Source organism: Phocoena sinus, chromosome 13 (genome assembly GCF_008692025.1).
Source record: "Phocoena sinus isolate mPhoSin1 chromosome 13, mPhoSin1.pri, whole genome shotgun sequence".
Classification (NCBI taxonomy): domain Eukaryota; kingdom Metazoa; phylum Chordata; class Mammalia; order Artiodactyla; family Phocoenidae; genus Phocoena; species Phocoena sinus.
In genome coordinates, this window is record NC_045775.1 from 71,395,691 (window position 1) to 71,684,048 (window position 288,358).

Sequence of the window (288,358 nt, forward strand, 5' to 3'; positions counted from 1 at the left end):
GGTGAATGAGAATATTATGGAAGACCTAAACTGAATTTATTGTCTTTATTGTCTAAATTGAATTACATTCAGAGCCGGGGTAAAGATCAGGCAGGAGCAAGAATGCACACACAAAATATTTTACCAAATCAAGCCTAAATCAAAATTTTCAACAAGGTATCCAGTTAATTATTTGAAGATCTGGAGATGATCTGACTTCTAAACAGAATGAGGTTGAGAAGTATAATTGCACTGAGCATTTGTAGCATGAAATAACAGACTGAAAGTTCTGGATCAGAGACTGTCTTAGTTTGGAGTACCCTGAAAACAGAAATTTATTTGGGTGTTAATCCCAAGAATTAGTATTGAGGAAGCAGAAATACTATAATAGGATCAGAGAAGGAGAAAAATCCAACATAAAGTGCTTTCTCATTGTCACTCATGTGGGTAGAGGGGCTCAGTTCTGCTGTTACGTTCTGCACAGCATTCTTACTTGAACCTATTGATCTTCCATGGGTCAAGGGAAAGCTGTGTGTGCTTGAAGCAGGGCTCTATCAGCATAAAGGGACTATGAACTCATAAAGAGCTCCAGAGTTGTGGAAAAACCAGAATTGCCCAGAAGATGTGAATATGAGCACTAGAGATTTTACCACAGTCCAAATCTTGTACTGCTTAAAGTTATGATTCTTAAGTAGCTCCCAACACCAACTCTTTGTGATGATAGCCAAAATATCTGTGAAAGATTTAACATAACCATGAGCTACAGTCTCAGTCCCCACAACTTTCTCAAGTTTATAATTGACATTCACCATCTCTTCCACTTCCAGTGTATGGCACAGATCTTCAAACCTGAAGGGGCTGGACCCTGACAGCCTTTATAAGTCATGGTTGCTGCAATTGCCCATTCATGTCATCTCCAGGCATGGATGAACCAACAGATACCAAAACAAATTTCTTGTTTTTTCTTTTTCTTTTTTTTACATCTTTATTGGAGTATAATTGCTTTACAATTGTGTGTTAGTTTCTGCTTTATAACAAAGTGAATCAGCTAAACCTACACATATACCCCCATATCTCCTCCCTCTTACATCTCCCTCCCATCCTCCCTATCCCACCCCTCTATGTGGTCACAAAGCACCGAATTGACCTCCCTGTGCTATGTGGCTTCTTCCCACTAGCTATTTATTTTATGTTTGGTAGTGTATATATGTCCATGCCACTCTCTCACTTTGTCACAGCTCACCCTTCCCCCTCCCCATATCCTCAAGTCCATTCTCTAGTAGGTCTGTGCCTTCATTCCTGTCTTACCCCTAGGTTCTTCATGACATTTTTTTTTCTTAGATTCCATATATATGTGTTAGCATATGGTATTTGCTTTTCTCTTTCTGACTTACTTCACTCTGTATGACAGACTCTATGTCAATCCACCTCACTACAAATAACTCAATTTCATTTCCTTTTATGGCTGAGTAGTATTCCATTGTATATATGTGCCACATCTTCTTTATCCATTCATCCAATGATGGACACTTAGGTTGTTTCCATCTCCTGGCTATTGTAAATAGAGCTGCAATGAACATTTTGGTACATGACTCTTTCTGAATTATGGTTTTCTCAGGGTATATGCCCCGTAGTGGGATTGCTGGGTCATATGGTAGTTCTATTTGTAGTTTTTTAAGGAACCTCCATACTGTTCTCCATAGTGGCTGTACCAATTCACATTCCCACCAGCAGTGCAAGAGTGTTCCCTCTTTTCGAATTTCTTGAGTTTATGCATATGTCTCCATATTCCCAGTATGTAGCAGGAATCCTAGCTCCTAATGATAATCAGGTTAGTTGAGAACCTCTTTCTTTGCCCTCTGTTCAACCAGCATAAAGATCCCAAAGTGATTACGTGGGAGTTGTAGCTACTGGCTCAGTGGAAACATTCCTGTGCCACTGGTAAAAACTTGCTCTCATGGGAACTAGAACTTTGAATCCAGCAGAGCCTAAGATCAGGGGGATGAGAAATACAGATTCAAAACTGGGCTGTACTATGGCCTCAATAATTTTTTGCTCACACCAAGGTATCAAACAGATCAATTTGTAAACCAGGTACAAATGTATTACCTCCTCCATGGTGAATTTCTCCATGGGACCAATGGTATGAGTTGAGGAAGAGGTGAGGTGTGGCGGAGGTAAGTGCTTTGGGCATGGTGTCTTGCTTGTATTCTCTAGTTCTACCATTCCTAAGCCCACTTGAATCATTTTCATTGTACACTGGATTGCTGCTGCATCCTGCTGATGCTAAGATTTAGTGCACAAGACATACCCAGTTTGTGATTAGCAGTTCTGGTAAATCCTTCGGTACCTACTGGTGCCCAGTAACTTACCAGGAACAACTTTTGAAATGGAAAGTTGTTTTTTGATACAGAAGGCATGATGTTGCTCTAGAACATTAGGGGTCTCTCCTGAAACTCTCCAATTTGGACTTGCCAATGACTCCACCAATCATCCATATCTGCTATAGATTCTCTATTACTATGACACTTGATAATGGCAGAGAAATTTTTACCACAGCCTTGACCGGTTGTGGAGCCTTCTCTTGGATCCTGCTTGAAACTGGGAGTCTCCTGAGGCACCAGTCAAATAGGTCTGCACATTATTCCTAAATGGAGTACATGCTGCCTTCGAAATTTCAAAATGCTTACTGAGCACTACATCTTTCTTAGTGTCAAGGGATACCCTAAGAGGGGATGTTCTGGCATGCTCAGGCCACTGAACTTCTAAACCCTTCACCAATAAGGCTCTCTTATGAATATTTGTAGGGTTTAATCTCACAATTTCTGACACTCAAGTTTTATTAGGGCATCATAAGTAGCTGTCATTTTGTATTTACCAGGTCATGGTATGATTAAGGATTATGTTCTGTAGATGTCAAATAATTAATGTCACTCTAGGCTATATTTTCTCAGAGGTTAAGACATTAATTATAATCTTAATATGAGTAAATATATACTGCCATTATCCAAACATAAATGCAACTTGCCCTTTATTCTCTTTATTAATTGAGTTTGAAAATAATTTTATGTTCAGATCATGTGTCAGAGATTCTGGTAATCTTATTCAATAAAGCTGGAACATCCAACTTGGGCTTTTTCAGGGAACATAATAATTAACAGAGTAGAGATAGGATATCTCCATTCAATGACTTCCTCTATATCTTTTAAGTCTTGGAGGGTTAATCTAAGTATAAGAATTCCACTTGGGTTGTGATATTGCTTCTGACTTACTATCATGGATTGAGGAGCAGTTTCAGGGATTTCACTTGGTCATTTCTACCTTACTGACCTCTACCCCACAGGTTAGAGAACCAATGTGATCATGGCTTCTACCAGCTACTAAAAGTATGCATCCCGATTGTGCACTAAAGGACCAGGGAAACAACTATGGTGTTCTATATGCCCACTGGATATACTGTAAAACTTGAGCTAGAACTCCTTGTCTTCTCCTGCCTTCATAAGTCTCCACCATAGCCAGGATGGGAATGGGGATGGGAGCATGATGGGATATGAGTCCCTGGGTATCAGTTTCAGTTCAATAGCTCATATATTTCTGCTTGCTAGTGTATACCTCCATTAGGGTTTCTCCTTAAGTGGATCCTGTTCCTGGGACTAAAAACTGACTCCATTTATAAAATGTATGAAGGCTTATGTTTTTCCATTAATCTCCGGTTCACCTATTCTTAATATTGTTGAGTATGTAAGTCAAATGATATCTTTGTTTCCTACTCATCTATCTTGTCTCTAGTAACACATTATTTGTTAAGCATTGCCTCAGATCCCTGTAGTTGAGGCTTCCTATTTACCATCTTAGTTGCTCATTACCGTAACTGTAATCTTATCTCTGGTGGTTACGTGCTCCCACCTGGCTTGTGCCATTCTGGAAAGCTATCATCCTCACTGATACATAGAAGCATTTCCTACTATCAAAGCTGGCCTACAGAGTATAATTATCACTGAGATAATCAAAGATGTTGGTATTCCCCACTCCATCACCTCCTTTTATTTTTTTAGGTAATATAATGTCAACAGTGTTCAACTCCATTATGAGAGAAAAAAAAACCCCTCAGTATCCTTCTTAGAATTGTGCACCAGAAGGACAGCAGGCTGGAACAATATCCAGGTACAATAACTGTCCCACACTTCTGGGCTGAGCTTTTATGTTAATCTAGAAGGGTTTCAGAAGAATTGGGGAAGATCTTAGAGAGAAAGAAGATAAGTGCATGGCACACACTCAAGATGGGCTTTGTCAGCAGTAAGTTAGTCTGAGCAGCCATGGATTAAATCAGACAAAAAGGTTGAAGGCATATGCTTGGGGTCCAAAGGTGTCTGCTCTGGAGGCTCTGTCATAGGAGTGGGCATGGTGGTATTTCAGAAGGAATGTCATACACAGGGATCTGAATACTCATGAGGAAAGAAAAAACCTGCAAAGATATAGAATCACAGATAGGTAAAAACTTGTCATCGGAGAAATGTAGTCAGAGAAATATGTTTGATTTATCTTCATGTTTTTTTTTTCCAAATAACTAAAATTTATAAGTCCATGAATGGATAAAATCCTGGAAGCTGAGCATCTGGCCAAGAACATGGATGAAGTGGCAGAATCAACTATGGATCTTGTTTAATGACCTAATTTGAGACTTCAAGTGTAAGAAAGAATAAGGATCACGTGATACAGTTCAGAGATGGAGGCCCTTCCTGCCCACATTCACATCTTTGTCTGCCATAGAGAGTGGGGTAAAAGGCAATCCATAGTTTGAGATTTGGTGGTCCAGGAATGGTAACTTTGTCTAAATTCCAATGTACCTGATTAAAACTTTATCACATGTTGCTTAGTGTTAATTAGAATTATTTGGAGGAGGCGGTTAAATGATTGTCAATTACACAAACCATGTATAAATTCTTCCTTTAATAACATATTCAGGGGCTTCCCTGGTGGCACAGTTGTTGACAGTCCGCCTGCCGATGCAGGGGACATGGGTTCGTGCCCCGGTCCGGGAAGATCCCACATGCCGCAGAGTGGCTGGGCCCGTGAGACATGGCCGCTGAGCCTGCGCGTCCAGAGCCTGTGCTCCGCAACGGGAGAGGCCACAACAGTGAGAGGCCCGTGTACCGCAAAACACATACAAAAGAAAACATATTCAGATCTTTACAGTTAAAGCTCAAGCTGTCATCCCTTTTATTTCTGACCCGGTCCATGTCTGTGCCTTTCCTCCACAGAGGTACCTGCTAGTGTGAGGTAATGAGTAATGCATCTTTCTTTACATTTATGCACATTAATGAGCTCATAGGAAATATATGATATCGTTTACATTTTAATAAGCTTGTTTTCCAAGTGCCTAAGCAAGAGTCTTATCAAAAATGTGCGGCAGACCATGCTTCTTCTTTCTTTTTTTATTATTTTTTATCGGAGTATCATTGCTTTACAATGTTTTGTTAGCTTCCATTGCACAACAAAATGAATCAGCCATACACGTACAGATATCCCCTCCCTTTTGGGCTTCCTTCCCATTTGGGTCACCACAGTGCATTAGGTAGAGTTCCCTGTGCTGTACAGTATGTTCCCATAAGTTGTCTATTTTATACAAAGTATCAATAATGTATATGTGTCAATTCCAGTCTCCCAATTCCTCCTACCCCACCCCTTTCCCCCTTGGTATCCATACATTTGTTCTCTACCTCTGTGTCTCTATCTCTGTTTTGCAAATAAGATCATCTATATCATTTTTCTAGATTCCATATATATGTGTTATTATACGATGTTTGCTTTTCTCTTTCTGACTTACTTCATTCTGTATGACACTCTCTAGGTCCATCCATGTCTCTACAAATGACCCAATATCATTCCTTTTTATGGCTAATATTCCATTGTACATATGTACCACATCTTCTTTATCCATTCCTCTGTTGATGGACATTTAGGTTGCTTCCATGTCCTAGCTATTGTAAATAATGCTGCTATGAACATTAGGGTACATGTGTCTTTTTTGAATTATGGTTTCTCTGGGTATATGCCCAGTAGTGGGATTGTTGGGTCATATGGTAGTTTTATTTTTAGTTTTTTAAGGAACCTCCATACTGTTTTCCATAGTGGCTGTATCAATTTACATTCTTACCAACAGTGCAGGAGGGTTCCCTTTTCTCCACACCCTCTCCAGCATTTATTGTTTGTAGAGTTTTTGATGATGGCCATTCTGGCCAATGTGAGGTGATACCTCATTTTAGTTTAAATTTTCATTTCTCTAATAATTAATGATGTTGAGCATCTTTTCATGTGTTTGTTGGCCATCTGTATGTCTTCTTTGGAGAAATGTCTATTTAGGTCTTCTGCCCATTTTTTAATTGGGATGCCTCCTCTTTTGAGTAGCAATCATCCTGGGAATGCCAGGAGATGGGATTGCATTGGAAAAGACAAGAATCCTGGAAAACTAATTATCTAGAGTACTTGTAAAAAGGAACACTAAAATGTATGTTTATGTAATAGATTTTGGGAAAATGTGTGGACCTGGAAAACATGAGGCTAAGTGAAATAAACCAGACACAGAAAGTCAAATACTGTATGATCTTGCTTATATGTAGAATCTAAAATAGTCAACTTCATAGAAGCAGAGAGTAGAATGGTGATTGCCAGAGGTTAGGGGAAGGTGGAAATTGGAAGGAGATGGTTAAACGGTAAAAGTTTCAGTTAAGTAAGATCAGTAAGTTCTGAAGACCTAGTATACAGCATAGTGCCTATAGCTATCAATACTGCATTATATTCATAAAATTTGCTAAGATGGTAGTGCTTATGTTGTGTCCCTACCACACAAAATAATTATAATAAAGGGGATGAGGGGAAACTTTGAAAGATGATAGATATGTTTATGGCCTTGATGGTAGTAATGGTTTCACAGGTATATACTTATTCCCTAAACTCAAGTTTTATACATTAAATATGTACAGCATTTTATATGTCAATTTTACCTTAATAAAGATGTTTAAAAATATCTGGGCTTCCCAGGTGGTGCAGTGGTTGAGAGCCCGCCTGCCGATGCAGGGGACGCGGGTTCATGCCCCGGTCCGGGAGGATCCCACATGCCGTGGAGCGGCTGGGCCTGTGAGCCATGGCCGCTGGGCCTGTGCGTCCGGAGCCTGTTCTCCACGATGGGAGAGGCCACAGCAGTGAGAGGCCCGTGTACCGCAAAAAAAATATATATATATATATATTTGAGAGCACCTGGGTCATAAATCAATTCAATATTGATGATGTATTGAGAAGATGCAAAGGAGGGTCAGCTTTATTCCACAAATGAACATAAAGGAGGAAAACAGCTACTGAAAATAAAATGCATCTGAATCTAGTTGTGCCTTCATGTTTTTGTGTTGAGTGGAGGGACAGAAAGTGACTGGGCTGGTACTTGCCATGTTGTGCGAGGCCAAGAAGGAATTATGTGTATGTGGGAAAAAGAGGCAAATTCCCCAACATGAATGTACATAAGAGTGGGTGGGAAAGATTATCTATCACCATATTAACATTTATTCTCAAGACATGAAAATAAGATTTAACAGAATGTTATTAGCCTTTTAGCCTGAATCCACCATTCATATCAGACCAGAATACATTTTCTCTCAATTTATTAATAGTACCTAGAAACTTTTGTTCTTCCTGAAATATTTATTTAGAATCTCATGTGTTCCAGCAATAATTTTCAGAATAAGCTTCTGCAAAAAATTATATTCTATAATTACCTCAAAGAGCAATGTAAGGATTTTAATACCTCATATGAGGCAAAAATATGTGAACGCAGTTTATATGATTTAAAGTAGGAATTGGCAAACTTTTTCTGTAACAGCCAGGTAGTAAATATTTTCAGCTTTGTTGGCCATATGAACTCTGTTACTATTCAACCCTGTTGTTGTGGTGTAAAAGCAGCCCTAGACAATACATAAACAAATAAGCACAACTGTGTTCCAATAAAACTTTGTCTGGCACCCTCTGTCTGACAATTAAGCTGGGAGCCAGAATCTTTGCCAGTATGGGATTCTATTATTCCCAATGAAATCAGGAAGCCTATTTCAATATTACCATCCCCAACCATCATCCCATCATATGGAGGAAAGCCAATACTAACCTTCACAAGGATGCTGGTATAGTTCGCTCATTAATGCATTTTTGGCTGACTTAGTGAAATGAATATCCTTTTGACCTATCGGGAGACATACTAGAGAATGAGGGGAGACAGGGTGGAGGTTGCTCCATGAAAGATCAACTCCAATATTTCTGTCTCCTAACATTTGGGGATTCCTTCCTTCTATCAGGGAAGTTCAAGCATCTAAATTTCATAGACAGCAAATCACCATTGACTTTAGGCTTTTTCAACCAATCAAGCAAACTGTTAGAACTATTTCCAGTTCTTCAGTATAATATATTGAACCCACAAACTCCAGTAAGTATATGTATCCCTGTCAACATCATAGCTCAAATCTAACATTATTTCTTTCCTTTTCTTAGAATTAATTTCCACACATATACCACACATTTTTCTTCATACAACTTAGTAAAACCCTGTAATTCTTTAAGTATAAACCATCTTCTCCTGGTCAGATTTCCCCTTTTCCCCTTGAAGCACAATGGGCTCTGACTCTAGCATTCAGTTTAAGTACTATAAAGAGTAGTTGTGAAAAGATTCAGTATCCCTTTCAGAGACTATTGTCTCAAGTGAGGTGATTACATGTCTTTAAAGAGGGAAGACTAGTTTCATCAGAAAGAAGAGGAGAGATGAATTCCTCTGGAAAGAGAGGCTCAAGGGAATTCAGGGTTTCAAGGTTGTCAAGTTTATCTAGGTACAACTAAACGTCTCTACACCAAGTGTCGGGTCTCATTTCTGGTCATCCAATACACTGCACTAAACATGAGAAGCTTGGTAAAGATGTCAATTCAACTTAGATTGAATTTTTATTCTTATTTGCAACTATATCAATCCCATCTATAAAAAAATATATTGCTTTGGGAACACCATAGAATATATCTAGTTCTGTGTCTTGAGTTCAGAATTTAGGACTCTAAGCTTGTCATTTCTTTCTGTAATCTCTATAATGTGGTAAGAAATAACATAAGTAAGTCACATGGTCTTTATTGTAATCATTACTACCATAATGGTCAAGTGCATTAACACTTATTCTCCCAAAGCCTTACTTTTCTTTTATTTGTTTTTTTAATTAAAATTTTCTAGCTTTATTGAGATATAATTAATAAATGAAGTAAATATACTTAAGGTACACAATGTGATGGTTTGATATACATGTACATTGTGAAATGATTACCACAATCAAGTTAATTCACATATTCATCACCTTATATAATTACCATTTTTTTTCTTTTTGGTGTGGTGGGAGCACTTAAGATCTACTCTCTTACCTTTAAAATATGCTCTATTCCAAGTCACCACTGATAATAACTTAAGTATTTAGAAAACCACTACTTTCCTTGAATTATAAAAAAACTATTTACCATTGTCAGTGAAGTCACCTCTACTTATAAATCCAATGAGATGAGATAACTAATCCCATTTTCCAGTATTTGAGAGTCAGTTATCTGGGCCCATTCCTGCTTCAGTATGGATCTAATCAGGAAAATATATTCATATTAGGTAGTATAAAGAGATGATCCTTTATATCAACCCTTGCTTGCAAATATGTTGGAAGGTACAAAATGAGGAGGAGAGAAGAGGAGAAAAATAATTTCTCTGTGTGGCACTCCTAGATCAAGTGATACAGTCACTGGGCTGTTGCCTACAAGTTTACATTTTTTGAGGTGCAAGAATTACTGAAATGGAGCTTCCCTGGTGGCGCAGTGGTTGAGAGTCCGCCTGCCAGTGCAGGGGACACGAGTCCGTGCCCTGGTCCAGGAAGATCCCACATGCCGCGGAGTGGCTGGGCCCGTGAGCCATGGCCGCTAAGCCTGCGTGTCCGGAGCCTGTGCTCCACAACGGGAGAGGCCACAACAGTGAAAGGCCCGCGTACCACAAAAATAAATAAATAAATAAGAATAACTGAAATGTTGCTGACAAGCTCAGTGTCACCTTGCCCTTCCTGCTGTACTAGGGTAAGACTGTTTAGGAGACAGGAGCAGAAGCCTTTCCCTTCCTCTTGCCTTCTAATCTCCTACCAATGCTTTGCATTGGCAGAATTTAATAAGAAATGAGGGGTTAAAAGAGTCTGGGAAGTGAGCTTTTCAAACCACAGTCTCAGCAGTTCAGATCAGAGTATAGAAAGGTAGGTATGGGACTGAGAAACAATCATTGAATAATTGACAAATTTAAACCTTAAATATGTGATTTAACATAATAGTGTTTATTAAAGATTTGTATTGTAATGTCAAGTCTATGGATGTGTTTTATATTGGATATACTGATTAAGAATATTAGCTCCCAGACTGATGGTTTAAAATTCTGATTACCTTATATGTCTATATTTTCTTTGAGGAGATTTGTTTTTCTATTTGTAAAATGGAGGGTGTTAACTTGATTAAGTTGTTATAGTGTAAAATGTGTCAACAGCTATGGTACATAATAGTCCCCTGTTACTAATGATGCTCATAGTAGTCATGATGATGCTACCACCACCAGTGAAGACGGCATAACTGGTGGTGGTCATGATGTTGAATTGATGACTTTTTTTTCTAGTGAGAGAATTCATGGTTTTGCTCATATTTTCAAAGTGACCAGACTCCCCAAATGTTAATAATCACGTCTAGGGTTAATGTGAGAATATTGAGAATTTTGAGAAGGTAAGTGACATATAGCCAAACCTGTTCCAGGATTATTAATCTGATCTTGGCATTTTGGAAGGATGATGGGCATGGGGAAAAGAGAATAGTACAGGGGAGTTAGCACTCATAAACTGACACTAGGTTTAGAACAAGTTATACAGTTTAGTTAAGAAAGTTTCCATACAAGATATTCTTTCCTCTGAAGAAGCTTACTGCCTAATTAGGGTGTAATTAAAATTATTCATATCATGCTAATATCATTTGAAGTATAAGCAGCAGCACTTGGCTCCTGGTGTGGAGAATGAGGGAGAGTGGATATCAAGGAAGTCCTTTCACAGAAAATAGAAGGTCAGGAGGGAAGAGCCAGTTGGAAGATGGATTTAAGTGTTAGTTTTCCTTTCCCATTCTCCCTCTCCCCCCTTACCTTCTTTACAAAGGAAGATATTTTTGGATTATTTACACTATTAGGAAATTTATTTTTGCATCTTTTTTCTAAACTGAGAAACACAAAAATACCACCTACTTATTCAAAGTTTATAAAGTAAGCATTAATGCCCATTCTCCTCCTCTACAGGTTTTTAATCTTTCCAGATAGTCTATCTGCTAATAAAATTTGGCCTGATGCAGGCAGAATGCCTCCAACATAAAATCATTGTTACAGTTGTCACAATCAAGGATGATATTGCTGCCTGACAGCCACACCAAAGATGGCAATTACCAAATCTTTGTCAGTGTAAGGAGCATCACTTCCTTTCTTTGAAGAAAGAGTGCAAACCATAAAAATGGTGCATTCAAATGTGAACTTTCCCAAGAACTGTAAAGATTCTACCTTTAAAACCCCAAAGTGTCAGAAACAGAAGTAATGCCCTTGGCAGAGAATATGATGGGTTCATTTTGATTCAGACACTGCTACTCTGGTATCCTTCACTGGATTTTTATTTAATTTAGCCCTTAAAGCATCCTTTGAAGTCATGTTTGTTCAGCTTGTGGCAATTCCTGATCATTAGTGGCCTTTTTATTGTAGCCTCACAACAATGTGAGTATCTGAACTTGTCTGTTTCTATTCGTAAGTCAATTTCTGCCTCCGTATCAGCCAACAGGTAATTTCTTCTTTTTCTTACATAGACCTATGGGGAAAAAAGGAAGCTGCAACATTGCCAGCACTTAAAATAGAGTAGTCAGGCAGAAAAAATAGAATACTATTTCACTTACTCTCTTTCACCATGATCAAAAACATGTGGGAAATTCAGCTCTGATTGAAATCATTTAGGTAAAAAACACAATAACAGAAACAAAACTGTATATTCTACACATGCACACACATAATCACACAAAAACATAACAGATATATAGACACACTTAATCTCCAATTATCTTGCCAGTGGAAGAAATCTATGTGGCTACATCAAGCATGAATGCCATATAACACTCTACCTTAAAAATGTGTGTGTGTGCATGTGTGTATGTGTGTGAGTGTGTAAAATGCTGTATTTATGACTTTCCTATGTGGAACTCACCTGTCCTCTTTTAAACAAACATACAAAAAAGTGTTTATCATACACTTGATAGCTTCCAAATCATTGGAAAGAAGGATTCTTAAGTCAATACATCAGTTGCATAAATTAGAGTTTAAAACTTTGTTTGTATTACAGTAGACTTGAATCTTGGAGCATAAAGTTCCATAATTCTTCCAATTCCCCCCTCTGAATAATTGTCAAGCCACGATGGTATCCCATGGTTTTACTGTTGAAGAAAGAAGTGGAGCCTTGGAAAAGTCTGACTCTTCTGGGAGGAAAGTATTACAGGAAAATAAAATAAAATAAAAAGGAAGTATACGCTTACCAAGATGTTCTTCTAGATGGTTAGATGGGACATTAGAATATGTTTGGAAACATACATTGTGAATGGTGATCTGCTGTTTAATTCTTGTAAGATGAACCTACATACCGAACATCATTGAATCTGGCTTTGGGAATAGCAATGGCTTGTATTGAAGGGGCAAAGAACCCATGGTTTCTGCTGTTCAATGAAAGGAAGTGTAGCTTGGAAGTGGTATGCTAATAAATGCTTAGCAACTAACTGTCTGGAAAAACAACATGGTTTACAGTGTTTGCTCTTTTGCTTGGCACAAATACTCCCATCATGGATGATTTCAAGCTACTACATAACATTACTCAATGCAGCACCAAGAAGATAAAACGCACAGTTGGCTCTTGCCATTCGTATTGACATAAGAGTCAATATGACTCACTAGAGTTAGTGCTGGCACACCATTGAAGCTTGGACAGGAAGGGGCTGAACTAAGTTGAAAGACAAGAAAATCCTTTGATGTTATTCCTGCCCCAACTCTCCTACAGAGTTAAAGCCAACTTTCTGTCTGAGCATAGTCACTTTTCTTTGTTCTGATTGACTGGTGCTATAGAACTCAAGGCTTGTGCTGCCCCAAAATTCATATGTTAAATCCCAACACCGAATGTGATGGTATGGGAGGCATGGCCCTTGGGAAGTGATTAGATCATGAGGTTAATCATGATCTAATCACTAGTGATTAGTCCTCATGGATGGAATTAAGGCCCTCTTGAAAGAGACCCAGATAATTTCCTTGTTATTCCTTCCACCATATGAAGATATAGCAAAAAGATAGCCATCTGTGAAGCAGGAAGTGCACTCACTAGACATGAAATCTGCTGGCACCTTGTTCTTGGATGTCCCAGCCTCCAGAACAATGAGGAATATACGTCAGTTGCCTGGAAGCCACCCAGTTTACAATATTTTGTTGTAGCAGCCCAAACACATTAAAACAACTGGATTTCATTCATTTAGTGCTTATCCAGGAATCAGTCTGATGTGTAAAATATAGAACAGTTCAATAATAAGCGATGTCTACAGGTCATAAAAATTCAAATTCAAAATAAACACGAGGAATTTTCTAACCCACCTCTTTAGGCATAATATTTTTGAGATATAGGACTTTGTCTCAATACAACTGGGGGGAGGGAGGAAATTGAAAGGCAACTGGGCAAAACCTTGGTCATAAAATCTTTATGAAAAGTTCTTTCTCTGAATAGAATTTGGTCAGAACATCACCTGCCTGCCATGGTGCTGCTGACTAGGTAATATGAGAACAATAATCTCCCAAAAGTTTTGAAGACGTGAGAATGCAGATGGATAAGTGTAGTCCATCCTCAGTGCTGGTGATTAAGTGCATTGCCAACATATATCAGGGATATGGGTTAATTCAATATACATGACAGTCTCTTGCCTTTAGGATGCATAATTGAATATACACATGGTCATAATTTTGTAATGTGTATATACAGAGAAAAAAGACTGGAAGGAACTATATCAAAATTCTAACAGTATTTATCTCAAGGTAGTAGAAATTTAGGTACTTAATTTTTTTCTTCTTAAAAATATTTTCTAAATTTTATACAAACAGGTTGTATGTTAAAATTTTTTAAAAGTGAGAAATAAAATAGAAATCCTCTGTGAGTTTCTTTAAAGGTACAATCCATGGTTAGTTACTTGTGGTTTAAGTTGCCTTCTACTCCTACCTAGCTATTTTTTTATTATTACAATTAAATATTCATAAGTATTTGTTTAGTATCTATTTTGCCATAGATAGATGCCATTGCCATAGAAGCAGGAAATATCTCCAACATGGTGTCTGGAAAGAGATTTTATGAGCTCAATTTCTTGTATCTTCTCGTATCCAGAAAAGCACTAAAACCATTAATGGAGACACTGCTCCTCATGACTAGCAGCAACCTTCTGCCAGAATGTGTGCTTGATTGCATGTATCCCCCCTTTCACTAAAATCACATATATTCTGACCTCCCCCACCTCTTTGGGGCAGGTCTTCAGAGTTATCTGAGATGCTGTCTCCTGGGCTATAGTCCTTATTTGGCCCCAAATAAAACTTAACTCTTAACTCTCACATTGTGCATTTTTTTCAGTCAACAGTTGATTTTCTTATTCTTGAACTTCATAAAAAAGGCACCATGCTCTATGTAGTTCCCAGAACCTACTTTTCTCACATAGTATCATGTAACTAGAGATTATCCATGTGGTTGCATGTAGATGCAATTTATTCATTTTCACTGGAGTGTATTTCATGAATCTTAATCAGTATCTTCAAAATTAAATAAATTCTAATGAAGATGTCCTTGGCAAAGTGACTGTTTCCCTTTTCCAACAAGTGTGTTCAGAAGGATTTGATCCACCAGCTATGAAAATTTGTAGCTTTTAATAAACACATTTTTCTAACATGAAACATAAGGGGAAATAAGTTATTTTTAAAATTGGATGATCGTGTGTTTGTAATGCCTGAAGTAACCCTAAATATTAGATTACCAAAATAATGAACTAATTTAGAAGAAAGTTATCTGATTTTAATGATATTCAGTATCATATATTGGGCAGTTCTTAAGGGAGAGGGAAATTCTCCCATAGTCAAGGCTAAACTCTGGGAAACTTCAAGTAATTTCTTCTTCAAATAACTTGATGTGTAGAAATTTTAAACTTGTTCTTCTGAGTCCCAAATATATCTCTCAGTTTCTGTTTCATTTAAATTTAGTTAAAGTATTTTTTCATTATAATTTCTGGATATATTTGAAATCCCCACAGGAACCTATAAAAAGGAACTCAGATGTTATTAACAAATATGAAAATAACAGGTATGAAATAATACTTATGACCAGAATCAGTGAACCATATACTAACACACAATTGTGACAGGAACTTTTTGTCTACAATAAAATTTCAATTCCTGGAAATCATAATAGAGAAAGCTTCACTCTCCATTTCTCCAGCTACCTTACTTATGAAGAAAGAAGAAACAAAAGATGCCCAAAGAAGCTGAGATCATAGATTTTTGACCAAAAAATAAGTTCACTGATGTGTCTCCTGCTTAGTCCACATTAATCCTGTCTCCTGGAAGGCATGATACAGATGTCTCTGTGTTTCAATTTTCTTCTCTAGATTATGTTTGACTCCCTTCTAGCCATTCATATATAGTGATTTTATGTACTCCTTCCATTAATCAGTCATGGGGAATGAGAAGGAAGACTCAAAAAGATGAGCACTAACCCTGTGGAGCTTCAGGCCTCAAAGAGCTCCAGACTCTCCCTAGAGTGCCGTAAAACTCAGGGAGGAAATCTTTTCATAACCATTTTAACAAAATGCCTATTTTTGTTGTTGGTCTCTCTCTCTAGATTTCTCAATGGACTTAATCAGTAATTGTGAAAGTAAATCCTCAGTGTCAGAAATTCAGGTAGGGTGGAGCAGGGAAATAATTGTTAATCTGGAAGGCAGTGACTGATGGCCTGCATTGAACTGTTGTTTCTGCCATAAATGAGCATTTTGATCTAGGACAAGGTTTACATTTCATGCCTTTTCTCATGCCTTTTCTCATGCCTTTTCTCATTAAAAAAAAACTAATAATAATGAGAACAGGACCTTCAAGATGGCAGAGGAATAACATGTGGAGATCACCTTCCTCCCAAAAAATACAGCAAAAATACATCTACATGTGGAACAACACCTACAGAACACCTACTGAATGCTGGCAGAAGACCTCAGACTTCCCAAAAGGTAAGAAAATCCCTACATATCTGGGTAGGGCAAAAGAAAACACAGACAGGAAAACAAAGAACAAGGACAGGACTGGCACTTCTGGGATGGAGCTATGAAGGAGGAAAACTTTCCACACACTAGGAAGCCCTGGCGGAGATGGGGATGGGCAGGTGGGGGAGCTTCAAAGCCACAGAGGAGAGTGCAGCAACAGGGGTGCAGAGGGCAAAGCAGAGAGATTCCCACACAGAGGATCAGTGCTGACTAGCACTCACCAGCCTGAGAGGCTTGTGTGCTCATCCTCCTGGGTGGAGGCTGGGAGCTGAGGCTTGGGCTTCAGAGGTCAGATTCCAGGGACAGGACTGGGGTTGGCTGCGAGAACACAGCCTGAAGGGGGCTACTGGACCACAGCTACCTGGGAGGGAGTCTTGGAAAAACTCTGGACCTGTCTAAGAGGCAAGGTACCATTGTTTTGAGGTGCTCAAGGAGAGGAGATTCAGAACACTGCCTAAACAAGCTTCAGAGACGGATGTGAGCAGCGACTATCAACTCAGACACCAGAGATGGGCATGAAATGCTAATGCTGCTGCTGAAGCCACCAAGAATCCTGTGTGCAAGCAGAGGTCACAATCCACACCTCCCCTCTCAGGAGGCTATGCAGCCTGCCACTGCCAGGGTCCCATGATCCAGGGACAACTGCCCCAGGAGAACATACGGTGGTGTGCCCCAGGCTGTTGCAACGTCACGGCGGCCTCTACCACCACAGGCTCACCCCACATTCTGTACCTGTCCCTTCCCACGGCCTGAGTGAGCAAGAGCCCCCTAATCAGCTGCTCCTTTAACTTCTTCTTGTCTGGGTGAAGAACAGACGCCAGAGGGCAACCTACATGCAGAGGCGGGGCTAAAAGCAAAGTTGAACACCACAAGCTGTGCAAACAAAGAAGAGAAAGGAAAATTTCTCAGTACAGCCTCAGGAGAAGTGGATTAAATGTCGACAATCAACTTGATGTATCCTGCATCTGTGGAAAACTGGAATAGACAACAAATAAACCCAAAATTGAGGTGGTGGACTTTGGGAGAAACTAGAGACTTGGGGTTTGCTGTATACAACTGAGTAATTTCTGATTTTTATGTTTACCTTAGTTTAGATTTTAGTGCTTGTTATCATTGGTGGATTTGTTTATTGGTTTGGTTGCTCTCTTCTCTTTTCTTTTAAATGTTTTTATTTTAATAATATTTTAAAGAATCTTTTATTTTATTTATTTTATTTTTCACACACACACACACACACACACACACTGTATTTTATTTTTACAAGAGATAAATAAACTGACACCAAGCATTGTAAATGGATGACCACAACAAAAGCAACAATGATTGCAATTACCAAACATGAAACACATTCATACTATGTCATAATATTAACATTCAGTCCAGTAATCCTCCACTGTAACAGCTCCTTTACTTTGCAGTGAAAATTGATTTGTATATTTTTTGCCTCTGAGTCCTTGTGGGATTTTTTTTTTTATTCAAACAGAAAGTCACAAAAATTATAATCATCCTCATCAGTTCACTCAGTCCCATGTAATTAAGTTTTTTTTTTTTCCATCTTGATCTTTTGTTAGCACTTTTGTGAATTCATCAGTTTTCTATTAGAGTTCGAAAATGCTTATTCATTCAGTTCAGCAGTATAGTCAATTACCAGAAACCTGTACTGTCAGAGTCTTTTCCATGAGTTCTGTGAAGATGAAACCCTTTTATAGGAACATTTTTGCAAAAGCGTCAGAGTACACCCAGAACTGTCTGTAAGTGACAAAAGACTTAAAAATGACCATGGTTAAAGATTTGATGAAAGTTCATAATAATGCAATTGACAAGAACATTTAGTTATTTCTGAGATATACATTTTAAAGTAATAACTAGAATTATGACTTATAACATTATACCAGAACATATAAAATTTTTAGAAATTTCATGTAATGTCTGAAACATTTATATTAACATATTTCCATACAAATAACCAAAAGAAAGTTTAGTATTAGTTGGGTATTTTTTGTTTGTTTGTTTGTTTATACTGCGGTTTCTTATTAGTCATCAATTTCATACACAGCAGTGTATACATGTCATTCCCAATCGCCCAATTCAGCATACCACCATCCCCACCCTACCGCAGTATTCCCCCCTTGGTGTCCATACGCTTTTTCTCTACATCTGTGTCTCAACTTCTGCCCTGCAAACTAGTTCATCTATACCATTTTTCTAAGTTCCACATACATGCGTTAATATACGATATTTGTTTTTCTCTTTCTGACTTACTTCACTCTGTATGACAGTCTTTAGATACATCCACATCTCAACAAATGACTCAGATTCCTTCCTTTTTATGGCTGAGTAATATTCTGTTGTATATATGTGCCACAACTTCTTTATCCATTCCTCTGTTGATGGACATTTATGTTGCTTCCATGTCCTAGCTATTGTAAATAATGCTGCTATGAACATTGGGGTGCATGAGTCTTTTTTGAATTATGGTTTCTCTGGGTATATGCCCAGTAGTGGGATTGTTGGGTCATATGGTAGTTTTATTTTTAGTTTTTTAAGGAACCTCCATACTGTTTTCTATAGTGGCTGTATCAATTTACATTCTTACCAACAGTGCAGGAGGGTTCCCTTTTCTCCACACCCTCTCCAGCATTTATTGTTTGTAGAGTTTTTGATGATGGCCATTCTGACCAGTGTGAGGTGATACCTCAATTTAGTTTAAATTTTCATTTCTCTAATAATTAGTGATGTTGAGCATCTTTTCATGTGCTTCTTGGCCATCTGTATGTCTTCTTTGGAGAAATGTCTATTTAGGTCTTCTACCCAATTTTGGATTGGTTCGTTTGTTTCTTTAATATTGAGCTGCATGAGCTGTTTATATATTTTAGACATTAATCCTTTGTCAGTTGATTCATTTGCAAATATTTTCTTCCATTCTGAGCGTTGTCTTATTTTTATTTATTTATTTATTTTTTGCGATATGCGGGCCTCTCACTGTTATGGCCTCCCCTGTTGCAGAGCACAGGCTCCGGATGCGCAGGCTCAGCGGCCATGGCTCACAGGCCTAGCCGCTCCACGGCATGTGGGGTCTTCCCGGACCGGAGCATGAACCCCTGTCTCCTGCATCGGCAGGTGGACTCTCAACCACTGCGCCACCAGGGAAGCCCTGAGGGTTGTCTTTTCATCTTGTTTATGGTTTCCTTTGCTGTGCAAAAGCTTTGAAGTTTCATTAGGTCCATTTGTTTATTTTTATTTCCATTACTGTAGGAGGCGTAACAAAAATGATCTTGCTGTGATTTATGTCAAAGAGTGTTCTTCCTATGTTTTCCTCTAAGAGTTTTATAGTGTCTGGTATTACATTTAGGTCTCAAATCCATTTTGAGTTTATTTGTATGTATGGTGTTAGGGAGTGTTCTAATTTCATTCTTTTATATGTAGCTGTCCAGTTTTCCCAGCATCACTTATTGAAGAGACTGTCTTTTCTCCATTGTACATCTTTGCCTCCTTTGTCATAGATTAGTTGACCATAGGTGCATGGGATTATCTCTGGGTTTTCTATCTTGTTCTATTGATCTATGTTTCTGTTTTAGTGCCAGTACCATATTGTCTTGATTACTGTAGCTTTGTAGTATAGTCTGAAGTCAGGGAGCCTGATTCCTCCAGCTCCTTTTTTTCCTTCAAGACTGCTTTGGCTATTCGGGGTCTTTTTTGTCTCCATACAAATTTTAAGATGATTTGTTCTAGTTCCGTAAAAAAATGTCATTGGTAATTTGATAGGGATTACATTGAATCTGTAGATTGCTTTGGGTAGTAGAGTCATTTTCACAATATTGATTTTTCAAATCCAAGAACATGGTATATCTCTCCATCTGTTGGTATCATCTCTAATTTCTTTCATCACTGTCATAGTTTTCTGCATACAGGTCTTTTATCTCCCTAGGTAGGTTTATTCCTAGGTATTTTATTCTTTTTGTTGCAATGGTAAATGGGAGTGTTTCCATAATTTCTCTTTCAGATTTTTCATCATTGGTGTATAGGAATGCAAGAGATTTCTCTGCATTAATTTTGTATCCTGCAAATTTACCAAATTCATTGGTTAGCTCTAATAGTTTCCTGGTAGCATCTTTAGGATTCCCTATGTATAGTATCATTTCATCTGCTAACAGCGACAGTTTTACTTCTTCTTTTCCAATTTGTATTCCTTTTATTTCTTTTTCTTCTCTGATTGCCGTGGCTAGGACTGCCAAAACTGTGTTGAATAATAGTGGTGACAGTGGACATCCTTGTCTTGTTCCTGATCTTAGAGGAAATGCTTTCAGTTTTTCACCATTGAGAATAATGTTTGCTGTGGTTTTGTCATATATGGCCTTTATTTTGTTGCGGTAGGTTCCCTCTATGCCCACTTTCTGGAGAATTTTTATCATAAATCGGTGTTGAATTTTGTCAAAAGCTTTTTTTGCATCTATTGAGATAACCATATGGTTTTTATTCTTCAATTTGTTAATATCGTGTATCACATTGATTGATTTGCATATATTGAAGAATCCTTGCAATCCTTGCAGTATATCAAGTGGCATAAATCCCACTTGATCATGTTATATGATCCTTTTAATGTGTTGTTGGATTCTGTTTTCTAGTATTTTATTGAGAATTTTACATCTGTATTCATCAGTGATATTTGTCTTTAATTTTCTTTTTTTGTAGTATCTATGTCTCATTTTGGTATTAAAGTGATTGTGACCTCATAGAATGAGCTTACGAGTGTTCCTTCCTCTGCAATTTTATGGAAGAGTTTGAGAAGGATGGGTGTTAGCTCTTCTCTAAATGTTTGATAGAATTCACCTGTGAAGCCATCTGGTCCTGGACTTTTGTTTGTTGGAAGATTTTTTTTGTTTTTGTTTTATTTGCAGTACGCGGGCCTCTCACTGTTGTGGCCTCTCCCGTTGCAGAGCACAGGCTCCGGACGCACAGACTCAACGGCCATGGCTCATGGGCCCAGTGGCTCCACGGTATGTGGGATCTTCCCAGACCGGGGCATAAACCTGCGTCCCGTGCATCGGTAGGCGGACTCTCAACCACTGTGCCACCAGGGAAGACCTGTTGGAAGATTTTTAATCACAGTTTCAATTTCATTACTTGTGATTGGTCTGTTCATATTTTCTATTTCTCCCTGGCTCAGTCTTGGAAGGTTATACCTTTCTAAGAATTTGTCCATTTCTTCCAGGTCGTCCGTTTTATTGGCATAGAGTTGCTTGTAGTAGTCTCTTAGGATGCTTTGTATTTCTGCAGTGTCTGTTGTCACTTTTCCTTTTTCATTTCTAATTTTGTTGATTTGAGTCCTCTCCCTGTTTTTCTTGATAAGTCTGGCTAATGGTTTATCAATTTTGTTTATCTTCTCAAAGAACCAACTTTTAGTTTTATTGATCTTTACTATTGTTTTCTTTGTTTCTATTTCATTTATTTCTGCTCTGATCTTTATGATTTCTTTCCTTCTGTTTTTTTTTTTTTTTTTTTTTTTTTTTTTTTAAACATCTTTATTGGAGTATAATTGCTTTACAATGGTGTGTTAGTTTCTGATTTACAACAAAGTGAATCAGCTATACATATACATATGTTCCCATATGTCTTCCCTCTTGCGTCTCCCTCCCTCCCACTCTCCCCATCCCACCCTTCCAGGCTGTCACAAAGCACCGAGCTAATATCCCTGTGCCTTGCGGCTGCTTCCCCCCAGCTATCTACCTTACTACGTTTGTTAGTGTGTATATGTCCATGACTCTCTCTCGCCCTGTCAAAACTCACCCTTCCCCCTCCCCATATCCTTAAGTCCGTTCTCCAGTAGGTCTGCGTCTTTATTCCTATCTTACTCCTTCTGTTAATTTTGGGTTTTGTTTTTTCTTCTTTCTCTAGTTCATTTAGGTGTAAGGTTAGATTGTTTACTGGATTTTTTTCTTGTTTCTTGAGGTAGGCTTGTATAGCTATAAAATTCCCTCTTAGAACTGTTTTGGCTGATCCCATAGGTTTAGGATTGTTGTGTTTTCATTGTCATTTGTCTCTAGGTATTTTTTGATTTCCTCTTTGATTTCTTCAGTGATCTCTTGGTTATTTAGTAACGTATTTTTAGCTTCCATGTGTTTGTGTTTTTTTACATTTTTCCCCTGTAATTCATTTGTAATCTCATAGCATCATGTTCAGAAAAGATGCTTGATATGATTTCAATTTTCTTAAATTTATGAGACTTGATTTGTGATCCAAGATGTGATCTATCCTGGAGAATGCTCTGCGTGCACTTGAGAAGAAAGTATAATCTGCTGTTTTTGGATGGAACACCCTATAAATATCAATTAAGTCAATCTGGTCTATTGTGCCATTTAAAGTTTCTGTTTCCTTATTTGTTTTTATTTTGGAATGTCTGTCCATTGGTTTCTGTGAGGTGTTAAAATCCCCCAATATTATTGTCTTACTGTCGATTTCCTCTTTTATAGCTGTTAGCACTTGCCTCATGTATTGATGTGCTCCTATGTTGGGTGCATATATATTCATAATTGTTATATCTTCTTCCTGGATTGATCCCTTGATCATTATGTAGTGTCCTTCCTTGTGTCTTGTAACATTCTTTACTTTAAACTCTATTTTATCTCATATGAGTATAGCTACTTCAGCTTTCTTTTGATTTCCATTTGCATGGAATATCTTTTTCCATCCCCTCATTTTCAGTCTGTATGTGTCCCTAGGTCTGAAGTGGGTCTCTTGTAGACGGCATATATATGAGTGTTGTTTTGATATCCATTCAGCAAGACTGTGTCTTTTGGTTGGAGCATTTAATCCATTCACCTTTAAGGTAATTATCGACACGTATGTTCCTGTGACCATTTTTTTAATTGTTTTGGGTTTGTTTTTGTAGGTCCTTTTCTTCTTTTGTGTTTCCCACTTAGATAAGTTCCTTTAACATTTGTTGTAGAGCTGGTTTGGTGGTGCTGAATTCTCTTAGCTTTTGTTTGTGTGTAAAGCTTTTGATTTCTCCATCGAATCAGAATGAGATCCTTGCCAGGTAGAGTAATCTTGGTTGTAGGTTCTTCCCTTTCATCAGTTGAAGTATATCATGCCACTCCCTTCTGGCTTGTAGAATTTCTGCTGAGAAATCAGCTGTTAACCTCATGGGAGTTCCTTTTTATATTATTTTTTGTTTTTCCCTTGCTGCTTTTAATAATTTTTCTTTGTCTTTAATTTTTGCCAATTTGATTACTATGTGTCTCGGCCTGTTTCTCCTTGGGTTTATCCTGTATGAGACTTGCTGCACTTCCTAAATTTGGGTGGCTATTTCCTTTCCTATGTTAGGGAAGTTTTCATCTATAATCTCTTCAAATATTTCCTCAGGTCCTTTCTCTCTCTCTTCTCCTTCTCAGACCCCTATAATATGAATGTTGTTGTGTTTAATGTTGTCCCAGAGGTCTCTTAGGCTGTCTTCATTTCTTTTCATTCTTTTTTCTTTATTCTGTTTCACAGCAGGGAATTCCACCATTCTGTCTTCCAGGTCACTTATCCGTTCTTCTGCCTCATTTATTTTGCTATTGATCCTTCTAGTGTAGCTTTCATTTCAGTTATTGTACTGTTCATCTCTGTTTGTTTGTTCCTTAATTCTTCTAGGTCTTTGTTAAACATTTCTTGCATCTTCTTGATCTTTGCCTCCATTGTTTTTCTGAGGTCCTGGATCATTTTCACTATCATTATTCTGAATTCTTTTTCTGGAAGGTTGCCTATCTCCACTTCATTTAGTTGTTTTTCTGGGGTTTTATATTGTTCCTTCATCTTGTACATAGCCCTCTGCATTTTCATCTTGTCTATCTTTCTGTGAATGTGGTTTTTGTTCCACAGCCTGCAGGATTGTAGTTCTTCTTGCTTCTACTATCTACCCTCTTGTGGATTAGTCTATCTAAGGGGCTTGATGGGAGGGACTGGTGGTGGGTAGAGCTGACTGTTGCTCTCATGGGCAGAGCACAGTAAAACTTTAGTCCATTTGGGTGTTGATGGGTGGGGCTGGGTTCCCTCCCTGTTTGTTGTTTGGCCTGAGGCAACCCAACAGTGGAGCCTACCTGAGCTCTTTGGTGGGGCTAATGAGAGACTCTGGGAGGGCTCATGCCAAGGGGTACTTCCAAGAACTTCTGCTGCCAGTCTCCTTGTCCTCATGGCGAGCCACAGCACACCCCTCCCTCCACCGCCTCTGTAGGACACCCTCCAACACTAGCAGATAGGTCTTATTCAGTCTCCCCTGGTGTCACTGCTCCATCCCCTGGGTCCCTATGTGCACATTACTTTGTGCATTCCCTCCAAGAGTGGAGTCTCTGTTTCCCCCAGTCCTGTCAAAGTCCTGCAATCAGTTCCCACTAGGCTTCAAAGTCTGATTCTCTACGAATTCCTCCTCCAGTTACCGGACCCCCAGGTTGGGAAGCCTGATGTGGGGCTCAGAACCTTCACTACAGTGGGGAGACTTCTGTGGTATAATTGTTCTCCAGTCTGTGAGTCATCTACGCACCAGTTATGGGATTTGATTCTACTGTGATTGCACCCCTCCTACCTTATAATTTTGTCTTCTCCTTTGTCTTTGGATGTGGGGTATTGTTTTTGGTGAGCTCTAGTGTCTTCCTGTCAATTATTGTCCAGCAGCTAGTTGTGATTCTGGTGTTCTCACAAGAGGGAGTGAGAGCACATCCTTCTACTCCACCATCTTGGTTCCTCTACCATAGCCTTCAAAAAATCTTTTATTTGAATACCTTTATTTTCTTTCTTTCTTTCTTTCTTTCTTTCTTTCTTTCTTTCTTTCTTTCTTTCTTTCTTTCTTACTTACTTTCTTTTTTTTTTTTTTTCCTCCCTTTTCTTCTGAGCTGTGTGGCTGACAGGGTCTTGGTGCTCTGGCCGGGTGTCAGGCCTAAGCCTCTGAGGTGAGAGAGCTGAGTTCAGGACATTGGACCACCAGAGGCCTCCTGACCCCACATAATATCAATCAGGAAGTGTTCTCCCACAGATCTCCATCTCAATGCTAAGACCTAGCTCCACTCCAGGGACAGCAAGCTCCAGTGCTGGACACCGCATGCTAAACAACTAGCAAGACAGGAATATAACCCCACCTATTAGCAGAGAGGCTGCCTAAAATTATAATAAGTTCACAGACACCCCAAAACACACTATCAGATGTGGTCCTGCCCACTAGAAATACGAGATCCATCCTCATCCACCATAACAAAGGCACCAGTCTCCTCCACCAGGAAACCCACACAACTCACTGAATCAACATTACCCACTGGGGGCAGAAACCAAAACCAACGGGAACTATGTAACTGCAGCCTGTGAAAAGGAGACTGCAGACACAGTAAGTTAAGCAAAATGAGAAGATAGAGAAATACACAGCAGATGAAGGAGCAAGATAAAAACCCTCCAGACCAAACAAATGAAGAGTAAATAGGCAGTCTACCTGAAATAGAATTCAGAGTAATGATAGTAAAGATGATCCTAAATCTTGGAAATAGAATGGAGAAAATACAAGAAACACTTAACAAGCACCTAGAAGAACTAAAGAGCAAACAAACAATGATGAACAACAAAATAGATGAAATTAAAAATTCTCTGGAAGGAATCAATAGCAGAATAATGAGGCAGAAGAACATATATGTCACCTTGAAGATAAAAGAGTGGAAATAACTACCACAGAGCAGAATAAAAGAAAGAGAATGAAAAGAATTGAGGACAGTCTCTGAGACCTCTGGGACAGCATTAAATGCAACAACATACGAATTATATGGGTCCCAGAAGAAAAAGAGAGAGAGAGAGAGAAAAAAAAAAGAGAGAGACTGAGAAAATATTTGAAGAGCTTATAGTTGACAATTTCCCTAATATAGGAAGGGAAATAGTCAATCAAGTCCAGGAAGCACAGAGAGCCCCATACAAGATAAATCCAAGGAGAAGCACACCAAGACAGTTATTAATCAAACTATGAAAAATTAAATAAAAAGATTAAACACAACAAGGGAAAAGCAACAAATAACATACAAGGGAATCCCCATAAGGTTAACAGCTGATTTTCAGCAGAAACTCTGCAAGCCAGAACGGAGTGGCGGGACATCTTTAAAGTGATGAAAGGGAAAAACCTACAACAAAGATTACTCTACCCAGCAATGATTTCATTCAGATTCAACAGAGAAAGTAAATCCTTTACAGACCAGCAAAGGTTAAGAGAACACAGCACCACAAAACCAGGTGTACAGCAAATGCTAAAGGAACGTCTCTAGGCAGGAAACACAAGAGAAGGAAAAGTCCTACAAAAACAAGCCCAAAACAATTAGGAAAATGATAATAGAAACATACCTATCAATAACTACCTTAAATGAAAATGGATTAAATGCTCCAAGCAAAAACATAAATTGGTGGAATGGATTTAAATACAAGACCCCTATATATGCTGTCTACAAGAAACCCACCTCAGACCTAGGGACACATACAGACTGAAAGTGAGGGGATGGAAAAAGATATTCCACGCAAATGGAAATCAAAAGAAAGCTGGAGTAGCTATACTCATATAAGATAAAATAGACTTTAAAATAAAGACTGTTACAAGAGACAAGAAAGGACACTACATAATGATCAAGACATCAATCCAAGAAGAAGATATAACAATTATAAACATATATGCATACAACATAGGAGCACCTTAATACATAAGGCAAATACTAACAGCCGTAAAAAGGGAAATCGACAGTAACAAAATAAAAGTATGAAAATTTAACACCTCACTTTCACAAATGGACATATCAACCAAAATTAAAATAAATAAGGAAACATAAGCCTTAACTGACACATTAAACAAGATAGACTTAATTGATATTTATAGGCCATTCCATCCAAAAACAACAGAATATACATTCTCAAGTGGTCATGGAATATTCTCCAGGGTAGATTATATCTTGGTTCACAAATCAAACCTTTGTAAATTTAAGAAAATTGAAATCATATCAAGTATCTTTTCTGACCCCCACGCTATGAGACTAGATATCAATTACAGGGAAAAAAAAACTGTACAAAATACAAACACATGGAGATCAAACAATATGCTCCTAAATAACCAAGAGATCACTGCAGAAATCAAAGAGGAAAACCAAAAATACCTAGAAACAAATGACAATGAAATCATGACAACCTAAAACCTATGGGATGCAGCAAAAGCAGTTCTAAGAAGGAAGTTTATAGCAATGTAATACTACCTCCAGAAAGAAGAAAAATCTCAAATAAACAACCTAAACTTGCACCTAAAGCAATTATAGAGAGAAGAACAAAAATACACCAAAGTCAGTAGAAGGAAAGAAATAATAAGGATCAGATGAGAAATAAATGAAAATGAAATGAAGGAAATGACAGCAAAGATTAATAAAACTAAAAGCTGGTTATTTAAGAAGATAAACAAAATTGATAATTAGTCAGACTCATCAAGAAAAAATGGAAGAAGACTCAGATCAACAGAATTAGAAATGAAAAATGAAAAATGTCATGAAGAACCTAGGGATAAGACAGGAATAGAGGCGCAGACCTACTGGAGAATGGACTTGAGGATATGGGGAGGGGGAAGGGTGAGTTTTGACAGGGCGAGAGAGAGTCATGGACATATACACACTAACAAACGTAGTAAGGTAGATAGCTAGGGGGAAGCAGCCGCAAGGCACAGGGATATAAGCTCGGGGCTTTGGGACAGCCTGGAGGGGTGGGAGGGGGAGAGTGGGAGGGAGGGAGACGCAAGAGGGAAGACACATGGGAGCACATGTATATGTATAGCTGATTCACTTTGTTATAAATCAGAAACTAACACACCATTGTAAAGCAATTATACCCCAATAAAGATGTTAAAAAAAAAAAAAAAAGAAAAAAAAAATAAGTAACAACTGACACTGCAGAAATACAAAGTATCATGAGAGATTACTACAAGCAACTATATGTCAATAAAATGCACAACCTGGAAGAAATGGACAAATTCTTAGAAAAGCACAACCTCCTGAGACTGAACCAGGAAGAAATAGAAAATATGAATAGACCAATCACAAGCACTGAAATTGAAACTGTGATTACAAATCTTCCAAGAAACAAAAGCCCAGACCAGATGGCTCCACAGGTGAATTCTAACAAACATTTAGAGAAGAGTTAATACCTATTCTTCTCAAACTCTTCTAAAATATAACAGAGGGAGTAACCTCCCAAACTCATTTTAAGAGACCACCATCATTCTGATAGCAAAACCAGGCAAAGATGTCTCAAAATAAGAAAATTACAGGTCAATATCTCTGACGAAAATAGATGCAAAAATCCTCAACAAAACACTAGCAAACAGAATCCAGCAGCACATTAAAAGGATCATACACCATGATCAAGTGGGTTTTATCCCAGGAATGCAAGGATTCTTCAATATATGGAAATCAATCAGTATAAGATTCCATACTAACACACTGAAGGATAAAAACCATACGATCATCTCAATAGATGCAGAAAAAGCTTTCAACAAAATTCAACACCCATTTATGATAAAAACTCTCCATAATGTAGGCACAGAGGTTACTTACCTCAATATAATGAAGGCCATATATGATAAACCCACAGCCAACATCATTCTCAAAGGTGAAAAACTGAAACCTCTTCCAGTAAGATCAGAAACAAGACACGGTTGCCCACTCTATGTTGAGTAAACTATTACTCAACATAGTTTTGGAAGTTTTAGCCACAGAAATCAGAGAAGATAAAGAAATAAAAGGACTCCAAATTGGAAAAGAATTAAAACAGTCACTGTGTGCAGATGACATGATACTATACACAGAGAATCCTAAAGACGCTACTAGAAAACTACTAGAACTTATCAATGAATTTGGTAAAGTAGCAGGATACAAAATTAATGCACAGAAATCACTTGCATTCCTATACATGAATGATGACAAATCTGAAAGAGAAATTAAGGAAACACTCCCATTTACCATTGCAACAAAAATAATAAAATACCTAGGAATAAACTTACCTAAGGAGACAAAAGACCTGTATGCAGAAAACTATAAGGTACTGATGCAAGAAATTAAAGATCATACAAACAGATGTAGAGATATACCATGATCTTGGATTGGAAGTATCAACATTGTAAAAATGACTATACTACCCAAATAATCTACAAATTCAATGCAATCTCTATGAAACTACCAATGACATTTTTCACAGAACTAGAACAAAAAGTTTCACAATTTGTATGGAAACACAAAAGACCCCAAACAGCCAAAGCAATCTTGAGAAAGAAAAATGAGGCTGGAGGAATAAGGCTCAGTGACTTTAGGCTATACTACAAAGCTACAGTAATCAAGACAGTATGGTACTGGCACAAAAACAGAAATATAGATCAATGGAACAGGATAGATAGCCTAGAGATAAACCAATGCACATATGGTCACCTTATCTTAGATAAAGTAGGCAAGAGTATACAATGCTGAAAAGATAGCCTCCTCAACAAGTGATGCTGGGAAAATTAGATAGCTACATGTAAAAAAAATGATATTAGAACACTCTATAACGCCATACACAAAAATAAACTCAAAATGGATTAAAGACCTAAATGTAAGGCCAGAAACTCTAAAACTCTTAGAGGAAAACATAGGCAGAACACTCCATGGCAAAAATCACAGCAAAATCGTTTTTGTTCCACCTCCTAGATAAATGGAAATAAAAGTAAAAATAAACAAATGGGAACTATTGAAACTTAAAAGGTTTTGCACAGCAAAGGAAACCATAAACAAGAGAAAAAGACAACCCTCAGAATGGGAGAAAATATTTGCAAATGAAGCAACAGACAAAGGATTAATCTCCAAAACATACAAGCAGCTCATGCAGCTCAGTATCAAAAAAACAAACAACCAAATCCATAAATGGGCAGAAGACCTAAACAAATATTTCTCCAAAGAAGATATACAGAATGCTAAGAAACACATGAACGGATGTTCAACATAACTAATCATTAGAGAGATGCAAATCAAAACTACAATGAGGTATCACCTTACACCAGTCAGGATGGCCATTCTCAAAAAAATCTAGAAACAATAAATGCTGGAGAGGGTGTGGAGAAAAGGGAACCCTCTTGCACTGTTGGTGGGAATGTAAATTGATACAGCCACTATGGAGAACAGTATCGTGGTTCCTTAAAAAAACAAAAATAGAACTACCATATGACCCAACAATACCACTACTGGGCATATACCCTGAGAAAACCTTAATACAAAAAGAGTCATGTACCACAGTATTCATTGCCAAACTATTTACAATAACCAGGACATGGAAGCAACCTAAGTGTCCATTGGCTGATGAATTTATAATGAAGATGTGGTACATATATACAATGGAATAATAGCCATAAAAAGAAATGGAATTGAGGTATTTGTAGTGTGGTGGATGGACCTAGAGTCTGTCATACAGAGTGAAGTAAGTTAGAAAGATAAAAACAAATACTGTATTCTAATATATATATATATATATATATATATATATATATGGAATCTGAAAAAAAAAAAAAAAAGAAGGTTCTCAAGAACCTAAGGGCAGTACAGGAATAAAATTGTTGACCTAGAGAATGGACTTGAGGACACAGGGAGAGGGAAGGGTAAGCTGGGATAAAGTGAGAGAGTGGCATTGACATATATACACTACCAAACGTAAAGTAGATAGCTAGTGGGAAGCAGGTGCATAGCAGCTCAGTGTTTTGTGACCATCTATAGGAGTGGAATAGGGAGGATAGGAGGCAGATGCAAGAGGGAGGGGATATGGGGATATATGTATACGTATAACTGATTCAGTTTGTTATACAGTAGAAACTAACACAACAATGTAAATCAATTGTACTCCATTAAAGATGTTAGGAAACAAAATGAGAATTATAATGGTACCTCAGAGTATTGTTATAAATATTTAACTGCATAATGCTTGTGAGAAATCCTAGCTTAGTAGGCACTCAATAATGATCTCTGGATTGTGAGGTGGGTTGTTGGGGAAGAGGTGTGGAGAGATTTTAGGTGTAAGCTTCTGAGAACAGCAAAGAGCTACCTCTGATCTCACAGGCAATGCTGACTTAATTCCTGTGAAGATGTCAGTCTTGCCTTCCTGTCTCTGTCGGTTTAAAGAGATAGGAAGAGAGGGACACCCAGACACAGAAATCCTGGTCCTTGGGGAAACATCTAGACAAGGATTTATGGGTTTTCCACCAGCTCCACATCGCTAATTAAAAATAGTTAAATGAAAGATAGCTAAACAGTTTGCTGAAGGAAACACTTGCATTAGTGAACATTTTATGAATTGCTTTAAACATGGGGAATTGTGAATATTTAAATAAAATTATTTGTGAAATTCACTAACAAATGAACCATAGAATAAAGACTGCTGGGCTTTGTAAAGGATTATTTTGCTACGAGGATGAGAGAGTGTAGTTCATTTCACCCTCTTCTGCCAGGTTCCTCTTGTGATTTGATTAAAATTTAAAGGGTAGATTTTAAGTTTGAACATCTAGGGCCAGAAGTTTGCCTCAATCTCTACTGAAGGTTAAGGGTCTGTCAGTGAGTTATGGGAGGAATTCTCAGGTCCTCCAAGTGATCCAGTTTTATTCTCTCATTCCCACTGTACACAATCCTCAAGCTAAATGGTAGTCTGAGAAAGCTCCCACCTTGATATAGCCATTCAATCCATGCTCCCTCCATGTGGTGTTTGGTGATCTGGCTTGTGTTTGAAGCTTCGGAAAAGGAGTCCACTCCAAAACCCTTACCACATATTTCATTGCCAACTTTTTATGGTTACCTGCAATATAGTCTCAATTTTTTTTTTCCTTCCCATTTGTTTAGTTAGAGGTGTCATGTCAGAGTACAGGGAATCTCATCTCTGCCCCGGATCAGTATTGACGTGTGCCATTTTTTGTTGTTTTCAAAATATGTATACTTCCCTACTTCCTCTTTCCTCACCCCAAGATATGTTGGTCAAAGGGCTTATATATGTATATTTTTAAAATATTTCTAAGTTGTTGTATATATACTCAAAGTTTGAGAACCACTGCCAGTCATAAAATGGCCCATAGGGAAAATATACCTAGATGATACATACACACACACACACACACACACACACACACACATACACACATTAAACATTGAGAATCACTGTCAATCTTATGCAAAAAATCATTAAAAAATTCTTGTGTCTCAGTTTTTTCATGTTTTTACGTGATTTTAAAAAATTCCCCCAACTTATTGAGATATAATTGACATGTAACATTGTGTAAGTTTAAGCTGTACATGTGATGATTTGATAAACATATATATTGCAAGATGATTTCCACAATAGATTATGTACCTTATTCTTTATTTGTATAATACAGTTAATGAAGGTATATTGTGAGGATTAGAATATGAAAAGGACTCCAGCACAAAGCAGTTGTCCACTTCATGATGCTAACTCCTATTTTGGACAATATAAGAAATGCTGATTATACAGGTTAAGCAAAGGTAGCATTATTCCAGATATATAAAGGACAAGGGGAATGTAGATTTATACACAAATTCAAGCAAGTTCCTCTGAGCACACCGTCTGTCTAAGGCTCAGCTTATTTCTAGACTGAGTCATTTATAGAAGGACAAACTATCTTAATTACAGAGGAATATGGAACTCATTTGATCTAGCTTCCTTTCCCATTCAGGAATCACCCTTTAAGCTATGGTTCCTTGGACTCTGGGCCAGTAGCCCTCTCCCAGAGATAACCTGGAGAGATCTTGCTCATCCTTTATTTATTAGTTCAGTAAAACATGGCTTGATATGTTTCAACAGGGTATGCCCCAAATGCTATAGGGATGTGAAGAAATGAATGCTTCTTAGCCTTACAATAGTCCACAATCATATTTAACATTAGGATTTGATCCTGGTAACATTATCAGGGAAACAAATTGAACTCCTAGGTGATACCCTGTATCAATGGTCCCTTCGCCATCCATAAAGCCATAGGCTATGGGTTTTTAAGGCCCCTATTCTTCCCATAATTAAGCATGGCATCTGGATAGAATCTGGTTTGTTATTTACTCAGAGGTTCATATGTCTAGTGGAAGCTCAGTGCAGGTCCTTTCAAAGCTAACTGTAAGTAATTCCCTATTTGATTGAAAATATGTAATAAAAATAAGATTTTCTTATGCTAAACACCTATGTAGTCAGCTCTTTTTGTTCCCACTCAAGGGAAAGAACAAGTATGTTTTTAATTTTTGCTTTGATTCAATCCTGGTTCCACCATTTAGCAACTGTAAGACAAGCAGCAAATTGTTAAACCACTGTAAGACTCAGTTTCCTCATCTGTAAAACAAGGATAATAAGAGTAGCTTTCTCACAGTGATATAGAATTAAATGGGATAATATATGTAATTAGTATCTGGTCCAAAATACTGGATAAACTTTGCTATTAGAAAAGATTCACTAGATAAATGAGGAGTTTCATTTTTTTAATTACAGTCATCCCTCTGTATCCACGGGTTCCACATCCTCACACAGGGAGAGCCAACTGTACAACACCATTTTATATAAGGGACTTGAGCATCTGAGGATTCTGGTATCTGCAGCGGGCCAAGAACCAATTCCCCACAAATACTGAGGGATGACTGTATTGTATGCATTTATTCTACCCTCTCTTCAGGCTATCTATTGGTCATATATTCTGTGGGGACATAGAGGACCGTAATCTCCCAGCCATGCTCTAGAAGCCCAAATACCACAAGCCTAGCGAGACTGTAAGGAGAAGCAAGACATAAATTCAAGAGATTTAAAGAGGATCTCACTGAACTGAGCTTGGAATTACATGAAAAGAAACTTTTAAGAGTTATTTCCTATTCAAAAAGGACTTGCTGCATTATTAAATTCCACCATACTGGGAGCTTTGCTCCTTCACATTTGTGCTTTCAAATCTTACTTATTACAGTTCCAGCCTAGATGGGGTGAAGGAAGCTGAGAAGGGAACTGCTGGGCAATAGATCAGAAAGGAGATATTTGTAGAGATGAGAATAGTTCCAGCTTTCTACCTACATTTGTGTGTTGCTTTTAACTTTTGAAAACACTTTCATTTCCACCTCCTATTGGGGTTGGTAGCAAGGAGCTTGGCAGACAGTGAACCTGTAGATACAAGTCTCCTAGGTAATAAAACATCTATGCTCCTGTCTACTCATCTCACCCCTTAAAAACCTTCAGAATAATATGAACACTGTGAGTGTTTTATAACAGCATATTCATTTATTATGTATCCACCATGTGCATAATATATGCTGAATATCCTACATTCATTATGTAAGTAGTTTTTAAATCAACACTTTGCAGTAACTGGTTTTGTTTGTTTCATATCAGTGACTTGCTCAAGGTTCTGTAGGTAGTAAATAGCAGAACTTGGATTTGAATGCAGAAATTTAACACGAAAACGTGTGCTTTAGCTAATCTCCTAAAATGCAGAAGACTTGGTCCTATGCTTGGAAATAAAGATACAGAAACTGGTGCAAATTTCTATCCTGAGCTAAATTAAGAGAGCAGACCCTTTGAAGGAGAATGACATTTTACCTTTCGTGTATATTTAAATGATTAAAGTCAGTTCCAAGAGACAAAGAGGGCAGAGAAGGTGGGGAAAGGGTGATTTTTAAGAACCTAGAGGGGAGGAAGAAAATACAACTGAGCACATGGAGGACACAGAGACTGTTTTATCAGCTAGAGTGCTGGCCAGCTGTGTGGTCAGGGAGGGTTGCATAGAAAGAAGGAATCTCAGTAGATTTTAATCCATGATATGTTTCTGTAACCCCATATCTTGCTGAGTTAAATAAATCTCAGTCTCTGCCAGCTGGCACTCATTTGGAAAAAGATATAAACAAAGATGTAACCTTTAATGAGTCAGTTCTAAATGTGTAGAGTCCTTCAGCATGAAGAGATTTCAGAGTAGCATAAGGAAAAAATGGAGAAATGAGGCATGGTCAATCAGAAATGTTAGTTGACTTGCCCAAGATTAAAATTTCTTTTGGGACTAGCTCAGATTACCTGGTACATTGCTTTTTGTCCTAACTGTCCTAGAATTAACCAAAGGTAACATATGTTCTCTAAATTAAAATTTTCTCATTTATGTATAATCATTTAACTCATTGGGCCAGAGCAATGGGAATTCTTCATGAAAAGAGGGCATGGCATAGGAAGTGGTGGCCTCCCCAGACCTGTGTTACCAGGCATCACCTATAACCCTTCCTCAGCTGTTTTCTGATTTTTCTGTGCTGAAGGGAGACATTTTGTTATTGTCTGCCTTCTTCTCATCTCGGTTTTTTGTTTCTTCTCTTTTGTGCCTCTTCCTAAATGGTAACTGTCTCTTAAGGTTGTGCTCCAATCCCATCTATTCTGTGCTCCCTTAGCTAACCTCAGCAAGCCTTCTCTACATGTGATTCAGCCTGTTCATCAGAGGTGACCTGCTCTTCATCATAGTGTTGAAGAAAGCCTCATCTCCCCAAGACCATGACCTCCCTGGAGGGTAGTAACCAAGTCTTGTGCTTCTCCTTCATGCCACCCATAGCATATCAAGGATGTGCTCAATAAACCTTTGCTGAGTGACTACAGCATTAGCATTACCTCAGTGACAAATTATCAAAAATTTTTATTTTATTTTTTATTGAATTATGGTTGATTTACAATCATGTTTGCTTCAGGTATAGGACATAGTGATTCAATATCTTTATAGATTATACTCCATTTACAGTTATAAATATTGGCTATAGTCCATGTGCTGTACAATATAGTCTTGTAGCTTATTTTATACATAGTATTGATAGTTTTTGTCTTAATCCCATAACCCTATTTGTCCCTCCCACTTTGCTCTCCCCACTGATAACCACTACTTTGTTCTCTATATCTGTGAGTCTGTTTTGTTATAGTCATTCATTTATTTTTTTAGATTCCACATGTAAGTGATAATGTGCAGTATTTGTCTTTCTCTGCCTCACTTATTTCACTAAGCATAAAACCCTCTAGGTCCATCCATGTTGTTGGAAATGGCAAGTGTAAAAATTTCATTCTTATTTATGGCTGAGTAATATTACACACACACACACACACACACACACACACACACACACACAGGCATACCTCGGAGATATTGGGGGTTTTTGATTCCAGACTACCACAATAAAGCAAATATCACAACAGAGTGATTCACAAAAATTTGTTGGCTTTTTCACTGCATATAAAATTTATGTTTATGCTATATTGTAGTCTATTAAGTATATAATAGCATTATGTCTAAAAAAATGTACATACATTAATTAAAAATACTTTCTTGCTAAAAAAATGCTAACCATCATCTAAGCCTTCAGTGAATCACAGTAGTTTACATCAAAGATCACCATAACAAATATAATAATAATGAGAAAGTTTGAAATATTGTGAGAATTTCCAAAATGTGACCCTGAGACACAAAGTGAGCAAATGTGGTTGGAAAAATGGAGTCAATAGACTTGTTTGGTGCAGAGTTGCCACAAACCTTCAATTTGTAAAAAATGCAATATCTACAAAGCACGATAAAGTGAAGCACAATAAAATGAGGTATGCTTTTATAACTATAAAAATATAAATCTATAACTATATCCATATCTATATTCATATCTATATCTATATCATCTATATCTCCTATTGGTTCTGTTTCTCTATCATGACTAATACAGTAGGGAGTTGCAGTGTAAGAAGAGATGAGTAGCTTGGGATGATTTTACTTTTGCCCAAAGAGGATATGGTAGCTGCCATGGTGCACTAAGATCTCCCTTCAGAAATGAAGACATTAGCACCCTAGCATTCCACTAAAGACAACTCTCAGGTGTTAGCCTCCTCAAGAATTATCTCAGCTGAGGAGACCCATGTCACCTTTTCCTGGGATGGCCCACGTCCAGTGACTGATTAACATGGGGGTATAAAGTACAGCTCTCTCACTCCAAATTGTGACAACTGTAAAGGATCATCTCAGCTCCATAACAGCCTAAGGGTTAGTGGAGGCTCTTTGTAGCTCAATTTCTCCATCTGTCCAGTCCTGCTTCTTCCACTACAATTCCTCAGGCATTAATTCCAAGAACACTCCATAATAAAATTCCTGCATATTAACCTTCATCTCAGAGTTGGCTTTCAAGGGAACCTGGCCTGCAGCAGAATCCAGTTTATGTCCTGCATCTCCTGAGACATCTCACTTGACTATTCCCAGTTCACATTTTACCTTTTGTGATACCAGCGGTCCTTATCATATCATTTAACATACATTTCAGTGGTTGCATACCATGGCCTGCTAGGTTCATCTGGTCCTCAAATTTGTTTTGATTGGCTTGAACTTTATTTTATGACATTTTAGAGTTAAATGACTTGGGTGTGGTATGTCAGGTCCAGTTCATGATGAATCCCACTGCTTCATATTGTCTTATATTCACCAGCTTCACTAGTTTTTTATTACTTGCAATACTCTGAAGACATTCAGTCTGTAACCACCTTACTTACTTCTGTATCTTCTTTAATTTGTATGGTTTTATCTGGGGTGACTACATGTATAGTGTAAGTCCCTAGAACTCATGTGACTGTCCAGTATCTTGTGATGAAATATGTGGTTTCTCTTCTAGCATGCACTGGACCCTTTTTTTTCAATGCATAGGAGAGTGTGGTTTGTGTGAGATCTGCTGCATGTATGGCATCCCGTTTCTGTTGTACATGATTAGATACCTAGCTGGTCCTCAAAAAAGATGTATTGGCAAATCAATAATTCAATTCACACATCAAATGAATCAATCATAGTTCCATGTCATTACATTTGGGGAAATTATCTGAAAAAAATTTGCGAAGATACTTGGATCCAGAAAGTATATTTATTCAGCTGTTATAGCATTTACTAAGTAGCCTACACCCCTCAATACAAACAGTATCCATTAATAGTTCCAAATTGTAGCTTTTTTTTTTTTTTTTTTTTTTTGCGGTACGCGGGCCTCTCACTGTTGTGGCCTCTCCCGTTGCGGAACACAGGCTCCGGACGCGCAGGCTCAGCGGCCATGGCTCACGGGCCCAGCCGCTCCGCGGCATGTGGGATCTTCCCGGACCGGGGCACGAACCTGCGTCCCCTGCATCGGCAGGCGGACTCTCAACCACTGCGCCACCAGGGAAGCCCCAAATTGTAGCTTTTAAGACAATAGTTTGGTTAGTAATGACCCAGAAATAGGAGGCAAGAGGGTCCAATATGTTGTATAAGGGTGGGGTAGAATCACCTTCTCTTCTAATTTGTTGATGTAACTTTTGTGTATTAAATGACCATTGTTGGGCTTCCCTCGTGGCACAGTGGTTAAGAATCTGCCTGCCAATGCAGGGGACACAGGTTCAAGCCCTGGTCTGGGAAGATCGCACATGCTGCGGAGCAACTAAGCCCATGTGCCACAACTATTGAGCCTGTACTCTAGAACCCGTGAGCCCCAACTACTGAAGCCCGTAGGCCTAGAGCCTGTGCTATGCAACAAGAGAAGCCACTGCAATGAGAAGCCTGCACACCACAACAAAGAGTAACCCCCACTCTCAGCAGTTAGAGAAAACCCACGTGCTAGCAAAGACATAATGCAGCCAAAAATAAATAAATAAAATGAATAAATAAATAAATTTATTAAAAAAACATTCTTTATTTCCATTTTTCTCACTTTTAAATGTGGTTAGTTATACCAGATAACAGCAGTTAACATCGTTGGACTTCAGTTACCAAACAGGAGTTGATAGTAACTAATGCAAATTCTAGCTTTAGGAAATCTCGCTGATAAAGGTCTTTGTGTAATATGTATGTTTGTGCTTAACCAAGCTCTTGTGTTCATGTAATGTTATACAAAACAAGATAATGGCTGAATGTAGAAATGTTTAGGAAAAGTTAACAACGCACAAAATGTTCATTTTTGTCTGTTATGTACAGTAGGGAAAAACAAACTTCAAGCAAAATTCCCAAACTAGGGAAAGATAAATTATGGTATATCAACTTTAGGGAACTTTATGCAGCTATTAAAATATTCATGAAACACATGTGGAGCAATGCAAAAATATGCTTAGTATGTAGCATTAAGAACAAACAGTAAGCAAAATTGTGTTCTAGAATTACAACTATAAAAAACAGGTATACATTTGGACAAAGTATGCATGAGAATACGTGAAATCAAAATAGCTGTTTCAGAGTGATAGAATTATGGATAATTCTTGCTTCAAAATGTTCTTTAATGTTATATTGTTTTTGTAATACAGATACTGTGCATGTGAAAAGAATTATAATGAATAAAGCAATCAGAGATTGTCTTAAAGAAAAGCAGTAACATGAAATCAAGACAACCTCGATGAGAGATGTATTACATTTGTTTGAATCACTTCAAGGATAGGCATTTCCCCGAAGCCTAAGATGGCAACTTAACCAAAGAATGTTGACAACAAGATATTGGAGACAGAGATTGGAAAGGGGGTATAAGGGTTGCAGGCTTACCACAAACTCTTTTAAAGACCTTTTCTCTCTCCTTTCTTCTGACTTCAGTATTGGCTCATGTAGCTTTACACATTGTTAACACATTTTTCCAGCTCTCTGCTTCCACCATCCTCTCTGTTCCACAGAGCAAATTAATATGTAGCTTCCCCAAACCACCTAAGAATGATTTGTTATACTGGGAAGAAAGGCCAGGAAGAAGGCTCCTGTCCAGCTTTTTAGAGCAGCTTTGTATTGTGATTTATCAGAATGTCCAGAGAGCCATCAGCAGGAGAATAAAGTAATAAGGGAGAGAATCTTTGAGGTTGGCTCTACAACTACAGAAATTTGTCAGGCTAAGTTTCAGGATAGCTGCATTCTATTTCGTATTGTTATAAATATTCTTCCTTTAAAATTGTGTTTGACTTTCTACTGGAAGGGGCAAATCTTGAATCACTTTAAGTTATAAAACATTTAAAAACGTGGGCATTTGTCCTATAGTATGGTACTACAGTGACTTAAATTATACTTCCATGTATATATTTAATGAATATGATTTAAAATAGACTCTTGGGCATGAATTGAAGTATATTGTCACACTGACCTATCAGTTTAAAATCGAATCTAGTTTTTTCACACTGATACCAACTTACACAGTTAACTACCAGTTAGTATTTCACCGTAGAATTTTCATAGGTTATCTTTTCCAGGCCCTGTAAGATAACCTATTACCTTTTCTTCACCCCTGATACCAGGAGCAATGCCTTCCCTATGCCAGCGATCTTAATTTTCAAGGCAGGGTCATTAACCATTATTTTAATATCTCTTGTATATTTCCTAGAACAGCTATTTGAATTTCACAAGACTGCTATTTGTTGCCCTGTGTATGCAAAAAAATATTCACATACCATATATATTAGATAGAACCTGTGTTTAAATCTGCATACTGATGAAGGAAGGGCCAAATATTTGGTGCCTGGGAGGATAGACTATGAGAACCATCAATACTCTTCACAAAACATTTGTGTTTTTTTTACTTTATAGTCACATGCAAAAATTATACATCTGTATTCTTTTTTTTTTTTTTTTAAACATCTTTATTGGAGTATAATTGCTTTACAATGGTGTGTTAGTTTCTGCTTTATAACAAAGTGAATCAGCTATACATATACATATGTTCCCATATGTCTTCCCTCTTGCGTCTCCCTCCCTCCCACTCTCCCCATCCCACCCCTCCAGGTTGTCACAAAGCACCGGGCTAATATCCCTGTGCCTTGCGGCTGCTTCCCCCCAGCTATCTACCTTACTACGTTTGTTAGTGTGTATATGTCCATGACTCTCTCTTGCCCTGTCAAAACTCACCCTTCCCCCTCCCCATATCCTCAAGTCCGTTCTCCAGTAGGTCTGCGTCTTTATTCCTGTCTTACCCCTAGGTTCTTCATGAGATTTTTTTCCCTTAAATTCCATATATAAGTGTTAGCATACGGTATTTGTCTTTTTCTTTCTGACTTACTTCACTCTGTATGACAGACTCTAGGTCTATCCATCTCATTACAAATAGCTCAATTTCATTTCTTTTTAAGGCTGAGTAATATTCCATTGTGTATATGTGCCACATCTTCTTTATCCAGTCATCCGATGATGGGCGCTTAGGTTGTTTCCATCTCCGGGCTATTGTAAATAGAGCTGCAATGAACACTTTGGTACATGACTCTTTTTGAATTATGGTTTTCTCAGGGTATATGCCCAGTAGTGGGATTGCTGGGTCATATGGTAATTCTATTTGTAGTTTTTTAAGGAACCTCCATACTGTTCTCCATAGTGGCTGAACCAATTCCATTCCCACCAGCAGTGCAAGAGTGTCCCCTTTTCTCCACACCCTCTCCAGCATTTATTGTTTCTAGATTTTTTGATGATGGCCATTCTGACTGGTGTGAGATGATATCTCATTGTAGTTTTGATTTGCATTTCTCTAATGATTAATGATGTTGAGCATTCTTTCACGTGTTTGTTGGCATTCTGTATATCTTCTTTGGAGAAATGTCTATTTAGGTCTTCTGCCCATTTTTGGATGGGGTTGTTTGTTTTTTAGTTATTGAGCTGCATGAGCTGCTTGTAAATTTTGGAGATTAATCCTTTGTCAGTTGTTTCATTTGCAAATGTTTTCTCCCATTCTGAGGGTTGTCTTTTGGTCTTGGTTATGGTTTCCTTTGCTGTGCAAAAGCTTTGAAGTTTCACTAGGTCCCATTTGTTTATTTTTGTTTTTATTTCCATTACTCTAGGAGGTGGGTCAGAAAGGATCTTGCTGGGATTTATGTCATAGAGTGTTCTTCCTATATTTTCTTCTAAGAGTTTGATAGTTTCTGGCCTTACATTTAGGTCTTTAATCCATTTTGAGCTTATTTTTGTGTATGGTGTTAGGGAGTGATCTAATCTCATACTTTTACATGTACCTGTCCAGTTTTCCCAGCACCATTTATTGAAGAGGCTGTCCTTTCTCCACTGTACATTCCTGCCTCCTTTATCAAAGATAAGGTGACCATATGTGCGTGGGTTTATCTCTGGGCTTTCTATCCTGTTCCACTGATCTATCTTTCTGTTTTTGTGCCAGTACCATACTGTCTTGATTACTGTTGCTTTGTAATATAGTCTGAAGTCAGGGAGCCTGATTCCTCCAGCTCCTTTTTTCGTTCTCAAGATTGCTTTGGCTATTCGGGGTCTTTTGTGTTTCCATACAAATTGCGAAATTTTTTGTTCTAGTTCTGTGAAAAATGCCAGTGGTAGTTTGATAGGGATTGCATTGAATCTGTAGATTGCTTTGGGTAGTAGAGTCATTTTCACAATGTTGATTCTTCCCATCCAAGAACATGGTATATCTCTCCATCTATTTGTATCATCTTTAATTTCTTTCATCAGTGTCTTATAATTTTCTGCATACAGGTCTTTCGTATCCTTAGGTAGGTTTATTCCTAGATATTTTATTCTTTTTGTTGCAATGGTAAATGGGAGTGTTTTCTTGATTTCACTTTCAGATTTTTCATCATTAGTATATAGGAATGCCAGAGATTTCTGTGCATTAATTTTGTATCCTGCTACTTTACCAAATTCATTGATTAGCTCTAGTAGTTTTCTGGTAGCATCTTTAGGATTCTCTATGTATAGTATCATGTCATCTGCAAACAGTGACAGCTTTACTTCTTCTTTTCCGTTTTGGATTCCTTTTATTTCCTTTTCTTCTCTGATTGCTGTGGCTAAAACTTCCAAAACTATGTTGAATAAGAGTGGTGAGAGTGGGCAACCTTGTCTTGTTCCTGATCTTAGTGGAAATGCTTTCAGTTTTTCACCGTTGAGGATGATGTTTGCTGTGGGCTTGTCATATATGGCCTTTATTATGTTGAGGAAAGTTCCCTCTATGCCTACACTCTGCAGGGTTTTTATCATAAATGGGTGTTGAATTTTGTCGAAAGCTTTCTCTGCATCTATTGAGATGATCATATGGTTTTTCTCCTTCAATTTGTTAATATGGTTTATCACATTGATAGATTTGCGTATATTGAAGAATCCTTGCATTCCTGGAATAAACCCCACTTGATCATGGTGTATGATCCTTTTAATGTGCTGTTGGATTCTGTTTGCTAGTATTTTGTTGAGGATTTTTGCATCTATGTTCATCAGTGATATTGGCCTGTAGTTTTCTTTCTTTGTGACATCCTTGTCTGGTTTTGGTATCAAGGTGATGGTGGCCTCGTAGAAGGAATTTGGGAGTGTTCCTCCCTCTGCTATATTTTGGAAGAGTTCGAGAAGGATAGGTGTTAGCTCTTCTCTAAACGTTTGATAGAATTCACCTGTGAAGCCATCGGTCCTGGGCTTTTGTTTGTTGGAAGGTTTTTAATCACAGTTTCAATTTCAGTGCTTGTGATTGGTCTGTTCATATTTTCTATTTCTTCCTGATTCAGTCTTGGCAGGTTGTGCATTTCTAAGAATTTGTCCATTTCTTCCAGATTGTCCATTTTATTGGCATAGAGTTGCTTGTAGTAATCTCTCATGATTTTTTTTATTTCTGCAGTGTCAGTTGTTACTTCTCCTTTTTCATTTCTAATTCTATTGATTTGAGTCTTCTCCCTTTTTTTCTTGATGAGTCTGGCTAGCGGTTTATCTATTTTGTTTATCTTCTCAAAGAACCAGCTTTTAGTTTTATTGATCTTTGCTATCGTCTCCTTCATTTCTTTTTCATTTATTTCTGATCTGATTTTTATGATTTCTTTCCTTCTGCTAGCTTTGGGGTATTTTTGTTCTTCTTTCTCTAATTGCTTGAGGTGCAAGGTTAGGTTGTTTATTCGAGATGTTTCCTGCTTCTTAAGGTGGGCTTGTATTGCTATAAACTTCCCCCTTAGAACTGCTTTTGCTGCATCCCATAGGTTTTGGGTCGTTGTGTCTCCATTGTCATTTGTTTCTAGGTATTTATTTATTTCCTCTTTGATTTCTTCAGTGATCACTTCATTATTAAGTAGTGTATTGTTTAGCCTCCATGTGTTTGTATTTTTTACAGATCTTTTCCTGTAATTGATATCTAGTCTCATGGCGTTGTGGTCAGAAAAGATACTTGATACAATTTCAGTTTTCTTAAATTTACCAAGGCTTGATTTGTGACCCAAGATATGATCTATCCTGGAGAATGTTCCATGAGCACTTGAGAAAAATGTGTATTCTGTTGTTTTTGGATGGAGTGTCCTATAAATATCAATTAAGTCCATCTTGTTTAATGTATCATTTAAAGCTTGTGTTTCCTTATTTATTTTCATTTTGGATGATCTGTCCATGGGTGAAAGTGGGGTGTTAAAGTCCCCTACTCTGAATGTGTTACTGTTGATCTCCCCTTTTATGGCTGTTAGTATTTGCCTTATGTATTGAAGTGCTCCTATGTTGGGTGCATAAATATTTACAATTGTTATATCTTCTTCTTGGATCGATCCCTTGATCATTATGTAGTGTCCTTCTTTGTCCCCTTTAATAGTCCTTATTTTAAAGTCTATTTTGTCTGATATGAGAATTGCTACTCCAGCTTTCTTTTGGTTTCCATTTGCATGGAATATCTTTTTCCATCCCCTTACTTTCAGTCTGTATGTGTCTCTAGGTCTGAAGTGGGTCTCCTGTAGACAGCATATATAAGGGTCTTGTTTTTGTATCCATTCAGCCAATCTGTGTCTTTTGGTGGGAGCATTTAGTCCATTTACATTTAAGGTAATTATCGATATGTATGTTCCTATTCCCATTTTCTATATTGTTTTGGGTTCGCTACTATAGGTCGTTTCCTTCTCTTGTGTTTCTTGTCTAGAGAAGTTCCTTTAGCATTTGTTGTAAAGCTGGTTTGGTGGTGCTGAACTCTCTCAGCTTTTGCTTGTCTGTAAAGGTTTTAATTTCTCCATCAAATGTGAATGAGATCCTTGCTGGGTAGAGTAGTCTTGGTTGCAGGCTTTTCTCCTTCATCACTTTCAGTATGTCCTGCCACTCCCTTCTGGCTTGTAGGGTTTCTGCTGAGAGATCAGCTGTTAACCTTATGGGGATTCCCCTGTGTGTTATTTGTTGTTTTTCCCTTGCTGCTTTTAATATGCTTTCTTTGTATTTAATTTTTGACAGTTTGATTAATATATGTCTTAGCGTGTTTCTCCTTGTATTTATCCTGTATGGGACTCTCTGTGCTTCCTGGACTTGATTAACCATTTCCTTTCCCATATTAGGGAAGTTTTCAACTATAATCTCTTCAAATATTTTCTCAGTCCCTTTCTTCTTCTTCTGGAACCCCTATAATTCGAATGTTGGTGCGTTTCATGTTGTCCCAGAGGTCTCTGAGACTGTCCTCAGTTCTTTTCATTCTTTTTTCTTTATTCTGCTCTGCAGTAGTTATTTCCACTACTTTATCTTCCAGGTCACTTATCCGTTCTTCTGCCTCAGTTATTCTGCTATTGATCCTATCTAGAGTGCTTTTAATTTCATTTATTGCGTTGTTCATCATTGCCTGTTTCATCTTTAGTTCTTGTAGGTCCTTGTTAACTGTTTCTTGCATTTTGTCCATTCTACTTCCAAGATTTCGGATCATCCTTACTATCATTATTCTGAATTCTTTTTCAGGTAGATTGCCTATTTCCTCTTCATTTGTTAGGTCTGGTGGGTTTTTACCTTGCTCCTTCATCTGCTGTGTGTTTTTCTGTCTTCTCATTTTGCTTATCTTACTGTGTTTGGGGTCTCCTTTTTGCAGGCTGCACGTTCGTAGTTCCCGTTGTTTTTGATGTCTGTCTCCAGTGGCTAAGGTTGTTTCAGTGGGTTGTGTACGCTTCCTGGTGGAGGGGACTAGTGCCTGTGTTGTGCTGGATGAGGCTGGATCTTGTCTCTCTAGTGGGCAGGTTCACATCTGGTGGTGTGTTTTGGGGTGTCTGTGGCCTTATTATGATTTTAGGCAGCCTCTCTGCTAATGGGTGGGGTTGTGTTCCTGTTTTGTTAGTTGTTTGGCATAGGTTGTCCAGCACTGTGGCTTGCTGGTCGTTGAGTGAAGCTGGGTGCTGGTGTTAAGATGGAGGTCTCTGGGAGATTTCCACCATTTAATATTATGTGGAGCTGGGAGGTCTGTTGTGGACCAGTGTCCTGAAGTTGGCTCTCCTACCTCAGAGGCAGAGCCCTGACTCCTGGGCTGGAGCACCAAGAGCCTTTCATCCACACGGCTCAGAATAAAAGGGAGAAAAAGTAGAGAGAATTAGTAGAAATATGAGGAGAGAAAGAGGGAAAGGAGGAAAGGAAGGAAGGAAGAAATAAGCAAAGAAGGAAAGAAAGGAGGGAGGGAAGGAGGGAGGAAGGAAGGAAGGAAGGAGGGAAAGAAGGAAAAAAGACAGAAAGAAAGAGGATACAGTAAAAATAAAATAAAGTATAATATAGTTATTGAATTAAAAAATATTAAAAAAAAAAAAAAAGGGACGGATAGAACCTTAGGACAAATGTTGGAAGCAAAGCTATACAGAGAAAATCTTACACAGAAGCATACACATACACCTTCACAAAAAGAGGTAAAGGAGGAAAAATCATAAATCTTGCTCTCAGAGACCACCTCCTCAATTTGGGGTGATTCGTTGTCTAAAGGAGGGAAGGAAGGAAGGAAAGAAAAAACGAAGGTAAAGTATAATAAAGTTATTACAATTAAACTTAATTATTAAGAAAAAGAATTTCTAAAAAAAATCATGGACGGATAGAGCCCTAGGACAAATGGTGGAAGCAAGTGTATACAGACAAGATCTCACACAGAAGCATACACGTACACATTCACAAAAAGAGGAAAAGAGAAAAAAGATCATAGATCTCGCTCCTAAATTCCACCTCTTCAATTTGGGATCATTCCTTGTCTATTCAGGTATTCCACAGATGCAGGGTATATCAAGTTGATTGTGGAGCTTTAATCCGCTGCTTCTGTGGCTGCTGGGAGAGATTTCCCTTTCTCTTCTTTGTTCTCACAGTTCACAGGAGCTCAGCTTTGGATTTGGCCCTGCCTCTGCGTGTAGGTCGCTGGAGGGCATCTGTTTTTTCGCTCAGACAGGACGGGGTTAAAGGAGCCGCTGATTCGGGGGCCCCGGCTCACTCAGGCCGGGGGTTGGGGGATGGGGGAAGGAGGGGCACTGCGTGCGGGGCGGGCCTAAGGCGGCAGAGGCGGCGTGACGTTGCATCAGCCTGAGGCCCACCGTGCGTTGTCCCGGGGAAGTTGTCCCTGGATCCCGGGAACCTGGCAGTGGCGGGCTGCACAGGCTCCGCGGAAGAGGGGTGTGGAGAGTGACCTGTGCTCGCACACAGGCTCCTTGGTGGCGGCAGCAGCAGCCTTAGCGTCTCCCGCCCGTCTCTGGGGTCCGCGGTTTTAGCCGCGGCTCGCGCCCGTCTCTGCGGTTCACACTTTTAGCCGCGGCTCGCGCCCGTCTCTGGGGTTCGCGCTTTTAACCCGGCTCACGCCCGTCTCTGGAGATCCTTTAAGCAGCGCTCTTAAACCCCTCTCCTCGCGCACCAGGAAACAAAGAGGAAAGAAAAAGTCTCTTGCCTCTTCGGCAGGTGCAGGCTTTTCCCCGAACTCCCTCCCGGATAGTCGTGGTGCACTAACCCCTTCAGGCTATGTTCAAGCCGCCAACCCCAGTCCTCTCCCTGAGCTCCGTCCAAAACCAAAACCCGAGCCTCAGCTCGCAGCCCCGCCCGCCCCGGCGGGTGAGCAGACAAGCCTCTCGGGTTGGTGAGTGCTGGTCGGCACCGATCGTCTGTGCAGGAATCTCCCCGCTTTGCCCTCCGCACCCGTCGCTGTGCACTACTCCGCGGTCCCGAAACTCCCCCCTCCGCCTCCCGCAGTCTCCGCCCGTGGAGGGGCTTATTAGTGTGTGGAAACTTTTCCTCCTTCACAGCTCCCTCCCACTGGTGCAGGTGCCGTCCTTATTCTTTTGTCTCTGTTTTTTCTTTTTTTCTTTTGCCCTACCCAGGTACGTGGGGAGTTTCTTGCCTTTTGGGAGGTCTGAGGTCTTCTGCCAGCCTTCAGTAGGAGTTCTGTAGGAGTTGTTCCACGTGTGGATGTATTTCTGGTGTATCCGTGGGGAGGAAGGCGATCTCCGCGTCTTACTCTTCCGCCATCTTCAAGGTCCCCCCACACAGTTGTAGAGGCCTTGTAAGTCCGAGATCTGCAGGGTAGGCAGCAAGATGGAGACGCAGGGAAGCGTTGCAGTTGGAGTCCAAAGGCAGTCTGCTTCATCTGTATTCTTTTTTAATATGGACATGGCCATGTGATTTATTTTGGCCAATAAGATATGTGCAGAAGTGACATGTATCCTTTCTGGGAGTGAACACTAAAAGCAAGTGCCCAATTTGCCTCTCTTCCCTTTTGCACTGCTTCAGTGAATCAAAATCACTTGGCAAAATGAAGCCTTGGTCAGTTTGGGGGTGTGAGGAATTACAAAAGCAGAGCTGCCCACTGATCTATGTTGAAAATGTAGTATGAATAAGAAATAAACATCTGCTTTGTTAAGCCACTGAGATTTTTGCAGTTGCTCATTACCACAGCATAATAAAGTTATCCTAACTGAATTACAATGAGTAAAGATCTGAGAAGTTTTTCAAGTTTTATTAGTAGTTTTTGGAAAAAATGTATTCTTTAGCATTTGACACAAAAGAAGTATGTATGAATTGTGCATGTAAGTCACTAAGCATAAAAATGAAGTAAACACCCATGAACTTAACACCCAACTTAAGGACTAGAATATTTCTCTATTGTTGGAGACTTTCTTTAGATTCCTCCTCTATCTCAACATCTAGCCTCCTCTTTGGATATAAGCGCTGTTCTGCATTATTTTTTGTTTACCGTTGCCTTTATTCTTGAGATATTTATATATCCATACGTGTATATGTATGAATGTATGTATGTAGATATCTATCTATCTACTCGTAAAATCAAAACAGGATGCAGGAAAGTATGTAGGTGATATCATTTTTGTAAAGTGTTCACTGTCTTTTTAATCACATCCTTGGTATAGAGGAATAGTTATTACTACTATACTACTAATAGTTGACTTACTGAGCACTTACTATTTACCTAATATTGTTTTGATAGCTTTATATATGTTAATTTCTTTCTTTGAGGTAGGAACTATACATACTCCCATTTTAAAAATGAAGCAGCTAAGGCACAGAAATTAAATTCCTTGTTCAAGGCTAGGTATATTATAAATGGCAGAGATAGAATATAGAGTGAGCATTTGGCTCCCGTATTAGATTCCTATAGTAGCTATAACAAATTACCACAAATTTAGTGTCTTAAAGAAATTTATTATCTTACACTTCTGTAGGTCATAAATCCAAAATAGATCTTCCTGGGCTAAAATCAAAATGTGGGCAGGGCTGAATTCTTTTTAGATGTTTTCAAGGAAAGTTCACTTTCTTGCCATTTCCAGCTTTTAGAGGTCATTTACATTCCTTAGCTTGTGGTTCCTTCTTCTATCTTCAAAACCAGCAGCACTGCATTTTAAAATCTCTCTCTAATTCTGACTCTTCTTCGTCACTCTTTTACTTATAAGGACCCTATTGGTTACACTGGGCACACTGAATAATCCAGAATAATCTCCCCATCTCAAGATCCTTAGTTTAAGTATATCAACAAAGCTCCTTTTGCTTTCTGTAAAGTAACATATTCACATGTTCCACACATTAGAATGTGGACATCTTTCCAGTGGCCACAGCCCCAAGACCCCTAGGATTAGTCACTATTCTAAACTGTGTTTCAGGATAATGGTAACCTTGGAAAAACCCTACTGTAGTATGTAGTGCTTAAAATCAACATCAATAGCTATAATAAAAAGTATATTCTAAAATAATGTGTCTACAAAATTAGCCTTATAGAGAAAACTCGTCACCTCCAGCTTTGGATCCAATCTGTCAATTCTTCAAGATATTTTATGATAGAGTTTTAGACTTAGGCAGGGGTAGAGTCCCATTCTTGTCACTTTCTGGTTGTTATTATCAATATTTTACAGATGAAGAACTTGACACTTGGGAAGATTGAGTAAACTTGCCTAATTTATGAAAATTAATAAATGAATGGTGGTTTATTTCCTCTATGGCATGTTATGTCTGAGCACATATAGGTTTGACTAAACAAGTAGAATAAGAATTAAGTGTGAGTTCAAGGAGGGGTAAATCAGGGGGTTTGAGTATTTGAGGAAGTCATTATTCAATTGTGGGGACTGAATTGTGTCTGGAAGAATATTAGGATATATAGTTGTAGAGTTTATGTAAATCCAAATATTAACTTTACTAATGTTCACTTATGCTTTACTCTGGGCTGAATGATATTTTCACATACTTATTAAAACAAAAAACTTGGATGGGACTACTAAAAACCCCAGGCATTATTTACAAAACATGTTTGAGCAAAGAAGACAAGCTTTGGACCTCAGGACACAGAGAACAACACGGTGTTGAGTTCCTGGGGTTTTTTTAAATCCCAAAATGGAGCTGAAGAAGCTGGAAACCCAGAGATTCCAGTGGGCATAGACAAACAAACAGCCCAGATAAAAGCTTGCTCCAAGAAAATGGCAGTCTAGCAAGTATGAAACTTTTACACAAAAATCACTCTACTCCATGAAGAACCTAGGGGCAAGACGGGAATAAAGATGCAGACCTACTAGAGAATGGACTTGAGGATATGGAGAGGGGAAGGGTAAGCTGGGACAAAGTGAGAGAGTGGCATGGACATATATACACTACCAAATGTAAAATAGATAGCTAGTGGGAAGCAGCCACATAGCACAGGGAAATTAGCTCCCTGCTTTGTGACCACCTAGAGGGGTGGGATAGGGAGGGTGGGAGGGAGGGAGATGCAAGAGGGAGGAGATATGGGGATATATGTATATGTATAGCTGATTCACTTTGTTATAAAGCAGAAACTAACACACCACTGTAAAGCAATTATACTCCAATAAAGATGTTAAAAAAAAGAAAAATCTCTCTACTCCAACCAAACAGATAAGACTGTAGGCCCACTCACACCCATACCAGACAAACCAAAGTAGGAAGCTTAGCCTTCCATCTTTGTGAGTCTAATAAGGTGCCTCGATACCCCACTAAGGAGCTGGCAGAGAATTTTGAAAAGGGACTCAGCATCTTCATCCCCACTGGGTAGGAACAAGGCACTCCTGGCAGTGTCATTGGAGCCCACATAGTGAATCTGGATTTCCACCTGCAAATGTCAGTAGTAAGGCAACCACTTCTACACCTCTGGGCTCATGTTAGAGGATCACAGTCACCTAATGGAGAGTCAGGACTTTTCATCACTTCCAGTGGTATGCAGGAATACACCTCTCCCCTTCTACCATGGTCAATGGAGGCCATGAAGGGAGCAGTCAAGAGACATTCCAGCATTTTCAACCGAGAAGATATGAGTGGAGGTCTAGTGAGGAGTCAGAATTCCCACTCCAACTGAGCAGTATTGAGGAGTTCCTCCTCTGGGTGTCACTGTATGTCACAGGTTACATACTGTATGATGCCATTTATATAACATTCTAGAAATGTCAAAATTATAGAAATGAAGAGCTAATTAGTAGTTACCATGGGTTAAGCAGACAATGAGGATGAAAGAGAAATATGTAAGGCTATAAAAGAGCAACAAAAGGGATTCTTGTGGTAATGTGAGTATTCTGTATCTTGATCATATCAATGTCAGCATCCCATTTGATATTATAGGTTTTGAAAATGTTTTCATTGGGGAAACTGTTTAAAGAGTATGCCAGATTCCTCTGCATTATTTCTTCCCACTGCATGTGAATCCATAATTATCTAAAAATAAGGTTTTTTAAATTAATTAATCTATTTATTTATTTATTTTTGGCTGTGTTGGGTCTTTCTGGCTGTGCACAGGCTTTCTCTAGTTGCAGTGAGCAGGGGCTACTCTTCGTTGTGGTCTGTGGGCTTCTCATTGCTGTGGCTTCTCTTGTTGCAGAGCACAGGCTCTGGGAGTGCAGGCTTCAGTAGTTGTGGCATGTGGGCTCAGTAGTTGTGGCTTGTGGGCTCTAGAGCTCAGGCTCAGTAGTTGTGACGCACGGGCTTAGTTGCTCTGCGCCATGTGAAATCTTTTTGGGCCAGGGCTCAAACCCGTGTCCCCTGCATTGGCAGGTGGATTGTGAACCACTGCACCATCAGGGAAGCCTTAAAATTAAAATTTTCATCCAAAAATTTTTGTTGTGGTATATCTTTTATACTTTGACAGCGATGATACTGAGGTGAAATGCAGTATTTTGGTTAGGAGACCATGATATGGGTTTGGTCCTGAATGGAGTAGACTCAGATGCTCCAAATTTTAAGAACATATGCAAGTGTTTATTGCTCTATGGTCTGTCTCATGTCAACCAAAGTTGAAAAGTCTAAAGAATTAGTTTGAAATCCAAACCACAAGTTTAGTTTATGAAATACAATTGCCAAAAAGCTTAGAATATTCAAGATCACTCAAAAACCTACACGAAAAGCAAAATTATAATACAAACTTTGTGTAGTAAATATATAGTTAGGGCATGATTGGATGCTTGTTACATGACCTTGGCTACAATAGCCTGAGGCTCATCAGGCATTGGGGATGTCTTCTTCAGGGCTGTCACAAAAACCTTTTACCACTTTTTCCTCGCTTGTCTTTTCACTTTCAAATACCACATTCTATTGACATATCAATACCAATGTACTGTTGATGTCTTAATGCTATCATGGTTTCCTAAGACTACTGCACAGGAAGGGGAAAGGATGTAACTAAGCTTTGTTGAGCATCTAAAATTCTTGGTCTAGAGAGCCAAGCTTTATGAGGAATCGTCATTTAACACACAAAAAAATCATCCAGTGGTATATTGCCATTTTTACATAGGAGTCTTAGACCTATATGTAAAATTTTATCAATTAGTTACAATCTATCAATTAATTATCATTTAGGTCTGGCTTTTGCTACTTCCTTATTAGATTCTCAGAGAGTTAACTCATCCCCAAGCTCTGAGAAGTACCTTGCTGTTACCTATCAGGGATTGGCCACATTTTTAGCATCACACAATACAATCTAAGAAACTGAAGTTCAAATAGGTTACATTTAATTGTTCAGACTTAAATTCTAATAAGTGATAAAACTAGATTTTGATTTTCTCTGTTTATCACTCTCCTCTGAATCTTTGTGAAATTTGAGTAAGTGGACATAATACAACAGTAAGACATTTCTCCTTTTATTTCCAGCATTTTTGAAATATAGTTAGAAACAAAATGGGCTAACCTTCTGACACATTAATGTTGATCACTCTCTTGAGTTCCTCTGCAGATATTCTAATTTTTTGCTGTGTCCAGTGTGCTCTAGAAAAGATGAGGTTATGGCAGCTAATTACTATTTTTGGGGGGGGAGGGGAAGAGAAATGAGGCATTATTTGGATGATGTGCTTTTTGTCTTGGCCTAAAACAAATGAGTCATTCTGCAATCCTGTCAAGAAATTTCTCTTTAGTAGCTTGTTTATTTTCTGAAATATATCCAGCCCCAGAGATCCTGGCATTCTATACCAGGCCTATAAAAATACAAAGAATTAGGACAATCATTCTGTTCAATTGAGACCTTCACTGCTATGTTCATGGGGACTTCTTAATTGATACATGTTCAAATTACTTTGGAATTGAGGAAGAGAAAACACCAGCTATTTTGAAAGAATGAGAAACTTTCCCAGATTTTATACACTAACCAGATCTGTGCCATTGCCTTAAGAATTGTAATTCCCTCACGAACATAACTGGCCCAAATAATTATCAAATGCTTAGAGCAACATAAATATGATTTTTAGGACTTCTAACTTTTCAGCAAATGGAAGATGTGGGGAGAAGGCAGGGATAGGAAGAGGAAAACACACTTAACAGTTGTCAACTACAAAAAAAAAATTATGTTCAACTTCATCCTTTAGTGAAACAGTGAAGTTGTTCAAGTTTCCGAGACACTTTAACCCAACTTAACAACACTCCTGCCTACATCTAAATGCCAGGTAGATGCCTTTTCTTATCTCATTTTTAAAATAGATTTTACATTCAGAGGATTGTGAACTAAAATATTAACTATCTTTTAAGGTATGACACAATGAAGGTAAAACCCATTTGAGAAGTATTTGCATATAAACTGGGGCTCTTGGAAGCTTTAAAGAATTAAATAAGATTCAATATGTAATGGTACATATTGAGTTTTATTTGGATGGAAACTAGGTTTTGCTTAGAGAGGGCTGAGCTTGTCTGTACAGGAAGGTGCTCAGTGACAGAAGATCAGAAGGGGTCTCTGTATTTATGAATGACCTTAGGTAAAGCTGTCATGATGGGATATGAACTTTCAACCTGGTTTAATACAGAAACACAATTTGTTTTACTTCCTTTTATTTGTTGCTTTAAGGGGAAAAAAACAAGTATTTATTCTCACTCAATATGCTTTGAAAATAAGTCATCTACATACAATGTGGAAAAAAAAGGGAATCTGTGTTCCACTTGCTGATTATTTTGGTGCTGTGTTTAATAAGCTTCCAAAGTAAGTTGTGAAAGAAAGAAAGGAGAATTTTATTTGAAAGTTGGAGAAGAGAGGGAATGGAAGGAGAAAAAAGGGCAGGGACTGAGGACGGTAGAGGATTAATTCAGTAGGCTAACCAGATGGGGATGAGAAAACAAGCTGCTGGTGTGAGTCCAGTAGAGAGGAGTCCAATCCTATGTAAGAGAGGTGAGAAGATCTGTTGAAGGGGCATGAGAAGGATGGTTCGATTGTGCAAGAGCCTGTGAGAGAAGTTTCTGCCAGTTGATTGACCAGCTTTTACACAAAAGAGAACTTTGCATGTTCAGTACATATGTTGACACCAGTAGGTACTCTTCTCAATGCAGGTGACAACTCTGTCCATCTGAATCAGCACTGTATCTCTCATCTACTCCACGGAAATGATGCCTGTCTGGGTCACATAACTCTCCCAGGACTCTGATGAAGTTCATACTATGTAAGACCTCTCCCAGGACTCTGATGAAGTTCATACTATGTAAGACCACACCTATTGATCCACAGGAGAAAAGCTCTTCAGGCACCAGGTACAGGGTGGTATATCAGACCAGTGATCTCTCATTCATTTACCAAGTATTTTGGGAGACTTCCCATTTGCCACACCCTCTGATAAATTTTGGTGATACAAAGATAAGTGAAGCAGTGTTCTCACCTGAGGCACTGTTTAATAGGGATAAATGATTATAGCCTACCTGTTCAGTGCCAAAGTAGAAATTAGGGCAAAATTCTCCTGGAGAAATTTGGAATTATGGAGGTTCCCCTGGAACACAGCAGAAGGAGGGATCAATTGTTCCCTGGAAGAAGCAAAGAGAAACTAAGAGTTCACAGCACATTTGGGCTGGATCTGGAAGGACAAAACAATGCATTATGCAGAAAGGGGGCAAAAGTGATTGGACAGAATGTGCAGTAGTTTCAAATCTTAATGGCATGAACATGCTTAGAGAATTTGAAATAGTATGGCTGACCATAAGGTTTGTGGGAGGAGAGCAGAAGTTGAAGGTGGAAAACTCAACAGGGGGTAGACTAAGAAAGGTCTTTGTTTGAAGTTTACCCTGTGGGCAAAAAGGAGCTCTCAAATCATTTTGGGGGGGAAATGTCACAACAAGGGCTGTTTCTTAACAGGATGAGCCTGGTAGTCATGTTGTTGGAAGACTTGGTGGACAAATTATATTCAAGAGGCATGTCATGGGAGTGGAGAGGAAGAGCTAAAGGGCATGTGGAACATAGATGGGGGTGCCAGGAAAAGGACCTGTAGGTTTGTGGATGGAAAATTAAAAACAGGATAAGGTTTAGAGAAAGATCAAGACTGAGCTGTTTTGGGGGGCAGAGTCAAGATGGCATACTCGGAGGATGCAGAATTCTCATCTCCCCACAACTAGAGCACCTACGAGGCACCAGTGGAGGACCATGGACACCTAAGGGGATGGGAGGAACCCCCAGGGACCGGGTAGGACGTGGGGCATGGGGAGAGTAAAGGCAGAGGAGAAGTGGAGGTGAGACAGGACTGGCGTCCCTGAGGGGTGGATGGGGGAGGGGAGGGCATCCTGTGCCTGAAGGGGGAAATTGGGGAAATATTGGGAGGGCAGAGGATCAAAAGGGAGTGTGGCCAGGTTTCCCCTGCTCACTTGGGCCCCCAGGAACCTGCTGAGATCCCAGGCCTGATCCTCTGTCCACCTAGGTCCCCTCCAGCCACGTAGGTCCTGAGCGAGTGGGAGGGAGGGAAGGGGGAGCAAAAGTAAAGGCTGGACCTCTGAGACCAGCACCCCTGAGGAGTAGGTGGGTGAGGGTTAGGGGTGCAGCAGCGACAGGGGAGACCCTGGGGGAGATAGTGGTGGTGGGGCGAAGGAATGGAAGGGAACTCGGCTAGTGCTTTCCCTGTCCACTTAGGCACCAGGAAGCCTGTTGGGCTCCCAAGCCTAATCCTCTGCTCTTGAAGCCTCCCTTCTGCCGTGCAGAGCCCAAGCCCCGCCCCTAAAACCCCACCCAGGGCCCTACATCTACACTGGGAGACACTCTCCAACAAGCTGGGCCTAAACTCCATCCACACACCCTTACTCAGGCTCCTACCTCCAAACTCTGGAACTCCACACTCCAGAGGCCCTCCTTTCCACATGCTGCCTCTCCCCTTCTGCACAGGTCCTAAGCAGAGGCCCTGCCCCATGCTTGAACGTCGCCCGCCTAGGCCCCACCCCCAGGGCCTTTTCCAGCTACGTGGGTCTTGAGCCTAGGCCCTGCTCCAGATTCAAATGTCATCACACCACCCACCTAGGTACTGCCCTACCCTAAACCTCACCTCTGCCGAAGTACCACTCCTGCCTAAACTCCGCCCACATAGCCAAAGCTTTGTATTTTTTTTCTTTTTTCCTCTTTTAGACTGGGGTTCTGTTTTACCTTGTTGATTCATTGTTGTTGATACTTTTATATTTTTATTTTTCCTAATAAATCTTTTAATTTTCTAATTTTATTATATTCTATATACTTTGTTATTGTTCTCTACTTTTGGCTTGTTCCCCCCCACTTTTTTTTTTTTTCTGTTGTGGTTTTATTTTACCTTGTTGCAGTTGTTTCAATTATAGTTTTATTTTTCCTAATATATTTTTATCTATCTAATTTTGTTTTTTATTCTTTGATATTGTACTGCTCTTTTTTTTTTTTTTTTTTTACCATGTCATGAAGCTTGTGGGATCTTGGTTCCCAGGCTGGAGGTTGGGCCCAAGTTCCTGTGGTGGAAGCTCCCAGTCCAAACCACTGGAATAACACAGAGCCTCAGATCCCAGGGAATATTAATCAGCATGAGGCTTTCCAGAGGTCCTCATCTCAGCACAAAGACCCAACTCTATCCAACTGCCTGCAAACTCCAGTGCTGGAAGTCTCAGGCCAAACAACCAGTAAGACAGGAATAGAGCACCACCCATCAAAAATAAATAAATAAATAAATGATAAAAAAATATGTTACAGATGAAGGAGCAAGGTAAAAACCTACAAGATCAAATGAAGATGAAATAGGCAACTGACCTGAAAAAGAATTCAGAGTAATGATAGGAAAGATGATCCAAAATCTCAGAAACAGAATGGAGAAAATACAAGAAACATTTAACAAGAACCTAGATGAACTAAAGAGCAAACAAACAGTGATGAACAACACAATAAATGAAATTAAAAGTACTCTAGGAGGAATCAATAGCAGAATAATGGAGGCAGAAGAACGGTTATGTGACCTGGAAGATAAAATGATAGAAATAACTGTCAGGGAGCAGAATAAAGAAAAAATAATGAAAAGAATTGAGGACAGTCTCAGAGACCTCTGGGACAACATTAAACACACCAACATTCAAATAATAGCAGTCCCAGAAGAAGAAGAGAAAAAGAAAGTGTCTGAGAAAATATTTGAAGAGATTATAATCAAAAACTTCCCTAACATGGGAAAGAAAAGAGTCGATCAAGTCCAGGAAGTGCAGAGTACCATACAGGATAAACCCAAAGAGAAACACGCCAAGACACATATTAATCAAACTATGAAAAATTAAATACAAAGGAAAAATATTAAAAGCAGCATGGAAAAAGCAACAAATAACATACAAGGGAATCTCCATAAGGTTAACAGCTGATCTTACAGCAGAAACTCTGCAAGCCAGAACGGAGTGGCAGGATATATTGAAAGTGATGAAAGGGAAAAACCTACAACCAAAATTACTCTACCCAACAAGTATCTCATTCAAATTTGACAGAGAAATTAAAACCTTTACAGGCAAGCTAAAGTTAAGAGAATTCAGCACCACCAAACCAGCTTTACAACAAGCATTAAAGGAACTTCTCTAGGAAGGAAACACAAGGGATGGAAAAGACCTACAAAAACAAACCCAAAACAATTAAGAAAATGATAATAGGAACATACATATCAATAACTACCTTAAATGTAAATGGATTAAATGCTCCAACCAAAAGACATAGACTGAGTGAATGGGTCCAAAAACAAGACCCCTATATATGCCGTCTACAAGAGACCCATTTCAGACCTAGGGAAACATACAGACGGAAAGTGAGGGGATGGAAAAAGGTAGTCCATGAAAATGGAAATCAAAAGAAAGCTGGAGTAGCAATTCTCATATCAGACAAAATACACTTTAAAATAAAGACTATTACAAGAGACAAAGAAAGACACTACATAATGATCAAGGGATCAATCCAAGAAGAAGATAAAACAATTGTAAATATTTATGCACCCAACATAGGAGCACCTCAATACATAAGGCAAATGTTAACAGCCATAAAAGGGGAAATCGACAGTAACACAATCATAGGGGGACTTTAAGACCCCACTTTCACCAATGGACAGATCATCCAAAATGAAAATAAATAACGAGCACAAGCTTTAAATGATACATTAAACAAGATGTTCTTAATTGATATTTATAGGATATTCCTTCCAAAAACAACAGAATACACTTTCTTCTCAAGTGCTCATGGAACATTTTCCAGGATAGATCATACCTTGGGTCACAAATCAAGCCTTGGTAAAATTAAGAAAATTGAAATCATATCAAGTATCTTTTCCAACCACAACACTATAAGACTATATATGAATTACAGGAAAAAATCTAAAAATACAAACACATAGAGACTAAATAATACACTACTAAATAACCAAGAGATCACTGAAGAAATGAAAGAGGAAATCAAAAAACACCTAGGAACAAATGACAGTGAAAATACGATGACCCAAAAAGTTATGAGATGCAGCAAAAGCAGTTCTAAGAGGGACGTTTACAGCAATACAATCCTACCTCAAGAAACATCTGAAATAAGCAATCTAACCTTACACCTAAAGCAATTAGAGAAAGAAGAACAAAAAATGCCAAAAATTAGCAGAAGGAAAGAAGTTATAAAATCAGATCAGAAATAAATGAAAAATAAATAAAGGAAACAGTAGCAAAGATCAATAAAACTAAAAGCTGGTTCTTTGAGAAGATAAACAAAATTGATAAAACATTTGCCAGACTCATCAAGAAAGAAAGGGAGAAGACTCAAATCAATAGAATTAGAAATGAAAAAGAAGTAACAACTGACACTGCAGAAATACAAAGGATCATGAGAAATTACTACAAGCAACTATATGCCAATAAAATGGACAACCAGGAAGTAATGGACAAATTCTTAGAAAAGTACAACCTTCCAAAACTGAACAAGGAAGAAATAGAAAATATAAACAGACTAATCACAAGCACTGAAATTGAGACTGTGATTAAAAATCCTCCAACAAAAAAAAAGCCCAGGACCAGATGGCTTTACAGGCAAATTCTATCAAACATTTTGAGAAGAGCTAACACCTGTCCTTTTCAAACTCTTCCAAAATATAGCAGAGGGAGGAACACTCCCAAACTCTTTCTACGAGGCCACCATCACCCTGATAGCAAAACAGACAAATATGTCACAAAATAGAAAACTACAGGCCAATATCTCTGATGAACATAGATGCAAAAATCCTCAATAGAATACTAGCAAAAAGAATCCAACAGCACATTAAAAGGATCATACACCATGATCAAGTGGGATTTATCCCAGGAATGCAATGATTCTTCAGTATACGCAAATCATTCAACGTGATACACCATATTAACAAATTGAAGGATAAAAACCATATGATCATCTCAATAGATGCAGAAAAGGTTTTTCACAAAATTCAACACCCATTTATGAGAAAAAAAAAAACCCTCTAGAAAGTAGGCATAGAGAGAATCTACCTCAACATAATAAAGGCCATATATGACAAACTCACAGTCAGCATCATTCCAAATGGTGAAAAACTGAAACCATTTCCACTAAGATCAGAAACAAGACAAGATTGCCCACTCTCACCACTATTAGTCAACATAATTTTGGAAGTTTTAGCCACAGCAATCTGAGAAGAAAAAGAAATAAAAGGAATCCAAATAAGAAACAAAGAAGTAAAACTGTCATTGTTTGCAGATGACATGATACTCTACGTAGGGAATCCTAAAGATGCTGCTAGAAAACTACTAGAGCTAATCAATGAATTTGGTAAAGTAGCAGGATACAAAATTAATGCATAAAAATCTCTTGCAATCCTATACACTGATGATGAAAAATCTAGAAGAGAAATTAAGGAAACATTTCCATTTACCGTCACAACAAAAAGAATAAAATACCTAGTAATAAACCTACCTAATGAGACAAAAGACCCGTATGCAGAAAATGATAAGACACTGATGAAAGAAATTAAAGATGATACAAACAGATGTCACAAACATGTTTTGAATTCAGAGGCCAGAGAATGATTCTAGCAGGATCAGCCCTAATTGCTCTAATAATAGTATTAAGAGTATCTAGTTGATAAAATCACCATACAGCCTTGGTTTAGAATCAGTATGAAACCATGAAATAGCAGTGAAGAAAACTGCCATGTAATAAACCCAAGAAGAAACAGGGGTAGAGTTCTTCCTAGCCAGAAGATGAGTCACACAAGAGAGAAGAACAAGAAAAAAGGAATTGATGGACACGGTAGTTGACAATAATTACATCTCTAGTTTGACTACTACAGAATTTTCACACTGCTTTTTTATATCCCCATTGTGGTGGACTATTGCAGTGGACAGTATATTATATTTTGTTTTCCCCAAATTTGGTTTTCTGATTCAGGTACTGGCCTTCCTAAAATAATTTATTATATTAGGAGATAAGCAATCAAGGTTTTATAACACAGTGTCTCAAGGCACTTAGAATGTTTTTCACCTAATGAACAGTGCAAGTAATAAGCTCTGTGAGTTCAAGCAGTGGGAGAGAGATCACTGAATAGATGGATATTTACAAATGACTTATCTATATAGGCAAATCCACAGGACAATCCATTGAGTCTGAGAAGGAGGCAATATCCTAATTTTGTATATAAAATTCATTAAGGTTTTATGATCTCGGTTGGTTTCTTTAACAGCTTACTAAAGGACTCTGAAAACTGCCAATAGCCTTTTTTGTTAAATCACCCCAACCCCATCAGTTACACAAAAGTGCTAGATGTTGAGCACAACATGAGGTGAAATAGTCAGCCTTTAAAGTCCATTTTTTTATTTTGTTGATATTTCTAAAATATTTCAAATAACTAATACACAAAGAAATAACCATAGGTTTGAGCTAGGAAGATGTTAACAGTTGCAAAATAAATGGCTTTTCCCAATATAAGTGAATTTATTCCTATTTCCCCCCTCCCAAAGGAAAAAGCAGAAAAATTTTCAGAATATTGTAAAATTATAGCATATTTATTAGCATTACCCTTCAATATTTGATGACACGTCTGAAGCGCAGTTATTTATTGGCAATAAGACAGAAATTGTGGAAGAGAAAGAGAGGCAGACTAAGTGTAAATGAATAGTATGAATTGCTCCACAGGCTTGAGGGTATCAGCCCACTCACATTTCTAATTTTTTCAAATAAATTTTGCAGTCTCCCACTTGTTTAATATCAGGAATTTCAGTATCTCCTTCCTTTTCTATTTAATTATCAGATAATTCCAGGAAATTTTTCAGTCTAAAGGAGATTTAGCATGATTGAGTCCAGTTGCTGGTTTCTCGCTGTTATAGTATGTAACAGTTGATGACTGTTGCTTTAGTCTGATGGATGATGCCAGCCCTCTGCTCTGATGGTGTTTCTACTCCTTCAGATTTCTGTGGCAGAAAGGCAGTTTTTATTTTTTTAATTTTTATTTATTTATTTTATAAATTTATTTATTTATATATTTATATTTTTGGCTGTGTTGGGTCTTCCCTGCTGCACGTGGGCTTTATTTAGTTGCAACGAGCGGGGGCTACTCTTCATTGCAGTGCACGGGCTTCTCATTGTGGTGGCTTATTTTGTTGCAGAGCACGGGCTCTAGGCACTCAGACTTCAGTAGTTGTGACCCACGGGCTGTAGAGTGCAGACTCAGTAGTCGTGGCACGTGCTTAGTTGCTCCGCGGCATGTGGGATCTTCCTGGACCAGGGCTCAAATCTGTGTCCCCTGCATTGGCAGGTGGATTCTTTACAACTGCACCACCAGGGAAGTCCCAGAAAGGCAGTTTTTAAATGAGAAGGACCCTCTAGTGTAAAGATCATCTTTCCTTGGGTTCCCAGGATGACAGCTCTTGATAATCAGCTATTTAAGTTTATATATCAGTCTCAGCCTCAAAGTAGTGGATCAGAACTCATGTTTGTGTCTACTTTCACACCTGGAAAACTATCTTCTGCTTTTCCATCTGATGACTATCTCTCCCAGAAGGATGGTACATTTTCTTTAAAACTTCACAAATCAAAGGGTATGTACAGTCCTCTCCATGAACAATTGGACAGTTTAGAGTTTACTCAAACAAAACCTACCAGTTAAGGGTGGCACCTCTCAATAGTTCCAAGTAATATTATATCTTAGGTTATGATTGGAAAAATATGGCATTTCTCTAGCATAGGAGGAGGTAAAAGAATGCAAAAAACAAACAATTTTTTTCTCTATCGGCCCATTCTCTGGCCTGCTAATACAATATTTTATAATTCTTATGACTATACTAATTGCTTTAAAAATATTGTCTTATTGAAAATTTGCCATTTTGTAAGGGAACACTATCTAAAATCAGAGAAGTGAGTACTTACTCAAGATGACACATTTACTAACATAAATGAGTCAGGATTTCAACTTAGATGTCTGCAGTCATAGCTATGCTCCTCCTAGCACGTTACTGAATGTGCCCAGGATACAGGCGTGGAGCATAAAAGAAGTCCATCACACAGTCTTTAAATAGTTTGCATTAATTTGAAGGGGTCAAGGAAAATGCCAGACTTACACATATAGAAGTGTTGGAAAATAATAAAAGATAGCACATAGAAGAGTGATAAATTAAATTTAACCACATATGGTATTGGGAGGACTTCTCAAAGGAGTTTAATTCATTTCAATAATGTTTACTAATGTTAATACAGTGTGACTGACTGACAGATTTCTGCTTGCAAATCACTTTACCTAGATTGTGCCTATTGGCTTAATGTCAACTCTAAATCTCCTTTAGTGTATCTTACCTTGTAGAGGTTAGAAAGCTAAAAATTTTCAGCATGGATTTTGTGTGTGGCCTAAATTCCACTAAGAAAATGCACTATATAAGACTTGGAAAGGGGAAGTCAGCAATATGAAGGGGCAGCCACAAGCATGGAGACTGACTCTTTGGAGGCAATTAGGTGGCATGGGTGTCATCATAGAACAAAAGTGACTATGGGTTTTTGTTGAGTCCTGTTTTGCTAAAAGCCTTTTTTTTCCTGTCCCTATCATCTAACATCTGGACTACTAGGAAATCTGTAAGATAATTGTAATAAACCCCTTTCTGCTTAATAGAGCTTCAGGAGATTATGGCATTTGCTGCTAAGAACCTTGAAAGTTACAATAACCAATAGCAGAATGGCTTCAGATAAGGCAGTGGGAGTTGCGATTGTTTATCTCACCTGGTTGGGTTGAAGGTAGGGGTGGTCTATTTGGCAGTAGAGATTGGAACGCTGGTAGTCTGTAACACTTAACGGCAAAAGAGTTATTAAATTATTGCCTTTTGTTCCTGGAAAAGATATAACATATCTATAGAAGGCAGAGGATATGATTTTAGATGGAATTGTTGAAGGGTGTGAAGAGTTAATGACAGTGGGATGGGCCATTGCTTCCAACTGAAATGGAAAGCATAAGGCAAGACAATGATAGAGGCAAGTTATCAAATCCTGGTCAAAGAACCAAGAAGTTTCTACAACTACCCTCAAAAATATCTTATATTTCTTTTAGGTATTGGGTATATACAATTAAGAGTCAAATCCAGAGACTGGTGGTGAAGCTGACGAAAAAGCACAGGCAGAATTCAGATCTTTGCCAGGTTTTGAGTAAAAATATAGGTATTGACAGGAAAAAAAGTTAAACCTAAAAAATTCTAATGTGGGAATTTGAGATGACTTAGTTGACTTTTCTGAACCCCCAAATTTTACAGAATGTTACCAGAGAGCACTAGCAGCCATGTTTTCCCCCTGGGCTGATGAGGCTCTTCCCACTTCATTTGAAAACCGTGTAATCAGCTATTTTGCAAGGGAATAGCAATTTTGCTCTGTGTTCCATCCTGCCATCTATATAACTACAGATATACCTCAGTATGACCCAAAGGAAACAGATAGTCAAGCCCAAAAGAATAAAAGTTTTCTCATTTAGACTGACAAATGCTTGGAATTTGTTTATTAAAATCTAGACGTAAGAGTGGTTTATGTTAAATGAAGTTGAAATGGCCCAAATTCCTTAGTTTTATAGAAGGAAAAAATATAAAAGCTAATAGAGGTTTAAAAGATGGAATGAGTTTATCATGTACTCAGTTATGTTTAAATATATCCATAAAGACAGTAATAAAAACATCCATTTATTATGACTTTAAGAAATGTCATGTTACGAATGCATCAGTGTGTTTGTAAAGCTCTGTAGCAAAGAGACTCCACAATAAGGCAAGAGAATAGGTGGAAGGTGTTGCTGTTGAACTCGGCTCTCTGATGGCAATGGGACTGATTGTGTACTGGAATGAAAGCAGCCAGGAAACAAGTTAGGAGTAGTTAATTACTCCATAAGCAGTGAGGCTGGAGTGATCATCAGAATGGTTTGGCAAACAAGTAGCTTTGGCAGTGGCTACTGATCACGATGTCCCTAGGACTGAATCAGTTGGACAATACATTAAAGTTATACTTGAACATTATCATGATGAAAAATCTGCTTCTCAGAAATGGTAGACAGACTTCAGTCACCACAACTGCAATGCAATTGGCTCTTGGGTATTCAGAAGCCCTAGAAAGAAGGGCAGCCTGGATATCTGAAAAATATGAGACTGCAAATAATATCATATATATTTTATATTAATCTCTTCCTAGCCATTCACAAAGCAGACAGTGGATTTCCAGCCTTGTGGTTTTCCTTTTGTGTAGACAGTCCATACCATATGTAAGGCAATTCCTTGTAACAGATTTCTCACTCTTTATATACGTCAGTGTGTTTGTGTGTGTGTATGTGTATCTCTCCCTTTATATACACAAATGTAATATAATATAAAAACAATAAATACAAATATATAATCCAGTCTCTATTCTCTGCTACTCTCTCTATATATGCATGTACATATGTACACATGTATGTGTGTATATGTATGTATATATATATATATACACATACGTATGCATGCATGGATATACATATATCTCTTACTTGTTCTCTCTTGTTGAACTCCAGCTGATACAGTGGGTCAAGTCACCATATAGGCTACCTGAGTTGCTATCATGAACATGTAGGCCACAAAATTTGAATGTGCTTAGGAGGACATCACTATCAATAGGAAATGAAATATACAGGATTGGGTCCTAGTGTGTCTAAAGGCTGAAAAAAGTTGCTTTATCAGATGACTAACACTCCCAACATGTCCACTTCTGTGACTGTACTGTCACTTCTAGCCAAACTATGATGCAAAAAGAGTTCTCATATTATCAATTAACTGAGGAAAAACATTAAGCTTTATTTACAGTAGATTCAATCTGATGTGTTGGCATCAGCCAAACATGGATTGTTTCACTCTTGTAGTCTCATTCAGGGATACCCCTGTACAAAAGTAGAGATGGTAATCCTCCTATTGGGACTAACATAAGTGCTAAATATGATAACCACCTTTATTTAAAGAAAAGGTCATTGTGATATGGATACATATCACTTCCATGGGTAGTAGGGGTAGATAATGTTTTGCAAAGATGGTCAGAGACTTGAAATTAAAGAAAATGTTGGAATATCATTGACAAGGGAGTTTTGGTAAGAGATTCATGGATACATTGCTTAAAATTGTCCAGAATGTAATGATATTTGTGCCTTAAGGGGATGCTTCCCATGATTATCACGGCTTTCAGTAATCATGTGAACAAGATAATTGTCTCTGTTGGTATTATTCAGCCACTATTCTCTGCACTCCACATTTGCTCAATGGATTCATGAATAAAAATGGCTCTGTTAGGGCTTCCCTGGTGGCGCAGTGGTGGAGAGTCCTCCTGCCGATGCAGGGGACGTGGGTTCGTGCCCCGGTCCAGGAAGATCCCACATGCCACGGAGCGGCTGGGCCCGCGAGCCATGGCCACTGAGCCTGCACGTCCGGAGCCTGTGCTCCACTTCAAAACATGAGTTTCTCACTAGGCTAATCAGGTAAGTGCCACTGCTGACTACTTCATCTGCCAGCAGCAAAAATTAATGTTACATCACAATAAAGTCTCATGTCTCAAGGCACTTAATGGGCAACTTGTGGCAGGTCAATGAAACCTCTTTTTTCATGGAAGAGAAAGTATTTTCACTAGAATAAATAGTAAACTTTGCACTATGCAAGAATATGGATTTATCTTCCCTGTATGCTTTATGTAATGACTCTCCATGTAGATGTACTAGGTTCCTTGTTCGCTGTCATGGAATTCCCCACAACATTGTTTCTAACCAGCAAACCATTTTACAAATTACCAGGGATATTTGCTTCTGCTCTTACTAGGATCCAGAGAAGACAGAGCTGGAAATATATGAGTTCAAGAAGAGTTGCAAGAGATCATGTGGTGTTGTGAAGAGAACTTGACTCTCTGAGCCCAAGAATGTGAGTCTGTGTCTGATTTTTACAACTTTCTTAGTCTTTGACCCCTGGCAAATTACATAACCTCTATGGGTTTGAGTTTATCTCTGTATAAGATATGTAAATAATGAGTAATTCATAGGATTGTTGTGAGAGTTAAACAAAATACAAGTGTTAATAGGTTTAGTACATGGAGATAATTTTTAATAATTTAAAACAGGACAAGTTGTAAGTTTCAAACTCAACATTCTAGAAACAGCAGAGATGAATTTTTCTATATGGGTCTCATTATTACTTTTATTATTGGCATATATTAATCAATATGTTCAAGGCATTGTGATTTTATTCAGAAACAGAAAAACAAACACTCTTTGCAAATTTGGTCTAGTATATATATTTCTTTTATTTATTTCCCATCTTTTCTTCTACATAATGTGTATTTGTATATCTTAAATATTTCACCATGTTATGAATATGAATGAAATTACATCAGTAGTAGTTATTTAAATTTCATTGTCTTTTTGCCCCAACCCCATAATGCAAGGACTCAGTGCCCCTTTAGGTGTTAAACTCTTCAAATACAAAAGATATGGACACTTCTATATTTAGGGTTTTTTTGAGAAATCTACCATGTGACCCAGCAATTCCACTCCTGGGCATATATCCAAAGAAAACAAAAACACTAACTTGAAAAGATACATGAACCCCAATGTTCATAGCAGCATTACAATAGCCAAGGCATGGAAGCAACCTAAAGTCCAACAACAGATGAATGGATAAAAAAGATATGGTATATATATGCAATGGAATACTACTCAGCCATAAAAAAATGAAATTTTGCCACTTGCAGCAACATGAATAGACTTGGAGGGCATTATGCTAAGTGAAATAAGTCAGGCAGAGAAAGACCAGTAATGTATGATATCACTTATACATGGAATCTAAAAAATACAGCAAACTAGTGAATAAAACAAAAAAGAATGAGACAGATATAGAGAACAAACTAATGGTTACCAGTGGAGAGAGGGAAGGGAGGAGGGGCAATATAGGGATACAGGAGTTATAAAAAGGTTATTATGGGATTATATGAAATCATGTGTGTGAAACTTTTAAAAATTGTAAAGCAACAGAGAATTTAAAGACTCCTTCATTCAATTAAAATAAAACTTAAAAAAGTATGGACACTTCAAATACTTTTTTTGTGAGTTCAAATATATGTTTGAAATTTTGAGAGTGAGAAATTAATGTATTTTATTCTCTTGCTTTGTTCTGTGTTCTTTCTTAGTGGAGATATTTAGTTGGAAAACTGGCAAAATAAATAGGGAAAGGTGGAGGAGTAAGAAAAAATGGGGAGAAAATGCAAAAATACATACACTCACATGATCTCTATTATGCCTACTGTATGTAGATAGAGAGATGTCAAGACATGGATACATAAATAGAAAAATATATTTTCATATACAGCAAGTATTTGTAGTGAGGTATTTAGAAATAGACTTTTCTTTTTTTTTTTTTTTTTTTTTTTGCGGTATGCGGGCCTCTCACTGTTGTGGCCTCTCTCGTTGCAGAGCAGAGGCTCCGGATGCACAGGCTCAGCGGCCATGGCTATGGCTCACGGGCCTAGCCGCTCCTCGGCACGCGGGATCCTCCCGGACCGGGGCGCGAACCCGTGCCTGAACCCGTGCCTCCTGCATCAGTAGGCGAACTCTCAACCACTGCGCCACCAGGGAAGCCCAGAAATAGACTTTTCAAAAGGACTAAATTTAAATGTTTCTAGTAGTTTCTATGGATAAAGAAAGCAAATTACTTTGAAATATGTCATTTTGTTTTGAAATAGCCACCAGAATAACTGTCTAGTCATTCAGTATAGAAGAAATATTTTAGTCATTGTTCAGAGTGAAGACTCTACATAGTGGATTGATGCCAAGTATGAAGTTTTCAACTGGAATGTTAACTATTATTTTTTAAAGGACTTCTCAGTGGTGAAAGTTGAACCTCTATGTATGGAGGTTTTTGATGTTCTTTGTTGGTGTTGGAGAGCAGGGCTTTTATCTCTCCTGTGGAGGCTAATTGACAGCAAAGCAGAAGCATCAAATATGAAGTATAGGGCTTTTGTACTCTGTTACTAACAGTGGAGAAACCTTGCATTTAACCCAGGTAGAGAGAGAACACTGTCATGAGAAGTTGAACAACATGCAGAAGACTCAGAGAAAAGATCAGTTTAGGACAGAGTCAACTGATGAAGGTGAGGAGAAGCTGGTTGAACACAGGGAGCATGCAAACATCCTTTTTTTTTTTTTTTTTTTTTTTTTTTTTTTTTGCTGTACGCGGGCCTCTCACTGTTGTGGCCTCTCCCGTTGTGGAGCACAGGCTCTGGATGTGCAGGCCTAGCGGCCATGGCTCACAGGCCCAGCCGCTCCGCGGCATGTGGGATCTTCCCAGACCAGGGCACGAACCCGTGTCCCCTGCATCGGCAGGTGGACTCTCAACCACTGCGCCACCAGGGAAGCCCGCAAACATCCTTTTGATGAGCTTCATAAACAACAGGGAAACATTCTGATAGAAAGGCTCAGGTCCACCAGTCTCATCAGTTTGCCCAAGACTTTCTCGATTTTAGCACTGAAAATTCTGAGTCCCAGAAAAACCCTCAGTCTTTGAAAGAGAGGGATGGTTGGTCTCCCTATCTTCTGTAGATATTCTGATATACTTGCTCTAGGCTGGGGACCCTGGATGACTCTTATGTGCAGCCACAGCTGAGGGTCACTTATTTACTGATGGACAGAGCTAGATGAGTGGTCTCGGGGCTGGATTGTGGAGGCCCTTGAATATTAGGCAAAGGAGTATGTATGTTGTTCTGTGAGCACTCAGTGCTATTTTAGAACATTATATTATTATGTGTTCAACACCGATGTGATGGATTGGAGGGAAGTTGGAAGAAAAGGTGGCTACCAAACAGGCAGATAAGTGGGCCTAGATTTGGGTGGTGGTGGGAATATGAACATCTTTGGAAGGGAAGAGTTAGATTAAAGAACTTACACAAAGAGGAGGAAACATAACATAGATTATTTTTCCCCTTTTTATTCCCCCCCCCAAAAAAAAAAAAAAAACAGGAGACCCGGGGCAGGTAAGCATCATCATATGTCCTCTAACTTCAGGTTATGTGATAGCAGTCCAGTTTAGAGACATAGTGTAAGGCATCAATGATCCTTCATGGCATGACCTTATATTGTGATGCCAGAAAAGTGTACAAGCCAGCACTATCCTCCCATGACCTTCCTTTGCCAACAGTCCCTTAGAAAGCAAAGATTTTCTTTGCATGTGTTCATTGTGGTGGTGGGTAGCTGAGAATATTTGACAAAACATCACCTGGCAATGTAGAGTATAAGGGAGCAACAGCACATTTGGGATGTATTTCTGCACCAGAAAATATACTCAAATATTCAGAAACACACAGCACACATAGTATTCTCCACTCACACACAATTACACACACACACATGCACACACATACACATGCACACGCTCTTACATATCATACACACACACATGTAAAATCTCAGGCACATGCCTCCATGTCGTTTTAAAAACCAAGCTAGCTGTGAACAAGAAGATTTGAAAGGAAAATAGAAAGATGAAAGAAAAAGTCACCTTTGCTTTGCTGAATGTATAAGAAACCCTTTGAAAAGGGTATTGATTTATCATCAGGTAAATAATTTCATCTCCTGTGAAATCCTGTAGACCCTACAGCAATTACTGGGGAAACTTTTATCTAATGGCCCCTTGGAGGTAGCAGGTAGCAAGATATCAACTCCTGTGATGAAAAGGGGACACCTAACCCTTTAATAGCTGATTACATTGTGCGGCAACTGACTCTCCAGTTTCCTTGGCTAAAGAGAAAATTATCTGTTTAAGCCTTGGGCAGAGACTGTCCTGCCTTTAAAGAATGGAAAAAAGGTTGGGAACAGGGAAGAGAAAAAATATTTAGTTAAACGGACCCTGCAAGTAAATCAATGATTCTGGTTTGAGTGAGAAGATAGGAATAGAAAGAATTTATAAATAGATATAAATATGAATGTAGCTATATATATATATATATATATATATGTTTATGTATATATGTATATAAAGACATATGGTTATATCCTTATATATGAATATGGCTATAAATAGAGAAATAAATTTATCTAGAAAACAGTAGAGAAAGAAAACCTCAGGTGGAGGGCTGGGGAGGTTTATCTGTATTCTGAGTATAGGGCATGCATTTTATTTGGGGACTTTTAAGAGTAAATAATCTTAGGTGAATTTTAAAACAATGAAACTGAAAGCGTCTTTAGATATGTTTATAAATTTAATTTTTATTTTATATTGAAGTATAGTTGATTTAAAATGTTGTGTTAGTTTCAGGTGTACAGAAGTGATTCAGTTATATATATATATATATATATATATATATATATATATATATATATATCCATTCTTTCTCAGATTCTTTTCCCATATAGGTTATTAAAGAGTATTGAGTAGAGTTTCCTGTGCTATAAGGTAGTTCCTTGTTAATTATCAATTTTATATACTGTAGTTTGTATATGTTAATCCTAAACTCCTAATGTATCCCTCCCCCACCACGTTTCCCGTTTGGTAACCATAAGTTTGTTTTTGAAGTCTGTGGGTATTTTTCTGTTTTGTAAATAAGTTCATTTGTATCCTTTTTTTTTTTTTAGATTCCACATGTCAGTGATATCATATGATATTTCTCTTTGTCTGATTTCCTTCATTTAGTACGTTAATCTCTAGAGTATAAAGCCACTCAAAAAGCCATCCTTAGAGAAAGTTCAAAGACTTAAGGACATACTTTTGGTCCATGAGGGTCCCCCACTTCTTATCATCTGTCATTCCTTCCATGGGTTTCCCTGGCAGAGTGGAGTGAGTGACATGAGGTGGGAGCATTTCTAGAATGTCTGGGATGTCTTCCTTCCTTACTGCTGCTATTGGTGTTAATTGCTATTTGAATTCTTCTGATCAGAGAGAGCTGTGGGTGGACACCTGGTGTGAATTTCCAAGACTTTCCTGTTCCTGGAATTTGCCTTGGGGCCTGCAGCTTGAAGGCAGGTATATAAATATGGTACAGTTGTTAAGGAGCTACTTCTGTTAAGCATCTGATAACTATTCCTACAGGATGGATTCTTACCAAAAAATTTAGACCTATACCTGGCCAAGAATCTACATCTACTTGCTTTTGTTTTTACAGAGCTCCTGTGTATCAGTCAGCAAGCTGGTTCCAGGTGTTGTATATGATGTTGTAGGTTCTGTGTGTGTGGTTTCTTCTATGACTCATTTCCTACCTCTTCGTTGAATGCCTTCCTCAGGATTATTTATGTCCTCTCCCTTATTTTTCTGCTTCTACTTATTTACAACTATTGCAATAAAATTCTATTATTTTAGTGAATACATCTACAGTTTTAACATGTATATGTCATTTTAAGAATACTAAATTTAGTCAATATCACTTCTTCATCCTGAACTCAGAAATTTGGATTTTATTTTAATCATCTCCATCCTGTCTTACATGTTATTGTCTAGTCAAAAGTGTTTTGGATTTACCCATACATTTTATAATTTTGTTGCTTACCTTTGCTTCTAGTCTTTTAGTTCCTCCTTCAGTGTTTCATTTCCTTCTCAATATACATTTTTATGAGTTACTTTAGTGAGGATGATTAGGTGAAAACTTAGTTTTCCCCCGGTAAATTTATATTGAGTTATTTTCTCTCAATATTTTGAAATAGAATTTTACTGTCTTATGGCTTCTGTGGTTACTGTTGAACTACCATTAGTATACTTGTAACTCCATTCCAGAAAAATTCTCCAAGATTCCCACCCCTGATGTACACACATTGTATAATCCCCTCCTCTTGGGTTTTATAGGTTCTGTGACTAAGATGGGGTAACACTCTGAAGATTAGATTACATTACATGACAAAGTTGAAGGGGTTTTGCAAACATGATTAAGGTGACAAGTGTGTTGATTTTAAGGTAAATAAAAGTGAAATTAATCCTGTGTGAGACTGATTTAATGAGGTGAAAGCCCACAAAAGATACACTGGGACCTTCCTGAAGAGAGAGATGCTCTTCCATTGGCCTTAAAGAAGCAAAAAATTCATTTGTGAGCTGTAAATGGTGAGGGCAGTCCTATTGGAGCTGAGGGCCTCAGTGTTACAACCGTGTAGAACTGAATTTTACACACAATATGAATGAGCGTGAAAGAGAACCCCAAGATACAGGTGAGAAAACTGCCTAGCTGACAACTTAATTGCATCCTTCTGAGACCTAACCAAAGGATATAGTTAGGCTTTGCCCAGACCCCCTAACCATAGAAACCTTGAGACAATGTGTGTTGTATTAAGCCACTACGTTTGTGGTTATGTTACATGTCAATTTGAAAACATGAATACATCACGTTTTCTTTCTTTCACCTTTGAAAAATCTTCTTTTTTTAAATAATGTTCTGCAGTTTCATTACAACACGCCTAAATGTGGATCTAGTTGTATTTTATTTGAGCATTTTGTGCTTCTTGAACTTGAGTATTTTTATTTTCCATAAATTTGGAAAAAGGCTCAGCCTTTTTCAAATATAATATTTCTATATTTTCCTTATTCTTATTCTTTTTTCTCAACGTTATATATTTTAAACCTTCTTATGTTCTCTGTACTTCTTAATATAATTTTTATTTTCCTTGTTTTATCTTTCTGTGGCTTATTCTGGGTACATTCTTTAAATTTAATATCCAGTTTACTAAATCTATCTTCAGCTGTGCTAATGCAATATTTAAAGAATTCATTAATGTTTTAAAATGTCAAAGACCTTAGTTTTATTTCTAGAAGTTCTAATAGGTGCTTTTTCAAGTATGCCTATGTATTTAACTGTGGATTTTCCCCTCATATTTTACTTCCTTATTTTAGTTATTAAATCATTGTAAACATAATTATTTTATATTTTGTATCTAATTATCAGTGATTTTTTTTCTCAAATTTAATTTTACTCAGTATGGTCTTTGCCTAACCATTTATGGTGATTTGTTTATGGGTTTTTAATTTTGTAATTTGAACTCATTTTGGATGGTACTTACCTTGGAGAATCTTAAATGTTCTAGATCAAATGTGACCTGATGGATTTGTCTTTGTTTCTGCCTAGCTTGCTTAGGTCTCCTTTTATGTGACAACTCAGTGGGGTAGGTCCTGTATCATGCACTTGCCTGAGTGATGTCAGGCCTGGGTTTATAACTTCTCTGGAGAGAAAGTCTTTATTTTGTCTTTCCATATTAGAGTCTCAGTTAAGATCTTCAATCTTCCTTTTCCTCTCTCTTATGTGGAGAATTTATTTCTCATTCAATCCATCAAGGATTCTGACTTATAAGACCCTATTTCTGTCTCCTCATTTCACACAAGCCTAATATTTATCTCCTGTCATTTTGAGGCCATATAAACTAAACCTCATGGTTAGTGAGATGGGCATATGTTCTTAGGGTAGCCAAAGCTTTAGCCTAACGACTCTGGTTTCCATTCTCCTTTGAGTGCTGGTCCTTGGATATTTCCCTAGTTGTCCTATTTCCTTAGATCTACATTTTAAAGTATATTAGTTATATTTCTTCAGCATTTCACAGTTATTTCTAGAGAAAAATTTTTTCTAGTGATCTATTTTGTTGGAAACATATTTTTAGAAATATCTTAAAAGGTCATCTAGACTAATGTATTATCCAGTGTTTGAATTCTCCTACTTCTAGTAATACCACCATTTATTGAAATTTGATCTGTGTGACAGGCAGTTTACTAAATGCTTTCATGTATTATTTAACTTATCCTTACAAAAACTCACTGATCTTAAAGAAATTATTTACAATTTATAGAGAAGAAAAATGAGGCTCTGAGATGTAAAATGACTTCCATATGTTCACATGCCAATGAAGTAGTTGCAAAATCAGAATGCAAATCAAGGCTTTCTTTTTTAAACTTTATAGCCTATTTGTTCCTACTGCATAGTATTTCCTCTCAATAGCTTTGGTACCAAATGATTATTCAGCCTAATCTTAATTGCTAACTAAAATTCCAGGCTTCCTCTTTTTCCATATAAGTCACTCCATATGGATGATAATGAATATTTAACTACTATTGGTAATCTTTCTGTCCTCAACTATTGGGAAGCCAAAATGCATTTACAGATTTTTGTTTTAGTTTGAATCTCTGAGTCCATGCCATGTCAACACTTTAATATTCTAGACCCATTGAATCTTTTTTATTTTTTCTTTTATTCCTCATATAAAAATTTTATGATTTCCTTCTCCTCCTTTCTGGTCATTCTCTTCTAAATACCCAGTTATTCTGGTATCACTCAAAAAACTGTGTCATCAAGAACTGAATATGATTCGCTAGGTATGAGCTGAAGTGTGATGTGTGGATTGGACTGACATTTCTTGAATGTAAGTTCATTTAGTCACCATGCAGAAAGACTCTTTTAGAAAATTACATTTACCACTCTGTTTTTTCTCTACATTTAGTCTATATCTCTATGTTTTTTTTCCCCCCCATTGGAGCCAGCTCATATTTCAAAGTTCACCAATGAATTACATGTCTTATAGCTAGAGACTATCCGTGCCTTATTGAGACATTTTAACATTTTGGTAGATAAATGGCAAGCAAGCTTTGAATGAATGTCATGCTAAAATTATGATTTGTTCTATGAAGCAAAGCTGTGGCTTAATCTTTCACTAGTTTATGTTAGGGTAGATTAAGACCAGCTTTGAGTCAAAACTTGGCTCTGAGTATTGGCAAAGAAGAAGTCAAAGAGGATTTCTAAGGTTTCTAGCTAATTCAGTGGGTGTGTGGCAGTGATGGCTGGATTCAGTGTGACTGTATTTGTGGGATGTTTGGGTTGAGATAATCAGCAAGTAGTTTTATATTAAATTCTGAAGTTCAGGAGAGAGATGTGAACTAGACTCAAAGACTTGAAAGTTCTTAGTATATGGGAACTATATTTGTTTCCAATTGCTGCTGTGACAAATCACCACAGACTTAGTGTTTTAAAACCACATGAATTTATTGTCTTACTGTTCTGGAGGTCAGAAGTTCACAGTCAGTTTTACTGAGCTAAAATCAAGGTGTTGCCAGGCCTGCATTCCTTCTGGAGGCTCTAAAGGAGGATCCATTTCTTTCCCTTTTCCAGCTTCTAGAGAGGCTGCCTACATTCCTTAGCTTGTGGCCCCTTTTATCATCTTCAAAGCCAGCAGCATAGCATTTATTCTTCTTTCTTATCTATGATTCTGTCCTTACATCTTCTTTCTCTCTGACCCTCTTGTCTCCCATGGGTCCCTTGTGATTACATTTGGCCACTCAGATTATCCAGGATGAGCTCCCTATTTCAAGATCTTTAACTAACTCATATCAGAAAAGTCCTTTTTACTATGTAAGGTAACATATTAACAGGTTCGGATATTAAGCCATTGTTCAGGCTACGACAGGGGAGAATTGAAACTGTGAGACTATAATATTATACAAGGAGTGTGTGTAGACCAATAAGAGAAGAGTGAGAAGATAATGATTTGAGGAACATTGTCCTTTCATGAGCAATAGAAGAGGCCTTAGTAGAGGATCATAAGAAAGAACAATAAGGAAGATTGGAGGGAGATATTGTTTGATATATTTGTCCACTAAAAGGTTCCTGAGAATTCATGAAGAAAAGGATTGTTATGTTCAAAACTCTACTATAGAAGGCAAAGTAAAAGATAGCACATTTTCAAAGAATTTCCTTGAAAAAATTAAAACTTTAGAAAGTTTTGATATTTGTAGACTTATAACTTAACAACCTGAAACATCAAAACTATTCAGCATCACTTATTTCTGCAAACATCATGTGTAATGGGAAGACTTCTATCAATATATCAGAGGCTCTCTTGTTCAGATTGTAGCTCCGTCACAAAATAGTTGTGTGTCCTGAGCAACATGCTTAAACTTTCTAAACATTTACTTCATTTTCTCCCCTGAAAATTGGGATAATAATTTTAATTTGCAGAGTAATTGTTAGCATTCAAATGAGAGCAATATAAAGTACCTGGCCCACAATGACTCTTCAATAAATGATACCTCTCTCTTTCTCTCTCTCTATATACATATATACACACACATTGTCTCTCTCTCTCTCTAGAGAGAGAGGGCACCACAAATAATAACTATTATAATTTAAGTTGTTCTCGATTTCAAATCAGAAGTAGGGCCAGCAAAATATGTACATTCCCTAAATAGACTTTAATTCTGGCCAATATTTTGTCTCCCAGTTAATACACTCTCCCTTAGGGAATAGAATATCAAGTGAAATGATATTTTTGTTTTCTCTCATCACCAGTGATATCAGCCATTATGAGGATTCTTGGAGATAAAGTTTCAGAGTTGCTTTGCCTCATGTTTAAGTCCCTAATCTGCAAATGTCCACCATCCACTGAAACAGATCACTCTGGAATCCATCTTTGCAGCTTCATTCCTCACTACTTCCCTCAGTGAGGGATATTCTGGCTGCAGAGGGGGAACCCCTGCATGTGGCAGGTTTTTTCATGCTTCTGGACTTTTCTTTCCCCAATCAGGAACACTTGTCCCATCTGCCTACCTTTAAGATTCCATACGGCCTTCATAAACCAGCTCAAATGCTCCTTGTCTCTAAAGGTTTTTCATAGCCCCTGTACAGAACTGATTATTCCTTTCTAAGTACTTACCACAGCACTCTGCTGCACCTCTGTTTAACACCAACTTCTTTTGGTCTTGGATTTAAGCTGGTAGTTTCTATGTATTATTATGTCTCCATGATATGTTTAATTTCTGTCCAGTTAGAAAGCAGCATTTTTAGCAGAGCATCTTTCCCTAATCCTGACAGAGTGAGAGCTGTATGGTAGAAACTCAGTCCTGGTCCATTTCCTGATATGTGTTGTTCAACAAATACTTGTTAAAATAGTAACTTTTCCTATTAATGAAAAGAGTTACTATGAGGGCAACAAGAGCCAAGAACCGCTCTTGTTTAGCTTTAGGACAAGGCAGCTTAGTAACCCAGAGGGTTAATTCATCAGAAGGATAATCAGAATTGTCTGTATACACAGATGCATTTTGCAAAAGGCAGAACTAGATCGGTTGTTTGCTCTGTTTTCTCCAAGACTCTGGTGGCACTGAAGTAAGCAGTTGAAACTAATTTAATGTTCTATTTAAATCTTTCAGGCATTTTTATTTGCCTAAAGCAAAATATCTCATTCAATAAAGGCATGTCAGGTCCTCAAATGGATGATAGCCAGGTGAAAAATTTGCCTGAATAGATAATGAGGCTTCAAATCTTGAGTTTGCTGGAAATTAGTACTAGATTCAAAGGACTGGGAGGGAGAGTGGACTAAGTTTGGAATCAGTAATAACATTCAGTTCTCCCCTTGCTCTGACACCTCTGGATCACAAAGCTCCTTGCAAATGAGTTTTCTCATTACAGACTTTTTGTTTGCATCTGAATGAGATGAAACTAAGGTCTGGGCAAATTCAGAGTCTCACAGAATCTGACTCCACCATATGCATTACACAGATTTTTGAGTAGAGACCTGATAGATTTGCAGGTAAAATGTTCTTTGGCCTTACTCAAGAAGTGATTTTCAAGAGGTACTGTGCTTACATATGTGGGAAACAGAACATTTTTAGTTCAGCCAAGCACTTTGTTTTGTCTGATTCACATGACATCAAAATGTATTTGCTCCCAGGGAATTAGAAAATTAGAAAAAGCATAGGTGATTATTTAGTTCTCATGTATACTGAGGTCAACAAAGGGTGGTCTAATGTCCTAATAAAAGCATGCACTTGAGCACGTCCAGCCCAAGTCCAATGCTTGCACTGCATTTCTGATACAAGGTCAAAGACAGGAAACGAGACAAGAGATCAGGAGTTGAAAGGTAAGTATGGTACAATGCAGAATAATTCTAAATTACATGGGGCATAATTAAAGAACAGAACTAAGGGGCTACAGGTTCATTCTTATTAAGTGCTGCCACCATATATTCAAATAGTTTGGTAGATTTAAAAGCAGAAATACAAGGTTAGAAAGTAGGAAAGAAAGGGGAAAGGAGAGGTTCTTTCTATCAGTTTCTTGCAGTAGCAAGTCCAAAATCTTTGGAATGGTATCATAATCTCACTCCAACTTCCTGGTAAATTTATCTCCAACTTCTTGCCTTCATGCCTTTTATTCTTCAGTCAAAATAGGAGTCATCTCCATGCCTTTCACATATGCTCACCTCTCCTTGGGCCTTCAGTACTGCCCTTGTAGAATCACTAAAATTTCTGAGTCGGTTTTAAATCTCTCTTTCAGTTGGCCACCCTGGTGGTAGTGGGCAAGAAACATTTAAAACTATGGAAGTGAAGCTACATAAGAAGGTTTGACAAAAGATGTAGATTATTTTGTCATCAATATAAGAATCAGAGTAGAAGCAATGCATGGATGAATTAAATCAAGAAAATAATACAATAGAAGGAAAATCCATCAAGACTACCTGTATATTTTTCTGTGGAAAGGGAGAGAGCAGTCAGAGAACAAGCAAGCACAGGGAGGAAGTGACCTTTAGTCTTAATTGCAATAGAAAAATCAAGGAAGATTGAGACTAAGGAAAGTCCTGCCAGAATGGAATAATCGGAAATTAAATTTCTATATCAGATGTTTTTTGCTGTGATGCGGATAAGAGCAGATCAGCACAAAGTAAAGAGGAAAGGAGGAGGAGGCAGTGGAGGTAGTCTAGTAGAGAGAACTTTTAAGAATTTTATAATTTGGAGAAAGGAAACAGATGAGACAGTATCTTGAGGATTGAGCTGAGATTCAAAACACACTTTGGTAAAATTTCTCAATATCACATTCATCATAAGAGGTTTTCCTTTCAAAGCACTCTTAAAGGTGATGTCTACCTTATACGTGGTTGAGTCCTAGAGAAAGACCTGAATTCTGGGCAAGTAACTAAATCTCATGGCTCCATATTTGTCATCTGAAAATAGGGATATCAATTATTGCTTTTTAAAAGTATGTTACAAAATTCCAGGAAATATAAAATCATATTTTAAACTGCAAAACCTACATAAAATATGGTATTACTATCATTATGACCAACTACATAAATTTTAAAAAAGTCTAGGGCTTCCCTATTGGCGCAGTAGTTGAGAGTCCACCTGCCGATGCAGGGGACATGGGTTCATGCCCCCGTCCAGGAAGATCCCACGTGCCACGGAGCGGCTGGGCCCGTGAGCCATGGCCGCTGGGCCTGCGCGTCTGGAGCCTGTGCTCTGCAATGGGAGAGGCCACCACAGTGAGAGGCCCGCGTACCGTCAAAAAAAAAAAAAAAAAAATTCTAACACAAAAGGTTTCAAAATATTCAAATTTCAAAATATGTTAGTAGCAAGTAATTTTATAAGTAATAATTTGAAATTAAATTAAGGAAATGGCCATTTATAAAATACTCACACTACATATGCCAGACATAGATATTTAAATGAGTTCTCTTTCTTAACTTTCTTTAAGGCACAATGAGATAAGTACAGTTTTGTTTATTTTATAAAGGGAGAAAGTCTTTGAGATATTAACTAGTACTCTTAAATTCACTTAACCAATTAGTGAGAAGGCAGGATTTAGAATTCAAACCTATGGTATAAAGTAAAAATCTATGTTCCTTAATCAAATCTAAGCACTTGGTTGTTTTCCAAGATTTTCTTATATATAAAAACAAAACACTTAGTAAAAATAGCTGTTTGATTTGACTGGACATGTTAAAGTAACTACTTGTATAGTTATGATATGAATTCAGAGTTGAGGAAGACATCTTCAACAAATGAAAATATTCCCAGGGGTTTTCTGGGTCTGATTCTGTTTAGATTTCCTGTGTGTTGTTTGAAGAAACGAGCATCAGAAGTCCTAAATGAAATGTATTAATACCAATCTTCCTATAAACTTATTTCACTACCTAAATCCTAACAATTTCTCATTGATATATTCCATTCTTCCTCCTTTGTTCTCTAAGGTGGGTGTGTTGAAAGTTGGCATACATTAATCAGCTAATTGGGTCCTATTCCCCAGTCAACTACTCCCAGTTATGTAGAGACATATAATTAGTAAACATGTATTCATGTATTTCAAAGTACCATGTAAAGACAATTTATCACTATTCTCACCATTATACAATAATTAAAATTCTACTTTTACTTGAAGACAGAGAAGCTAGGAGGCAAGGATAGAAAGAGGATGAGGATGAATGGAAAGGAAAATAATTTATTCCAATGTAAAACCTATTATTTCCTTTAGGTAGGAGAGATGGCACAACATAGTGGTTCAGACCTAGGTTTGAATGTAAACTCTGTCACTTACCAGCAAAGTGATTTTGACTTCACTATTCTGTGCTTTGGTTTCCTCATCCATAAAGTAGGATTTTTATAATTATTAAACATAAAAGAGTTATAATAATTCCTAGCACATAGAAAGCACTATATGTATTAGTTATTACTACTATTATTATTAATGTTTTACTTTCAGAGTTATTCTGAAGGTCTCTCTTGATTTTCTTTCTTTCTTTCTTTTTTTTACAAATAGCCAAAGAATATACTGTCATTCAGAAAAATTAAATTTTCAACTCTATTTAATACATAAATAAGGTTTCTTTGAGACATATATAAATTCCAAAAAAGAATATTAGACCTTCTTCTAAGTAGAAGAGTTCTTTTGTTGCAAGCCACTGACTCATTTATTCACATTTATTCAACATTTATTGAGTGTCTATTACATGCCTGTTGCCCTGTGTATATGAGATGACAGCCATCAATTCCTTCTTTCTTATATGTGCATGTCACTCCTCACATTAAAGCTGGAGTCTGTTTCACCTCCCCTTGAATCTGACTTACTTTCACAAATAACATGTAGCAGAAGGGATGTTGTGCCAGTTTCTCCTAGCTTTTAAAATAACTGCCAACTTCTGCTTCCTCTCCTTTGGAAACTGGCTTCCACATAAGATGTTCAGCTAAGCTGAGACTCAACCTACTCTGAGAAAGTGCAAGTCAGACATGTAGAGAGACTACATGAAGAAGAGAGAGATGCTGATCTGGTCCCTCCTGGTTCTAACCATCCTAGACACGTGAATGAAGACACAAACCTACACTGCCAACCCTATCAGGTACCACTTGGAGTAGAACTGCCCAGCAGCGTCCAGCCCAGACTGCAGATTTCTGAGAAGTAATAAATTGTTGTTCTAAGCTACTGAAGTTTAGGATGGTTTGTTAAACAGCGTTGAGTAACCAAAACAGTGCTATTAACTCAGCAGCAGTAGCACAAGAGTAGTATCCCTAGCTCTGAATAAATCAATGGAAATCAGTTGGGTAGTGTATTACTTTTCATGTCTGGTTCTCATGAAGGCAGATCCAGACACTCATATTCAATAATATATCCAGAGATTAATAGTTTGTATAAATCAGAATGCCAATTTACTAATATATTATGTGACGTGAACTGGAATATTCTAGTCAGCAAATTTTACCCTCTATTCTGCAAGCTAAACAAATGGGCCAATTTATCATCAAAACATTGCATGATGGCCATGAAACCCAATGTGAGGAGTTATCCCTATGCTCTTAATTGTAGAAATTACAGAACTAGGATAATCAGAGCCATCTAAGTGGGATAAACCTGATAAGTAGGAGAGACTACACATATCAGCTCCTCTGAAAAGCTTCTCTGTCCAGGACATTTATATGCATTGACAAATTCAAGCCATCTGATCTTGAGACATAAATGGACTTAATTAAAGTTTAAATAAAGCCATCTGATCTCTTTTTTAAAAGCTTCATGCTGCCTACTACATGTTTTCTTCCTGACAGAGTGTACATGATTGGGTTAGTTTTTCCCATTTGCTATGAGTGGTTTAGAATGATTGACCCAAATTTGTTCTCTTGAAACAAAACCAGTAACACTTAGCTGGCTCTGGATGCTCCTAAAATTCTTAAGCCTCTGACTTCTGGTTAATCCTTAGGGTGACATTTCTACCTTTTTATTAATTTTACTGTCATTTACTATGCTATCTTGGCTGCATGTTTTACAATGGAAGCATTTATGCATATTCCCAGGCTTCTTTACTGCTATTTGTGATAAGATTGCCTGAAATGTGTTCTTCCTCCCTGGACATGAAACTATCCTGGAGATCCACATTATTTCTTGGGCTCTTTCACTATCTGTTTACAAAGATGACTTCACTTTTTCTCAAACATATTCATGACCCAAGGTTCTATTGTAAGAACTCATCACTTCTCTTTCTATACATGCATCTCTGGATATTGGGTCCGTTACAATAATATCTGTGTAAACAACTTCTATGTAGAAGACTTTCAGGTCTGTCTGTTCATCCCTTATCTCTCTTCCAATTCCAGTCCTACCAGATAAATTCAGTGGAGATTCTACCTGCACTTTAAAACCAACATGCAAATTGTGGAATTCTCCATAGTTCCCTAAACATCTCCACAAAGCTTTCATAAACATTTAATCTCATTACTCTCATATGTATAGCCCATACACTGAGAAACTTGGAATCTGGTGGTGTTTACTAAATATATCACATTTTTTTTCAGCTACTTTCTACTTACAAAGCTCCCTGCCTCATATTCCTACCTAAAAATGAAATAGTATCTGCCTTTGAGGCACACTGCAAATACAGGCTCTTCCATATTTTTTTCATAATTCTTCCTACTCTTTCCTTCTTGAATATTTGCAGCAATTTTTCTATATCTCGTATAACATTACTTATAACTTCAGTCATTTAATGCACCAGATTTATCCAATCTTTTCCACCAGGCTCTAGGATCCTTGAAGAAAGTAGCTGTGTCTTATTCAGTTTTATAGTCTTAATGAATTGCACAGTGCCTGGCACATTGTAAAAGCTTCATAATATTTTTAAACTTGGAATAGATCAGAGTTAAGTGGCCCACATGGGGATCAGGTCCATGACCTTAGTCTCATTATCACTGAAGCCTGGCCACAAGAAAAATATGAAAAGTGGCAAACATTCTTGTTATATTTAAGCTTTAATTAGAGTCCATTTAATTCTCAAGACACGTTCCAGTTTAGTGACCCTGAAGAAGAATAGAGAACGTCCTCTATTAAATATTCAAATGTCCTCTAGTCAATATTTTCCCAAACTAAGAACAAAGATAAGTGCCTAGAGATAAAGATATGGGTAGTCATTAGGTTTTTTGAAGTTAAGTGCATTTGGTTAGCCAGAAATGTTGTTACTTCCTACATTAGACCTACTTTAAGTACTGGAAAGGAATAAAAAAATAATAAAACATAAGATCACTATTCTCAAAGAGCAGATGTTCATTTCATATATATGAATTTATATTTGAATATACTTTTATATATACATGTATACATAATATACATATATATGCATATAATATATAAATGAAATAACTAAAGGGAAACACAACTATATAGATATACATATGCATACATGTATATATACACACATGTATATATATATATATTTGTGTACTTTTTTCTGTTTACTTACTATAAAGATAGACTGCATGCTCAAATTTCCCTCTCTGCCATAAAGCTTCTATTATTTTATACCTGGATTATTCTTCAATTCCATCTATGACAGCCGTCCCCAACCTTTTTGGTACCAGGTACCAGTTTCGTGGAAGACAATTTTTCCATGGACGAAGTGGGGGGTTGTGTGGGGGGTTGGTTCAGGCAGTAATTTGAGCAATGTGGAGTGATGGGGAGCAATGGGGAACAGCAGATGAAGCTTTGCTCCCTCTCCCACTGCTCACCTCCTGCTGTGCAGCCAGGTTCCTAACATGCCAATGACTGCTACTGGTCAGTGGCCCGGGGTTTAGAGACCCCTGATCTATGACAATCTAGTTCAGGGATTAACAATATTTTTCTCCAAAGGGCTAGATAGTAAATATTTTAGTCCAAGACTAAAAAGTTAATCTAGGAGACCACATCATATGTTCTCTGTCAAAATGATTCACCTCTGTTGTGGTGAGAAAGCCGCCACTGACAATGCCTAAATAGATAGGTGTGGCTGCATCCTTAGTTGTACAAAACACAAAGCAGGCTGGATTTAGTCCATAAGTTTTGCTCATCTTGATTATTTGTGGGCTCCAAAGCTTTCCCCATTCAGGAATTCATCCATGTTTGTCTTTACCTTACTTGAGTTTCTCACTGATTTTTTTACTTCTTTGGCAAAGTTGTAATCTTTGATATAATATTTAAATAGGCAGGGGAGAGAGATTGGAGACTAAAAAAAGCTGAAGAAAATTAGGTGTTTCATACAGGGCATTATGGCCAGAGAATTGGAACACCAAGGAAAGGAATTACCTCTGCCAAATGAAATCTTCCTCTAATTATTTCTTTGGGATCCAGGGAGACTTGGGTCAAACCCAGGTTCTTCCTAAAACAAGGCAACTTTCTTATTCATTATAGATAAAAATAATAATGGACATGAAAAAGAAATAAGCAACAGCGACAGTTTAATATCCCCCAAACCTCCAGTGTTAGGAGAAAAGTAAAACCCTCTGAGCAAGAAGAAAGAAATCAAGATGAGGAAGAAGTCCTGACATGTAACTTCCTTTTCATTTTTGTGAACTTGCTGCTCTTGCTCTCAACCTTCCAGGACACTGATAAGGTAGGAAAAGCAACCCAAGGAGCAGACTGTCTAGACTGCTCTGAACCACAGGAAATCTGAGTGTAAATTTCCTAGGTCAAGTTTTCTGTTATAGGGGATTTCCTTCCCCAGAGCTATCCCAGAGTAGACTCAGGAAAAATAAGGTGGTATGTCATATCATTGAACATTTATCAAGCTCAAAGTGAGTGGTACCAAAAATTGCCTGAAGAATTTGATACTCATTTAACTTTTAGTAACTTTTAAACCTTAAGATTTAATTTTCCTCAACATGACACAATCCTTTTATCAAAAAAATTTTGAAATAAACCCCTCAATTTTTATCTTTCTATCCAGAATTTCTCCCAGGTGAGACTAACTTAGTAATATCAGGCCTTACAACTAGTTAATTTTTACTTGTGTGCATGAATTTATTTTTATTAGAATGTCAATATTATAAGTTAAAGCTTTGAATGAAAACTTAAATTTTATTTGATCAGATTTCTTCTGGAGTTTTGGTTACCTTTACTCTTGCGGTTAAAAGAATGCACACCATTTCAAGTTCTGTGTATTTTTTATCCAATTTTGTTTTTCTTCTGTCTCCACAAGGTCTTTCTTTCTTTTAAGATCCCAACAAACAGCACAATTTTTCCTAAATTTAGTAATTTAAGTACATAATGTTGGCATGACTCTCCCATAACCAAATTCCCCTGGTGATCAGTATTTACCATTTTTGGCAGAAATTAACTGCTTACCACACTTATTTCCCTTTCTTCCTGGGCATAGGGGTTGATTGTATTTCACAGTCATTCTGTTTGGGGTGATCATGTGACAGAGGCTATTGAAATGTGGTGGAAATGATGGGTGTACCTTTCAGACCTGGCCTAAAAGACCTACCACACCATCCTCATTCTTTTCTGCTCACTGGCTAGAAGTAAATGACTCAGATGCTCTAAAAGATGGTGGGACCATGAGATGGAAAGAAATTAGGCCCTTAAATCGCCATGTGGAAAGCTACAGACTGAACATATTCATTGGGTTGTTAGTTGAGCAAGAAACTGTTTTATTATGGTGAACCACTAAGATTTCTGGGAACTTATCTGTTACAGCTGGCCTTACCTTAACTTATCTACCACTTAACACTATTACCATTATTTACATTGATGCTTTCTATGATTTTATTGTTTCTTCCTCTGTAACCACCTTCTCTTCATAGCTGGAAGCATTTGATCGCAAATCAGAGGGATTTCAAAATACAAAGCAGCAATATATTGCAATCAGTTTCATTCCGTGTAATTTTAACAGCACACCTGCAATGCAGTTATTGTTTATCCTTATTCTTCAGATGAAGACAAGTATATCCAAAATATTAAGTGTTTTTTTCAAAATCATACAGCTAATGACTTAAAGACCAGCACTCAAATACAATTTGGTCTGGTGCCAAAGCTCAGGATTCTTACATTATGTCATCTTCTCTATCATGTTACAGAACCTCTAAAGAGCATTTAATGTTATCACAAATCCAACAATCTCTTTCTCAACCTGCAATGAATACAAATCTCCTGGGGAATCATTTATGACCTGCAATGTCATTAAGACATTTAAGGATTAAACAGTAATAAGAGGGCCAAGGAAAACTTTTTCCTAAAGTTTATTAATACTTCCCTTGGACAAAGTCCAAGAGGTTTGGTTATGCTGCTTTCTGCACTTCAGGGATTCTACCATGGCATCCAGGCCAATGAGAACATTGTAAAACCTCTAAACCCAAAATGTGGAATTTAAGACAAAACTCCATTGATTTAAAAGAAGTTGTTAAATATTCCTCTCAAATGTGAGATCATCATAAATCTTGAGTTCCAGGGGGAGAAGTGACACTTGACATGGTGATCCACATATTTTTATATTTATAGGTAGAACAAGAGTAACGTTGTCCATCTAGTTCACTGCTGCATACCAGCATGCTCAAAGAACAGTATTTGGTAAACAGTCATGGATCAGTAAGTATTTAAATAAAAGTCAAAATAATATAAAATAATGTAATCAAATTTATAGCTGACACATAGTAGAAATTCCATATAAATCCCTAAATCCTGGAACTATTCATTTGTCAATTGCCTTTATCATTAGTTTAGCTGATATTCACTGATTTAAATCTCTCTCTCAATCCAAAGAGAATAACAACAGCTTCATTATTGAGCATCACAAGGCAAATGGATGGTGAGAACAATGGTGGGACTCAAGGAGGTGAAGAGAAGGTGTCCAGGGGAGATAAACCAACATGTTGGAAAACATAGAAAGGGAGAGACTTATATGTGGATCATGAGAAGTTAAAACATAAATAAAGTAGCTGGTTTAGAAAAATACATATCAAGATGTGAATGAGATCTATTAAGCTATGGTATTGAAAGCCAGAAGAAAAGTTCATATTTTTAGGATGGTACCTGGAACCCAATGCATTGATGATTGTTCAAAAGTAAAGTATAAAAAAATATCTCTAGAAGGGAGGAACCAAGATGGCAGTAGAGGAAGCTCCTGAACTTCCTGCCTTTCAAAAATGCACCAAATTTGTAGCTATGTGTGTAGCAATTCTCTGTGAAAGAAATCCAGAAATTAGCTGAGTGACTCCTCTACATTGGGTGATTAAGAAAATACCCATTTAAAAATGGGTAGGAAAAGCTGAGACATACTCCCTTTATAAACTCCACCTCTGGTACAGCGCCATACTATCAGGAGGGAATTCCTAACTTTCAGGTTCTCCCTGAGGAATGAAGGATTTGGACCACACATATAGTGTCTCAACTTTTAAGACCCCTATGCAGAAAGCAGGGCCCACAAACACGTAACTCTGAAAGCCAAAATAACTCACATCCATGAGATCCAGAGGACCATAACAAACTTAAAAGACATGCGCATATGAGCGCTCACTGTAACTATCCCTCCAAGGCTTAGCACAGAAGAAGCAGACAAAAATGCTAATCTCCAGGTCTTTCAATGAAAGGGATTTGACTGCATATTTTATTACTTGCTGCCTGAGGGCCAGACTGTTAATTTAACATGTATCTATGGTCTGGCTGCCATCCTCTCCAGAGGCAGAGGGAGTTGATGGACACTTTCTTTGCCTTCTCCCTTCATCTTGCTCCAATGATAAAACCAGGTTGCCAGCATCTCTCTGGAAGGAGCTTATATATACATCTGGCACCACAAATTTTGTGGACTATGGCTTTTGATTCCAAAGGGGTTTGCATTCGCAAGTACCAAAGGACAAACAAAGGACAAAGAAGCAAACAAAGAAGCAGTTTTAAAACAGGCACAAGAGCACCCCCTCCCTAATGGCCTTATGCTCAGGCTCAGCACAGAGGGAGCAAGCAAAAATGCCCTTCTCCCAGTTTCTTCCTGGAACGGGCTTAACCACATATTTTCCCAGCTGCTACTTGAGGGTCTGGCTTCTAATTAGCCTACATCTGGGTGTTGAATGTAATCCTCCACTTTGGACACTGACAGGGATTGGCACACCCTCAAATACTGGGAGCCACTAAGAACAAAGATGGTGGTTTGGACAATTGCAAAGACTTGAAAGGCTACCAGAAGCTCAGGCTGGGCAGATTGCCAAGGTTCACCTACACAAGACCAACCTGTCAAGACTGGGAGAGGTAGCTATTTTATCTAATATGCAGAAATTAACACAAAGAGTGAAAAAAGGAAGAAACAAGGGAATATATTTCAAACAAAGGAACAGATAAACCTCTACAAAATTGATCTCAGTGAAAAAAAGATAAGGGATTTACCAAATAGAGATTTCAAAATGGTCATAAATATGTTCACTGAGTCAGCAGGGCAAAGAAGGAAGAAAGTGAGAATTTTGACAGAGACAGAAAAATACAAATAAAGTATCAAACAGAAATCATGGAGCTGCAGAACACAATAATTGAACTGAAAAAGTTAATAAAGTGGTTCAACAGCAGACTTGATCAAGTGAATGAAAGAATCAGTGACAAGACAATGGGATTTGTTCAATCAGAGGAGGGAAAAAGAAGAATAAAAAGAGTGAAGATAGCTTAAGGGACTTATTGGTCCCATCAAGCAGACCAACATGAATTTTAGGTGGTCAAGAAGGAGAGAGAGAGAGAGGGAGAGAGAGAGAAAGAGAGAAAGAGAGAGGCAGGATGCTTATTCAAAGAAGTAATGGCTAAAAAATTCCTCAACCTGGGAAATGAAACAGACATCCAGAACCAGAAATCTCAGGTAGTTCCAAAGAAGATGAATCCAAAGAGGTAACTAAGGAGACATACTATAATTGCCAAAAGTTAAAGACAAGAATAGAATATTAAAAGCAGCAAGAGAAAAACAACTTGTTATGTACAAGGCCCCTCAGTAAAACTATCAGTGGATTTTTCAGCAAATACTTTGAGGTGAAGGGAGTGGGATGATATATTCAATGTCTTGAAAGAAAAAAAAAATGCCAATCAAGAATACTCCATCTGGCAAAATATCCTTCAGAACTGAAGGAGAGATAATTCTCCAGACAAGCAAAAGCTGAAGGAGTTAATCACCATTAAATTAACCTTACAAGAAATGTTAAAAGAAGTTCTTCAAGCTGAAATAAAAGGATGTTAATTAGTACCAGGAAAATATATGAAAGTAAATAAAACTCACAGGCAAAGGTAAATATATAGTTAAATTCATATACTCTAATATTTTATTGGTGGTGTGTAAATCATTTATGACTTTAGTATAAAGGTTTAAAGCAAAGTATTAAAATATCTATAACTACAATAATTTGTTAATGGATACACTATATAAAAAGACATAAATTGACATCAAAAACATAAAATGTGGAGGGCTTCCCTGGTGGTGCAGTGGTTGAGAGTCTGCCTGTAGATGCAGGGGACACGGGTTCATGCCCTGGTCCAGGAAGATCCCACATGCCACAGAGCGGCTGGGCCTGTGAGCCATGGCCGCTGAGCCTGCACGTCCAGAGCTTGTGCTCAGCAACGGGAGAGGCCACAACAGTGAGAGGCCCGCATACCGCAAAAAAAAAAGCATAAAATGTGGGGAATGTAAAAGTGTAGAGCTTTTGTATGCATTTGAATTCTTATCAGCTTAAAACAAGCTGTTGTAAGATATTTTATGTAAGCCTCATGATAATCACAAACTGAAATCTATAGTTAGATATACAGAAGATGTAAAGGAAGGAATCAAAGTGCACCACTTTAGAAAATCTTAAAATTATAAAGGAAGAGAGCAAGAGAGGAAAAAAGGAACAAACAAGTTACAAAACAGCCAGGAAACAACAAATAGTAAATCCATACCTATCAATGATTACTTTAAATATAAATGGACTAAATTATTCAATCAAAAAATATAGAATGGGGGCTTCCCTCGTGGCACAGTGGTTAAGAGTCCGCCTGCCAATGCAGGGGACACGGCTTCATGCCCTGGTCCAGGAAGATACCACATGCCGTGGAGCAGCTGGACCCATGAGCCATGGTCATTGAGCCTGCATGTCCAGAGCCTGTGCTTTGCAACAGGAGAGGTCACAACAGTGAGAGGCCTGCGTACCGGAAAAAAAAAAAAAAAAAAAAAAAAAAAAAAAAAATATATATATATATATATATATATATATATATATATATATAGAATGCCTGAAAAGATTGAAAAAAACAAGGACCCAGCTATATGCTGTCTACAAGAAATTCACTTCAGTTTTAAGAACACACATAGACTGAAAGTAAGGAATGGAGAAAGATATGCTATAAAAATGGAAATTTACTCAACATCATTAATCATTAGAGAAATGCAAATCAAAACTACAATGAGATATCATCTCACACCAGTCAGAATGGCCATCATCAAAAAATCTAGAAACAATAAATGCTGGAAAGGGTGTGGAGAAAAGGGAACACTCTTGCACTGCTGGTGGGAATGTGAATTGGTTCAGCCACTATGGAGAACAGTATGGAGGTTCCTTAAAAAACTACAAATAGAATTACCATATGACCCAGCAATCCCACTACTGGGCATATACCCTGAGAAAACCAAAATTTAAAAAGAGTCATGTACCAAAATGTTCATTGCAGCTCTATTTACAATAGCCTGGAGATGGAAACAACCTAAGTGTCCATCATCGGATGAATGGATAAAGAAGATGTGGCACATATATACAATGGAATATTACTCAGCCTTAAAAAGAAACGAAATTGAGTTATTTGTAATGAGATGGATAGACCTAGAGTCTGTCATACAGAGTGAAGTAAGTCAGAAAGAAAAAGACAAATACCGTATGCTAACACATATATATGGAATTTAAGAAAAAAAAGGATGTCATGAAGAACCTAGGGGTGGGACGGGAATAGAGACGCAGACCTACTGGAGAACGGACTTGAGGATATGGGGAGGGGGAAGGGTGAGCTTTGACAGGGCGAGAGAGAGTCATGGACATACACACACTAACAAACGTAGTAAGGTAGATAGCTAGTGGGAAGCAGCTGCATGGCACAGGGATATTAGCTCGGTGCTTTGTGACAGCCTGGAGGGGTGGGATAGGGAGAGTGGGAGGGAGAGAGAGGCAAGAGGGAGGACATATGGGAACATATGTATATATATAACTGATTCACTTTGTTATAGAGCAGAAACTAACACACCATTGTAAAGAAATTGTACCCCAATAAAGATGTTAAAAAAAAAAGTGGAAATTTAAAATAAAGCAGAGGTAACTAAACAGGCAAAATAGACATTAAGCCAACACTGTAACAATAGACAAAGAAGGTCATTATATAATAATACAGGGGTCAAGCCAACAAAATAATATAACAATTATAAAATTTAAACATCCAACATTAGAGAACCTAAATATTTTAAGAAAACATTAACAGATCTAAAGAGAGAAATAGGCAAAAATACAATAATAGTATGAGTTCAATATCAGACTTTCAACAATGGATAGATCAACTAGATGGAAAATGAGTAAGGAAAATGTTGGACTTAAAATACACATTAGATAAATGGACTTAACAGACATTTACAGAACATTCTATCCAACAGCAACAGAATACGCATTCTACCGTTTCTTCATTATCCATTTGTGTGTTCACTGACACTTAGGTTGCTTCCATTTCTTGACTATTGTAAATAATGTAGCTGTGAGTATTGGGGTACATGTATCTTTTCTGTATTAGTGTTTTTGTTTTTCTGGTTATATATACCCAAGAGTGGAAATGCTGTATCATATGGTAATTCTATTTTTAGTTTTTGAGGAACTTCCATTCTGTTTTCAATATTGGCTACAACAATTTACATTCCCATCAACAGTAGAGGTGGGTTCCATTTTCTCCACATTCTCTTCAAAATTTATTTGAAGACTTTTTGAGGATATCCATTTTGACAGGTGTGAGGTGATAACTCATTATGGTTTTGATTTACATTTCTCTAATTATCATATATTTTGAGAACCTTTTTATGTGCCTGTTAGCTGTCTCTATGTCTTCTTTGGAAAAATATGTATTCAGGTCCTCTGCCCACTTTGTGATTGAGTTGTTTGTATGTTTGTTTGTTTTGATATTGAGTTGTATGAGTTGTTTATATATTTTGGATATTAACCCCTTTTTGGTCATACCATTTGAAAATATTTTCTCCCATTCCATAAGTAGTCTTTTTGTTTTGTCAATGGTTTCCTTGGCTGTGCAAAACCTTTTAAGTTTAATTATCCCATTTGTTTATTTCTGCTTTTATTTCTTTTGCCTTAGGAGACAGATCTTAAAAAAATATTGCTATGGTTTATGTCAGTGAGTGTTCTGCCTATGTTGTCTTCTAGGATTTTTATGGTTTCTGATCTTACATTTAGGCCCTGAATTCATTTTGAGTTTATTTTTGTATATGGTGTAAGAAAATGTTCTGATCACATTGTTAGGAAGAAAAGTTTGGGCTCTGTTTGTCTTTTTTGCTAATTCCTATAGGTAGTAGGTTGGGTTGTTTATTTGAGATTTTTCTTGTTTCTTGAGGAAGCTCTGTATCAGTATAAAATTCCCTTTTAGAACTGCTTTTGCTGCATCTCACTGATTTTGGAATGTTGTGTTTCATTTTCATTTGTATTGAGGTATTTTCTGATTGCCTCTTTGATTTTATTGGTCCATTGTTATTTTAGTAGCATGTTGATTAGCCTTCATGTGTTTGTTCTTTTCCCATTATTTCTTTCTGTAATTGATTGCCAGTTTGATACTGGTATGGTAAGAAAAAATACTTGATATAATTTCTATCTCCTTAAACTTGTTAAGAATTGTTTTGTGGCCTAGCACAAGTCCTATCCTGGAGAACATTCCAAGCACACTTGAAAAGAATATGTATTCTTCTGTTTTGGGATGGAATATCCTGTAGATATCTATTAAGTTCCAGTGGTCTAACGTGTCAGTTATGACCACTGTTGCTTTATTGATTTTCTGTCTGTATTATCTGTTCATTGAAGTAAGTGGGGTCCTAAATCTCCTACTACTATCATATTATTTTCAATTTCTCCCTTTTTTTTGTTAGTATTTGCTTTATACTTTTAAGTTCTCCTGTATTGGGTGCATGTATGTTAACAAGTGTAATATCCTCTTCTTGCATTAATCCCTTTATCATTATGTAATGCCCTTCTTTGTGTTTTTATAGCCTTTTTTTTAAAAAAAGTCTTGTTTTGATGAGAGAATTGTTACCCACACTTTCTTCTTGTTTTATTTTGTATGAAATATCTTTTTGCATCCCCTCATATTCAGGATGTGTGTGTCCTTAGATCTGAAGTGAGTATCTTGTAGGCAGCATATAGAAAGGTCTTTTTTTTTTTTAATCCAATCAGCCACATTATGTGTTTTGATTGGAGAATTTAGTCCACTGACATTTAAAGTAATTATTGATAGGTATATATTTTTGCCATTTTATTACTTGTTTTTTGGTTGATTTTGTTGTTCTTTGTTCATTTCTTCTTGTTCTTGTTTCTTCCCCTGTGGTTTGATGATTTTCTTTAGTAGTATGCTTGGTCCATTTCTTTTTAAGTTCTGTGTAACTATTGTAGGTTTTTGGTTTGTGGTTACCATGTGGTTCATATATGTTGACCTATAAATGTATATACGTGTTTTAAACTGGTAGTCATTTAAGTTTCAACATATTCTAAAATATCTACATTTATTTTACTCTCCTCCTCATAAATTATATTTTTATGTCATATTTTATATCCTCATGTTTACCCCTTAACTGTTTATTTTGTTATAGTTGCTTTTGCAATTTTTTTGTCTTTCAATTGTTTTACTGGTTTATTTATGTGGTTCATCCTCAGTCCTTACTATATTTGCCTTTCCTAATGGGACTTCCCCTTTCCTATAAATTCTCACTATTTTTCCACTTAGAGAAAGCCCTTTAGCATATGTTTTAGGGTAAGTTTAGTATTGATGAAATCTTAGTTTTTGCTTGTCTAATAAGTTATTTTTCTCTCTCCTTTGATTCTAAATAATAGTCTTGCTGGGTAGAGTATCCTAGGTTGCAGTTTTTTACCTTTTACAACTTTAAATATTGCATGCCACTTCCTTCTGACCTGTAAAATTCCTGCAGAGAAATCAGCTGGTAGCCTTATGGGGATTCTCTTATTGATTAATCTTTTTTCCCTCTTACAGCCTTTATAATTCTCTCTTTAACTTTTTGTTATTTTAATTATGATATATCTTGTATGAGTCTGTTTGGGCTCATCTTGTTTGGAACCCACTGTGCTTTCTGTACCTGGATATCTATTTCCTTCTTCAGTTTTGGGAAGTTTTCAGCCATAATTTCATCAAGTGCATTTTCCATCCCCTTCTCGCTTCTCATTCTGGAAGCTCTATAATGTGAATGTTGTTACACTTAATGTTACCTCAGAGATCTCTTAAACGGTTTCAATTTTTTTTAATCTGCTTTTTTTTTTTTTGCTGTTCTGGTTCTGTGATTTCCATTATTCTATCTTCCAGATCACCTATGTGTTCTTCTTTATCACTTATTCTACTATTTATTCCTTCTAGTGTATTTTTTATCTCAGCTATTGAATACTTTTCTCTTGATTGGGTCTTTTTCTTTATATTTTGTAGATCCTTGCTAAAATTTTCACTGTGTTTATCCATTCTTTTCCATAGCTCAGTTAACATTTTTATTTTCAATGCTTTGAATCCTTTATCTGATAAATTGTTTATTTCTATTTCATTGCATTATTTTTTCAGGGGTTTTCTCTTGTTCTTTCAGTTGCAAGCAGGTTTTCTTCCTTTTCCTTTTGTTTCGCTTTTTCTGACTCTATGAATTTCCATGAAACATTTACCTATTGCGGTCTTAAAGGGGTGTTCTTATGTGGGAACTTCCCTATACAGATTTGGTGTGCTCAGTGCCCTTGTGGGGAGAGCTGGATTTGAGTTGGAGGTAAGCCATGTCATTCCTCAAGGTGTGCTATCACCTTGGCAGGGTGTGGGATTGGAGTTGGAGTGGCTAGAGCTGGAGCTGGATGTGATGCAGGACTTCCCCTATACTCGGTGACTCTCACTGCCCTGGGGTATCTGGGCTGGGGTATTATCCCAAGTTGGATCTTAAATCTTGTTGGTCAGGTCTGAGCTGGCTCTGTTCCCCTTAAGAGTGTTATTTTCCCCTCTCCCTGCACTGGGACCCTTTTGCTGAGGTGGGGAGGAGTGCCAAAGCAAGGGTGTGGCCTGTGTGGGCTCTTGGCTTGTATTGGCCATAGACAGATGTCTGAGCTGTCACCAATGTGCTGCTGTGCAGGCACCCTCAATTCTTTCCCTTACTTTGCTCAGATGCAACCTCAGTTGCAAGTTTCCTTTGTCCCTCACAGCTGATCACTTCCCCCAGCCTCCACCACCCCTACTCTTTTGTGGAGCCCCACCCAGGGCAGGTCAGGCCTGCCTGGACTCTTGGCATAGGTTGGGGCATGAACTTTAATAAATTTTAGATGTTTGAAATCATATCAAGTATCTTTTCCTTCCAGTGCTACAAAACTTTAAAGCAATTACAAGAATTCTGGAAAATTCACAAACATATTGTGACTAACCAACATGCTCTTGAACAACCAATGGATCAAAGGCCAAAAGAAAAAAAAAATCAAAGAATATCTTGAGTCAAATGAAAATGAAAATTTAATACAATTAAGCATCTACATTAAGAAAAAAATCAAATACATACCTCTAAATTTGCACCTCTAAGAACTAGAAAAAGACCAAATGAATCCCAAAGTTAGTAGAAAGAAAGAAATAACAAAGATCAGAGTGGAAATAAATAAAATAGAGACTAAACAGAGAGTAGGTGTTTTTTGTTTGCTTGTTTGTTTTTGGGAAAAAATTGATCAACCTTTAGCTAAACTAAGTAAGAAAAAAAAAGATGACTCTAATAAATAAAATCAGAAATGAAAGGAAACATTACAACTGGTAACACAGTAATATTACAGATAAAAAGAAACTGTATGAATAATTATACACCAATGGATTGGAAAACCTAGAGGTGGATACATTCCTAGAAACATCCAGTTCACCAAGACTGAATAATGAAGAAATAGAAAATTAAAACATACAAATTACTAGTATGGCAATTGAATCAATCAAAAACCTCTCAATACAGAAAATCCCAGGACCATATGATTTTACTGGAGAATTCTACTAAACTTCTAAACAAGAATTAATACCAATCCTTCTAAAGTGTTTCCAAAAAATAGAAGAGGAGGAAACACTTCCAAACTCATTAACATTCCCCTGATACCAAAATCAGACAAGGACACTTATAAGAAAGGAAAATTACAGGCCAAAATTCCTGAGGAACATAAATGCAAAAATTCTCAACATAGTATTAGCAAACCAAGTTTAACAGTACATTGAAAGGATCATACACCATGAGTAAGTGAGATTCATTCCAGATATGCAAGATGGTGCAACATTCGCAGAAACAATCAATGTGATACACCATGTAAAATAATGGTAAAATGAAAGATAGAAAATTATATATGAACATCTCAGTAGATGCAGAAAAAGCAATTGACAAACTTCAACATCTTTTCATTATAAAAACTCTCAAACTGTATGTAGATGGAAAAGACCTCAACATGATAATGGCCATATATAAACCCACAGCTAATATCATACTCAATGATGTTAAAAATAAAAGATAAATGGTTTTCCTCAAAGATCAGGAACAAGGCAAGGATGCTCACTCTTTTCACATTTATTCAAAATAGTACTTAGCCAGAGAAATTTGACTAGAAAAAGAAATAAAAGTAATACAAATTGAAAGTAAAATCATCTCCATTTACAGATGGCATGATCTTATGTACAGAAAACTCTAAAGGCTACTCAAAAAAGTTTTAAAATTAATAAAGTCAAGTAAAATTGCAGAATACAAAAGCAATATGCAAAATCAGTTGTATTTTTATATGCTATCAATAAAGTATTCAAAGGAAAAATTAAGAAATAAATCCCAATTACAAGAGATAAAAAAGAGTAAAACACTTAAGACTATATTTAACCAGAGAGATGAAAGATCTGTACACTGAGAACTATAAAACACTGACTAAATAAACTGAAGAAGATACAAATAAATGTAAAGATATTCCATGTTCATTGATTGGCAACTAATAACGGTAAAATGTCCATATCACCCAAAGTGATCTTCAGATTAAACGTAATCCCCATAAAAATTCCAATGGCATTTTCTACATAAATAGAAGCAGACAATTCTAAAATTCATCTGGAACCACAAAAGACACTGAATTGTCAAAGTAACCTTGAGAAAGGAGAATAAAGTTGGAGACATCACACTTCCTAATTTTAATCTATATCACAGATCTGTAGTAATCAAAGTATTATGGCACTGGCATAAAAAAGGCACATAGACCAATTGAACAGAATGGAGTCAATTAATTTTTTACAAAAGAGCCAAGAACAAATATATCTTTTCAATAAATCTTTTCAATAAATGGTGTTGGGAAAACTGGATATTCACATATAAAAGAATTATACTGGACTTCTACCTTAAAACATTCACAGTAATCAATTCAAAATGGATTAAAGATTTGAATGTAAGTCCTGAACCCATAAAAATAGAACAAGATATCATCACACATCTCTTAAGACGTCTATTATCAAAAAGATAAGAGATGACAAGTGCTGGGGAGGATATGGAGAAAAGGGAATCCTTTTCAACTGTTGGTGGGAATATAAACTGGTACAACCATTATGGAAAACAGTATGGAAGTTCCTCAAAAGTTAAAAATTGAAGCATTATATAACCCAGCAATCCCACTTCTGGGTATACATCCAAAGGAAATGAAATCATAATTTCAAAGAGATATCTGTACTTCCATGTTCATTGCAGCATGATAGCCAAGGTATGCAAACAACCTAAGCGTCCATCAATGGACACATGGATAAAGAAATTTTATATATCTATATATCTATAGATATATATCTCATGTGTATATTCCTGGCTTTCGACAAATGTTAGCAATTATTATCACTAATATTGAGGAAGTTAAGGTCATGTTTTATCATTTTCATTTATGAAGAACCAACAGATCCTAAGGATCTTGGATGTCTGCCTGTTTCAACACAGTGACCATCTCACATTGCCCAGCCCCTTCTGCCTTAGGTTCAGTGCCACCAGACTCTTTTCTAAAAGTGACCTTGGTCCAGCCCTATGCTGCTTCAACTTTAGCCTTGGATTCCTGTATTAATTCTTGGATCTTATCTTGTTCTCATAACCCACATCCTTCTCAGAAAACTGAGCCCTCTAATAGAAGAGAGGAGCACAACCTATTTGAACACTTATAGAACTTGGGCCCTATCTCTAAGTCCCAGCCCTCCTGGTTGAATCTGTGGATTCTAACCATGACACCTGTCTGAAAGCTTCTCCTCATAGCAAAGTAGGAACCCTTGCCTACTTCTCTGTCAATGATCTTGGGCATTGTATGGCTCTCCACTTCCTCATGTCCAGAAAACTCCCCAGCTTTTTATGAAAAAGGCTGAATAAATATTTTAGTCTATGAGAATCATATGGTCTCTGTCACAACTACTCAACTATGCCATTGTGTCACAAATGCAGCTATGGATAATACATAAATTATGGACATGGCTGTGTTTCAATAAAACTTTATTTACAAATCAGGAAGTGTGGAAAATTTGCCTGTGTGCTTAGTTTCATTTCTGGATCCCTGTTCTAGGCCACTGATAGGCTTTTCTTTTAGTTTACTTGATTCTTGAGGAGTAACTAACCCAGGGCCACTAATTGTGTCAAAGGTGTGATGTGTGCCATAATGAAGGAAGAAAAAATTTCATTCCGATCTTTTTTTTTCCCCCATGAATCTCAGAAATGACAGTCTGTCGCTTAACCTTGTTTTTCTTCATTCTCCATTAGTAAGTAGCTCAGGCTCCTGCTTCCAGGATAAAGATACATAAGTAACATAAACACAAGCTGTCACTGGTGGTTAGGGACACACTATCATGCATGTGCTGCACACTTTCAGGCTCATCTCAAATTTGCCCTTCTATCTGGCAGCAGGTGGAATTACAGGTTTCTCATCACCGTAAAAATAATGTAATCCCCATCTCGAATTGAAAAAAGGCTCCTAGGAATAAACCTTGAATATACTGTTGGTGTTTCAGGAAGAGGGAAGCAGGTCTTAGCTGAGAGAATGGAATTACTCACCTCTGGCGCTCTTCTGAAGAGTTAATGACAGAGCCAAGAACTGCCCCTCCTCAAATTTAGGGCCAATCCTTATACCTACGCTTTGCTCCCTTGAAAGCTAGCCTGCTGAGGAACCATGCCTTATTGCTTAATCTTTTCTCTTTCTCTTATATATACAATTACATAGTCTGAACTGAATTGTTATTTTTAAACACACTTAGGTCTCTTCCAAGCAATAGAAAAACCAGAAATAAGCCAACATTCTACTCTTCTTTTTTCCCATATTTTTACTCCCCCATGTCTATACTAGTTATCTCCATTTCATGCTACTTGCCTCTCAGCCCTTCTAATCTGCTTTTGATCCTCATCTTTCCACTAAATCAAGTCTTGTTAGAGTCACCAGTGACATATAGGTTGTTGAATTCAGTAAGCATTTTTCTCTCCTCAGTTCATTTGATTCTGAACAACATTTGATATAGTTGACTTCTCCTTCTTTCTTAAAATACTCTACTTCCTGAGTTTCCATGACAAACCTCTTCCTGAATTTTGTCTTCTCTCTTGCTACTCACAGTGCCCTGTTGCATGCTATATTTTCTCATCTTTACCACCTGAGTGTCATGAGGCTCACATTTCATGCTAACCACTAGGCAAATCTTAGAATATAATCAAGTATAAAAGAAAGTCTGTAACTTTGTTGTGTTAAAGAAGTTGTCTGTAGTAGTCCCTGGCCCCTTATTTCTTCTTGCTTTGCAGTTCTTTGCATCTTGTGCTTAAATTCTGAGTTTTTAGTCTTTTTTCAGTAATAGCAAATGCTGATATCAGTGACGCCCAAAGGGTATTTTATATTCACTTACTCTTTACCTGACTCTTCCCTCCCCTAAAGCTTGAATCTCACTCAGTTCATCTGTTTCTCTGACCCCTGACACATTTGTTGGGACAAGTTCCAGATTATGTAGCTCCCTTCTCCTTATCTTGACCTTATGAAACTTAACTGACAACTGAAGAATAATTTATGTGTGGTGGTATTGGGGCCAAGTAAGTCACAACAACACAAAGAAACCTAGAAACAAGGTATGCAATGATGCTTTAAATAATTGAAGTGGGCTTCCCTGGTGACGCAGTGGTTGAGAGTCTGCCTGCTAGTGCGGGACACACGGGTTCGAGCCCTGGTCTGGGAGGATCCCACATGCCGCAGAGCAACTAGGCCTGTGAGCCACAACTACTGAGCCTGCGCGTCTGGAGCCTGTGCTCTGCAACAAGAGAGGCTGCGATAGTGAGAGGCCCGCGCACCGTGATGAAGAGTGGCCCCCGCTTGCCACAACTAGAGAAAGCCCTCGCACAGAAACAAAGACCCAACACAGCAAAAATAAATTAATAAACTCCTACCCCCAACATCTTCTTAAAAAAACAAAAAAATAAAAAAATAATAATTGAAGTGATTCCCAGAGAAGTAGGTAGATTTAAGCTATCGAATATTTTTACTCTATTATTTTTCCCTAAGACTCTTTTAATTTATTCGATGAGAATCATTAATTCAATCTTAACCCTAGAAATTATTCACAATTTTTCTCTAGGGATACAATTTTGACCTTCATTTGAGAGTAATTTGTTGTCTGATAAATTCATGTCTTTGGGTCTCTGCTATATTGTCTGGAAATCATCCCATGGATCAAGAGTTATGAAATAGAAAAGACAAAAAACTAGACAGCTTCAATGAGACCCATAAAAATGCTCTAACTGGATGGTGGAATTTAAGAGAGATGGCAAATGCCAATTCTGAAGCACTTCTGTAAGAATTTTGTATCTCCCATTAGAGAAATAATGCAGCCACCATCTAATTTGCAAGTTTAAAATTGCAAAATCAACTCTTGGGAGAAAATTGGGTGAATCACAAGTGACTATTGCTTAGGTTTCACATGAGTAAATGTATTGGCTGTATTGGTATTATTCAAGCACAAAATACATTTTTGTATAACTTTATTTGTAAAAGAATGGCACAATTATTTTCAGAATAATTAACTCCTCAGTTTAGTGACAATTATGTTCCATTATAATAATTAAAATCACACACTGCTATTTGGATGAACTCAATAGAATAATGATTTCTTAGGGGAAGATTTAATCAGATCATTATTTTTTCTCCAGCATTAAAAATATCTGTAAATTATTTCAATTAATTGTACCACTGCTTAATTTTGAATTTTTTGCTCCCTTATGGAAAGAGACATCACAAACAAAATGGACATCTCAACCCACCCTTGAACCATCTGTGCATCATAATTGTTGGAGGTATGCCATGGAAAAATGCAGAGCTCATGGATGGGCATAACAGCAGGGCTACAGATGGTGGAAGTACCTGAAATCAGATGGGTGGAAGCAGGTGGTGGGCAGACTAGTGGGGTTTCAGGAGATTGGTCTACTGAAAGGAGAATCTAGCAAGTGAGTGAGAGAAAGTGAAGAAGAGTCAGTAGCCCTCCTGGAGTTGAAGTTAGCAAGAGCTTGGAAGAGTATTAGGGCCACAGGAAAAAGGGCTGAAGTTCAGGAAAGCACTCTTGCTTTTAAGGATGAACTGAAGTATAAAGCAGAAAACCAAGGGAGGATGTGTCAGACCAATAAGGCAGGGACTGGGGAAGAGCTAAGGCTTTTTGGACATTGTGATGTTCTAGTTCACTTTGAAGTGTATTTGATACTGGAATCAAAGCAGTGAGATTATCAACCCTAATTGGACATTTGGTAGTCTATTTTTAGTTACTGCTAATGCTACCTGCTTTTGTGTCAGGTTGGGTTACCTCGTACACTGGATGCAAGGGGTAAGGAATGACCATTTGGGTCAAATGAGTGAGGTGCTGGAGATCTTGACAGGAAAAACCTAAACCTGAGACATCAAGACAAGAGAGTGAGAAGTGATAAAGCCAGAAGTGCTCTCATTCCTTAGATAATGATAGGTTGCTCTGCGGTCCCCTTTGTATGCCCTTGTGAATGTGAATGACTTGAGAATTAGGAGGTAGTTTGTTGCCAGAAGGTCAGAGCCCACTAGACTGAAAGATCTACAGAGGTGGGAATCGAGAACCTAATGTCTGCCATATAGTAGGTACTTAACACATTTTTTGAATGAAAATGAATGAATTAATGAATAAAACAACATCAAGTGAATTCTATCACTTGCAGAGTTCCCAGACTCTGAACATGGGAGCAGGGACAGGGGTCATCCTTCATTGGCTGGTTCTTTATTATTTTCTGATTTTTTTCTTACCACTTTTATTCTGTTATAGTAAGTATATATCTCATGAAACTCAAACTTTCTAGCAGCAACATGAGCAGTGAAACATTACTAATTCTGGAAGAGAATAGCTTCTCCAAAGAAAATGTAAAAAGTCTATGGAGAAGTAGAGTTTACCTGGAAGGTGGGGTAAGACAGGAGCCACTGTTAGAATTCCTAATTACATTTAAAAAGAAAAGAACTTAAAAGGATGGATATGGACATTTCTTGAAGAGATGCAGGTACTTTGGACAAGATTCCTCCACTCTACCCTGTTGGTATAATGAATTCACTGTTAACGAGGGGGCTCAATAGGACCTCATCCTAGGAAAAGGGAAGTTTCTGATACTCTTATTCTGTAGAAGAAGCTATATAACATGCTGGTGGCTTAGTACTGGAATGAGATGACCAAGTGTTTTGTTTGTTTGTTATTTTAACAATGTAAATAGAGGCAAGATCGGCAGTATATAGGGAGATATCTGTATTTTGGGAGAAAACTGCACCCCATTAGAAAAATAGTTCAAACAATAGGGATCAAAATGTTCTATACTCAGGGGGGCCAAGTCTCACTGATGTGGGGTGCAGGTAAGATCCTCTAAGGTCACAATGTCAGCACCTACGTCTTCAGAATTAACACCACCTAAGTCTTGTATTTCAGTTCCCCCATAAAAATCAAGCCATATATGTCAGAAAACTTTTTTCTTTAGTCATCATACCGTATGCTTTTACTTAGAACTCAACTCTTTCAATTCCTCCCACCACACTCGTTCCAGATACTTATTTTTTAACCTGATTACTCTTTCTCTTGGTGGATCTGACTCTTGGCCTACCTCTAACTTTGGGGTCTTTGGCTTTCCATAGTATCACTGATACCTTCTTACCCAATCATCATTTTGATCTTGTGAAACTTATTCTAGAATTATATCTTTTCCATTTCATGGTATCTTTCAGAGTGACATTACACTCAACCATAAGCTTCTTGAAGCCATAAAGCATGATTTTTCATCATTGTATTCTGGTCCCTGACACAATGGTTGGTAGTCAGTACATGCTGGTTGAATGAATGAATGATAAATTCGCATCTTCCTCATACTTTGGGCTCTGGGAGTTTATAAAAGGTTGTCTTTATGAAATAAAAGCTGGAATAGTTTTTAAAAGTTCTACATTCACTTCACATCATTATCCTGGAATTGTGGACATACTTCCTGTTCTTGAAAATCTTCTGGTCTATTGGGAAAACCAGATACATAAATAGTATCTATGAGAGGTTATGATAAATGTGTATATAGAGCTCTGTGGAAAGGTGGAGGAAAAACTCTGCAATCTTTTAGGGACAAGAAAAGGAAATAACACCTAATGTGATCTTTAAATATTGAAGAGTAGGGACTTCCCTGGTGGTGCAGTGGTTAAGAATCTGCCTGACAATGAAGGGGACACGGGTTGAAGCCCTGGTCCAGGAAGATCCCACATGCTGTGGAGCAACAAAGTCTGTACGCCATAACTACTGAGCCTGCGCTCTAGAGCCCGAGAGCCACAACTACAGAGCCCATGTGCCACAACTACTGAAGCCCACACACCTAGAACCCGTGCTCTGCAACAAGAGAAGCCACCGCAATGAGAAACCCATGCACTACAACAAAGAGTAGCCCCATGCTTGCCGCAACTGGAGAAAGCCCACGTGGAGCAACCAAGACCCAATACAGCCAAAAATAAAATAAATAAATAAATTTATAAAAGAAAAATCTTGAAGAGTAAGTAGACAGATGAAGAGGAGTGGGCAATAGTTTCTGTGGGAGAGTTGGGTAGAGACAGATATAGAGCATTGCTAGCAGAGGCTTATTACAACAAAAGACAAGAAATATAATATAGGTTGATTACCTGCAATTTAAATGTTACTGGAGCATAAAGTTCCAGGCAGAGGAAAACCTGAATGGGACTGGGGAGGTAGAAGGGACTAGATCATAAAGGGCTTTATACTTTGACAAGGATTTTAAGTGTTTTTCTGTGAGTTGTGGGGGATGACATAGGTAATTTGCAATTTAGAAAGCTCTGGGAGATGTATAAAAGATTAATTTGAGGTGGGAAAATCTCAAGACAGAGAAACCAGTTACAGAAAAATAGTAGTACCCTATAGGAGAGAAATATGAGAACATGAACAAGGCAAAAATAAACATGAAAATGAAGTGTCTAAACTTTATGTTTGAATGGCAAGGGGTCTGAAAGCTGTACTGGAATCAGGAATAATTCTCAGGTTACTAATTAGGCTGAACAGTTGGATGGTGGTTACACTAACTGAAAAAGAGATTGCAAGAGAGGAAAAGTGAGGAATTCTGCTGCGAGTAAGGTGTCTGTATAACGTCCACATGAGTATGTCTGATATTCCATGGATTGCATGAATTGGAAGTTAGAGGAGAAAGGGCCGACAATGTCAATTTGGAAATCATTAGCATATAAGCAGTTAAAATCATGAGAATGTATGAGTTCACTCAGGGAGAATATCTGGAGAATAATACAGAACCGAGCACTGAATCAGGGTGAATAACTACATTTAAGTAGTGTGAGATAAAGCAAAGCATATAAATTTAACCAATAAATATCAGGCTTTCCTTAGGTGACAACATAATATTTCCCCATTTTCAGTTTCCTCTCACCTTAGTTCTAACCCACTGCAATCTGAATTCTGCCTCCCAATACACTTTTTAAAAAAAATTATACTGTTCATTCAGAGATAATTATAGATTCACATGTAGTTGAATGAAATAATACAAAGATCTCAAGTGCACTTTACAACATTCTCTTCACGGTAAAACCTTGCAAACTATTATCACAACCAGGATATTGGCATTGATACAGTCAAGATGAAGAACATTTCCATTACTACAAGGATTTGTCATGTTGTCCTTTTGTAGCCAAATCCTCTTCTCTTCAGCCCTAAACCCCTCCTTAAATCCCTGACAAGAACCATCGTCTTTTCTATGATTTTGTCATTTCAAGAATGTTTTGTAAATAGAATCATACAATATATAACCTTTGGGGACTAGCTTGTTTCACACAATGTGATATTACAGAGATTCATTCAGGTTATTACGGGTATCTATACTTTCATTTATTTTTATTACAGAATAGTATTCCATGGTAAGGATGTATTACAGTTCATTTACCCATTCACCTTTTGAGGATCTTTTGTTTTTGCTGTTGTTGCTGTTAGGAATAAAGCTCCTATAAACATTGTATACAGCTTTTTGTGTGGACATAGGTTTTCATTTATCTGGAATAAATTACTAGGGGTGTAATTGCTGTGTCCTATGGTAGTTACATATTTAGTTTTTAAGAGACTGCCACAGTGTTTTTGAGAGTGATTGTACAATTTACATTCCACTCAGTAAATTATGTGTGATCTGGTTTCTGTGAATCATTGCTAGCATTTGGTACCATCACTATTTTTTATTTTAGTCATTCTGATAGATGTTTAGTGATACAAATTAAAATCATTGAGATTTTAATTTGTATTTTCCTAGTGGCTAATGATGTTGAACATATTCTCATGTGCTTGGCTGCCATCTGTAAATCCTGTTGGGTAGAATGTATCTTCATATCTTTTGCCCAATTTTCTATCAGACTTTTCCATTTTTTACCATTGAGATATATGTTCTTGATATTTCTACTTTGTTAACTATGTGGTTTGTAAATATTATTTAAATCTGTGATATATTTTTAGTTAAATTTTATGTATTTAGGTCAAATTGTAGGGTTTTAAAAATGCCTATATAGGTACAATTGCTTGAGTACCATTTGTTAAAAATGGTATCTAAAATTATTTTGCACTTCTGTCAAACATCAGTTGGACATATTTATACAGGTCTATTTCTGAGCTCGCTATTCTGTTCTATTGATCCATGTGTCTGTCTCTCTGCCAGTTCCACCTGTTCTTGATTATTATAGCTGTCTCATAAGTCTTGAAATTGAGTATACTGATTCTTCCCTTTATATTATTTTTTAATAATTGTTTTAGCTATATTAGTTTTGTGGCCTTTCCAAATAAATTTTAGGATAATCTACTATATATCAACCAAAGACTGCTTGGATTTTGACAAGAATTGTGTCAAAGAAGTATATCAATTTGGGGAGAATTGACATGTTTACTACGTTAATTTTCCCAATCCATGAACATGGTATGTTTCCTTATTTATTTTCATCCTCTTTGATTTCCTTCATCAGCATTATATAGTTTTCAGCATACGAGTCTTATACAAGCTTTATCTTTGTTTGTTTGTTTTTAGATTTACACTAAAGAATTTCATTTTGGGACCTATTATAAATGGTATTGTATTTTGAATATCATTGTCTATGTGTTTTTTCCTAGTATGTAGAAATACAACTGATGGCTTTGTGTTTAACTTTTATCCTGAAACCTTGCTGAACTCACTTATTAGCTCTAGAAATACTTTTATGGATTGCTTGAGATTTTTTTATTCCAAGAATTATGCATACTATCGGCATATGGGGACAGGTTTATTTCTCTCCTTCTGAACTGGAAATCTTTTATTTCTTGCTTATTCCACTGACTAAAACTCTTAGCACTATGTTGAATAAGACCAGTGAGAGCAGACATCATCATTTTGTTCACAATCCTAGGAGAAATAATTCAGTCTTCCAGAATTAAATATAATGTTACCTCTAGGTTTACTGTAGATGCACTTTATCAAGTTGAATTCCCTTTATTTCTATATTTTCAAGAGTTTTTATTATGTGGAAGTATTGTATTCTGTTAAATGCTTTTTCTGCAACAATTGATATGAACATATGATATTTATTCTTTAGCTTATTAATATAGTGGTTTGTGTAGATTGATTATTTAGGCAGACTTGCACCATGAAACAAATACAACTTGGTCATGGCTTTAAATTATTTTAACATATTACTGAATTTTATTAGCTAACATATTTTAGGAATATTTGCTTCATATTTATAAGTGATATTTTTCTTTAGGTTTTTTTTTTCCTGTCTTTTCTGTTTTGGTATAAAGGATATACTATATTCATAAAATGAATAGGGGAACATTGCTCTGCCCACCGGTGAGCCAGCACTCTCATTAGAACCTCCTGGGCCTCAGCCCTGTGAAACAGTGGTTTGACAGCAGCTAGGCCACAAAACAAATCTCAGTAAATTTAAGAAAACTGAAATCTTATCAAGCATCTTCTCTGACCAAAACATTATGAGACTAGAAATAAAGTACAAGAAAAAAAGAAAAACTGCAAAAACACAAACATATGGAGGATAAATAATATGCTGTTAAACAACCAATGGATCATTGAAGAAATCAAAGAAGAAAAAAAAATCTGGAAACCAATGAAAACACAACAATCCAAAATCTATAGGATACAAAAAAAAGCAGTTTAAGAGGGAAGTTCATACTGATAAAAGTCTACCTCAGGAAACAAGAAAAATCTCAAATAAACAACCTATCCTTACACTTAAAGGAACTATAAAAAGAAGAACAAACAAAACCCAAAGATAGTAGAAGGAAAGAGAGCCTAATGCTCAGAGCAGAAATAAATAAAATAGAGAATAACAAAACAATATAAAAGATCAATGAAATTAAGAGCTAGTTCCTTGGAAAGAGAAACAAATTTGATAAATATTTAGCTAGGCTCATCAAGAAACAGAAGAGAGAGGGTCAAATCAATAAAATCAAAAGTGAAAAAGGATGTTATAATTAACACCACAGAAATACAAAGGATCATGAGAGATTACTATGAACAACTATACACCAATGAAATGGACAACCTAGTAGAAATGAACAAATTCCTATAACAACTATACACCAATGAAATGGACAACCTAATAGAAATGAACAAATTCCTATAATGTCTCCAAGGACTGAACCAGGAAGAAACAGAAAACATGAAGAGACCAGTTACCAGTAATGAAATTGAATTAGTAAAAAAAAAATTCCCGATGAACAAAAGTCCAGGACCACAGGTGAATTATACCAAATATTTAGAGAAGAGTTAACACCTATCCTTCTCAATTTATTCCAAAAAGATTGCAGTGGTTAGAACACTTCTGAACTCATTCTATGAGGCCAGCATCACCCTGATTCCCAAATCAGACAAAGATATCACAGAAAAGAAAATTATAGGCCAATATCACTGACAAACATAGATGCAAAAATCCTTAACAAAACATTAGCATATCAAATTCAACAATACATTAAAAGGGTCATACACCATGATTGAGTGGGATTTATCTCAGGATGCAATGATGGCTCAGTATCTGCACATCAACCAATGTGATATACCACATTAAGAAGTTGAGGAATAAATATATGATCATTTCAATAGATACAGAAAAAGCTATTGGCAAAATTCAATATGCAATATGCATTTATACCCTCCAGAAAGTGGGTATAGAGGTAACATACCTCAACAAATAAAGGTCATATATATTATAAACACACAGCTAACATCATACTGAATGGTGAAAATCTGAAAACATTTTCTCTAAGATCAAGGAAAATACCTGGATGCCCATTCTTGCCACTTTTATTCAACATAGTATTGGAAGCACTAGATACAGTAGTCAGAAAAGAAAGAATGAAATTAGAACATTTCTGCACACCGTATACAAGAATAAACTGAAAAAGGATTGAAGACCCAAAGGTAAGACCAGAAACCATAAAACTCCTAGAAGATAACATAGGTAGAACTCTCATTCCCTTAAATCATAGCAATATTTTTGGGGTCTGACCACTTGATACAGCAATTCCACTGCTGGGTGTATATATATCCAAAGAAAATGAAAACATGAATTTGAAAAGATACATGCACCGTAATATTCATTACAGCATTACTTGCAGTAGCCAAGATATGGAAGCAACCTAAGTGTCCATCAACAAATGCGTGGATAAAGAAGTGGTACATGTACAAACTTGAATACTACTTAACCATACAAAAGAGTAAAATAGTGCCATTTGCAACAACATGGTTGGTACTGGAGGTCATTTCCTGTAGTGTTCCCTTATTATGCATTTGCTGTCTGCAAGATCTAAAGTAATATTCCATTTCTTTGCTGATATTGATAACTTTTATCTTTTCACTTTATTTTGTCAATGTTTCTAGAGGATTTTGCAATTATTGATCTTTTCAAAGAACCAACATTTTGTTTCACTTATTTTCTCTATTTTTTCTTTTCTTTTTTTTTGTAAAGTGTTTATCCATTTAATGTATTCATTCTTCTAAATATTGTCGAGAGGATGGGAATTTTAATGATGGTGGATAGAGCACTTATGCACAAATAGCACATACACTTTGAATCGCATTCCACAATTATATTGTTAAAACACTGTGGCGGAGGGCTAGAAATCACAGCCTTCTGCCATGATGTATAATTTATGGTACAGATTGTGCCAGGAGGATAAACACACATTGTGAACAAGGAGAAGACTTTGTGAGAAGATTACTTCAGGGTGTTCCTTATCAGATGAGCACACCCTCGATCTTGTACTCATTGTCCAACCAAGGTTGATGTGAAATGGTCAGGTGAGGATTTTTCCCTTCCACAACTGTCAGCTGCATCTGAGTTTCCAAATCAAATGCAGATTTGTCCACCTTAAGTATCTGTAAAGCACAGTTTAGGTGCCTCAAAGCTTCACATAGAAGCACTGCCCCATCATGGTCAAGGTAATCTCATCCAGCTTATCTCCTCTGTGATTTGCAAACAGTGAGAGGTGATTCTATTTTTAATTTCATTGATTTCTGCCCCTCTTTATTGTTTATTCTTTCTGCCTACCTTCTTGAGGTCATTTTGCTTTTCTAGGTTTTTGAGGTGGAATCCTAGATTATTCATTTGAGATCTTTTCACTTTTCAAATGTGTGCATTTAATGATGTAAATTTTCTACTCAACACAACTTTCTTTATGGCACACATATTCTGTTTCATTTTTATTTTCATTAATTTAAATTTAATTTTTAAATGTACCTTGAGACTTTCTCTTGATCTATGGATTGCTTAGTAGTGTGTTGTTTAGTTTTGAAGTATTTGGAGATTCTCCTGTTATCTTTTTATTATTTCAAGTTTGCTTCCATTGTGGATGGAAAACCAGACTGCATGATTTCAACTATTCTATATTTACTAAAATTTATTTTATGACTCAGAATATGGTCTACTTTGGTATATGTTCTGGGATCACTTGAAAATAATGTATAATCATCTTTTGTTGTGGGGTGGAGCATTCTATAAATGTCTATCAGATCTTGTTGGTTACTGGTGTTACTGAGTTTTCTATCTTTTCTATCTAGCTGTTCTATCAGTTGTTCTGAGAGGGGTGTTAATATATTAAACCACTACTGTGAATTTTCTATACTCTTTTCAGTTCTATTGGTTTCTGCTCCACATATTAGGCAGCTCTATTATTTGGTGCACACTAATTTAGGTTTGCTTTTCCTTCTTAGGGGATTGACCTTTCATCATTATACAATTTCTTTGCTCTGATGTCTACTTTGTCTGATATTAATGTAGATACACCTCCTTTCCTTTTACTAACATTTGCATGATATATTTTTCATCCTTTAACTTTCAATCTACTTACACATATATATTTTTAACATCTTTATTGGAGTATAATTGCATTACAATGGTGTGTTAGTTTCTGCTTTATAACAAAGTGAATCAGCTATACATATACATATATCCCCATATCTCCTCCCTATTGTGTCTCCCTCCCTCCCTCCATATCCCACCTCTCTATGTGGTCAAAAAGCACTGAGCTGATCTCCCTGTGCTATGCGGCTGCTTCCCATTAGCTATCTATTTTACATCTGGTAGTATATATAAGTCCATGCCACTCTTACTTGGTCCCAGCTTACCCTTCCCCCTCCCCATACCCTCAAATTCACTCTCTATGTCTGCATAATGCTGTCCTGCCCCTAGGTTCTTCAGAACCTTTTTTTTCCTTAAGATTCCATATATGTGTGTTAGCATACGGTATTTGTTTTTCTCTTTCTGACTTATTCACTCTGTATGACAAACTCTAGAATCTATAGATTCAGTCATAGATTGTTTTAGCTTTTTTGATGGTCACAACCACAATGAATCCATATTTAGTTTGCTGTGAAATCTGTTCTTAAACTATTGTTACGTATACATCTGTATCAAGCTTCATTTTCTCCCAACTTTTACTTAGGTTGTTGGTTTTGAAATTCCAGGTTGAGATATTTTAAATAAAAATGTAGCATGCAGACTTGTTCAAAATCATAGGACACAGTTACACTTTTTATACAGGAGTATACAACCTCAGCACACACTGGAGCAACAGCTATAAAATACTTGACACAGTAGATACATATTTTAGTATGCCTACTTTGTTCCAAGTTCTGCATCTGGGGTGGGGTGTCTTTGAATAAATAGATGACACAATGATGTATTGTTTCCTTGACTGTTATACTTTTTTTATGCCCCTTGTGTAAGTACTGGTCAAGCAAATCAATAAGCACAGAATACATTAATTACTGTATAAGGAATATGAATTTTGTAGCTCTGTGTGTAAAATCATTGAAGCTTCTGACCTCACCTACTCTGCTCTTTCTCATGTAATCACTTAACCTCATTATCTAAGACTTTACAGATGCTTCATCTCAGGAATATCCTGGAGTTAAAAAAATCTTCTCACTGAGTTTTCAGAAATACTTATTCACAGTGCTGTTTTTCTACAAATAAAATAAAATAGTTCCCTCACAAATGTAGTTAAATATTAACATAAAAAAAAAAAAAACAAGGAAGGTGATACTTGGAAATAAATTTTGAGAGTCATCTACAGAACTTTCCGTTTCTGGCTATGGTAGAATTACTAGTAGAGAATTTTTTCACCTATTGAAAACAAGTAAAACACTGGACAAATAAATGAAACAAATGAAGCACACATTGGCCAGACAGTCAACTCAGTACCTTGATATCTGAGAGAAGGGGAAAAAAATAAGTGAGCCCTGGATTTCTGCCTAGAGGCTCTTCCTCAATTTTTGTGCAGGGAGAGGTGACCCCATTAGAGCATAGTGATCTTGTTGAACTGAGGAAAAAAAGATCCAAGTTTGGAGGGATTGAAGAAACTAGACTTTATAGGGCAGAGCATTAGAGAAGAGGATGGTACAGAGAAAGAGCTCTGGAAGTATGCAGAGAGTTCATACTGAGTCTTTGGTGAATAATATATTTAAATATATATATATCAGAGAGAATGTGTCACCAGTAATTCTGACTATAAGCATGTTAATTTTTTTTCCACAAAGAAGGAAATATTAGCCAAAGGAATCTCAGATCACCACAAAGGAAGGAAGAACACCAGAACTGGTATAAATGTGAGTAATTATCGACGATTTTTTTTCTATAATTTAGTAAAATAGTAAAATATAACTGACTATGTAAAGCAAAAGTAATAATGTATCAAGGAGTTTATGATATAGAGAAAAGTAACATGTATGACAACAATAGGACTAAATATGTCAAAAATAGAAAGATAATTATTGTGTTTCTTAGACCATGTAGGAAGTGAAATAATATTCAAGATAGATTGTGATAAGTTAGAAGTTTATTTTGTAAATGCAGAGCAACCACTGAAAAATTTTAAAGAGGAGACAAAATGATCATAACAATGTTCAATTAATTAAAAGAAAAATGCAAGAGAGAATATAAAACAAAAATAGATAGTAGGCTTAGACAAAAGCATGTCAATAATTATATTAAATACAGTATACACATTCTAAGTAAATGGTCAAAACAGACCAGAGAAAAAAAACAAGACATAACTAAATCCATTTTGTTTTAAATATAAATTTGCAGGTAGGTGAAAGTAAGAGGAATATATATATTGCTAACCCTAATAAAAAGAAAGCTGAGCAGGCTATATTGATATCAGAAAAAGTAGATTTCAGAATAGAGAATGACACAGGGATAAAATAAAACGTTTAGTAATAACAAAAAAAGATTAATTCAATAAAGAAAGAAATACCAAATGTGTATGCTCTTAATTACAGAACTTCAAAATACATGAAACAAAATACTAATAGAAAAAAAAGAAATTAGAAACCCACAATTATAGTTAGATCATTCAATATTTCTTTTAATAATTATAGAAAAAAAGATGGAAAATCAATAAAGATATAGAGTACCTATATTCTCTATATCTTGACATAATTGACATTTATAGAACATCCCACCAAACAGCTGCAACACTCTTATTCTTTTCAAGTGAACATGGAATATTCACCATATTAAACCACATTCTGGGTTATAACAAGAGTCCATAAAGTTAAAAGAGTCATATAAAATATGTTTTCTTATCGCAGGCAAATTAAGCTAAAAATGAATAACAGGTATCTGGAAAAGAAAGCTTAAAGAATTTAAATAAATTTTCATGTTAAAAAGATAGGAAAATATAAGAATATTAAATTTAAAGTAAACAATAGAAAAGGAACATAAGATCAGAAGTCAATGAAATAAAACACATATACACAAAAATAAATGAAAAAGAAACTCAAAAGCAACACTTACATATGATCTCACAGTTCTGTAGGCCAGAAGTCCAGGTACAGAGTGGCTCCCTGGTTTTCTATACCAGTTTTCATAAGGCTGAAATCAAGTTTTTTGGCAGTGCTGTGTCCTTTTCCTGAGGATCAGAGGACAAATCCTCTTGCAAGTGCATTTAAGTTTCCCGAAGAATTCAATCCCATGCATCTGTATATATATATACATATACATATACATATACACACACAGTAACTATATATATATATATATACACATATACATATATATATACACAGTAAGTATATATATAAATGTATATATATACTTACTATCTATCATCTATCTTTCTATCTATCTATCTATCTATCCATCCATCCTATTGACTCTGTTTTTCTGGGGGACCATTATATTTTATACTTTCAGCACATCTCAGTTCAACTATATCTTCTGTTCCTTAGTTACACCAGATGCATTTTAATGCTCATTAGTCACAGGTGGCTAGTGGCTACCATGATGATCTAGAGCAAGTGTTGGCAACATTTTTTCTTTATAGGGCCAAGATAGTACATATTTTAGGCTTTCTGGTTCATATAATTTCTGTTGTAACTACTCATCTCTACTAGTGTAGCCAATAAGTATCCACAGACAATATGTACAAGTAGGTGTGGCTATGTTCCAATAAAACTTTATTTACCAAATCAGGCAGCAAACCAGATTTGTCCAGCCAGCTCCAGGTGTTATTTGCCAACCCATGTTCTAAGGGAATTGGAGCAATTTTCTGGTTCTACTATACTAGCTTTTGTATTTCATTAAATTTGTCCTAAAAAAGTATTCTTTCATGCTAAAGGAACTTCTCTAGACACGAAACACAAGAGAAGGAAATGACCTATAGTAGCGAACTCAAAACAATATAGAAAATGGGAATAGGAACATACATATCGATAATTACCTTAAATGTAAATGGACTAAATGCTCCCACCAAAAGACACAGATTGGCTGAATGTATACAAAAACAAGACCCTTATATATGCTGTCTACAAGAGACCCACTTCAGAACTAGAGACACATACAGACTGAAAGTAAGGGGATGGAAAAAGATATTCCATGCAAATGGAAACCAAAAGAAAGCTGGAGTAGCAATTCTCATATCAGACAAAATAGACTTTAAAATAAGGACTATTAAAAGGGACAAAGAAGGACACTACATAATGATCAAGGGATCGATCCAAGAAGAAGATATAACAATTGTAAATATTTATGCACCCAACATAGGAGCACCTCAATACATAAGGCAAATACTAACAACCATAAAAGGGGAGATCAACAGTGACACATTCATAGTAGGGGACTTTAACACCCCATGGACAGATCATCCAAAATGAAAATAAATAAGGAAACACAAGCTTTAAGTGATACATTAAATAAGATGGACTTAATTGATATTTATAGGACACTCCATCCAAAAACAACAGAATACACATTTTTCTCAAGTGCTCATGGAACATTCTCCAGGATAGATCATATCTTGGGTCACAAATCAAGCCTTGGTAAATTTAAGAAAACTGAAATTGTATCAAGTATCTTTTCTGACCACAACACCATGAGACTAGATATCAATTACAGGAAAAGATCTGTAAAAAATACAAACACATGGAGGCTAAACAATACACTACTTAATAATGAAGTGATCACTGAAGAAATCAAAGAGGAAATTAAAAAATACCTAGAAACAAATGACAATAGAGACACAACGACCCAAAACCTATGGGATGCAGCAAAAGCAGTTCTAAGGGGGAAGTTTATAGCAATACAAGCCCACCTTAAGAAGCAGGAAACATCTCGAATAAACAACCTAACCTTGCACCTCAAGCAATTAGAGAAAGAAGAACAAAAATACCCCAAAGCTAGCAGAAGGAAAGAAATCATAAAAATCAGATCAGAAATAAATGAAAAAGAAATGAAGGAGACGATAGCAAAGATCAATAAAACTAAAAGCTGGTTCTTTGAGAAGATAAACAAAATAGATAAACCGCTAGCCAGACTCATCAAGAAAAAAAGGGAGAAGACTCAAATCAATAGAATTAGAAATGAAAAAGGAGAAGTAACAACTGACACTGCAGAAATAAAAAAAATCATGAGAGATTACTACAAGCAACTCTATGTCAATAAAATGGACAATCTGGAAGAAATGGACAAATTCTTAGAAATGCACAACCTGCCAAGACTGAATCAGGAAGAAATAGAAAATATGAACAGACCAATCACAAGCACTCAAATTGAAACTGTGATTAAAAACCTTCCAACAAACAAAAGCCCAGGACAGATGGCTTCACAGGTGAATTCTATCAAACGTTTAGAGAAGAGCTAACACCTATCCTTCTCACACTCTTCCAAAATATAGCAGAGGGAGGAACACTCCCAAATTCCTTCTATGAGGCCACCATCACCTTGATACCAAAACCAGACAAGGATGTCACAAAGAAAGAAAACTACAGGCCAATATCACTGATGAACATAGATGCAAAAATCCTCAACAAAATACTAGCAAACAGAATCCAACAGCACATTAAAAGGATCATACACCATGATCAAGTGGGGTTTATTCCAGGAATGCAAGGATTCTTCAATATACGCAAATCTATCAATGTGATAAACCATATTAACAAATTGAAGGAGAAAAACCATATGATCATCTCAATAGATGCAGAGAAAGCTTTCGACAAAATTCAACACCCATTTATGATAAAAACCCTCCAGAAAGTAGGCATAGAGGGAACTTTCCTCAACATAATAAAGGCCATATATGACAAGCCCACAGCAAACATCATCCTCAACGGTGAAAAACTGAAAGCATTTCCACTAAGATCAGGAACAAGACAAGGTTGCCCACTCTCACCACTCTTATTCAACATAGTTTTGGAAGTTTTAGCCACAGCAATCAGAGAAGAAAAGGAAATAAAAGGAATCCAAAATGGAAAAGAAGAAGTAAAGCTGTCACTGTTTGCAGATGACATGATACTATACATAGAGAATCCTAAAGATGCTACCAGAAAACTACTAGAGCTAATCAATGAATTTGGTAAAGTAGCAGGATACAAAATTAATGCACAGAAATCTCTGGCATTCCTATATACTAATGATGAAAAATCTGAAAGTGAAATCAAGAAAACACTCCCATTTACCATTGCAACAAAAAGAATAACATATCTAGGAATAAACCTACCTAAGGAGACGAAAGATCTGTATGCAGAAAATTATAGGACACTGATGAAAGAAATTAAAGATGATACAAATAGATGGAGAGATATACCATGTTCTTGGATGGGAAGAATCAACATTGTAAAAATAACTCTACTACCCAAAGCAATCTACAGATTCAATGCAATCCCTATCAAACTACCACTGGCATTTTTCACAGAACTAGAACAAAAAATTTCGCAATTTGTATGGAAACACAAAAGACCCCGAATAGCCAAAGCAATCTTGAGAACGAAAAAAGGAGCTGGAGGAATCAGGCTCCCTGACTTCAGACTATATTACAAAGCAACAGTAATCAAGACAGTATGGTACTGGCACAAAAACAGAAAGATAGATCAGTGGAACAGGATAGAAAGCCCAGAGATAAACCCACGCACCTATGGACACCTTATCTTTGATAAAGGAGGCAAGAATGTACAGTGGAGAAAGGACAGCCTCTTCAATAAATGGTGCTGGGAAAACTGGACAGGTACATGTAAAAGTATGAGATTAGATCACTCCCTAACACCATACACAAAAATAAGCTCAAAATGGATTAAAGACCTAAATGTAAGGCCAGAAACTATCAAACTCTTAGAAGAAAACATAGGAAGAACACTCTATGACATAAATCACAGCAAGATCCTTTCTGACCCACCTCCTAGAGTAATGGAAATAAAAACAAAAATAAACAAATGGGACCTAATGAAACTTCAAAGCTTTTGCACAGCAAAGGAAACCATAACCAAGACCAAAAGACAACCCTCAGAATGGGAGAAAACATTTGCAAATGAAGCAACTGACAAAGGATTAATCTCCAAAATTTACAAGCAGCTCATGCAGCTCAATAACAAAAAAACAAACAACCCCATCCAAAAATGGGCAGAAGACCTAAATAGACATTTCTCCAAAGAAGATATACAGAATGCCAACAAACACATGGAAGAATGCTCAACATCATTAATCATTAGAGAAATGCAAATCAAAACTACAATGAGATATCATCTCACACCAGTCAGAATGGCCATCATCAAAAAATCTAGAAACAATAAATGCTGGAGAGGGTGTGGAGAAAAGGGGACACTCTTGCACTGCTGGTGGGAATGTGAAATGGTTCAGCCACTATGGAGAACAGTATGGAGGTTCCTTAAAAAACTACAAATAGAATTACCATATGACCCAGCAATCCCACTACTGGGCATATACCCTGAGAAAACCAAAATTCAAAAAGAGTCATGTACCAAAATGTTCATTGCAGCTCTATTTACAATAGCCCGGAGATGGAAACAACCTAAGCGCCCATCATCGGATGAATGGATAAAGAAGATGTGGCACATATACACAATGGAATATTACTCAGCCTTAAAAAGAAATGAAATTGAGCTATTTGTAATGAGATGGATAGACCTAGAGTCTGTCATACAGAGTGAAGTAAGTCAGAAAGAAAAAGACAAATACCGTATGCTAACACATATATATGGAATTTAAGGGAAAAAAATGTCATGAAGAACCTGGGGGTAAGACAGGAATAAAGACGCAGACCTACTGGAGAACGGACTTGAGGATATGGGGAGGGGGAAGGGTGAGTTTTGACAGGGCGAGAGAGAGTCATGGACATATACACACTAACAAACGTAGTAAGGTAGATAGCTGGGGGGAAGCAGCCGCAAGGCACAGGGATATTAGCTCGGTGCTTTGTGACAGCCTGGAAGGGTGGGATGGGGAGAGTGGGAGGGAGGGAGACACAAGAGGGAAGACATATGGGAACATATGTATATGTATAGCTGATTCACTTTGTTATAAAGCAGAAACTAACACACCATTGTAAAGCAATTATACCCCAATAAAGATGTTTAAAAAAAAAAAAAAAAGTATTCTTTCAAATACCAAGGCAGTTTTACCAACTTTACCTTTTTGATGAATATCAAATAGATCATAAGTTTACAAAGACTAAAGAAGTTCACTTATACATTGATAATCTGGAGTACTTAAAATATTAATATGGTAATGATATTAAGAAAAAATTAAAATATTTTAGTATATTTTACTTCCTTTTAGGAGAGTTTCCTATAAAGAATATTTACACAGTAGCATATCCACTTTCTTATTACTTTAGTCAAAGCATGTAACAAATGCAGGGCTTTATAGATTTATAAGTGGTTCTAAATGGAAGGGTAGAAGAAGAGCAGACATAAGTTCCAGTGGACTTTGAAATTTTCATATAATCTGTAAGCATGTACTTCTTCACATTCTGGCTTGAAGACAAATTTTGACATTTTTGTCATGCCCCCAGTGAAGGTGTGGGTGGGACTATGGAGGTATTGAGGTTGGTTCCAACTGCACCAGCTCCTGTATCAGAAAATTAGTAATTGGAATATTCTGTCCTAATGTTTTAAATTCAACCTAACTTTGGAAGCTTTGGGCAGGAATTGAGCCCAGTGTCAGTTGAGAAAGAATGTGCCAACCAAGAAAAGTTCCAAATGATTCTTTTATCCTCAGGGCCACTGTGAACTCTGCAGCGTGAACTGGGAATTTGCTTTGGGATGACTTCTAGACATTGACCTTGGCAAAATCAGGTAGTGTTTAGACAGAACTGTTACCATGATTATTTTGTCTGAATGGATGGTTAGGTCAGGTAATTAACTAATTAATTAGACATTCAATCAATCTTTAAGTCATTTAATTAATTAACTTGATACTTAAAATGTGAGACATAGCTACTCCTAAGGGTAAGACATGGTCATAAAATGTAGTTAATGCCCTCTATGAGCTTTCTCTTATTCTCTGACTCCCTGACTCTCTCTCCCTCAATTTCTTTCTTTCTCTCTCTCTTTCTTTCCCTTCTTTCCTTCCTTTCTCCCTCCTTTCCTTCCTTCCTTCCTAACCTTCTGAACAGTCTGAGGTTCTTTTTTTGTTTGTTTTTGCATCAATACAGGATGTTATTAAGGTTTGTAATTATGCTAAGGATCCCACATTTTGTATGAACTGCTTCAGTTTTGGGCCCTATGATTTACTGAAAGAATTACTGCATTCTTTCCTCTAGATCTGAGGCACTTTTCATATTCTTCCATTTTCATGCCCTTGGTAATATAAATATTTTGATCTTTCTCTCTTCCAATTCCTTCAGAAACTTTTGTGAAACATTTCTAACCATTCTGGCTTTTTTTCCCTTACCTTATTGCTGATGATCTGAAAGATGTCTGTTTAAAGTTTTAACACAACCTGAAATATATACAAGTTTCTTACTGAGTGAAATTATAAATTCTAGTTGATAGTTAGGAACTGCTAAGCCATAATTTTCACTGAGCCTAACAGCTCCATTTTGACAGAGACTTAAACTTTATATTAAAATGTTCTTTATCCTGTCCTTGTTTCCAGTGGGACCCTGAGCAAGCTGAAGTCAGTAGTTCTGAGGTTTCATATCCAAAATATTATTTCTTCATCTCACTATCCATTCCTAACACTTGTGTGAAACTTTCTTTGATTAATTTCTTTGTGAATAACTGTGTTTTCTGTGATATTGCTGCCTCCCATGTTTAAACAAATCATACTTCCTGTAACAAAAGCTGTGGATACCTCATGTCTCCTGACCTCACCCTTGAATTCACCTACAGCTAAGGTGACAGTGTCATGAAAGAAAGCCTCCTCTTCAAGGCATGTGTCTCTTTGAGGGCTTTGCTCTAGAACTGTGAATGAATGATGGTCAACAATAATGGCTGCCCAGAATGATCAGAGATCTAACATCTCCAGGAATGCCTGTCAACTGATGATGGACTGCAGTTGATGGACAAATGCCCCAGCTTCCCATTACTCATATGAAAATATTGAAACATATTCTACAGACTCCTAAGAGGGGCCCAGTTGGAATTAGTCTAAGTTGTCCACAATGGGAGCTTGTTCAATAGCACACCCACTATTGATTTTTTTCCCTTCCTTGGTTCACTTTCCCCACTCCCTTACTTGTGCTTCCTGAAATCACATCCCAGATAAACCACCTAACATTCCAGATAATTTATCAGGTTAATTTTGGGAGGAATCTACCTAAGACCTTTTTTTTGGTTTAATAGCACAGGGAGACTGCATCTGTCCCTGACTCTGTATACTCTCTGATACTACAGGCCTGAATGAGCCTCCCAGGAGAGGACCAGACTATGATTCAGTTGCTGTTTACTTGTCTTCTTATGCTTCTCACTGTACAAAGCATATTGGTACACACAGATGGAGACTTCTCTTCAACTTTCTGAGGCAAGGTTAAAATTAACTACTGGCATGACCATTTACACTGGGCAAAATACATTCATATGCTTATCTCATTGATTCTTCACAACATTTTGAAAGGTCAGCATATTTAACCCCATTTACAGATGGAAATACTGAGAGTTGGATTAAAGTACTGCATAAAAACCCAAGTATGACATGGACTACAAAAGACCACATCAGTAAAAGAGTCCTTTTAACTTCATAGTCAGTGGATGCTTCTAGATACCATTCAAGACATGAAATCATTACTTAGAAACTGAAAATCCTAGGGAACACTTTATTTTCATTAGTATGACCACTTTATATCATCCCATCATAAGGAAAAACAAAACCTAAAAAACTTTTTTTTTTCCCTGAAGTTCAATAAGGTAGTGATCATTCAAGCTCCTTGTCTTCAATCATAAAAACCAAGAGGTTGGGGGAAGGACTTAAATGTAGATCTAAATAGCCATGTTTCAAATACCAGAAGTAAGCTCACTTCCAACTATAAACAATCTTCTCTCATAATATTACCACTGTCTTCAAGACACTTCACCATTTTCTGCTTACTGCATCATATCTTCTTTGCTTTTCCCTGGCCTTTGAAGTTATTCTAAATATATTCCTTCCTGTCAGAACTTGTTGTATTATCATTTGATCTCAACACACATCTCCTTAGAGTCAGACCACTTCTCTCACCATCACTTCTTTCAGCTCAAATAATGCCTGTATCCCTCCATTCAAATTCCACCCATACTTCATGGTCCCACGGGAATTCACATTATTCTGCTCCCAAAGAACCCCAGTGTCCCCATCCTTGTGGGCCATCTTCCTTTCCTAAACTGTTATGTGTATTGGTTTTCAATCCATTTAAGGGAAAGACTAGGTTTACCAAGTCCTTAGCATCTCACTAAATACAATGTAATTACACAAAACACATCTCAGGCAAAGCAATGAGAAGCTCCAAAATGGAGAGACAACCTGTTGTAATTCTGAGACTGTTTCTTTAACCAGGAGATCACTAACTAACTCTGTTTATTGCTCTGGGCCTTAAGTGCAGGAAAGTAACAAAAGAAAATTCCTTTGAGCACCCCAATTTCAAACACATTATGTATTTTCAGTCACAGAAGGATGCATGAGAACTCACCTCCTAAATGTATAATACTCAATTTTCACCTGCAATGTGGAAGAGTCACCCAGATACTTCTGGGATTAGGTTTAAGATTTTCCCTTGAGATGGATTCTATGGAAAACATTTGAGGCTTTATGAAAAATAAATTGAGATTGTCTTGCAAGCATTTTAGGCCAAAGGGAAGAGTAAGCCTTCTGTGTGGTTGGAGTGCAAATAAGGGAAATTTCCCTGGAGCTGTTTAAGAAGTGAGTCTGGTCCAATTTTAAGAGAGCTCCTGCTCTGCTCTGCAACATCTTTAAGGAGCTGATCTAGAGAGTCTTCATGAAATAACTTGGAAGCAGCTCAGAGTCTTGGTCAGCTCTGTAGGGAAGACAAAGAGAATAAGCCATTGAGCTGAACGTATTTTTTTTTTTTTTTTTTTTTTTGCGGTGCGCAGGCCTCTCACTGTTGTGGCCTCTCCCGTTGCAGAGCACAGGCTCCAGACGCGCAGGCTCAGCGGTCATGGCTCACGGGCCCAGCTGCTCCGTGGCACGTGGGATCTTCCCAGACCGGGGCACAAACCGGCGCCCCCTGCATCGGCAGGCAGACTCTCAACCACTGCACCACCAGAGACGCCCTGAATGGATTATTGAATCAGGAATTTGGAAAGGGTTTGGGGGCAAGATAGGAAAAGGGTTGCTTCTTAAAAGAGGGAGCAGAAGTTTTGCAGCAGGGCTGAAGATGATCTTTCTGCCAGGGCTGCTAGATAACTGCCAGCTTCTTTGCTTATGGAAGGATTGTTGTTACTAAGGTCACCTTAGGTATTGCAGATAAAACTATAAACAACTGTGCTCCTCACAATTCAGGAAAGGTTTAGATGAGGGCAAGCTAGATGGATGGCAAGGAAAGTGATTAAACAGATGAAAGCCAAGAACTATTAAATGAGGAAGCAGTCTAAAAATAACAAAACAAAACTTCACTCTGTTAAGGTAAAGGTTACAGGAGAATGGCCAGCCACTCAACAAATTATAATTTGCCACTAATGTGTCTCAGGCAGGGTGTGTCAGATGCTAGGACAAACATGGTAAGTTGGTCAGACCATGAGATCCTGCTCTGCCAGGAATTTGTGTTCAAAGAACGCCTGAGTAGGAAAGGATTAAGAGCTGATTTAGTCTAGAGGCAAAAACTGACCAGAGGTCTGAAGATATGAACTGTTTATTTCTAAAACTTGAATTTGAAAACTAAATGTTTTTAGACTAGGTATGTAAATCCCAGTTGCCTTTGTTCTAAGCCCTTTTTGTTCTTGAGCCATTGAATTTCCTGAAATGTTTTCTTGCCACTGAAAGCCTTTGAATTTGCAACTCCTGCACATCTCCTAGTTTTACAGATGGGGAAACTGAGGATGAGAGAGGGTAAGGGATTTCCCTCTGTTTTCACTGCTGAATAGGAGCAGAGGCAGGACTAGGACCTGGACTTCTTACTCCTTGTCTAGCTCGCTCACATCAGAGCTGTTAACATTTTGTGTAATCGTGGAGAATGAGTCAAGTCCTAAATGTCTCTCTTGGGTTATTCAGAATATAAGTTTCCGAACACTACATGACCATAGTCTATTGCTTTAGCCACTCAGCACCCCTCCTACCCCTTCTGCTGCTTTTTTCCTTTTCCCAGGTGAGTAAGACAATGAAGCAATCTCAGACAGGCTTTAGAATGTTTGGAGCAAACTGAGATGGACTGCTCCAAAATTCAATTACTGTTTCAGGTCCACTGAAGAGAGGCAACATGATAGAGACAGATGTTCAAATCTGTTCCTTCTCCCCCACCCCTGTACCAAATTCCTTATCTTGGCCTCTTCTACTCTGTAGGCTCATGTCCCATCAGCTCTTCAGTCTTCATGTCTGGATAGTCGCCCTGATGTAGACTGGGGATTACAGCCACCCTTCCTCCCAACAGCATTACCCAGAAGCCATCAGCACAAAATGATTTTCAGTTGCAACTGAGCAGGATGAGAGTATCATTTTAATTGTTATTGAATAACTGTAAATTAAGCAGGGAAACAGAAAAGACATGAAGTGATGGGGATGGGAATTGTACTTCTGTTCAGAGCCGTAAATTTTGGACTACTGCAATTGTACTGTGACTCTGAAAACAGAGAATTTATGATTTGTTTTATATATACTGGGAAAACTTCTAGAATCTATTGCATTTTCTTTCTAATAGTAGATTTAGTTTGTTCTCTATAGAAAAATGACAGGGCAATAAAAGAGCTCCTTGCTTTATGGCACCAGAATATTTTAGATAAGACTCAGTCCTGAGACTTAATTGCTTTTATGCTGGTGGAGAGCAACAGCAAAGCAGGGGGAAGACATAGAATGGTGGTGTCACAGCCAATTTAGTCACAGGCTGAGAAACGAAAGAGGGAGGAAACTAGCATTTTATGTATTAGAAAAATGAACAGGCTTTTTGCCCATTCATTGACAGCCATGTGCCCATCCCTGGGCTAGGTTCTTTGGGACATTGAGTAGAATGAGAACAAAACAGAAAAACAAACAAACAATCACACAAACCTGGTGCTGTTTGTATGTAATTTAGTTTGGAAAACAGAAAAGATGTTTAGAATCAAAGACTAGGTTTTGTGGTTCAACTAAATTACATGACTCTGAAGAAGGAAAAGGCAGGTATGAGCTAGAGAAATCTAGGAATGTTTCTTGCACAAGTCAGATATGGAGAGAAGATTTGAACAGATAGAGAGAAGAAGTGAAGGGGTGGGGTCTCAGGAGATGAGTCTGGTGTGATATAGTTGAGGCTGGAACAATGGAAGGGGCAATGAGGGGACTCACTAGTCTGAAGCAGAGGGTCTGTGTGAGAATGTTGCTGAGAGATGGCCATAAATGTCAGTCACTCAAAAACAGAGCTGCTAAAGGCTTTCTGAAGGTCGTCATCCTGACTTATCAACAGGGATAACAGCCCTCTTTCAGCAACACAAAATAAGGCTTGTTACTTGGCTGAAGTAAGGAGCTAGCTAGGTGGAATATTTGGCCCCAAATCTGTCCCCTGATCTGCCTGATGAGCTCTGAGGTCATCTAACCAGGAGCAAAGCCTTTTCGTCTACCATGAGAAATGTGGTTTCAAATGCCAAGGACCTTGACAGAGGAGACATAGAGTTGGACAGTCACTGAATGTGACTGATGGCCAAGGCTTTTCTGAGAAGGCAGTTTGGTGAGTGGAGAAGGAAACAGGGTGTGACTTGACTGCCTGGAGGTGATAGAGGGAGTGGCACATTTTGTTGGTGGGGTGATGAGCAGTAAGAAAGTACACATATACTTCACTCACTATGACAATCTCTAGGTCCATCCATGTTGCTACAAATGACATTATTTTGTTCTTTTTTATGGCTGGGTAATATTCCATTGTATATATATGTAACACATCTTCTTTATCCATTCCTTTGTTGATAGATATTTAGGTTGCTTCCATGTCTTGGCTATTGTAAAAGTGCTGCAATGAACACTGGATTGCATGTATCATTTTGAACCATATTTTTCAGCCAGAGAAAGACAAATATTGTATGATATTGCTTATATGTGGAAGCTAAAAAAAATGGTACAAATGAACTTATTTACCGAACAGAAATAGTCTCAGATGTAGAAAACAAACTTCCTGGGGTGGGGGGAGGGAGGCGGTGGGGGAAGGCAGGGGGAGGGATAAATTAGGAGATTGGGATTGATATATACACACTACTATATATAAAATAGGTAACTAATAAGGACCTACTGTATAGCACAAGGAACTATACTCAATACTCTGTAATGACCTATATGGGAATAGAATCTAAAAAAGAGTGGATATATGTATTTGTATGACTGATTCACTTTGCTGTACACCCCAAACTAACACAACATAGAAAATCAACTATGCTCCAATAAAAATTATTAAAAAAAAAGAAAAGTATATAAAGGGAGACCTCCTGATATGGGAGAAAGAGCAAGGCTCTGAGGTTCAGATAGACCTGAGTTTAAGTCCTGACTGTCAACTTCGGGGGATCAGCAAGTACTCAGGTTTCAAATAAAGATAGCAAAATTTATGTTAGATTAGAGAATTAGAGAGTGTGTAAGTAAAACTTATGGCACAATGCCTGGCTCCAACAGAAACTGGATAAATGGTAGTAATTATTAATTTAAAGAAAAATATGGGAACATCACAAAAGAACTTAACCAGCTTGACAATTTTGACAACTTTAGCACTGATGAAAGAGGAACTGAGGCTCAGTTGCAAAATTATTAAAAGTCTCTTCCTGTTCTTCACCCCATGCTTCCCAACCGGTGTGAAATCATGTCACGACTTCCTTCTCAGGACTATGAGATACATCTGTTGTTTTAAATCTACCTAGAACCTACTATATCTTTGTCTGGTAACCACACCTCAATTTTTCCTAGAGAAATCATCTCTCTACACTTAGTCCACAGAATTGGTGAAGAGTTGAGCCTAACTCCCAGCTGCAGGGCAAACATTTGATTGAGGCATAACAAGTCAGAATTGTCCACCCTCTGTCACCCCCACCCCCAACTACACCCCGTATCCCCAGGAATTTAATTCTAACTCACCAATCAGTCCAATCAGAGCAAGTCAAAGGTCTTGTAACTATTGGGAAAAGAAGCTTTCTACTGGGGGTGTTGTGAGGACAGGAAGAAAGCTGAGAGCTGGCTACCTAATGAGAAGAACCTGCCAGAATGAAGCCACCTAGAGGAAAGCAGAGAGGAGAGATGAGAGAGTCCTGAGTTAGTTGACAGCTAATATGCCAGGCACTGGACGTCAAATTTACTTAAACCTTTCAAAAACTCTACGAGAAAGTTATTAATAATATCTCCATTTTAGAGAAGGGAAACATTTATTCACTGAAAGGCTGAATGAGTAGTTTCGAGTTCCACACCAAATACATAACCGTACTGGGATTTAATCCCAGGCCATCTGGCTTTGGAGTGCTTGCCTTAATCAGTGAGTTGTGCTGTCTTTTCAAACAATGTTTTAGATTCTGGGTTCCCTATACTTTTCAGTTATGTGAACCAACACATTTCTCTTTTGCCTCAAGCCAGTTTGAGCTAGGATTTTGACACTCGCATCCGAAGGAGTCCCAAGTAATTCACTTGAATGCCCAATGTTCTCTCTGCCTTTCTCAGGCCACAGTCTTAGCTCAGACCCTCCTCTTTACCTGCTGAGGTCATAGCCAAAATATATAGACTGTCATTCAGAGTCCTCCACATTCTGGTACAAAACTGTATTTGGAACTTATTTCCATTCCTCCTCTATAAAAATTTCCTCTTTGTTGTTTATTAATGATCTCTCAAACCTACAGCTGAGCTAAATACCTCCTCTAAGTCCATTGAGATCTCTGATCCTGTGCTCACTCATATTACTAGAGAAGAAATCTAAAGTAATATCTTGCAATTTCTGAAAACTCCATCTCTCATTCAATAAATTTAGTCACTCCCCCCTTTTTTTCTCCTTTGCAAATGGAAGTGAGAGGCTGCAGTCTTCTCACCACACACCAATGCTCCTTGTTAGCTTTTGAGGAGTATTGAAATATTTTAAACGAGGTTTCCTTGTAACCATTTCTTCCTCCCTTCTATATTTTCTCCTTGTCAAAGTGCACTCCCAGCTGTGTGGGATTGTTTGGTGTTGTTCTGTAGTGAAAGGATGAGAATAATAGTTGGTTAACATAAAGACGGAAGGAGGGTTTCCCATATGACAAGGAGCTAATATTTGATGCGAGAAAGTTGCTGTTTCTAACTTTGCTAGAAAAGGCAGCATTTTCAGATTGAAATCTCTAGGACTGAGACAGATTTCTTGAGAAGGTTCATGGTTCTCCACTTGACCACATGGATTTGTTTGGGACTTTGCTCTGCCTCAAAGGCATGGAGGAGAGTAATCTGTTAGCAACACACCTGAATTCCCTCCCTACCCTGTGTGCTCTAAAATGATACCCCAATCCTTAAGTAGGCTGAGCTTTTCCCCTAAGGCACTGGTTATACACTGCCAGGTTCTTAAGCTTCATTCTCAACTTCCCCATTTTCTGCTTTCCCCAATACCTGATTTTCCCATCAGATCTGCAAACTCACAAACTTCAACTTTGAACTGCTTGCAGCTCCAAAGAAACAAACAACAGGATGGGGAAGAAACAAACACTCACAGCAACCCAAGAGTTTGTCCTAGGGAAGGTCTGGTTGTCCTCACAACCTATTTTCAGAGAGAAATAGTTGTTGTTTCAGATGATTGAGGAGGAGTACATTGGATTATCACAGTGCTGAAATGGAATTTCTGCATAAGGCTGAATAAAAGTCCATCTTAAACATAGTCTGCCTCCCTGATAATCAATTATGGCAAAGTCCCTACATCATTGCAGTGGTGAGAGTCTCCTTGGGAAATTCAATGCTGTTGAAGAACCCAATGGACACAACTTAGAATATGAATTTTAGCAGTGCCCACTATAAATCCCTGCCCCTTCCCTAAGTAGCAGAAGCTCAGTTCAACAGCAGCTTGAGATGGTGGCCCAAAGGACCAGGGGAAGCTCCTCAGCTCTGGCTCTAGAGCCTATAAAGTGCTTGAAGTTCTTGGGAAAAATGTATAGAGTAATGAATATATTTTATACTTTCCCCTAGCATACCCTGAATACAGATTAACCTAATTTCTCCAGTGGTTTTCCTGTAATAGAGAGTAAATGCACATTTATGAATTGCTTGAACAACACTAATACACTGATGGGACTTTGTCTTTAACTCATATCACAAGATTGGAAAGAGAACTTATGCATCTTGAATGTTTCCATTTTATCCTGAGTCCTGAGTCTTAAAAAGAAGTATATATGTCTTTTTAATTTCAAAGATTTCTGTTGATCTAGCCAATTGCATTCTGTTGACTGTGAACTATTTAATCAAATTTTCTAGTTCACTGGTTCCAGCACCACAAGAAAAGTGATTTGTTTCTTTACAGTTCACTGGGCGAATAAATGTCCAGTCACTTTCTGGGGACATCACCGCTTACTGTCATTTGGGGTTTTTGCTTCTGGGCTCCACTTCAGTTTCCTGTCCAGTTACCTAATCTCATTTCTCAGTGGCTTGGCTATGTGAGGCTTCTAGGACACAATGCCATTTCAAGGCACAGAGTTGCAGGGAAAAAACGATGCACGTGTTTACTGTTTCAGTTCATAATGTAGAAGTCATATACACTGCAGTCATCTTTACTATTACTGAAACAGGAGGGAAGGGGGAAAGGTATAACCTTTGAAAGAATGACATAGCCTGAGGACATGACATAAACGGATTAGAATCAAATGGGTCCAAATGGGTCCAAGATGGTGGACAAGTCGACTTCCACTAAACCTTGAGCCTCAGTATGCGCTCATTGTAACACATCAGCAAGCTAAATGACACACCCACAGGCGCCATGACAGTTCTAAGGCGACCATAAGGATCAAAAACTGGGCAGTGGCCTAATTCCTGGAAATCCCTGCCCCTTCTGGAAATGGCTGGAATATTCCTCCCACTCATTAGCCTATGAAATTACCCACCATTATAAAAATTGACAACCCCATACTCTGGTGCCTTTCTCACCTTCTGAGATGGGCCACACCCTGTCTGTGGCGTGTGTTTCTCTCTAAATAAATCCACTTCTTACCTATCACTTTGTCTCTCACTGAATTCTTTCTGCTATGTGACATCAAGAACCTGAGCTTCATTAAGTCCTGAAACCAGGTGTGTGATCTCAGTTGGAAGACTCTGGGTTTTGGCCAGGTTCAAGTCCCAGCCATGTGGATTCAAGTCCCAATCTGGGTTTTGGCCAGATTCGAGTCCTGGCTGCTTGGGTTCAAATCCTAATCTGGGTTTTGGCTGGGTTTGAGTCCCAGCATGTGAGCTCAAGTCCCAAAGTGAGGTGCATGGTTTCATTACTTCTTTGATCCAAACATCTTATTGGCATCTTTTACTTTTATATTAATTCTTCTTACATCCAAACTGCAGATACTCAATCACAGGTCAGTCTTTTTGTTCTTCAAAGGGAACAGATAATTAATTAGATAATTAGAATTAGATAATTAATTTGATGTTTCTTTCTGAGAACACCTTACAAAAACTCTTGATTTCTCCCTCACTCCTCCCAAATTACAATCTACAATCCAACTCTATGAAATAATTTTAATTGCTTAGAAGGAAATAGTGTAATTCCTGGGCTATTTTAAACAGCAGTTTGCCAGCTTTATGAAAACTATAATAATTTATATTATTTACCTACCCCACCCTTTAGATGATAGAGTGAAGGGAATGGAAAACTTACACAGAAACCTAGATGAGGGTATATGTAATACTGTAGAGTTTATGATTTTCACTGTAGAAAGAAAGTTAATAATTGGTAGTAATTTCTACTGTCTTCTAGTGGGTGTTATAACCAATGTTAGATTTACTTAGGTCAAGAATAACTTTGAAAAAGCAAGGGTGTCCTGCTTATAATCCTCATTTTTGGAATTTAATGAAGAACATTAAAAAAATATGTAAAACATCAATGAGTTAGTATCACTTCTCACCAGTTTCTTCTAGTGTTAAGCAGTAATCGTATGACTTATTTATAAGCAATTTTTCACTCGTGTTGTCTAAACATGTTTATCTTATCTTTTTTATTATAATGGGTGGGTCCAGGCAATTTTCAGTGCTTTGGGAAGGGGGTCCTTTTACAACCAAAAACTACTGCAACTTCAAAGGAAGGAATTATAAGTGAAGGCAGAAACAAATAACAATAGCAAGAACAATAATAACACAACAAGATGCCTTCTGTAAAGTAAATGCTCTCAAGTTCACTGGAAGACTTTTAGCATAACCCATGTTTTAAATCAATATGTTCTAAGGCCAGGGACCTGAGTTTCTCTTCTCAGCAAATCTCCACCTCATAAAACTATATGTCTTTTTTGTTCTCAGTGCTTTAGAGGGATATGTTCAAATGGCTTGTTTTCTGGCCCACGAAGCCTTTCTTTAGCTGTATTCAACCTGTTATCAAGCCTGTCTATTGAGTTCTTAATTTAAACTATTGTGTTTTTCAGTTGCAGAATCAATTTCCATTAAATTCATTTTTATAGATTCTAGTTCTTAGAAGAAAGTCTAAATTTTGGTCATCTATTATTTTGAATATATTAATCAAAATTAATTAAAAGTCTGTGTCTAATAACACTGATGTCTGGGTCAGCTATTGTTCAGTTTTTATATGTGTTTGATTTTTTAATCCTGGTCAATTTTTGATAATTAATTTTAATTGAATGCTGAATTTTATATATATAATTGTAATGTCTTAAGATGATGCTAGATTTTTGCCAGGGGGGTTCATCCTATTCTCTGGCAGGCAGCAGAGGGACAGATCACCTTGATGGACTCAGGGAGTTAAGACTGCTTTGCAATATTTGTGAGACTTGCTATAATACTGGTTCTATGGCATTTCTCAGGGATAGCCCTGCAGAGATACAAACTGAGAGCTTGCATTGTTATCCAGGGTTCTCCCTCTTTGTGGGTCCTGAACTTCATTTTTTTCTCCCGGGGACTAAAAGATGATAAGGATCTCTGCTCAGATATTCAGCCACTTTCCTTTGGTGTCTGCAAAGCTCTACAAGCAAATTTCTTGAGGGGAAATTTGGAACCTGTCCTGTGTCTAGTGTCAGGCTCACTTGTTTGTGTCTCCCTCCTTCTGGGACCTGGATCCTTCAGTCCTTCCTGCCTTTGCAATCTTGAACATCAATCTTCCCTCCTCAGCCCTGTGAGTTTTCCTAAAGCTCTGTTAACTTCTCTGTATCTCAGTAACTACTTTCTGCCTGGCTGGTCAGTCTCTTTCTTCATTCATAAATGAGAGAAGGCTCTGAGGAAAAGAGCAACAACTAGAAAGTTAGGCTCACTTTGATGATATTTCCTTCTCTCCAGGTCCTAGTCCCTCAAGTCCTGGCTGTTTCTGAGGCCTTTGATCAGGTTCCTTTTTAATTTAATCTGACTTATATGATTGGTTTTGATAGGATAACTGCTGTAAGCTTTTCCATTATAGACAGCACAGAAGCTTCTTCATGCAATTTGGAAATATAATTTTCAAAAGGAGTTAAGAAACAAGTGTTCACTTCCCAGGTGTCCAATTATTTTGACCAAAGCTGTGTTTTTCAATTGCAAGCTAAAAAACCCCTGCCTTCTTTAGCATATTCTCACATACTTTTTGCATAATTTTGATACCTTAAAACAGGAGTTTCTCTTATGCCATTTTACCTGTGTAAGGAATGACATTTTCTGTCTCCTTGTGTTTCCCAGTCTCACATCTCTTTCAATGTATGCTAGTGACTTCAAGTAATAAGGTGGAAGAATAGGCATATATCCAAGTGTGTTTTACAGAACTCAAAGATATTAATAATGATTATATGTAAAATGTAGTTAGGATCAGAATAAAGTTTATTACTTGAATTTTCCTACATGTAAACTTCCTTGGCAGAATTTCTCAGAGCTTTTAAAATACTACTTTGAATCATGATAAAGTGTGTATAGTGTACACTGTTTCTCAAACGTATATGACCAAGGAATCCTTTTTCATAAAGTGTCTTGAAGGATAAACATACTAAGGAAACATATTCTTAAGCACAGTCTATACTGTTGGTTTAGGACTAGGTTACCTTGATAAGTATCAAAGGCTGAAATATCCCTTAAATGTGTAAAGTGCCACTTTTAGTTTGCAGAAGTAAGAGTATTTACCATTGAGTGATTTTTTGTAGTCCATTATTATTTTTAAATTGAATTACTTCTGTTAGCATGTATGGACACTCCTTCTCCAATAATAAATATTCAAGAGATGTTAGTTTCTTTTAGTTCATAATTTCCCTTAAACCATACAACAACCCATATGAAATAAATGATATCTGTAATTTAAAAATGAACAGATTCAGGCTACAAAAAGTTAGATAACTTTTCAAGATGTTAGAAATATTAAGTGACAGGGATGGGAATTTGACTTAATATTATCTAATTCTAAACTAAATGCCTGAATAATCAGACTCCCACACTGCCAGGCTGAGAAGTGCTAGAGAAGGACAAGGGGAAAATGGTGAGATGGAAAAGCAGATTTTGAGAACGTCAATATTTTATGTCTTAATATGTTGAGGTGAAATGTGATGGTGATTGGATCTTTCCCCATGAGTATTTTTAGTTACCCATGAGGTAGAAAATTCCAGGAAAGAGGAGCGTATATATCTTGATGGTAAAAATACATGACGATGTATTATAGCTAACACTTCAATGGTACTTATTTTATATACAAGACACTGCTCTAAGTGACTTACAAATACCTATTAACTCAATCTTTAAAATCATTCAGATGATGTTAGTAATAATTGTCATGTACAGAAATTGCTATCAATTATGGGTTATTTATTTTGCAGTAGGCCAGTTTTATATGCAGTGCCTCTTTTAATCCTAACAATGCATCAAGAGATACGAACTATTTTCTCTATGATGATACTGAGGCATAGCAAGTTAAATGAGAGGTCTCAATATCACCTGATTAGTGGTCCCAATCCAGAGTGTATGAAAAAAAAACTAGTATTTTTAATCATCACATTATACTTGAGCTAAACTTTGAGGGCTGTGTTAATGGGGAAAATAATCTGTGAAACACCACTTAAATTCTATGCCTCTTTATGTTTTCTCAGTTAAAGTTCCATAAAAGATTGATGACCAGCACCTAAGCAATTATATTAGTTTGTATGGTTTTTATGGTTAAATAATAAATGTTATGAGATCCAGATAGAATTAATCATAAGAAAATAGTAAAAACATGTCCCAAGAGCAGATTTTGCAGTTTTTACTGCAGCAAAATTACAACTAAATTCCCCGAAGATAATAACTGTAATTAATTTCTAACATTGGTAAGCATAGGATACAATTGAGAAGGGCAACTTTGGGAGTACAAAAATAAGTTTATAGCCATAGAAATGACAGAATAGTGTTCCTTGCATTTAAATTGAACTGTTCCCTCATCAACAAACTCTACCACATCCAGCCAGATTAAGGAAGAGGATAATACTTTTACTAAGAATTTAAGTAATCCCTAAGAAGTGTTCAGGTCAGTGCTTCATCTGGATCTTTGTGTAGCTAAGAGCAGATATTAAGAGATTCAATAAATGCATAAATATAAGACAAGGTTGCTCCTCAAAAACAGTTCTCAGGGCTTCCCTGGTGGCACAGTGGTTGAGAGTTCGCCTGCTGATGCAGGGGACTCGGGTTTGCGCCCCGGTATGGAAGGATCTCACATGTCGCGGAGTGGCTAGGTCCGTGAGCCATGGCCGCTGAGCCTGCGCGTCTGGAGCCTGTGCTCCACAACGGGAGAGGCCACAGCAGTGAGAGGCCCGCATACCGCAAAACAAAAACAAAAACCAGTTCTCAGAAAAGTTTGTGTTAGACTTTTTCTTGATTCTAGTTATATCCTGCCATCTCTGGGATAGGATTATATATCCCCACCAGTTGTTATGTACTTGTAATGCTTTTCTGCAGGATGAATGTATATGTATGTCCCTATTCCAATGATGTGGCAAATGGTGATCTGACTTGCTTTGATCAATGAAATGTGAGTACATTTCATTGGTAGGGCATACTTCTCCTGCCTGAATTTCAGGATAAAAAAGATATTGAAACATGAAATAGAATGGTATGGAGCTGACATATAACGTGAATAATAAATAAAACCTGTTGTTGTAAGCCATTAGGATTATAAGGTTGTTACCTCAGCAAAACACAGCAAAACTTCACTGATCCAAAATTACTATATATAGAAGTCCTTATGACTTTTCCCATTTAGAGTGCTATTTTAATTACTTAATTTGAGAGAATAGTTACTGTTTGGTAAAAACAAAAAATCATACAAGTCTAATTTTGGACCTCTCTTGGGTTAACTTCAGGAAACTGATTAAAAAGGAAGTGTATAAAGTTAACACAAACTTTACAATTATTCCTAGGCATATGAACTCACAATTGCAAATGTTGGATATCCTTGTAAGCTGGTGTTTTGAAAGATTTTAATGACCACTATAAACATTATATTAGTGATGACTTTGAAAAAGCACAAAATTAATGAGATAAATAGCAACAGCTGTATATCATTAAGCAGTTACTTCTTACTTAGAGCAACAATTTTAGTGAAAAAAAAACCCTACAGCTCAGATTATAAAAAATGCTGTATCTCAAACAACTTAGAAAGAAGGGAATATGTTATATTGTGAAGATCTGTGTTAGATGACTCAAAACTAGACTCTATACTTATACTAAAGTTGAAGATGCATATGAAAAATTAGAATAAAAATTTTCATGAAATATGAATAAAAACTTGCTAGATTAATATATCATTGTTTGTAATATGTATTTTAAATATGCATACATAACTATATTAATAAATTAAATATTATAATAGACATTGGCATAGTTTCATCCATGTCTATAAGGTTTTTTTTTTTAACCATTTTGAGTATATAACCTGTAAGAGACATGGATGAAAAAAGTTTACTTAGTTAAATAAAGAAAGTAAGCTAATATCAGGGGCCATATTTTATCTGAAAGAAACTGCATACTGTGAAGGTAAGGGTACAATTCATTCTTAGCAACATGGAATCTCTAATAATGCTAGTCCTATATTTCACCATGTAAAAATTGGCTCTATTAAAGATCTTTTTTAGATGATAAGAAATGAAAGTATCTTATTTTCTATAATACATGTTCCCTGTTTCTTAGACTGGGCCATCCAGATCTTTAATGTTTATTTCCTGGATCTATAATGTCATTCAACTTATCAGCTGTAGGTTTGATTGTACCAATTTGAAAAAATAATGTTTCCCCTTGGGTGGTGGGAGATGCATGTGTTTGTATGTGTCAGTGAGAGAGTGCATGGGGGTGGGTGGGCCTGAATTAAGAGTTTCTTTTGGACTTTTCAGGATGAAATAAAAAAGGAGACATTACAATGGACACCACAGAAATACAAAGGATCATAATAGATTACTACAAGCAACTATATGCCAATAAAATGGACAACCTAGAAGAAATGACAAATTTTTAGAAAGGTACAACTTTCAAGACTAAACCAGGAAGAAATAGAAAATATGAACTGACCAATCACAAGTACTGAGATTAAAACTACAATTAAAAATCTTCCAACACACAAAAGTCCAGGACCAAATGGCTTCACAGGTGAATTCTATCAAACATTTACAGAAGAGTTAATACCTATCCTTCTCAAATTCTTCTAAAAATTGCAGAGGAAGAAACACTCCCAAGCTCATTCTAGGAGGCCATGATCACCCTGATACCAAAAGGAGCCAAAGATATCACAACAAAAGAATATTACAGAACAATATCACTGATGAATATAGAGGCAAAAATCCCCAAGTAAATACTAGAAAAGCTAACACAACAACACATTAAAAGGATCATACACCATGATCAACTGGGATTTATCCCAGGCATGCAAGGATTCTTCAATATACTCAAGTCAATCAATGTGATATACCATATTAACAAATTGAAGAATAAAAACCACATATTCATCTCAATAGATGCAGAAGAAGATTTTGACAAAATTCAACACCCATTTGTGATAAAACCTCTCCCGGAAGTGGGCATAGAGGGAAACTACCTCAACATAATAAAGGTCATATACGACAAACCCACAGCAAACATCATTCTCAGTGGTTAAAAATGGAAAGCTTTTCCTCTAAGATCAGGAAGAAGACAAGGATGTCCACTCTCACCACTATTATTCAACATAGTTTTGGAAGTCCTAGCCAGGGCAATAGAGAAGGAAAAGAAATAAAAGGAATCCAAATTGGAAAAGAAGAAGTAAAACTGTCACTATTTGCAGATGACATGATACTATACATAAAAAATCCTAAAGATGTTACCAAAAAACTACTAGAGCTCATCAATGAATTTGGTAAAGTTGCAGGATACAAAATTATGATACTGTTTAAAGAAATCAAAGATGACACAAACAGATGGAGAGATATACCATATTTTTGGATTGGAAGAATCAATACTGTGAAAATCTACAGATTCAATGTAATCTCCAGATTCAATGCAATACCTATCAAATTACCAATGGCATTTTTCACAGAATTAGAACAAAAAAAATTGCAATTTGTATGGAAATACCAAAGCAGTAGCAAAACCAATCATGAGAAAGAAAAAGGGAGCTGGACGAACCAGGCCCCTGACTTCACACTATACTACAAAGCTATAGTAATCAAAACAGTATTGTACTGGCACACAAACAGAAATATAGATCACTGGAACAGGTAGAAATTCCAGAGATAAACCCACACACCTATGGTCACCTAATCTATGACAAAGGAGGCAAGAATATACAATGGAGCAAAGATGGTTTCTTCAATAAATGGTGCTGGGAAAACTGGAGAGCTACATGTAAAAGAAAAAATTAGAACACTCCTTAACACCATACACAAAACTAAACTCAAAATGGATTAAAGACCTAAATGTAAGGCCAGATATTATAAAACTCTAAGAGGAAAACATAGGCAGAACATTCTTTGACATAAATAGCAAAAAGATCTTCTTTGACCCACCTCCTAGAGTAAAGAAAATAAAACCAAAAATAAACAAATGGGACCTAATTAAACTTAAAAGATTTTGCACAGCAAAAGAAAGCATAAACAAAATGAAAAGACAACCCTCAGAATGGTTGAAAATATTTTCAAACAAAGCAACCAACAAGGTGTTAATCTCTGAAATACACAAATAACTCATGCAGCTCAATATCAAAAACACAAGCAACCCAATCAAAAAATGAGCAGAAGACCTAAATAAACATTTCTCCAAAGAAGACATACAGATGGCTAAAAAACACATGAAAAGATGCGCAAAGTCACTAATTATTAGAGAAATGCAAATCCAAACTACAATGAAGTATCACCTCATATTTGTCAGGATGGCCATCATCAAACAATCTACAAACATTAAATTCTGGAGAGGATGCGAAGAAAAGGGAACCCTCCTACACTGTTGACGAGAGTGTAAATTGATACAGCCACTATGGAGAACAGTATGAAGGTTCCTTAAAAAACTAAAAATAGAGCTACCATATGATCTGGCAATACCAATCCTGGGCATATATCTGGAGAAAACCATAACTCAAGAAGATATATACACCCTAATATTCATTGCAGCACTATTTACAATAGCCAAGACATGGAAGCAACCTAAATGTCCATCAACAGAGGAATGGATAAAGATGTGGTACATATATACAATGGAATATTACTCAGCCATGGAAAACAAAAACAAAAAAAATAATGCCTTTGCAGCAACATGGATAGACCTAGAGACCATCATACTGAGTGAAGTAAGTCAAACAGAGAAAGACAAATATCATTGATATTGCTTATATGTGGCATCTACAAAAATGGTACAAATGAATTTATTTATAAAGCAGAAATAGACTCACACATGTAAAAAACAAACTTATGGTAACCAAGAGGGAAAGGGTGGGAGGGATAAATTGGAAGATTGGGATTGACATATACACACTACTATATATAAAAAAGATAACTATCAGGAACCTACTGTATAGTATTTGGAACACTACTCAATACTCTGTAATGGCCTATATGGGAAAAGAATCCAAAAAAGAGCGGATATATGTATATGTATAACTGATTCACTTTGCTGTACAGCAGAAACTAACACAACACTAAAAATCAACTATACTCTAATAAAAATTAATTTAAAAAATTTCTTTCTTTACAAATCAGTAATTCATGCTGATGAACACACATTTTGAAATGATCCTGTTCTATAGGATTTTGAGTACAATACACACCCTGGATTCTCTTGCTGGAGCCTGAGGATTTATCTTAGAGTGGGTGGCTTGGACTAAAGGAAATGTACTTTTAGGAAAATATGATGGATCATAAGACAAAACCAACACTTTTGGGTGAGGAATGGAATTTTCAGAAGAGTAGTTAAATATTTGCATGTGAAAATTTGCAGACCTAAGGACAGAGTGGAAAATTTAAAAACCAGGTTGAGCTCATTTTGACATACTTTATGAATGTTTTACCTTACTGAGCTCTATGGTAGATTAAATATGGACACAAATTCTTTAATTCTCCTAGTGACATATGGAATGTTCTCTTGAATCTGGTAAGTCCTGTGATTGTTCTGACCTATGGAATATGGCAGACATGGTCCTGTATCAAGTGCTAGATCTAGGACATAAGAGACTGGCAGCTTCCACTTTGTCCCTTGGAATGCTTGAAACGGGAGCAGCCAACTACCTTGTAATAAAAATGAATATTTTGAGACTGTCATGCTGTGAAGAAGCTCGATCTATGCATAAGTAGAAATGCCAGAATAGACTTCAGCTGTTCCAGCCATCCTAGTCCAGATGCCAAACATATGATTGAAGAACATATGTTCATGTGACTCCAGTCTCAGCCACCATCTGACTACAAACATATGAGGGACTCCAAGAAAGAATCCCCCTGCTGAATTCATCAACTCTAGATATTTATGTTATAATAATAATAAAAAAAACTCAATAAAGAACACAAATAATCACCATGTTGCTTAATCCAGAAACTTGGGGATCATGCTTGACTCCTCCCTCATTTGTACTGCCCACAATGTATTCAAATATCAGTGTATTCCTGAACATAATAGGATATATATATTTATATTTATACTTATATGTATTTTATATACATATATACACATATATGCATATATACACATACACATATTTATGTATATATAATGAATAAATGGAACTTTGAAGTATATCTCAAGGAAGCAGATGATATATTTTCACACATTTGGAAATCATTTATGTTGCTTAGATGAAACCAGAATGTAGGATGTATCCTACAAAATGTGTTTTGCATTTAAAGGGTATTCTGAAGCACAGAATTTCATCATTAAAAACAAAAACCATTTTTCTAGAAATACATATGAAACCAGATATATTCAAAGATAATAAGAGGTTTGGTGTAACCTTTTATGCATAGTTAGACAAACTAAACAGGATTTTTTACCTTGGGCTATGGTAGAAGTCATAATTAGCATAGAAAATTAAGTATATTTTCTCTTTTGTTGTCTTCTTCTTTAGTTTTCCCTTAAATTTTTGTAACTACACAAATAAAATTTGGGTGGTAGTGTTGTTAGGAGAAGTGAGGTATGGGCTCTGCCCTTTTGAAGGTAACAAGAACATGCTGAGGAAAATTGTAATCTCTGAACATACATTGTCACCAACCACTAATCAAGGTAGAGATAAAAAGGGGAAGAGAATGCCACCACCCATAGTAGTTGTGGTTAAGCATGTGGCCTAGCAACATACATAAACCAACCTCCCTACTTAGCCATTACTCTTTACAAATATATTAGAAGAATATAATTTAACGGGAAGAAGAATTGACCTAAAAACATTTGTGCAGCCCGATTTCATACCATATAGAAAAGAGTTTACCTATTTCTCCAACAGTAGAGAAGAAATGCATCCAGTTATCTGTACGCTTCTCACTCTTGTTCTGTATACATTCCTCGAAAAGTGGTTTGGACTCAAGGCTACATTCTGTGACTAGAAAGCACAAATTGATCATAGTTCTGGGAAAAAGATGGAAGATGCCCCCAAATTCCCGAAATCTGGTGATGCTGCCATTGTTGATATGGTTCCTGCCCACAGGAAATATCCTGACAGTCCCACCTGTGAATGACTGCAGGGAGGAATAAATTAATACATCCCCTCTGGAGGCTGACCAGAACCAGGAAAAGTTTGACTTTATTCCCTCCACTAACTCGGGCAAGATGGTTCTTGGGGACACAAGTTTACCATCTTCTTGGTCTGCTGGCTTTCTGAATAAGTCACTATTCCTTGAACCCCCCACAAAAAAGTATTACTATTACATTTAAATAATTACTATTACATTTTAAAAAGTATAACTATTATATTTAAATAGTATTACTATTACATTTAAAACATTACATTAAATAAGTATTATTTATTTACATTAAAATAAGTTCTAAAAGTGTAGTTATCCTAGAATATAAGAACATAGTAATGATGGAATTTCAGGCTTCAGCATAGCCCTTAAACACACAACATTTATAGGATATATACCAGTGTGGCTAAATTATGTTCTTTCATCTAAGCAACATGAAAGAACTCTGAGCTTGTGAAACTATATCATCTAGTCTCAAGATACAAATGAAAGTTTCATTTATTTAATATATAAGTATATATGTACACATACAATGTGTTCAGGCACTAAAAGTTGAAGAAATGCATGGTGGGCAGGGAGGATAAAGAAGAGATCAAGTATGATTTCTAAACTCCTGGCTTAAGCAGCTTGAGGATTATTTGTACTATTGATCAAATTATAAAACACCAAGGGATAGTATATTTTGTGAGTGGAGAGATGATAAGTTCAGTTTGGACATACTGAACTTAAGAAGCCCATAGATAAACCCATGCACATAAGGTCACCTTATTTTTGATAAAGAAGGAAAGAATATATGATGAAGAAAAGACAGCCTCTTCAAAAAGTGGTTCTGGGAAAACTAGACAGCTATATGTAAAAGAATGAAAATAGAACAATCCATAACACCATATACAAAAACAAACTCAAAATGGATTAAAGACCTAAATGTAAGGCCAGACACTATAAAATTCTTAGAGGATAACATAGGCAGAACACTCTATGACATAAATCACAGCAAGATCCTTTTTGACCCACCTCTTAGAGAAATGGAAATAAAAAAATAATAATAAACAAATGGGACCAAATGAAACTTAAAAGATTTTGCACAGCAAAAGAAACCATAAACAAGACAAAAAAACAATCCTCAGAATGGGAGAAAAGATTTGCAAATGAAACAACTGACAAAGATTAATCTCCAAAATTTACAAACAATCCATGCAGCTGAATATCAAAAAAAAAACAAACAACTCAATAGAAAAATGGGCAGAAGACCTAAATAGACATTTCTCCAAAGAAGATATACAGATTGCTAAGAAACACGTGAAAGGATGCTCAACATCACTAATCATTAGAGAAATGCAAATCAAAACTACAATGAGGTATCACCTCACACCGGTCAGAATGGCCATCATCAAAATATCTACAGACAATAAATGCTGGAGAGAGTGTTGAGAAAAGAGAACCCTCTTACATTGTTGGTGGGAAAGTAAATTGATACAGCCACTATGGAGAACAGTATGGAGGTTCCTTAAAAAACTACAAATAGAACTACCATATGACCCAGCAATCCCACTACTGGACATATACCGTGAGAAAACCATAATTCAAAAAGAGTCATGTACCACAATGTTCACTGCAGCACTATTTACAATAATCAGGAGATGGAAGCAACTTAAATGTCCATCAACAGATGAATGGATAAAGAAGATGTGGCACATATATACAGTGGAATATTACTCAGCCATAAAAAGAAACAAAATTGAGTTATTTGTAGTGAGGTGGATGGACCTAGAGTCTATCATACCGAGTGAAGTAAGTCAGAAAGAGAAAAAAAAATACCATATGGTAACACACATATATGGAATCTAAAAAAAAAAAAAAAAAGTTCTGAAGAACTTAGGGCAGGACAGGAATAAAGACGCAGACATAAAGAATAGACTTGAGGACATGGTAGGGGGAACGGTAGGCTGGGACCAAGTGAGAGATTGACAGGGATATATATACACTACCAAATGTAAAATATATAGCTAGTGGGAAGAAGCCACATAGCACAGGGAGATCAGCTCGGTGCTTTGTGACCACCTAGAAGGGTGGGATAGGGATGGTGGGAGGGAGATGCAAGTGGGAGGAGATATGGGGATATATGTATATGTATAGCTGATTCACTTTGTTATAAAGCGGAAACTAACACACCATTGGAAAGCAATTATACTCCAATAAAGATGTTTAAAATAATTAATTAATGGGTGCTCAAAACCCAAAGGAAAACTCCATCCTGGAAAAAAAAAAAAAAAGATGTCTGCTATGCACCTAAGATGAGATGTCATGTAGACAGTTGGCATTATATGGATCTAGTAAACAGGTTAGATGTCTGGACTATATAGATTTGGAAGTTTTCAGTCATCAGCAAATAGATGGTAATTGAGGCCATGAGAGAGATGAGATGAGTGGGATAGAATTTGTATAGAATTTCCAAGATAAGGTTTCAGTGGGATTGAGCAGAAGTTGGAAACCAGCCAACCAGTTAAATATGTATGATTACAGAGGTAGGAAGAAAATCAGGAGATCTGGTTGTCATAACTAAAGGGAGAAGAGTTTTTCTAGAATGATGACATGGTTGGTAATGCCAAATGGCTTCTAAGTCAAGCAAATAAATAAATGAAAAGTACTTGTTCGATTTAACTATGTAAACGTCATTAATGATTGCGATGGCAACAGTTTTTGTAGAATAATAGCACAAATCCAGGTAAGAGCTAGTGGAAGAATTTATGGAATATAAAGAATTTAAAGCAGAGACTATAAATAACTCTCTATGGAATGGTAACTATGAGTGGAAATAAAGATATGGGAGGTACCTGGTTGGGTATATTAAGTTAAAAGCCTCTTCTATTATTTTATATTGGTTGTCATGTTAATTATGAACTCTCACTTGGATCTTCAGAATAACTTGTTGACTTTATGTACAAAACACCAGCAGCATATTGTGGACACAAAAGAATAACTAACAATCTTTTAAAAATTGTGTGTTTGTTCCAATGAGAATGAAATATTCTTAAGAATTGGAATTTAAGTTCACCCTTTTGAGTGTTTCCTCCATAGTCACTCACATACTGCTTGTCATACTCTGTCCATTCAACTACCTCCCTGGAATTGCATCCAAACCTAGTTTTGTCCTTCAATCTAAGGTGACCTAATCTTGACAATGGTGATCAGGAAGTTTATCCATATGATATTCTTCCTCATTCTCCTGCCCTGTTTTAAATGGCTTCAGCTCTTCAGTAGTCTAGCAAATAGAAGGAATCTAATACAGATATGTGTGTGTGCACTGTAATTGATATTTTTTACATTGTCAATTTCTCTCTTTAAAATAGTAATTCAGAATTTTGCTGTTAACTAATATCAATTTTATCAATTTATGGTTTTGAGAAACTAAATTTATCCTATCAAAATCAAGATACAAATTTTTCATGTTCAATAGATTTTATTTTACCTTTCTCAATATCTATGATATCTTAGAGATTACCAGTAATGACTTTGGATTTGGAAATTACTTCAGTATTCAAACATAACTTTTCTGGAATTGAAAATGTAAATAAAATGAAAATGAGTGGATGCTTCCTTTGTATCTCATCACCTATTACAGACCATGAGTCTCTCATGACCACCAGTGGCAATGTTTATTTTAAATTTATTCTTTATGATGTATATGTAAACTAAAAGTTGTATAATTTAATTCTTCTTAGTGTTATTAATCTCATAAAAAAGCAGAAAATAACTTAATTTTTAAAAGCTTGTATTTTAATGGCATAGTTACAGAAAATATTCAGCACACTGCTTCCCACTTTAGAGCTTTTATAAAATGGCATTTCACACTCCTACAATAAATTATGTTGATTGTATGTTTCCCTTCTTTTGTAAATCTATTGGTCACAAATTTTATTTCTTGGCTGTAATCATTTGATACAAAGTTATTTTTTAGTGTGTTTATGGCATGCTTATCAAATTAGCATTTAAATATTTATTATAGTTTTATGATGCAAAATTGGACCTATGATGATTTATTATAGTATAATCCTACAAGAAAGTTTCGATCATTTCTGGTTGTGTGATGGATAGTTCCCCAGAATATATGCTGGAAAAATAATAATATTCATCAAACTTGTATAGAGAAAGGAACTTTTAGAAAATCCTCATGAGGGGGAGACTTCAAGATGGCAGAGGAGTAAGACATGGAGATCACCTTCTTCTCCAGAAATACATCAAAAACACATCTCCATGTGGAACAACTCCTACAGAATACCTAATGAATGCTGGTAAAAGACCTCAGACTTCCCAAGAGGCAAGAAAATCCTCACGTACCAGGGTAGGTCAAAAGAAAAAAGTAAAAACAGAGACAAAATAATAGGCACAGAATGCACACCTCTGGGAGGGAGCTGTGAAGGAGGAAAAGTTTCCACCCATTAGGGAAACCCTTCACTGGTGGGGATGTGGGGTGGGTGAGGGGCAGCTTCAGAGCCACAAAGGAGAGCACAGTAACAGGGGTGCAGAGAGCAAAGTGGGGAGATTCCCACACAAAGTATTGGTGCCCACCAGCACTCAACAACCTGAGAAGCTTGTCTGCTCACCTGTTGGGGCAGGTGGGGGCTGTGATTCGAGGCTCAGGCTTCAGAGGTCAGACCCCAGGGAGAGGACTGGGGTTGGCTGCGTGAAGACAGCCTGAAATAGGCTAATGCACCACAGCTAGTGGGGAGGGAGTCCAGGAAAATGTCTGGACCTGCCAAAGAGGCAAGAGACCATTGTTTCAGCATGTGTGAGGAGAAGGCATTCCTTCCTCATGTGCCCACAGAAGGCAGAGCACCGCCTAAGTGAGCTCCAGAGACTGACGCAAGCCATGGCTGTCAGCTTGGACCACAGAGATGGGCATGAACTGCTAACGCTGCTACCACAGCCACCAAGAATCCTGTGTGCAAGGGCAGGTCACTACCTGCACCCCCCGGGAGTCTGTGCTGCATGCCACTGTCAGAGTCCCATGATCCAGGGACAACTTCCTTGGGAGAGCAACAGTATGCTTCAGGCTGTTGCAATGTCATGCTGGCCTCTGCCACCACAGGCTCACCCAGAATTCCAAGTATGACTACCATACCCCTGCCTCTCTCCAGCCTGAGTGAGCAAGAAAGCCCTAAACAGCTGCTGCTTTAACCTCCTCCTGTCTGGAGGGGGAACAGACTCCTGAGGATAGCCTACACACAAAGGCAGGGCCAAAACAAAAGCTGAACCACAAGAGCTGTGCAAACAAAGAAAATAAAGGGAAATTTCTCTGTACAGCTTCAGGAGCTTCAGATTAAATCCCCCAAAACAACTTGATAAACCCTGCATCTGAAGAATATCTAAATAGACAGTGAATGTTCCCAATATTGAGTCAGTGGACTTTGGGAGAAACTGTAGACCTGGGGTTTTCTTTCTGTGTCAAATTTGTTTCTGGTTTTATGTTTATCTTCATTTAGTTCTTAGTTCTTATCATCATTGGTGGATTTGTTTATTGGTTTGTTTATTCTCTCTTTTTTTTTTCCTTTTCCCCTTTTTGTGAGTGTGTATGTGTATATTTCTTTATGTGATTTTACCTGTTCAGTTTTGCTTTTACCATTTGTTCTAGGGTTCTATCTGTGGATTATAGTTTCTTTCTTCCTTTTCTTCTGAGCTGTGTGGCTGGCAGGTCTTGGTGCTCTGGCTGGGTGTTTGGCCTGAGCCTCTGAGACAGGAGGACCGAGTCCAGGACACTGGACTACCAGAAAACTCCCAGGCCCATGTAATATCAATCAGTGAGAGCTCTCCCAGAGATCTTCATCTCAACACTAAGACCCAGCTCCACCCAAAGGCCAGCAAGCTCCAGTGCTGGACACCCCATGCCAAAGAACTAGCAACACAGGAACACAACACCACCCATTAGAAATGAAGCTGCCTAAAGTCATACTAAGTTCACAGACACTCCAAAAAACACCACTGGATGCAGCCCTGCCCACCAAAAAGACAAGACACAGCCCAGCCCACAAGAACAGAGGCACCAGTTCCCTCCACCAGGAAGTCTACACAAGTCACTGAACCAACCTCACCCACTGGGGGCAGACACCAAAATAACAGGAACTACAAACCTGCAGCCTGTGAAAAGGAGACCCCCTAACCCAGCAAATTAAACTAAATTAGAAGACAGATAAATATGCAGCAGATGAAGGAGCAAGGTGAAAACCCAGAAGACCAAAAAAAAAAAAAAGGAATAGGAAATACACAGTCTACATGAAAAAAGAATTCAGAGTAATGATTGTAAAGATATCCAAAATCTCAGAAATAGAATGGAGAAAATACAAGAAAAGTGTAACAAGCACCTGGAGGAACTAAAGAGCAAATAAACAATGATGAACAACATAACACATGAAATTAAAAATACTCTAGAAGGAATCAATAGCAGAATAACTGAGACAGAAGAACAGATAAGTGACCTGGAAGATAAAATGATAGAAATAACAGCCAGGGAGCAGAATAAAGAAAAAAGAAGGAAAAGAATTGAGGACAGTCTCAGAGACTTCTGGGACAACATTAAATGCACCAACATTAGAATTATAGGGTCCAAGAAGAAGAAGAGGAAAAGAGAGGGTCTGAGAAAATATTTCAAGAGATTACAGTTGAAAACTTCACTAACAAAGGAAAGGAAATAGTCAAGTCCATGAAGCACTGAGAGTCCCATACAGGATACATGCAAAGAGAAACACGCCAAGACACATATTAATCAAAATATCAAAAATTAAATTCAAAGAAAAAATATTAAAAACAGCTAGGGAAAATCAATAAATAATGTAAAAGGGAAAATCAATAAGGTTAACAGCTGATCTTTCAGCAGAAATTCTGCAAGCCAGAAGGGAGTAACAGGACATATTTAAAGTGATGAAGGGGAAAAGCCTACAACCAAGATTAGTGTACCCAGCAAGGATCTCATTCAGATTTGAAGGAGAAATAAAAACATTTACAGATAAGCAAAAGTTAAGAGAATTCAGCATCACCAAACCAGCTTTGCAACAAATGCTAAAGGAACTTATCTAGGCAGGAAACACAAGAGAAGGAAAAGACCTACAAAACAATCCCAAAACAATTAAGAAAATGGTAATAGGAACATACATATCAATAACTACCTTAAATGTAAATGGATTAAGTGCTCCAACCAAAAGGCACAGACTAGATGAATGGATACAAAAACAAGACCTGTATGTATGCTGCTGACAAAAAGCCCAATTCAGACATAGGGACACATACAAGCTGAAAGTGAGGGGATGGAAAAAGATATTCCATGCAAAAGAAAATCAAAAGAAAACTGGAGTAGCCATTCTCATATCAGACAAAAGTAGGCTTTAAAATAAAGACTATTACAAGAGACAAAGAAGGACAGTACATAAAGATCAAGGGATCAATCCAAGAAGAAGACATAACAATTGTAAATATTTATGCACCCAATAGGAGCACTTCAATACATGAGGCAAATGCTAACAGCCATAAAAAGGGAAATCGACAGTAACACAATAATAGTAGGGGACTTTAATGCACCACTTTCACCAATGGACAGATCATCCAAAATGAAAATAAGTAAGGAAACACAAGATTTAAAAGACACATTAAACCATATAGACTTAATTGATATTTATAGGGCATTCCATAAAAAATAACAGAATACAATTACTTCTCAAGTGCTCATGGAACATTCTCTCTCTAGGATAGATTATACCTTGGGTTATAAATCAAGCCTTGGTAAATTTAAGAAAATTGAAATAGTATCAAGTATCTTTTCTGACCACAACCCTATGAGACTAGACATCAATTACAGCAAAAAAACTGTAAATTATACAAACACATGCAGGCTAAACAATACACTACTAAATAACAAGGAGGTCCCTGAAGAAATCAAAGAGGAGATAAAACCTACCTAGAAAAAATGACAATGAAAACAAGATGACCCAAAACCTATGGGATGTAGCAAAAGCAGTTCTAAGAGGGAAGTTTATAGCAATACAATCCTACCTCAAGAAACAAGAAACATCTCAAATAAAGAACCTATTCTTACACCTAACACAATTAGAGAAAGAAGAATTAAAAAAAAAAAAACAAGGTTAGAAGAAGGAAATAAATCATAAAGATCAGATCAGATATACATGAAAAAGAAATGAAGGAAAAAATAGCAGAGATCAATAAAACTAAAAGCTGGTTCTTTGAGAAGATAAACAAAATTGATAAACCATTAGCCAGACTCAAGAAAAAAAGGGAGAAGACTCAAATCAGCAGAATTAGAAATGAAAAAGGAGAAGTAACAAACGACACTGCAGAAATACAAAGGTATGAGAGATTACTACAAGCAACTATGTGCCAATAAAATGGACAACTTGGAAGAGATAGACAAATTCTTAGAAAAGCACAACCTTCCAAGACTGCACAAGGAAAAAAATAGAAAATATGAACAGACCAATCACAAGCACTGAAATTGAAAACAAAATTCTTCAAAAAAAAGGCCCAGAACCACATGGCTTCACAGGTGAATTCTATCAAACATCAAGAGAAGAGCTAACACCTATCCTCAAACTCTTCCAAAATATAGCAGAGGGAGGAACACTCCCACACTCATTCTATGAAGCTACTATCACTTTGATAACAAAACCAGACAAAGATGTCACAAAAAAAAGAAAACTACAGGCCAATATCACTGATGAATATAGATGCAAAAACTCTCAACAAAGTACTAGCAAACAGAATCCAACAGCACATAAAAAGGATCGTACACCATGATCAAGTGGGGTTTATCCCAGGAATGCAAGGATTCTAAAATATACACAAATCAATCAATGTGATACATCATCTTAACAAATTGAAGGATAAAAACCTTATGATAATAGATGCAGAAAAACTTTTGACAAAATTCAACACCCATTTATAAGAAAAACTCTCCAGAAAGTGTGCATAGAGGGAACATACCTCAATATAATAAAGGCCATGTATGACAAACCCACAGTCAATATCATTCTCAATGGTGAAAAACTGAAAACATTTCCTCTAAGATCAGCAACAAGATAAGGGTGCTCACTCCTAGCTTTGGAAGTTATAGCCACAGCAATCAGAGATGAAGAAGAAATAAAATGAATCCAAATCAGAAAAGAAGTAAAACTGTCCCTGTTTGCAGATGACATGACACTATACACAGAGAATCCTAAAGATGCTACCAGAAAACTACTAAAGTTAATCAATGAATTTGGTAAAGTAGCAGGATACAAAATTAGTGCACAGAAATCTCTTGCATTCCTATACACTAATGACAAAAAATCTGAAAAAGAAATTAAGGAAACACTACCATTTACCATTGCAACAAAAAGAATAATATACCTAGGAATAAACCTACCTAAGGAGAAAAAAGACCTATATGCAGAAAATTACAAGACATTGATGAAAGAAATTAAAGATGTTACAAACAGATGGAGATATACCATGTTCTTGAATTTGAAGAATCAACATTGTGAAAATGACTATCCTACCCAAAGCAATCTACAGATTGAATGCAATCCTTATCAAGCTGCCAGTGACATTTTTCACAGAACCAGAACTAAAAATTTGACAATTTTTATGGAAACACAAGACCCTGAATAGCCAAAGCAATTTGAGAAAGAAAAATGGAGCTGGAAGAATCAGGCTCTTCAACTTCAGACTATACTACAAAGCTACAGTAGTCAAGACAGTATGGTACTGACACAAAAACAGAAATATAGATCAATGGAACAGTATAGAAAGCCCAGAGATAAACCCATGCAATATGGTCACCTTATCTTTGACAAAAGAGGAATATAGAATGGAGAAAGACAGCCTCTTCAATAGTTAGTGCTGGGAAAACTGGACAGCTACATGTAAAAGAATGCAATTAGAACACTTCCTAACACCATACACAAAAATAAACTCAAAATGGATTAAAGACCTAAATGTAAGGCCAGATACTATAAAACTCTTAGAGGAAAACCTAGGCTGAATACTTTATGACATAAATCATAGCAAGATCCTTTTTGACCCACCTCCTAGAGAAATGGAAATAAAAACAAAAATAAACAAACAGGACCTAATGAAACTTAAAAGCTTTTGCACAACAAAGAAACCATAAACAAGACGAAAAGTCTACCCTTAGAAAGGGAGAAAATATTTGCAAATGAAGCAACGGATAAAGGATTAATTTCCAAAATATACAAGCAGCTCGTGAAGCTGAATATCAAAAAATCAAACAACCTAATCCAAAACTGGGCAGAAGACCTAAATAGGCATTTCTCCAAAGAATATATACAGATTGCCAACAAACACATGAAAGGATGCTCAACATTACTAATAATTAGAGAAATGCAAACCAAACCACAATGAGGTATCACCTCACACCCATCAGAATGGCCATGATTATACAAACAATAAATGCTGGAGATGGTGTGGAGAAAAGGGAACCCTCTTGCACTGTTGGTGGGAATGTAAATTGATACAGCCACTATGGAGAACAATATGGAGGTTCCTTAAAGAACTAAAAATAGGACTGCCATATGACCCAGCAATCCCACTACTGGGCATATATCCTGAGCAAACCATAATTCAAAAAGAGTCATGTACCACAATATTCATTGCAGCACTATTTACAATAGCCAGGACATGGAAAAAACCTAAGTGTCCATCGACAGATGAATGGATAAAGAAGATGTGGCACATATATACAATGGAATATTACTCAGCCATAAATAGAAAGGAAATTGAGTTATTTATGGAGAAGTGGATGGACGTAGAGTCTGTCATAGAGAGTGAAGTAAATCAGTAAGAGAAAAACAAATACTTTATGCTAACACATATGGAATCTATGTGGATTTATATATGGAGTCTAAAAAAAAGAAAAGAAATGGTTCTGAAGAACCTAGGGGCAGGACAGGAATAACGATTCAGTGGTAGAGAATGGACTTGAGGACACGGTGAGGGAGAAGGGTAAGCTGGGACGAAGTGAGAGATTAGCATTGACATATATGCACTACCAAACGGAAACTAGATGGCTAATGGGAAGCAGCTGCATAGCACAGGTAGATCAGTTTGGTGCTATGTGACCACCTAGAGAGGTGGGGTAGGGAGGGTGGGAGGGAAATGCAAGAGATAAGCAATATGAGGACATATGTATACATATAACTGATTTCCTTTGTTATACAGCAGAAACTAACACAACATTGGAAAGCAATTATACTCCAATAAAGATGTTTAAAAAAAAAAGAAAATCCTCATGAGCACTAGTGGTAAATTAAATTATTCTTAATAATTTCACTTAAATATTTATTTCCATTAAAGTCTTGACGTATGTACCCCATGAACATAAACTCAAAGCAAAGGGTAAAATTTAAAATAAATTACAATCCCATTAAAATTTAAACAAATATATTAATATGATGGCTGAAATTGTTTTCCTGAAGCTAAATTGGCAATCTTTAATTTACTAATAGAAATGTATTTGTATATTCTGCATTTTGCTTGAGACTCATTTGACTATTTTGATTTAGAGCATAGTGGACCAGAAATTAAATCATCTTCATTATTATTGTTTCTTTAAAAGTTATCAATTGTTTTACTTTTAACCAATAATTCATCATTTTGATTGTCAATTCACTGGTGTATCAAAATATGGTAGAGTAATGCACACTATTTTAATAGAAAATTACATATTGTTCAATTACTACTAAACATTTTGCAAATTAAATTATTTTAATGGAAAAAGTCTGTTTTATAATTTTGGGTATGATTTGTTATTGCTTTTCATTAGACAGAATTCTTATAGTTAGTTACCATCTTTACATTTTACTTGCTTAGAATTTTTCTTAAGAATGACTGCCAAATTTATCAAATGCTCTTTTAGCATGTAACAGTGGTGTTTGTGTTTGTGCCTGTGTGTGTTTCTAAGTAATTGTATCACATGTGTAAATTCAGATTCATGCCATCACCACCACAGTCAACATATACAACTGTTCCATCACCACAGGGATCTCCTTTCTGCTACCTCTCTATAGTTGTACCCATCCCACTCCTGTGATCCTGGCAAATACTATTTTGTTTACTATTTCTATAATTTTGTCATTTAAAAACCATTATATACAGGCTCATCTTATTTTATTTTGCTTCACTTTATTCGACTTTGCAGTTATTGCATTTTTTACAAATTGAAGGTTTGTGGCAACCCTGCATTGGCCTGTCAGTGCCATTTTTCCAATAACATCGGCTCACTTTGTGTCTCTGTATCACATTTGGGTAATTCTAGAACTATTTTAAACTTTTTTATTATTATATTATTTTGGTGAACTGTAATCAGTGATCTTTGATGTCAGTATTACAGAAATATTATACTAGCTGAAGGCTCAGATGACAGCAATTTTTAGCAGTAAAGTATTTTTTTAAATTAAACTTTGTTTAGACATAATGCTTTTGCACACTTAATAGACTACAGTATAGTGTAAACATCACTTTTATATGCCCTTGGAAACCAAACAATTCATGTGACTCATTTTATTTCAATATTTGCTTTATTGTAGTGGTTTGGAACTTAACCTGCAATATCTCTGAGGTATGCTTGTAAATGCAATTGTTCAGTATATAATTTTTTGAGTTTGACTTTTTTTAAACTCAGCGTAATGCTCTGGATTTCCTTCCAGACTGTTAAAGTATATCAATAATTTGTTTACTTTGCTATGTACTATTCCATTGTACAGATTTGCCAGTTTGTTTGACTATTCCCCCACTGAGGGTACTTTGACTGTTTCCATGTTTTAACAATTTTACAAACAAAACTTTACAAATAAGCTGCAATGTTTACAGGTTTTATTTAAGTTCACTGCATTAAGGGAGAAGACCGCTTATTAGAGATTTAGCAGCATCTCAGAAGAAATTCGTCAGATGTGGGTTAATTATAGGCCTTTTTTGTCTGGTTTAAGGTAGATCTTTCAAGGTGGAGGGCTGATTGGGATCAGGTACATCTTAAGATATAATAGTTTTGGATTGGTAGTCATAGAAAAGTAATGGCTATAAGGTAAATTTGGTAAGTAAAATGTCATTTAATATGTAAACTGGCCAAGTCAGCAGACCCTGTCTTTGATAATTTGTTCTGAGGGAATTTTGCAGACAGATAGTCAAATAATTTATTGGTTTATAGTCTTATCTTTCCTGGGCCAAGTTTTCCTGGAACAAATAGCCAAGTTATGTTGGCATAGGTGGTCTAGTCTTACCTAAGTCATGGTGACACAGATGGTCTCAGTTCTCAAAAACAATTATATTATAAATTTCCTAACATTTTGACTACTCTTTGAGTCTGTGAAATAAACCTTACCTGTCCATAAAGTATTTTACTTGTTATAAATTATTAGATAGTATTTTTGAAAATATAATTGGATGTATAGTTTACATATTCATAAATGCAATTCATCTCATAAATGCAATTGATCTAGAGTTTTCTTTTTTATACTATTGTCAGGTTTCAGTATTAAAAGTAGGCTGGTTTCAAAATATGAACTAAGTAAGCTCTTAAACTTTGAAAATTCTGGTAGATTCTAAAAAAGTTTGAAATCATCCAATCTTTAAATGTTAGATGAACTTCATCTCTAAACACATCTGGTCATTGTGCTTTTTTCCTCAGGAGATCTTTATTCACCTTTCAATTTTCTTCAATGTCAATGATCTAGTCAATTTCCCGCTTCTTCTAGGGTACATTTTCTTGTTCCGTTTCTCTCTCATTTGTTTTTACATGTCCTTTATTCTTACTGTATGTGTCTTCATGTTTGCTCCCTCTTGTCCCATCACACCTGATTTTAGGTTGGGCAAAGTTGCCATCCTGAAGAGGATATATAAAGTCAGCTAGTGCACTTTTGATTCCCTGTGTCTCTAAACTGTCGGCTGTGTAAAAATGAAGAAAATGATTAAATTCCCTAAACCTCAATTTTTGTCAGTAAATGTAATACATCATGTGGGCCAGCACCCAGGCCATGTTTTCAGGACTGAGGCACTCCTTCCCCCATTTGACAATGATGCACAGCTGAGTCCTTTTGTAGGAATTACCCTCAATCATAGGGAACTCCCTGGCCTTATGAGTGGTCAATGTGCAGATACAAAGTTCAGGTCCCTTTGATTTAATTCAGGATGAATCTGAAGAGTAACCTTGGCTCTGGAGCTCCATCTGGGATCAGCTGAGGCTTCTGTTGTAAATGCATGAAAGTTCAACTTTTCTCCTGACCAGTCCTGTTACCCTCAATGGCTCACAGATATTGTTCCTAGAAGCATGTCCCAGTGAACCTCTTGTGGGAAAATCTCTTTATCAGAATATGCTTCTTGCCTTACCCCACCTAAACCAGTAAAGTTGGCATAACAATAATGCCTACCTCTTAAAGTTGTTGTGAGCATACTGTGGGGTTTTAGATATAGAGTGTATGTAACATGAACACTTAACAAATGTCATTATTGTATAATGAGATGTTAAAAAAATAACTTTTTCTTTACTCAGGCTTTGTGGCTAAAGCCACAAAGCTCAGGATTAGCTTTGTGAGCTGAGAAATTTTATATATTTTAAAGATAAGTGCTAGACATATCCATGCAGAACTTACAAAAGATATCGGAACTGGTTCTGCCTCGCTTTATCACAATAATGAAATTCCAGCCTATGGAAAACACTAGATTTACATACTGTTTGATTTTTTGAAAGGAGTTTGTACAAGTATAGATATACTTGGCTTCCCTCCTTGTCCCCTACTCCAAGCATGTACATGAGACTAAGGGAACCATGGTGAAAGAGATTTGGGAAAAACTTACATGTGTCCCAAGAGTTTTGAGGGTAGAACAGAACAAAGGCACCGGGACCCACTTCTTCCACAGAGAATACCGAAGGAAGGAAGCAGGCTGGATCTGCCTGAGATGGCAGGCCAAGGAAAGAGCAGAGAGTGTTGAGCAAGCATCACTTCTGCCATTTGCCAGGCAGAGGCATTTGTTACCAGTGCAGAAGTAACTCCTACAGAGCACTAGTGTGCCTTCCCAATACAGTGGCTTGCCTAAATGAATAGAGATTTATAGTAGGAGCCTGTGGGTGGTGGTAAGAATATAGTTAGGACATAGAGAGGAAGCTTGCAAGGGTTTAGCCTAAAACTGTGATACTTCTTCAGGGAATTAGCAATGTAGAAGGTGGCGTCAGAAGTAATCTCCAAAGATACTACAAACACACTAGAAAGATGTTTGTTTCATGAAAGATGGATGTTTGCCATGGAAGAAATTATAAACTGCCAGATTATAAGGACTCTCTATTTTCCCTAATCCCTTCTTCCTATGATACAATCCTGGAAGATGCAGTAACAGGAGCATGAGAAAAGTGTAACAGTAGTAAAACCTATCTGCAAATCATTTGATATTACTCCTATCAAAAGTAGCATCTAATTTTCCTAGCCTTGAAATGGGTCAGTCTTATTAAATGTATTGCGCTTTCTGGATCCACGTTTTAGCTGTGATTATATTTTTCACAATATAGATGGACTATTTTTTTCTTTAAATAGGAAGGTTAATCACATTAAACTTATTATCATAGTAGGCTTATTACTATTATTTCAGCTACATTATTTTGTTTTCTACTTCCTTGTTTCAATTTTCTTCCTACACATTGTGTAAGCCAGGAATATGTTTCCTCTGGTAAAATGATACGTTATAGATGAATTTTCATTCTCCTTATGGTTATACTTAATTCTCTACAAAGCATTTAAGTCTATATTTCTCAATTTATCAGCATTGAGAATGAAATTATCTTTTGATTACATGGAAATGATGAACATATTAGGCACACTTATGCTTACTTTTTAAAAAAATATTATATTTTTTTATACAGCATGTTCTTATTAGTCATCATTTTTATACACATCAGTGTATACATGTCAATCCCAATCACCCAATTCAGCACACCGCCATCCCCCACCCCCCGGGGTTTTCTCCCCTTGGTGTCCATATGTTTGTTCTCTACATCTGTGTCTCAACTTCTGCCCTGCAAACCAGTTCATCTATACCATTTTTCTAGGTTCCACATACATGCGTTAATATACGATATTTGTTTTCCTCTTTCTGGCTTACTTCACTCTGTATGACAGTCTCTAGATCTATCCACGTCTCAACAAATTATTCAATTTTGTTCCTTTTTATGGCTGAGTAATATTCCATTGTATATATGTATCACATCTTCTTTATCCACTCATCTGTTGATGGGCATTTAGGTTGCTTCCATGACCTGGCTGTTGTAAAGACTGTTGCAATGAACATTGGGGTGCATCTGTCTTTTTGAATTATGGTTTTCTCTGGGTATATGCCCAGTAGTGGGATTGCTGGATCATATGGTAATTCTATTTTTAGATTTTTAAAGAACCTCCATACAGTCCACCATAGTGGCTGTATCAATTTACATTCCCACCAACAGTGCAAGAGGGTTCCCTTTTCTCCACACCCTCTCCAGCATTTGTTGTTTGTAGATTTTCTGATGATGCCCATTCTAACGGGTGTGAGGTGCCCCCTCATTGTAGTTTTGATCTGCATTTCTCTAATAATTAGTGATGTTGAGCAGCTTTTCATGTTCTTCTTGGCCATCTGTATGTCTTCTTTGGAGAAATGTCTATTTAGGTCTTCTGCCCATTTTTGGATTGGGTTGTTTGTTTCTTTAATATTGAGCTGCATGAGCTGTTTATATATTTTTGTAGATTAATCCTTTAACTGTTGATTCATTTGCAAATATTTTCTCCCATTCTAAGGGTTGTCTTTTCATCTTGTTTATGGTTTCCTTTGCTGTGCAAAAGCTTTGAAGTTTCCTTAGGTCCCATTTGTTTATATTTGTTTTTATTTACTTATGTTTACTTTTAATTCTCATTCATAAACTTGTTGTCCACTTCATTTGCTGTATTTTCTACAGTGCTGATTCCCTTTTTATTACTAATAATATTATAATTTAGCTTTGGCTTTTTTTTTTCTTTCCTTAAAGTCTTTCTTTAACTAGGTCATTTTTATTTGCTATTGTAATGCCTTCTCTTAGCTTCTATTTTTCCTTGCTTCACATTAGCTGTGTTTTAATTTCTTTAAGATCACAGATAAATTTATATCTAATGCACTGTTGATACTTGGACTAAATCTTTTTCAGACATAAGCAATTCCCATATATCTTGCATGTCTTGTTCAAATTTTTCTTTCATTTAATAGACAAGTTTTAATGACTTTGTCTTTTTTAACAGAAAGTTGTCTGAGACCTTTCGTTTTGCCTTGAATTTCAAGTAAAGCTCAAAGCTGAAATAAATAGATAAGCACTAGCACAGTCTAAATGGAGTTTCTAGACACATCTCTGCAGGGCTGGTTTAACTATTTTGGTGGACACACCCTAAGGAGATCCCCAATATATTACACCCTTGTATATTTCCCTGCCCTTAAATTTGAGGGGAAACTGTGACTTCTTTCTCACCAGGACAATATAGCATGAGTGATGGGATGTCATTCCCTTGGTTAGAATATATGTCAGAGGGACTGAATCTAATCTATGTATGTTATATAAAATATATAAGATGCCATTTCTAAGCCTCCATCTTAACCAACTGCAGAGAGACACTTTTCTCCAAGCCATAACAAGGCAAATAGCCATATTGAGAACTAACTATGAGTAGGGTCACACATCAGGGAACTGTGGGTAGCCTCTATTACCTGATGACAGGTTCCAATCTATATCCAGTGAGCTCAGTCATATAGCTGCAAGGAAATGAATTCTGTCAATTGTCTGCATGAACATGAAAGCAGATTCTTTTCTAATTGAGCCTCCAGATTAGAACACAGCTTAACCAACATCTTGAGTGTAGTCTTGTGAGACCCTGTGCCAAGGACCTGTTAGCCATACCTGGACACCTGATACATAGGAAATTGTGAGATAACAATTAGATATTGTTTTAAGCTGCCACGTTTCTGGTAATTTGCTATACAGTAATAAAAAACTGATGTAGTTATTAAGAGTTCTTTGTCAGTTACACAAGCATCCATCTCCAACCATCTTTATAGTGATGAGGAGACTAGAAACCAGAGAGAAGTATTAAGATAATGTGATATAGTACTAATTAGTGGGTGTGAGCCTTGGACTTTATCTTCTTCTTTATGGTGGAAGAGAGAATTGTTCCAACCACAACCAATTCAAGTCAGGAGAGCTTCCAGAAAACTACCTATAGAAATTGGGGGTTTGGGGAAGAATGGAATACTGACATCTTTTGTCTACATGCCTGCTGAAGAACTGCAACTATCTGGCTCACCCTGTGGTAAAAACACAAAAAACAAACTTCTTGGGAGAGCCTTTCATGTATCCTTGGAACTTAGAGAACTATATGAACAAAATGACTGTTTTTGCCCTTCCTTATTAAAGTCTGCCTTCTGGCTACAACAGCACAGGAAGAAAAGTTTTGACAGAGGAGTCATTAGCACTGTACCACTTGCCAACCATTTGGCAAGGCAAGAATCTCCTGAGTTTTCTATGGAGGTTATCCATTACCTAGTCATCTTGAAGATTACTCAACCCAAGATGGTTTGTCAAGATGAAAGGGACTGAATGGTAAGAGGTTATGGGTTGTACTATTACAAGCAGCACTTACATGGGGACTGTGAGGATTCACTCAAAAAAACTTATCCCCCAAATCAGGAAACTCTATTGTGCAGAAATCCATATGGTGCTTCTAAATAAAGCCACAAATACATTACACAAGATATCAATAACTTTATCCAGGAATTGAGTGTCTGCCGCATAGGACACTGACAATGTTACATCAATACTGGTGAAGCAGATTTTTCTCTTTTCCCATGAAACCTCCTTCCACTAACTTGGTCCTGGAAGATTCAACAGCAGAAGAAGATGAAGGAAAGGCATATAGACAGATCATGGTTTTCTTCTCCATAGAAATTCCCTAAGCTATGAGTCAGTTATGAATTTTGGGTAGAAAAGAAATGTTTATCTTTATAGGAGTCAGCTTTTTTAAATTAAACTTTGCTGGACTTTAATTTGTTTTAAACCAGAGAGTGATCAGTCATAAATGAGATTTGCTTATAGTATTACCAAGAGACAGAGAAAGGCAAGGTAACAGGAAAATGTCAAAGGCAATAGCTGGAGAAAAATAAACATAATCTTTTTTTGTTTGTTCACCATAAAGTACAACCATTACTGTAATCTTATTATTTCTTTCCCCCTTGTTTATCCCTGGATCAGAGCAGATCTCTCTAGGACTATTACTAATCCCCACCTCTAACATCCACGCCCCCACCCCTCCTCAGTGTGGGGAGGTCCTTTTTGCATTCTTTCACTTAACATTTTTTGATTCTTTCAAAGTGTAAGTTGAACTGGGTGATGGTATAATTATCTATCACCAATTCATTTGTTAACTTAGTCTGAAGAGGGTAAGGTGGGAACTATGGTTATGAGCAATCCTAACTAGAGAGCAATGCCTCTACACAATTATTTTTCCTTTGTTTACTAGAAATTATTGCACTAAAAACAAATTTTTCAGCACTAGAGTTCTGCTTATCTTGTATTCAAGGTATACTGTTGGTAATTCTGATATTCTTCCTAGAATTTTGCCTACTACAGTTGGGGGGAATGCTACCTTCTGGGCATGATGTATTGTACTCCTAGAGTTTGGAATTTTCTGGCTTTAGAATATATTGGCTACCTTGGTGAGTATTGGATGGACCCAAGTCAGTTGTCCACAGACTTCTTAATCATGTGGCTGCATGTCCTTCCCCAGTATTTCCTTCTATGTCTGTTGGCTGGGAATGACAAAAATGGATTCATTATGACCTTATGAACCCTGAACATTTGTCTCATGTTCTTGCTCCTCCAAATTAGGAAATTCTCCTTCAGAGTTCACAAATAATCTCTCATGCTGAAGGAAACCCTTATTATTATTTACAAGTAAGTATTACTTATTGTTTAGAAGTAGGGGTGACTGAACCTAAATTTGTTTATGATATTCCTGGTTTATATTTATTTTCATGCTGCAAATAAATATAATTATAATATAATAAATAGTATAAATAAAGCCACTTTTATTTTCAAAAGTAACTTGACTGGGGCTACAATTTATATAGTTACCCTATTGAGCATTCAAGTCAAGCATCATTCCAAGCTTTTTTATTTCACAAGCTAGCACTTATTCTTATAGGCCCATTGTTGCTGACTCAGAATATTCTCAATTCTTGTAAGATAAAAGTGCTCCAAAGACAGTGAGATTGATCTCACTTTCCATGTCCTGCCCTTGCCTCCAGATGTTATCCTCCATCCCTTAATTTAGACAACAGTGTGTTAATTTTTAGGGAAAATATTTGTAAGTTAGTCCATGGTGACTTCTTTCTCAAGTTGTTCCCACGTGCTCTATATGTTGTCAAAATTCCTATTTTATAAAAGAAAATTTGATGAGTGTTTTCCCTTCTAGATTTTACAGAGTTTTGGTTTTATGTCTACGATAATGGGTTCTGTGCAGACAGTGAATGAAACACACAAACCTTGGGTCTTGTAAGGGAACTTTTAAGCCAGTTGTTTACTTGGCTAAAACTCAAAATGCTTAGGGTAGATTCCACAAATCTGTATTTTTCACAGTCTTTTGGTGCTTTTGATGAATAGAGAATTTTGGAAATCTCTGGACTTGTCTTACTTTTCAGGTACTTAAAAGGCCTGATTGGCAAGAGGTATATATATCCAATTATACCTCAATCTGTAACAGAGTCAAATAAGAAAACTTTGGGTTTAGATTTGATCCTGTGTCTTGCAGGATTCCATTACTTTCTGCAATATTTCTTTGAAACTTCATATATATAAAATAAACTACGGCTGGAGGTTTTTTATTTTAATTTCTACTCCACCCTCATCTCTGGGCTGCAGTCTAGATGGCTTAGAGTCAATTTGTTTTTCTTTCCTTAAGTATCACTGAGCTTAAATTGTTTGCTGCCTGTCTAGAAGATTTCTCTCCCTTAACGTTATGGAGGAAGATGAACTACTCATCGAGGTGACAGGAGTAAGAGTAGTAGGATTAGTTGGGTTTTGGAAATGATATATGGCTGCAAGTTGTAAAATTAACAGAGATTCATATCCTGGAAGACTAGTTAGTCTATTGCAGCTGCTGCCATTATTTCTTTCAGTTCACAAATCTGCAGGAAAAGCGTGAAGGTCAGCTACAACTATTTTTGAATTATCTGGTTTCGTTATCGACAAAATTGATTAACACTGCCTTCCACTTTGTGCCGTATGTTTAAGGGAAGCAGAGATAATTAGATGGTTATGCAGAAGTATTTGAGGAGTCAGACAAAGTAGGTGAAGCCAATGACTAATGGAAATATAATACTGACTATTTTCACCTAATTAACCTCTGAGATGCTCTGATGCTTGGCCAAAATATGAAATTTGTAAAAGGTATTTCTTCTTCCAGCTATTTTTACCTTCTCTCCATTTTCTCTTTACAACCAAGCATTGGGGGATTGGTCCTTTTTTTCAATCATCTAGTATTCACACTAGCCCTTCTTCCCTCAGGTGTAAGCAAAAATCTATCTTATCTGTCATATGATTAATGGATGGCCCTGACCCTCAGGATCAGTTATTGGAATATGATTTTAGATATGAGTGGTTTGTAACTTTCTATGAATTTTATCCCTGAACCTATGGCATATAAAGAATGGGGGTCCATCCAGGTGTTGGGCAGCTTTCAGAATTCAGTGAGTTGTACTGTGTCTAATTAAAAATCAGGCTATTTTGTTTAAACATTACTAAAGTTCAGACAAATAATTTATATCTTCCTCAAAGCATAAGGTTCCTCTAGAATTATAACTGAAACAGTGTCATTCTCATTCTAATGAATCAGTATAAACATAATACCCCAAAGGTTAATGGTAATTGCAAAATGGGTAAACCTTTAAGTAATTCAAAGTGTTCTGAATCAGATTCTAAAATTTATGGATGACTATTTATTAATATGTCTATAGCTCTTTACAGCTTAAAAAGGACTTTAAAATATAAGACCTTATTTAAGGTTCATCACAGACCTTGAATATGAGTTCTATGATCTTTACTTTACAGAATAGGTAACAGCACTCAGAGCTGAAGGTGGTAACTTAGGTCCCTAACCCAGGTCTTCTGACTCCCGGTCTATTGGTTTCTCCATTTCACAGATCACTCAATCACCCTGTTATTATAGTATGTATGTTACCAAATATAATACATATTTCCAACATTGCAGTTATTTAGGAATTCAGAGAATATATTTGATGGTCAGTAAAGTACAAGTGATACTGAAGATAAAATCCCGGACTAAGAATTAAAAATATGTGTAACACTATCGGGGCTCTACCTACTACTAGCTATATGAGCTTGGGTAGATAGCCTAAATTTCTCTGATATTCACTTTTCTTTCCTTTGAAAGAGATGCTGAAGATTCCTGGTGGACCACAGTTTCAGATTTCTATTGTGGTACAACACAACACCCCAAACTTAAAAGAACAACAAAATCATTATTTATTATGATTCTGCTGTTAGGACTACAAGCAGAATTCAGCAGGAAAGTTCTTCTGCCCCTCTAGGCATTGACTGGGGTCATTATCTTGGCTGAATTTAGTTAGAAGCTGGGTTGGGCTGAGAGGTCTAAGAAGGAGTCCCAAACATGTTTGGCACCTCAGTACTCCTCCATGTGGCCTCTGCCTCTGTCTCTGTCTGTCTTTGCCTTTGTCTCTTCCTTGTAATGTGTCAACATTCAATAGTCCTTCCTAGTCTTTTCATTATGTGGCTAGCTTCTAAGGGAGAGGAAAAGGGAGATGTCATTTTTTTAAAAGCTAGGCCTGAAATTGGCACACAATCACTTCCTCAACATTCCATTGGCCAAGCCAAGTCTCAAGGTCAGCCCAGGTTCAAAAGAAGGGAAAATACATTTCATCTCTTGATGGGTTGAGCAGTAGGCACACATGGGGAAGGAAGATATTAATGGCACTCACCTTTGGAAAGTATCCCACCATCAGCCTTAGATGGCTGTTGAGATTACTCAGTAAGAGACCTAAAGTTACCTTTTTTTCAAACACAAATAATGATTAGGTACCTCTTATAGAAGAACTGTTCTATGCTGTGAGATATAGTCTTGAACAAAGCAGGTGTTTTTTCTTCCTTGTGATCGTATAAATGGTAGATATCAACTAAATGAATACACAGAGAAGCATTTAATTATAAACACAGCAATAGCTATGAAGGAAAGCTACAGCATGCTAAAGCACAATGGCCTAACTTAGACTGATGGGTCAGGAAAAGCCACTGAGCAAGTGATATTTGTGTTGAGAGCTATAGTCCAGGTTGGAGTTAGTCATGTGAAAAGAAAGAAAAAGAACATTCCAGGCAGAGGCCACAGCACATAGGATGGCCTGAGATGTGTTCTAAGCACTGAAATGTCAGTGTGGCTGGAGCATATGGGTCCAGGGAGTGTGGCATGCAAATGATCCTGGAGAGGCAGTCCATGTAACATTGTTATTACTGTATTAATGTTCCTCATTTCATCCAGATGTTGAAAGCCAATTCAGTCAAAGTTGTATCCATGCAAAAAATATTATATCATGGCTGAATGTGACTGAATAAACGAATGCTCAAAGAGATTCTGGTTTCTTCCTTTTTGTTAAGTATGTTCCCACAGTTACCGACAGGTGTGTGTGGGCAGGAAGGAGAAGAAAAGAAAAAAAATCAGAGATAGAGATTCAGGAGCTTATTTTTATAAAACAAGCTCATTTCTCCTTCCTGAGCATCTATAATTCCTAATGTTATTACTTTTATGACTTCTACATTATTAAGTAAATCTGTGACCTTAACCTGCAAATTCAATCTGCACCAGGCCTGCAAACATAGAATCACACAAATGAATACTTTGAGCTGACAAAGTCCAAATGAAAATTACTGTCACTTAAATTTTAATTATGCAAGCAGAACAAAAATGATGTTCCAAATGTAAGGTTTTTTTCTCAGAAAAGTAAAGCCCCAAACTAAATGCTAAATTCAAAGTCAAGCAGTTAGAACAGACTCTAAATCATCACAGATCTTGGATATCTCTGCTTGGTACAGGATGAATAAACTGAAAAAGATACACTGCCTTCTGGTAGAGAAAAAGAATCTGCTAGATAGTAATTTACACCAATTCACCACCTATTTACTGCATATTTATTGTGTGCTTAGCCCCATGCAGTGTATTGAAGGAAGATACAAAAAAATGTATGATGCTGTGAAACTGACAGTGTTGCTGAATGCACAAAAGCAGCCTCGTCAGGAGGGCAACATGGCAAAATAATGTAGCATTAAGAATATCAAAACAGTTATACTGTTTTGTTCTTGATCTTTAGAGGAGAGTCCCTTATGTGTAAAAACAAATAAGAGTGATTAGATCCATTGAGGCATGAATAAATAGCCACTACAACCAGGCACTGTGATATCTTTATTGTCTTCCCAGCATTCATTCTTCTCTTCTTCTTTCCGCCTGTGGTTATAGGTATATAGACTAGAAAAACCAGTGTGTGTCTTATGTCTTTATGGCTCAGTGGTTGGGTGAGGTGAGACATTTGCTGGGAGCGAATCTCAGCTCTCATGCTTGGGGTGCAGGGATATATCCTCAATCTCATAATCCAAGGATTGCTGATGATCACTTGGGAACCACAGAGAGATATCTGCTTGAGAATGGAATCGATACTGAACAAATGTTGACCCAAGATTTGAGACATGGAAAAAGGATTGCCTGAAAGCTTTGCATTGTTTTATTTTGAAAATTTTATTTACCCTTAGTAATCTAACTGATAAGAAGGATACCACCTCTTGGATGATTCCGGTTGTTCAATCAATACCTACTTTCATTTATTCTGGTGAGAGAATGGTCAAATAACCCTAAGAATACCTATCATCCTGAGAGTTCATGGCACTAATTTCTTACAAGAAACACTTCCAGCACCAGACATGACCAATATCTCCACATTGAAACTGGTGATCATATGGTGAGTGGAGTAAGGTAATTGTAAGTGCTGGAGTGGAGAGTTTAGAGCAAAAAAAAAAAAAAAAAAAAAGAAAAAGAAAAAAAAGGAAAGAAAGGGTGGACAGAAGAAAGGAAAGAAGGAAGAAAGGAAGGAAGGAAGGAAGGAAAGGGCTTAAAAAGAAAGTAAGCTCAATTCCTAGCTAGATAATAAAGAATACCATGGATTTTCCCCCTCAGTATACCTATATAGACCTAAAAACCTAATTTGTAATCATAAACAACCCATACATTATTGAAATGCATTATAAACAGTGTGTAATTTCAACTGCATTGTACATTGTCTAAAGGCAGATTACATGTGATATTCAAATGTGTATTGGATGAGCCTAGCACAGTACTAGGGTTTCTGGTTAGAGAAATTTCAAGTTTCCTTAACAAACGTGTCAGGAATGAGGGAGAGTTGGATGCAAGTACTTTGTATGTTTTTATGAGATTTTAATGAGAAATCACAAGGGTGGTGGAAGCAAAACAAGAAAAACTTGTGGTGATTCTAATATATATATATATTTCTTTTTGCCTGTGGAACAAGAGATAAAATGCTAGAACTAAGATTAAAGAAGTAAGTTTGGCTATTTCCAGGGAGAGAATTGGAAAATGTTAAGCCTCTCTTCTATTTGGTGTTCAACAATGCCCAGGAGTAATAGCTTTGTTGCTCTTGACACTTTTCTATATTCTTTCTTTTTTTTATTTTTAATTTTCCTTTCTTTTACTTATTATTATTATTTTGTATACAGCAGGTTCTTATTAGTCATCAATTTTATACACATCAGTGTATACATGTCAATCCCAATTGCCCAATTCATCACACCACCCCCACACCCCCACGGATTTCCCCCTTGGTGTCCATACGTTTGTTCTCTACATCTGTGTTTCAATTTCTGCCCTGAAAAGGGGTTCATCTGTACCATTTTGCTAGGTTTCACATGTATGCGTTAATATATGATATTTGTTTTTCTCTTTCTGACTTACTTCACTCTGTATGACAGTCTCTAGATCCATCCACGTCTCTACAAATGACCCAATTTCGTTCCTTTTTATGGCTGAGTAATATTCCATTGTATATACGTACCACATCTTCTTTATCCATTCATCTTTCGATGAGCATCTAGGTTGCTTCCATGACCTGGCTATTGTAAATAGTGCTGCAATGAACATTGGGGTGCATGTGTCTTTTGGAATTGTGGTTTTCTCTGGGAATATGCCCAGTAGTGGGAGTGCTGGATCATATGGTAATTCTATTTTTAAGTTTGTTTTTCTTTTTTTTGCGGTACGTGGGCCTCTCACTGTTGTGGCCTCTCCCATTGTGGAGCACAGACTCTGGACGCGCAGGCTCAGTGGCCATGGATCACGGGCCCAGCCACTCTGCAGCATGTGGGACCCTCCTGGACCAGGGCCCAAACCCGTGTCCCATGCATTGGCAGGCAGACTCTCTACCACTGCGCCACCAGGAAAGCCCTATTTTTAGTTTTTTAAGGAACCTCCATATTGTTCTCCATAGTGGCTGTATCAGTGTACATTCCCACCAAAAGTTCAAGAAGCCTCCCTCTTCTCCACACCCTCTCCAGCATTTGTTGTTTGTAGATTTTCTGATGAAGACCATTCTAACCGGTGTGAGGTGATATCTCATTGTAGTTTTGATTTGCATTTCTCTAGTTATTAGTGATGTTGACCAGCTTTGCATGTGCTTCTTGGCCATCTGTATGTCTTCTTTGGAGAAATGTCTATTTAGGTCTTCTGCCCATTTTTGGATTGGCTTGTTTGTTTTTTTAATATCAAGCTGCATGAGCTGTTATATATTTTGGAGATTAATCCTTTGACTGTTGATTCATTTGTACATATTTTCTGCCATTCTGAGGGTTGTCTTTTCATCTTGTTTATGGTTTCCTTTGCTGTGCAAAAGCTTTGAAGTTTCATTAAGTCCCATTTGTTTATTTTTGTTTTTATTTCCATTACTCTAGGAGGTGGATCAAAAAAGTCTTGCTGTGATTTATGTCAAAGAGTGTTCTTCCTATGCTTTCCTCTAAGAGTTTTATAGTGTCTTGTCGTACATTTAGGTCTCTAATCCATTTTGAGTTTATTTTTGTGTATGGTGTTAGGGAGTGTTCTAATTTCATTCTTTTACATATAGCTGTCCAGTTTTCCCAGTACCACTTATTGAAGAGACTATCTTTTCTCCATTGTATATCCTTGCCTCCTTTATCATTGATTAGTTGACCATAGGTGTGTGGGTTTACCTCTGGGCTTTCTATCTTGTTCCATTGATCTATGTTTCTGTATTTGTACCACTACCATATTTTCTTGATTACTGTAGCTTTGTAGTATAGTCTGAAGTCAGGGGGTCTGATTCCTCCAGCTCCATTTTTTTTCTCTCAAGACTGCATTGGCTATTCGGGGTCTTTTGTGTCTCCATACAAATTTTAAGTTTTTTTTTTTCTGGTTTCATATAAAATGCCATTGGTAATTTGATAGGAATTGCATTGAATTTGTAGATTGCTTTGGGTACTATAGTCATTTTCATAATATTGATTCTTCCACTCCAAGATCATGGTATATCTCTCTATCTGTTGGTGTTATCTTTAATTTCTCTCATCAGTGTCTTATAGTTTTCTGCATACAGATCTTTTGTCTCCCGAGGTAGGTTTATTCCTAGGTAGTTTATTCTTTTTGTTGCATTGGTAAATGGGAGTGTTTCCTTAATTTCTCTTTCAGATATTTCATCATTAGTGTACAGGAATGCAAGAGATTTCTGTGCATTAATTTTGTATCCTGCAACTTTACCAGATTCATTGACTAGCTCTAGTAGTTTTCTGATGGCATCTTTAGGACTCTCTATGTATAGTATCATGTCATCTGAAAACAGTGACAGTTTTACTTCTTCTTTTCCAATTTGTATTTCTTTTATTTCTTTTTCTTCTCTAATTGCCAAGGCTAGGACTTCCAAAACTATGTTGGATAATAGTGGTGAGAGTGGACATCCTTGTCTTTTTCCTGATCTTAGAGCAAATGCTTTCAGTTTTTCACCATTGAAAATGATGTTTGCTGTGGGTTTGTCATTTATGGTCTTTATTATGTTGAGGTAGGCTCCCTCTATGCCCACTTTCTGGAGAATTTTTATCATAAATGGGTGTTGAATATTGTCAAAAGCTTTTTCTGCATCTATTGAGATGATCAAATTATTTTTCTTCTTCATTTTGTTAATATGGTCTATCACATTGATTGATTTGTGTATATTGAAGAATCCTGGGTCCCGGTCCCTGGGATAAATCCCACTTGATCATGGTGTATGATCCTTGTAATGTGTTGTTAGATTCTGTTTGCTAGTATTTTGTTGAGGATTTTTGCGTCTATATTCATCAGTGATATTGGTCTGTAATTTTCTTTTTTTGTAGTATCTCTGGCTGGTTTTGGTATTTGGGTGATGGTGGTCTCATAGAATGAGTTTGGGAGTGTTCCTTCCTCTCCAATTTTTTGGAAGAGTTTGAGAAGGTTGGGTGTTAGCTCTTCTCTAAATGTTTGATAGAATTCACCTGTGAAGCCATCCAGTCCTGGACTTTTGTTGGTTGGTATATTTTTAATCAATTTCATTACTTGTGATTGGTCTGTTCATATTTTCTATTTCTTCCTGCTTCAGACATGGAAGGTTATACCTTTCTAAGAACTTGTTCATTACTTCCAGGTTGTCCATTTTATTGGCATAGAGTTGCTTGTAGTAGACTCTTTGGATGCTTTGTATTTCTGCCGTGTCTGTTGTCACTTCTCCTTTTTCATTTCTAATTCTATTGATTTGAGTCTTCCCCGTTTTTTTCTTGATGAGTCTGGCTAATGGTTTATCAATTTTGTTTATCTTTTCAAAGAACCAACCTTTAGTTTTATTGATATTTGCTACTGTTTTCTTTGTTTCTATTTCATTTTTTTCTCCTGTGATCGTTATGATTTCTTTCCTTCTGCTAACTTTGGGTTTTGTTTGTTCTTCATTCTCTGGTTCCTCTAGGGGTAATGTTAGATTCTTTATTTGAGATTTCTCTTGTTTCTTGAGGTAGGCTTGTATAGCTATAAACTTCCCTCTTAGAACTGCTTTTTCTGCATCCCACAGGTTTTGGATTGTCGTGTTTTCTTTGTCATTTGCCTGTAGGATTTTTCTAATTTCCTTTTTGAGTTCTTCAGTGATCTCTTGGTTATTTAGAAACGTAGTGTTTAGCCTCCATGTGTTTGTGTTTTTTACATTTTTTCCCCTTTAATTCATTTCTAATCTAATAGCGTTGTGGTCAGAAGAGAGGAATGTTACGGTTTCAATTTTCTTAAATTTACTGAGGCTTGATTTGTGACCCAAGATGTGATCTATCCTGGAGAATGTTCCATGCATACTTGTGAAGAAAGTTTAATCTGCTGTTTTCGGATGGAATGTCCTATAAAGAGCAATTAAGTCAATCTGGTCTATTGTGTCATTTAAAGCTTCCATTTCCTTTTTTTTTTTAATTTTGGAATATCTGTCCATTGGTGTAAGTGAGGTGTTAAAGTCCCTCACCATTATTTTGTTACTGTCGATTTCTTCTTTTACAGATGTTAGCAGTTGCCTTATGTATTGATGTACTCCTATGTTGGGTGTGTATATATCTATAATTGTCATATCTTCTCTCGGATTGATCCCTTGATCATTATGTAGTGTCCTTCCTTGTGTCTTATAACATTGTTTATTTTAAAGTCTATTTTATCTGATATGATTATAGCTACTCCAGCTTTCTTTTGATTTCCATTTGCATGGAGGATCTTTTTCCATCCCCTCACTTTCAGTCTGTTTGTGTCCCTAGGTCTGAATGGGTTTCTTGTAGACAGCATATATATGGGTCTTGTTTTTGTATCTATTTAACAAGCCTGTGTCTTTTGGTTGGAGCATTTAATCCATTCACCTTTAAGGTAATTATTAATATGTATGTTCCTGTGACCATTCTCTTAATGGTTTTGGGTTTGACTTTGGAAGTCCTTTTCTTCTCTTATGTTTTCCACTTAGAGAATTTCCTTTAGCATGTGTTGTAGAGCTGGTTTTGTGGTGCTGAATTCTCTTAGCTTTTGCTTGTCTGTAAAGCTTTTGAGTTTTCCATTCAGTCTGAATGAGATCTTTACCGGGTAGAGTAATCTTGGCTGTAGGTTCTTCCCTTTCATCACTTTAACTATATCATGCCACTCCCTTCTGGCTTGTAGAGTTTCTGCTGAGAAATCAGCTGTTAACCTTATAGGAGTTCCCTTGTATGTCATTTGTCATTTTTTCCTTTCTGCTTTCAATAATTTTTCTTTGTCTTTAATTTTTGCCAATTTGGTTACCTTGTGTCTCAGTGTGTTTCTCCTTGGATTTTTCCTGTATGGGACTCACTGTGTTTCCTGGACTTGTGTGGCTATTTCCTTTCCCATGTTAGGGAAGTTTTCAGCTATAACCTCTTCAAATTCTTTTTCTCTCTCTTATTCTTCTTTGACCCCTATAATGTGAATGTTGTTCCACTTAATGTTGTCCCAGAGGTCTCTTAGGCTGTCTTCATTTATTTTCATTCTTTTTTCTTTATTCTGCTCCACAGCAGGGAATTCCACCATTCTGTCTTCCAGGTCACTTATTCGTTCTTCTGCCTCAGTTATTCTGCTCTTGATTCCTTCTAGTGTAGTTTTCATTTCAGTTATTGTATTGTTCATCTCTATTTGTTTGTTGTTTAATTATTCTAGGTCTTTGTTAAACATTTCTTGCATCTTCTTGATCTTTGCCTCCATTGTTTATCCAAGGTCCTGGATCACCTTCAGTATCATTATTCTGAATTCTTTTTCTGGAAGGTTGCCTATCTCCACTTCCTTTAGTTGTTTTTCTGGCATTTTATCTTGTTCCTTCAACTGGTACATAGCCTCCTGCCTTTTCATCTTGTCTATCTTTCTGTGAATGTGGTTTTTGTTCCACAGGCTGCAGGGTTGTAGTTTTTCTTGCTTCTGCTGTCTGCCCTCTGATGGATGAGGGTATCTAAGAGGCTTGTCTCTTTTACTTATTTTTTAAAGTTTCTGTGAGAACTTGATAAAAATACAAATTCTGAGCATCTTCTCCATACCTGCTAGTGTTGGAGTGTCTCCTGATGAGGTGGGGGGTGGCTGTGGCTCACCATCTGGACAAGGACACTGGCAGCAGATGTTCTGTGATGTACTCCTTGGCATGAATCCTCCAAGAGTCTGTCATTAGCCCCACCAAAGATATATTCTTTCTTTCTTTCTTTCTTTATTTTCAGTACATGGGACTCTCACTGTTGTGGGCTCTCCTGTTGCAGAGCACAGGCTCCGGACATGCAGGCTCAGTGACCATGGCTCATGGACCCAGCTGCTCAGTGGCATGTGGGATCTTCCTGGACTGGGGCACAAACCCACATCCCCTGCATTGGCAGGTGGACTCTCAACCACCGCGCCAACAGGGAAGCCCTATTCTTTCTTAATTAGTTATTTTTTCATACCATCCATGAAGACAAGGTCATATTATTAGCAGCTATCCACAATATACTAATGAGATGATCTGTCTAAATGAAGAGGGAGCCATGCAGCCTGGAAAGTATGCAGCCTTACTCTGAAGAGTGTCACATTACAGTATGTTTTTAAAATGAGTTTTTAAAAATAATTCAAGTGATACATGTATCATTTGCAATGACAATATTGCTTTGTATCTTGAGGCAACACTTAATTGTTTCCAAACCACTATAGATGCTACTAATGGTCACCATAAGGAAATACCTCTACTGATGATCTCTGTGGATACAGGCATATGTTATCCAGTCAGGAAGATTTGTTCTAGATAAATAAGAGTGATCAGCTGTATCCCTCAACTCAGAACCAAAGGAAATAACTGAGTTGTCTGATAGTGACAAACGATTATAATAGCCCATTTGATTCACTGAGGATTCCCACTTCACAGAGGTAATTATTAACATACTCAGCTCCCTGTCAGCTATACTGACAAGCTAAGACTTAGCTTAGCTTGGCTACAAAAATATGCCCTCAAAGCAAATGGTAAAGTTACTTTCTAAGAGTCAAACCACCAAGTATAAGCTCAGAATAGGAAAAAGATCAGTCAGATGGAAGTATCCCTGTGGCTAAGAGACATGGAACATACCCAAGTCCAATTAATGCAACGAAGCTATATATTCAAGCTGAATACCACTAAAGCAAGTGGTAACCTAATCAATATCATTTAGGTCTTCCCTAAATCTATTCAAATTTTTTATTGATCATATTTTTAAATGGCAGGCATCACAAGGTTAGAAATTATAGATGCAAAGATAACTCAGACACGGCTTAGGCTTAAAGATTTGTAATATAGAAAGAGACACAGATGTATAAACATATGACAGTGCTATATAAGAGTGTTATAATAGAGACATTTATGAAGTTTGTGTAACACAGAGAAGGAAGCAAACACTGTCTAGAACCAAAGGCAGTCAAGAAGGGGCTTACAGAGAAGGTTTTGTTTAAGCTGGTTCTTCAAGACTGAGTGTTGCAGGTATCAGAGTTAATGGTAAGGATATGAAAATGCCTTATAATGCATACATCACTCATTTTTAACATGAAAATAATAATTTAGAGTTTATACTGTTTCCAAGCAGGCAGGAGGCCTCAGAGGTGTTGATTAGGTAGAAAAAGTACACATTATCTAAAGTGACCATAGAAAAATGGTTGTGATTTAGGTCTGAAGGATAGTTGGGTGCACTGAAATGTGTGGCACAAGAATAACATTAAAGAATGACACAAACAAGGTTGACATGGCAAAATTTTAGACAGTTTGAATGTAAAGGTGTTATTTTTGCACAATGTTAGTGAAATGTAGTAGGTGTACTAGAAATACCATTGACTAGGGAACATTCAATGTTTAGAAGGCACAAGGGATATAGATGATGCTGTGCTGGGAGCTGTATAATATGCAGTTGAATTTCATAATAAGTTGATATTCAAGGAGTGCTTTGGTGAACAGGGGTATGTAAGATATTAACATTCCTCCCCCTCCAAATCTATTGCACTTAAAGACCATGACGCTCTTTGGAAATCTGGGATTGGCAGATTGATATATAAAAAAAAAGGATTAGCTGGGAAATATAGGGAAAGGGGTGTTTAAGAAAAGCAGAAGAGAATGTGTATGAAAGGTTATGGAATGTTTTGGAGACACCGAATTCAACTGAGTATGTGATTTGAGGGAGGAAATATTGCTTAGTACTTTAGGATGGTGGGAGACAGACAATGCATGAGGCAAAGGTAGCAGTAAGGTGGGTCATAAAGTTTATAAAAAGAAAACTAATATGAGCAAATGGTATGAATGAAGAACTGACTCTGGCTTCTTCGTGGAGGGCTGTTAAGGAGGAGAGATGGTTCAAATAAAGAGATTTTAATGCAGCAAATATTTACATAAATGCTTAGAACCGTTCCAGATTAAGGAAATGGACAAGCAATGTTGAGGCATCCAGAGACTACTGTTTACCGCCCACAGGAAGGGGAAGGAGAAGGAAATAATTATGCAGGATCCTGATGACAGACGGAGTCATAGAGGGAAGGGCTCATGGGGGGAGTGGTGGTGGTGTTGAAGTTTGACACCAAAGCAGGGAGGGCACAGGGATAAAATACCCCAGCTTTTCTCTCCTCTCATACTCCAGTCTCCTGCTAGTGCCTCCCACTGGTGAATTTAATTTAAAACTAACTGGAAGTGCTGCCCAGGTGACTTATCCCATAGAGATCAGCCTCCTGGGACAAGAGAACAAGGTAGAAAAAGCATGAAAGAAAAGGGCCAGTGACAAATGGAGATAACAGGCACAACAGACTGGGAAGAAAAATTGTTGGTTGACTCTTCCATAGACAAAGAGATATTTCATTCAAGATCTTCCAAATCCTGTAGTTCTGATTTTTTTTTTTTGTCTCCCCAAGGAGTGCTTTAATAAATTAACATGGCTTTTTGTGTTTCTTGATAGCCAGATTTAAGGGGACTTATTAGCCAGTGCAAGTCTTTTGAACACAAGTACAACCTACCTCCTGTGATCTATAAATATATTTATAAATGGCTCATCCATTAGCCTATTTTTAAGATTGGTTAGCGTGAATCATTCCTCAAGAACTTGGTCATCTCTGAGTACTACTTTCAAACAAAAGACATGACACTTTAGTGAGTTGTTTTCACCAAATTAATAAACACCTATCAGTACCTTGTTAAATTATAATTTTCCACAACCTAAAATCATGACTCATACAAATGTACAATGAACATATGAAATTAATGAGGTAATCAGTAAGATATTAAGATCAGTTGAAATGAGAATTTGAGGAACTTGGTATTCATAAGCAATTTCGTAAAGGGATTTTAGGAAAAGACAATTGGACTTGATACAAAATAAAGTCCTAGAGAATAATAAACTGTAATATTAAAGGTTTTGTTTTTTACAAAGACAAAAATTATTTGCAGGTTCACTGAACTAAAAGTTACAAGTTAATCTTGGCCTTACAGAGCTGTAAATAACACAGTCAAGAGAGTGTCAATCAAACATACAGCCCATCACTGCACTGAAAGAATATCCAATATTCTCTTTTGCTTAATTCCAAGTTTCAGATACTTTTTTTTTTAGAGCCTATTTAAGAATCCACTAAGCTTCTTTCTCAGATATCTCTATTTTTAGAAATCTTTTTAGGAGGAACAAATCATGACAGTCACAGAGAAATTTCTGGTTTGCTTGAATGTGGTGAGTTCCAGGTTACTTTCTGGGAAAAACAACTAGAGAAAATAGAGAGGAGAGAAGGGAGAGGGGAGAGAAAAGAGACAGAGAGAGAGAGAAGAGAGAGATTATAGAAACTTGATTCTCCATTTTATGTTAAAATGTGTTATTTTGCTTTTGTAAGGGTTATGAATATTTCAAATTTTCACTTAGATGGTGTCTCCCATTAAATTTGTCTGACCTTTATTTAAACATCTAAGTTTCCATTCCTTCAACCTGAGAGATAGAAAACTTCAGGGACTTTAAAATCTTATGTTGGCAATAGATGTGGGTGACATCTTTAGTGTTTCCTTGGTCTTTAATTGTTATTAATTAAATATTTTAATTTGCTTCCTTGGAAACCAGGATAATTTGTTTCTTGGAGCTTTCTCTAACTCATCTTCTGATACTTTTTGGCCTGTATAGGAACCAGAGAATCACAAATGTTTTTTGCAGACATTTGATAGACTAGCCAGTAGTTCTGTTTTGGATTCTGCTGCTTGTGCTTTCTTGTTGCTTTCTATTACTTGTTCAGCACCATCCAGTTTATCTGACCTAGAGTTCCTCTTAGAAGGGAGAGCTACTTTGTACTTTTCATTTAAGTACAAAAAACCTGCCCCCGCCTTCTATATCAGTCAGAGTAGACTGGTCAGAGTAGGCCTCATTTTTACTTGTTTGACCCAGATGGAAGCATTTTCTGGCTATCAAAGCAGACTCTGAGAAGGTATTCATGGGGTAGAAAGCATCATGGGAAGATCTTAAAGGAAACTTGAATTTACCCTCAACTGCAGATTTGGCTATTAGCAATAGGCCTTTATTATTCCAAAGCTGAATCCTTTAAGATCCTTCTTAAAACCCAACCTTTTGTTTTTCCAGAAAATAATGCCCATCCTGACACTACAACATTACTGCACAAAATCTGGTTTTCAGTTTCAAAGCACTATTGTCTATATCTCTTATTAGGCCTTTAAGCCTGTTGTTGGTCATCTTATTGTTTTTATGGGTCTTCATCTCTATTTTAAAATCCTAAAATGCAGGGATGCAGGGCTTCCCTTAGGCCCTGAATAGACAAAACTGCCAAAGAAGAACAGTCTGGGAGCCTAGAAACTAAGGCAAGAGCTGTCGCCATTTACTATAATCAAGTCCTAGGGAATATAATGAATTAAGGAACAAAGTAATTTCTTGAATTTGTCATAATATTGCCAAAGTATTTTCATGTTGCTTTTTTGGCCACTAAGACTTCAACTGGGTAGCCAATGATGGCTAAATATTATTATCTTCTCAACTGCATTAAAATGCACTCACATTAACTATAGTCCAACAGCATAATAGCATAGGATCCTTCTCTCTGAAACACAACAATGGAGACTGAATAAGTTAGCCAAATAAATGCTTATAGAAATCCCCCCCTTATCTCTATGGGATATGTTCCAAGACCCCCAATGGATGCCAGAAACCACAGATAGTACTGAACCCTGTGTATACTGTTTTTTCTTATACATACATACACATGATAAAGTTTAATTTGTAAATTAGACACAGTAAGAGAATGTTAAAATTGCCAATATCACTACTCCAATGTTTTGGGGTCATTATTAAGTAAAATAAGGGTTACTTCAATACAGTCACTGCAAGATCACAGCAGTTGATCTGATAACCCAGATGGCTAAGTGACTAATGTGTAAGATATGCTGGCCAAGGGGATGATTCATGTCCCAGGCAAAAAAGGGTGGACAGCACGAGATTGCTCAGAATGGCACGTTATGTAAAACTTATGAATTGTTTATTTCTGGAATTTTCATTTTATATTTTGGACCATGACTGACTGTGAGTAACTGAAACCACAGATTAGGGGGGATTACTACACTACTGTTTACTAAGGAGTTACCCCTCCTAGGTAGTGAAGTGTTTAAACTATTAGGAATCTTCTAAATGCCCCACAGGAGGTCTATAATTGTTTACCTCATAACTCACAGGAGATTATTTCTTTGCCTGTGAATGGAATCCTAGGTGATTGGACTGTGTTGGGTGTGGGGCACTAGAAATCGTTATCCAAAGTCATTGAGAATTACAATTGACTCTTAGTAACTTTTATTCATTTGAAATGCTGAATAACAATATTTTCTTTTGAGATTTTTAATTTCAGTTTTACTGGCAAGATATAAATAGATAGACTATATCTATATAGTCTATATCTATATATCTCTATCTATATATATATCTATCTATCTTTATTTTTCTCCCCTTGAGTTTTAAAATTATTTTATATCTCTGTTCATTTAGATATTTTTTGTGTGAGTTGTATTGCTGCACAATACCTGGTCTTTGTCCCATGAAACACCTTTACGTCCCCCTGGTCAAATCCTGTAAGTCATAACACTAAGTTAATGGAACATTCTACTTTGGTTCTAGACTTTTACCTTATCAGTTTAGGGATCAGTTACTAATATTCTGCAGCTAAATTTTTAGCAGCACTGATATCCAAGTGTATCAGACAAAATTCAGAATTGAGTTTCTCTTTCTGATAGGATTTAGCCTTTAATCTCCTGAATAAATGTGAAGACTAGCAAGTTATTTGGAATCAGAATACATGTCCATATTTGTGAATTTACCTACTTACTATAATTTGTTTATAACCTCAAAATGAATACTACTGGCATTTCCCCAGTCATTTGCAGACATGCACTAAGTGGTAAAAATTTTAAGTTCCCTGACACATAGGTTCCCAGCTGACAATGAACAAGGCAATGTTTTGCCTTTTTTTTGTTCCCATTCAGAGATGACCAATTATGGAGGTGGTACAGAACAGTGCAGTGTAGTGCAAGAAACATTAGTCCTGGGCCAGTTGAATGGGGTTTGAATCCCAACTCTGGCACCTGTTAGAGGGTGGCCTCTGTAAAGTCACTTAACATTTCTGAACCTCATTTTCTCTTTTGTAAAACAAAGAAAATAGAATCTACCCAGAGAGCTGTATAGAGCATAACTAGTGCAAATAATGAGAATCAACAATATCTAGGCTAACTCCAATCAAACTGGTTAAAGAAAAACTTTAACAGGGATTCCAGTGTCATCTCAGAGCAACAGAGACTAGAAAACTTAAATCTATTATAGATGTTAAGGGGATTCAGTAAGGTGGCTGGACCAAAACTGTATAAAAATCAATATCCTCACATACATTAATATTAGGATCTAAAACTATTTTATCTGTTCAACAAGTGTTAGATTATATCAGGAAATAGCAGTGACCTCTCATCATTAGCAGTAGTTGAAAGTTAGAACTTCACTCCCCTGACACCTTCCCAGCAAGTCTGACAGATTTGGATGGTAAAGAACAATAAGCCCTTTTCAGATTCAGATGTTTTATTGCTTACATGGACAATAAGAACACAAAAAACAAAGGTAATAGCTCACTATGTTTCCTGCTCCACAGGACAACACCAAAACCAAAGGGGACTGATGACAATGCAACATGAATGCTAGAGCACCCTGTTGCTGAGTTGCTGATTACATGCTGCAGCTCACCAGTTTTACTGTTTGCAACTGTACTATGAGGATGAGGGCAAGGCAAAACTCTTCATACCTCATCGGAACCTGGGAGAGGATGAGAAACTATCTCATAGATTGATTCTAAAACATAGGTAGGTGAGAAATGGCCTTATAGCAATTTCTCACAAGACCCAGATGCTCTTGTGTTCCAGGAAGACCACAGGACATTCTGCCAAGGTCGGCTGTGGTTAAGCCCTTTCTCATGTGGCCTTTGTGGATTTGTCCAAGGTCATCAGGGCGCTAGCCTGGATCAGTCTCTGTTACCTCATGTTTCTCAACAGTGAAATTGGGTTGAGAAAGTTCTGACAAAGCTATAAACAGTTACTAGCAATAATTCAAAAAGTTGTCATGGTACTATTTTTGTTTCTCAAAGCAAGAAACACGCTGACCAATATCTACCTCAAAAGGCTCAATGTGAGGTGGACATAATGGCATTCTAGTGGGAGGGCCAGTCAATTGGGTCATTCCATGGAGAGCCATCAAGGAGAGGAACATAAGGTGAATAAGTCCCTACATCTCAGGAGCTGCTACAAAATTTTGGGAAACTGGGCTCACTTTGCTTGGAAATCTCTTACATCATTTCTGCTAAGGCAGCGGGATTCCTAAAAAGCTTCACAGCCAGATCATATTTTCAAACACCATTAATCTAACTAGGTAATATACATTTCTGACATCTATTTTACTAACCTATAAAGTTTTGGGTTATTTAAATAACAATATTCAAAGTGATCAACTAATATATTTTGAGTGTATATTTCTTTTTTTTTCAATTTTTGAATTTTATTTTATTTAGTTTTTATACAGCATGTTTTTATTAGCTAGGTATTTTATACATATTAGTGTATATATGTCAATCCCAATCATCCAATTCATTCCACCACCTCACAAGCCCCCACTTTCCCCTCTTGGTGACCATACATTTGTTCTCTACATCTGTGTTTCTATTTCTGCCTTGCAAACAGGTTCATCTGTACCATTTTTCTAGATTCCACATAAACGCAATAATACACGATATTTGTTTTTCTCTTTCTGACTTACTTCACTCTGTATGACAGTCTCTAGGTCCATGATGTCTCTACAAATGACCCAATTTTGTTCCTTATGGTTGAGTAATATTCCATTGTATATATGTACCACAACTTCTGTATCCATTTGTCGGTTAATTGTCCATTAGGTTGATTCCATGACTTGGTTATTGTAAATAGTGGTGCAGTGAATATTGGGGTGCATGTGTCTTTTTAAATTATGGTTTTCTCTGGGAATATGCCTAGTAGTGGGATTGCTGGGTCATATGGTAATTCTATTTTTAGTTTTTTAAGGAACCTCCATACTGTTCTCCATAGTGGCTGTATCAATTTACATTCCCACCAACAGTGCAAGAGGGCTCCCTTTTCTCCACACCCTCTCCAGCATTTATTGTTTCTAGATTTTTAATGATGGCCATTCTGACTGCTGTGAGGTGATACCTCATTGCAGTTTTGATTTGCATTTCTCTAATGATTAGTGATATTGAGCAACCTTTCAGGTGTTTGTTGGGAATCTGTATATCTTCTTTGGAGAAATGTCTATTTAGGTCTTCTGCCCATTTTTGGATTGGCTTGTTTATTTTTTTGATATTGAGCTGCAGGAGCTTCTTGTATATTTTGGAGTTTAATCCTTTGTCAGTTGTTTCATTTGCAAATGTTTCTCCCATTCTGAGGGTTGTCTTTTTTTCTTGTTTATGGTTTCCTTTGCTGTGCAAAGGCTTTTAAGTTTAATTAGGTCCCATTTGTTTATTTTTGTCTTTATTTCCATTTCTCTAGGAGGTGGGTCAAAAAGGATCTCTCTGTGATTTATGTCATAGAGTGTTCTGCCTATGTTATCCTCTAAGAGTTTTATAGAGTCTGGCTTAAATTTAGGTCTTTAATCCACTTGGAGTTTAGTTTTGTCTGTGGTGTTAGGAAGTGTTCTGATTTCATTCTTTTACATGTAGCTGCCCAGTTTTCCAAGCACTACTTATTGAATAGACCATCTTTTCTCCTTGTATATCCTTGCCTCCTTTGTCATAAATTAGTCGACCATAGATGTGTGGGTTTGTTTCTGGGCTTTCTATCTGGTTCCATTGGTCTATATTTCTGTTTGGGTGCCAGTACCATATTGTCTTGATTACTGTAGCTGTGTAGTATAGTCAGACATCAAGGTGTCTGATTCCTCCAGCTCCTTTTTTTTCCCTCAAGACTGCTTTGGCTATTCGGGGTCCTTTGTGTCTCCATACAAATTTAAAAATTTTTTGTTCTACTTCTGTAAAAATTGCCACTGATAGTTTGACAGGGATTGCATTGAATCTGTAGATTGCTTTGGGTAGTATAGTCATTTTCAAATATTAATTCTTCCAATCCAAGAACATGGTATATCTCTCCATCTGTTTGTGTTACCTTTGATTTCTTTCATCGGTGTCTTGTAGTTTTCTGAGTACAGGTCTTTTACCTCCTTAGGTAGATTTATTCCAAGGTATTTTATTATTTTTGTTGCAGTGATAATTGGCATTGCTTCCTTAATTTCTCTTTCTGTTCTTTTGTTGTTAGGGTATAGGAATACAAGAGATTCCTGGGCATTAATTTTGTATCCTGAACCTTTACTAAATTCTTTGATTAGCTCTAGAAGTTTTCTGGTAGCATCTTTAGGATTCTCTATGTATAGTATCATGTCATCTGCAAACAATGGTAGTTGTACTTCTTCTTTTCCAATTTGCATTCCTTTTATTTCTTTTTCTTCTCTGAATGTCATGGCTAAGACTTCCAAAATTGTGTTGAATAATAGTGGTGAGAGTGGACATAGTTGTCTTCTTCCTGATCTTAGAGGAAATGTTTTCAGTTTTTCACCATTGAGAATGATGTTTGATGTGGGTTTATCATATATGGCCTTTATTATGTTGAGGTAGCTTCCCTCTCTACCCACATTCTGGAGAGTTTTTGTCATAAATGGGTGTTGAATTTTGTCAAAAGTTTTTCTGCATCTATTGAGATGATCATATGGTTTTTATTCTTCAATTTGTTAATATGGGGTATCACATTGATTGCTTTGTGTATACTGAAGAATCCTTCCATCCCTGGGATAAATCCCACTTGATCATGGTGTATTATCCTTTTAATGTGTTGTTGGATGCTGTTTGCTAGCCTTCTGTTAAGGAGTTTTACATCTCTATTCATCAGTGATATTGACCTGTAATTTTCTTTTTTTGTAGTATCTCTGACTTGTTTTGGTTTCAGGGTGATGATGGCTTTGTATAATGAGTTTGGGAGAATTCCTTCCTCTGCAATTTTTTGGAAGAGTTTAAGAAGGATCAGTGTTAGCTCTTCTCTACATGTTTGATAGAATTCACCTGTGAAGCCATCTGGTTCTGGATTTTGTTTGTTAGAGGATTTTGAATCACAGTTTCAATTTCATTACTTGTGATTTTTCTGTTCATATTTTCTATTTCTTCCTGGTTCAGTTTTGGAAGGATATACCTATCTAAGAATTTGTCCATTCTTTCCAGGTTGTCCATTTCATTGGCATAGAGTTGCTTGTAGTAGTCTCTTATGATGCTTTGTATTTCTGCAGTGTCCATTGTAACTTCTCCTTTTTCATTTCTAATTTTATTGATATGAGTCCTCTCCCTCTGTTTCTTGATGAGTCTGGCTAAAGGTTTATCAATTTTGTTTATCTTCTCAAAGAACGAGCTTTTAGTCTTATTGATCTATGCTATTGTTTTCTGTTTCTATTTCATATATTTTTGCTCTGTTCTTTATGATTTCTTCCTTCTACTAAATTTGGGTTTTGTTTGTTCTTCTCTAGTTCCTTTAGGTGTAATGTTAGACTTCTTATTTGAGATTTTTCTTGTTTCTTGAGGTAGGATTGTATTGCTATAAAATTCCCTCTTAGAACTGCTTTTGCTGCGTCCCATAGGTTTTTGACCATTGTGTTTTCATTGTCATTTGTCTCTAGGTATTTTTTGATTTCCTCTTTGGTTTCTTCAGTGATCTCTTTGTTATTTAATAGTGTACTGTTACCCTCCATGTGTTTGTGTTTCTTATGGTTTCTTTCCCCTATAATTGATTTCTAATCTCATAGTGTTGTGGTCAGTTGCTTGGTATGATTACATATTTCTTAAATTTACTAAGGTTTGGCTTGTGACCCAAGATGTGATCTACCCTGGAGAATGTTCCATGCACACTTGAGAAGAAAGTGTAATCTGCCGTTTTTGGATGGAATGTCTTATAAATATCAATTAAATCTACCTGGTGTATTGTGTCATTTAAACCTTGTGTTTCCTTATTAATTTTCTGTCTGGATGACCTGTCCATTGGTGTAAGTGAGGTGTTAAAGTCCCTCACTATTATTGTGTTGCTGTCGATTTCCTCTTTATAGCTGTTAGCAGTTGCCTTATGTATTGAGGTGCTCCTATGTTGGGTGCATATATATTTATAATTGCCATATCTTCTTGGTTTGATCCCTTGATCATTATGTAGTGTTCTTCCTTGTGTCTTGTAACATTCTTTATTTTAAAGTCTATTTTATCTGATATGAGTATAGCTACTCCAGCTTTCTTTTGATTTCCATTTGCATGGAATATCTTTTTCTATCCCCTCCCTTTCATTCTGTATGTGCCCCTGGCCTGAAGTGAGTCTCTTGTAGATAGCATATATATGGGTCTTGTTTTTGTATCCATTCAGTGACCCTGTGTCTTTTGCTTGGAGCCTTTAATCCATTCACGTTTAAGGTAATTATCAAAATGTATGCTCCTATTACCATTTTCTTAATTGTTATGGGATTGTCTTTGTAGGTCTTTTTCTTCTCTTGTGTTTCCCACTTAGAGAAGTTCCTTTAGCATTTGTTGTAGAACTGGTTTGGTGGTGCTGAATTCTCTTAACTTTTGCTTGTCTATAAAGCTTTTGATATCTCTATCAAATCTGATTGAGATACTTGCCATTTAGAGTAATCTTGCTTGTAGGTTCTTTCCTTTCATTACTTTCAATATATCCTACCACTCCCTTCTGGCTTGTAGAATTTCTGCTGAGAAATCATCTGTTAACCGTACGGGAGTTCCCTTGTATGTTATTTGTCATTTTTCCCCTGTTGCTTTCAATACTTTGTCTTTTTGTCAATTTGATTACCTTGTGTCTCGGTGTGCTTCTCCTTGTGTTTATTCTGCCTGGGACTCTCTGCACTTCCTGGGCTTGGGTGGTTATTTCCTTTCCCATGTTAGGGCAGTTTTCGACTATCATCTCTTCAAATATTTTCTTGACTCCTTTCTCTCTCTTCTCCTTCTGGGACCCCTATAATGTGAATGTTGGTGTGTTTAATGTTTTCCAAGTGTTCTCTTAGGCTGTCTTCATTTCTTTTAATTCCTTATTCTTTATTCTGTTCCATGGAAGTGAATTCCACTATTATGTCTTCCGGGTCACTTATCTGTTCTTCTGCCTTTGATATTCTGCTATTGACTCCTTCTAGTGTATTTTTCATTTCAGTTATTGTATTGTTCATCTCTGTCTCTTTGTTCTTTAAATCTTCTAGGTGTTCATTCTTTAATTATTCTACGTCTTTGTTAAACATTTCTTGCATCTTCTTGATCTTTGCCTCCATTCTTTTTCTGAGGTCCTGGATCATCTTCACTATCATTATTCTGAATTCTTTTTCTGGAAGGTTGCCTATCTCCACTTCATTTAGTTGTTTTTCTGGGGTTTTATCTTGTTCCTTCATCTGGTATATAGTCCTCTGCCTTTTCACTTTGTCTATCTTTCTGTGAATGTGGTTTTTATTCCACAGGCTGCAGAATTGTATTTCTTCTTGCTTCTGCTGTCTGCCCTGTAGTTGATGAGACTATCTAAGAGGCTTGTGTAAGCTTTCTGATGGGAGGGACTGGTGGTTGGTGAGCTGGGTGTTGCTCTGGTTGGCAAAGCTCAATATAACTTTAATCCACTTGTTTGTTGAGAGGTGGGCTGTGTTCCCTCCCTGTTGGTTGTTTGACCTGAGGCAACCCAGCACTGAAGCCTACCCAGCTCTTTGGTGGGGCTAATGGCAGACTCTGGGAGGGCTCATGCCAATGATTCCTTGTAATAACTTTTGTTTCCAGTGTCCTTTTCCCCGTGGTGAGCCACAGCCACCCCTAACCTCTGCAGGAGACCCTCCAACACTAGCAGGTAGGTCTGGTTCAGTCTCCTATGGGGTCACTGCCCCTTCCCCTGGGTACTGATGTGCACACTACTTTGTGTGTGCCCTCCAAGAGTGGAGTTTTTGTTTCCCCCAGTTCTGTCAAAGTCCTGCAATCAAATACTGCTAGCCCTCAAATCTGATTCTTTAGGAATTCCTCCTCCCATTGCTGGACCTCCAGGTTGGGAGGTCTAACGTGGGGCTCAGAACCTTCACTCCAGTGGGTGGTCTTCTGTGGTATAAGTGTTCTCCAGTTTGTGAGTCACCCATCCAGTGGTTATGGGATTTGTTTTTATTGTGATTGCACCCCTCCTACCATCTTATTGCAGTTTCTCCTTTTTCTTTGCATGTGGGGTATGTTTTTTTGGTGAGGTAAAATGTCTTCCTGTTGATGACTGTTCAGCAGTTAGTTGTGATTCTGGTGCTCTTGCGAGAGGGAGTGAGCTCACATCTTTCTACTCCGCCATCTTGAACCAATCTCCTGAGTGTATTTTTCTGATAATTGTACATCAAGTGCTAATAAACTACCCCTATGGTGAAGATTAACTTAAAATAAATACACACACACACACAAACACGAATGCACAAACACATCTCAAGTGCATCACTTGAGTGAACTATATCTACTTGAATATACTAAAGGAAAATCATCAAACAACTATGTAAAAGATAGAAACACCCAGATAGACTATATGCAATGGAAGAAAGGACCCCATTTACTGAAGCAATTTAAAAAAGTAAAATGAACACACTACTCAAGAACTTACTTGTTAAGAAGTGGGCAAGCTCTAGATTAAGAAATTCAAATGTTGCTGAAGGACTTAAAATTAGATTTGAAAATAGAAAGTTATTGAATATATTGTGCTTTTGATTAGGAATGCTAAATACCATAAAAATGTCAGTTCTTTCTAAATCAGTTTATAAAATTAATATGATTTCAATAAAAATACTGATGTCAATTAGACAGGATGATTTTAAATTTTATATTTAAAAAAGCAATAAAAAAATTAAACCCAGGAAAATTTTCCAAAAGAAGTGCCATAGGTGATAGTCCTATTAGATATTGTACTATATCTTCTGAATAATACAGTGATTAATTTTTATATTAAGAGATAGATTAATGGAGTAACCCTCAAAGTTCAGAAAGAGAAAAAAAGTAGGAATTTTGTATATAATAAAGTTAATATTGAAATCATAGGTGGAAAAATAGATGATAAATAAAGTTAACTAAGTAGAAATGTCCTTTCTTAATAATTTATACAAAAAATAAATCCCAGTGCATTAAAGACTTAAATGTGAAAAATAAACCTTAAAGTATAAGAAGAAACATTGGAAATACTTTGTCTTATATTGGAATGGAATAGTTCTTTTAAATTATGGAATAAAATAGAGGTCATAAAAGAAAAAAACTCGTGATTTTGATATATAATTCTAAAACTATCCTACACAGCAAAAACAATAAAAAGTAAGAAACAAAAATTTTCAATTCATATAAAAAAATTGATTAATTTTCTTAATAGGTAAAAGTTTTCTATAAATCAATAAGAAACAATAACAGCAGCCCAATTTAAAATGGGCCAAAAATTTAGACAGATTAGAGAAATATAAAAATTAATGGCCCTTAAATATGTGAAAATATGCTCAAACCCATTCATAATAGGATAAATATAAGTTAAAAGTACATTATTTTTCTATTAATAAATATTAAACTGTTTGCAAACACATTGTGTTGGTGAGGGTATGTAATATAGGCACTTTCATATATTTTCCTGGGAATCTAAAATGGTACTATATTTATAGAAATGATTTGGCAGTATCTATGAAAATTTGACACAGAAGCAGCAATTCCACTTCTAGGAATTTGTTCTATGTGCATACTTTCATAAATTTGTGCATATATTCATTGCAACATTGTTTGTAATAGCACAACATAAAAAAAAAATCCTAAATATGAGGACTGTTTAAATAGGTTATGGAATATTTCTATAATGGAAGTGTTTGTTTTAAAAAAAGAACAAGGGAATTAATCAGATATGGATTTAGAAAATCTTCAGAATGTATGCTAAGTGACACAAGCAAAGTATAGAAGAGCATGTTGTGTATTTGTTAAAAAGGGGAAAAAATACACATGTTCACTTGTCTCATGCAGAGAATGTCTCTGTACAAAGGTATGAGAATCTGACTCTGGTGGCGGCTCCTGGAGAAGAAAACTCAGCTGCTGGGAGATTCAGTTGAAAGGAAATTTACATTTTATTTTATACCTTCTTGTACCATTTGCTGTTATATTGCATATCTGTTCCAAAAACACCAATTTACTTTAAACCTTTTAAAAGGATGTGTGGAGATTTATCAGTCTATCTGTCATGGAGGCAAGGTACCAAGGGAGAGAATCATATTTGAAACTTAGAGAAACAAGGTATTTAGCTAGGAGTAGAGCTACCAGTCAAGGGTAAAGCCAGAAAACTGAACAAAAAGGAAGTTTAAGAGCTAAATCAAGGAATACCAACTGTCTGCTCCAGCATCAGCCAGTCTTATTTTAGGCAACATATATGGCTGTCTCCAGGGTGTGACTCAGCCTGTCTCGGCAATTTGAAAATCATTTTAATAATTCGCTCAAACTTTAAGGCACTAAAATCAATAACATTTACTGTATCTGATTAATCTACTAGCGCAAATGTTTTTCAACTAATTTTAGCATCACAACTTTTTTAAAAATAAAATATTGTACAGCATCTCAATATCTACATAAATAAAATGAAGTTGTTCTGCTTCAGTGAGGGAAGGGTAGTAGAGGCCCACCAGTCCATCTGCTCAAAACTCCTTGTTCAAATACACATCCCAGCAGCCCACCAACCTTTAGTCTTATTGAATACAGCTTGAAAGTCTTTGTTTCATGGAGGAAAAAAGAAGTAAAGATAAAAATAAGCATTTGGTGTTGGTGACATAAGGGTTCTCCCACAGGTAGCAAGAAAAGTCATGGGTGGCTCTGGCTTTGTGGGCAGAGTAGTGGTCAATAGTGATTAACCTTTAGAACTCTGGAAGTTTTACAGGGAACTTTTCCTATATTGGGATGCTCAGTTTTTACATCCACTTAATATGCAGCCATGACCTAGACCATGAAGAACAAGAGAATTGGATTATCCTTCCCACCTATCAGAATGTCTGCCCAAGGTGAGAAGTTTTTCTTTTCCATCCATCTTATTTCCATCATAGGTTTACTTCTCCCACATTCTCTGTACTCTGCCTCTCAATATTGACAAACTATTTTATTTAGTAATACAAGCAAGATTTCAAAGATCTCTCTAAATAGCTGTTCAGACTATCAAACTGTGTGTGTGTGTATGTATGTGTGTACATGTTTGTATGCACTCACACACACACAAATGACTTCCTGCCTTTCAGTCTTCACATTCTCATGCTCCTACTCATAAACAATATTTCCATTGCACTCCTGAACCAGTGCTTTAACCACTATAAAGTGCTATGGCTGGTGATTGGAGTAGAGAGGTTCAAGCATCTGATATTTTCCCCAAACAGTTTTCTGTTCCACTATGCAAAGTTGAGCAAGTTATTTGAAGCCCAAAGCAGTTTCAAAAAGGGGAGTGTGCATATATTTACTTAGTAGTGTTTCTATGAATCCTGATCCTCATATGTTAAGAGTCTGGAGTGTGTCTAGTTTTCAATAAATTGTTAGTCTGTTTGCTGTTGATTAAAGGGATAGCAGCCATAATCAGAGAATATCAAATATACTATGTATTTTCAGCAGAATGCAAATACATGTATCATTGTCTTAGTGTTTAGCTATCACATACAATGAAAATGGGAAAAAAAATCAAACAATCAAACAAAATAGGTGATCAACATCAAATCTATGGGTTATGTGTACTTCAAGAGAATTATATAATTCACTGTGAGTTTACTAGTAGGTTTATTATTACACTAGTGTCAATAAATAATATTGTGTGTATTATTTATAAGATTACATGATATTCATGCCTATTCCTTACCACAGCTGAAGTGGATCTCACAAAACACACACATAAGGAAATCTTGCAAGTAAGGCAAAACATTTTCAATGTATGAGTCCTGCTTGAATCAGACAAGTAATAGCGTTTAAACTTCAGATGTAAAATATGTCTGAATAAGACTTATCAATTATTAGGAAATATGTAGATATTCTGGAATGAGAAGTTGCACAAGAGTCTCTTACATGAAATTTAGTTGATCTCAGGACACCTCAGAATACCTCCCTTCTCTCTGAGCTTGTCTTCTTGCTTTTGTTCTTGTGCATCATGTCAACTCCCTGCTTAATGAATTATATTTGTTATTATTTAAGGACAAAGGTTGAACAGTTTAGGTAATTGTCCAAGACTATTCCCAATCCAGCTTTATACTTCCCTTGTCTGTGTGCAATAACAGTAGTTAAGACAGGACTTGAGCTCATATTCTCTCACTCCGTATCAATATGCCATATGAGCTGTCATGATGCCACATATGACCCCAATCCAGCCTGGACTCTCCATGTCCCTTCTCACCTCTGGGATTTTTATTCAACTTTGCCCTTGCCTAGAGTCCCATCACCCCTTCTCCACCATCACATACTCTGTAATTTATCTCAACTTCTAAGACCTGGTTCAATTCACTTTAATGAAGCTGGAGGGATGGAGGTAGGGGAGATGAAGAGGAAGGATGTGTGGATTACTTACTGTCAGCTACTACACTTTCCTTGCATGTAGAGTCCTGATATCTTTTTAGCTCATTTGATACGTGAGCACTGACATATTTAAGTCTAATAGTTTTATGATTGTTAGTCATATGCAGGAATTGTGATTGACACTTTTAAAAAATCTCCTTAGCATAATAGAGGGTGTGAAGAGTGTCTAGTCTAAATGTTCTTGCTAAATTGATTTGGGTTGAATCTATGTAAATGACTGCTTTTTTTCACATTAGCTTTTACTTTAACACTTTAAAATGTTTTAGCGTTGTTTTTTTATCTTTGTTTAAATTCTTGCTACTTTACATTGAAGCATTTGGTAACAAACTTTATGAGGTTTAGTTCAGTGGTTTTTGAATTTTTATACAAATAGATTTTCCTGAGATCATTTTCAAAAGCCACAAGCTGGTTTCTATTTCCCACAGTATAGTGGAATAGATACTCTGAATGACATTCTTGATTACAATAAACTATGAAGGTTGGTAAAGTATTAAAACAATACTTTTAAATTCAGGACTGACTGAGCTGACAAGACTGTAAGATTTTTGCAGAGACCAAGATGAAATGAAAGTCAGGACTTGAGGCAGTGAAAAGTCAAGGGGAAAATAAAAAGTACAATTAGTCACACAATGATACCATTTATTTAATACATTTAATGGAGACTGTCAAATAAGAATATGCAATATGTATCAAGAAATCAGAGATGTTTGATGGAAACATTCTGTATCTATCAACAATATAGTGGAGATACATGACTGAATATATTTGTCAAAAACTTGTTGAATTATACATCTACAGGAGTGAATATAATTGTTTGTAAATTGAAACTCAATAAACCTGACTTAATGAAAGAATTACCATCTATAAAGATCTTTAAAAAAAGAAAACTGTGGGACACAAAGTGATAATTAGAGTGACATTTACAGTTTTAAATGCTTCTAGTTTTAAAGAAGAAAGGCTGAAAATAAAAGATATAAACTATTAGGCAATAGGAAACAAAACAAAAATGTCTAAGAATAGTAGAAAAGAAATAATAAAATCAATGCTTAAATTAATATAATAGGAAATGAGTATTCAGTAACTAGTGCCAACAAGGAGATAAAAGTAGATATTTTTGGAAAGTAATTAATTATTCAGTACCCTCAATAGCAAGTTACTATCAGAACTCTTTTGGAACCCAGTCAATGAATGACAGCTGCTTCACTAATTTGCTTCTGAAAGTCAGCCCATCAACAACAGACACACTCTGACAATCATGCTTCCACAGCTAAATGCTAACCAATCAATCGGGAAACACTTGTGTCTCTGTGATTGGGGCAATCCTTGAATTGAGTGCTTGTGAAATCCTATATCAATGTTCTCTGGTTTGCTCAGAGAGGTGGTAGTAGATACAACATTTTCCGACACTTGGTTGTAGTATTTTTTTTTGAATGCTAATTTTTTTAAAAAAATTATTTATTTTTGGCTGCGTTGGGCCTTCGTTGCTGCACATGGGCTTTCTCTAGTTGTGGCGAGTAGGAGCTAATCTTCGTTGCGGTGCACGGGTTTCTTATTGCAGTGGCTTCTCTTTTTTCGGAGCATGGGCTCTAGGCGTGCGAGCTTCAGTAGTTGTGGCATGCGGCCTCAGTAGTTGTGGTGCACAGGCTTAGTTGCTCCGCAGCATGTGGCATCTTCCCAGACCTAGGGCTCGAACCCATGTCCCCTGTATTGGCAGGTGGATTCTTAACCACTGCATCACCAGGGAAGTCCCTCAGTTGTAGTTCATTTGGTACCATATACCTCTGGGAATTATTCAACAGGTTCAAGGGTCTTCTGCTTTTCTGAACCACATAGTGCCCTTGCTCAGAGAGAGCCTTCCTGTTCATCTGTAAACTTGCAGCCCACACCCCTTCCCTCTGTTCTACCACCAGCTGCCTCTTGAACATCACCTGAATCCCTTATAATCACTCCAGAGATATCATACATAAACCGATCTCACTGTGTTCCCTATCTAGTACCAGCATCTACCCGGTCTCCCAAGCTGGAAATCTGAATTTCATGCTTAACACATGTCTCTCTCTATGTCCTACATCAATCACCAAAACTTGCTAATTCTACCTCTTAAAAGTGTCTCTAGTCAGTATTTTTCAGCCTTGGCTGCATATTGGAATCACCTGGACAGCTTTTAAAATGACACATGCTTCAGTGTAAAATTTTAATTAAATGGTCTGTGGTGGGGGAGGTGGGGCGCTGAGCATCATGATAGTTAAAAGCTCCGTAGGTGCTCTAAAGTGAAGTGGAAGTGGAGAACAAGGCACTGCCCCATCTGTCTTTTCACCTCCATTATCACCTTCCTTCTGGTCCCCACAATTTCTCATATGAATTAGTACAATGATTATTAAGACCAGTTTGGCTCCCGGTTTCCAGTATTATTCACTTCAAACTCATCCTTTGCACAGCTCTCTAGTAGCTCTAGGTATATGACATTTCTCTGCCTTGAAAAAAAATTCTCTCCTTGACTGCCCATCAATAAACAATAAAGTCTAAGCTCTTTTAACAAGTCCTACAGCATCTTCTACCATGTACCCCTATCTGATGATGCACAGCCTCATTTCTATCACTCAGCTTTTCAATATAATCTAGCATCATTGAAAATGTTCTGGTCTTTACACATGGTTGTGCTTTCCCTTCTGTCTAGATTGTTTCCATCTCTTCTCCTGACTAGTAATCTAGTTAGATTTATCTATTAGTTTATAAAATAAGCAAATGTTCCCTTCTCTAGGAAGCCTTCTTTGACTCTCTGAGGCAGGGTGTTGTTACTCTCCTTTATGCTCCCTTAATACCTCAAACTTTTCCTTATTTCCTTTAGCATGTGTTGTTATATCCTTATGTTCCCACATCCTTCAAGTGGGATGTGTAGTTCCTGTAAGTTCCTTGAGTCCACTCAGAGTTTGGTTCAACCCTTGACATAGTTTGGGCTGATGGGAAATACATTAATCAATAAAACCAATAATTGTACTCTGTTTGCTTATAACAATTATGTACACATACATAAAATGATAGTAGAGTTGAACAAATGCAACAGTAGCCATATGAATACACATGAAACAGAACAGAAACACAGAGAAGGAAGCAATTTATGGAGTGTGGGAGGGATGGGGGTGGGAAGGATGTTTCCATTAGGAGATCAACCTCCATCTAGAACTGAATTCATTGCAAAAATTGCAGTTAAAATATATTTTAATTTCACCAGACCTGTGATTCCTAATGACAGCTTCTTTTACTCTGCATTAGGATGATTTGCTTTCTATAATATCAGTTATAGCCACTACATTTTCTTTCTTTTTCTTTTTTTTTGTCACTACATTTTCATTTTGTAGGCAGAGCATTTGCTAGAAAATTTCCAAGTGGCAATTCATGGTAATGGTATCTGGTTATAATGCCTTGCATATGGTGAATTCTCCATAATATACTACTTTCTCTGGTCCTTGCCTATGTAATAGTCATAGAACTATACATAATATTGCATGACCAGGTGGACCACAGTGTGAGCAGGGAGGGGAGAATGGGCTCTTTGCAATCTTTTTCCTGCCATGAGGTTGTAGTTATCATTCAACTTCCCTCTCCATCATGTATTTCTCAACTTTCAGCAACCTAGTCACCAACTTCCTGAATTTTCAAAATTCCTAATAAAACCACCAAGACATAGAACACAAGATGTTTGGAGAATCAGTGGGTAAGAGTAATGTGTGCATGACACATTTCTGTTTCTCCTTTGAACACTTCTTTTTGCTTACATATTCACGACAGCAGCATTTGCATTAGCTGAATTTTATGTCTAGCTCTAGCATACTGGAAATGTAACGTCTAGTAGCAAATTTATTATCACAAAATTATGATGCAATCAAACTATTTGGTTGCCTTGTGGATTTCATTATAAAGTGATTCTACATAAATTGTGTGATAAATGAAGGTGGAGAGTATATGGTATTGCATTTTCAGAGAACATTTGCTTAAAATCATCTCCTTGGAAATAATTTACAATTTTAGACCTATATTAACTCTTTCAGGTCAGTCAGGGTAATATTTAGTGTGCCAAACAGTTATTTTCTCACTGATTTTCTCCTGAAGTATTTCCTTCCTGACCTAAATGTACTCATGCCCTCATCCAGAGATTTTATGAACATGTACATGGAAATTTTGTGATTTTTCTTCAGCATGAAAATGTTCTACATTTCTAAGACCATTTCTTCTCCTTTGAAGGAAAACTTTCTTTCCTTTCTCTATACTCTTATTCTTTGATGTAACAAAAAAATCAAGCATCGTATCTAGCCCATTAATATCTACAAAAAACAAGATTGCTCTGTGATCAAATTCAACAATGCAATGTTAATCAAGAACAGGCAACTTCTCTTTCCCATGATGAAGGGCAATGCTAGAAAAGATATATGTGTTTGGTTCTTGTTTATGATTGGCCTGAGTTAGCATTACAGCTGATGAAGGAAATTACCTAGAACAAGAGTTTCTAAAGAGATAATACTTGTGCTTGATTGCCCCTCTTTTTGAAGTCATGGGATTTGACATGTCCATTCTGATAGAGATCTGTATTCTGGCAGGTCTTCCAAGGTATGGAATAATAATGGTTACTTTTCTTTCTATCTGCCTAGTCTTCTTCTGTAGTTTATCAGTAAGGCTGAATACTAAGCACTTTTCTCAAATTACTTCTAATTAGAACAATGGTTTCCAGCCTCTGTTCCTCTTTATCACATGACTGATGACACTCAGGTGGCTTGGGACACTCTTATTATACTCCCAAGGTTATCTACAATTCCAGAGTTCAGTTCTTCCATTCTCATTAAGAAAGCCAGAAAGTGAGCTGGATGACACAGATATAACTGAATTCTCTCATTTCCATAAAAAAAAAAAAAAAAAACATAAAAAGAAAATAATGTGATTTTTGGTGTTTTAGCTTTCATAAGTAAGACATTATTTGATAACTCCTTGCAGTTTATCATATCATATCAATATTTAGGGACCCAGTCATGGAGAAGTGAAGATTTTATTGATGGAATAGTTATAAAATTTAGTTGTCTCTGATTCAAAATTTGTGGTACTTCCTAAAGCTATACATAGTCCCTGACACTTAAGTTGTTTAAGAAAATCTTTAATTACCTAGTGTCCTCAAGGATTTTCAATACAAAGTTCTTCATGAGCCTATAATTCTTGTGCACTGAAGGACACTGAAGATTATAATTCATATATGATGTAGTTACATTGTGAACTTTATTGATAAACTCAGTTTACTCTGTCTACCTGCAGGAAGCACAAGAGAAGGAAAAGACCTACAATAACAAACCCAAAACAATTAAGAAAATGGTAACAGGAACATACATATTGATAATTACCTTAAATGTAAATGGATTAAATGCTCCAACAAAAAGACATAGACTGGCTGAATGGATACAAAAACAAGACCCTCTAATATTATTTTAAATTGTATGTGGGGGTCTGTAATCCCACTCAGAGTAGTAATAAAAACCCTGTTTTTAACCACAAGTAAAATTTGCCCCTCTTTGAAGCCTTTAATCATGTACCACATGTATTCCCCTTCTTTAAAAGACATGAAATAATTCAGACAAACAGGAAGATATGAAAAAATTTGGTTATTTTAAAAAGTACCATATATATATTTGACATACAATAGTATATTAATTTCTGGTATACAAAATAATGATTCAACATTAGTATACATTATGAAACGATCACCACAATATGTCATTACCATCTAACACCACACAAAGTTACAAAAATAATATTATTGTGGTAAAAACTTTTAAGATTTCCTTTCTTAGCAGCTTTCAAATTTGCAACACCATATTATTGACGTAGTCACCATATTATAGACTACACTGTAGCTCTATTAAATGGGTGGGTTAGGAAGCCATCATCTAGAAGCTATTCTCTCTGACCCCTTGTGTTAAATATCTTTGTATGTTACACAGCTGGTGTTGTGCTTCTGTCCTAACTGCAGAGCATCTTACACAAACCAGTTTCTATACTTCTCCAACCTGATTTTTTCCAACTTAGAGTATTCATTAATGGGCCATGTTGAGTTTATCCTATGAGAGGCTCTGGTAAGAGCAGTGGAGTTTGGGACGATGATGAGTTCAGTGTATTTTTCTTCAGCTCCTTCTTTGACAGGTTGCAGTGAATTGACTATATGTTTTTACCAAAGGTCATAGCTTCTACTAGTAAGCTCTCTGCCTATTCCTTTCATGTCTTAAATCTGGTAACTTCTGCCTCTCCTTGCTCCTTTATACCAAAGATGGCAACTCTGCTGTAAGTAGCTTTGGAGTACTGTACTATGTCATCTTGATGTCATTTTTAATCTTACCCATACTTCTGTAGACAGTACCTTATAGGCATTATGGGTTCTGAATAACTCAAACATGGTAGTACTCAAATGCTCAAATTATCTTTCATCCCCACTATCAGGATCAAGTCCAGAAGTACTCCAGGAACTTACAAAGGGGGATAAAAGAAAACAAGAGAGGAGGCACAGTTCTACTAACACTGTCACTTCATTAGGGATCAGTCATTATGGGGAAAGTGCCAAGAAAATAGATCAAAATAGAGACAAATTCTTGCTTAACATAAAAATAATTAAGTAACTTTAAGCAATTTTTTTCACATGAAAAAGCATCTAAAAGAAAATGAAAGAGAGACTACCTCACTTCAGCAAATTTGCAAGGTATAAAGAAAAGGAGAGAACAAGACTTTCAATATGGTGGAGAAGTAAGATGTGGGAGATCACCTTCCTCCTCACAAATATATCAGAAGTACATCTACATGTGGAACAGCTCCTACGGAACACCTACTGAATGCTGGCAGAAAACCTCAGACTTCACAAAAGGCAAGAAACTCCCCACTCAGACTTCACAAAAGGCAAGAAACTCCCCACGTATATGGGTAAGGCAAAAGAAAAAAGAGAAAAACAGAGGCAAAAGAATAGGGATGGGACCTGCACCTCTGGGAGGGAGCTGTGAAGGAAAAAAAGTTTCCACATGCTAGTAAACCCCTTCACTGGTGGAGATAGTGGGTGGGGGGCGGAAGCTTCAGAGCCATGGAGGAGAGCACAGCAACAGGGGTGCAGAGGGAAAAGCAGAGAGATTCCTGCACAGAGGATTGGTGCTGACCAGCACTCACCAACCTGAGAGGTTTGTCTGCTCACCCCCCGGCTGGGATATGTGGGTGCTGTGAGCAGAGGCTCCGGCTTCTGAGGTCAGATCCCAGGGAGAGGACTGGGGTTGGCTACGTGAACACAGCCTGAAGGGGACTAGTGTGCCACAGCTACCTGGGAGAGAGTCTGGGAAAAAGTCTAGAACTGCCTAAGAGACAAGAGACCATTGTCTCAGGGTGCACAAGGAGAGGGGATTCATAACACTGCCTAAATGAGCTCCAGAGCTAGGCGCAAGCCGTGGCTCTCAGCGCGGACACCCGCGATGCACATGAAACTCTAAGGCTGCTGCTGCAGCCACCAAGAAGACTGTGTGCAAGCACAGGTCATGATCTTCACCTCGCCTCCCAGAAGCCTGTGCACCCTGCCACTTCCCGGGACAACTTCCCTGGGAGAACACATGGTGCACATCAGGCAGTTGCAACGTCATGCCAGCCTCTGCCCCCACAGGCTTATTCCACATTCTGTACCTCTCCCTCCCCTCCGCCGGCCTGATTGAGCCAGAGCCCCTAAATCAGCTGCTACTTTAACCTGGTCCTGTTTGAGAGAAGAACAGATGCCCTCAGACGACCTAAACGCAGAGGCAGGGCCAAATCCAAAGCTAAACCCCAGCTTTTTTATGTGAACAAAGAAGAGAAAAGGAAATTTCTCCCAACAGCCTCAGTAGCAGTGGATTTAATCTCCAAAATCAACTTGATGTACCCTGCATATCTGGAATACCTGAGTAGACAATGAATCATCCCAAAATGTTGGCGGTGGACTTTGGGAGCAACTGGAGACTCGGAGTTTGCATTCTGCATCTAATTTGTTTCTGGTTTTAGGTTTATCTTAGCTTAGTATTTAGAGTTTATTATCATTGGTAGATTTGTTTATTGATTTGGTTGCTCTATTCCTCATTTTTTTTAAATATATAAACATATATATTTTTCCTTTTACTCTTTTAGTGAGTGTGTATGTGTATGTTTCTTTGTGTGACTTTGTCTGTATAGCTTTGCTTTTTACCATTTGTCTTAGGGTTCTGTCTGTCTGTTTTTTTGTTGTTGTTGTTTTATTATAGTTTTTAGCATTTGTTATCATTGGTGGATTTGCCTTTTGGTTTGGTTACTCTCTTCTTTCTTTTTTTTTTTCTTCTTTTTGCTTTATTACTTTTATTTATTTTATTTTTAATAATTATTTTTTATTTTAATAACTTTATTTTATTTTTTCATTATTTCTTTCTTTATTTCTCCCTTTCCTTCTGAGCTGTGTGGCTAAAAGGGTCTTGGTGTTCTGGCCTATCAGAGGCAGAAGAAAGGATAAGAGATCTGGAAGATAAAATAGTGGAAATAACTACTGCAGAGCAGAATAAAGAAAAAAAAGAATGAAAAGAATTGAGTACAGTCTTAGAGACCACTAGAACAACATTAAATGCACCAACATGTGAATTATAGGGGCCCCAGAAGAAGAAGAGAAAAAGAAAGAGACTGAGAAAATATTTGAAGAGATTATGGTGGAAGAATTCCCTAATATGGGAAAGGAAATTGTCAGTCAAGTCCAGGAAGCACAGAGAGTCCCATACAAGATAAATCCAAGGAAAAACATGCCAAGACACATATCAAACTATCAAAAATTAAACACAAAGAAAAAAATATTAAAGGCAGAAAGGGAAAAACAACAAACAACATACAAGGGAATCCACATAAAGTTAACAGTTGATCTTTCAGCAGAAACTCTGCAAGTCAGAAGGGAGTGGCAGGACATATTTAAAGTGATGAAAGGGAAAAACCTACAACGAAGATTACACTACCCAGCAAGGATCTCATTCAGATTCTACCCAGAAATTAAAGCTTTACAGACAAGCAAAAGCTAAGAGAATTCAGCACCACCAAACCAGCATTACAACAAATGCTAAAGGAACTTCACTAGGCAGGAAACACAAGAGAAGGAAAAGACCTACAATAGCAAACCAAAACAATTAAGTAAAGGGTAAAAGGAACATACATATCGATAACTATGTTAGATGTAAATGGATTAAATGTCCCAACCAAAAGACATAGACTGGCTGGATGGATACAAAAACAAGACCTGTATATATGCTGTCTACAACAGACCCACTTCAGACCCAGAGACACATACAGACAGAAAGTGAAGGGATGGAGAAAGATATCCCATGCAAATGGAAATCAAAAAAAAGCTAGAGTAGCAATTTGCATACCAGAAAAATAAACCTTAAAATAAAGGCTATTACAAGAGACAAAGAAGGACACTACATAATGATCAAGGGATCAATCCAAGAAGACATAACAATTGTAAATATCTATGCACCCAACATAGGATAACCTCAATATATACAGCAAATGCAAACAGCCATAAAAGGGGAAATCAACAGTAACACAATCATAGTAAGGGACTTTAACACCCCACTTTCACCAATGGACAGATCATCCAAAATGAAAATAAATAAAGAAACACAAGCTTTAAATGATACATTAAACAAGATTGATTTAATAGATATGTATAGGACATTCCATCCAAAACAAACAGAATATATTTTCTTCTCCAGTGCTCATGGAACATTCCAGGATAGATCATATCTTGGGTGACAAATCAAGCCTCAGTAAATTTAAGAAAATTGAAATCATATCAAGTATCTTTTCGAAACACAACACTATGAGACTAGATATCAGTTACAGGAATAAATCTGTAAAAAATATGAACACATGGAGGCTAAACAATACACTACTTAATAAGCAAGAGGTAACTAAAGAAATCAAAGAAATAAAAACAAACCTAGAAACAAATGACAATGAAAACATAACTACCCAAAACCTATGGGATGCAGCAAAAGCAGTTCTAAGAGGAAAGTTTATAACAATACAGTCCTACCTCAAGAAACAAGAAACATCTCAAATGAACAACCTGACCTTACACCTAAAGCAATTAGACAAAGAAGAACAAACAAACAAAAAAAAACCCAAAGTTAGTAGAGGGAAAGAAATCATAAAGATCAGATCAGAAATCAATGAAAAAAAATTAAGGAAACAGTAGCAAAGATCAAAAAAATGAAGTGGCGGTTCTTTAGGAAGATAAACAAAATTCATAAACCATTAATCAGATTCATGAAGAAAAAGAGGGAGGAGCGTCAAATCAATAGAATTAGAAATGAAAAAGGAGAAGTAACAACTGACACCTCAGAAATACAAGGGATCATGAGAGGTTACTACAAACAAATATATGCCAATAAAATGGACAACTGGAAGAAATGGTCAAATTCTTAGAAAAGCACAACCTTCTGAGACAGAATGAGGAAGAAATAGAAAATATAAACAGACCAATCACAAGCACTGAAATTGAGACTCTGATTAAAAATCTTCCAACAAACAAAAGCCCAGGACCGCATGGCATCACACACAAATTCTATCAAACCTTTCGAGAAGCACTAACACCTATCCTTCTCAAACTCTTTCAAAGTATAGCAGAGGGAAGAACACTCCCAAACTCATTCTATGAGGCCACCATCACCCTGATACTAAAACTAAAGATGTCACAAAGAAAGAAAACTACAGGCCAATATCACTTGACAACACAGATGTAAAAATCCTCATCAAAATACTAGCAAACAGAATCCAACAGCACATTAAAAGGATCATACACCTTGATTAAGTTGGGTTTATCCTCCAATACACTCAAAACAATCAGTGTGACACACCATATTAACAAATTGAAGGATAAAAACCATATGATAATCTCAATAGATGCAGAAAAAGCTTTCAACAAAGTCAACACCCATTATGATAAAAACCTTCCAGAAAGAAGGCATGGAAGGAACTTACTTCAACATAATAAAGGCCATATATGACATACCCATAGCCAATATCATTCTCAATTGTGAAAAACTGAAACCATTTCCATGAAGATTAGGAAAAAGACAAGTTTGTCCACTCTCACTAGTATTATTCAACATAGTATTGGAAGTTTCTTCCACAACAATCAGAGAAGAAAAGAAATAAAAGGAATCCAAATCGGAAAAGAAGTAAAGCTGTCACTGTTTGCAGATGACATGATACTATACATAGATAATCCTAAAGATGCTACCAGAAAACTACTAGAGCTAATCAATGAATTTGGTCAAGTAGCAGGATGCAAAATTAATGCACAGAAATCTGTTGCATTCCTATACACTAATGATGAAAAATCTGGAAGAGAAACTAAGGAAACACTCCCATTTATCACTGCAAGAAAAAGAATAAAATGCCTAGGAATAATCCTACCTAAACAGACAAAAGACCTGTATGCAGAAAATTATAAGACACTGATGAAAGAAATTAAAGATGATACAAATAGATGGAGAGATATACCATGTTCTTGGATTAGAAGAATCAACTTTGTGAAAATGACTATACTACACAAAGCAATCTACAGATTCAATTCAATCCCTATCAAATTACCAGTGGCATTTTTTAATAGAACTAGGGCACAAAATTTCACAATTTATATGGAAACGAAAAAGACTCCGAGTAGCTTAAACAGTCTTGACAAAGAAAAACAGAGCTGGAGGAATCATGCTCCCAGGCTTAAGACTATGCTACAAAGCTACATTAATTAAGACAGTATGGTACTGGCCCCAAAACAGAAATATAGATCAATGGAGAACAATAGAAAGCCCAGAGATAAACCCATGCACATATGGTCACCTTATCTTTGATAAAGGAGGCAAGACTATACAAGGGAGAATAGACAGCCTCTTTAATAAGTGGTACTGGGAAAACTGGACAACTACATGTAAATGAATGAAATTAAAATACTCCCTAACATTATACACAAAAATAAACTCAAAATGGATTAAAGACCTAAATGTAAGGCCAGACACTATACAACTCTTAGAGGATAACATAGTCAGAATACTCTATGATATAAATCACAGCAAGATCCTTTTTGACCACCTCCTAGAGAAATGGAAACAAAAACACAAATAAACAATTGAGACCTAATGAAACGTAAAAGCTTTTGAACAGCAAGGGAAACCATAAACAAGATAAAAAGACAACTCTCAGAATGGAAGAAAATATTTTCAAATGAAGAAACTGACAAAGGATTAATCTCAAAATTTACAAGCAGCTCATGCAGTTCAATAACAAAAAAACAAACAACCCAATGCAAAAATGGGCAGAAGACCTAAATAGACATTTCTCCAAAGAAGATATATCCATTGCCACAAACACTTGAAAGGATGCTCAACATCACTAATCATTAGGGAAATGCAAATGAAAACTGAAATGAGGTATCACTTCACACCATTCAGAATGGCCATCATCAAAAAAAAAAACTACAAACAGTAAGTGATGGAGAGGGTGTGGAGAAAAGGGAACCCTCTTGCACTGTTGGTGGGAATGTAAATTGATACAGCCACTGTGGAGAAGAGTATGGAAGTTCCTTAAGAAACTACAAATAGAACTACCATACGACCCAGCAATCCCACTACTGGGCATATACCCCGAGAAAACCATAATTCAAAAAGAATCATGTATTACAGTGCTCATTTCAGCTCTATTTGCAGTAGCCAAGACATGGAAGTAACCTAAATATCCATTGACAGATGAATGGATAAAGAAGATATATATGTACAATGGAATATTACTCAGACAAAAAAAATATGAAATTGAGTTATTTGTAGTGAGGTGGTGTCTGTCATACAGAGTGAAGTAAGTCAGAAAGAGGAAAACAAATATGCTAACACATAGGTGTGCAATTAAAAAAAAAAAAGTTCATGTAGAACCTAGGGGCAGGACGGGAATAAAGATGCAGACCTACTAGAGAATGGACTTGAGGACACGGGGAGGGGGAGGGGTAAGCTGGGACGAAGTGAGAGAGTGGCATAGACATATATACACTACCAAATGTAAAATAGATAGCTAGTGGGAAGCAAGCCACATAGCACAGGGAGATCAGCTCGGTGGTTTGTGACCACCTAGAGAGGTGAGATAGGGAAGGTGGGAGGGAGTCACAACAGGGAGGAGAAGTGGGGATATATGTATTTATATTGCTGATTCACTTTGTTATAAAGCAGAAACTAACACACCACTGTAAAGTAATTATACTCCAATAAAAATGTTTAAAAAAGAAAAAAAAACAAAAGAAAGGGTGATATCACTTATTGTGATGTAAACTCAAGTCATAAGAAATTAAGTATAGTTACTTCTTAGGTGGTTCCTAGAATAGATTTATTAATGAAATCTTCAGCCTGTTAGGAGGGAGGGTGATGATTGTATGTTCAAGGGAAAAAATTATCCTTAAATATAATCAAGAATATTGTTTCTTAAAATTATGTCTATAACAGCATTTGATAGTTTCCAGAATAAAATCCACCAAACAGACTAGAGAAACCTATAAGTACTTTTAATGGTAAGTCTTTGGTGATCACTGAAGAACTATCTTATTATCCCCAGTGGAGAGTAAACAGTAGCTAAAAAATTTCTAGCCAAGTATATTTGAAAAGATGATGTCAAATTAAATGTATGATAAGATTAAAATGACTTTAAAGCCACTTTCAATAATCTCAGTGTATGAAATTATTCTGTATCATTTTATCTTTACTGAAGATCTCACTTTTTAAGTAAGATAATGCCCATATTCTAGATTAAAGGGGGGAGAAATTAAAACTTATAAGTGGATGATTCATAACTTCCCAATACTCAACCTGAACATATGTAGATAGTGCTATTTGAGAAAGAATCTCAATTTGCTGATTTAATTCTCCTTGGTCAGTCCAAAAATGGGTAAACATTTAGAAGAAACAGAATGCTTTTGTCTACCTTCAAGTACTATGGTTTTATTAGTGTAAAGGCTGGTATGTGGTAACAAGAGACATAAAAACAATTCATTGACTTAAGAAATAGAGTTCATTTCTAGTTCACATAACAGTCTATGGTATGTGTTGCAAATTAGTATGTATCTCTACTCACTCAGTCATTCAAGGACCCTGACATAAGCTCTGGCATCTTCAGTATGTGGCTCTCTTAACAGGGTGGCTGTCCCAGAAGAGGAACAGATCACTTAAACTTTCATTGCTTGGGCTGAAACTTATTCACAAAACCTCTGCAAACTCAAGGAGACAAAGGAATGAAGTTCAGCTGAGTAGTTAGGGGAAAACAATTTAGGAAGAATCTTTGTGAATAGCTTTTGTTTTATTTATGATCGTTGCAGATATTTTGAGAGGAATCCTTAGCTCAGAAGAAAGTTCAACATTTATGGGATAGGTATGGAGTTATTGAGACTAGTATTATCAGCAGAAGACATGGGTCAGAAAAGATCTTCTCAGTATTCTGATGAGAAACCCTCAATATTCAGGATACACAAAATAATGTATAAAATGGACTTTTATCAATATTGTAGTTCACCAGCTTTTTAAAAACTTCTTGTGATGTAACATTTGAATTGTTTATTCCTTTTAAGTGTCAGTATTCTAATCACAAGAATATGCAAAATGGGTCACTAACACCTACCACTCATGTCTCTTTTAAGAAGTAACTAAATTCTATATGTACAGAGCTTGGCACAAAAAAGCAGCACAAAAAAAGGATGGTTTTCTTTCTCACTCTTTCGGACCAAAACAGTTTGAGCTTGTGTTTACCTCTGGGCTTTACCTTTGTGTTTTTTTCTCCTAGACTGACCCCATTTCACATTTCAGTGTTTGCCAAAAATCTGCATTCTACCTATCATTCTAGGAAATCACCTGAAAGACCACCTCACCATTGAAGCCTTCACAGATTCTCTCTTCTGGACTCTCCTTCCATTGTTTATCATTAGCATTTTATTTGTGACACTGATGTTGTTATCATTTATAACTTGAATTAGAGTTGCTTTTAAACTGCTTTTCATCTTCCAAAATACATTTTAGAGTTCTCACCAAGATGTTTCCTTGAGGATATGGAACTTGATTTGATCCTTGAATGGTTAATAATTATTTAGGTGGGAGATATATAATAGATCTAATAAGAGCACAAGGGGTCAAGATGTGGTGGTATTAAAAGTAATCTTTTTTTTTTTTTCTAATGAGAAATGAGAGAACAATGCTGATGTTGCAGCAAAAATAGAAATGAGGCTTTTCTGATAAACAAGGAAAATAAGGAAATAATGAACAGGCTGGGGAAACATAAATAGGCCTGAAAAGTGTGAAACAATCTTGGTTATTCTTTAGCTGTTACTACTAACAAACACTTGTAGCTAGACTTGTCCTTCACAAAGCTGATTACGCTCTGACTCCATATGAATTACTCTTTGCACCTGGCATTTCTTCTCCCCCTACACTCCCTTGTAGTACTCTTCATTTCAGAAATAAGGTCATGGGATGATAACTTCAGGGACACCAGACCTGATTTCTGTGTCACCGGATGCCAGCTTTGGCCATGAATTTGCCAAAGAAAAAACGTGCAAGACTTTTATTACTTTGAGCCTTATCACCTACCCCAGACCACGAGCCCTGGGCTATATAACCTTTCTCTATTCCTCAGAGAAGGAGACACATTCCTTGTGATGCTAGCCTGCTGTGTTTTCCCCTTTTCCTGGCAAAGAAATAAAGTTTTCTTTCTTTTCCTCCAAAAACTCTGTCTCCATATTTCTGTTAGGCATTGGTGCACAGAGAGCCAACATTTTTGGCATTACTGATAATCTATTACTGTTAAGCATTCATCATCACCAATCACTAAACAAATGATATCTGCTATGAGCAAGGCACTTAGGAAATAAATATATAAAGTGGTGAAAGATGTGTGGTCTGTTTTGAGGAGGTTTATGTGATGATTTTTTTTCTTATAGTAGAAGAGGATTTGCACTAATCCATCCACCCTCTCTCCCAAAAGATTTTCAGCATGTTTGCACATCAACCGGTTTGTGTTCAGAATCCCATTTACGGTTGATCACTGAACCACTCAGAAGAAAACCCTAATCTCATAGTCCTATTTCTAACGTTTTTCTCTCTGTTAAAAAGAGAACCTTAATTCCTCCATGCCCTGGTTCATGTACCCCTGGGGGCATACAGAGATGTACCAGAGTAAAATATTAATTCAAAGGACAAGCATAATTTATTTTCTAAAATGTTAGGTAATTTTAAATATTAATTTTTCATTAAAGTCTAGACACAGTGTGGAGTAGAAAGTTACAATAGTATATAACTTAGGACAAAACAGTTCATAGTAATTGTACACTTACACTAGCCATTTCCTCTTTCTTCCCAAGAGTCTTAGGTTAAAAATCAACTGTCTGCAGCTCTTCGGAATTCTCCATTGGAAGAATTTGAGTATCCCTGCTTTAGTCAACTCTGAGATTATTAGGCCAATGAGTGTTCAATTTGGATTTCTCCTTCCAGTCATCTGAAGATCATGTTAAAATGTGGTTCCTTGGTTGGAACAGAGTGGAGCAATGAGAACATTTTGGTTAATTAGCTCCGGATCTGGGATCATGGGTTAAGGGACTTGGCCTCTATGTAGAGATATCATAAGCTACTGAACATGTCATACTGGGCAAGTTGAGTCAAGCCTGCTCACAATTCCATTTCTGACTATATCCTAAGGCATGTCTTTTGATTTCTAAGATTATCTTTTCTAACACATCTGCACAACGCACTCCAAAGGCATCCTCAGTGGCTCCATCCTTCAGAAAATCAAGGTCAGAAACTCTGGCCTAGTTCCCTTGTAATATCAGGGTACATCACTCTGTCCATTTCAAAACCTATTTTGTAAGGATTTAACATTACTTTTGATGATGTTCCATTATGTAAATATTGTACAGAAACAACCTCCCATCAAACTTGAGATGGGAATGGGGTAAGTTGTATGTTCCTATTCTTGCCCATTTTCTTTCATTATTTAGATGCTCTCTACTTTCAATTTTTTGAATTAAAGAGTGCTTCTTTTCTTTAATTCTGACTGCACTTCCCTCAACATTGCTGGGTCTTCCCTGGTATTGGGATTCAATGAGCTCTTCCAGAAACCATTACCATAAACATTAATCAGAAAATTGGTAACAAATGTAGAATTTCCATGTATAGCAGACAGTAGATGATAACTGCTCGGGCAATCATAGTCATACCCCAGTTGTGTTTTTGGAAATGGACCCACTAGCATAGTGGTTAAGCATGTGATCTTTAACATTAAACAGGACCAGGCTTAACTTTATTCCATGACACTTAATAAAAGTTTAATTTGGGGCAAATTACTTGAGAAAACTAAGTTTTCTTGTCTATAAAATATGTACAATGAGAGTGCTGATCTTATAAATTTGTTGTGTCCATATTTGTATGACACCTAACTATAGTCTTAGTACTAATATTTTGTTAGTGTTCTGTTTCCAGACATACTTTTTTTTCTTTACTTTCTATCTACTTCTTCTTTCTAGGCTAAAATTTTGAGATGCTTATCCTGAAAATTTTTTCTTTCAGGTTCTGAAACTCTACTGTCTTGCCCATCTGGGACCTCTTCACACCTAATTTGGCCAGCCAATTTGTATGGTAGACTCTACTGTACCCTCCAGTTTGGTTAGATACTCTGATTCTGATATCAGCTTCATTCCATAATTTTGACTCACTTTTTTCCCCATATAAATTGCTTTTTATTTTGTTCTCTCACCTACATATCAGCCCAGTCATTTTACTCATTGTGCAACTTGGCACTTGGTCTCTCCTTAATTATGCTGTTCTGTAGCTGTATGCTACCAATGCTGACTCCTGGACTATGAGATAAATCTCTAACAATCCAGGGGTTCCTGGCTTCTTTATTCCTTCTTCTTTTTCTTGAGACTAGAACAGTGTACCTCAACAGGAAAAAAATAATATCTGACTGAAAGTCATTAACTTTTCAACCTTCACTGACAGTCTTAAGACAAAGATTTTCATCTTTCTTGGCACTGGTCTTGGCACAATGCCGAACTGGTATTATGCTGTAGCTTGATTAGAATCCATAGGCTTTTCTTCTCTTCAAAGTTGATTGATTCAATATTGGTATGATGGATGAAACCTAAGACAAGAAATCAAGTTGTTTAATGCCATATTTGCTTGCTGGTTCCTAAGAAGTCTCTATTCAGAAATTTCTTTGAACATTTGGGGAAAATTCAGGGTAGATCTTAGATGGATAAGAGCAGCACAGAGAAGGGGGTGGTAGTCCCTGCTCATAATGAGAAGACAATACAATTATTTTGTAGCCTAGCCCTTGATAATTATCCAGAAAAAAATTTATTAGATACTTGCTGCTTTCAGAATCTGTTTCAGTACCTAAGGCACTGATGAAGAATGTCAACAAATAGATTAATGAAGATTCTTTAAGAGGAAATGGCACTCAAGATCAATGATAGCTGTAAGGTAGAATAATTTCTTTCCTTGTGTTGTGTGGTCTAGAAGGAATTTTCCTCATATTCCTACTTAAAATATCAACCTTACTCCACTTGATCATATATTTTTTATACCTCAGATTCAATTTCTGGGAATATGTTTCTTCCAATAAAAGCTTTCCCCCTTTCAGATTACATATAATACTGAAAGAAGTAGCATTGTGTTTATACCATTCTTAAGTCTTTCTGATCTGTTAATGAATTGCTCTTGTGCTCTTCAGTTTGATGGCTAATTGAAAGCAGGTAAAGATAGGTAGGGAGAGAAGAAAATGAGAGTATTGGACATCGACATGTGAGTAGAAAGGTGAGTAGGGCAAGAAGAAATAGGAATGCATTGAAGGTAAACTAGGCCTATTTCATCATTTGGATGGTATAATTTTCTTTGTAGTTAAAGGGGGAAATGGCACTATTTACTTATGTGCCAATTTGGGAACTGACATACAATAACTCAGAGACTCTCAGATGCTAGAAGGGGAGAGTTTATGGCAGTTCTACTGGTTGGGTCCCATCCCAATGAAGATGCCAAAACATTCACCAAAATATTCTCATTCCTCCCCCTTTTATTTGACTTTGTGCTTCCCTGTGAGTGCCATCCTGGTAAGATATACAGGTCCTTAACTTTTACCACTTAAGATCAATGTAGAACATTCTGAGTCATAATGCCAGGTTAGTTCTTCCAGATGATTAAAGCATTAGTCGGAATCCACACAGGAGATAAAAAACACACACATTATTTTAATGGAGAGAATTTAATATAAATAATTCTTAACTAGGTAGACAGTTGTTAACTAGGTAACTGAAAAGGCAACATGAGGACATCTAAGGTATCAAGGAAATAGCAGCTATAGGGCACAGCTTCCATCACTAAGGGTGAGATAATGAAGGGGAGATACTAGGATTATTAAAACTTAGAAGCTTAATAGCTGAAACTCAGACAACAGAAGATGGGGTGCTGCTCAGTGGAGGTTGGCATCTCTGATCTTAGGGAAGGGACCTCATGAGGTTGGGATTCATATCTCTGAGGAGGACATACTGTCTTGCTGTGCTAATGTCTCTGAGGTGAGCACAATGAAGTTAATTGGGTAGTGTCTGAAAAATTGCAAACCGACCTCTCATCAATAAAACCTAGGATGTGACAACTTCACAGGTCAATTCTATCAAACATTTAAAGAAGAATTAATACCAATCCTTTTCAAATTCTTCTACAAATTTAAAGAGAAGGGAACACTCCCAAACTCATTTTATGAGACCAGCATTACTGTGATACCAAAGCCAGAAACAGATACTACAAGAAAAGAAAATTACAGGCCTATATCCCTGATGAACATAGATGTAAAAATCCTGAACAAATACTAGCCAATGAAATTCAACAGCGCATTAAAAGGATTATATAACACAGTCAAGTGGAATTTATCTCTGGGATGCATATGTAAGGAAATAAAAATGATACATCATGTTAACAAAATGGTTGACAAAAGTCATGATCATCTCAATAAATGCAGAAAAAGAATCTGATGAAATTCAACACTGTTTCATGATAAAAACTCTCAACAATTAAATGTTGAAAGATGTACCGTAATAAAGGCCACATATGACAAGTCACAACTAACATCAGACTCAGTGGTGAAAAGGTTCAGGTTCTTCTTTGAAGATCAGGTAGGAGACAAAAATGCCCACTCTCTCTGCTTCTAATCAATATAGTATTGGAAGTCCTAGACAGAGCATTTATCCAAGGAGAAGAAATAACAGCCAACCAAATTAGAAAGGAAGAAGTAAAATTGTCTGTTTGCAGGTGATATGATTTTATATACAGAAAACTCTGAAGACTGTACCAAAAAACTATTAGCAATAATAAATGAATTATAAAGTTGCAGGATACAAAATTAACATACAGAAATCAGTTGCATTTCTACACATTAGCAAAAGACTACCCAAAGGAAAACAAACAAACAAAAAACTATCCCATCCCATCTACAATAGCATAAATAAAAAAAAATAAAATATTTAGGGATAAATGTATCAAGATGAAAGATCTGTACACTTAAAACTGTAAAAGTGATGACAGAAACTGAAGATACAAATAAATGGAAAGATATCCTGTGTTCATGAAGTGGAAGAAGTAATATTGTTAAAATGTCCATACTACACAAAGTAATAAAAAAAAAACTGATCTCAGATTTGATGTACTCCCTATCAAAATTCTGATGTTATTTTTCACAGAAATAGAAAACAACCCTGAAATTCATATGGAACCACAAAAGACCATGAATAGCCAAAGCAATCTTGAGCAAAAAGAAAATAACAAGTTAGCAGTATCACATTACCTTATTTCAAAGTATACTACAGAGCTATAGTCATCAAAACAGCATAACAATGACGTTAAAATAGACACAGACCAGTGGAACAGAATTGAGAGTCCAGAAATAAATCCAAACATATATGGTCAGTTGATTTTCAACAAAAGTTGCCAAGAACACAAAATGAGGAAAAGATACTCTCTTCAATAAATGGTATTGAGAAAACTGATCTCTTATATGCAGGAGAATGATATTGTACCCTTATCTCACTCCATGTACAAAAGCACTCTAAATGAATTAAAGGCTTAAATATATGAACCAAAACCATAAAACTATTAGAAGAAAACATAGGAAAAAATCTTCTTGATATTGGATCTGATCCCTAAATCACAGGCAACAAAAGCAAAAATAGACAAATGGGATTGCATCGAACTAAAATGCTTCTGCAATCAAAAGAGTGAAAAGACAACCTACAGACTGGGGGAGAAATATTTGCAAGCCATATACTTGATAATGGGTTAATATGTAAAACACATAAGGAACTCAAACAACTCAATAGTAAGAAAACAAATAACCTGATTAAAAAATGGGCAAAGGACATGAATAGATATTTTTCAAAGAAGACATTAATAGCCAACAGGGACACGGAAAAGTGTTCAATATTGCTAATTATTAGGGAAGTGCAAATCAAAACAACAATGAGATACCACTTCATGCCTGTGAGAATGGCTATTATAAAAGGGACAAAAGATAACACATGTTGGTAAGGATGTAGAGAAAAGATGGGGATGTAAATTGATACAGCCAATATGGAATACAGTATGAAAGTTTCTCAAAATATTAAAAATAAAACTACCATATGATCCAGCAATCCCACTGTTGGGTATATACCCAAAGACAGTGAAATTAGGATCTTGGAGTGATATCTTCACTCTCATGTTCATTGCAGCATTATTCACAGTAGTCAAGATATGGAAACAACCCAAGTTTCCATTGATTGGTAAATGGATAAAAATATATTATCTATATAATTATTATATTATTTAGCCATGAGAAAGAAGGAAATCTTGCCTTCTACAAGAGTGTGTATCAATATGGAGGACATTATACTTCATGAAGTAAGTCAGAGAAAGACAAATACTGCATGGGAGTATCACTTATATGGAGAATCTAAAAAAAAAAAAATCAAACTCATAGAAGCAGAGGGTAGAATGGTGGTCAACAGGGACTGGGACAGGGAAGATGGGGAGATGTTGGTCAAAGGAAACAAAGTTGAAGTTATGTAGGGATCTAATGTCTAGGCATAATGACTATACTTAATAATATTATATTGAACAGTGCAAATATGCTGAGAGTAGCTATCAAACAAAAAAATAGTATCAATGTAAAATGATGTTATGTTAATTAGCTTGACTGTGTTAATCATGTCACTATGTGTATGTATATCAAATAATCATATTATACAACTTTAGTGTATACAATATTTTATTAAAAATATATAAATAAATGAAAAAAGTAAAGAAAAAAGCCCTGCAAACTGAGTTCATTTGCTGTGATGGGAAGTAACTGCTGCTACTGGGGTTACAAAGCATTTTCAGGTTAAAATGACAGGGACAGAAAGCAAAGAAGAATCACACAGGAAGAAGCAGTCACTCTTCTATCCCTGAACCTCCCTCTAAGTACCCATGTTGATAAGGACCATCAAAGAGCCAGCTGACAAAGCAGAGATGTCGTTGCAGAATTCCAGATAAGAGACAACAGAGGTCATCTCTTACCATAATTGACTCACAGGGATCAGTTCCAGAGCTTCCTACTTTCTACAGTTCAATCCACCAAGACTTGATGCAGACACATAGCAGATGTAAAAATGATATGATTCTAATTAAGGCATAGTTTTTTAAAATATATATTATTAACACCAGGTTTACATGTGCTCATTCATTTTCAAAAATAAAATATTATTCACAGTGTGTGAGTAAGATTCAAGGTGAACTCAAGAAATAGCCGTCTGTATGCACAAGTGATTAAAATTTACATAGCTCTACAACACCAAAATTGCATTTATTAATTATGCACCATAATATAAATGTTCAGGAGAAAATACCTGGGAGAGAATATGTAGGATTGACACCATGAAAATGACCGAGATATGGAAGTCAGTGTTCATTTCAAAGGCATTCTGCACAGGTTTGTTTTCACAAAGTATTATATTGAATTTCTTTGTCTTATGGTATAATGGCCTTAGAGAGAGGAGTAGAGATAAATGAACTTTTAGGCTTTCTTCAAGGCTTTTTTTTTAGGCTTTTTTCTGCTCCTTATGGCATACCTAAGAAATGTTACCAAGTAATTTCTCTCCTTGGTTACCTCAAGTTGTTTTCAAATCCTTGAAATGGGCTATCCAAAGCCCACTTCACTTTCTCTGTTTTGTTGATAAAACACTGAATTGAGGGGCCAGAACAATGCCTAAAACTGACAGATGGTCAGTAAATTTTGTTAACTGATGTGAGAATGGAGAGATAGATGGAAGAATGGGTGGATGAAAGAATGAATAAGTAAGCAGTACTTTTCATGATTTGTGACAGGGAATATGAGAACTGTTATTATACTATCTCACTTATAAATTGAGACATTGTGTGATGGTTAATTTTATGTATCAACTTGGCTGGGCCACAGACAGGGTGCCCAGATATTTGATTAAACATTATTCTGGTTGTTTCCATGAGTGTTTTTGGAAGAGATTAACATTTAAATCCTTAGATCGAATGAAGCTGATTGCCTTTCCTAATGTGGATGGGCTTCATCCAATCAGTAGGAAGCCTGAATAGAGCAAAAAGTCTGACCCTCTTCTGAGAAAGAGAGAATTCCTCTTGTCTGACTGGCTTCGAACTGGGACCATGGCTTTTCCATGCCTTCGGACTTCAAGTGAAATATTATCTCTTCCAGTGTCTCAAGCCTGCTGGCCTTCAGGTGGGAACTACGCTATTGGTTATCCTATTTCTCGAGCCTTTGGACTGAGCCTGGAACTACACCATTGAATCTCCTGGGGTTCCATGTTGACATCTCACTCTGCAGACCTTGCAACTTGTCAGCCTCCATAATCTTGTGAGAAAATGCTTTATAACCACTCTGTCTCTCTCTTTCTCATTCTCTTTCTCTCTGTCTCTCTTTCTCTGTTTCTGTCTCTGTCACTCTCCCCCACCCTTATATATAGATACAGACATAGATAAACACATACACACATAATACACAGTACATTACTCATGTCTATTAGTTCTGGAGAACGCTGACTAATATGGATAGTGACTCAAATAAATGAAGCAAGGAGACAAAATAGAGGTTGAGGACCTCCTGGCTTTTCAATTTGAACTTGCAATTTGCATGTTTCCTTTCTCCTTTGATGCCACTCATAATAATTACCACTACTCTTAACTGCCATTTATTCACTCTTGGCCAACGATGTGCTATCCGTTTTCCCCACTATCTCATTCAATGCTTTTGAAAAAACTTTGAGGACAAAACCTAAAATTCAGTGAATAATAACTTGCCTAACCTTACAAGGCTAATAAAAGTCACACCTTATATTTGGATCCAGTCTTCTGATTCAATTTGCATTCTTAACAAGTTGTGGCTCCAACATTAACTCACTAGGTGCCCTGGGACAAACTTGTCCTTATTTTCCATTAGTAATTTCCTTACTTTTATAAAAATGAGGCATTACATATGATGATCTTTACTGCTTCTTCCAGCTCTGACAGTCTGTGATTGTGTAATCCTTAAGAAGTAGATAAAAAGAATGGAGTTCAGACCAGACAATCACCATGCAAGCCCAAATTAAGCACCTGATTAGCACCTCCACAGTGATGTGGGAGAGTTGACAGAATCTCTCACACAGCAGGTGGGAGACCCTTTGACTACCCTAAAGCATTGTGCCTACTGTCCCCATGAGGTGGTTGTCCCCATCAGTTCTGAAGTAGTAAACTAAATAAGTAGATAAAATGAGAAGTTAGAAATTAGTATTTTCTTTGCACTTTCTCTCTCCTCCCTGAATATCGCATGGTTTACTAATATCCTTTTCATGCTCTGGGTCCTCTCTTCTCCACCCCATCACCACCCAAAAGTAGCTGACTCTGGATATCACTCCCAGTACTTCACCTCTTATGCTCTCCTGCTTCTGAATCTACACATTCTTCATCTTATCATCATGAGGACTCTGAAGTCAAATCTGACAGACTCAGCAGGTTTTCCAAAGAGTATGTTACATAGATTATTAAATTTATTTTTACCAAGAAAAAGAAGGTTCTGTCACCAGATAACTTTAGAAAGGACTAAATTAAACATGATTACATTCGTTTCTTTATTACAGAACTTCTCAAAGCCTTTAATGTGTAATTGTGTCCAGTTGAACTCAAGAGGAGGTTTATGCAATAGATATCATAGTTTATTTTACTCAGGTACCCTCTTTTCTCAAAGTATCCTGAAGGATTAAAGTTCCATAGGCTACATTTTGGAAAATGGTACACTAAACTTTCCCAACATGTAAATAACTCAGTGCATTCACCTTTCTAGAGCACATGATTAAATAGAAGCTAACTTTCTTCAGATCATGGGGATAGGTACTAATGACTCCATGCAAGAGAACAGTCTGTTAGGTAAAAACTAATTTGAGAAGAGTCAGGGAGGTCTAAGTATCTTAATTATGTTGGGGTCCATGGGAGGCTGCCCCTAAATGTCCCTCAATGGCATATTGATTATTTTGAATTAAAGTTACTTAAGTAGGAGAGGATGCAAGAGAAACATGTTGACCCTTCTCTCTGTCTTCCTGAAAGCAGGAAATAAATCTCTCACATGAAAGTTGCCTTCCTGGCATCTGGAGGTAGAAGGACACCCTTATCACCAGAGATAGAATATTTGGGGGTCTGAGAAGCCTGTATAAACAAACCATTTTACATCTTTATTTTACTATCCCACCTAAACGCTATTTAAATTCTTCACTAATTGGATACCCAAAGTCTAAATTTCTTATTCCTGTCAAATTCCTCATAAATTCGTTGTTTCTTTGTCTAAAAAGTATACATGCTGCCTGCTATGGCCACTTCTTAGGTCCTAGCTTTGAGATCTTCATGAGCAAAAGTTAAAATTTATTTCTTTTTCTCCTGTTAATCTGTTTTGTGTCAATTTCATGATTTTATAATTGGTCCCTGCACAAGAACTCAAGAGGGATAAAAGAGGAAATATCCCCCTCTGACAACTATCACATGAAACACCATGCTTCTGCACCAAGGTAAAAGTTTAAAATATTAAGGCAAATTATTTACTACTTTTCAAAAAGATAATGAATTCAATTTATTCTTTAGTAATTTGGGTTTACAGAACTCAGTCACACCATAAAAAATATCACAGAGCCCAACATTTAGCATATGTTATCCTTTGATATCATGAACAAAATCACAATGAATAATCTTATATGAATGTTTGTTATATATATGTTATTTCTCCATACGATATAGTAAAATGCAAGGAATTATAGATCAAAGAATATGTGCCTTTTTTAATACTGATATATTGGTGAAATGTCCTCTATTATGTTAGACCAAGTTACATTCCCACATTTCCACTCATGAAAAGTAGATCCCAGGTGGCTCAGAGCCTGGAAATTGGCCTCATTGTGAGTGGAGGGTGTAGTAGGCTGCAGTTAGGAAGCTTGAAGCTTTGTGGGGGAAACATGCTGAGGCTTGGGGCAGACTTCTTTCTGGGCTTGCTGCTTTGTGTGTTCAGTTTGGCTCTGAGCCTGAGTCTCTGGGGAAGGTGGACTTGCTGTTTTGGGAGGCATGGAGCTCTGTTTTGGACTAAATGATGCTTACCATGTGACTCTTTTCTATGCCTATGCTGTACTGAAGTGATGGGGATTGGGCTGTTTTACAAATAAATCATTATTTTGTTGTTGTTAGAGAAAATAATATGAGTTGATTTTTTCCCACACCTTCACTCATGGTTAACTGCAGGAAAAAAACATTTTTTTTCTGAGTGTATTTTATTTTTATCTTCATTTTATGAATGTATCTTTTTCCTTACCTTCACCATGAATATCAAACATTTTGAACATTGTCAATGTAATAGGTGAAAAAAAACTCTCAGTTGTTTTCTTATACTTATATTAAGAGGTTAAACATCTTTCATTTATGCCTTATTTGCTATAAGCTATGTATACATATTTGTTTCCTATACTATTGTGCTTTATATTGTTTTGTTGTTTTTATACATTAAACTCTAAAATTTATTTAGAATTTATTTTGATTTTAGATGTGAGGCAATAATCTATTTTTTCCAGATGGCTACCAAGTTACCTCAATAAGAAATGATAAATTATTCATATAATCTTCACTAAAATCCAACATACTTGGGAGCATTACTTCTAGATTTTCTAGTTGCATTGATTAGTTGGTCTATTTATGTACCAGTATTACATTGCCTTAACTATTTTACAATAGATTTGATTATATTTTGATACATTAATTTTCTAAGTTATATTTGCTTATTTTCATATGGACCTCAGGATTATTTTTCCAGTTACTAAAAAGTATTAGTATTTTTATTTGGATTATGTAAATTTTTAGAATGACTTAGAGATGATTGACACTTTTGGCCTACCAAGTCTTTCTATCCAAGAACATAATAATGAAATTACTATTTCATTAAAAGTAATGAAATTTTTATCAGCATTTAAAAAAATTATAAGCATTGTATGGCTTTTGCATGAAGCTCTTGCAAATTATGAATCAGCTGCAAGCCTGATGTTTAGAAAGGATCATGTAAATATTTGTACTAAAAGATCTTATCATAGTAGGAGTTACTGTTTCTACCATAATTTCTTGGGTTATTAGGAGTTTGCTTTTAACTCAGATCTTGTTTTCATGGTTTCATTTTTAATGTTACTGACCAAATACTTAACCAACAGATTATTTTCTATGGGTAGAAACTCACCTATAGAGAAAGGCATGTCTTTACTAAAAGGAACAATTCTGAAAAATTCATGTATAAAGAGAAAATTAAAATCATTAAAAACAAAACAATTGAGAGACAGTTGATTATAATGGAAATTTGACTTACAAAAATGTGAATCCCTAAAAACAGAACAGGTTTGAGGATTTCTGTTGGATTTTTAAGCTTTGATTAATCCTAATTGATTTTGAATGGCATAGAAGGGAAATGAAACTGGATTCTAAATAAAATAGTGATTAATGTAATCTGATTATTTCAAACTAGAGCTAAACTCAAATATTTGGCAATGGTTTTAAAGTTTCCTGACACTCTCCAGGGTTAATCTGGTCATTAGCTGATAGATAAACTAGTCAGGAAATGAGTTGTCTGAACTCTTTATTCTCCATTTGAGTCATGCTGTAGGGAGGGTGACAAAATTCCTAACTATTGAGATGGTGGGAAATGAGAATAAATATGTACCAGAGGGGAACATGGTGTCTGTGGATTTAGCTCTTGGCAATGTCTATATCCTATGCTCAGCCTGTACATGCTTGCTGGCTCAGGGTATAAGACTTAATGTCTTCAGAGTATTCCTTGATATTAACATTTTTAATGACTGGTGTGGCACATCCCTTGTTTGAGTTCAAAAATAGCCTGGGTTCCTTTTTCCTTTTCCTTTTCTGGATTCTGAACATATTGAGAGGAAGGACAAAGAGTAAAAGAGCTAAGATATTAAAGATCAGTTTTATTCTTTAGAAAGGCTAAGGAAGAAGTATCTTGATGTGACAGCCAAATGGGCCATTTACTTGAACTCCAGGAATAGGCAGATTTTTCAAAGGAGACATAGGTACCCATAGCCTACAGATAAGATTGGCCCTGGAGAAACAGTCAAAAATAATCCCTTTCTGAGGTTAACTCCACCCAGTAAGAAGAAGGGCTGAATTGCATTAAGTATGCCAAATCGCATTCACCAAATTTATCAATCAGAAATATCCTTCACCTCCGCAATGGTGAAGGAAATAAATGAGCAGAGATATATTTGAGAGAATCCTTATGGAAACTAGAACAAAAAGGCTTCTCTCCCTACTACCATCCTACTTTTATATTTAGAAATATGGCCTGGTTGTTCCACAGGCCAAATAAATGTAGAATAAATGGCTCAGCAAGAAAAAACTGGATGTATTTTTACCCTGAAATTTCTACATTGTTTGATGATCTTAACTCTAGACTGAGATGTTTGCTTTGGATGTCCATTGTTGTTTGAAAGGTAGCAGTCAGTTCTAGAATTTCCCTGAAGCTTAAAATCTGACCACTAGTAGACTTGACCTCATCTTCCTTGTTTTTACGTAATTAGAGGAGCAATTTCACTACTTAGTTGAAAAAAAAAGTCAGATTTCTTTCTTTTCAAGTACCATTCTTCTAGCTCTATGTATAGCTGACCTAAACAAGGAAACTGTTAGAATCATCAGAGCCAGGGAGTATACATCCAAATATTTTGTCCTTATCACAGCACCAGTTTAGAAATAATACAGTCTTGAGCATATTCTGGGTCAAATGCAAGATATGTCTATAACTATAGGGCAAATGGCAGGAAGAGGGTGTACCACCAAAAGGTATCACACTGGGGGGGGGGACATTCTTTTGTTTAAGAATAATAAATTTCTTCCATTTAATTATGTCTACAAGTATTGGATTGTTTTTGCTTTCAAAAATACCTAACAGGAATAAGTACATGACTTGAAGGAAAGAGATTGTTAAAATACTTAATTTGGACTGGATCCCTTAGCCACAGGCTCTGACCCAAGCAAGAGGCAGATGATAACTTTGATTATTATCTTATTGATAAATTTGATGCTGCTTCCTCTTTCTTTCACCACAGATTGACTAAATGTAACCTTCTAATTGTTTACATTACATGACCAATAGATGCATTACTAAACATCACAGAGTGAAAATTAGAAGATATTGAGCTTCTCATCACTTTTGTGGCAATAGAAATTTTTGGTAGCCTAAAAGTTAGCATGTTACTTTAATGGATAACTTGGTGCCTCTTAATCAACGTGGTGGCAAAAATAGACAAGCATTAAGTGGAATGTTTTCATGGAATATTCTCTATGGGTGAGATCAAGTCCAGCACAGACACATTCTTCTGTTGAACTGTCTGTCAGAATGTGCCCAACCAGTGGGGGTTCTTGGTCATTACACAAATAAGTTTGCTTGGAAGAAAAAAGTTCATATATATATATATATATACACACACATACGCACATATATGTGTACATATACAAATGTTTATATATATATAAACATATATATAAACATTTGTATATATACACTTATATATATAAACATTTATATATATAAACTTATAAACGTTTATATATATATAAATATACTTTTAATATATACATGTATATATATGCATATGCTGAGTTATTATACATAAAACAGTATAAATATATAATTAAATCAGTGTATGTATGACAAATAAAATACATGCCAAATATGTGTTTTATTGCTTACATTTTTTTCTTTTTCTTTCTTTCTTTCTTTTTATTTTTACATCTTTATTGGAGTATAATTGCTTCACAATGGTGTGTTAGTTTCTGCTCCACAACAAAGCGAATTAGCTAAACATATACACAGGTTCCCATATCTCTTACCTCTTGTGTCTCTCTCCCTACCACCCTCCTCATCCCACCTTTCAAGGTGCTCACAAAGCACCAGGCTGATCTCCCTGTGCTATGTGGCTGCTTCCCACTAGCTATCTATTCTACGTTTGGTAGTGTATATATGTCCATGCCACTCTCTCACTTTGTCACAGCTTACCCTTCCCCCTCCCCATATCCTCAAGTCCATTCTCTAGTAGGACTGTGTCTTTATTCCTGTCTTACCCCTAGGTTCTACTTGACTTTTTTTTTTTAGATTCCATATATATGTGTTAACATATGGTATTTGTCTTTCTTTTTCTGACCTCCTTCACTCTGTATGACAGACTCTAGGTCCATCCACCTCACTACAAATAACTCAATTTCGTTTCTTTTTATGGCTGAGTAATATTCCATTGTATATATGTGCCACTTCTTCTTTATCCATTCATCCAATGATGGACACTTAGGGTGCTTCCATCTCCTGGCTTTTGTAAATAGAGCTGCAATGAACATTTTGGTACATGAGTCTTTTTGAATTATGTTTTTCTCAGGGTATATGCCCAGTAGTGGGATTGCTCAGTCATATGGTAGTCCTATTTGTAGTTTTTTTTTTTTTTTTTTTTTTTTTTTTTTTTCGGTACGAGGGCCTCTCACTGTTGTGGCCTCTCCCGTTGCGGAGCACAGGCTCCGGACGCGCAGGCTCAGCGGCCATGGCTCACGGGCCCAGCCGCTCCGCGGCATGTGGGATCTTCCCGGACCGGGGCACGAACCTGCGTCCCCTGCATCGGCAGGCGGACTCCTAATCACTGCGCCACCAGGGAAGCCCCTATTTGTAGTTTTTTAAGTAACCTCCATACTGTTCTCCATAGTGGCTGTAACAAGTCACATTCCCACCAACAGTGCAAGAGTGTTCCCTTTTCTCCACAACCTCTCCAGCATTTATTGTTTCTAGATTTTTTGATGATGGCCATTCTGACCAGTGTGACATGATATCTCATTGTAGTTTTGATTTGCACTTCTCTAATAATTAATGATGTTGAGCATTCTTTCATGTGTTTGTTGGCAATCTGTATACCTTCTTTGGAGAAATGTCTATTTAGGTCTTCTGCCCATTTTTGGATTGGGTTGTTTGTTTTTTTGTTATTGAGCTCGATGGGCAGCTTATAAATTTTGGAGATTAACCGTTTGTCAGTTGCTTCATTTGCAAATATTTTCTCCCATTTCGAGGGTTGTCCTTTGGTCTTGTTTATGGTTTCCTTTGCTGTTCAAAAGCTTTTAAGTTTCATTAGGTCCCATTTGTTTATTTTTGTTTTTATTCCCATTTCTCTAGGAGGTGGGTCAAAAAGGATCTTGCTGTGATTTATGTCATGGAGTGTTCTTCCTATGTTTTCCTCTAGAGTTTGAAAGTTTCTGGCCTTACATTTAGGTCTTTAATCCATTTTGAGCTTATTTTTGTGTATGGTGTTAGGGAGTGATCTAATCTCAAACTTTTACATGTACCTGTCCAGTTTTCCCGGCACCACTTATTGAAGAGGTTGTCCTTTCGCCACTGTACATTCCTGCCTCCTTTATCAAAGAAAAGGTGATCATATGTGCATGGATTTATCTCTGGACTTTCTATACTGTTCCATTTATCTATATTTCTGTTTTTGTGCCAGTACCATACTGTATTGATTACTGTAGCTCTGAAGTATAGTCTGAAGTCAGGGAGCCTAATTCCTTCAGCTCTGTTTTTTGTTCTCAAGATTGCTTTGGCTATTCGGGATCTTTTATGTTTCCATACAAATTGTGAAATTTTTTGTTCTAGTTCTGTGAAAAATGCCAGTGGTAGTTTGATAGGGATTGCATTGAGTCTATAGATTGTTTTGGGTAGTAGAGTCATTTTCACAATGTTGATTCTTCCCATCCAAGAACATGGTATATCTCTCCATCTATTTGTATCATCTTTAATTTCTTTCATCAGTGTCTTATAATTTTCTGCATACAGGTCTTTTTTCTCCTTAGGTAGGTTTATTCCTAGATATTTTATTCTTTTTGTTGCAATGGTAAATGAGAGTTTATTCTTGATTTCACTTTCAGATTTATCATCATTATTGTATGGGAATTCCAGAGATGTCTGTACATTAATTTTGTATCCTGCTACTTTTTCAAATTCATTCGTTAGCTCTAGTAGTTTTCTGGTAGCATCTTTAGGATTCTCTATGTATAGTATCATGTCATCTGTAAACAGTGACGGCTTTACTTCTTCTTTTCTGATTTGGATTCCTTTTATTTCCTATTCTTCTCTGATTACTGTGGCTAAAACTTCCAAAACTATGTTGAATAAGAGTGGTGAGAGTGGGCAACCTTTTCTTGTTCCTGATCTTAGTGGAAATGGTTTCAGTTTTTCACCATTGAGGACGATGTTGGCTGTGGGTTTGTCATATATGGTCTTTATTATGTTGAGGAATGTTCCCTCTATGCCTACTTTATGCAGGGTTTTTATCATAAATGGGTTTTTAATTTTATCGAATGATTTCTCTGAATCTATTGAGATGACCATATGGTTTTTCTCTTTCAATTTGTTTTTATGGTGTATCACATTGATTGATTTGTGTATATTGAAGAATCCTTGCATTCCTGGAATAAACCCCACTTGATCATGGTGTATGATCCTTTTAATGTGCTGTTGGAATCTGTTTGCTAGTATTTTGTTGAGGATTTTTGCATATATGTTCATCAGTGATATTGGTCTGTAATTTTCTTTCTTTGTGATATCCTTGTCTGGTTTTGGTTTCAGGGTGATGGTGGCCTCGTAGAATGAGTTTGGGAGTGTTCCTCTCTCTGCTATATTTTGGAAGAGTTTGAGAAGGAGAGGTGTTAGTGCTTCTCTAAATGTTTGATAGAATATGCCTGTGAAGCCATCTGGTCCTGAGATTTTGTTTACTGGAAGATTTTTAATCACAGTTTCAATTTCAGTGCTAGTATTTGTCTGTTCATATTTTCCATTTCTTCCTGATTCAGTCTTGGCAGGTTGTGCATTTCTAAGAATTTGTCCATTTCTTCCAGGTTGTCCATTTTATTGGCATAGTGTTGCTTGTAGTAATCTCTCATGATCTTTTGTATTTCTGAAGTGTCAGTTGTTCTCCTTTTTCATTTCTAATTCTATTGATTTGAGTATTCTCCCTTTTTTTGATGATGAGTCTGGCTAATGGTTTATCAATTTTGTTTATCTTCTCAAACAACCAGCTTTTAATTTTATTGATCTTTGTTATCCTTTCCTTCATTTCTTTTTCATTTACTTCTGATCTGATCTTTATGATTTCTTTCCTTCTGCTAAGTTTTGATATTTTTGTTCTTCTTTCTCTAATTGCTTTAGGTGCAAGGTTAGGTTGTTTATTCGAGATGTTTCCTGTTTCTTGAGGTAGGATTGTATTGCTATAATTTTCCCTCTTAGAACTGCTGTTTCTGCATCCCATAGGTTTTGGTCATCATGCCTCCATTGTCATTTGTTTCTAGGTATTGTTTGATTTCCTCTTTGATTTCTTCAGTGATCACTTTGTTATTAAGTAGTGTATTGTTTAGCCTCCATGTGTTTGTATTTTTTTCAGATCTTTTCCTGTTATTGATATCTAGTCTAATAGCTTTGTGGTCAGAAAAGATACTTGATATAATTTCAATTTTCTTAAATTAATCAAGGTTTGATTTGTGACCCAAGATATGATCTATCCTGGAGAATGTTCCATGAGCACTTGAGAAAAATGTGTATTCTGTTGCTTTTGGATGGAATGTCCCATAAATATCAATTAAATCCATCTTGGTTAATGTATCATTTAAAGCTTGTGTTTTCTTATTTACATTCATTTTGGATGATCTGTCCATTGGTGAAAGTGGGGTGTTAACGTCCCTTACTATGAATGTGTTACTGTTGATCTCCCCTTTTATGGCTGTTAGTATTTGTCTTATGTATTGAGGTGCTCCTATATTGGGTGCATAAATATTTACAATTGTTATATCTTCTTCTTGGATTGATCCCTTGATCATTATGTAGTGTCCTTCTTTGTCTCTTGTAATAGTCTTTATTTTAAATTCTATGTTGTCTGATATGAGAATTGCTACTGCAGCTTTTTGGTTTCTGTTTGCATTGCATATCTTTTTCCATCCCCTCACTTTCAGTCTGTATGTGTCACTAGGTCTGAAATCGTTCTCTTGTAGACAGCATATATATGGGTCTTGTTTTTGTATCTATTCCACCAATCTGTGTCTTTTATTTTAAATTTTAAATTCTATGTTGTCTGATATGAGAATTGCTACTGCAGCTTTTTGGTTTCTGTTTGCATTGCATATCTTTTTCCATCCCCTCACTTTCAGTCTGTATGTGTCACTAGGTCTGAAATCGTTCTCTTGTAGACAGCATATATATGGGTCTTGTTTTTGTATCTATTCCACCAATCTGTGTCTTTTGGTGGAAGAATTTACATTTAAGGTAATTATCAATATGTATGTTTCTATTCCCGTTTTCTTAATTGTTTTGGTTTTGTTATTGTAGGTCTTTTCCTTCTCTTGTGATGCTTGCCTAGAGAACTTCCTTTAGCATTTGTTGTAAAGCTGGTTTGGTGGTGCTGAACTCTCTCAGCTTTGCTTGTCTGTAAAGATTTTAATTTCTCCATCAAATCTGAGTGAGATCCTTGCTGGGTAGAGTAATCGTGTTTGTAGGTTTTTCTCCTTCATCACTTTAAGTATGTCCTGCCAGTCCCTTCTGGCAGGCAGAGTTTCTGCTGAAAGATCAGCTGTTAACCTTATGGGGATTCCCGTGTGTGTTATTTGTTGTTTTTCCCTTACTGTTTTAATATGTTTTCTTTGTATTTAATTTTTGATAGTTTGATTAACATGTGTCTTGGCATGTTTCTCCTTGGATTTATCTGGTATGGGAGTGTCTGTGCTTCCTGGACTTGATTAACTATTTCCTTTCCCATATTAGGGAAGTTTTCAACTATAATCTCTTCAAATATTTTCTCAGTCCCTTCCTTTTTCTTTTCTTCTTCTGGAACCCATATAATTTGAATGTTGATGCATTTAATGTTGTCCCAGAGTTCTCTGAGACTGTCCTCAGTTCTTTTCATTCTTTTTTCTTTATTCTGCTCTGCAGTAGTTATTTCCACTATTTTATCTTCCAGGTCACTTACCGTTCTTCTGCCTCAGTTATTCTGCTTTTGATCCCTTCTAGAGTATTTTTAATTTTATTTATTGTGTTGTTCATCATTGTTTGTTTCATCTTTAGTTCTTCTAGGTCCTTGTTAAATGTTTCTTGCATTTTGTCTATTCTATTTCCAAGATTTTGGATCATCTTTACTATCATTATTCTGAATTCCTTTTCAGGTAGACTGCCTATTTCCTCTTCATTTGTTAGGTCTCGTGGGGTTTTATCTTGCTCCTTCATCTTCTGTGTGTTTTTCTCTCTTCTCATTTTGCTTATCTTACTGTGTTTGGGGTCTCCTTTTTGCAGGCTGCCGGTTTGTAGTTCCCATTGCTTTTGATGTCTGTCCCCCATGGCTAAACTTCATTCAGTGGGTTTTGTAGTCTTCTTGGTAGAGGGGACTAGTGCCTGTGTTCTGGTGTGTGAGGCTGGATCTTGTCTTTCTGGTGGGCAGGTCCACTTCTGGTTGTGTGTTTTGGCGTATCTGTGGCCTTATTATGATTTTAGGCTGCCTCTCTGCTAATGGGTGAGGTTGTGTTCCTGTCTTGCTAGTTGTTTAGTGTAGGGTGTTCAAGCACTTTTGCTTGCTTGTCGTTGAGTGAAGCTGGGTGCTGATGTTGAGATGGAGATCTCTGGGAGATTTTCACCATTTGATATTATGTGGAGCTGGGATGTCTCTTGTGGACCAGTGTCCTGAAGTTTGCTGTCCCACCTCAGAGGCATAGCACTGACTCCTGGCTGGAGCACCAAAAGCCTTTCATCCACATGGCTCAGAATAAAAGGGAGAAAAAATAGAAAGAAAGAAAGTAAGAAAGAAAAAAAGAAATAAAGAAAGAAAGGGGATAAAGGAAAATAAAATAAAGTAAGATAAAGAAAATATAGTTATTAAAATAAAAAAAATTATTATTAAGCAAAAATTTTTTTAAAAAAGTAAGAAAACAGAAACAACAACAACAAAAAAAACGGATGGGTAGAACCGTATCACAAATGGTGAGAGCAAAGATATACACACAGAATCTCATACAGAAGCATATACATACACACTCATAAGAAGAGGAAAAGGGGAATAAATAATAAATCTTGCTCTCAAAGTCCACCTCCTCAGTTTGGGATATTTTTTTTATTCATGTATTCCACAGATGCAAGGTACATCAAGTTGATTGTGGCAATTTAATCTGCTGCTCCTGAGGCTGTTGGGAGAGATTTCCCTTTCTCTTCTTTGTTCTCACAGCTCCCGGGGTTCAGCTTTGGATTTGGCTCCGCCTCTGCATGTAGGTCGCTGGAGAACGTCTGTTCTTAGCTCAGACAAGACGGGGTTAATGGAGCAGCTGATTCGGGGGCTCTGGCTCACTCAGGCCGGGTGGAGGGAGGGGTACGATGCCGGTGAGCCTGTGGCGGCAGAGGCTGACAGGACGTTGCACCAGCCTGAGGCGCACAGTGCGTTCTCTCAGGGAAGTTGTCCCTGGATCCCTGGACCTGGTAGTGGCTGACTGCACAGGTTCCCCGGAAGGGAGGTGTGGATAGTGACCTTTGCTTGCACACAGGCTTCTTGGTGGTCGCAGCAGCAGCTTTAGTGTCACATTCCTGTCTCTGGGGTCTGCGCTATTAGCCGTGGCTCACGTCCATCTCTGGAGCTCCTTTAAGCAGCGCTCTTAATCCCCTTTCCTCGTGCACCAGGAAACAAAGAGGGAAGCTTTTTTTTTTTTTTTTAATTTAATTTATTTTTTTATGCAGCAGGTTCTTATTAGTTATCCATTATATATATATATTAGTATATATATTGTCAATCCCAATCTCTCAGTTCATCACACCCTGACCCCAACCCCCCACTGCTTTCCCTCCTTCGTGTCCATACATTTGTTCTCTACATCTGTGTCTCAGTTTCTACCCTGCAAACTGGTTCATCTGTACCATTTTTCTAAGTTCCATGAATTTGAGTTAATATACAATACTTGTTTTTCTCTTTCTGACGTACTTCACTCTGTATGACAGTCTCTCGATTCATCCACGTCTCTACAACTGGCCCAATTTCGTTCCTTTTTATGGCTGAGCAATATTCCATTGTATATATGCACCACATCTTCTTTATGTTTTTTTTTTTGTTTTTTTTTTACTTGCAGGAGACCCTTTAAAAATACAGACAAACCAACAACTACATCTTTTATGTCAATAACACATTCCCTCAAGGAATGGTTCTATATTTTAAACATTTACTTTTCCTTCAAATTAATTTATAAATGTATTACATTTCTCAACTACATTTCGATGTCATTATTTTAGAAATTGGAAAATATAAACATTTCTGAAAAATGAAACAAGAATAATTGGCAACTTTTTAGGAGAAATAATGAGAGAAAATTTGCCTTGTTTCTTTAAATGATTTCCTACAAGACCTTCAAATATACATATAAGACTATTTACAAAAAAATAGTTTGGTACCAAAATAGAATAGGATGCAGACAGGATATGTAACAAAATGTTAATGGTTATCTTTGGTTAGTAGGTTTAAGAGTTGTTTCCTTTTTTTAAGTTATATTTTTAGTTTTTCTATAATTAAAATGCTTTATTTAGTGCAAATGATAGAAATTTAAAACATGGAGACCAGTAAAATAAAATGATTTTTATAGCAATAAAAATTCTAATAAAGTATCATAAGATTATAAACTATTTTGTAAATTAAATCAACAAATAATTTTCAAGTGCCTACTGTGTTCTAGATACACAGTAACCCTATAACTTCTTATCCTTAAATATAAGATCAACATTTTTTCGGTTTTCACATACTTGAGTCAGGTCTTACAGATGCCTGGCTGAGAAGGGTTTACAGTGCCCTGGGATATGAATGCAGCAATGGGACCATTCATTCCCTTCAGGTCTAATTGTATGGCTCTCTTTAGATCAATCAGCACATGGAATATTCTTTGTTCAACTTTCCTTAACACTATTCTGCTCACTGTTGTGATACTCGTGGGTACTTGCCCAAGTGTGAGGTCAAGTTGGAGGATTCATTACTGTGGCTAGAAAAAATAAGGTCCATCTGTCACAAATTCACAGGTAACTTGATTTTTCTTCTGTGCCTCTCAAATCCATCTAGTTTGTCTACTTTATTTGGGACAACAGCAACAAAATTTCCCTAGTTTTCTTATTTGAAAGTTGAAATCTGTATACGGAATCATACTGTAAATCTTTGTATAGTGAAAAGACTACAGCAAGAAGATTTAGATGAGTGCAGTATGAATCCCAGCCCTCCTCAAGCTTTGCCATGTGTTTTGGGTAACCTTGAGCCAATCATATCACCTTGCTATGGTAGTTTCCTCGTCTATAAAAATGAGAGTGGTCAAAGAGAACATTTATAATCATTTTTTCCCACTATAACTAATAATAAAAGTCTTGAAATAGAGCTAGTATTTTAATTTCTGGTTTGTTATTTTTTTAACATTTTTATTGGAGTATAATTGCTTTACAATTGTGTGTTAGTTTTCTGCTTTATAACAAAGTGAATCAGCTATACCTATACATATATCCCCATATCTCCTCTCTCTTGCATCTCCCTCCCCCCACCCCATCCCACCCCACTAGGTGGTCACAAAACCCTGAGCTGATCTCCCTGTGCTATACAGCTGCTTCCCACTAGCTATCCATTTTACATTTGGTAATGTATATACGTCCATGCCACTCTCTCCTTTTGTCCCAGCTTACCCTTCCCCATCTCTGTGTCCTCAAGTCCATTCTCTATGTCTGCATCTTTGTTCCTGTCCTGCCCCTAGGATCTTCAAAGCCTTTTTTTTTTTTTAGATTCCATAGATATGTGTTAACATATGGTATTTGTTTTTCTCTTTCTGACTTAATTCACTCTGTATGACAGACTCTAGGTCTATCCACCTCACTACAAATGATTCCGTTTTGTTTCTTTTTATGGATGAGTAACATTGCATTGTATATATGTGCCACGTCTACTTTATCCATTCATCTGTTGATGGGCACTTAGATTGCTTCCATGCCTTGGCTATTGTAAATAGAGCTACAATGAACTTTGTGGAACAAGATTTTTTGAATTATGGCTTTCTCAGGGTATATGCCCAGTATTGAGATTCCTGGGTTGTATGGTAGTTCTATTTTTAGCTTTTTAAGGAACTTCCATACTGTTGTCTATAATGCCTGTATCAATTTACATTCACATCAACAGTGCAAGAGGGTTCCCTTTTCTCCACACCCTCTCCAGCATTTATTGTTTGTAGATTTTTTGATGATGGCCATTCTGACTGGTGTGAGGTGATACCTCATTGTAGTTTTAATTTGCATTTCTCTAATGATTCATGATGTTGAGCATCCTTTCATATGTTTCTTGGAAATCTGCATATCTTCTTTGGAGAAATGTCTGTTTAGGTCTTCTGCCCAGTTTTGGATTGGGTTGTTCGTTTTTTTTTGATATTGATCTGCATGAGCTGCTTGTAAATTTTGGAGATTAATCCTCTGTCAGTTGCTTCATTTGCAAATATTTTCTCCCATTCTGAGGGTTGTCTGTTTGTCATGTTTATGTTTTACTTTCTTGTGCAAAATGTTTTAAGTTTCATTAGGTCCCATTTGTTTATTTTTATTTCCATTTCTCTAGGAGGTGGGTCAAAAAGGATCTTGCTGTGATATATGTCATAGAGTGTTCTGCCTATGTTTTCCTCTAAGAGTTTTATGGTGTCTGGGCTTAGATTTAGGTCTTTAATCCATTTTGAGTTTATTTTTGTGTATGGTGTTAGGGAGTGTTTTAATTTCATTCTTTTACATGTTGCTGTCCAGTTTTCCCTGCATCACTTATTGAAGAGGCTGTCTTTTCTCCATTGTATACTCTTGCCTCCTTTATCAAAGATAAGGTGACCGTACGTGTGTGGGTTTATCTCTGGGCTTTCTATCCTCTTCCACTGATCTATATTTCTGTTTTTGTGCCAGTACCATACTGTCTTGATTACTGTAGCTTTGTAGTATAGTCTGACATTCCAGAGCCTGATTCCTCCAGCTCCATTTGATATTCTTTGGAGCCAGGAGGTCTCTGGTGGACCAATTTCCTGAAATCGGCTCTCCCACCTTAGAGGCACAGGTCTGACACCCGGCCAGAGCATGAAGACTCTGTCAGCCACATGGCTCAGAAGAAAAGGGAGAAGAAAAGAAATAAATAAAATAAAATAAAAGTTATTAAAATAAAAAAATAGAAATTATTAAAAATTTTAAAATATTAAAATATAATTAAAGAAAAGAAAGAAAGAGAGATCAACCAAACCAAAAAAACAAATCCACCAATGATAACAAGAGCTAAGAACTATACTAAAAGCAAACAAACAAAAATGGGACATACAGAACCCTAGGACAAATGGTAAAAGGAAAGCTATACAGACAAAATCACACAAAGAAGCATACAGATACACACTCACAAAGTGAGAAAAAGGAGAAAAAAAATCTATACATTAAAAAAAAAAGGAAGAGAGAAACCAAATCAATAAACAAATCTACCAATGATAATAAACTCTAAATACTAAAGTAATATAAACATAGCACCAGAAACAAATTAGATGCAGAAAGCAAACCTCAAGTCTGCAGTTGCTCCCAAAGTCCACCGCCTCAATTTTGGGATGATTCGTTGTCTCTTCAGGTATTCCACAGATGCATGCTACATCAAGTTGTTTGTGGAGATGTAATCCACGGCTCCTGAGGCTGCTGGGAGAAATTTCCCTTTCTCTTCTTTCTTCCTGCGGTTCAACTTTGGATTTGGCCACACCTCTGTGTGTAGGTCACCTGAGGGCATCTTTTGGGCAGTCTGAGGTCTTCTGCCAGTGCTCAGTATGTGTTCTGTAAGAGTTGTTCCACATGTAGATGTGTTTCTGATGTATCTTTGGTGAGGAAGTTGATCTCCATATCTTACTCCTCTGCCATCTTGAAGATCTCTTCCAATTTTTAATTTTTAAAAATCATTTAAATGATTCCTGAGTATTAAATGTAAAATATGTTCCTTCAGAGAGAGATAAAAATTTCCACCATAATTGTTTATAAGCTGTGGGGGCAGGGAGAAAAGTAAAGCAATTGTATGAATTCCAAGTGAGTGACCAATTTTGTTTATGTGTGTCTTACTTTTCTTCTTCCTCCTCTTCTACCTCCTCCTCCACCCCTTCCTCCATCTCCTCCTCCTCCTTCATTATAGCTAGGTATCTAAGAACCTAGAATTGGTGTGAGACTTTATCTTCATAATTTCTTACTTATAATATATTTGTTATATTCACTGAGGGCTTTTCATTTGCCAAATGTACTCACAAGCTTACATTTGGCAAATGACAGTTTTAAGCAGGTTTACAACCTCTTAGTGGAAAGATAACATCTTTTGATGGTACTTTGGGAGACACAGTTTATGTTTCCACCATGGTCCTTAATTATGCTGACAATGTAAAAGAGACCATGGGAAGTTCAGTACTCCTAATCCTAGCTTGTGTCACATTTGACTGTTTGGATGAAGCAAGATCCATTAACTAGAGGAATCCATTCTTCTTGAAGTCTACCTCTACATAATATCTCATTACAAGACTTCAAAGAAGGAGTCTGAGTGCGAGGAGAGAGGGAAATTGGGCCAGAAAGTCACGATTAATTTAGAAATGTTTCCTCATGTTGAGAAAGTTGTCTAATCATGTACCTCATTGGCTATTTTGGCTTGCCTTGAAAAATCTTGGCATTAAATCTAATGAAAAATATGCTTTTAGATTCCAAGTGGGCCTTTTCTTTTTCATTCAAAATAATCCCTCTTTCTTTTACAATTGAAGCAATATTGAAAAAGTAGGTGGACTCATTCAGATATAATGGATATGAGCAAGGAAACCTCTTACCTGGCCACCAGTTGAAGTGCTCTCATTTAAATGCTACTGTCAAACTAGCTGTATGATTCAGGGTCACCTTGCAGACTTCAGACAATGTGACATAAGAGGTCAAACTACAGCATGTTAATTTCATGGGTAGTAGAGATATGTAAGTAAGAGTCAAGTATAAAAAATGCGATGGAGTCCAAGCCTTGCCATCTGCTTCTTCTATGCATTGGCAGCATGATGTTTCCTACCTTGGGGGTCAGAGTCACTGTGGCCACCATCTCAGAGCTAATTAATCCATGGGTAAATTCACCAATTGCAGCTCATCCTAGGTTGGTATACAAATCAGGGTTTGGTTCATAAAACAGAAACTACTGTAGGTCTTTTAGACAGAGGACCTTTAACTCAAGGCTATTATAGGTACGACAGAGCTCAGAAATCATACTAGAGATGGGATAAAACTCAGACATTATCAATTGTCAAGAAGCTGCCATTAATCCTAGAGCAAGAGGGATGACAGGATCATCTGGTAAAGGATGGAGGCTGATAGTGATATCTGAGTACAGGGGCTGGAGGAAAAGGATGTGCAACCAATACCAGAACACTCACAGGAAACAGAGGGGGAGAAATATCCTTGTTTCTCCCTTTCCCAAGTTCTTTAATATTTCATCATTGACTCCCATTTCATAATTAAACTTACCTGAAACTGGACGAACACAGTAACTTGGAAGTATAATTTCCTGTGATACAGACCTGAGCAGAGGAAGGAAAAGATGGATAGAAGAACATCAGTGTATAAAATAGGTGAGCAAGTTCTTGGGCTAACTGAAGGAAAGTCACTGCGGTAAGCAAAATGAAGGTTCCCCAAAGTTGTTCCTGTCCCATTCCCCAGAATCTATAAGTATGTCACATTAAATGGCAAAAGGGACTTCGCAGATGTGACAAAGTTAAGGATCTTGAGATGGGAGATTACCCTGCATTATCTGGGTGAGCTCAACAGAATCATGTGTCTTTTTAAGAGGAGGGCAGGAGGTTCCAGTCAAGAAGGAGATTTGATGATGGAGGCAGAGGTTGGAGTAATGGGTATACAGACAGAGGAAGGGTCATGATCAATGGAATGTAAGTGACCTCTGGAAGCTTGCCTTTTCCAAGCAAGGAAGTGAATTTTGCCCTAGAACCTCCAGAAGGAATATGGCTTTGCAGACACTTTGATTTTAGCTCATGAGACCCACTTAAGACTTCTAACCTTTAGAAGTGAAAGATAATAAATTGTTTTAAGCCACATAGTTTGTGGAAATTTTTTACAGTAACAACAGGAAACTAGTACTTTAACAGTATAAACATTATTGTTAAAAAATCCTAGAAATCAAAAGCAAAGAAGTATATGTGAAATCTAAGGGAAAGATACAAATTAACCAAAAAAGAGTTTGCTCATTTCATCCCTTGGAAATGTGCTCTTTCCAAGATTGTTGATCCCCCTTTCTAGCTCTTGGTATACATAATTAACAGAGCCTGAACACCAACCCCCTCCTTACCTATTTTCCATTCCCCAGTATGTATGAATGAGGGTTGTAGGGGGCATTCAGTCCTGGTTATTTCATAAATGAATATTGAAGTCATGTATTAATTGACTTGACTAGTTTTTCTTTTGCCCTGTAATTGAAGTGCATTTATCCTTTCCCCTTATCAAAATAAAATAAAATAATTGCCTAATTAGCAAGAAATTATTTGGGGAATGACTAATTTGGATATCTATTAAGTCTGTACCTAACACTTTGTTCTGTCAACTGGAATAAAAAAAAAATAAATGTCAAAAAAAATGTGAGAAGGAGTTGCCTTAACAAGTTCAGCATTTCTGAAGCAGATTAAAGCAGGAGGAAAGAAACATTCAACTTTGTCAAGACTGGCATGGTAAATGGAAAGGGACAGGGGTTCAATTTGGACAACACAGGATCCGAGATGAAGCAGAGAACCATGACTGCCTTTCCCTCCCAAGTACTGCTTTGTAACCACAACTGCATCTTAAAGATGTGAAACAGCTGCTGTCTCAAATTTGGTCAGTATCAGGGGGCTCAGCTTCTTTCCTCTGATCCTGCTGGCTGTGATCACAAGTGACAGTACCTGGAACTTTTGCTTTCAGCCTGGGTGTCATGATTAGGTGCAGAAAGTGGAAACACTGTGCTCTCATTTCCTGCTGGCTTAGGGAAGAGGACAGCACCTAGGCTTCTTCATTACAAAAAAAAAATAAGTGGAACTGAGTTTGCATACTGGTGTTAATGAGAGCAGGGATTCCTGTACAATTTTTCATTCATTTTTTCAAAAATTTATTTTATTAAAGTATAGTTGATTTACAATGTTTTGTTAATTTCTGTTGTACAGTAAAGTGATTCAGTTATACATATATGTACAATATTTTTCATGTTATTTTCCATTATGATTTATCACAGGATATGAATACAGTCCCCTATACTATACAGTAGGACCTTATTGTTTATCTATTTTACATATAATAGTTTGCATCTGCTAATCCCAAACTCCCAATCCATCCCTCCCCTTCTCTCCCCCTTGGCAGACAAAAATCTGTTCTTTATTGTCTGTGAATCTGTTTCATTCTTTTATATGTGTCAAAGGGACTTTATTCTTTTATCTGAAATTTTATTTAAGGGGCAAAAAATCCTCTCTGATTCCTTCTCTCCATCCCTGCATCTTTCTACCCCATTTACCACCAGACCTCCAGCAATAAGAAAACCCCTCCTTTGTTTTGTGTTTCTGAGTGTTGATTTTGCCTTCTCACTTCATCATGGCTTTAAGGTTTAGACCTTAAATCTCATGTCAGTGATCATCCCCTCAGCTTCAGTGTGAATGAGATTTAGCTTGATTTTCTGGAGGTTTGATAGGGAAACATGTTTGGAGATGACTTACTTGGGAACAAGAGCATTACACATAAGGACAAGGCTCTCAGTTTTTAAATCATAGGTCCAATGCTGGCAGTTTACTCACCTATATAATATATATGGTAATGTTTACACTTAATTCATAGGGCTGTGCTGTGAATTAAATGCTTGAGTGGATGGGAAGTGCTTTAACTTTGGTCTGGCATATAATAAATTCTTCATAATTTCAGTTGTGTTTGATATTCTTATACTTAAAGGAGAAAAAGCAATCAGAATGGAGGAGACGTGGGTACCAAGAATGTGTTGATTTTAAAAATTGATGAGGGGTGAGTGTCTTATTTTCTTTTGCCATAATCTCTGTTATTTATCTTTAATCAGGCATTTCTCAAGGCTCAGAGCTGTTTGCTTAGCTTGAAAGTAACTCACAAAAAAATCCCTGCTGATGGGTGCGGGTCAGTAGTGTTACTTTTGTACACTACTACTATCTTCTATACTCTTTGGAGTATCAATCTACTGCTGCTACCACTCATTATTAATTATACTTCCTATTATGATCTTTGTTCTTAGAAGACAACATGTATTAACATACACAGGAGAGAAATGAAGGACAAATAGGACTGCATAAAGAGGAAGCATAGCACAAAACGACATTTTCCAATGTTTGTGTTCAGGAACGTTACATCTCTATTGGTTCAACAGTCAAAGTGCTTAGGAAATGCTTCCCAACATTTCTTGAGTTAGAGGTGTCCAGTCACATTTTAAAGACTATGTGAGCCCTTACAAAAAGATTAAATGTCTTTAATGCAGTGTTTCCCTAGGTAGTAGAGTGGGCTTGGAATGGGTGTATGAGACTAGAAGTCTAGGAAGTACCTACTATACTACCATTCAGATATATGACTTCAGACAAATTAATTCCCTTTGGGTCTGTGGTTTTCATCATTATAAACAAATTCTAGCATTTTTTGAATTCAGAAATATATTGTCTGGACAATATAAATCTAAACATGATTTTTTTTTTTTTGCCTTTACTTAATTTCCAGGCAAATAGTTAAGTGTTTCATCTTGTTAGCAGATATAACAGGCAAGGTTCTGTTACATAATTGAATTGATTTTTTTTCCCATTCTTATTTGTTCAATGATATTATTGAATTTCAACACTGAATGTTTATTTTTGGATCACATAGATGCTCAAAGCCAGTGATTCCCTTCATCTCTTCCATAAATAAGCATATGAAAAGATGTTCCATGTCATATGTCATCAGGGAAATGCAAATTAAAACAGCAATGAGATACCAGTACACACCCATTAGAATGGCTAAAATCTGGAACACTGACAATGCCAAATGCCAGTAAGGATGCAGAGGGACAGAAACTCTCATACATTGCTGGTGGAAATGCAAAATGGTACAGCCATTTTGGAAGGCAATTTGGCAGTTTCTTATAAAACTAAACATACTCCTATCATGGGACCCAGCAATAAACTTCTTGGTATTTACCCAAAGGAGTTGAAAACTTACATCCACACAAAATCCTGCACAGGGAAGTTTATAGCAGTTTTATTCATAACTGCCAAAATTTGGAAGCAACCAAAATATCCTTATTAGGTGAATGGATAAAGAAGTTGTGGTACCTCCAGATAATGGAATATTCAGCACTAAAAAGAAAAAAACTATCACACCATGAGAAGACATAGATATTATGTGTATTATTAAGTGAAAGAAACCAATCTAAAAAGGCTACATACTGTATGATTACAACTATATGAACTGGAAAAGGCAAAAGTATGGAAATTAACAGATCAGTGGCTGCTGGGGTGGGGGAATGAATAGTCAGAGCATAGTGGGTGTTTAGGCAGTGAAAATATTCTGTATAATATTATGATGTATGTTGTATGTCCAAACCCATAGAATATGCAACACCAAGAGTGAACCCTAAGGTAAACTGTGGAGTTTGGATGATTATGTTATGTCAATGTAGACTCATCTTTGGTAAAAATTATACCACTCTGGTGAGTGATATTGATAATGGCTATGCATGTGCAGAGGCAGGGAGTGTATGAGAAGTCTCAATACTTCCTTTTCAATTTTGGTATAAACACAAAACTGCTCTAAAAAATAAAGTCTCAAGAAAGAAAAAAACCACAACAGCTCTATACGTTAGCAAGAACACAGTTAAAATAGAAATAACTGTGTTGTGAATATGGTTTGTTTAAAAAAAAATCTTTTTGGCTTCATTTCCATGTTACTTCTTTCCCTTCCTTGGTTACATCTGTATGCTGACAACATCACGTGAGTTCCCCATTGGTCCATACTCCCATTTACTCTGGGACTTTCAAAATTGTGCTCCTCTGTCTAAAGCCACTCACCTCCTGAATTCCCAGTCAGACACTCATCTTTATAGTCCCAGATTAGACATTACTTCCTCATAAGTTCATCAGAGTTGTTCTTTCCTTCATTTCCTGCCACTCTCCACTTTGTCCTATTCCTCCATTTCTGATGGAATCTATCATCTACCATACTTCTTCCTCCTCTGTTTTACTGTCAAAACAACTCTCTGAAAAGTGTTGACATTTATTTATAGTTAAAATAGAGAACTCATTAAATAATTGCAAACTGTTAGCTATTCTTGTCTTGGCATATAAATTCTACAATGGAGACCTAGGTCTATGGATAGAGAATTGAAATCAAGGCTTTTCAGAGGAGGTTCCAGCATTATAAACATAATTTACATTAAAAATAGTCAGAGCTGCCTAGAGAAAAAAATCATGCTTCAAACGAAACTATGCATTTTTAAGATTATAACTTTCCAGGCTACCTCATCTTATTCTTTCATTGTCTTTGAGTTATTTTATAACACTGTGGATTGTAGCTGATAACAATACAAAATAATTCTTGTCTACAGACAGGCAAATTTGTCAATTGACTTCCCTCCCTCACTGTGGAAGAGACCAGTTTGCCTCCGTTTGTTCATTCATTTAAAATTGTGGATCTATAAATACATCTGTTGAACTGTTTGCAATATTTTATGAGTTATCTCATTAATAATGAGTTATACAAAACTTTTAATACATGTTTATTTTTACACCTGTATGAAAATCATGATTTTATCACTTTTTGAAAGTTATTGTTTAACAACAGGATGCCTAGTGTTGTCATAATTGGAGTGAGAAAAAGTGTTTGAAAACCCCTCAATTTGAAGGAATCACATTGCTGGGTCGTTTGGGGTGAAGGTTCTATGATGTTGGCATAAACTCTATAGCACTTTGTAGGGTGAGCAGCTCTCCCATAAACAGAGCTGCCTTATTTTCCGGACCCCTCTAGAAGCTCTTTTCCTGTTATTTCCCTTGGATCCTCTGCGTCAGTTTTAATCTTCCTTGAATGCATCCCCAAGTCTTAGTTCCTGTGGTTGCCCTCTCATGAATTCCTGCTGCTTCCTCTGCACATAGGCAAATGCTCTTGACCCCCTGAAGGCTCAGTGTACTCTCCTCCCTGTTCATGAAAACATTTGGCATCATTCTTGACGCTCCCTATTCCCAACTCATAATGCACGAAGGATCCATACCAACCATTTCAGTCTTAGAATGCCCTACAAGGAGACTTAGTATAGTAGAGCTGAATGGAAAATGAGAAATCATCCAGTTCAAAGCCCTCACTGTACAGAGGAGGACATTGTTATTTATTACATTCACCTGCAGTTCCATACTTGGGGAGTACTTGACTTATGAATGACTTGTTCTTATGCATTGAATCCCTGCACTCTCAAAGGGACAATCCTTTCTTTCCTTTTTTCTCTAGTCCTGAGCACCTGGGGATTGATTGACCTTAGAGGTGTCATTCTTTATGTAAATGAAAAATATCTTCCTCTTATTCTTATGCAGAAAGGAAGTGCACAAGTCCCTGGTTTCCTGCTGTCTCCCTACTATAAGGGGCAGCCCTTGTTTCTCCTATTTTCCAGTGAAGTGCTAAAACACTGTAAGCCCTTAACAAAGTTTATAGTTATTAGGACTTTCATTTTAACATTTTTCTTAGCAACAGTTTTTATGCTGATTAAGTATGTTTAAAATTATCCAGAAGTGTTAGATTACAGACATTTCATATTTGAATAGAGGGTTTTTATCCCACTGAACTGCAAATTATCATTAATAACATAGGTTTTAGATTTTTTCCTTTTTTTTATTTAATGGGAGAAGTCTCCTCAATACCAAACAATTGTCTCTCATAAGAATCTTAGAGACACAACAGCTTAACATGTTTCTGTTCTTTTCAATTTTTTTTTCAATTCTGTTCTGTTTTATTCTCCTAATTGTTTAACTTGTTTGTTTCATAATTCCTCAACTAAACTTTAAGCTCCTTGAAGTTAGTGTTGGGAAGTTATCTCAAATCAGTCCATCTTGCTAGTGCTTAGTGCAGATCCTAATGGACAGTATGCACTGTGTAAGTGGTGTTAGAATCGAATATATCTTGACATCTAAGTAGAAAAGCTGTTCATGCTAATTAGTAGATCAAAGACAAGGAGAAATTGCATCCAAGCAAAGCTGACTTAAGTGCTGAACTTAAGTCTGAAAGGGCCAAGGCAGGGAGGCAGAGGAAACTGGAGGTGAAATACATAAGCTGTTTCCCAGGTGACTGGAAGGACCGAGCATTGGCCATAGAGGGTGGAATAGCAAAAGGAAAATCTGAGAAGCAAAATGACATTGGGAAGGCAGAAAATGTCGACTTTTACCTGCTCCAAAATTTACTTAAGAATTCATTGTGAATACAGTTCTTCTTGAAGGTTCATCAAGGAAAACTGTTGTATCCCTTTTTTTTTTCTTGTCAAAGATGGTGGATCTAGAGAGTCTGAATTTGATTAACTCTTTATGACCATGAAAATACTTACCACTGATCACAGGACAGCCTATAGAAGAATGCTAGTCAATTTTTACACCAAGACTATTAATAATAATAATAATTTCCTTTATGGAGTGTAAACAATAAGATTACATATATCTGATTTGGTATATATTATTTGGAGAAATATCTATTTAGACCTTCTGCTCATTTTTGGATTGGATTCTTTGTTTTTTTTATTATTGAGCTGCATGACCTGCTTGTAAATTTTGGAGATTAATCCTTTGTCACTTGCATCATTTGCAAATATTTTCTCCCATTCTGAGGGTTGTCTTTTGGTCTTGTTTATGATTTCCTTTGCTGTGCAAAAGCTTTTAAGTTTCATTAGGTCCCATTTGTTTATTTTTGTGTTTATTTCCATTTCTCTAGGAGGTGGGTCAAAAAGGATCTTGCTGTGATTTATGTCATAGAGTGTTCTGCCTATGTTTTCCTCTAAGAGTTTGATAATTTCTCACCTTACATTTAGGTCTTTAATCAATTTTGAGCTTATTTTTGTGTATGGTGTTAGGGAGTGATCTAATCTCATACTTTTACATGTACCTGTCCAGTTTTCCCAGCAACAATTATTGGAGAGGCTGTCTTTTCTCCACTGTATATTCTTGCCTCCTTTATCAAAGCTTAGGTGACCATTTGTGTGTGGGTTTATCTCTGGGCTTTCTATCCTGTTCCATTTAGCTATATTTCTGGTTTTGTGCCAATAACATACTGTCTTGATTACTGTAGCTTTGTAGATAGCCTGAAGTCAGGGAGCCTGATTCCTCCAGCTCCGTTTTTCGTTCTCAAGATTGCTTTGGCTATTTCGGGTCTTTTGTGTTTCCATACAAATTGTGAAATTTTTTGTTCTAGCTCTGTGAAAAATGCCAGTGGTAGTTTGACAGGGATTGCATTGAGTCTATAGATTGCTTTGGGTAGTAGAGTCATTTTCACAATGTTGATTCTTCTAATTCAAGAACATGGTATATCTCTCCATCTATTTGTATCATCTTTAATTTCTTTCATCAGTGTCTTATAATTTTCTGTATACAGGTCTTTTTTCTCCTTAGGTAGGTTTATTCCTAGATATTTTATTCTTTTTGTTGCAATGGTAAATGGGAGTGTTTTCTTGATTTCACTTTCAGATTTTTCATCATTATTGTATAGGAATGCCAGAGATTTCTGTGCATTAATTTTGTATCCTGCTACTTTACCAAATTCATTCATTAGCTCTAGTAGTTTTCTGGTAGCATATTTAGGATTCTCTATGTATAGTATCATGTCATCTGTAAACAGTAACAGTTTTACTTCTTTTCCGATTTGGATTCCTTTCATTTCTTTTTCTTCTTTGATTGGTATGACTAAAACTTCCAAAACTGAGTTGAATAATAGTGGTGAGAGTGGGCAACCTTGTCTTGTTCCTGACCTTAGTGGAAATGGTTCCATTTTTTCACCATTGAGGATAAGGTTGGTTGTGGGTTTGTCATATATGGCCTTTATTATGTAGAGAAAATTCCCTCTACGCCTACTTTATGCAGGGTTTTTATCATAAATGGGTGTTGAATTTTGTCAAAAGCTTTCTCTGCATCTATTGAGATGATCATAGGGTTTTTCTCCTTCAATTTGTTAATATGGTTTATCACATTGATAGATTTGTGTATACTGAAGAATCCTTGCATTCCTGGAGTAAACCCCACTTGATCATGGTGTATGATCCTTTTACTGTGCTGTTGGATTCTGTTTGCTAGTATTTTGTTGAGGATTTTTGCATCTATGTTCATCAGTGATATTGGTCTGTAGTTTTCTTTCTTTGTGACATCTTTGGTTTTGGTATCAGGGTGATGGTGGCCTCGTAGAATGAGTTTGGGAGTGTTCCTCCCTCTGCTACATTTTGGAAGAGTTTGAGAAAGATAGGTATTAGCTCTTTTCTAAATGCTTGATAGAATTCGCCTGTGAAGCCATCTTGTCCTGGGCTTTTGTTTGTTGGAAATTTTTTAATCACAGTTTCAATTTCAGTACTAGTGTTTTGTCTGTTCACATTTCCTATTTCTTCCTGGTTCAGACTTGGCAGGTTGTGCATTTCTAAGAATTTGTCCATTTCTTCCAGGGTGTACATTTTGTTGGCATAGAGTTGCTTGTAGTAATCTCTCATGATCTTTTGTATTTCTACAATGTCAGTTGTTCCTTCTACTGTTTCATTTCTAATTCTATTGATTTGAGTATTCTCCCTTTTTCTCTTGATACATCTGACTACTGGTTTATCAATTTTGTTTATCTTCTCAAAGAACCAGCTTTTAGTTTTATTGATCTTTGCTATTGTTTCCTTCATTTCTTTTTCATTTACTTCTGATCTGATCTTTATGATTTCTTTCCGTCTGCTAACTTTGGGGTTTTTTTGTTCTTCTTTCTCTGATTGCTTTAGGTGCAAGGTTAGGTTGTTTATTCAAGATGTTTCCTGTTTCTTAAGGTGGGATTGTATTGCTATGAACTTCCCTCTTAGAACTGCTTTTGCTGCATCCCATTGGTTTTGGGTCATCGTGTCTCCATTGTCATTTGTTTCTAGGTATTTTTTGATTTCGTCTTTGATTTCTTCAGTGAAAATTCGTTATTAAGTAGTGTATTGTTTAGCCTCCATGTGTTTTATTTTTTACAGATCTTTTCCTGTAATTGATATCAAGTGTCATAGCATTGTGGTCGGAAAAGATGCTTGATACAATTCAATTTTCTTAAATTTACCAAGGCTTGATTTGTGACCTAAGATGATCTATCCTGGAGAATGTTCCATGAGCACCTGAGAAAAATATGTATTCTGTTGTTTTGGGGTGGAATGTTCTATAATATCAATTAAGTCCATCTTGTTTAATGTATCATTTAAAGCTTGTTGTTCCTTATTTATTTTCATTCTGGATGATATGTCCATTAGTGAAAGTGGGGTATTAAAGTCCCTTACTATGAATGTGTTACTGTTGATTTCCCCTTTCATGGCTGTTAGTATTTGCCTTATGTATTGAGGTGCTCCTATGTTGGGTGCATAAATATTTACAATTGTTATATTTTCTTCTTGGATCGATCCTTTGATCATTATGTTGTCTCCTTCTTTGTCTCTTCTAATAGTCTTTATTTTAAAGTCTATTTTGTCTGATATGAGAATTGCTACTCCAGCTTTCTTTTGGTTTCCATTTGCATGGAATATCTTTTTCCATCCCCTCACTTTCAGTCTGTGTCCCTAGGTTTGAAGTGGGTGTGTTGTAGACAGCATATATATGGGTCTTGTTTTTGTATCCACTCAGCCAGTCTGTGTCTTTTGGTGGGAGCATTTAACCCATTTACATTTAAGGTAATTATCAATATGTATGTTCCTATTCCCATTTTCTTAATTGTTTTGGGTTTGTTTTTGTAGGTCTTTACCTTTTCTTGTGTTTCTTGCCCAGAGAAGTTCCTTTAGCATTTGCTGTAAAGCTGGTTTGGTGGTGCTGAACTCTCTCAGCTTTTGCTTGTCTGTAAAGGTTTTAATTTCTCCATCAAATCTGAATGAGATCCTTGCTGGATAGAGTAATATTGGTTGTAGGCTTTTCTCCTTCATCACTTTAAATATGTCCTGCCAGTCCCTTTTGGTTTGCAGAGTTTCTGCTGAAAGATAAGCTGTTAACCTTATGGGGATTCCCTTTTGTGTTATTTGTTGCTTTTCCCTTGCTGCTTTTAATATGCTTTCTTTATATTTAATTTTTGATAGTTTGATTAATATGTGTCTTGGCGTGTTTCTCCTTGGATTTATCCTGTATGGGACTGCCTGTGCTTCCTGGACTTGATTAACTATTTCCTTTCCCATATTAGGGAAGTTTTCAAGTATAATCTCTTCAAATATTTTCTCAGTCCCTTTCTTTTTCTCTTCTTCTTCTGGGACCCCTATAATTCGAATGTTGGTGTGTTTAATCTTGTCCCAGAGGTCTCTAGGACTGTCCTCAGTTCTTTTTATTTATTTTTTTCTTTATTCTGCTCTGCAGTAGTTATTTACACTCTTTTGTCTTCGAGGTCAGTTATCTATTCTTCTGCCTCAGTTATTCTGCTATTGATCCCTTCTAGAGTATTTTAAATTTCATTTATTGTGTTGTACATCATTGCTTCTTTACTCTTTAATTCTTCTAGGTCCTTTTTAAATGTTTCTTGTATTTCTATATTCTATTTCCAAGATTTTGGATCATCGTTACTATCATTATTCTGAATTTTTTTCAGGTAGACTGCGTATTTCGTCTTCATTTGTTAGGTCTGTTGGATTTTTACCTTGCTCCTTCAACTGCTGTGTGATTTTCTGTCTTCTCATTTTGCTTATCTTACTGTGTTTGGGGTCTCCTTTTTGCAGGCTGCAGGTTGGTAGTTCCCATTGTTTTTGGTGTCTGTCCCCAGTGGCTAAAGTTGATTCAGTGGGTTGTGTAGGTTTCCTGTTGGAGGGGACTAGTGCCTGTCTTCTGGTGTATAAGGCTGGATCTTGTCTTTCTGGTGGGCAGGTCCACATCTGGTGGTGTGTTTTGGGATGTCTGTGGCTTTATTATGATTTTAGGCAGCCTGTCTGCTAATGGATGGGGCTGTGATCATGTCTTGCTAGTTGTTTGGCATAGGGTGTCCAGCACTGTAGCTTGCTGGTCATTGAGTGAAGCTGGGTCTTGGGGTTAAGATGGAGATCTCTGGGAGATTTTCGCTCTTTGATATTATGTGGAGCTGGGAGGTCTCTTGTGGACCAGTGTCCTGAAGTTCACTGTCCCTCCTCAGAGGCAGAGCCCTGACTCCTGGCTGGAGTACTTTCATCCACACGGCTCAGAATAAAAGGGAGAAAAAGTAGAAAGAAAGAAAGAGGATAAAATATAATAAAATAAAGTAAGATAAAATAAAATAAATTAATTAAAATAAAACATAATTAAGAAAAAAATTTAAAGTAAAAAAATAAAAAAACGGACATACAGAATCCTAGGACAAATGGTGACAGACAAAACCTCACACAGAAGCATACACATACACGCTCACAAAAACTGGAAAAGGGGAAGCAATAATATATCTTGCTCTCAAAGTCCACCTCTTCAGTTTGGGATGATTCATTGTCTATTCAGGTATTCCACAGATGCAGGGTACATCAAGTTGATTGTACAGATTTAATCTGCTGCTCCTGAGGCTACTGGGAGAAATTTCCCTTTCTTTTCTTTGTTCTCACAGCTCCCAGGTGTCAGCTTTGGATTTGGCCCCGCCTCTGCATGTAGGTCGCCTGAGGGCGTCTGTTCTTTGCTCAGACAGGACGGGGTTAAAGGAGCCGCTGATTCGGGGGCTCTGGCTCACTCATGCCGCGGGGGACAGGAGGGACGGGCACGATGCGGGGCCAGCCTGCGGCGGCAAAGGCCAGTGTGATGTTGTACTAACCTGAGGCGCGCCGTGTGTTCTCCCGGGGAAGTTGTTCCTGGATTCTGGGACACTGGCAGTGGTGGGCTACACAGGCTCTCGGGATAGTGACCTGTGCTCGCACACAGGCTTCTTGGTGGCAGCACCAGCAGCCTTAGCGTCTCATGCCTGTCTCTGGGGTCCACGCTGTTAGCCGCGGCTCACACCCATCTCTGGAGCTCCTTTAAGCAGCGCTTTTAATCCCCTCTCTTCGTGCACCAGGAAAGAAAGAGGGAAGAAAAAGTCTCTTGCCTCTTCGGCAGCTCCAGACTTTTCCCAAACTCCCTCCCGGCTAGCCGTGGTGCAGTAGACCCCTGCAGGCTGTGTTCACGCCCCCAACCCCAGCCCTCTCCCTGCGCTCCAACCGAAGCTTGAGCCTCAGCCCCCAGCCCCGCCCACCTCGGCGGGTGAGCAGACAAGCCTCTCGGGCTGGTGAGTGCTGGTCGGCACTGATCCTCTGTCTGGGAATCTCTCTGCTTTGCCCTCCTTACCCCCGTTACTGCACTCTCCTCCGTGGCTCTGAAGCTTCCCCCCCTGCCGCCCTCTGTCTCTGCCAGTTAAGGGGCTTCTAGTGTGTAGAAACCTTTCCTCCTTCATGGCTCCTTCCCACTGGTGCAGGTCCCGTCCCTATTCTTTTGTCTCTGTTTTTTTCTTTTCTCTTTTGCCCTACCCAGGTATGTGGGGGAGTTTCTTGCCTTTTGGGAGGTGTGAGGTGTAAGGTCGGATCTTAACAAACGGCACCACGAAACAGAGGAAAGCTTCAAGTGAGCTTTATTAGGGAGCGCTCCTGGGCGAGGTTCACTGGTCTGAGAGAAAGGGGCCAGAGAAGTCGCACCTGGGCGAGGGTTGGGCAAGATTTTATAGGGGAAGAAGGGAAAGGGGTGTGGTGAATCTGGGAGGGCGCAGGGTATTCCTTATTTGGTGGTCTTTTCGGGTATCCTGGGGGACAGTTAGTCCCGCCCCTCAAAAGGCGGGAAGGCTGGGCTGGGTCCAAAGTCCCCAGGTCAGTTCCTGGAACTGGGTGGTCCGGAATGTCTCCAGGGCAGTTTCTGGAACTGGGTGGTCCGGAGAATTTCGGTCTGATGCAACCTGTGAATCTGATTGTGTTCCTCTGCCTCGGGCCAGTTGGCCTTACAGGAGGTCTTATGCCAGCGTTCAGTGGGTATTCTATAGGAGCAGTTCCAAGTGTAGATGTATTTCTGGTGTACCTGTGGGTAGGAAGGTGATCTCCGCGTCTTACTCTTCCGCCATCTTCCTCAACCGCCTCCTGAAATCTTATGTGAGTCTTTTACTACTAAGCTTTGTGTATGTTTAATACAAATCTCCTCAAGTTAATTATAAGCAAATCAGGGGTAGAGATCATGTTTAACTCTTCTGACAATTCAATTTTTAATGTACATATTTTGAGCAACTGAGGAGGAGGCAATATGGATAATTCAGTGGTGAGGGAGACAGTGATCTTACACTATACTAGAACACAAGGATGGGGCAGTGAGCACAGCAGACAAGATCCCTGCTCAAATGATGCTTCCATCCTGGTGTGATTTGGGAGGGCCTGACAATTGACAAAGAAACAATTAAACACACCAGATAAAATTAGAGAACTGTAAGTGCTATGGAAAAAGTAATAGAAGAGAATAGGCTACAGAGATTGTGTGCATGTATGTGGAGGTGTCATTTTACATAAGAAGATCAGATAGGGTTCTCTCAGAAGGTGAGATCAAAGTTCAGACCTGAACAATGATTTCAACTACCTACATGAAAAATTGGGCAAAGAACATTCCAATTACAGTATTCAGCAAAGAGTTGAAATGATCTTAATATCAAAGAAAAGAAAGAAGCCTGCTCTATCAACAGTAAGCGTAGGGGGAGAGTGGGATGAGAGAGGAATCAGGAGTCAAGTATGTGTGGTCTTGTAGGCTTGTAAGGGGTACAAGTCACTCTCATCATGTCTGATGCCAAAGTCTTTTTCTCAAACCCTCTTCCCTGCATTCTTAATCCTACCTGCCCATAACCCCAAACTTCCTTTCCACTGAGAAATAAAGCAAGGAAACAGGAGGGATAGAATAAATAAGGGGATCAGATTGTCTGGTGCTGTTTACCCATATAAGGGTAATAGAGCATTTGCCTGTTTATGTTATGTCCTTTTTGGTTAAGAGCATACATATATTAAAGAAAAATTTGGATTGGACTTGTGCTTCAAGTTTTCCTGTACCCAATCCAATGCTCTTTCCACAGAACCCCTGGGAGTACCATGGTTCCTGTATTTAGATAATAAAATAGTACAGCACAAAGGGACCTCTGAGGACTTTGGCATTGGTCCTGGAGGGTGTCACTTTAAAATAGAAGTCTTTCTGAAATGATATCTGGTTCAATATGACCCAGAACCAGTTTTTTTTTTTTTTTTTTTTTTTTTTTTTTTTTTTTTTTTTTCCAGAACCAGTTTTAACTGTACTCATGAGAGCATATGAAACAAAATCCACCAGAGAACGAGCCTAAGTACAAAAGAGATAAAGTAAAAAGTTAATAACCCACCATCTCCCTTCTATGCCTCCCATGTGTTCACTTGGTACAAGCTGGTGTCCTCACATGGCCTTTGGAAACAGAGAATGGAGGTTTTCTTTGGAGCTTTCAGCTTCATTTACATGTTTGAAATCTCAGCTAACACAGTTTCAAGTGTGTAGGAAAATGAAGTCGCATTTCATTAAGAATAATGAAAAGGGCATTTGGAGTCAGATTATCTATTGTGGTTTGAGGTAGTTGTGCAGCTTTTAATCACGGTGGTTGCCTTTCATATTTATGTATTCTTTGCAAAGTGAAAAAATAGAATCCATGCTTTCTAGATGTATTAGGATATGGGATTTTTTTGGCCTTTTTCACAAGTTTTTAAAAAAGTGGTATTTATATTATTCGTATAATAAAAAAAAAGAGAGAAGAACATTTCCTTTTCTTATCAGATTCACAGTTACAATACTGAAACCTTTTGCCAGTAGCCTTTCAAGGCACTTGCTTCTAATTCGATTTTTATTAATGTTTGGTAAAAATGAGAGTTGTAGGCTTCTATCTTTTTATTACAAATATCCTTCAATTTAGGATATGCCCTGGGAACTTTGATGCTGCATGTAGGAGATTGCTAAATAATCATCAAAATTGGATCCGGCAAACCATTTAGCAGTGTTCAGTCTACCAGGGCTCAATGGTACATTTTTATTTTTTTCTTTTTCCCAGCAAGTTCTTTGCTTGTCTGGTCTTCTTTTCCTTGATGTGTGTAATTATGCTCTTGTAGCTAAGTGAGGGAGCTAATTTTAGCCAACAATTCACAACTGTATTTTTGCAGGACCAAAAGTTGCTTTTCAGAAGCAATTTGCAGTACATGCTATGGGCCTCATACAGACCACGCAAATGACTTAAAATTATATTTTGGACTTTAATTTCCATTGCTTTTAGAATTTCCTGGACTTGGGGACCATGAAAGAGAATCCAAAGGTAAATGGACTAAAAGGAATTCACTTTCTTTGCGAGGTTTACTATCACTTGAGGTCTTTCATAGTATTTATTGTTGCCACAACCATACTGGCCCCCAAATGTGTTCTTCTTTTTCTTGAAAACTATCCAAGCATTTATACCAAATCAATTTCTTGTTTTCTCTAACAGCCACAGGAGGCTATGGTTTCAATAAGACTTAAGGAAGAACACCAACAGAGAACAAAATGGGAATAAAAAGGAAAATGCATGCAATACAATGTTATCTAGCTCACTACATAAAGAACTCTGAATTTACCTCGTATTGCTGACCCCACTCTACCTCCTGTTTGTAAGAAAAGTTTCACCCAAGGATGGCGTTTAGTGTTTCAATTCCCTTCTAGTAGCCAAACCTCTTTGGGGATTGTCTTACACACATACTTTTTAGGAAAAAATAGGTGTTAAGAGGAATGGATTTAACACTATCCACCTTCCCCCAACCACCACCTCCCAACCAAAAACAGCCCTTATATTTCTTCTAAGTCCCATCAAAATATGAAGACACAGATGTGATCTATCTCTACTTGTAGGGGAGAAGTCAAATATTATTTCCTTTCATTTGGAGAAACAGGACTTTCTTGGAAACCTGTTGGATTAGTTTGGGGTCCAGACCATGAGGATAATTGAGGTAAGTCTATGAACTTTTTCTGAAGACAGATGGATGCATATTTTATACATGGAAAATTAAAATCAAGGGTGTGGTCCCTGAATGTGCATGTGGGGTATGTATGTGTGTTTACATGTGTGTGTGTGTGTGTGTGTATGTGTGTGTGTGTGTGTGTGTGCAGATGGGAGTAAAATGCAGGGAATAAGAGTCTGGGACACGTGCAACTGGAAGGGAAAAAGGAAAAGTTAACTCAAGGACCGAGTAACAGTAACACAGGCAGAGATGTCAAGTTGTGAAAGTCACTGTGTGAACATTATTTAGGCCAGTTGTTCTCAAACTTGCCTGTACACCAGAATTCCTGGGAGGCCTTGTTCAAACACATTGCTGGCCCCCATCCCAGAATCTCTGATTCAGGATTTCTCAGGTGGTCCCCAAGATGTGGCATTTCCAACAAGTTTCCAGATGATGCTGGTACTGCTGATCAGGGGACCACGTGGGTTTCAGCCACACATTTTTGCCTAGTTTATGCATAGTATTGGAGCTCAGCAAAAATGTGATGTGTGCCCATTTCTTCTACCTGCCTTTTCTTATGTAATTATCCCATCTATTTCTGCCCCTATTAACAAGTACCCAGTTTTTCAGCTGCAGGTATTGTTATTACCCAAGATTCTCCTTCTTGCTTAAAGAATAGTAATTTGCCCCCTACAGATGGTTTCACCAGAGTGTTCCGTGTTCTTACTATGTGTGTTATAGTGCCGCTGGTTGTATATTACCTCAAATAATTTGGGAAAATACTTCTAGTTATAAGTACATCAATGAATTAGTTTAAAATGAAAAATGTTCTTGAATGGAATTGGGCTGACAGCTTCATCCTACCCAGTTAGCAAAAGGCAGAAAACTGCAAGGTAGAAGTAAAGATGTGAGTGGAGGAGCTGGTTTGGGATCACATCCCCCCTTTCTGAAGTTTCCAAAATCCTCCCTGGTATCTGATTGCATCTTCTGCCTCCAAGTAACACTGGTCTTGCATGCATAGATTGACAGAGAGGGCTAGCAGTTAATCCTGTTTGCACAGGTGTGGCCATTTAGAGTTTCCCTTATTGCCCTCATTTTTCATTTACTTATAGAGGCAGAGCACACTTAATTTTGCTACAACAATGCCCAGAGACATTTTTATCTCACCACTTCCTTCCTTGGAGTACCCTCCCTCTGAAGCATGGTGGATGCAGCCATGGAGGTGCTGCTCAGATCCCCTTCAAGAGAGAATTTTCTGTGAGCCATATAGTGTGCTGACAGACTAGTGCTGAGCCCCTGGGATCTGCCTCAGCATTCCCACCTAGGTTGCACTCTCCCCGGCTGCTCCCATCCCATGGCTGAGCACAGGAGGGCTACTAGAGCAGAGACATTTCTGCCCGAGACTCCCCCAACTCCTCTAAGAGGTGACTGCACTCTGGCCCCCCTACCTGGCTAGTTGAGACTCTCAGAACTTCTCTGTAGTCTGGGGTTCTTCCTCCTCATTCTCCATCTCCCTTCTTGGGACTTAAGACTCTCACGGAGGTCTGAAAACTTCCCCTGCCTACTCTTGCTCTTTCTCCTCTAACTTCATAGGCATTTCCTCAAGAAACATCTCCATTCTATATCTGTCGTGGTATCTTGGACCTACACTGACACCATTACTGAATCCTGCCCCACTTTCCAGAATCATACTCAAACTTCTTATCCAGGCCACCTGTCCTGTCCAGAACATTCTTTCTCCTACTACTTCACCATTTCCCACATTGTCAGTCTCTAAAACTTTTTCCTCATACATACATACACTGACATTTCTGACTCTGGATGAAGTCTCAATTCTTCCAGAGTGTGAAAGCTGCTGCCAACTCGGCCCATATTAATACAAGAAAGTGAGGAAAGCTCTTCAGCAGGTATAGGCAAACAGATCTTTGCATCAGCCAATGCAGGCTGTAATCCCAATTCTCAGAGGTTGTATATATGTCCCTCTCTCCACACCTACTTTAATGGGTGACAAGTGAAAATGTGTGGAGGCATTTCAAATTGTCAAATTGATTGAGGAGTACCAATGCTGCTTCACATGTAGGGCCAGAAACCCCAAATGGGCTGCAAATCCAGGGCAGTCCCATATATCAAAGAATAGTCCTATTCACAGTGCCCAAGAACGTCTACCCTAAGAGATCTTGAAACCGATCATTTTAGCTTTACTGGATCTTGACTTTTTCACTTATAAGAATAAACATATTAAAAAATATATGCCCTTAACATAGCGCCTAGTATATATCTCAATTAATAATATTTTCTTGTATTTTTCCTTCTTTTCTCTTCCCTACCTCACAGGTTGTTTTGAGGATCAGATGAGATAATACATGTGAAATTTCTGTGTATATAATAAGGCTTTACCCACATGTATTTAAAATATGGATATCAGGCTATTTAGTATAATCTTATTTTAGAGAAGAGTTAATCAAATAAACATAGTTCTGGAACTTTTCTCCGACTCAAAATTGCAATTATACAAGATCCCTTTTTAAACAAATTATTTCATTTATGCACCCCCGTATAGGCTCTCCAAGCCTCACTGGGTGAATTTTGCCCAGGATTTGCTGGATGTCATGGTAGCTTCCCTCTGAGCCCAGCCCTGGAATTCAATGGCATGACAAGGGTGTTCTGATGAATGTATTGTAAACAGAAAAGGTTAATGTATTCAGGCTCCTGTTTAATCAAAAAATCCCCAAGGAACAAGTAATCATTTGTAGGAGGAGGGAAGGGAAAGACAGGAAGCAACCGGGTGAGGTGACTTAGTCCTATTCTCCCCTGCACTCACCCTCTTTTATTTGCTTATCAACCTGCTTTTCAGTTATTTTCTTTCTCAGAATCACCTGCTGTGTGTTGTACCTTGTATGGGAACATTGGTCATGGCCACCATCTCCTTTCAGGCTCAGTGGACTTCTAAAGTATCAGAACTATCGTGACTTCACTGTGAAAATAAGGATCTGTGTTTGAGCTAGTATATCAAGAGAATGTTTCCTGGAACATGCTGGGTGGTCAATAAATTTAGGGAGAATAAAACTGAAAGTCAGTGCACTGTTTGGGGGTAATTTGACTTTGCAAATTTCCTTATTCCCTTTCTCACTCCCCTACCAGATGAGAAGAAGTGTGTGTCTGTGTGTGTGTGTGTGTAAGACAGAGAGAGAGGAAAGGAGACAAGAGACGGGTAATGCTTATACACTAAGGAAAGAATAAGTCTTTTAAAGTTATTGCTATGTATGAATTACTGATAATAAGTTTTGCTCACTACAGACAACAACATAATATTTTATGGTCAAGATTTGTCTAATCATCAGTTACAATACTAAAGTATCATTAATAAGAGCTTTATCATGATAATGAAAAGATTACTTGAGAATAACTGAACTCACCCCATAGAATGAGAATGATAAACTATATATTTAAATTTGTTGTATTATATAATTATGTAACTATATATATCAACAAACTACTCACCTGAACAGTGCTTGTTGTCATGGGCGATTGGTGAAACTATAACCAAGTGCAGCTAAAAAAAACAACTCTGCTTTGGCTTATTTGAACGTTCTTTCTTGTTCAAGGCCATTAACTTTACATCTGCCCTATGCTGTTCTTGTTGCATGCACATGGGACAGGATGGTAACTGGTACCATCACATTTTAAGTAGAGCATCTTCACCAGTGGTTTGGTACACAGGCTCTGGAGCCTGCTGTCTGTTCAAATACCAGCTTTGCCATTAACAAGCTGTATGACCTTGGGCAAATTCCTTTACCTGCTTATGCAGAGGTCTCCTCATCTACAAAAAGAGAATGATGATAAGACCTACATAGGGTTATTGTAAAGATTAAACTGAGTTAAAAATTACGAAGTGGGAAGAGTGTCTGTCACAAACTGAATGATCCATGAGTTTTAATTACTGTTCTTATTGATTGTGATTAGAGACCTATCTGATTTATATTTCTGAATGATGTTTGGATCTCAGAGTGTGCATCCTCCTTTGTCAGGTTCTGAAGATTTCTGGCTACACTGTGTGTTACCCTGGAAGGGTCTTCTCTTAAGCTGTACTCTCTCTGCTCTCTGCCTCTTCAGTTCTGATTATCTCTCTCTCTCACTCTTTCTCTCCCTCCCCTTCTTTTGTCTGATTTGTAATATAACAGTGGGAAGACTATTATATTATTCTCTGGCTTTTGGTGAGAAAGAAAGCATTTCTGAGTTTAGTCCAACCTGAAAATGCATTTTCTTCTTCCCCTCAAAATATAAAAAACAAAAGCATTCAACAAGCAAACAAATGAACATTCATATTCACAATCTTTCCTAAGTTTAACAGCTAAAGGATTGCAGTCAGAGCACTTCATGACCCTCTAGACCAGGTTACATTAGTCTGCATAGAATATCAAGCCTTCTACAGTAGGCAACTCATGAATGAAATATCTTTTATATAAGGTTAGGGTAAGTGGTCTCTAATATGGTCCCCACTGATACACACTCCATTATTCTTTTTTTTAAAATTTTATTGGAGTATAGTTGATGTACAATGTTGTATTAGTTTCAGGTGTGCAGCAAAGTGATTCAGTTATACATATACTTTGTTCTCACTGCTGTGGAATCTCCTCCCTTGGAGTGCGGGCTGGACATAGTGACTTGTTTCCGAAGAATAGCATTTGACCAAAGTAAAGAGATGGCACTTCCAATATTAGATTGTGATAGACTCAGGCTTCTATATTGCTCATCTTCACTGGCCCTCTGCTTGCTCTGATGGAAGCCAGCTACCATGTTATGAAGGGTCTAATGGAGAGGCTCATGGCCTCCAGCCAACAACCAGTAAGAACTAAGGCTCTCAGTCCTACAGTCTTCAAAGAACTGAATCCTGCTAACAACTCCTGAGTGAACTTTGAAGTAAATTCTGCTCTAGTTGAACCTCAAGATGGCTGTGGCCCTGGATAACAACCTGAACATAACCTTGTGAGAGACCATGAGCTGGAGGACACAGATATATGCACCCCAGTGTTCATAGCAGCACTATTTACCAAGACATGTAAACAACCTGAACGTATATTGACAGAGGAATAGATAAAGAAGTTGTGGTGTATTTATATACAATGGAATATTACTCAGCCATAAAAAAGAATGAACTAATCCCATTTACAAAAGCATGGATAGACCTGGAGATTATTATACTAAGTGAAGTAAGTCAGACAGAGAAAGACAAATATCATATGATATTACTTATATGTGGGGTCTAAACAAATGCTACAAATGAACTTATTTACAAAATGGAAATATACTCACAGACATAGAAAACAAACTTATGTTTACCAAAGGGGAAAAGTGGGGGGAAGGGATAAATTAGAAGTTTGGAATTAACAGATACACACTACTATATATAAAATAAATAACCAACAAGGACCTACTGTATAGCACAGAGAACTATATTCAATATCTTGTGATAACCTATAATGGAAAAGAATCTGAAAAAGAATATATATATATACATATACACACATATATGTGTATATTGATATATAATATATAAATACATATATATATATGAGAATCACTTTGCTGTATACCGGAAACTAACACAACATTGTAAATCAACTATACGGCCATAAAATAAATAAATAAATAAACCTTATCCGAATTCCTGACCCACAGAAACCATGAGATAATAAATGTGTGTTTTTCTAAGCTGCTAAATTTCAGATTAATTTGTTACACAGCAATAGGTATCTAATATAATTTCACTAGTTGATATTTTAGGAACTGGGGAGAAGGTAGAAGTGACCTTAGTAATTTATTTTTAACTAAAATCTCACCTGAGAAATAGCTTTTTGTGTGGTTCTTATTTTAATCTTGCTTTAAATATCCAACACCATTATTTAGTCTCAGTAATCTCCGCCTAGTAAATGTCATTAGATTTGTATTTATGGTGGAAAATCTTGCAAGCAATCATTTTGAAGATAAATTCTCACTTTACCATAGTCATTTCATCATAACCATCATCATCATCATCATCATCCCATCTTACTGTGTGTTAGGACCTGTTTTAGGTATTTTACATCACTAATCCTCACAACAACCCAATGGGGTTAATACATTTTTGTAATCTTCATTTTACAATATAGAAAACTGAAGCACAAAGAAAGTATGTAACTTGACCCAGGTCACACTGACAGCAGCCGAACCAGGATGCAAACGAGGTCATTAGACTCCAGAGTATGAGAACCTGACCACTCTGTGATTCTACCTCTCTTAAAAACTGCTCAAGATCAGAGAGAGAGGGAAGGTGTGGGAGACTACATTGACATTGGTCTCAGAACATTGAAAGAAGTTGAGTAGTTTATTCTTTTGTAACCGTTAATATTGATGGTTTATGGTTTCCTTGTGACTCACCTTTTCTCTGAAATGTGAAGAGTAGCAAATTATTAAAATTATTTTCTATGACAAAATTTATTGGTAATGTTATGGTTCTTTTACTCAGACTCAATGGATTAATATTCTCTCTCTCCAGTGCCCAGAATTGTGTATGTTCTGAGGAAAGAGATCAATAAATATTGTGGAATGATGAAATACCTGATAATGAAGATAGTGATGAAGAAGATGATGATGATGGCTATTTCTCAACGACTATGCCCTCTCTTTATGTTGTATTATTTAATCTTTGTTTTACTCCTTTAAGCCTCAATCTACAATTGAGGAAATAGGTGCATCTTTTTATCCCAGTTTTATATTGGGTGAGAAATATAGACAGTAGAGTAATTTTCTTGAGAACAGATCTTAGAGAATTTTGATTACCAGACTGAAAAATTTAAATCATACTTTAAAGGTAATAGAAAAAATTGTGTGTTACTGTGTTGGGAAAAGCCATAGTAGTAATCTATGTATCACACTCTGAAGTTAAATTTGGGGAAAATTAGAAGACATTAAGTCCCTCTACTCACTTACTCTGAACCTCCTGATTTAAAACAAAATCAAAATAAAAAATAAAATAAACAAACCTGCTACTCACATGGTTAAAACCTCCAGAGGGTTTTACCTTGCGGAATAAAGTTTATCAACTCTTCTCCAGATATAGAGACTACCCTAGCTCAGAGATAGTCATTTCAACTGGGTATTCATGTGTTTGCTGACCTACCACATGCATGCTTTGCTTGTGTTTATTTAAATTTTTTGGAATATTTTACAAACATTAGTCACCCTGTCACATCTGACAAGTTCAAAAGCAGCAAGAAGACTGATACTTGAAGAGGCATATTAGACAAATATACATTGGTGCTTATGAACCAATGCATTTTCCTGAATCTAACTTATTTTGATGGAGGACTCCTGGGGGATTAAGTGAGGCAGTTGCCAACAAGATTCCAAGGCCTTTCAAGACAGCCCTTTTTCTCATGATGCTGCTCTGATTATAAAAATTTATCTCCAATAGTTAACAGTCCTCTTATATGGTTTTCAGATTCAAATTCAATATTCTAAATATGGTCTGGTAAGTACAGAATGTAGTAAAAATATTCCTTCTGAACTATACACTTAACTCTATACCTATAATTTTAAAGAGTTAGGCATACTTTGATTCCCATCAATTTGCCATGAGTACTTAACTCTATGAATTTTCCATAGGCATCCATGTTATTCTAGTTCTGTATTTCATTTATTAATATTCAATTATATTCTACTGATTTGAGTATAATTGTAACAAAACATGTATATAAATTGAAGAAATAGTGTAAAATTGCATTTGGAGTTAAAATATAAAACTTGAAATAAATGATACAAAACAAAACCCAAAACCTCTGGAGGGATAAGTTAATAATGATATCAGGGGACCTGACCAAGCAGCTTATTCTGAGCTTCCTGATAGCCAAGAAAAAAGAAAGGGTTCTAGGATTCTAGAAGTGGTTCAGCTCAGAATTCAAGAATAACTCTATCTATAATAGTATGTTTTCTATTCCCAGTGAGTTCAGTCCAAATATGATAAATATATTGCATTGACTATTAACACAAATTAGCTCTTGATAACCTTAAAAAGAAGAGGACAGGCCCTGTTAGGAGACACAGGATAGGGAAGATTAGTTTTGATATTGAGCAAAGGTAAGGCAGTCTGGGAGGCTAGGCCCTGGGTGGAGGAGTGGATGCCACATATCTTTTGCTTGCAAACATGGAGTTGAATGGTGACATCTACAAAGGTAATGGGGAATGGCAGGTTATGTACAACAAATGTTAATATTCAGGCATCCCATTGTCACATTTTGATTTTTCACTTGGTCTAACTCTCTAGTGGAAAAACAAAAGATTGGTTGAATCAGTTGACTTGGATGGTTTATGAACATTTTCCTCACTGAAATAACTTTGGGAGCTGAATTGCCTCATTCCATTATTGCTCTGGAGAATTAGGAGAAACACTATCTTATGTTTTATCTTTAAAGTTTCTGAGATATATTCTTAATCCTTCTATGTTATTCCTTACTCTCAATCACCAGACATTATGAAGTTGACGTAAATTTGATCTTGTAACTCATCTGTTACTCCTGTGGCTGATGGTGACAGCTGTCATTAGTTTAATGATCATAGTTATCCATTGTCATAATTAAGGTGATCACTTAAGGAGGCTGGATGTATCATTACTTAATACATCAAGTTAGGAAATGATGTCACGGCTGGGCACACAACATGATCCATCATATTTGAAGATGAGTCAATGCATTAAAATTTTCTCAATAAAACAACAGTGTGAGCCTTACAATTTTTAGAGAGATATTAAATAATGGCATGAGGTAGGATTCTTCTATGCTTTAATGTTGACCATTATGGCCAAATGAAAGCTCTCGTGACATACATCATATCAAACAGGGAGTTTCGCGGCTATGATGCTTTATGTGTGTGGCTACAGAGTCTGAAATCATTTCCAGCCCCAGCTCAACTGCTATTCACTTACTCCCTAGAACTTTTTCAAGAAGTGATTCTTCTTTCCATTGGCCTGCCAAAATTTTTCCCCTATAACACTCTGAACAATCTCTTACCATTGATGGTGTTTTTAAATTTATAAAACCCTTTTGAAAACATGATCTTAAAAAGAATCAAAAGTCAGTTATTCTTATTTTCTTCCACAGCTTTCTTGGGGCATGTGTCATGCATGTCTTGACTTGATTGTCATTAACTGGGTGTTTGCTGGATGTTTCCTATAAAAAGAATAGCTTCTGGAAACTAGTATCCATGTTGCATGTATATTATATCTCTATTAAATCTAGTACTAATTTCTCCCATTACCTTTTAAGTTTTCAAACCTCAGAACAAATAACAGGATGATTCTCTAAACATATGTTGATGAGAAGTTGGAGTGAGACAGATTATTTTGCTTCTTTATTGAAATACCCCAGGGAAGAGTGCAGAGAGTTTATTGGTACCAACTATCTACATAGATCCAGTGCCCAAACTTGCTAAAATTGAATTAACTTCATCAGAATTTTCACTAGAATTCAATGTTCCTTTCTTAAATTCCATTTAGTCATTCACTGATTTATTTAAACACTTGTTCATTCATTTATTTGGCATTTAACAAGGACTTATTCCTCCTATGTACAAGATTCTATAGAGGAAGAATAGAGTTAAATAAAATCAGTCCATGCTGTAGAAAGTTTTAGTTCCTCTGGATTGATCACTGTCTGGCAGGGAAAGCAGCCATTTGTACTGATAACTATAATATATTGTAATATGTAATCTTAGAGATTAGTCAGTAGCTGTGAATATACAAACCACACAAAGATTAATTCTGCATAGGAACTTCAAGAAATATTTCAAAGAAGTGGTGTCATTTATTTTGAATGTTGGTGAAACAGTGAGAGTTTTCCAGATAGATGGAGTTACAAAGAGTTCACCATGTTTAGGAAAATAAATGGAAGTTGGGGGAAGTTTAGATATATGGTGCATCTAGAAGAGAGGAAAGGTTCCATGTGTGGCTCAGAAAGGAGGCTGGGACCCATGAATCAAGGGTCCTACAAGCTCTACTGAGTCACTTTGGAGGTGGTCCTGTAGGTGCTTCATCTTCAAAGTACAGTACTTGAACTAAAAAATATTTTGCTCTACACACAATTCACTGACTATCTTGGGACAGAGTACTACAGAGTTGTTGAGCTTAAAAAAGTTATATATTTAAAAAAGAAGGTGTAGTACCAAACTTGCTGTACTTTTATGTAATAGGTATTTTCAATAGTATTCTATCTAGCTGCATTTTTAAAAGGGAAGCCAAAATACTACCCTTGAATATAAAGATGTTTTAAAATTATAAGCAAAACTAACATTCTCAACATGGAAAAAATAAAAGTAATTGGAAATATTTTCATTGTCATGTGATTTTTATCACTGAAAACAATAAATATGTATAGCAACTAGAATTTTTTTTCAAAATTGCCCTCTCATGGGGGCTTCCCTGGTGGCGCAGTGGTTGAGAGTCCACCTGCCGATACAGGGGACGCGGGTTCGTACGCCGGTCTGGGAAGATCCCACATGCCGCAGAGCGGCTGGGCCCGTGGGCCACGGCCGCTGAGCCTCCGCGCCCGGAGCCTGTGCTCCGCAGCAGGAGAGGCCGCGACGGTGAGAGGCCCGCGCAAAAAAAAAAAAAAAATTGCCCTCTCAAAGAACTTGGAAATAGAATTTCCAACTTGTGTAAAAGGTTAAAGTATTCAATTTTTTTCAACAACTAAGTGTAATAAGGGAAATTTGCCTATCAAATTTCAATAGCAATAAGAAACATTTGCATCATAGGTGGATAAGACTGCAAAATGTGGCTCATGACATGAACCATGGATCCAGTTTTTCCATTTAATTCTTCATATTTATCATGAGTTAGATTTTTAAATATATCATCATTAAAATTATCACAGTGTATTGGGTTTAGAACCATGTCTTTAATTTGAAGTAATTTAGTGGGTTAAATAAAAATTTTCAGAAATAATAAACCATTTACAATTATATATGTCTCTTTGTATTATATATTTATATGAATCATGTTCTATTATTAACAAGTTTTAGTATTAAAAAGTGAATTAATGAATTATAGTCCACAAGTTCAGATGTGCAAATGATGTAATTTTAAAATTATTCTATTACAATTCATATCCACATGCCATTTTAAAGAATCATATTATCAATTATTTCAACTTCAATGCCATTATCAGGACTCGTACCATATTTTTCACGTAGCTTGTAGTAACCTGCTAACAGAAAAATTATAGCTTAAGCAAACAGATTTTTTGTTTGTTTGTGTTATTTGCTCATTTTTTCAAAATAATAAGAGGTATTGGATTGAGACATTCAGGGATGTCATCTGGCAACCAAGCATGTTACTTTTGCCACGCCTATTTTGTTGATATCACTATCATGCTTATTGTGTCATTATTACAACCTCAGACATCATGTTCATGTTCAAAGTAAATATAAAAAGGAAGGTAGATGTGAGATATGCCTGAACCTATTTATTAGAAAAGAGAAAGATTTCACAGGAGGCTCCAGGTCATCTCATTGAACATCTAATGTTATGCCTACCTGTAAGGGATATTGGAGCTGATTATATTGCTGTAATAAATAAAATCAGGATTATATTAGTAAGGAATCTTGAGGAATGGATATGGGTTATGCAACTTACAGTGCTTCCAATCTACTAACAAAGAAATAAGACAAGGAAAAAAACACTTTCCTAATTGTTTCCTATTACTTGTCAACAATCTCTCTTATTCACAAGCTCAAAATTTACTTGGAGACTGCTAAGAGAGGAAAATAAAGTGAGTAACAATATGGTTGTGCATTGATGATGGATTTTATGTTCATTATTTGATTATTTTCTCAGTGCCATCTCTGTTTATTAAGCAATGATTGGTACTGGACCTCTAAGCCTCTAATTACAAAAAAAGAAAGAAAAAAAGTAAATTGATAATATGTTTATTTTATTTTAATTCTTTAAAAATATCAATTATGAGGTAATAAGTGTTTTGAGGTATAAGTTACACATTATGTAAACGGAGGTAAACGTACAACTATAAATGAGATAATTCTAGTATATAAATTATTTTAAAATTATAAATCAACATATTTATAAATATGTATGTAATTTTAAAATCATTATTTGTATGAATTTTGGGTGTGCTTGCAATAATATTTCATAAATAGGCCTGTATAAATAAAAATGTTTGGATTCTGCTCCTGTGGAGAATAGGAGTCATCTGTGTTTTCTAAAAAGGATCTGACTCTGGCTTGGATAAAACATAATCTTTGATCTGTGAAATATTCTATCTGTTGTTCCATAAGTGACCTCCTCCCTTTTTTAAGATTTTAAGATATATAATTATATATTTTTTAAATGTTATAATTATGCATGGACCAACCATCCCAAGGAAAAGTTAGGACCTTAACAATAACCTGCATTGAATTATATTTCTTCTACTAACCTATCCCCTGATTTCCCACACCCATGGGACACATATCCTAAATCCTGTGTTCATCATTCCCTTGCTTTCTTTTTAATGTGATTTTACTTAAATTACATTTTAATTTCAAAAGTTTACTTTGTTTTTAACTTTAGAAAGTAGGTATCACACTTATGGTTTATTTGGGGATTTACTTTTTTTCTTTAATATTGTGCTACTAAAGTCCATATCACTGCATGCCTCTGTAGTTCATTTGTTTTGAGTGCAGAAATGTTATGTTGCTTGATATGTCACAGTTTTTGATTTACTCTCACAATAATAGGCATTTCAGCAACTTCAGGTTTCTTCTATGGTGATCAGTAGCTCTAAAGACATTTGTGTACATGTCTCCTGATTAAGTGTTTCTCTAGAATAAATATAATACTGGATCACAGGGTATGTGAAGAATCCATTTTAAGAGGTATTTTCTTAAGTGTTTTCCATGGTGGTTGTACCCATTGATCTGTGAGTGATTTTCCCACAACTGGTTTCACACAGGATTTATGTGTTTTGGGCAAAGAACTCTGGTAGCAATGTTGTGGGTGATATGAAGTAAGGAGATAAAATTTGGGAGGTTCTGAGGGGACCATCCTTTAATTATTTCAGTTGTGCTATACACTTTTTATAAGCCTATACTATTTTTAACTATAAAATATGTATCAAAAACTGTGTATTGACATTCAAAACCATGTTCAAGAGTCCCTTTGTCAATTACATCCAAGACCACTGACTCGAAAAAACAAACATTCTGGAGACATTGCTAGTGAAGTAAAGCAAAACAAATGATGGCAAATGGCCTTATTAGTTTTGTTCTTATCTCCACACCCCCTCCCAAAGGCACACAAAATCACAGTTTCATAGGGAGACTCATGCCCTAATATTTAATTTTTCTCCAGTGACCCACATCCCTATAGCTATCACATGGCAACATGTAAAAGACTTTTCAAATATTCTTTTTCTTCAAGCTTTCTTTGCAATCCTCCTGGAAAGGAAAAGTGGTAACTTTTTTCCCCACCATTGCTTGGTTCTCTTTTGTTCTGGTTCTAAACTCTGTTGATACCCTTGAGTTTATATCCTATCCACCTGAAAATCAGTTATTCTTCCTTCTAAATATATCTCAAAACATGTCATTGCACAGGTCGCCAGTGCTAGCTCACTAGTCAAAGTCAATATCATCTCCTACATGGATTAGTGAATTAGTGATAATCCGGCTTCTACACCATGTTGTACAGACTCTTTTCCAACAGGCCAGTTGATCTTCCAAAAGCATGAGTGTGATCATGCCACTTCTATTCTTAAAACATCTCAACGGGATTTCATCTCTTTCAGCATAAAATCCTAACCCCATACCATGACTTATAAAGACCTTATCTGGTACAGCCTCTGGTTAACTCTGATTGTATTTCCTGTCACTCTCCACTAGCTTCCTCCTCTGCTGTCACATTGGTTTTCTTGATTTTCCTCAAATGGAAAACAATAACTTTGCCTCAACACACATGTGCTGTTGTTCTTTTGCTTTGAACATCCTTTCTCCAAATATTGATATACTGTTCTTTTCCACATACTAACATACCTCCCTCAATTTAAGGAGGTTTCTGCTCAAATTTTTCACCTCCTGAAGTCTTATCTTTCCATCCTTTCAGAAATGAATCACTTCCATGTCTTGCCTATAATAAATAGTGCTGCTATGAACACTAGGGTGCATGTATCTTTTTGAATTATAGTTTTCTACAGATATATGCCCAGGAGTGAGATTGTAGGATCTTATGGTAACTCTATTTTTAGTTTGTAAGGAACATCCATACTGTTTTCCATAGTGGCTGTACCAATTTACATTCCCATCATTGCATCATTTGCAAATATTTTCTCCAATTCTGTGGGTTGTCTTCTCATTTTGTTTATAGTTTCCTTTGCTGTGCATAAACTTTTGAGTTTAATTAGGTCCCATATGTTTATTTTTGTTTTATTTCCATTACTCTAGGAGACAGATCTAAAAAGATATTGCTGGAAGCAACCTAAATGTCCATTGACAGATGGACAAAGAAGATTATATATATATTATTTATATATATATATATTTACTTATATATAATGGAAGATTACTCAGCCATCAAAAAGACTGAAATAATATCATTTTCAGCAATATGGATGGATATAAAGATTATCATACTAGTTAAGTAAGACAGATGGAGGAAGACAAATATCATATGATATCATATATATGTGGAATCTTAAAAAAAAGATACAATTGAACAGGGGGAAGGGATAAAGTAGGAAGCTGGGATTAACATATAAACACTACTATATATAAAATGGATAACAAACAAGGACCTACTGTATAGCACAGGGAACTAAACTCAATTTTTTTTTTTTTTTTTTTTTTTTTTTTGTGGTATGTGGGCCTCTCACTGCTGTAGCCTCTCCTGTTGTGGAGCACAGGCTCCGGATGCGCAGGCTCAGCAGCCATGGCTCACAGGCCCAGCCACTCTGCGGCATGTGGGATCTTCCCGGACCGGGGCACGAAACCATGTCCCCTGCATCGGCAGGCGGACTCTCAACCACTGCAACACCAGGGAAGCCCTAAACTCAATATTTTGTAATAACCTATAAGGGAAAAAAATCTGAAAAAGAATATATATATATATTTGTATAACTGAATCACTGTGCTATACACCTGAAACTAATGTGACATTATAAATCAACTATACTTCAATATTTTAAAAAAAGTATGAAAATCAATGGACAAATAACACAAATAATTGAAAATCTCTTTATTCTCTATCACATCACCTCACTTTTATTTTCATCAAATTATCACTCTCAGATAGATATGATAAATACATTTGTTTGTCTGTCACCTGTAATTCTTCCCAACTAGAGTTTAAAATCCCTGAGGGAATAGATTTGCTCTGTCCTGCTCACCACTGTATCCCCAGCACACATTACAGTGTCAAACACAAGGTATGGCATTCAAAAGAAGTGTCTTGAATGAATAAAGCAGAGTCTGATTCATTTACAGCTTCTCTATACTTTACGTTTTCTTTCTTAAAGATTTTAAGAAATTATTCAACAACACCAAATTTTTGCTAAGATGCTCAGTTTTTAAAATCTATTTTCCATGTTGGGTTTCTGTGTACACATTCTATGGATAATTTCATTTTTAGAAATTATCCTGCTGAGAAGAAAATTTTAAAAAACACTCTCGTATATAATCTTCCTAATAACCAACTAGTATTGCCCTATATTCCTATTTTATGGGTGATGATATTACACCTCAGAAGGTTTAAGTGATATGTCCAAAGCCACACAGCTTTTAAGTGCTATGGCTCAGATGGCAGATGGAAGCCATTTCTGCCTCACTGTAAAACCTGTGATCTTCCCAATTATCCTGGTGTCTTTAGGTCCTCATTATATTGAAGTAACTGCATTGAATGTAAGATATGATTACACAGAACCAAGGATAAATTAAGTATGTTAATAAACAGAGATGATACAATCATTATTTTCAGGGAATTCTTTGAAGAGCTGTGTTTAAATTGACTATTGCAGTACAAGGGCATGAGATATGTCTTGGTGAATGTGGTGTAATAGCCTCTGTTTTACATCCATAAGCATCATGTAGTGTAGACTGGGAATGAGGGCAGAATGGTCAGTGGGCACTTGGAACCCTCTCGAAACTACAGCACTATGGATACATCAAGCTACTTCCCACATCAAGAGAATTTATCTATAGGTGATTAAGAGAATGGTATATCTGTGATCCTCTGCCAGAGATGTCTCATCTGTGCCCAGTGATGCTGACTGCTGTTCACTTATAGATGGGGGAAGGGGAGAGTGATAATAATAAGAGGAGCTCCATCTTATTAAACAGTGCATTGCAATATTTTACCTTAAACAATAAATGTGGGAAGATTTTCAGTCAGTGAAAAAGAACAGCAAAATAGGTAAATAAATAAATGCCCATAAAATAAAATTCAGATCCCTTAATGTGAAAGTCATGTATAAAATTAAACTGTAGGCAACAGATAAAAGCAAACAATACCGCTGTGTATTATCACAGACTGCTTAACTTCAGGAAAATAAAATCAGGGAAAATAAATTTGAGGAAGTGCAATTAAGACTAATGTGAACAAATGGAATTTTATTTCCTTGTTCTAATTAAAACCAAACAAATAAAAAATAAACAGCTGTTGAGATTGCTTGGCTTTAATTAAAAAAAATATTTTGAGTTCTTTACACTTATGTCCACCTGACATACTTACAAGAAACCTGACCAAATGTGGGGAGTTGGCTTCATTCTGGAGAGGTTCAGCAAAGTGCACTAATAATTAGAACACCAATCACAAATTAGTAAACTTGGAAGCTATGCCAAGTCTTGAATAAGATAAGATGCAATTAAAAAATAAAACTAGGAAACTTTATTGTGAAATAGAAATGTTTTAATTCTTGTTAAGGATCTTAGGAAATAAGCCTCCAAAGAAGTTGTTTTGATAATTCTTTTGAGATTCTTAAAGTATTACTTCTGTTTCTCAGATATGCATTTTTTGTTTGAATTTTTCTTCTATGTTATATGACACAGTAGCATTGCCCAACTTAAATCAAAGTAGTGAGTGCTCCAATATAATCCTGCAAGGAGTAAGGGAGTTGGTCTCAATTACATTGGGATTAAGGGCTTGGTCTCTCTGAATTATGCTAGACAGGAACACTGGGACCTCAAGATTAGATAGACCTACATATGAATAGCTATGTTGGTAGAAACATCCAACAACAGACAGTTGGAGGAAATGAAATAAAGCAGATTAAGAACAGTACCTGAAGATATGGTGGCAACATGTCCTTAGCAATAGTTGTTTACATAATAGGCATACCAATAAGATGACACAAGTGGGCATCTGTCAAATGTGTATGGTGGTGGAACTCTAAGCTATAACAGGAAATTGACAAAAGCAAGTAAGTTTGTATAAATAGGTGTCACAGAGAACCTTGCTCGCCAGACCAAGGGACTTGAACTCAGAGCACCTGGACCAAAGGATATACTATTTGCATCATGATTGACTTGGTGAGCAATCTGGGCCTCTATGCTCTTTGAATCTACCTAAGGCAGTGGTTCACAAGTTAGTACGTATTGAAACCAACTGGGGACTTAAAAAAATACTAATGCATGCCTTTGACCACAAGATATTCTGATATAATTTGTATGGGATGAGACATGGGCACTGAGGTTTCTAAAAGATGCCCAGAAAATTCTAACATGCAATAAAGTTTGGGAAGAGATTTGGGGCTGAAAAATTAGCAAGCTCTAGTATTAATCAGGAGTCAGAAATAGAATGAGGACTAACTCTATTATGTATTAAGTACTATGTATGCTATAAAGCTTCAATAATTAATATTGTGTGGCATTACTCATGAATAGATATATAAATATCAATAGAAAAAATAAAGTCTAAACAGAGATCCAGTTATATATGGAAATTTAGTATTCAATAAATGAGGCATCACAAATCAGTTCTGAAATGAAAAACTATTCATAAAATTGTGTTCGGCTATCAGGCATCAGGAAGGGTCACAGGTTCATGGACTATGAGTGCCTCTATTTCCAGGAGAGCCAGTATGTGGCCAGCTAATTGTATATAGCATGGGGACAAAAAAGCCAATGCATGGCCATCGTGGGTCATCTAGACAAAGTTGCTAAGCCTCCATAAAGGAACTTATGGGGGTACTAACAAGAATGCCTGTTGTAATAAAATTTGAACAGATTCTAGAACGTTTTGTTAGAGGGAGCCCCATTCAAGTTGAGACAACTTGCAGATAACATTATCAATAAATTTGTAAAATCTATTTGTAAAGTTGTAAATTTTACTTAGAAGCTAAAAATGTTTAAAAGATATTGAGCTTGTTTGAACATTGCGTATGCTGAAAGAGTCAACAGCTGTTCCTTAACATAAGTATCAGGGACTGAGTGGTCCTTGGTTTACCAGGTAATTTTCCAGAGTTAAACCCTTGCACTCTGTGTGGCATAGTAGTTTATTTACTTTTTGGTACGTATGCTCTTTTGTGAGTATTTGTATGTTCCAAATGAGTGTGTCAAATTGATCTCGGAAGGATAACAGTGAGCAGTGGCTTGAAGTGAGATCTTAGTTCCCTGCCCAGTAATTGAACCTGGGTAGCTTGGATGAAAACCAGGAATACTAGCCACTAGACCAGCAAGGGCTAGAGGCCAGAAGCAAATTTTCCCCGGCTCTTGCCTCCATTTGAAAGCAAGAATATTTCAAGGAGGCAAACACTGTAAAAACAGGTGCAAAGTTTATTATTAGAGATACAGCACAACAAGTGGAAGAGCACACAGAGAAACAATTTGTTTATTTAAGACAGATGCTAAGCAGAAACACACACCCAGAAAGAAAGTGTATGTGCGTCCTGCCTAATGAAGAGGAGTACAGTAAAGAGGTGGTTAAATCATTTATATAGGGCAGTTCTTCCAGGTCTTTGTTTACCTTTGGCCAATTATCTGGTTTCTTTTTCCACACCTTACCTGTCCTAGGACCCTCCCCAACATGCATGTGCAACTTTTTTCCAAGATGGATTCCAGCCCAGAGGCCTATGGGGGGCCTTGACATCACCTATTATGGGGTGGCACACCCTCATTTTTGACCCACAAGGAGCCTTCCTGCACATGTGCAGTGTCTCCCTTGCCCCAAGGATGGGAAATATATGACCTCTTGATCCTTTACTCAAACAGGGTTTAGCCCCTCTCTGTCTCTGCCATCACTGTTATCTTAAAGTGTACACAGGAGGCAAAGTCCAGCTATTTAATCTGTTCCTGTTATTTCCATTTGAAGTGCAAACAGGAGACTGGTTGTAAATATTTAGCCTGGAGCCCACTTGCCTCCTGCCTCAGGAAATGTAAACAGGAAGCTAGCTGTAAATGTCCAGTCTGGAACCAATTTTTTTTCTGCCTCAAAATGGATTTCCTCAGAGGAGGATGTCATCAATGTGAGGCCATACCTGTGCTCCCAGAAAAAGTGGGATGTGGTTAAGATCTTGCCTGGGAAGATTTTATGTGATGGCAAGGCTGTTGAGATACCTCATGGGAAGTCAGGTAATGGTGTTATATATCACACTGAAAATTAGGCAAACGTTGGCTGAGAGGATATTGAAATATGCATGAACAGAACATTTTAGCCAAGTCTATGATAGCAAAATATTCATCAGTTGCTGTTTGGTTGTAGTCAGTAATTTTAATAATGTCAGTGATACCACAGAATTAAGGTTACAGTAAAATCCACCATTCATTCTTTTCAAGTTTAAGAACAAGCCAAACTGACCATTAAATGGAAAAGCAGTGAGGATAATCATTCCTTCACTAAATAGTTCTTGTATAATGAGTTTTAATCTCTGAAAGTCTGTTTTAATTTATATTGGGACATATTAACTATTTTACTTGAGGAAGGGGGAGCTGGTCCATGGGTTCCCATTTTGTCAAGCCAATGTGTAAGTTCCAAATACTTGAATTTAACTTTAAATCAAAATGTATTTTAGTTTATTACTCATTAGTTCAGAGCATCCATTCTTACTTTGGGATATTTTAGGGCATATGTGTGTTGACTGAAAAAAAATGCACAACGTAAAAGTTGAGAATTATGTTTTATTTGGCAGACAAAATGGACTTAGGCCCAGGAGACAGCCTCTCAGATAGCTCTAAGGGACTGCTCTGAAGAGGTAAGAGAGGAGCCAGGATACATAGGGGTTCTTGCAACAAAAACCACGTAGTTGGAACATCAAAACATTACATTTAATTAAAGAAAACCAGATATCTCAAGTTAATGAATTTAGCACTTTTCTATGTAAGGGAAGATGCAAGAGTCTGGGCTCACTGAAATCATTCCTCTGATATTAACCTTAACTATCTTGGGCCAGTATCCTGTTCTTTCCCACCCTGAATCCCCTCAGGGTGCACCGACTGAGGGAGGCTGCAGTGGCTGCTGGCTTGATGGCTGCAACATCATTTGTTTGCTGATATGGCAGGCGACATTCTTCATCCACATGTTCTATGATCACAGGAAATTTAATCAAGATGATAGTTCTGATGGTTAAGGTGAAACAAAACTATTTGTTCTCTCTTTAATATTTGGTAACTTTCTTTAATATTTGGTAACTCTCTTTAATATTTGGTAACTTAAATTTACTGGGATAGCTAGATGTAACTCTAGTTTGAGTTCCAGTGTTGATTAAGGCCATGAACACTTGCCAACTGATGCATTTTAGGAGATTTGAAGTTAATTCGGAATCTGTGATGTGGAGGCATAACAGGAAATTCATATCCTTTTATCTTTTTGTTGAATAAATTATTTTGGTAAATTTTGGATTTCCAGTTGGGTTAAATTATGGACATTTGTTTCAGCTTTTTCTCTTTGCATCTAGGTTTCTGTCCTTCTTTCTATCAATGAAAAAAAAATGTTGCATGCCATATCAGTAAACAAAGGCTATTGCAGCCATCAAACCATCACATTACAGCCATCCCAAAGGTGAGTCCTGAGGGAACTCAAGACAGAAACGGGATGCCTACCATCTAGCAGTCAACTGCTGCAGCCACCCCTGACGGTGCACCCAGAGGAGACTCGGGATGAGAAAGCACAGGATACTGGCCCCATATAGCTGAGGTGCAGATCAAAGGAATGCTTTTAATGAGCCCAGACTCTTGCATCTCCCCATACATAGAAAAATGATAAATTCCTTAATTTGAGATGTCTGGTTTTCTGACTACCTGGTCTTTGTTGCAGAAACCCTTATATATCCTGGCTCCTCCCTTTCCTCTTTAGAGAAGTCCCTTAGAGCTATCTGAGAGGCTGCCTCCTGGGCTTGAAACCTCATTTTTTCCACTAAATAAAACATAATTCTCAACTTTTAGGTTGTGCCTTTTTTTTCAGTTGACACTTCCTTCTTTTTCAGTGGTTACTGGATATACTTTGGGGGAACCTCTTTATCTTGATCATATTTCTAAATTTATTCCTTCAGAAAGTCTCAAATTGGTATCACTAGATTTAGGGGCCTCCTCTATTACAAAGAGGGAATTAATTCCTGGCTGTGCCAGAGGCATACCATAGTTATTTTTCCCTAGAATTCTGAGGATCAGGTTTGCTTTTGGTGTCAGAGGCATAGGTAGCAGCAGCAAAGGCATTTTGTAGAGTCCTGGTGAGTTACTTGCTTTGGGGAATGTAGATTTCAACATGCCACATAGTAACATTTCCTCCATGCAAGTGGGTCCACATATTTTATAGGGTATGAGTCTTTCCCTGAACCCTCTATTGAACAGAAGACGATGCTGGGTTGAGACACAAAACCAAGGGTCACAGGGTAAAAATCATTGATTCTCCTGAGCCTAACACCTCTCACAGCTTATGCTGGAATCAAATCACACAGTAGGTTTAGCTGTGACGCACAACCCAGGGCCACTGTAAGGAGGGCTTCAATCTCATAGTGGTGTATGACAGAGACTCCATAGAACTAAGCAAATGCAGCACAATGCAGCCCCGCTCAAAACACAAACTTAACATCAGTCAGCAACACAGCTCAAAGTAAGCAGCTGCTCAAAATAATGGCTCAAATGCAGGCAGCAAAGCCAGGTAGCAAACTAAAGCAAGAGAAGAGACCTCTGCTGCCGGTGGTTATTGTCTAGACATCCTGCTGACAGAACCACTGTTTTGGACATTCAGTGAAAAGAAGATAGGCCCCACCCAAAACACCAAGGGGTTATAAAAAGATTTATTACTCATGCAAGGAATTCCTGGGGAGAGCAGGAAGGCAAAAGCTGACTTGAGCAAGGCAGAAAGAATGGATTGGGCTTTTATGGTAGCTAGCACATGTGCATGGTCTTGGATTTTATCAAGTTTGAATTTCCTATAGGCACCAAAGGAGGAGACAGTACAAACTTTCTCATCAGCCTATTCAGATGTAGAATAAAGAGGAAGAAGAGGGCCAGGCTTAAAAGCAGCAGTCATACATCAAAAGTATGCAGTCAGACCCTTTATTCCACCCTTTAATACATTTTGAAATGTTGACCCTGTGAAAATATTACCCATCTGAAAACTAAATGAAACCCTCACCCTCATCTTCTCCCCAAATGAAAAGCAGCAAGGAATTAGAATAGATACTTAAAACCATAATTTTCTATTTAAAATTCCCTTTATATCTACATTATTTTCCTAGGATCTCTTCTCCTGTTAAAATAGGATTTGGGGGAAAGATAACCAGAATTATTCATAGCAGGAGTAAAACTTAGAGATTGTTTTTTCTAATACTTTTCTAAAACAGGTGTTGAAATTAAATCCAGAGATTTACTCCAAATGCCCCAAGTGGAATGTTAAGTTAATCTTGTCATAAATAATTACTTAGTTAGTTTTAGGAGTATCTGGATTAATCTTCAACATCTGCATTCTCATAAAGGCAGGACCTTGTTATAACCCCTCTTTGCTTTCCTAATGTGGGCTTTAGTCTTAACTTAATAAAGTCTTTTCTTTGGGGAAATAAGTAAAGCTGTGAATTTCAGTTCATTTGGATAGAGCTTTGATTCCTCACCTAAGGCTTGATAGAAAGACAAAAGCTTGACTTGTAAATCTGTTGTGTCATTCATGACTGGGACTTGCTCCAAAGATGTCACTAACCCTGCCTCATAACAGACTTCTGTGATCACTGTTAATGGAAGATTTTTATTGCCTAGAACCTATGTTGGCTTAGACAACAAGTCTAATTTTGCCACATCCCTTTGAAGCTAGTTCTATCCCCCAAATTAAGTTCTGCTTTTTTCATTGGCTCATCTGGATTATCAACATCCCTTGGAGCCAAAGCTTATCTGAGTTACAACACATTTTAATAAGTGATTTTTTTTTTCCAATTATCCATTCTTTGGTAAGACAGGTAATTCAGATTAGGAAAAGTACCTGAGAAAAAGGAAACAACACACATTAGTGAATATAATCATCCTCTCCTCTTTCTTATCTTCTATCTCTCTGACTGTATGACTAAATAATACTCACCCTAATCTTTCTACATTTTCAGAAAAAACACCCTTTCCTCCAACTGGTTTAACCTAGTATAATTTTGAGTACTTATTATACACACAAGCTTAAATGCGGAGATTGTCTTTTAACTTTTTTCGCCATCATTTACTACAATGCCTGTAATATCATGATGGACAATATGGAACAGCTAAGAAACCTAGGATATTGGCTTGATTAGTGGTACTGATTAGTTACCACATATATGCTCTACGTCAATGGTTCTCAGGTTAAATGTGCATAAGAATCAATTGGAAAGCTTGAAAAAAAAAAAAAAACAAACCATGGATTCCTCTTCCTCAGGTTTGGTCATTCTCATTTAGTAGGTGTCAGCAGGGTTTAAGTATTTGCATTTCTAACAAGCTCACAGTTAATCCTGATGCTGTGGTTCCAAGGACCGCTTTTTGAGTAGCTCTTTGTTCTATAAGAGTATTTCTTCATTGTGTGCGAGGCTCACTCACATCCAAATTACCTGGAGTGCCCCACATCAGGCCCACTGAATCAGACTATTTTTGGAGAGACGGAACCAGGAATCTAATGATAATATTTAAAGTAATTTTTATCTACACTAACGTATGAAAATTCTAAACCACTGTTTCTCATACTTTGCCGTACATTATATTCACCTGGTGATGTTTAAAAACTTCTGATACCTTGCTTCTACGTATAGATACTCTGATTTAATCAGTATGAGGTGCAATCAGGGCATCAGGAGTTATAAAATTTCCCCAGGTGATACTAATGTGCAGCAAAATTTGGGAACCACTGCTCTAAACAATATTTAAATCAAGCATCTGGGAAATAAAATTAGAACTTTGTTAAAGAGACTTGTTTGTTATAATAGCCGAGCAAGATGAAAAATTCCCAAGGCATCTCAGAATTCAGATTTGGGATGAGTTAAAACTATGTCACTCCTAAAATTGCCTTGTTTATTCAGTAATTAAGAAAATAAAAATTCTCTTCATGAAGTCTAGAAGCCTCATTCTTAAAAGAAATGCGTATTTATTGCTGGCATTTAATGAAATCAGCCTTTTACAGAACTTTATTACACTTTGTTTTAATTAGAATTTGAGTTGACCTTGAGCCTTTCTGACACAAATCAAAAAGTCAGCAAGGACAATTACAACATTGTAATGTGAGCCCCAGGATTTTATATTAATTCCCTTAATTTACTGATAGGTAAATTCAAATCTTCCACTGATGCAGAGCATGCTGAAAAAGTAAAGTGCTGGGTGATATAATTTTTTTAATGTGTGTGTGTGTGTGTGTGTGCATGTTTTAGCAGCATGAGAGAGTAATACGTAGATCTCAGGAGGAATTTCCTGTCTCCAAACATTATGAAACATCTGAACAACTTACAAAAAGACATGTAAAATCTTGTATTTGTGTAGGATTCCTTTAAAATTATTTCATTAAAATTAATTAATTTTTTAAAAAGATGGATTTGCATGTTTTCTATTTGGAGGAAGTGAAGTGGAACAAATAACCTTTGGGTCCAGTTGATTTCCTACATATCCATATTTCTGCAGGCTCTATCTTCTCCCCTTTGGGTATTCAGGAGTTCTTTTTACCCCTTCCCATATTCACCCAAGCAGTTGCAGTGCTTCTAGAACTGCTGCCTCTCTCTACCTTTCAGCAATTCCTCATGCTTCAAAGTTCAGAAAATTTTGCTGGTGTAGATATAGACAGAGGTAGATAGGGATTCTTTCTCTCTCTCTTTAATTACTTGATTAAAGTAATATAATGGAATCCTAATGATTGTAATAGCTGTATCTAGTACCTTAGAGAAAAATAAATTCCTGAACTAAAATCAGGAAAATCAAGAGACAATGTATAGCATTCAAATAGCTAAGGATATATAGACTATCATTATAAATAGCTTTTGGTGATGGACTCATGAAAATCTTACACTTTACTAATAAGATAGCCTTGGAAACCTAGGAAAAGAAACTGACTTTTAAAACTGAATAAAAACATAAAACAAAAATGGACAGAAAAATGCAACATTGCTTTCTTGGAAAAATTTTTACTAACTATTGTTAGGGAACCATTGACTGAAACCACCCATCTTGACCAGGCACAATGATAACCACTTGCCTCAGTTGCCTCAAAGCAGGAGGTCCTAATAAGGAACATGGTACTGCTGCCATGAATTTGGGAGGGGCCAAAAGGGGGAGAAGATGACAAACCACCCAGAATCCTTTGTGCTGGAATCTATCTTGGCTGAGAGATGCACATGCCACCAGGAGGGACCCTGAGTCAGACTATAGGCCAAACAATATGATTGGCAAGAGACAACCAGGAAACTAACTGCATTACCGTAAAACCAGAGACTGTGAGCCACATGGCAGAGCAGTTCTCCTGGGTTCCCTTACCCTACTGCTCTCTGCTGGTGGGGGAAGCCCTTCCCAATAGTCTCTTGCTTTGTCAGCATGTTTGTCTCCTTGGGCAATTCATTTCTGAGTGTTAGATGAGAGCCCACTCTCAGGCCCTGAAAGGGGTCCCCCTTCCTGCAATGTTATGATGAGAATGAATTTGGAGTGAGAACATTTTACCTTGTTCAAAATCAGGGACCAGTCTTTAATATGGCAAAAACATAAGAGAATTCTTTAGAAAATATTTAATTTGGTGGTCTCATGTGGATTCTATGAGTCATTATATCTAGCAAAGCAAGAAATCTGAGAGCAGAAAAGTTTGAATAAATATGAAATAGATGATTGAATTAAAAACTCAATGGATATATGTACATGTTGGGGGAGATACCATGATCATGAAGGTGGTTTTCCCAGAGCGAGTCTTATCCATTGCACTCTGGATGTGCTGACCCCTGCAGTTTCCCCAAATGTGGGAAACTCAACTGCATAATTTGTGGTAGTGGGGGACTGCATTTGTGCTTTCCCCTTGTGTTTAAAAAGCAAACAAACAAACAAAAACAATGGAGGGGGTAAAACACAGACAGAAAATGAAATAAAAAAGGCAAAATCTATATATCTATAAATATATATATATATATATATATACATATAGATGTATCTAGATATAGATAAATAGATATATTTACTAGCTTGAGCAAATCTCTCATAACTCAGAAAAAAAGTAAAAATAGATTGATATAAAGTGCAAAAACTGATGTGTTAAGAATGACCATCAGCTAAAATAGTGGAGTAGGTAACTCCAAGGGGTGATCCCTTCACAGAAACATTGAAAAATCAAGGAAAAGCTGTCATAGTCAACTTTATCAGAACACAGGAAACCAGTCAAAGAAAGATTTGAAGTAACAAAGTGAATGCTGAAGAAAAAGATAACTTGTAAGTGATAGAGAAACTGTGGCATTTTTACTTGCCTGAACCCCAACCCCACCCTGGCTCAGCAGTGATCTTCTTCATTCCTGAGGGAGCAGGGGGAGCAGAGAGACCTTATTTATACAAAAAAATGTGTTTGTCTGTTCTGACTGCCTGAAGGACTGCCTGAAGGGGGCTGGCTGCAGGGCTGAAACAAGTGCATACCTTTGTTTCTCAAATTATGATCATTACTCCTGGGAGAAAAGCAGAAGGCACTCTTCCAAAACTTTTTAAGACAAGCACCTAAGCCAAAACTCTGGGGGTGGGATGGGTGGGGTGGTTCATTTGAGGCAAACATGATATGCCTGAACCATGGGAGGAAAAGTTAGGGACAGATTCTTGGGAAATTAAGGCATTCAAGAAGACTCAAGTGTACTGGGGAATTTAGAAAGTCACATGCATGCCCAAGGCAGGAAACATGCTTAGAAAAATCTGAGAAGACCCTATGCTTTCACCTCTAGTGATCCTGATCTCTAACTTCAGTGCAAGCAAGAAGGGAAAACTAGCAGAGTTGTAAACTGCCTGGCTAATTTGAAGCAGTACTCCAGCACAGTGTGAGGAATTGGGAGGTTATTTCTCTCTCTCTTCCAAAACACTGAGCATCGCTATAGGAAAAGAAACTGCAGAGACCTCATGTGACAAAGAATAGAGACTACAAAAATACTGGTGACCCTTGAACAATGAGGGTTTTAACTGCTATGGATCCACTGTGAATATTTTTCAACAGTAAATACTACAGTACTACATGGTCTCTGGTTGGTTGAATCCATGGATGTGGAGGAATCATAGATACAGAGGGTCCTCTATAAGTTATATGCAAATTAACCCCCACATTTTTCAAGAATCAACTGTAGTTTAGAAAAATCATTAGACAAGAAAGAGCTACAACCCATATCAAGCAACAAAAACACCCTGAGGAGAGTAAAGAATCTGATTTCTAGAATTATATACATATTGCACTATGCAAATGTCCATCTTTCAACAGCAATAACAAAGTACAAAGCACAAAAATAAACAAGAAATTATAACTCATTCACTGGAGAAGTTAATAGAAATTGTCCCTGACAGAGCCCAGACATTTATTAGACAAAGGCTTTAAATCAACTATCATTAACATATATGCTCAAAGAGTTAAAAGAAGCCAGGAGAACAATGTAAGAACAAACAGAGAATAACAATAAAGAGTTAAAATGTATAAAGGAACCCAAACAGGAATACTGGAGCTTAAAAGAATAATACCTGAAATGAAAAACTCATTACATTTTAATAGTAGTTTTGAGCAGGCTAAAGAAGGAACCAGTGAACTTGAGTATAGAACCTATATTCAATTGAAGTTATCTAATCTGAGGAGCAGAAAGAGAAAAGAGTAAAGAAAATGAGACTTGTGGGACACCATAAGCATACCAAAATATGTATCACAGTTATCTCAAGAGTGGAGAGAGAAGAAGGGCAGAAAGTATCTTTTAAGAAATAATGGCCACAAAGCTACCCAAAATTGACAAAAAATTGATGAATATACATATTTAAGATATTCAATGAATTCCAAGAAGGACAAACTTAAAGACATCTACACACAAACATGTTATAATCAAATTGTTGAAAGCTAAAGACAAAGACTGAATCTTGAAAGTAGCAAAAGAGAGCTGACTAATTATGTAAAAGTGGTCCTCAATAAAATTAACAGAGATAGTGTTATTAGAAACCATGGGGGCCAGAAGGGAGAGGAATGGCATTTTTAAAGTTCTAAATTAAAAAAAACTGTCCACCAAGGAGTCTATACCTGGCAAAACTCTGCTGGTTTCAAAAATGAAGGGTAAATTAAGACATTTCCACATAAACAAATGTTGAGGAAGTTTGTCCCTAATAGACCTACCCTATGAGAAATGCTGAAGGGAGTCTTTCAAGCTGAGACAAAATGTCACTAGACAGTAATTGGAAGCCATGGAGAAAAAAGCACTCCCATAAAAATAACTATATAGGTAAATGTAAAAGGCAGTGCTATTGTATTTTTGACTTCTAACTTCTCTTTTATTTCCTATGTGATAAAAGATAAGTACATAAAATGATAATTATATATCTATGTTAACTAACATGCAATGTATAAAGATATAATTTGTGAAAATAAGCAACATAAAGGGACAAGTGATGGTAAGAACAGAGTTTTGCATGTTATTGACATTTAGGTGATATGAATTCAAACTAGATTTTTATAATTTAATATGTTAATTATAATTCTTATGATCATGACTAAGAACACATCTAAAAAATATACATTAAGGGAATAAGAGAATCAAAATGGAACACAAAAAAGAATTAAACACAAAAGAATGCAGTAAAGAATACAGAAATAAGGAACAAAAAAACATATAACACAGAAAAAGGGTGGAAGTAAATCATTCCTTGTAGAAAAATAATTTAAAAGTAAAAGAATTAAACTCTTCAAACAAAAGGCAAAGTTTGGCAGAATGAATTTAAAGACATGATCCAACTATATGCTGTCTTTGTAGAGACTCACTTTGGATCCAAGAATAGAAGTAGTTTGAAAGTGAAAGGATGGAATATTATATTCCATGCAAATAGCCACCAAAAGAGAGCTGGAGTGATTATATTAATATCAGTCAAAATAGACTTTAAGTCAAAAACTGTTACTAGAAACCAAAGAGGACTTCTGGTTTCTGGTCCAGCATGTAACGTGCTTGGAAGTTGTCCCTCTATCTCAGTAAGAAAGTAAAAAGCTGAATAAATTGAAAAATCAACAACCCTTGTAAGATCCATCAAAGAAGTGAGTTCACAGGGCAAACCAAATTTGGAGGGACAGACAAGTGAATATAGATTTTCACAGCTTACTGGAGCAGAAACCCCTGAGCAGAAACCTCTGCAAGAACCAGTACTGGGGAGTAAAACCTGAACTATAATTGATGAATTGTAAGAGGCACCGAGTGGACAAGTCTGAGAGGTAAAAATTCCAAGGCTACCCAGTCACAGGGGGACTCTTACACTTTTGTGAGTTTTAACTCCAGGAGCTCAAAAGTATTCTCACAAAAAATATTATAAAAAAGCCCCTTGTGCTTCCAGCAGGACAAGGGGAAACGAGCCATTTTGAAATGTGCAGAATATTCTATCATTAACCAGGACGGCCCTCAAGAGAAAATTTATCAGAAACTAAATTATTTGGGATTTATCCAAGCTTAACTGACTGGAGGGAGGGAAATACCCAACTCCAGCTCACTCTAGCCTTCCATGTGGAGGAAGGGAAATATCAAACTCCAGCCCTTTCCAGCCATTCTATGCTACCTACAGAAGTTAAAAACTGAGAAGTGCTTGTGAAGTTCACAGTACAATGGCATAGGCTCTCTAAAAGACTGAGACCTAATCATAGAACTATAGAATACTTCTCCTCCCCCACACCTTACCATCACATAACAAACATTACTAAATGCCTATTTCCTGTGTTCATTTTACCTCATACATTATGTCTGGCTATCAAGAAAAAAATTGCAAAGCATATTAAAAGGTAAAAAGACACAGTTTGAAGAGACAGAGCAGCTTTCAGAACTAGACTCAAATGTGGTAGGGGTGTTGGAGTTATCAGACTGGAAATTTAAAACAACTATCACTAATATGCTAAGGAATCTGATAAATGATAAGGGAGAAAGGAGGGTATTATATATTGATGAAAGGGTCAGTTCATCAAGAATATACAACAATTATAACATATGAGTAGCAAACAAAAGGCCCCAAATATGTGAAGCAAACATTGACAACATTAAAGAGAAGAGCAGACAACTCTAAAATAATAGTTGAAACTTCCATACCCCACTTTCAGTAATGGATAGAAAATCTAAAAAGTAGATCAGTAAGGAAATATAGAACTTGAGCATCACTATAAACTAACTAGACCTAAGAGCCATATAGAATACTTGACTCAGAAGAGCAGAATACACATTATTCTCAAGTACACAAGGAATATTCTCCAGTATAAACCATATATTATACAACAAAATGTCTCAGTATGTTTAAAAAGGTTGAAATTATACAAAGTATCTTTTCTGACCAAAATGGAATGAAGCTAAAAATAACAGAAATAAATTCACTAATATGTAGAAATTAAATGATACATTCTTTTTTTTTAAATTTATTTATTATTATTTTATCGTTGGCTGTGTTGGGTCTTCGTTGCTTTGTGTGGGCTTCTCATTGTGGTGGCTTCTCTTGTTGCAGAGCATGGGCTCTAGGTGTGTGGGCTTCAGTAGTTGTGGCTCGCGGGCTCAGGAGCTGTGGCTCACAGGTTCTAGAGCGCAGGCTCAGTAGTCGTGGTGCACGGGCTTAGTTGCTCCATGGTATGTGGGATCTTCCCGCACCAGGGCTCGAACCGGTGTCCCCTGCATTGGCAGGCGGATTCTCAACCACTGCGCCACCAGGGAAGTCCCTAAATGATACATTCTTAAACAACCAATAGGCTAAAGAAGAAATCACAGTGAAAATTGAAATCTAACTTTGAAATAAATGAAAATGAAAACACAACATACTAAAACTATGGAATACAGTGAAGGCAGTACTCAAAGGGAAATTTATAGATTAAATGCCTACATTAAAAAAAAATAAGAAAGTTCTCAAATTAATAGCCTCACTTTATATTTGAGGAACTAGAAAAAAAGAATAGCAAACTAAACCCAAAGCTAGCAAAAGGAGAGACAAAGTTAGAAATTAATGAAATAGAAAAACAACAGAGAGATTTAATGAAGTCAAAGTTTTTTTTTTTTTTAAATATCAACAAAATTTAAAAATCTTTAGCTAAAATGACTAAAAATGAGAGAAGACACAAATAATAAAATCAGAAGTAAAAGTGGGGAGATTACTATTGGAAATAAAAATGATTACAAGAGAATGCTACAGATGATTGCAGACCAGCAAACTAGATAATCTAGATGAAATGAACAAATTCCTGGGAGCACAAATTACCTAAAATAGCTCAAGAAGAAATAAAAAGTCTCACCAGGTCTATTTCAAGTAGAGATTAAATCGGCAATCAAAATCTCCCAACAGAGGAAAATCAAAGACCAGATGGCTTCAGTAGCAAATTCTATTAAATTTTTAAAGGGGAATTAACATCAATCTATCTAAAGCCCTTCCAAAAAAATCAGAGAGGAGGAAACACTTTATAACTCATTCTATGAGGCCAGAATCACCTTAATAACAAAGCCAGATAAAGACTCCTCCACAATAAAAGAAAACTAAAGACCAATATCTTTATAAATATAGTTTTATTTTAGGAATGCAAGGGTGATTCAACATAAGCAAATCAATCAGTGTAATACCCTGCCCCCACTTTAGAATGAAGAAAAAACACATGATCATCTCTATTGGCTCAGAAAAAGCATATGACAAAATCCAACATCCTTCCATAGTTAAAACACTCATAACAAAGGACTTTTATAAAAAGTCTACAGCCAACATTATAGTCAATTGTGAAAGTCTAAAACTTTCTAAGATCAGGAACATGGCAAGGATGCACATATTTCACCACTGCAATTCAATGTTGTATCAGAAATACTAGCCAGAACAATTAGGTAAGAAAAATAAATAAAACAAATTGGAAAGGAAAAAGCAAAAATCTATTTGAAGATGACATGATTCTATAAATACAAATCCATAAGGATCCACAAGAAATCTGCTAGAGCTAATGAACAAATTCAGCAAAATTGCAGTGTACAAGATCAAGACACAAAAAGCAGTTGTGTTTCTATATATCAACAATCCTAAACAAGAACAATCCTAAAAAGAAACCAAGAAAATGATTTAATTTAAAATAGCATTGAAAAAAAATACTTAGGAGTAAATTTAACCATGAAGATATTATATATATATATATATATATATATATATATATATATACTGAAAACTATAAAATATTGCTGAAAGAAATTAAAGAAAACCTAAACAAATGGAAAAGTAGCCCATGCTCATGAATTGGAAGATTTAATATTGTTATTTGTCAGTACTACTGAAAGCGATCTACAGACTTAATGTAACCCCTATCAAAATTCCAATGGCCTTTTTTGCAGAAATTGAAAAGTCAATCTTCCATTCATAAGGCATTGCAAGGGACCCTGAATAGCCCAGACCATATTGAAAAATGAGAATAAACTTACATTTATTTTTAAACTTACTAAAAAGCTACTGTAATCAAAACAGTGTAGTACCGGAGTAAGGTAGACCTACAGACTAATAGATTGAAAATGAGAGTCCATAAATAAAACCATACATCTATGTTTAACTGATGTTCAACCAGGGTGCCAAGACAAATCACTAGGGAAAGAATAGTCTCCTTAACAAATTGTGCTGGAATAACTGCATGCCCATCTGCAAAATAATAAAGTTTTACCCCTACCTCACAACATATACAAATATAAAATCTAAGTGGATTATGGACATAAATTTAAGGGCTAAAACCACAATTGCTTAAAAGAAAACATGGGAGTAAATCTTCATGACCTTGGATTTGGCAATGGATTTTTAGATATAACTTCAAAAATTCTTGTAACAAAATAAAAATTAGATAAAGTAGACTTTATCAAAATTAAATTTTTTGCATCAGGGACATCATCAAGAAAAAAAAAAGATTATGTACAGAATGGGAGAAAATATTTGCAAAGCGTGTATCTGATAATTGTGTACCACAGAGCATATATAATGAACACTTACAATTCAACAACAAAAAGACAAACGGCCCAATTTTAAAATGGTCAAAGTACTTGAATAGACATTTCTCTTAAAAAGGATATACAAATGGCCAATAAGTGCATGTAAATATGCTCAACATTATTAGTCACCAGGGAAAAGCAAATTAAAACTACACTGAGATATCACTTCACAGACACTAGGATTGCTATAATAATCATGATTTTTAAAAGATAGAAAATAACAAGTATTGGTGAAGATGTTGCAAAATTGGAACCCTTCTATTACACTGTTGGCAAGAATGTAAAATGGTGTAGCCACTGTGGAAATATTTTAGCAGTTCCTCAAAAAGTTAAATACAGAATTATCATAAGATGTAGTCATTTTACTCCAAGGTATATACCCCCCCAAAATAAAAACAGGTATTCAAATAAACGCTTGCACCTGATTGTTCAAATAAGCACTGTTCACAATAATCAAAAGATTAAAACAACAAAATGTTCATCAAGGGATAACTGGATGAAGAAATTATGTTATATACACACAATGCAATCATTCAATCATTAAAAAAAGGAATGATATACCGGTACATGATATATCTTGCATTAACTTCAAGAATATTATGCTAAGTGAAAGAAATCAGATACAAAAGATCACATATTGTATGATTCCATTTATATGAAATAGTCAGAATAGCTAAATCCCGAGAGGCAGAAAACAGATTGGTGCTTACCAGGGACTACGGAAATGGGGAGATGGGGAATAGCTACTTAATATTATGAGGGTTTATTTCTGGTTGATGAAAATATTTTGGAACTACAGGTGGTGGTTTCATAATGTTGTGATACACTAAATACCACTGAATTGTTCACTTTCAAATGATTGATTTTATATTACAGTTATTTCACCTCAATAAAAAAATTAAAAAAGTGATGTGGTAGATGAATCTAGTGAAACTAACATATATCTATATAATAAAAAAATTTCCAAACTGAAGAAAAGTGAAAAGAAAATACTGTTATCATGTTAATAATATGAATTAATATCCCCTGATCTAAAGGATTCACTGCATGCCAGCCTATATTAACTTACACATATCTTAGTTAAATTCTGGAATAGAAAACTAAAGGTTAAATCATAAAAGTGCTAAATGCCAGAAGTGAGGAAACAAAGTGAAGAGCTTTTAAGAGTTGGCAGGTAAAGATTGTGACAAAAATTTCAGGTTCATTTAAGCACTTATACATGAAGGCAAACTAATTTTTTCTTTCTTTCTTTCTTTCTTTTTTGCTTGCTTCCTTTTCTTCTTTTTTTCTTTTGCTTCTCCCCTCCTTCCTCCCTTCCTTCCTTCTTTCCTTCCTTCCTCTCTCTTTATTCCTTCCTCCCTCCCACTCTTCCTTCCTTCCCTTCTTCTTTCCCAGTTTCTTTCCTTTTCTTTCTTTCTTTCTTTTCTTTTCTTTCTTTCTTCCTTCCTTCCTTCCTTCCTTCCTTCCTTCCTTCCTTCCTTCCTTCCTTTCTTTCTTTCTTTCTTTCTTTTCTTTCTTTCTTTCTTTCTTTCTTTCTTTCTTTTCTTTCTTTCTTTCTTTTTCTTTCTTTCTTTCTTTCTTTCTTTCCTTCCTTCCTTCCTTCCTTCCTTCTTTCTTTCTTTCTTTCTTTCTTTCTTTCTTTCTTTCTTTCTTTCTTTCTTTCTTTCTTTCTTTCTTTCTTTCTTTCTTTCTTTCTTTCTTTCTTTCTTTCCTTTCTTTCTTTCTTTCTTTCTTCCTCAGCAAATATCCACCTGTCCTTCCTAAGAGGTGGTATGCAGAGGGGAGCATCCTTTTTGCCACATGGCTCTTTGGGCTACAATATTTTGTTCCCCAAATAACAACCCTTCTTCTCACTCCTCATTCCCCTCCCTTCTTCTCACTCCTCATTCCCCTCCCTGTTGTTCTCAAGTACAATGACCACTCATCTCAGGGCCTCTCCATTGCTTTTCTCTTGTCTGGAAAGTTCTCTCCTTGTATTTTTAGATGCTCACTCCTCTGTATCCTTCATGTCTCTGCTTGTTTCCCCTCATCATAGAACTTGGGCCTTTCTATCTGAAATAATACCCTCTTCCTTTTTCTCCTACCTCTAGCCTGATCCATTTTACTTATAGCCATCTGACACATTGTAAACTTGTTTTTAATTGTCTCTTTCCCCTGGGTATACATTCCTTAAAAAGAAGGACTTTGTTTGGTTCACTGTTGTATCCTTGTGCCTAACAGCTAATCAATGTTAAATATATATCTTTTAAAAAATTTTATTTTATTGAAGTATAGTTGATTTACAATGTGGTGGTTGATTTACAATGTGGTGTTAATTTCTACTGTATAGCAAAGTGATTCAGTTATACATATATATAGTTAAATATATTATTGAACCAATAATATATTCAATATATTATTGAACCAATGAATTCACAGAACACAGGAATAAACAAACAAGTATTTCTTCAGTAATTCTCATGATCCAGACACTCAACTACCCATAGTCAAAAGTGTTCTAGATAAAGGAACAGTCTAAACAAAGAAAGGAAATTATAATGTGGTTTTGG

At 36.8% G+C, this 288,358-nt stretch overlaps 1 non-coding gene across 1 annotated transcript; it reads left to right on the forward strand.

Moving 5' to 3' along the window:
* Positions 1–278,503: 278,503 nt before the first annotated feature.
* LOC116764829 lies at positions 278,504–278,667 on the forward strand. The gene has a single exon (XR_004353038.1). It is a non-coding gene; the product is annotated as a U1 spliceosomal RNA (small nuclear RNA).
* Positions 278,668–288,358: the final 9,691 nt, after the last annotated feature.